Source organism: Microcaecilia unicolor, chromosome 9, assembly GCF_901765095.1.
Source record: "Microcaecilia unicolor chromosome 9, aMicUni1.1, whole genome shotgun sequence".
Lineage (NCBI taxonomy): Eukaryota > Metazoa > Chordata > Amphibia > Gymnophiona > Siphonopidae > Microcaecilia > Microcaecilia unicolor.
In genome coordinates this window covers 204,685,641-204,973,998 of record NC_044039.1, presented here as the reverse complement: position 1 = coordinate 204,973,998, position 288,358 = coordinate 204,685,641, and the positions used below count along the sequence as shown (strand labels likewise).

At 45.1% G+C, this 288,358-nt stretch overlaps 3 protein-coding genes across 4 annotated transcripts; 2 read left to right on the top strand and 1 right to left on the bottom strand.

Annotated features, from left to right (window-relative positions):
- Positions 1–49,926: 49,926 nt before the first annotated feature.
- FAM181A (family with sequence similarity 181 member A) lies at positions 49,927–50,808 on the top strand. Its single transcript, XM_030215400.1, has one exon. The coding sequence runs from the start codon at positions 49,927–49,929 to the stop codon at positions 50,806–50,808; it is 882 nt and encodes a 293-aa protein (XP_030071260.1).
- A 7,921-nt stretch (positions 50,809–58,729) lies between these two features.
- On the bottom strand, positions 58,730–140,831 carry ASB2 (ankyrin repeat and SOCS box containing 2). Of its 2 annotated transcripts, XM_030215320.1 has the most exons (11): positions 140,583–140,830; positions 137,916–138,010; positions 116,442–116,731; positions 113,012–113,110; positions 95,244–95,410; positions 88,156–88,311; positions 80,958–81,203; positions 73,194–73,368; positions 68,560–69,127; positions 66,433–66,586; positions 58,730–60,038 (listed from the first exon to the last, which is right to left on the bottom strand). In XM_030215320.1, exons 3-11 carry the CDS (start codon positions 116,714–116,716, stop codon positions 59,908–59,910), a joined length of 1,971 nt encoding a protein of 656 aa, XP_030071180.1. In that variant the 5' UTR covers positions 116,717–116,731; positions 137,916–138,010; positions 140,583–140,830; the 3' UTR covers positions 58,730–59,907. The 2 variants fall into 2 exon arrangements, with proteins under 2 accessions (XP_030071180.1, XP_030071181.1); XM_030215321.1 differs by lacking the exon at positions 113,012–113,110 and having other exon boundaries at positions 140,583–140,831.
- Positions 140,832–165,052: 24,221 nt separating this feature from the next.
- Positions 165,053–275,192, top strand: CCDC197 (coiled-coil domain containing 197). The gene is made up of 9 exons (XM_030215008.1): positions 165,053–165,720; positions 176,091–176,136; positions 179,675–179,851; positions 195,980–196,137; positions 217,190–217,272; positions 236,913–237,085; positions 246,759–246,869; positions 268,856–268,972; positions 273,970–275,192. The coding sequence occupies exons 1-9, from the start codon at positions 165,614–165,616 to the stop codon at positions 274,012–274,014; spliced, it is 1,017 nt and encodes a 338-aa protein (XP_030070868.1). The 5' UTR covers positions 165,053–165,613; the 3' UTR covers positions 274,015–275,192.
- Positions 275,193–288,358: the final 13,166 nt, after the last annotated feature.

Genomic DNA, 288,358 nt, shown 5'->3' with positions numbered 1-288,358 from the left:
ACCATTAAAGACTCACCTATTCCGAAAGGCATACCCGACTGACCCAACGTAAATGCCTCAACCCTGCAACACTTCACTATCAAAGATCGTATTGGACATTATCAAACCCTCCTACCTTTAACCCCATGTTAAATCTTATCTTATCCTCCCTATACCACCATGACATCTTTTGTCCCCTACCAAACTTGGCAAATGCCTTTATGGAATTATGTAAGCCACATTGAGCCTGCAAATAGGTAGGAAAATGTGGGATACAAATGTAACAAATAAATAAACAAAATATCAGTAGAGAAACAAGGCATTCTTGTAGGTGATACCTTTCTATTAGACTTAAATGGATCTCTGATCAGCCTTTGATAGTTATTTCCACTTCATCGGGCATTGTTTCTGAGGATAACCCTCAAAAGCTTGTCAAAGATAAATTAAATTCATCTAATAAAGGGATATCATCTACAACTTGGCTGTTGACCCTTATTTCTGCATCTATTAGGGTAACACTACTCTGCTCTGTATGGGGTGGTTTAGTAACAATTGGGTTGGGGAAGTGCTATGACCTCACTTTAGCTCCTAAACAATGCCCACTCTGTTGGAAAATACCGCTTAATTAGAAATTCTCTCCACTTCTAGAGGCACTGTTTAGCTGTTACACTCCAAAAAAAAACAAACCCAAACATGAGCTAGCAGCAGTTTCCACCAATCATGGTGATTTATTGAACTGATTTATTTATATAGCAAGATGAAGACATTTCACAATTACAATAGGACAACTCCTGACTCTCAGTGGATAATGACACTGCTGGAGATCGAAGGCATTCAGCTGCGTCTCATGCTTCATCAAGCCACGGGAGGGTGATTATCCCATGATAATGACATCCCTCGCTATGATTTAAGCATTATTACCTAAAAACAAAATGTTAAAAGTCATGTGACAAAAGAAGAATTTAAATGTGAGCCTGAACAAGAGCTACAAAACATTTTTTTTCTTAACCTAAGGGATTCCCAAAAGGAAATGGGAGGAAGAGAACCTTAGTAATAAACATAAAATAAATACGGAAATACAGGGCAGGAAGTTGGGGGATTTTTTTTGAAAGGACAATCTGTGAGACAAATCAGTTATGACAAAGTTGTTATTGTGTCTCTAAAGTAGAAATGCCAGAGGAAGCAGCCAGTATTCAGCAAAAAAAAAAAAAAAACCCACTCCCCTTTATTGTGCAGCTCCTAGCTTTAGTTGGGACATTTTGGTCATAAGTAAGGAAGTATATAAGTATTGCCATACTGGGACAGACCAAAGGTCCATCAAGCCCAGCATTTAACCCTACTCTCTGTTTTCTATCTTTTAACCTGTTTTTAATCCACAATAGAACACTACCTCCAATCCCATGACTCTCCAATTTCTTCTGGAGTCTTTCATGAGGTACTTTGTCAAACGCCTTCTGAAAATCCAGATACACAATATCAACTGGCTCACCTTTATCCACATGTTTGTTCACCCCTTCAAAGAAATGTAGTAGATTGGTGAGGCAAGATTTCCCTTCACTAAATCCATGTTGACTTTGTCTCATTAGTCCATGCTTTTGAATATGCTCTGTAATTTTGATCTTTATAATAGTCTCTACCATTTTGCCCAGCACCGATGTCAGACTCACCGGTCTATAATTTCCCGGATCTCCTCTGGAACCTTTTTTAAAAATCGGCATTACATTGGCCACCCTCCAATCTTCCGGTACCACACTCGATTTTAAGGATAAATTACATATTACTAACAAGAGCTCCGCAAGTTCATTCTTCAGTTCTATCAGTACTCTCGGATGAATGCCATCCGGTCCAGGAGATTTACTACTCTTCAGTTTGTAGAACTGCCCCATTACATCCTCCAGGTTTATAGAGAATTCATTCAGTTTCTCCGACTCATCAGCTTCAAATACCATTTCTGGCACCGGTATCTCACCCAAATCTTCCTCGGTGAAGATCGAAGCAAAGAACTCATTTACATGCACCAGGATAGCTATAATAGTATTTTATTTATATAGAGGGCCTTCTCTAAATCTGATCCTGTTGATCAAGGATGTTGCTTAATAAGAACAAGGGTGAACAACCTATGCTTTCACTCTGCTGCATTCTTACCCCTCCTTTGTAAACTGCCACTTTTCCTATTGTAAAAAGAACTGAATGAAAGGCAAAACAAGAGGACTTTGGTTTAAAATCCCTCTGGATTTAGATGTAGCCATGTCATGATTCCATTCAACCACACAACTTCCTAGGTATGACATCAAATCATCTCCATATTATATCGCATCTGGGAATCTTATATCCACTGGTCTGCAGGACCTGGTCCTTCCTTGTTGACACATTAATCTCGGTTCCTGAAGATAATAGCAGGCGTATGGGAGGGGGGGTGGGGAGGAAGGGAAAAGGGAGGTGGGACGGAGAGCATTGATTGTAATGTTATTTTGTTGTGAATGATTAGCATTGGAGATGTTTTCCAGCTGATTGTTTTATTGTATATTGCTAAATTTCAAAAATAAAGGTTTAAAAAATTTTTTTTTAAAATCATCTCCATATTATACCACTCACATGTCCATTTTTTCTTTAGTATTTTCTAGGGCCTAAATCAAGGAGAAAGAACCAAAATAACCAAGCAGTCATGATGCAAGATTTTTCTGCCACTATACATCTCTTGTAGGGTGGGCGCCATTCACATCATCATATTTCTGTATACCTTCATTAAAGGAGCACAGTTACTAACATGGGCTACCATTAAGACATGTTATTTTACTCAACCCCAGTTATTATCAGGGGCGCCAGACCTCAATGTTTGGGGGGTCCGGAGTCCAAAGTGCAGGGACACAATTTGGCCCGCCTCCTTGCCGCAACCCTACATACCTTGGCTGGCAGGGGTCCCCCAACACCTGCCAGCTGAAGCCTTTCTCCAGCGCTGTTCTCTGTGCACTGCTTGCCCTGCTTCCTCTCATGTGTTGCGCATGCTCAGTTTCACGAAAACCGAGTAAGATTGCCACTAGAGGTCATGGCAACCATTCTGAGAGCAGAGCCTGCATGGGCAGGAGTGACTGGGAATCACACTGGCCCTGACTACACCCCTAGACTGCCGGGGATTGTAAAATAAGCCTAAGGGGAGCATCTACAGGTGGGGGGGGGGGGGGGGGGGGTGAGGCAGCTCCTGTTCGGAGGGAAGGGAGAGGGAGGGATACTAATATTTGGCTTCCACCAAGAACATGTGGCCATTTTCAGTCTAAACCGAAATACCTCAGTGAGTAGTGAAGTGAAATGCCAATAGAAAATCAAAACACTGTTTAAGTGTTCAGTATTCCAACAGACCAGATGAATAGCACTACTGTCAAAACTTGTACACACCAAACATTTTTAGTTGTTTTGCACTTTTTATATATATATTATTGCTAATTGAAGACACGTGTGCATCTGTCAGGTGTGTATGTGTCTTCAATTGAATAAACTACCGAATATTATAAAAGTAACACGTGACTTGACAGCCTTCAAGAAATTATTGAAAATGCATTTGTTCGAAGAGACTTACAATAAGAATCCTTCTTAATGACTTGATTATTACTCTATATCTAACCAACCACGTACTGATCCCTCCGAATTGATTACATTAGTTATATTATCATCATTGGGCCTTATATTTTACTGCTTTTTATTATGCGTTATGTAAATCGTTCTACAGACCTATCTTCCTTATTTTTTACACAGTAGTATGTTAAATTTGAAAACCTATTACTCTGTTCATAATTATACCTTTTGCAATATAATGTAAGCCACATTGAGCCTGCAAATGGGTGGGAAAATGCGGGGTACAAATGTAGCAAATAAATAAATTAATTAATTAATTAAAAATAATATATATAAAAAATGCTAAATAATTGAAACATTTTTGGTGTGTACAAGTCTTGACAGTAGTGTTTATTCATCTGCTCTATTAGAATACTGAACACAAACGGTACCAAAACCATGGCCGTAGCCTTTCGGCCAAAACCAAACCCAGGAAGAAAACGGATTTGGGGCACGTTTCGGCACCGTAACTGAAACTGAAAACGAAATTCGGTCAGCCTCTAGGAGGGAGTGAGGGAATACTAGGGCAAGTGGTGTTTTTCTGGTGTTTATCCAATGTACACCCTATTTTAATTTTTTTTTTAAATTCTGGTATTTTCTCTGTGTTTATCGGTTAAGACCTAAAATCAGAAGCCCTAACTATACACCAGCCTGGTGGCTCAGTGGCAAATTCTACGTACAACTCTTGATTCACTGGCCCAACTTGTGCTTCCCAGATCAGTGGACACTGTGGATAATGCAGGGACTGCCTTCACAGTTCCAGGGAGAGGAGTGAGTGTCGGCCATTGCTGAATGGCGACACCCAGTGGCTGGAAGTTGCAAACACATTCACCAAACATAAATATAAGTTATATAAGGCGCTATATAGTTCATGACTCCTGGATAAAAACTGGAGTAGGTAGTTGTAAAGGAGAGACAAATATAAAGGCAAAGTTCGTGGCAGTTGTGAATGAAGGATCATGGTAGCACACCCCACCAATGACTATTTTGATTGTTGAAAGCCCAAAAGACTTGGGAAAACTAGAAGGCTTGGGAGGGGGAAGGATGACAATGATCTTTTCTGTGCCTAATGTTACAGTATACTTGTTTCCAGTGGCGTAGGAAGGGGGGGCGGGGGGGCGGTCTGCCCCGGGTGCACGCTGCTGGGGGATGTCGGCAGGGGGCAGGTTACTTCCTGTTCCGGGACAGAGAGAGCAGTGAACCAGCGCGGAGCCGACACACCCCAGCAACGTGCAGTCGGGGCGGATCGGCCCTCCCGCCCGTCCCTCGCCGCAGGTATGCACTCTGGGGGGTGGAGGTATATGCTCCGGGGGGGGGTGCTCCAGGAGGAGGAGGGTGCGCCGTGCTGCACCCGGGGGGGTGCGCAGCGGCGACCCCGCCCCGGGTGTCAGCTCCCCTCGCTACGGCTCTGCTTGTTTCATGCAATTTTTCATGTTGCTTACCAAAACATATTGACAGCACTTCTATAAAGGGTGTCTAATAGGAGCCTATTCTATAAAATGAAAGTAGGTGCCTACCTTCCTTTACAGAACATTAGTGTAACTGCTAGATTAAGACATACGCATTTAGGTGAGAGCACTTACGCCAACTGTAGAGCAGAGGTAAATTCCTGTACCTAGATTCCAGAAATACAGCATAATATTGCACACACAAATTAATTGAGTAACAAGCCTATTAGCATCAATAATTGGGAGCTAACAATTATTAGCATTAATTGGCAACAATTTAGATTTACAAGTGCATCTTGCTAAACGCTGTTGTATAAAGATTCGTTTGCAAATCCTTTATCCCCTGATTCTATAAAGGTCGCCAAAAGTTGTGGTCCCGATTTGCACACGCAATTTAATAGAATATCGAGCCAATTAGTGTCAATAATTGTTTTTTTTAACAATCAATTATTGGCGCTAATTACATTTAATTGGGACTTATGCGCATAAAGTTAGACATGGGATCCGCCCCTAAAATTTACGTACGACCCAAATAAGGGGGCGCAGAAATGTCATTTCATTTCATCTATTTGGTTTTATAGCCCGCATTATTCCAAAGCATGTTTGGTTCAATGCAGCTTACATGGAACAGGAGTAAATAGATTACTCAGAACCTAGTGAAATAGTAATAACGTGTGAGCAAAATGACTATAACATTTGGTTGAACAGAAAATAACATAACATCTGGTACGCTTGTGAATATGAAACATATCATGTTGTAAGCATGAAACGATTGTTCAAGCATTAAACAGATAGGATAAAAAGGAGGGTCTGTGAGACGTTAAGTAGACTTGAGACGGCAAGGCTGGGAAAATGGGACGTCATCGGCGTTTCAGGGTGGAATGGGGTGTGGTTTCGAGTTACGTGTCTAATTATAGAATAACGGTGTGCCAAATATAAATTTAGGCACACGCGTTTTCACCACATTTTCATTGGTGCAAATGGCGATACCTACATTTATGCTCGACCTCTCTGCTTAAGCGCTGTTCTCTAAACCAAGCTGGGCTTTAGGCACATAGAATAATGCTTAAGCAGTATTTTTTCGGTGCCGATGTTTAGGTGACATATATGGAATCTAGTCCTTAACATACAGCTGCAAAAGGGCATGGCCATGGGAGGGGCATGGGAGGGGCAAGAGTGTTGACTATTATAGAATTCAGGGGATCCACACCTAACTTATGCACAGGGGTTACACCAGGTTGGGCGTGGATCCCAGCACCACCTACTATTCTATAAGCAGTGCCCAGCTTGAAATGTCATTCATAGAAGAGCGCGTGGGCATAGCTATGGGGGGGCACAGGGGCCTGGGCCCCCGCAAATTTCATCCGGGTCCCAGGTTTGGCTGGCAGGGGTCCACAACCCCCACCAGCTGAAGCCTTCTTCAGCACCGGAACTTGGCACAGCCACATTCGCTGCCTGCCCCCTGCTCTTCTTCTTGCTCCTCCTGTGCACGCTGACGCTGAAAAATGACTCTGCGTGCACCCAAAACACGCATCTACACTACCACAGGCCATTTTTCAGCGTAGCTTTCTAAAAGGACCCCTAAATTAGGAAGAACTTTTTCACTTGTAGCCCATTTCAGCTTATGACATTTCTACAGCCTCAGGAAGTGCCTGAGGGCATTTAGCATAGACCAGTAGTTAGTGTGTCAGTGGGGGCAAATACATGATGTATGGGTCATTATGAATCATTGATCTTGTTTTCTTCTAATTTGGTTCTGCTAGTCTTTACTCAGCCCTCCTTGGAGTTATAATGAGGTTGTAATTATGCAGAGTATGGTATGGTCCATTGGCGCTGGAGAACTCTTTCTCCTGTTTCGTCAGTGAGATGTGTTTATTTTCCTTTCATGAATTTTTCTTTGTAAGAGAAAGTATATTTGGTTTCTCCAGGCTTAACCCCAGCTCCTGAAATGTCTCATTTCTCCAGGGGATGCTTAAGGGTTTATAGGAGCCACAGAGGCGTAGAGGGTGCCAGGGGAGCAACCACTCCCCCCCAAATGGACTTCCAACGGCGCCGGCGTCTATTTTTCAGACAGTCCGTCGCACCTACGATGTCCATTCTCCGCTCTCCCTGGCATCACAACTTGACTACACTTCTGAGGAGGCCAAAAACCAAGAAGTGGGAACTGGATCGGGCTCTTCAAAAACAGACTCCCAATGTGAAATTAAAGCTGTGTATTAAGGATGACTCGACACTAAAGCACTGCAGCGGCATTTGACATGCTAGGTCATACCTTCTCTTTCATTAATGGTCTTTTTAAAGACCAGCTTATGTTTATTTCACAAGACATATAGCCAAGGATTGTCAAGTATATGCATTAAGACTCCTGAGGCAGGCACGTGTGTGCCGAAACATGGTACCGTGTCGAGTCAAGCTTAACAAATATCTTTAATTTCACAATGGAAGTCCTGAGTCTGTTTTGAAGAGCCCGATCCAGTTCCCACTCCTTGATTTTTGTCTTTATCTATTCCATGGGACTTTTGTGTTCTTTCCACTTTTTGTGGTCTTTTGTATGCTTCTGAGGAACCAAGCTCTGTGGGTGCTTGAGCACCCCCAATATGGAGCAAACTCCTTGACTGTGTCTAGGGTGGCTAATTTTCAATGGGTTTAGCACCCTCAATCATTTTGAAAAGTTGGCTCCTATGACATTTTTTAAGGGTTATATTTACCAGCTCAATGGAGAACAATTTTCAACCCAGTAGACGTCGCCAGGTAACTCCTTAGCTATGTTAAAGGCAATTCTATAAACTAGGCATTAACACCCATGTGCCCATTGAGTGTGTAAATGTTCTCAACCCAGTCTTTGGTACACACCTAGCCAGTCAGGTTTTCGGGATATCTGCAATGAATATGCATGAGATAAATTTGCATGCACTACCTCCATTCTATGCAAATCTGTCTCATGCATATTCATGGTGGGTATCGTGAAAACCTGACTGGCTAGATGTGTCCCGAGGACTGGGTGGGAGAACCCCTGGTTTAAAGTATTATCATATATGTGCAAGAGTGTACACTTCTGCGGGTATATGCCAGTATGCTGCCTAAGTGCTGGCCTGCAAATGCCAGCGTCACGAACATAGCTCTTATTCGCAAGGGGAGTGTACAAAGAGTTGGAGCATAAGCGGGGCTCCCACTTACCCACGCATCCCCGCCCCATTTAGGAACTCACGCTAAGGGGTCCTTTTACAAAGGCGCACCAAACAGTGTCCTGCAGCAGTGTGGGCGTGTGTATTGGATGCGCACTGGACCATTTCTCCACCGCGTCTGGAATAAAGGCTTTTTTATGGGAGGGCTGGGAAATTATTATTATTATTATTATTATTATTTGTTGTATTTGTATCCCACATTTTTCCACCTATTTGCAGACTCAATGTGGCTTACAATATTTCATCATGTCAAGCGTCATTCAAGAGTAGATAGATAATTAGTTACAAAAAGAACAGGTATAACATAATGGATATAATCAATTCAATAAATCAGAAAATAAACAGATTGTCAAGTAAGTATTGATATGTTAGAGCTCCTAGTGTGTTGATTAGAGTGGTAAGTCTTATTAAAAAGGAAGGTCTTTAGTGATTGCCGAAAGTTGATAAGGTCATGAATATTTTTCAGATCAGTTGGCAATGCATTCCACAGCTGCGTGCCGATATAGGAAAAACAGGACGCATGTGCTAGTTTGTATTGTAGACCTTTACAGACATGCGGCAAAATTAGAGCCAGCACACGTCTATGTACAGCCGGAGCACTTAATGCCACCCGTTGACTTCGTGGTAAGGGCTCAAGCATTACCTGTGTGGTAACCATTCTAGCATGCGCCAATTCTGATTACCGCCAGGAACGCCCCATAGGTTTTCGGCATGCACCAAAGTCAGGATTACTGCCAGGTGCGCATGCTAGCCGGGTGGTAATGCCGATTTGACGCACACTGCACGTGTGCAGACCATTATGCGCCTTTGTAAAAGGGACCTACGGCACCTAAATGTTAGGGCCACCAATACCAGATCATGCTGGTATTCTATAATGCAACCAAGGCACCTAGGTTCAGTTATAGAACAAGCTCTATGCTCCTGCCCTCGGGATGGCCACATAAAATTGCTCCCCCTAGTGGAGGAGCACCCTAAAGTTAAAGCAACAGGCTGAGAACCAGAGAAGCCAGGGTTCAGATCCAACCACTGCTCCTTGTGACCTTGGGCAAGTCACTTTACCCTCCACTGCTTCAGGTACAAGCTTAGAACGAGATTTGCTAAGGTGTGCTACTGTATTAACATGCATTATTAGTACATCGTTCCCGTTGCATGAGATGCATTATTGCTTTTTAGTAAATCTAACCCTTTGGGGACAAGGAACTAGCTTCAGTAGCTGAATGCAACTCGCCCTGAGCTAACGCTGAAAAAGGCATGAGCTAAAAATACGATAAAATTAATTAAATAAATCAATCTGAAAACTGACCTCTGCATATGGGAATATGCTCAGACGTCTGCAAAAAAAATCAAAATAAATACAATGTTTTAAACACTATTTGCCTCAAAGGAAGAATAAACTGCAAAAGGCAAGATGACAGCAATTTCTCTGAGAGCTTCAAGGGAGGCATATGAAAGCATTTCCAGTGCATTTACTGTCTGTCAGCATTACCGTGAGTCAAAAGACATGAGTAAGTTTAAGAAGACAGCCTGATTGCTATGGATGCAAAACAAACTCAGAGGCACAAGAAACAGATTCGAAAAAAACAGGACGAGAAAGAGTTTTCCCGATAGATTTGTCAAGAGCTGTATAATATTGTGATGATTGATATTTGAGCATTTAGCTGACTGTAGATTACCTCTTGATGAGGATGGGTGTTTGTAGCCCGCTACTCGCCCTAAATTTAGGTTCACAGCAGGTTCAGGGAGCTTAAAAAACGTTTCATGACATCTGACTTCTGTGAGACTTCACTAAGGGATTTGTTTACTAAGTTGCGTTAAGTGCTAATGCTTGCTTAATGCAGCAGAAATAGCCTAACACATGATGTACTCAAGTGTTCTGTATTGGGGGGGCACTTTTAGAAAGCAGCGGTAAGCCCAATGTGAGCTTACCACTCGCTAAAAGTACCACTGGGCAACCATAGCAGCTCGACGGTAGTTCCCGCCCCCAGTGCATTCCATTTCAGGTGCTACAAAATATTTTTGTAGTGCAGGAATCCCTACTGCCAGCTCAACCAGTGGTAAGTGCTTCCACCCACAATTGGGAAAGGAGAAAAGGAAATGGGACTTGATATACCGCCTTTTTGAGGTTTTTGCAACTACATTCAAAGCGGTTTACATATATTCAGGTACTTATTTTGTACCAGGGGCAATGGAGGGTTAAGTGACTTGCCCAGAGTCACAAGAAGCAGCAGTGGGAATAGAACTCAGTTCCCCAGGATCAAAGTCCACTGCACTAACCACTAGGCTACTCCTCCACTCAGTCCACCAATAAGAGCTAACCTCATCAGTGATGTCACAATGGCTTGATTGCCCGATACTTGGCTCACTTCTGATATTGTGATGTCATAAGGGAAAGGGAAATGGGACTTGATATACCGCCTTTTTGAGGTTTTTGCAACTACATTCAAAGCGGTTTACATATATTCAGGTACTTATTTTGTACCAGGGGTAATGGAGGGTTAAGTGACTTGCCCAGAGTCACAAGGTGCTTTTGCGCTGCATGTGTCAAATATAAAGAGGATTTCTCATACCAAACTTTATGCAGCATCAAAAGCAGCTTTGATTGTGTACGAGAAGCAACTGGAAACCACTTCAAGCTTTTTAAATATACTGTGAAAACTTCGACAAACCAAACAGCAAACGCACTGCTGATTTACTACTGGTGGCAGGTAGGCTCAAATACGCTATATTACAGTAATCAATGCTACTCATTACAATAGTTTCAACAACTCGAACGAGATCCATTTTTGGTAAAAGCCTCCGTAATTTACTAAGCAAAATGGAGTTTAAAATAACAGCTGCTTGAGAGTGAAAAATTGATATAACAAATGATTCTACACGAGCAAGAAGTGGTTATGATCTTGAAAATGATAATAGACCAGAAACTTTGAATAATAAAATGAATATTATTATAGATGATTAATATCGAGATTATTGTTTTTCCCAGAGTTCCGGGTATGACTCCTAAAGTTTTCCTCAGAAATATTTCCTCAATTATTACTTTAAAAGGAGTGAAGCCTGTGAAAACTGGGATTACTTTAATCAGTGGGATTTGAATTAGAGACTTAAGTATTATGTATTGTTAAATAACTTCTGGTTTTTAAAAGAGAAAGAATGTAATCAGATCTATTATTTCTAACTAATATTGGACAATAAGTATGTTTTCAATGAAATGATTTGACTATACACCGTATTGGCCTTGAAGAAGCCAACCAGGTGATCAATGTGGAATAATGAATTAGACAAGTAATATCTGGGGATAATCAGGTTAATACCACGTTTTGTTTTTCTGTTTACTGTTTAATTGATCTCCTTGTCTTGTTTCAGTCTCCCTATTTAGTGGTCTAAGGAAGAGAATAGAATTACCTGACTGAAATAATTCCTACATATTACTTTCTCTGTATTTCCGGTAAGTTGTTTTATCACTTGTAAAAATGTAAATGGTTATAAATAAAAAATAAATAAAATAAGAGCTACGGACCAGTTGTTGAATTTGAGATTTGAACATAAACTGCGAGTCAAATAACCACCCTAAACATTGCACCTGCTCAGAACAATAACACAGATTCATGGAAAATGGAAGTTGAATTTCCACAGACATACAACAATTCTGTTTTATTTACAATCCGCTTCGAATGACTCTTTAACAGCCATCCAAACAAAACGTCAAATAGAGGGGCCCTTTTACTAAGCCATGTAGGCGCCTACGAACGCCCAATGCGCGCCAATTAAGAGCTACCGCCCGGCTACTGCATAGCCTGGGTGGTCATTTCCTTTTTTATGCACGTCGGAAAATTTTTGATGGGTGGCGCTAACCGGGTGGTCATCAGCATTGTATGCGTGCTGACATTTACCACCCAGTTTACCGCATAAGACCTTACCGCCAACGGGTGGCAGTAAGATCTCAGGTCCAAAATGGCTGTGTGCCAATTTTCATTTTGCCGCACATCCATTTTCGGCCAAAGAAAGGGTCTTTTTTGCAGGTGTGCTGAAAAATGGACCTGCACACACCCAATACACACGTCTACACCAGCACAGGCCACTTTTCGGCGCACCTTAGTAAAAGGACCCCATAGTCTGCAATTTGCATATTATTTCCGATCTGACGAAGAAGGGCAACCTTCGGAAGCTACTCAAGAAATGTATTAAGTTATGTCCAATAATAAAAGGTATCATCTTATTTTCTTTTCCATGTTTTATTTTGTTTGATTTCTATTGATAACCTTAAGAGTGGACTAACACGGCTACCACACTCCTCTTCTCATACTACATCTGAAACAGACTCTGTTGTTGGGAAATAAAAACTTACTGCAGCTTAGGAAAAGGATCCTGAAACGGTTTGTTTCCCTAATAGAAAATAAAAGTTCTGCAGGTTGGTAATTCCCGATAGTATGCAAATAATGCAACTTGCAATCAACCACTCAGCAGCAATATTTTGCTTACATAAGTATTGCCATACTGGGAAAGACCAAAGGTCCATCGAGCCCAGCATCCTGTTTCCAACAGTGGCCAATCCAGGTCACAAATACCCGGCAAGATCCCAAAAAAGTACAAAACATTTTATACTGCTTATCCCAGAAATAGTGGATTTTCCCCAAGTCCATTTAAAGGGAGCCTTTTTAAAGGGGCCAATACATAAAGGATAGCAGTGTGGACTTCCCCACCCTCCCTTCCCCAGGAAACAACCTCCACCCCAAACAGACCCCCAGCATCCAAAGCCTGCTAGAAATCCTATTTTGAACCTGAAGCCACACAAGGTAAAAAGCAATTGAGAATCGCTCCTGCCCTTTTCCACCAGACGTCAGGCATACTAATGAGGTGCTTTGCATACATTTGCATGCTTTGCACTTATTATTAAGTAGCCCGTCTTGCCTTCCAGTAACATGCATTGTGGTAAAATAATGCACAATTTTACTATTTAACGCCCATTAAGAGGCAAATATTGTGTGTTGAATCCCTTTTCACGGGTTAATAATTACCTCCCTAAGGGGCCCGTTTTACAAAGGCGCAGGAGGGCTAATGAGCAGGTTGCGCATGCCAAATCGTCACATGCGCCTGGTGGTAATTCCGAGTTTGGCGCACGCTGAATCTCACAGTAGAAAATCATTTTCTATTTTCTACATGGGGGAGGGGGCGTTCCCAGCGGTAATCGGAAGTTGGCACCTGCTGCACAGTTATCATGTGGGTAGCGAGTGGCGTTAAGGATTCAGGCCATAAATAGGCGCACGCAAGTTTTAATTTTGCCACACGTCTGTTTCCCGGCCCATTGGGAAAAAAAACCCTTTTTTCTAGACGCAGTAAAGAAATGGCCCAGCGTGCATCCAAAACACGAGCCCACATTATCGCAGGCCATGTTTTACCGTGCCATTGTAAAAGGACTTCTGAATGTGGATTGATGAGAGGGGTCAGATTGTTCTATTTTTGTAAGTTATTGCAGAAGGACACAGCTGTACTTTCTTAATGCCATCACAGCATTAGTAAGGATTTTTTTTTAAATCATGCACTGTGATCCGCCTTGAACGAGCTTTGGTTTAAACTAAATTATCTATGGCAGAAATTGGATCAAAAGTTATTAGCAGAGATGGACAGACATAATAATCTTATAAGATCATTTCTACATAGGAAAAGAGACTGAGAACAAAATAAATTCTGGAAAATACCTGAGAGACATTTCTGAACTGTAACAGTAGCAAATCTTTAGAACTTTCTCAACCTTATTATTGTACTGTCTAATGGCAGACAGTGAAAGAGATCTGAATACAGTTCGTCCGTCCATCCCGTTCTCCCCCCCACCCCGGGTATTCAAAAACATTTAACCAGCCAGGATTAATGTCCCACAGCCAGCTATCTGAAAATTTTTACCGGGACATGGTCGGCTAAAAATTTGTGACTAGCAGCTAGCCGGTTATATATCGTGCAATATAACCAGCTATCTATTTCAGGATGAGTTTGGTGGCCATATTTGGCCATGTCAATACCTGGAATATCTTTGACTGATTCAAACATAACTGGCCAGTGCTGAATATTGACTTGACCGGTTAAATTTGAACTGGCCAAAAATAAACCATACATTCAATGCCGGTCACCAGAAATGGCCTGGTTAACTCCTGTGGTCTGAATATTGGACCCAGTAACTTTCTCTTGCCAAACCTCGCTGGGTACCTTCATGTAGTGACCTGATTGTACAACATCTAGATCAGGGGTGGGCAAGCTTGGTCCTCAAGGGCCACAATCCAGTCAGGATTTCAGGGTTTATTGTGGTGATCAGACCATGGTCCCAGGGCTTTGAGCCCTCTGTCCTCCATTGGGAACGGTATATGAGAGCTTCAAGAGGGAATATGGGCTCAGAAGGGAAGAAAGAAAACATGGGCTGGAAACCTGGGAGTGGAGGGAATTGGAGTCTCTTAGCAACAGGAAAAGCACTTCAGAAATGGCACGCACTGGAGGCGGGACTACCACCAGCAGCTGCGTTGGGCCGGCTGCAGTCCCGAACGAGCGAGCGGCAAGCCTGCGTTGGGCTTACCGCCGCTTTGTAAAAGGGCAGCTTAGATTGTCCAAAAACACACTCAGAACCTTACTGTAGCATAAATATTACACTGGGCAGAACCTAATACACCAATATACCACCCATACGGAAAACGCAGACTGTCAACAATATGAAACAAGGGATCATATCATCACAATTCTCATGTAGAGCCACAAAACACCCAAATTCATGTTTAATGTGGGATAAAATGCCATAAATAAGTAAATAAATATAAACTTTTAATGTTGAGCACCTGATTCTCAAAGTGGACATATTCCAAACACTATAATGAAAATAAAATGATCTTTTCTACCTTTGTTGTCTGGTGACTTTTTCTGATCATGCTGGCCCAGTATCCGTTCTGCTGCTATCTGTCCTCAGTGCAGGTCAGGAAGTCATCCTCCTTAAATATCTCCCTGGCAACCCAGGACACCTCCAGCCAACCCCCCCCCCCCCTGCTTTCCCAGCAGTAAGGTAAACAAACCATAAACCAATTTCTACAACTGCTAGAGGGCTTTGACTGCAGCTCCTGCTGTGAGGATGGAGGTAAATCAACAATTTAATCCCCTCAGAGCAACTGGACTCCACAGCTGATCCATTCTGCTGCAGCAGGGGGGAGGCTTAGCCTCTCCAAGCCTCTTATATCGGGCACCTATGTATGTTATATTCCTTTAGGTTCCACTTTTCTAAATCTTGAATCATAATTGTGGACTTGAGTATGTTAAAAAAATGTATAAGATCGTCAATAATGTGATTTTTATTTTCCTCGTCATTCTTCTTTATAGAAGTGATATTGTATTTAACTACTTTTCTGTACAAGCGTTGCTTGATATTTAAATTGAAATCAATAAATAAATAATTTTGAGAGAAAAAAACAAGAAAAAAAAAAGAATGGAAGAAATATCAAGTTTGATCTATTCTTACTGTACACCGCCTTGAGTGAATTCCTTCAAAAAGGCGGCAAATAAATCCTAATAAATAAATCAAGAATGTATTTTATAACTTGTTTGTTTTGCTCCAAAGGCTTCAGGGGTCCATTTACTAAGGTGCACCAAAAAATGGCCCGCAGTAGTGTAGACGCATGTTTTGGGTGCGCGCAGAATCATTTTTAGTACACCTGTAAAAAATGCCTTTTAAAATTTTTTGCCGAAAATGGACATGCAGCAACATGAAAATTGTCGCGTGTCCATTTTGAGTCTGAGACCTTACCAACAGCCATTGACCTAGTGGTAAAGTCTCACGCGGCAACTGGGCAGTAATGACCTACACGTATCCAATGCCACTTGACGGGCGTAGCTGACGTGCGCCAGAAACTAAAAAATATTTTTCAGACGTACGTAGTGGACATGCGCCAAAATTAAATTACCACAAGGGGCACGCGGTTGCTGAGCGGTAACTCAGAATTGGTGTGCATTGAGCGCGCATAGGCGCTTACGCAGCTTAGTAAAAGAGCCTCTCAGAGTGCTCTACCTAGCACAGTATAATAGAGCTCAGTTCAGTTGACCAGCTACAACTGCCATTGTAGATTGCCCTGTCTTCATGCTTTCAGTAAACTGGCCATAGGCCACTGGTGTCTTTGGTTTTTTCTTGCATTGTCAGAATTTGAATGAAATGCAAAGTTCTAAAATGAAGTGCCTTCCTTTTCCATCACCACTGGTCGCCGTATCTCAAAAAAGATGTAGCGGAATTAGAAAAGGTTCAAAGAAGAGCGACCAAAATGATAAAGGGGATGGAACTCCTCTCGTATGAGGAAAGGCTAAAGAGGTTAGGACTCTTCAGTTTGGAAAAGAGAAAGCTGAGGGGTGATATGATTATCCTGAGTGGTGTAGAACGAGTAGAAGTAAATCCAGTTTATACTCGGTCCAAAAGTACAAAGACTTGGGGACACTCGAGGAAGTTACATGGAAATACTTTTAAAACAAATAGGAGGAAATATTTTTTCACTCAACGAATAGTTAAAGCTCTGGAAATCTTTGCCGGAGGATGTGTTAACAGCAGTTAGTGTATCTGGGTTTAAAAAAGCTTTGGACAAATTCCTGGAGGAAAAGTGTATATTCTGCTATTGAGACAGACATGAGAACCAACTGCTTGCCCTGGGATTTGTAGTGTGGAATGTTGTTACTCGGAGATTCTGCATGGAATCTTGTCATTCTTTAGGGTTCCAGAATCTTGCTATTCTTTGGGGTTCTACATGGAATGTTGCTACTCTTTGAGATTCTGCATGGAATCTTGTCACTCTTTAGGATTCCAGAATCTTGCTATTCTTTGGGGTTCTACATGGAATGTTGCCACAATTTGGGTTTCTGCCAGGTACTTGTGACCTGGCTTTGTCACTGTTTGGAAACCAGGATACTGGGCTAGATGGACCATTGGTCTGACGCAGTGTATGGCTACTTTTATGTTCTTATGTTCTTTTAAGCTTCTGTGCCCAGAAAACTGCTGAATCCAGTGGTACATCTAGTGACCTTGCATTCTCAGCAGTATCATTGATGATGGAAACAAGAGGTTAATGAAAGGATGAGTTTCTTTCTAAGAAATGAAGTGTAACAACAGGCAAGGTCTGTTCACTTAATAGAGAAACATAATATGGTTAAATATATATATATATATATCAACAAGATCAGCTCTCATTAGCAACAGCAATTCATTCTTTTGTTTCCCTATTGACACGTACCAGCTTGCTCTATTCATGATAAATGGATTCTGTGCGAGCCCATCTTCCCCGAAGCTAATTTCCACGAGCCGTAAAAATGAATGCCAGAGAGTTTTCATTTTTTTCTTTTCCTCTGGGAGCCGCAAGCTTGGGGATTTCTAAACAACATTAAAGTGCCCTTTTACAAAGGTGCAGAAGAGCCTACACGCGTGCAGCGTGCGTCAACTCGGCATTACCGCCTGGCTAGCGCGTGTGCCCAGCGATAATTCCGAGGTTGGCGTGTGCCCGAAAACACACGGTAGAAAATAATTTTCTACCATGGGACGTTCCCGGCGGTAATCGGCAGTTGGCGCACGCTGGACAGTTACCGTGCGGGTAACCCGTGAGCCCTTACCGCTAAGTCAATGGGTGGCGTTAAGCAGGGACGTAGCCAGACCTCACGGTGGGAGGGGGCCAAAGCCCCAGGTTGGGGGCACATTTTGAGTGTCACCCCGCCGCCCCGCCGCCCCTCCACCGCCATGCCTCGCCTCCTCGCCCCCCCCCCTACCGCCTCACATCGCCTCCTCACTTCCTTGCTGCTTCTCCTCACAAATACCTTTGCTGGCGGGGGGTCCCCAACCCCCGCCAGCTGAAGCCTTCTTCAGTGCTGGTCTCTGGCGCAGCCGCATCGCATTCGCTGCCTGCCCCCTGCTCTTCTTTCTTCTTGCTCCTCCTGTGCACGCTGAAGAGCAGGGGGCAGGCAGCGAACATGGCTATGCTGAAGACCGGCGCTGAAGAAGGCTTCGGCTGGCGGGGGTTGGGGACCCCCCGCCAGCCAAACCAGGGGCCCGGATGAAATTTGCAGGGGCTCAGGCCCCCTTGGCCCCCCATAGCTATGCCCCTAGCGTTAAGGGCTCAGGCTGTAAATAGACACGCGCCGGCTTTCATTTGATGCATGTCCATTTCCCGGCCCCCCCAAAAAGCCCTTTTTTCCAGATGCGCTGGAGAAATGGTCCAGCACTCGTCCGATGCACATGCCTACACTACCACAACCCACTTTTTGGCCCGCCTTTGTAAAAGACCCCTTTAGTTCCTAATGGAGGCAAACAAGGACACATAGGGTAACACTTCCATTTTCAATTCCAGATCTAGGCCTCTGTCTACTCAAGTGCAGCTTCTGACTTCCAGGTATCTTCCAGTCCCTGCAGAGGACACCCTGTACCAAGCCCTGCCTGAGTACCCACACCTAGGGCTCAGGCCCCACATCTAGCCTTGTAAATAATCTAATAGTTTCTCATTTTCAAACTCATTCAAGATATTCACATTTTCTAAATGTGTGGTAAATTTAGAGAATTTCCATTCCTTTTTTGAAGCATTATTGTGGGGAAATCTTGCCTGACCAATTTACTTCAATTCTTTGAAGGAGTAAACAAACATGTGGACAAAGGGGAGCCGGTTGATATTGTGTATCTGGATTTTCAAAAGACGTTTGACAAGGTACCTCATGAAAGGCTACAGAGGAAATTGGAGGGTCATGGGATAGGAGGAAATGTCCTATTGTGGATTAAAAACTGGTTGAAGGATAGGAAACAGAGAGTGGGGTTAAATGGGCAGTATTCACAATGGAGAAGGGTAGTTAGTGGGGTTCCTCAGGGGTCTGTGCTAGGACCGCTGCTTTTTAATATATTTATAAATGATTTAGAGATGGGAGTAACTAGTGAGGTAATTAAATTTGCTGATGACACAAAGTTATTCAAAGTCGTTAACTCGCGACAGGATTGTGAAAAATTACAAGAGGACCTTACGAGACTGGGAGACTGGGCGGCTAAATGGCAGATGACGTTTAATGTGAGCAAGTGCAAGGTGATGCATGTGGGAAAAAAGAACCCAAATTATAGCTACGTCATGCAAGGTTCCACGTTAGGAGTTACGGACCAAGAAAGGGATCTGGGTGTCGTCGTCGATAACACACTGAAACCTTCTGCTCAGTGTGCTGCTGCGGCTAGGAAAGTGAATAGAATGTTGGGTATTATTAGGAAAGGTATGGAAAACAGGTGTGAGGATGTTATAATGCCGTTGTATCGCTCCATGGTGCGACTGCACCTTGAGTATTGTGTTCAATTCTGGTCGCCGCATCTCAAGAAAGATATAGTAGAATTGGAAAAGGTGCAGCGAAGGGCGACTAAAATGATAGCGGGGATGGGACGACTTCCCTATGAAGAAAGACTAAGGAGGCTAGGGCTATTCAGCTTGGAGAAGAGACGGCTGAGGGGAGACATGATAGAGGTATATAAAATAATGAGTGGAGTGGAACAGGTGGATGTGAAGCGTCTGTTCACGCTTTCCAAAAATACTAGGACTAGGGGGCATGCGATTAAACTACAGTGTAGTAAATTTAAAACAAATCGGAGAAAAGTTTCTTCACCCAACGTGTAATTAAACTCTGGAATTCATTGCGGAAAATGTGGTGAAGGCGGTTAGCTTAGCAGAGTTTAAAAAGGGGTTGGACGGTTTCCTAAAGGACAAGTCCATAAACCGCTACTAAACGGACTTCGAAAAATCCAAAATCCCAGGAATAACATGTATAGAATGTTTGTACGTTTGGGAAGCTTGCCAGGTGCCCTTGGCCTGGATTGGCCGCTGTCGTGGACAAGATGCTGGGCTCGATGGACCCTTGGTCTTTTCCCAGTATGGCATTACTTATGTACTTATGTACTTATAGATCAAAATGGAGTTACCACCTGACTACCACGTGACTCTTGCGGTAATTTCATTTTTGGTGCACATCCGATACGCGCTTCTGAAAAATATTTTTTATTTTTGGGCGCGCGTAACGGACACGCGCCAAGTGGCGTTTGACACATGTAGATTATTACCACCCGGATTCTTTAGTGCTAGGTCAATGGCTGGTGGTAAGGTCTGAGGCCCAATTCTGATTTTGCCGCACATCCATTTTCAGCAACAACAAAAAAAGGCCTTTTTTACAGGCACGCTAAAAAATGGATCGGCACAAGCCCAAACCCCGTGCCTACACTACCACAAGCCATTTTTTTTAGCTCACTTTTGTAAAAGGATCCCTAAATGACTTGCCCAAGATCACAAGGAGCAGCAATGGGAACCTCTGGATGTCAAGACCAGTGCTTTAACCACTAGGCCGCTCCTCCACTCTACTATATATAGAATTAGGGGGATGATGCGCTTATAACTAGCAGATATCCGTAAGGACAGCTGGTGAGAAACACAGAAAGAACGTGAAGAGTTTGGAGACCTGTTTAATAGAAATTCTCCATGGTAGCCAATTAGCAGATAAAAATTAGGTCAAAAATAATTGTGCTAAAAACAGAAAATGCAACAGCACAAGCAAGGCACACCACTGGGCAGGAGAATGAATGTCAGAGCAAGCAGTACAAAAATGCTTGTACAGTGATACCTTGGCGAAATCCGAAACCGACGAAAACCGAGGCAATCATCAGAGGAAGGCTCAGACCCTTCAAAATCTCTCTCATGCGCACATCCTGGGCAAAAACAACGCCACACTGAGCAGAAGAACGTGTGCGTCGCCCTTTGTTTTCGCAAAATTAGCAGCAAGGTCACGTGGGCCCGCCGACGAAATCCGAGGCAACCGACAAAATCCGAGACAAATTTTTCGCTAAAAAATCAATGAAAACCGAAACCGGCGATAACCGAAGTCAACGAAAACCAAGGTATTACTGTACTGATTTACTCATTTACTGATTTATATGGCATCTAGATTTGCGTGCCGAAATCCAGATGCATTCTAAAACTACTTGCATAACTTAATTGGCTCAACAAGCCATTCAGCGTTTTTAACAGCCCTTAACAAGCAATAATGAGCACTAATTGACAATAATTGCAAGTTACGCGCACAATTCGGTAAGCACATTCTATAATGAACTGCGCCTTAATGGTGAAGGCTCAGTTCAAAATAAATGCTCGCAGTTCAAAAGGGACGTGTTTATGGGTGTGTTTATGGGCATTTCATGGGCGTTCCAAAATTTACATGTGTAGTTACAGAACGCGGCCAAATCCGCCTAAATCTGCACCCTAGGATTTACGCCAGGTTTTTATTGGTGTAAATGGGCACCCACAGATTTAGGCAGGAGGATATCGACTGAACATATTCTATATACCGCCTATAAATCTTATATATACACTTAGGCAAAACTGAGTTCCGTGCCGATTTTTTAGGCGCATATATAGAATCTAGCCTTGATTGTGTAAATGCTGACGTGCTATTCATGGACCATATAAATTTGACCATGTTGCACCATTACTTATAAAAAAAGAGTGGGAAATGGACCAATGACTCCAGGAAAACGGGAAATAAAATTCCAAAGAACCACTTTATTCAATGACTCGACACAAGAAAAACTGTGTTTCGGCCAGAAGGCCTGCCTCAGGAGTCTTGGTGATCCTTGTATTCTCAAATAAAAAACTTGAGGTCGGATAGTCCTCTTTCTGCGTGCAGATCCGGGCAGGCTGTTGCTGGAACCGGAAAGAGCTGTGGCGGAACCGGAAAGTTCCGCCACAGCTCTTTCCGGTTCCAGCAACAGCCTGCCCGGATCTGCACGCAGAAAGAGGACTATCCGACCTCAAGTTTTTTATTTGAGAATACAAGGATCACCAAGACTCCTGAGGCAGGCCTTCTGGCCGAAACACAGTTTTTCTTGTGTCGAGTCATTGAATAAAGTGGTTCTTTGGAATTTTATTTCCCGTTTTCCTGGAGTCATTGGTCCATTTCCCACTCTTTTTTTGTGCTGTTATTTTTACGTGGGAGTTTGTGTTCATCCACTTAGGTGGATTACTCTCTCTCGCACCATTACTTATAACAGAACAGTGGTTCCGCTTAAATTCAGTTTAAAATGAATGCACTAGTATACAAAGAAGGGCATTTTCGATATGACATCTAAGTTGAATTTTGGACGTTTTGCTCAAAAGTGACTAGACCCCCGGCAGCATTGATTCAAGGCCTATAGAAACTCAGATGCCCTTTTACTAAGCCGCAAAGGTGCCTACATGCACCCAATGTGCATCAATTTTGAGTTACCACGTGGCCCTTGAGGTAATTTAATTTTTGACGTGCGTCCACTAGGCGCACCAGAAAATATTTTTATTTTCTGGCACGCAGGCATTAATTGGACAGTAATCATCATTCTACGCGCGTAGACCATTAACACCCGGTTAATGCATGAGACCTTACCACTAGGTCAATGGCTGGCAGTAAGGTCTCAGATCCAAAATGGACACATGGTGATTTTCAATTTGCTGCACACGTTCATTTTCGGAATTTTTTACAGGTGCGCTGAAAAATGATTCTGTGCACGCCCAAAACACACGTCTACACTACCGCAGGCCATTTTTCAGTGCGCCTTTGTAAAAAGGCCCCTCAGGGAAGGGGTGTCTGGTGTGGGCTGGAAAGAAGTTCTGTCGGCCATTGGAAAATTGAATGTCAGAATGTATGGAAAAGTTAGGTGAGAAAGTTAAATTGCTTCAATCCCAAGTGACGGAGTCCAAGGAGGGACTGAGTCACTCAGCTGTTGTTTTGGGGAACCTAGAAAAGCAGGTTGGAGAGTTACAAACTGTTCAAAGAGTACTTGTTAAGGATAAATTCCTGACTCATGGTAAGCTGGAGTCCATTGAGAATTAGTTGAGGGGTTTCAATTTGTGGATTTTCCCAAATCTCCTCTATTGTCACCATTACAGATGGTTAAAAAGTATTTAAGAGAAGTGTTACAATTACAGCAGACACAATCAGGCTTATTTTCGAAAGAGAAGGGCACCCATCTTTCGACACAAATCGGGAGGTGGGCATCCTTCTCTCAGGGTCGCCCAAATCAGCATAATCGAAAACTGATTTTGGGTGCCCTCAACTGCTTTCCATCGCGGGACGACCAAAGTTCCTGGGGGCGTGTTGGAAGCATAGCGAAGGCGGGACTGGAGCGTGCTTAACACATGGGCGTCCTCGGCCAATAATGGAAAAAAGAAGGGTGTCCCTGACAACCACTTGGCCGACTTTACTTGGTCCATTTTTTCTTGCGACCAAGCCTCAAAAAGGTGACCGAACTGACCAGATGACCACCAGAGGGAATCGGGGATGACCTCCCCTTACTCCCCCAGTGGTCACTAACCCCCTCCCATCCTAAATAAAAACGTAAAAAATATTTTTTGCCAGCCTCTATGCCAGCGTCAAATGTCATACCCATCACATGTAGTAGCACTGAGAGCTACTTTTTCCTACAATTTCCTTGTAAATGTTGTATTAAGTTTGAGGGTAATAATTATGTCTTCTTTGACCCTAATCAATTGAAAAAAATTATTGATGGCAAGAAGTCATCTAATTTGGTGGTCGCTATTACTCTTTCACAAGTACAGCTAATGGATATTCTACCGCCTGAAATATGTGATTAATACGTTTCCCTATTTAATTTTGTTTCCTTTTCTCAGGGCTCTTTGTGGTCTCCAACAAAGAGCTCTTTTTCTTCTTCTCCCCTATTTCCTTCATATTTTAATGTTATAACAGTTTTCCTGCATATTTACCTTCTCTTTTTTTGAGATTTGATTGTGTTGCAATGTCATTTTCATATTCAAGTTTATCTTGAAATGTTGTATAATGCGAAGTCCTCTGGGATGGTAAAGAGGCCTGGAGTAGGGGTGTAGCAGGACCCGTCAACAGTGCTGAGATCCCAGTGAAGTTGAATTAGCCGCACTGGGTTGGTGGCCAAGGTTGACTCACTCCAGATGGAAAGGGGCCAGAAGACAGGGGGGGAGGAAAGCTCCATCTAAAGGGAGGCTATGTACTTCCTCAGGTGGGCATAGTCTCAGATAAATCTATGGCCTAATTTTGATCCCAATGGCTCTGTCTCGTGTTACATTGTTATGTTTTTTTTTGGGGGGGGGAGGAATAGATGGAAGGGAGAATGGGGCTGAACTCCTAAGTGCCTACGTAAATACTCACAGCACCTAGACCTTGTATTGCTATAATCGTTTACTCTATCAGCAGCTGTAATTTAGTGACTGTAAAGGACGCGTGATATTGAAACGAGTACTATATATAGCATGAGAGAATACAGTGCACAAAAGTCTGCTTCTCATAGCCAGCCAAAGAGCTGTCACTCTGGAATCTACACAATACAAATGGCCCTTAATCAATGGGAGAAAGCTTTTATAGAAACCTCTCTTGATTTTCCAAATACAGGAGATGTAAAACATCAACAAAGAGACGAGAGACAGGTAGCAGAGGATTTTGAGTCACCAAAATCTCTCCTTTGTCTCACTAGAAAATTTCAGAAGATTTATTCTATAACAAAACCACTGCTTTATTCATTTCAAACATTATTTAAAACAATAACAAAAAAAAAAGAATTGTCAGCTTTTCATGCGCTGGTGGTTTATCAGCTGTCAAACTATCTTTCAAGCAAATGCCGATATGCCAAATAAAAATGTCTGTTTTTCTGTTCTTCCATGACAAGTGTTTGTTAGAGTGATAATGGACAAGTACAGCTTTTCTCCAAATGCAAAGAAAGAGGACAAAGGTGAGTGATATTTATGAGTCTGAATGTACTGTATGTTGCCGTGTTATTTAGGATAAGTTGGAGAAAGGGTGGTTGGATGAAAGTCCTGGGAAGTTTAATGGAAAGGTCTAGTGGTCAAGGAGTAGCCTACTGGTTAAGAGCAATAGAGACAGATACCTCAGGATGTGGGGTAAGTACCCTACTCTCCCATCAGCTCTTGGTATGACTTGGGAAAATCACTTGATTGCTTGGTTGCCCCAAGCACCAGTTAAAAATCAAGTTATTTGATTTAATCTAGCTTGGCAATAGGGCAGAATTAATCCTATGATGGACCCTAAGAAAGCAAGCACACTGTGCCCCCCCAAAGGGTTAATACTTTTTAAAACTCCCACAAATAGGACCCCATGCCATCTTGGCTGCAGAGGAAAAATCAGAAGAGAAGACTGGAGTGGAGGAGTGGCTAGGGTGGTAGACTTTGGTCCTGGGGAACTGAGGAACTGAGTTTGATTCCCTGCACAGGAAGCTCCTTGTGACTCTGGGCAAGTCACTTAACCCTCCATTGCCCCATGTAAGCTGCATTGAGCCTGCCATGAGTGGGAAAGCGCAGGGTACAAATGTAACAAAAATAAAATAGATACTATTGGAGATTCTACATGGAATGTTGCTATTCCACTAGCAACATTCCATGTAGAAGGCTGCGCAGGCTTCCGTTTCTGTGAGTCTGACATCCTGCACATACGTGCAGGACGTCAGACTCACAGAAGCAGAAGCCTGTGCGGCCACATTGTTGGTGATCTGCAAGGGCCGACTTCTACATGGAATGTTGCTAGTGGAATAGCAACATTCCATGTAGAATCTCAAATAGTAGCAACAGTGGAGGAGGAGTGGCCTAGTGGTTAGGGTGGTGGACTTTGGTCCTGAGGAACTGAGTTCAATTCCCAGTTCAGGCACAGGCAGCTCCTTGTGACTCTGGGCAAGTCACTTAACCCTCCATTGCCCACTGCTTAGAGCCTGCCATGAGTGGGAAAGCGTGGGGTACAGATGTAACAACAAAAAAAAAAAAGACAATGCCCTGGGACAGGGAGAATAGATAGATCTATGAAGGCAGATATAGTTCTGGTCCCCTCCCCCCCTTCTCCGTCCCATCTTCCCCACACATGCTTTTCTTGTGCCAGCCACTGACTTCCAGGGCAAAATTCTGCCTTGAAGGCCTACTAAATTCCCCATCTAAGAGGGCTCCTCCTTAACATTTGAGTGCTAGACATGTGCCTAGTTTGCCTAGACCTTAATCCTGCCATAATTGTCTGGTCAACAAATTAAATCAAAAAGAAGCAACTAGTGAATATTAATCTCCACTGTCCAGCATGTTTTTCTGTGTGCAGGATGAACCTCTTAAATGAAGTCTTACTGTGGACAAATCTCATCTAGTCAATGAGTCTTGGGGTATGAAATGAGCCCTATTAATCCCTTAGCTTTTAGGGATGGGCTGTTGTTTGTAATAATATGGAATATCCCGTGTCATTAACAATTAAAAAGGAGCAGAAATTTTTCTTTTCTGTTCTCCGATAATAACGCACACTCTTCTGGGAAAGAGAATGCCCAATTTAAGAAGCACGCATACTATTGGCCTCAAATACAAAACCTACTATGCATCCAACTTCTCCGTTATAGGCAGCCAACTTTGGAACGCAATACCTCGACACATCCGAACAACCAATGAACACCTACCCTTCCGAAAGCTGCTGAAAACTTATCTCTTCAAACAAGCCTACCCTAACAACCCAACTTAACTCATGAACCTTATCCACACCACTAGCTCTACCCATACTCCAATCCTCTCCCCCACGTCTCTTCCTATTGTCCTACCCTATATAACTGGGTTATCTCTGTGATACTTTGTACCATACCTTGTAAGCCGCACTGAACCTGCTATAGAGTGGAAAAGAGCGGGGTATAAATGCTATAAAATAAATAAATAAATTAGACACAAGTGCATTAGTCTGAATACATCAATTAGTGCACTTGCACACACTGAAGGGAGACAGTGTGCACTTTTTGCAAAATAGTGTGCCCTCCTTCCCAAAAGATCAAAATTTACAAGTCCACAAAATTCATAGAGATAGATAGAGATATTTATTTATCAATTCACTTTTCAAAACCAATGCCAAAATAATTTTTCACTCAAGGTAGGTACCCAATGTTAACATCACAAAAACTTTTTCTGTCAGCATTTACAGCTGTTCCCAGTCAAACTTAGATTGTAAACCCTGTAGGGACAGGAATGTGCCTGCTGTACCTCAAAATAACTTACCTTGGACCACAACTGCAAAAAAGGCATGAGCAAGCCAAACTGGGCTTACAATCCATTTAGATAACATCTGTCTGATTTGATCACTGAAGAGGGTGCACATGCAGTATATCCATGCATTTCGGCATCCCATTGCTGAACTTTTCCCCTTGCAGGACAGAGGGCTGGGTTTCAGGGGTCAGAACTGTACAGGGGGCAGGGGGTTCACTTGCTCCTTTTGCAGGGTTCTACTTGCTAGTGCTTCGGAAATAGCACTCTGTGTTGGGGAGGCTCTTGCAGACACACACAAAGCACTTATACTAGCTACCCTCACCAGATGGCGCCACTGTGCCATTGGATGGAGTAGGAGTGTGTCAGTGGCAGAGTCGGCCAAGGGCAGGGACCTCTCTTTTCCACTTGAATTTTTTTGAATATCTGTTCCAATATTTCTTTTCCTTCTCGTGGTTAGTGCGGTGACCTGAGAACCAGGGAAACCAGGTTCAATTTCCGCTGCAGCTCCCAGGTAGATAAAACGTTTTTTTGACGTTCTGCGTAGATTACGATCTATCCAGTCAATGCTAGACTGTGATTCCCTTTGCACCCTATTCTATGCTTATGTGCATCTTACAGTTGATGCACGGTGCCTCCACCTGGGCAAAAGAAGTGGTTAGTGGGTTCGGAGACCCTCTTCTCCTCCAGGAAACTCAGTCTCTGCTCCAAATCACCTGTGGAATGTAAGCTGGCAGTTAGAATGTCCCCTGAGAGCCCTTGGTTCCCATGGCACTTTCTAGAATTAAATCACTCCACAGTCCGGTGGTTTATATGAAAACAACTGGAACTTGCATTAACTTCTGCAACCAGCAGCTTAGACAGTTCAAACCAGTGAAATAGATAACAGTCCAATATAAATTTGACTTGATTTCGGCAAGAATGCAGATCAAGAATTATATACACTTTATACAACACCTCTCCTTCCAATTGAGAATCCACCCCACATGGCTATGTGGATCCTGCGTATGAGATAGAATTCTCCCCAGTTCCTTTCTCCAGCTCCTGACATGACCCCCTTGATCTATACTCCAGAGCTCCTGACAGTCTCTGTCCATCTAGACTATGACTTGCCTCCTTCTTCCAAATTCACAGGTTGTCAGCTCTTAATTAGGGACTCCCCTTACTCCACACTAGACTCCTGGCAGGGGAATTCTGGGCAACCGAAAGACCATAATCCTTTTATCACCTCCAAATCCTCCTAACATATCACTCATCCCCCTTGTTCATCATCTTGCTGCATTTAATTTCCTAACCCATCCCCTTGGGCTGGGCTTACTTCCCACCCAGAGACCTCCAGATACTCCCTCCAGTGACCTTCTACCAGGGCTCTATCCTCTCAGTAACCCCATACAGCAAGGAGGGGAGGAGGTTACAGTAGTATTATTGAACTAACTAAAATAAAATAACAAAAAAACAAACAATCAACATAAAAATCGTTTAAGCCTTCAGTCTCATCACTCAGTCTCATTACCATCATGGACACTGACCTGTGGGGTACCACAAGGATCAATACTGTCACCTATTCTATTCAATATCTACCTATGTCTATCTCAATAGCAGACTATGGACTTTTCCTGCAGGAACTTCTCCAAACCTTTTGGAAACCAGATACGCTGACCACTCCACATACATACTCAAGTGGCGTGTAAATGTGGCTGCCCTATTACATAAGTACATAAGAATTGCCATACTGGGAAAGACCAAAGGTCCATCGAGCCTAGCATCCTGTTTCCACCAGTGGCCAACCAGGTCACAAATATCCCAAAAATGTACAAAACATTTTATACTGCTTATCCCAGAAACAGTGGATTTTCCCCAAGTCCATTTAATAACGAACTATGGACTTTTCCTTTAGGAAGCCGTCCAAACCTTTTTTTGAACTCCGCTAAGCTAACCTCCTTTACCACATTCTCTGGCAACGAATTCCAGAGTTTAATTGCACATTGAGTGAAGAAAAATTTTCTCCGATTCGTTTTAAATTTACTACATTGTAGCTTCATCGCACGCCCCCTAGTCCTAGTATTTTTGGAAAGCGTAAACAGACGCTTCACATCTACCCATTCAACTCCACTCATTATTTTATAGACCTCTATCATATCTCCCCTCAGCCGCCTTTTCTCCGAGCTGAAGAGCCCTAGCCGCTTTAGCCTTTCCTCATAGGAAAGTCGGCCCATCCCCTTTATCATTTTCGTCACCCTTCTCTGCACCTTTTCTATTAACAAACTGTTCTTCACATAGATGCCATTAAATGTATAAATCCTTTCAAATATCAGAGTAGATGCTTTGTATTATGTTATCAGTTGGTTTAAAATGCCAGTTCTTAAGACCACTAATGGCACTTTCTGTTTGACGTTATATAAGCCTGGCTGCTCCCACTGCCTCTTGAATTAGAGTTGACTTGTATTCTGGTTTTCGATGTAGTATTTATTCACTGGCATTGTCTGGATACCAAAATCCACAGGGCCCGGGGCTTCTCCTGAAAGCACAAATTATCATCTGACATTAGCTCAGCCATCCAGTCAAGCAGCCAAGCTCCAAATTAAAAGCAGAGTGCTCTGGAATTGCTCAAGCAGCACAACCTGCAGCCAAAACACACACACACACACACACACAAAACAGAACAATATATCACAGTGGACTAATAAGAAATAAAGAAATAAATGACATTTTTACAGAGCCATCCTGAGTCCTCTTTTTTTTTTATTTGCAAGTGATGTTATAGAACAGTGTAGCTATGTACCTTTTACAGGGGCAGTGGTACACCTCTTTGGCAGCTATCATTACTGCTTTGGCTGCATCCCAAAAAAGACCAGGTTGGTCCATATATGTTGCCCATTTCTGGTTAGATATTGTTCCCTCTTGTCATTAAGTTATTTTAGGAATTCCTGATTATGGGACAAGTAGGCCGGGAATCTTCAATGTCTAACCAGCCAGTAGGTGATCGGGGGAGTCAAATCCGTCCATACAATGGAGTGATTTGACACTCCTCCGGGACCCATGCCTGCCCATTCCACATATTGAAAAAGCGTTCTAGGGAGAAAAATATAGTCTAACCTTGACAGCGTCCCGTGAGCCCTTGAAACATGGGAATAATCACATTCCCCGGGGTGTAGCAGGTGCTAGGTGTCTACTAAGTCTGTTATGAAGGTCTGTAAAACCCCTTCTCCGGGATGCCTGCTCCTTTCTCCTCGGGTGCCAGGTGTTCTGTCCTGAAAACTATCAAGCACCAAGTTTCTGTCTCCTAACACTATCAGGTTCTGATGAGAGTGTGGCAGTAACTTGCTCAGCAAAGTAGGATAAAAACTTGCTTCATATGATGTGGGACCACAAAGCATCTGCCATCTTTGCACCCAGAATTGGATGAGCAAGTACCTGCCAGTGTCATCTTTGAGGACCAGCTCTGCATTATAGTTTAAGTTTTTTAGTTCAACAAAATGGCTACTTCTCCCCCCACCCCCCCCCCCCCCCCCCCCCCCCCCCCGCAGCCAATCTCCTGTGGAGACATAGAACACTTCGCCCACCCAGCTTTGCTTTAGATTTTCATGTTCACTATCGGTCAACCTGGTTTCTTGAATGCAAGCAATATCCACTTTGTGGCAGTTGAGTGCTGTTAGAATTTTTGTTTTCTGTATTGGGGAGGTTATACCTACCTTCCACATTCACCATTCCATGTCGCTATTCTACAGGCCCCTGGTGCCATTATTTCTCTTGAGCCGCCTCAAGATCTTTGCTAACAATAAATGTGACTCGGGGTGCCCAGCCTCACCCCGAACCATCTCACCGACCTCTAGGGTCAAAGAAAACTTACAATATACAAAAATCACACAGTTGATCCCTTCATCAGACTTCCATGCCCTGGTGAAATAGTTCCCTTTAACCATGATTCCTTCCCCTCTCCCCTTTCCCCCCTTCGCTTATATGCCTTTCCAATAATCCCCTCCTCTTCTTGGAAGAAGAGAAAATGAAGTCATAAATTCACCATAGGGAGCCCCCCCCCCCCCCCCCCCCCCCCCCCAGTGATAGCCTGGTCAGCCTTTAGATGGCTTATGTAATGGTTGTTATGACCAGAACCATGCCTCTTGTAGAGGAGAACCCTCCAAATAACCTGATCAACCAGGACTCTCAAGAAAGTTGAGTCCTTCAGACTCATAGTCAATGAGCCACTAGGGTTCTTGCTGTTGCAAAGGAAGGAGTTCTGTTCTTTTGTGTCTTATTAGAATTCACAGAGTGGGTCACCTGCATTTTTGTCCATTCTGGGTCTTCCTCACAGTATGATGATTTGACCTTGATTTGTAACTACTAACAGTTCTTGCCTTTGTTGGCAATCTTCCAGAAGACATAGATGTTAAAAGAGTGGTAAGCAAAACAGCAGCGGCCTGAAGAGGTTTATGTTAATGTGTCTCCTGCAGTATCCAACCAGTCTCCTGCCACTTGTGATGAAGTATGGTATGTCCATGTCCCGCCTGAACATATCCTTAGAGTGGATACTGTAGCTGGAATTTTATTTTACGTTCCACCAACGATGTGCAAACCGGGGAGAACTCTCGGTGCCTGGCTGCAAAAGAAGCAAAATGGTCTGGAAATATTCTTATCACTGAACCATCATATCGCACCCCATCTCGGCGAGACTTGTATAACTGAAGTACTGCCGCTTTGTGCGGGCATCTGTGAAACTTAACCATGATCACTCTAGGCCTCTGGTCATCTCCACGCTGCAGTCCCACTCGATGAGCTCACTCCAGTTTGATGGGGGCTCCCCCGCTCACCTCCAGAATCTAGCCCTAAGTGTCCTACTGGGGGTCACTGCACAAGACTACTTTCTAGGCACACGTGTTCCCTTGATATAACTGATGGAACGTATATTTATGTGCCTTTCCTATCTGTTAAGAAATTATTCTTCAGGTGTCCTCACTAACCTGAAATGAATGCAGCATTCCACGAAAGAGGCAGAACATTTCAAGTCAAACTCTGGGGCAGAACGTTTATAAAAGCAGAGAGGGATTTGGGATTTAGTTCATACCTTTTTCAATTGTAGGCAGCACAAGGCAAGTTACATTTAGGTACAGAGAGGAAACACATAAAAATCTTAACAAGCAACTTCAGTGTGTGTATGGATCACAGTTTCCATGTATTGGCCTAGCTAATCCGCTTTCTGTTTCTGTCATCCTACTGCAGAAGATAAGCCAACGGCTACTCTTTCATCCTGTACTTGCTATAGTTCTTCTGTTCTTTCGAAAAGTTTTTTCTGTATGCTGCTGCATTATTCTTCCTTTCCTGATTAACTGTAACCCTGTCTCTTTCCTTCTAATAACATATTCAGTTCTGTTTTCATTTTTCCTTCACTACAGGCATAATCTATTTTCAAACTGTGCGTTGCCTGTTGTTAGAAGCCCCTTTAGTTAATATTGTCCAAATTTAATATCATTCTTTTAATTTCTGAAAGCTGTAGAAAATTTGAACAGGTTAAACATTATAACTTTTAGCACATGCTAAAAGAAAAAGCATACTAGAACGCACCACATGACTAGTACGAGTGAGCAACACGTTCCACCGTTCATGAAAAGGTTTCCGAAAGAGTTCTTCTAGTGCCATCTTGTGGAAGAACCATGTTAAACTCAACAGCTTAACTCACAAAATTTTGCATCTGAATAACTATTAGACATCTCACCTAGTTATATATAAATCGGCTTAGTCCTCCCACCACTACTAACAATTTATAGCTTACAGCTAAAGTTACCAACTCGATCCATTTCTTTATGACAGGATGGTCCAATCCTCCTTTTACCAACAAGAGAGTGGAAGACACCACACACAAGTTCCAAGACAGCCAATGACACAGTCTGTTCTTCAGATTCGATATGCAGAGTGTGCTGACAAGGTGTACCTGACACGGGCCATGTTTCGGCACGCAGTCCTTCGTCTGGGGTCCTCATAGAGAAATGACAAAATATAAGCAGCATGTTGTCACATATCAAAAATAAAATAAAAGATGAACCATAACAAACAATTAAGTGACACTGCAGGCACAGGCAGCTCCTTGTGACTCCGGGCAAGTCACTTAACCCTCCATTGCCCCAGGTACAAATAAGTACCTAAGCCGCATTGAGCCTGCCATGAGTGGGAAAGCGCGGGGTACAAATAAAAAAACTGAAAATTGGGGGGTGTTCGTGTACAGGGCATCAATATCCAATGTAACCAAATACAAATCTGTAGGCTCTCCATCAAAGTTATTCAAAAGGGAAATCATATGGGATGAGTCTCGTACAAATGAATCAATTAGGGGAACAAGTGGTCTTAAATAGAAATCTACAAAATTTGCCACTGTTTCTAACATGGATCCATTCCCAGAAACCAGGGCTTTTTTTGAGGGGGACTTGGGGGTACTGAGTACTGGCACCTTTTCCACTGTCTGCTAAAATTGACTCATGGACCCCAAGCTTTAATGAAAGAGCTCAGGCTCTACACACCAATTCTGCCTTGTCACAGATTCTTTGACTGATTTCAGGGGGCCTGGCTATTGTGGGGAGAGTCCCTCAGTGATCACCCCACCCTTGAAGGGTGGCATAGCATTTGAGTACCGGCACCTTTTTTGCTAGAAAAAATGCACTGCCCGAAACTATTGGCTTACCAGGGGGGGGGGGGGTCAGTTATGGATGTATGGATCTTAAGTAGCAAGTAAATGGTGGGAATCAATGGAAGCTCAACAATAAGATAACTCTTTTCTATAGATGTCAAACAACCCATTTGATTTGCTCAATTTACAACTTGTATGATTTCTGACCTCAAATCATCAGTGGGGTTTCCATTTAAAGGTGCATAAAACTCTCTGTCACACTTCAAAAACAAAATACAAGATACAACGAATCATAAGAAACATTTAAGTTAAACTGAAAATCGTTAATTGAGAAAAACGGACAAAGTGTGTAAAAACCTGTGTCATATGTGAGAGGGTAAAGAAATGTGTGGGGAAAAGTCATGATATATAAATGGAATGAATAAAAAAGTGCAAAGCCGTGTGTAATTTGTGGAAGAATTAAGAAATCATAAATGAAGTGAACATCCTATCCTATATAATAAAAAGCATCTCCAACATTCTGAAGCTGACTCTGTGGCACTGTGGCAGTGTAGGGTTCCTAAGTCTGTAGTTCAGCGTTTCATTGGCTCTCACTGTCAACGAAGAACCAATCAGACAGAACGGAACTTCGAGGAGGGAAGTGGAGTGGATTGAATCTCTAACAAACAATCATATACAGGGAGGTACGAACATCAGTGGAGGCAAGTGCACAGAACGGAAGGGAAGACAAACATTTAATCACTTTGTCACTCACACACACACACACACGCAGACATCACACACGCACACACACTCAATCAATCACTCTGTGTATCTCTCTCTTACACCGTCTGTAAAACACACTGTCACTCTCAGTCTCTCACATGGGCAACTGTATGTTGCATTCTCACGAGTAAGGAGCTCTTCTGATGTGATTGTTAAACTGATTGAAGGGCCTGAACAAGGAAAACTTTTACCACATTGTAACACAGTGTACACAAAAAATATTGTATATAAAGAAATCTTACACATGTAAACAACAATTATATTCAGAATACAACTGTGGAAACATTAATGGCAGGAATTCATTACATTGCTAGCGCAGTGACTATGACATATAGTAACAGTAGATGACGGCAGAAAAAGACCTGCACGGTCCATCCAGTCTGCCCAACAAGATAAATTCATATGTGCTACTTTTTATTTGTACCTGTCCTCTTCAGGGCACAGACCGTATAAGTCTGGCCAGCACTATCCCCGCCTCCCAACCACCAGCCCCTCCTCCCACCACCAGCTCTGGCACAGACCTACAGCGCTGCGTAACCCTAGTAGCACTTTAGAAATGTTAAGTAGTAGTAGTAGTATTATAAGTCTGCCCAGCACTATCCCCACCTCCCAACTACCAGTCCCACCTCCCACCACCAGCTCTGGCACAGACCGTATAAGTCTACCCAGCACTATCCCCGCCTCCCAACCAGCCCCGCCTCCCACCACCGGCTCTGGCACAGACCGTATAAGTCTGCCCAGCACTATCCCCGCCTCCCAACCACTAGCCCCACCTCCCACCACCAGCTCTGCCACCTAAACTTAGCTAAGCTCCCAAGGATACATTCCTGCTGAACAGGATTCCTTTATGTTTATCCCACGCATGTTTGAATTCTGTTACTGTTTTCATCTCCACCACCTCCCGTGGGAGGGCATTCCAAGCATCCACCACTTTCTCCGTGAAAAAGTACTTCCTGACATTTTTCCTGAGTCTGCCCCCCTTCAATCTCATTTCATGTCCTCTCGTTCTACCGCCTTCGCATCTCCGGAAAAGATTCGCTTGCGGATTAATACCTTTCAAATATTTGAACGTCTGTATCATATCACCCGTGTTTCTCCTTTCCTCCAGGGTATACATGTTCAGGTCCGCAAGTCTCTCCTCATACGTCTTGTAACGCAAATCCCATACCATTCTCGTAGCTTTCCTTTGCACCGCTTCAATTCTTTTTACATCCTTCGCAAGATACTGCTTCCAAAACTGAACACAATACTCCAGGTGGGGCCTCACCAATGACTTGTACAGTTACAGGGGCATCAACACCTCCTTTCTTCTGCTGGTCACACCTCTCTCTATACAGCCTAGTAACCTTCTCGCTATGGCCACAGCCATGTCACACTGTTTAGAATAAGAATAAGTTTAGTATAAGAAGTGAGAGAATTGTATACAGAATGAGTTACTCTACCAGTCAAATCAGCAATGCTTCTGTTCAATCGCACACCAAGTTGCCCAGTTCCAGGCTGGAGATTTTGGTCCACTCCTGGTTTTCAACTTCCATTCCAAAGCAGTGTGGGATTTGCTGTGTATGATCCCACCCATTGAAATCAGTGCTGCAAATTCCATAATGCATCAGGATGGGGTAGTTAGAAATCCAGGACTGGCCAAAAATCTCCAAACTGAGACTGGGTAACTGGGCATCTCTGCAATCATACTGTTTGTAATCTCTACTGTCGGTGCTGTGTGGTCACCATAAAAATACGCAAAATATGAGCATCAGATGCACCGAACTACATAATCAATCTTAAAACAATTATAGATATATTGAAATAAATATGTATAATAAAGCAAAAGACTTTCAGTGGCGGAGGGCAGCTCCATTACACCAAGTGAAATAAAATACAAAGGCATTCAAAGGTTGGAGATACAAGCCCAAATGGAAAACATAACGAGCCTTGAATAAACCTGGGGTAAACCGAGCCATAAACCACAGCCTGTGAATATAAATTTCAAGGTTAAAGGTGTCAGGGTCTAACCACATAAATAAATGCCCGACGTAAAAAAAAAGATGAAATAAATGGACTGCAGAGGCCAATCAAACAGAACTACACATTGCATGCCTTACACTCATGAACGGGTCTGTCCCAAAACAGCAATTAGAATAAAAACTAAAACCGCCAAACTTGGTGCTCAATGTGTTCCATTGTAATATGCTGCCGTGCTTCTGATTTATAATGACGCTAGTAAAAAAAAGCCCGTTTCAGAAAGCAATGAAACGGGCGCTAGCAAGTTTTTCCGCGATCACCGGCATCCGAGTCCTGCTCCCCGCTCCCACATGCTGCAGTGCGCGCGTGAGCTTCTCGCCTACCTGACAATGTCCCATGGTATCAGCTGCAGGAGAGGAGGACGCAGACCGTTGGCCCTCGCTGGCGCTCCGTTCAGATTCCTGGGCAGGGGGAGGAGTAGGGAAACACTACTCCTCCCCCTCCACATTGGACACTCGCGGCTCCTCCCCTCTCCCTGACATTTCCGTACTCCTCCATCTCCACATTGGACGCTCGCGGCTCCTCCCCTCTCCCTGATGTTTCCCTACTCCACCTCCACATTGGACACTCGTAGCTCCTCCCCTCTCCCTGACGTCACAATCTACTCCATGAAGGACACCACCACCGGAAGCCACCAGGCAGCCTCAGAACGTTGGAGGTGAGCTTTATTATATAGGATGTGGTCGGCAACAGAGAGGCGATAATCTTTGTCAGGTGGCCAGAGCCCCCTGAACATTGTATGCAGCTTAATGCCAGCGCTAGTCTGGTGCTAATTGGCTCTAGTGCCAGTGTTAGGTTCTGAGCATTGGCTCACTGGTGCATATCCTGGTAAGAACTGCTGCGGCAATGACTGGACTTAAGTAAATTGGGAGGGAATTATACAACAGAGTGAAAAATAGCCAGGTAGTTGTAATTGTGGGCTCGTAGTGCTAGGTGCCAGCCCTGGTTCAGACAGAGCTGGAAGCCTGAAAGAACAAGATGAAACTGTTAGATCCCCCCCAAAAAATCCCTCATAGCAAACAAAATTTAACATAGTTTGTACTCTGGAGAGTTCAAACGTTCACACACCTTTTTTGTCGGAATAACGCATTAGACATCACGTCTATTTCATTAAGGCTAGCTAAGAATCCTCCTGAGGAAGGCCTTTTTAGGCCGAAACACGACTCGTGTTGAGTCTCGGATGTCATAATAAAGCCAATTTGAACATCGTCTGCTGCTCTTTCGTCACCCTCGGCGTATTTGACTTGTGTGCGTAACTGCAAGGGTTATTATTCTTCTGTTTCTTTGCTGGTTTTTAAAGCTCAGCATGTTTCGCAAAAAGCTGTTACAAGCACAACCCCCGTTTAATCAATGTTCCTCATCTTGCGACCAGCACTAGCAAACAAGCATGAAAAACCAAAAAAAAAAGGAAAAAGAAAAACTGAGGAGTGGCCTAGTGGTTAGGGTGGTGGACTTTGGTCCTGGAGAATTGAGGAACTGAATTCAATTCCCACTTCAGGCACAGGCAGCCCCTTGTGACTCTGGGTAAGTCACTTAACCCTCCATTGCCCATGTAAGCCACATTGAGCCTGCCATGAGTGGGAAAGCGCGGGGTACAAATGTAACAAAAAATTAAAAAAATAGCAGTGATGTAACAAGAGAATAAATCCGATGAATGGATGACTAGGCACAGCATCCCTTTTAACCAATGGGAGACACCATGTTTAAATTTAACTTGCTAGTAAGAAATTCAGCGAGTTGGTAATTAGGTAAATCCAGATATCAACTGTAAGTAATGCCTTCCATATCCTAGTTTGGTTAACTTATATTTGGCACTGCTTTCATTGACAGGACGTGAGGATTGGAGATCAGGCATAAACATACAGTCAGTTCTCTCCCGAAGAAGCTAATTATGAAACGGAGATCCTCTGTTGGGATAACCGCTGAAAGAACCCTTCAAACTGAGATAAGTACTTGTATATATTCTCTCCTACATATCAAGTGGCGTCCTTTCAGTTGAAAATTTCACATGAAAAGCAAATGCTACCATAGTTTGAATAGACAATCTGAATAGAAGAAAACTACAGCAGGAGATTTTTTTTTAGACCAGTGAAGAAGTTCCATCGGCAGTTCTGTGAAAACACCATTCACATGAAAGAGCCGAACACCTGAGGTCTTTTCCTCCTTAATGACCTAAATTAGTTATACTTGCTACTTAATTCATGTATATAAAACAAATAGGAGGAAACATTTTTTTCACTCAACAAATAGTTAAGCTCTGGAACTCTTTGCTGGAGGATGTGGTAACAGCAGTTAATGTATCTGGGTTCAAAAAAGGTTTGGAGAAATTCCTGGAGGAAAAGTCCATAGTCTGCTATTGAGACAGACATGGGAAGTAACTGCTTGCCCTGGGATTTGTAGTATGGAATGTTGCTACTCTGAGATTCTGCATGGAATCTTGTCACTCCTTAGGATTCCAGAATCTTGCTATTCTTTGGGGTCCTACGTGGAATATTGCTACTCTTTAGGATTCCAGAATCTTGCTATTCTTTGGGGTTCCACATGGAATGTTGCCACGATTTGGGTTTCTGCCAGGTACTTGTGACCTGGCTTGGCCACTGTTTGGAAAACAGGATACTGGGCTAGATGGACCATTGGTCTGACCCAGTATGGCTACTCTTATGTTCTTATGTTCTAACAGTATTACAAGGCAGTAGACGTGGATCAAAAACATAGGACGGTCACCTGCTCAAAGAAGCTTTGTGCCAATGAGAGCTATGGCTAGTAGCAGTCATGGGGACAGCGATAGTATCAGTAGCAGTTTCCTGGTGAAGATCAAGTGTGATTTTTTTCTTTCAGAAGGGGAAATTTGCCGGTTCCTGAAATGCAGAGTTGGTTCAGAAGCAGGAAAAGCAAAAACAGCTGCCTGTGTCGACTTCCACCGCAAGTATGGTGCAGGAGGCAGTGGCGTAGGAAGGGGGGTGTGGGGCAGTCCGCCCCGGGGGCACGCCGCTGTGGGGGTGTCAGCTCCGCTGGTTCCCTGCCCTCTGCCCCAGAACAGGTTACTTCCTGTTCCGAGGCAGAGAGAGCAGGGAACCAGTGGAGCCGACGCAGCTCCCAGCGATGTGCACTCGGGGGCGGATCGGCCCTCTCGCCCGCCCCTCGCTTCCTAATTCAATGTAAGAATGCGCTCTGGAGGGGGGAGGGTGCGCGCCGAGGGGGGTGCCGTGCTGCACCCAGGGGGGGCGCAGCGGCGACCCGCCCCGGGTGTCAACCGCCATCGCTACGGCACTGGCAGGAGGCAGAAGGAGGCAGACGGTGGAGGATTGCAGCAACTTAGAATGGCAAAAGGACAGTTACCAAATCCAGCACAGTGCTGCCTCTTCTCTCCTGACCTGTTGCTAGAGCAGGTCTTCAAGAAACCTGCTGATTCAAATGAATCATTTTATTCCGGATCTGAAGATTTTGAGCAAGGGGCCAATTTACTTCTGGTAACTGAGAACCTGGTTACTAATGTGACATCCTGTAAATAGGTGGATAGCACAGCCACAGAGGTAATAACTGACACTGTCAATGCCAAGGTCACCCTCCAACAACACAGGTAGTTGACAGCATGAAAGATGCCCTCTTGGCCTTTTACATCCTCAAGCTCCCTCAGCCTTCTTCTCCTCAGCAGTACACAAGGATCCAGAGGGGTGATCCAGCAAGATGGCTCGTGTAGAGGCACTTTAGAGCTACAGAGGATCAGTGAGGAGGAGGAAGAATAAGTTAGAGAAAGAGGATGAGGAGATAACCTGGGAGAAATTGGAGAAGGACGAGGGGGAAGAAAGAGAGAGAAGGAAGAAAAATGTAATGAGAAAAACGAAAGAGAGAATATGAAGGAATGAGACACACTAAAGGGCGAGGAGTGGCCTAGTGGTTAGGGTGGTGGACTTTGGTCCTGAGGAACTGAGTTCGATTCCCACTTCAGGCACAGGCAGCTCCTTGTGACTCTGGGCAAGTCACTTAACCCTCCATTGCCCCATGTAAGCCGCATTGGGCCTGCCATGAGTGGGAAAGCGTGGGGTACAAATGTAACAAAAATAAAATAGATACTATTGGAGATTCTACATGGAATGTTGCTACTATTGGAGATTCTACATGGAATGTTGCAGGACGTCAGACTCACAGAAGCAGAAGCCTGCTCGGCCACATTGGTGATCTGCAAGGGCCAACTTCTACATGGAATGTTGCTAGTGGAATAGCAACATTCCATGTAGAATCTCAAATAGTAGTAACAGTGGAGGAGTGGCCTAGTGGTTAGGATGGTGGACTTTGGTCCTGAGGAGCTGAGTTCGATTCCCACTTCAGGCACAGGCAGCTCCTTGTGACTCTGGGCAAGTCACTTAACCCTCCATTGCCCCATGTAAGCCGCATTGAGTCAGCCATGAGTGGGAAAGCGCAGGGTACAAATGTAACAAAAATAAATAAAAAATAAAGAAGAGGATGCTGAAAATGGAAAGACACTAAAGAGAGACAGAGAGAAAAAAAATTGGGTGGGGCTTTTTTTCACCTGGTACGCACCAGTACATTGTACTGGCACCTTTTTTCCTGCCAGCTATAGGCACCCCAACCGTGATCTTCCCTGCCTGCCAGACCCAGTGACTCGTCTCTCCCTCCCCGCTGTCACAATCCATTCTTCCCGTTGACACCTCTGCCAGGCCAGCACTGGTAAACCAGCAAAGATGCACGGGACCATGGCTCTGTTAACACTGCTGCTGCTTCCTCTGCTAGGCCTGGAAGTTTACATCACAGGAAGCAGTAGCGTCACACAGAGAGCCACAGTCTGCACATCTTCACTGGTTGTTTATCAGTTCAGGTCCAGCAGAGGTTGCAATGAGAGGGAAGGAGGAAAGTGTGGTGCGTGGCAGCAGCGGGGAAGGGGAGAGATGGAGAGGCAATACAGGATGGGTGGTAAGGGAGAGAGAAACGGGACAAAACTGGATGGGAGGGAAGAGAGAGAATAGGGCAATGCTAGAGCGAGAACGAGAGAGACGGAACAATACTGAATGGGAGGGAGAGAGAGACATCAGAGAAGGGAAATACTACATAGGAGGCGGAGATAGGGGCAATGCTTAATGATGGGAGAGTGGGAGAGATAGAGAGGAGGTTTGACTATTGAGAGGGTTAGCAGAATAGGGATAGGAGGGAATGGAGAGATGCTGGACCATTGGTGGGATGGGGAAAGGGAAGATGCTTTACTATTGGAGGAGGATGGAGAGAGGGGAGATGCATGTCTTTTGGGGGGATGGGAGGTAGGGATAGAGAAAAATGGGGAGATGTTGGACTATTAGGGGGAAGGGGAGGGGATGCTAGACTGTTGGAAAGGAGATGCTAGACTGCAGGGGTGGGAGGGAAAGAGAAATAGAGAAGTGATGCTGGACATGGTGGAACCATATGGAAGAGGCCTTTGTGAGCCTGGCAAGGAGTAGATACGTAGTAAAGAAAAGTGGTGGAAAGAAATGAAATGGAAAGATTGAAAGCAAAGTAAGGGAAGAGAGAGGAGCAATGGCAAATAGACAGCAGACCCTGGCAAAAATTAGGAGAGAACATGAAATCAGAAAAGAGAGACTGTGACTGATGTGCTTGGAAAAATAAATGCCAAGGCAACAAAGATAGAAAGCATTTTATTTCTAATTTATTAATCGGAATATGCCAGCTTTGGGAAATCTGCATCTCTGATGTTGTATTTTGCACAATACAAGAGAAAATGCATTTCTGTTTCTCCAGCGTTGCTCTGCATGAAGTGACTTCTTTAGGGCTTCAGTAGAATGTCTGTCTGTATATATTTAATTTTAAATGATGCTGCCTTGTTCTGTGTTTGATGAGGGCCTGTCTGCGTTTTGCTTGTGTGGCTGAGTTATGACTTTCTACTAGTGTTATTTGCCTCAGTACGCCCCGCGGTAGGCGCGTTGAACCTGCTCTAAGCACGCATTAATGCTTACTGTAGCTTACTAAAAGGTCCCCTATAACCGTCTCTGTATAACTAGCTGTTGTCAGCTGCAGTGTAATTATTCCTGATTGTAAAGGGAGAAGGCTGAGCACTGCCCTTGCATCCCATGATCTGTCAGCCCAGGTCGGCTTTTTCAGCTGGTCTTCAAGATGCAGGATGACAGGCCTCTTTCTTCTGATCTCCTTGTAGGCTACCCCTGCCCGGAAACAGCCGTGTTAACTGCATTCTCTGACCTAGACAGACAGAAGACACGTACACACCTCTGTTTGTGGTTCTAAAAGCTGGTCTTTAGGAACACTGAACACCATCCCATGAGGGAAACTGACAAGTGAAAAGGAAACAGCTGACTGAATGCAACCTGTCAAGCACAGATCAATCAAAGCCCTCAAAGCCTTTGGCTGAATGGAATTCCACATTAAGCACAGCAAATCTGCAGGAGACACAACCCATTGATGAAGTATTTTGTGGTTTTTTTTGCACCTGTGTTAAATCTTTTTTTTTTCTTTTTCTGTTGTTTTTATTGCCCACATTCCTTCCAGTACAAACACAAAACACCACAGACAATTACACACACTGGAGCTTGTTGTTATAAAACAGAGGTATTTTAATGCAACGATCAGGGAGCAAATTCAGGAGTATGTTAAACTTTGCACTTAAAGCTGACAAAGGATGAAAACGAACATAGGATGATGGGCAGCTGCGAGCTAATTGCTTCTGCATGAACCTCCCATTGGCAGAATATTAATAAATATTTGTAGTGACTGTATTAAGGGGCAATTTTACCAAGGCGCAGTAGGCCTATCACGGGCCTACCACACGCTAAAAAAGCAGTACCACGGGTCGTGCTGATGCAACCCGTGGTAGTTCCACGTACAGCAAGCTAATCCTACACTGTAAAATATTTTTTCTTTTCCAGTATGGGAAGTATGCACATGGGTGGAAAGTAACACAGTAACATAGTAGATGACGGCAGAGAAAGACCTGCACGGTCCATCCAGTCTGCCCAACAAGATAAACTCATACGTGCTACATTTTGTGTATACCTGACCTTGATTTGTATCTGCCATTTTCAGGTCACAGACGGTAGAAGTCTGCCCAGCACTAGCCCCGCCTCCCAACCACTAGCCCCGCCTCCCACCACCGGTTCTGACACAGACCGTATAAGTCTGCCCAGCACTATCCCCGCCTCCCGCCACCGGCTCTGCCACCCAATCTCGGCTAAGCTCCTTAGGATCCATTCCTTCTGAACAGAATTCCTTTATGTTTGTCCCACGCATGTTTGAATTACGTTACCGTTTTCATTTCCACCACCTCCCGCGGGAGGGCATTCCAAGTATCCACCACTCTCTCTGTGAAAAAATACTTCCTGACATTTTTCTTGAGTCTGCCCCCCCTTCAATCTCACTTCATGTCCTCTAGTTCTACCGCCTTCCCATCTTCAGAAAAGGTTCGTTTGCGGATTAATACCTTTCAAATATTTGAACGTCTGTATCATATCACCCCTGTTTCTCCTTTCCTCCAGGGTATACATGTTCAGGTGTGTCTGCGCTGATCAGGTAGTGTAGGCACATTTCTGCATGCTGAGCAGACAGCCAAGCAGCGGCAGCAATCCAATCAGTGGCATACCAAGGGCAGGGCAGTGGGGGCGGTCTGGCCCAGGTGCACGCTGCAAGGGGATGTAAGGAGCAGCCACACAGCTGTCAGCTCCGCCGGTTCCCTGCTCCCTCTGACGTTACTTCCTGTTCTGGGGCAGGCAACCGGCAGAGCCAACAGCCACGCGACTGCTCCCTGCACCCCTAGGAGGTGTGATGTGCCGGGGGGGGGGGGGTGCACAGCAGCGATCTGCCCCGGGTGGCAGCCGACATAGGAACGCTAATGCATCCAAAAAAGGACAAACACAACAAGAGTTTATCCAAATGTCATCTTTAACAGAAACAGGACCCAACCTGGCCAAGTTTCGGGAAAACCTTCGTCAGGAGTCACGTCAGTTTCCACAATACATTCACGGATTCGAAGCATGTACCGCAATACCTGTGTTTAAAAGAAAAATCACGCGCAGTGTCAAAAGTAAAAGAATGCAGGCCAACAGCATCTGCATAGAAAAAGCTCTGGTCCAGTTCCAGAAGTCAGTAGCCACCAATTAGTACGGGAGTAGAGCGGGGAGCCCTTACTACCTCCAAAATAGGTGGCGGTAAGAGCTCCTGCGATAACGGCCACATGCTAATGGCAAAATTAGCGCGTAGCCATTACAAAAAATATGTATTTATTTATTTGATACTTGTATCCCACATTATCCGAATACAATTATTCAGTTCTATGTGGCTTGCGTAAGTAATAAACAGTACAAGTCAATGTATAATACATGTTATGAAAACTGTAAGTGTTAAAGGATCATTCTTGAAAAAGTAGCGGCAAGGAGAAAGATCTTGGCTATAACCAGTTTCAACATCTAGGTGCCCTTTTACTAAGGCACTCTGAAAAATGTCCGCGCTGGTGTAGGCTCATGTATTGGACACGCGCAGGTCCATTTTTCAGCGCACCTGCAATTTTTTTTCATTTGGCCGAAAATGGACGTGCAGCAAAATAAAAATCAGCGCGCATCCATTTTGGGCCTCAGACCTTACCACCACCCGTTGACTTAGCGGTAAGGTCTCACGCGTTGACCGGGCGGTAATCGTCAGCGTGCCTACACTGGTGATTACCGCCTGGTTAGCGCCATTCGGTAGAAAATAGAAATTATTTTCTGCCACGCATTTTGGACGCATGTCAAAATTAGAATTACCACCCAGGGCACGCGGTAGCTGGGCGGTAGTTCTAATTTGATATGCGTTGTATGCACGTAAGCACCTATGCACCTTAGTAAAAGGGCCCCCTAGTAAAGGAATTTATTGAAAAGAAAAGCCTTCAAGAATTTGCAAAAGGTCAGATAGTTATTGAGTTGACTTATTTTGCTTGGGATAGAATTCCACCATAGAGGAGGAGGTTCTACAAATGGCGCCTAAAAAGTTGGCGCTGAAATCTGTGCTGACTAAGTGTATTCTATAATCAGTGCCTAATTATAGAATATGCTTAGTTGATATTTCAGCACCAATATCTGCACGCATCCATTTACGCCAAGGACAATCTGGTGCAAATCTCAGCGTCTAGATTTAGGTGCACTGGGCCATATTCTATAACTAGGTGCCTAAATTTTGGAATGCCCATGAAATGCCCAGTTCCCCACCCATAACCACACCCCTTTTTGCCTCCGCGTGTTAGAAGTTTGGCGCACATCGTTACAGAATATGCTTAGCGAGTTGTGCGCCTAAATTCAAATCAGTGCCAATTAGTGCTCATTATTGATTGTTAAGTGTTGTTACCGGTGCGCATTAGCTTGTTAAGCCAATTATGTTACGCACGGTGTTATAGAATCTGAGCCGATTTTGGCGTCTAAATCTATGTGCACTATATAGAATCCGGGGGTTACTGCCTAAATGAGAGAAATCTCGAGTTACTTAAATGATGGAAAGGCAGCCATTTTACCGCCATGCTAAAAGTGGCTGTAGCGTGCAGAAAACACACACGCTGACAACAACGCCGACTGCTTTCTAGCATGGCTTAGTAAAAGGATCCCTTAATAAAGGGGAGTATTTATATTATAATATTATATATCTATGGGGTTCTTTTCCTGAGCTGCACTAAGAAATTGGAGGAAACGGGTGACATGATACAGACGTGCAAAAATTTGAAAGGTATTAAACTGCAAACAAACCTTTTCCGGAGATGGGAAGGCGGCAGAACTAGAGGACATGAATTGAGGTTGAAGGGGGGGCAGACTCAGGAGTAATGCCAGGAAGTATTTTTTTCATGGAGAGGGTGGTAGATACATGGAAAGCCCTCCCGCAGAAGGTGGTGGAGATGAAAACGGTAATGGAATTCAAACACGCATGGGATAAACACAAAGGAATCCTGTTTAGAAGGAATGAATCCACGGAATCTTAGCGGAGATTGGGTGGCAATGCCGGTAATTGGGAAGCAAAACTAGTGCTGGGCAGACTTCTACGGTCTACGACCTGATCAGTGTAACTTTAAGGGGCTTTGACATTAGCTTCAGAACTTTTAGTACAAGAAGAATGCTGGGCAGACTTCTACGGTCTCTGCCCTGAGAATGGCAGGGACAAATCCTTTATCATTTATTCATTTTACTATACCGTTTCAAATTGCGGTTACAAAACAAAAATGGTTTACATATTAATATAAAAATCATAATAAAAACAAACATAAAGGAACTCCATCAAATTGATAGGAAAGCAAACTAAGACAAGCATTCTTAAAAGATAACAAACACCAAATTCTTACTAAACAATTCTTCATAACAAGTACATGGGTAACGTAGTTATTCTACATAATCAATCTGTTGTCTGTAAGAGAACGAAGTGTTCGTCTAGGCGAATAAGGCAGAATGAGATTTGATAGATACGATGGATACATATACATATAAAGTATCGCATACTATGTAGAATGAGTTTACCTTGTTGGGCAGACTGGCTGGACCGTTCAAGTCTTTATCTGTCGTCATTTACTATGTTACTATGAAATGATCTTAGTGCACCCACATGCAGACCTTTCACGTGCACTCATCCCATTTCTAGCACGGCTAACAAAAAGGGCTTGATATTCCTTAGAATCACCCAAATCATATCCAAGCCAGAATATATATAATTTAAATAATTTAACCATATTTTACCTCCAAGCAAAATAGCCTCCGCACACATGGACCTCAGCTAATGAAAACTGAAACTAAAAGCCACAGTGCTTTTACAATGGCTGACTTTGCGCCATTTTTGGACTGACAGCTGATGTCATATCTTCGCAGATAGGCTAATTCCTAAGGAGCTTATCATGTCAAATTTACAGACTGAAATTGCTGCTCAATTTTTATATCAAAAGCATTTATTTGGATCACTCAATTTACCATATAAACTACTATGCAAGGTCATAAATGCATTACTTGCAATCACATTACACACACACACACACACAAAAATGAAAGAGTAGCTCTCCGCCCCACCCCCCAGGCTACTTTATAAGCCCTTGTGGTCTGGTAGGGCAGGAATGATCCCCAGTCGCTTTTGCCCATTGTCAGCTCTACTCTCAAAATAGCTGCCATGACCTATTGTCGCAGTCTCGCGAGATTGCCACTAGAAGTCATGGCAGCCATTTTGAGAGCAGAGCCAACACGGACAGGAATGATTGGTGATCACTCATGCCCTAAGTACACCCCTAGAGTGCCAGGGATTGTAAGATAGGCCCAAGGGGAGTATCTACTGGAAGACAGGAGGGGGGAAAGCAACTCCTGTTTGGAGGGGAGGGAGGGAGACAAACAGGACAAAGCACAAATTTTTGGCTTCCACCAAAAACACACAGTCAGTTTTGGACTAAACTGGAAACCATGGCCATAGCCATTTGGCCGAAACTGAAACTGGGCAGAAAAAAATAATCTGGGACCAGTTTCGGCACCATAACCGAAACCGAAATTTGGTGGACCTCAAACTGTACTGCACTAAATTTTTCCCGTGCCTTTTCCAACCTACCTGACGTGGTGAACGGAACAGTACATGGCCAGCACGGCCAGCAGCAATCGAACGAATATTCTTAAAACCCTAAACTAGCAGTACATCATTCCCTCAGCCCTAGGAAGGGCAGCCTTGTTTTCATATACTCAACAGTATTATTTCTCCTCCACTCGGGCATCTCAGGGGAGCCATTTACATTGTGGCATTCTGAGCGATTATTTTAACTGTGCTCTTAAATTACTCTTAGGAAAAGCTCTAAGAGAAGCCGGGGGAGTCCCATAACTCTCCATCAATGAAGGAAGCAGCTCAATTAGCATTTCACACGCTTTTCATTCCCCATCCTTACCTTCCCTGTAGTGGGCATGCTTTTCCCTTTAAAAAAAAAAAAAAAAAAAAACTGCCCCTGTTTCTACTCCTTACCAGCGTTGGCAGGGTGAGAGTAGTCGAGTGTTCAAACTTGTGCTATTGTCCTTGGGCCAGAGGGAGCCATGGAGACTCACTAATATGACACAGGAAAATGTTTGCTGATGGCAGTTCTATGGGCTTTGTCTAACTCTTTCTCCATCATGACGACTCGATTTAAGTCTCTGTTGGACTACAAATGAAAGAGTACTAGCCAGGTCCAGGCCTTTGTCCGCCAGGTTTGAATGGGTAATTCAGCTTTTGTGTAGCTCAATTGAGAGGGCATACATAAAGACAAGATTCTTAAGCGTTCAAGCTCCCTTTCCATGGATATCTGCACATCTCTTTAGAGACTTTTTTTTTCCTTGCCTACCTTTTCTGACATCATCCCCCTCCTTAAAAAAAAAAAAAAAAAAAGCCCCCTGATCAAGAACAGCTTACAAAACTAGGCTCGCCTCATCTCCAGAGCTAGCATTGTCCAGTGGCACTGAAGCATGGCCTACTCCCAGTCTTCAGGCAGCTTTTCCATACTTTGAAGGGGGGGGGGGAAGGCGTCTACGATTCTTTACTCACCACAAACATATCATGTTTTATTGTAAAAAGGGGGGGGAGGGGAAAAGAGCGAGGGAGACAGAGAGAGAGAGAGAGAGAGACAGCGAGCGTGGCAGAAATAGCAAAGAAATTATGGTATCTATTAGTTGTCTTTTTGTGGGGATCCCCATGGTGAGAATTTGTGATGGCAAAGAATGTGGGAAACAGGGAGCCTAATGCCTGATTGGGATGCTTTGTATTTGCAAAGTGGCTTCTGATTGGTCTAAAAAGCCCCCCCCCCCCTAACTAGAAGTAGTTTCTATTCATTCAGGTTACCCAAGTGCTAAACTCTTTCTAAACACTTGCAGCTCCACTTGCAAGGTTGGTAGTGTATAACCCAGCTAACAAGATTAGGCCCGGGCTGGGGTTTTTTAAAGCGTCCTACAGTGGCAATCAGCCCCTTCGGGCAGTCTTCAGTGTGTCGTAGAGCTGAACTGTAGACGTTTATCTGTAACACAGAAACTTTTCTAGCAGGTACGAGAATAACAAGCGGCTGCCTACAGCTTTGCATTCCTGCATGGGTGGTCGAGTTAAACCTTGCTCCTTGTAACATCTACATATTTAATAGCCTGGAGGAGAGAAAAAAAACTGTTCAGGGTGTTTTTAGGGGAGATACAGTTTGGGGAGAAACTTCGTGAAACTCCTGAAACCTCGTGCTGGAAATATACCGGTCCATTGCTTTTCGCAGGTCTACCGAGACCTTCACGTCTGGATCTATCATTTGCTCGTTTTCATGGGAATCTCCACGCGGAGCCTTCTGTGAAATGGCATCGGACAACGAGGTGAAAACCCTGTTGAATTTCGTCAACCTGGCATCCAGTGACATAAAAGCAGCTCTGGACAAATCCGCTCCCTGCAGGCGATCTGTCGACCACAGGAAATATTTGCAGAAGCAGCTGAAACGTTTTTCCCAGAAATATTCCCGGATACCACGGTGCCACCCCGGCAAAATGCTGGACTCCGGTTTGAAAAGGGGGTTGGAAGATAAGACTCGCAGTGGCAACCCGGAAAGTGCAGAAGGTAATCACTGCAAAGGATCACATGAAAAGCTGCTGGGAGTATCAGAGGCCGAGGAAAGCCTCCTGGCAGTTCAGGCTTTGCAGGAGGAAAGCCAAGAAGAGACTGAGAGGCCGGATCAGGTACCAATGAGAAAGAGGCAGCTCCCCGCGTCCTTCTGGGAAGAGCCGAGACCTGTTCCAAACCTACAGCCGGGGAGTTTTCATTCGGGACTGAAAGGTCTCCCCAAGGGCAGGCACCATCCTCCAATTGCTCCCTATGAGTGTAAGAAAAATAAAAAGAACCCAGAAGTGGTGTGTCAGGAGAACCCCATCCCTGTGTCACCCCACGGCATTGGGGAAAAAGAAAAGGGGCCCGTTCCGGCCCTCACCGGCAGAATGAACGGCTGTGGCTGCTGTCCATTTCAGTACCATGGACAAGCGCTCTATCCTAGCCAGGGGCCTTTGCTTCCCTCGACGTTCCCAGCCTTGTCTCTGTGGAGGAAAAACACGGTTTCCCCCGTGGAGATCCAGCACTTTTGCAAAGAGACTGTGAACGGACAGCAGGTTTACAGACCTGTGGTGCTCAAGCCCATTCCAACAAAGCCTGCTGTCCCGTCTCCTCTTTTTAATATGTTTGGATATATTTAGATTTCGAGGAACCGGACTACAGTGACATACACATTGGTTCTTTTAAAAGCGCTTAATTGCCGATCTTATTGTACTAAAATGGGAATGGTTGCCTGGTTTATATTTATATCAGAAGCACAGTCTGATATTAAAAACTCAGTTGTAAATATACTATGAACCCTGTTTTCAAAGTTGTGTGTGTGGGGGGGGGGGGGGTTGCCATAGACAAAAAAAAAAAAAAGATAGAAGCCCAGTTTGTTGAGTTTAAGTTATTTTTTGATTCATTTTAAATGACAATCTCGGAACCAGGCAAAGTGTTTACTCGGAAAATAGAAAAGGCCTCTCCAGATTGGATTATCTGTCCTAAAGTGTTCTACTTCCCCATTCCAACTATTCCAAACAATACGGTTTGCACCATGAGAAGTAGGAAGCGTCTGGTACTACGCCTAAAAGAATTCTTTGAATGAAAGCTTCTTGTTTTCATAACTGTTTTTTTTTTTTAGGACACTTTTGGACCAGGCAGGGCTTACATTTAAGGAAGTTTTAAGGAGGTAAGAGAACACAGGGAAGCATATTTCTATAACTACGGTTTATATATATAAACCGTGGTTGTAGAAATATATATATTTTGGGATTGGGAGTTGTTTCAGTAATTAAAAAAAAAAAAAAAGAAATAAGAAGGTTTGACATTTTATACAAAGCGAAGATAAAAGAATTATATTTTAAAATAAATACACACAAAGTAACTTTTTTTTTTAATCCAAAATGAATAGATTTCTTTGGTTGCTTGCTTTAGATCTGGCATAGTTTTTGCTTCCAGTATTTCTGCCTGGTGTCCAATACCTGCTATTTATTGTTTTCACACGTGGCTAAGGGATAGTAATTTTATAAAGCTTTTCCTGACATAGAAATCATGTTGTACATGCAGAAAGTGGTTCTTATACAAAACTGTATATGTTTACACGCCTAAATGTAGGCGCTATAAAATAAAAGTACATCTCAGAGAACACGCCTAAATCGATGGCCAATAAAATGCAAAATCATGTATTTATCTTTCTTGTCTTTAGCACTGTCTCCCTTGATTATATTCTTTAGGGAAATTAAGGTTGGTTAAGAAAGACTCCCCTCACATGTATGTACGAGTTTTCTAAGGGCCTGCGTACTAGACACAGCTAGGAGTAAAATATTAGTGAATGAGACATTAATCCTAGTTATTTGTGTAATTAGTTTTATCAAATAAATTTCAGTTGTCTAAATGAACCAATCAGCAGGACAGCAGTCTTGAACGAGCAGTAAAGAGGCCTCGAGAACACCAGCTCCAGCCCTAAGATAGAAATTTCAGATATCTGGTATACTTACATAGGACATGTTAAGTAACTTGTGTTGAGATTCTACCTAACCTCTGGTAAAGAAATGTGTGTCCTGTAACCAAGTTTCATTGAGGAAAGCTTACTCTGCCCAGGGAGCTGAAGGGGGTGGGGCTGTTTCTCTAAGCCACCTGCCTCATTACAATATTTCAGTGGATTAGTGGTAGTTGGTGCATTGGGCAGTATTGTTCTTTACTACAGAGATACAGAATGATGAAATACCCAAGGACTGCTCTTATCCCTGAATTTTGCTGTCCATCCTTAAGGTTTCCCCTCCCTCTTTAGCCAGGTTGCCTGTGGTGGTAATATACGCCCGTACTGATCTTCATTGATGTTAACTTGTTTCAATATTTGCATTTACCTGATTCGGTGCAAAATGGTTTCATACCATCTCCATTTTGATAGTGCAGGAAAAAATACATTTCATAGATAATAAATCATCGTAATAATCTGCATTTCTCTAGTGCGTCGTTTCATCCGACGTGGATTCGGTAGGCCCACGTCGGATGAAAGGTACAGTTGGTGATGGAATGGCATCATTTCCTGAGCCAATTCTAAGTTTGTCAGTCACGTTCCAGCACTTCTCTCCATTCACACTTCTCTGCTCCGGGACAAAGCCAAGTTTCCTCCCAACACTTCCCTAATTAAGTAAGACCTACAGCTGTTTATTTGTCATTCTATTGAAGTCTGTTGGCTTTAGACTCTTTCCAAACAAAGCTATAAAGTCTGAGGTGTAAAGAGTAGCTGAGTCTGCTATACTCCCCTCCTTAAAAAAAAAAAGAAAATCGGTTTTGCATAGGTAACCATTAGGACATGACATTTATTAAATCGTAGTGTACATGAGAGCTATGGCACCACAATTACAGTTACAAATAATGGATGGGAATAAGAAAACCAATGTAAAAAAGCTTCTGTACAAAAAAAAATAACTATACAAACAGTGCATTTATCAAGAAAACAAGTGAACTACACATCTTGGTTTTTAAAAAAAAAGCAATCTATCATTTCTCTATATCTCATTTAAACTGTTCATAATCATTACAAAATGGCACTTACTATATACATTGTAACTAATGTCTTGCCTACCAATACTTTTACTTCAAATTTTGCAATTGCTTTTACACATTAGCTGTAGAGTAAAGCCTGCATTTTTACCGGACAACTGTCTCAGCAAAAAGAATTGTTTAGAAGTTCAGTGTGTCAAAAGGGGCGGGGCCTTGTTCCAGTGTAAAGGACTACATTTTAAGCAAGCAGGATAACTGTCGCATTCCAGTAGTGGCTGACAAGATAATGTGCGGTTCTCCAGATCTGCTTATATTTCAGGGAATATGCACAAAGTGACTAGCATTCGGTGGCTCCACTTAGCTGAGAGAAGTGGGACTTCAGGCTGGCAGCTGAAATCCAATTCATCTCTCCCATCTGCAAACCATACACCCTTAACGAGTTGCACATTTCTGTCCCCAAAGGATCCTCTATAAATGCATCTTATCAACAGACATGTTACATTATGACATAAAACCAAACCCACAAAGTACCCTGCCGGTGATTAAGATGCATTCCAAAGTGACACTGAGGTAAACCAGGCCGACTGAGCCATGTTACAAATCAAATACTTACTCACCAGACATCTGCACAATGTTTTTATCACCATGCATAGACGTTTTAGTTCTAAAGTTTAGATATCACTCTTCTGATTGGGGACAAGGGAGGCTCATTTTTAAAGCTGTTTACATGCATAAATCACTGAGGGTAAAGGTATGTGTATATAACATCAATGTGGGCATCCTTTTACTTGCGGTGATGAGGGGCATTCCTGGGAATACAGTATTTTCAGTGGGAAAGTATTTGTGTGCTTTCCCCTCCAAAATGTGTCTTAAGTTAAGCATGTTCCCCCGGATTCTATACAGCATGACCGAAACTGTGTGCGTAAATCCAGTTGTATTCTAGATTTGCATGCGCAATCTAATTATTCAAGCCAATCAGCGCTGATAATTGCCACTTAACAAGCAATCATTGACACTAATTGGCATTAATTAGAATTTACATGCACATATGTATGGCTGTACATATGGCTGACATAAGTGCTCATGGCTAATTTATAGGTGTGTATTTTTGCTGTTATGCTAGTACTCTTTAAGGGAAGGTGGGCACCTATATTCCTTCATAGAATAAGCACCTACCAGGCACTCTTTGGGCAGCTTATTATAGGTGCCCAGTTATGAATTGCCTTCATATTGACTTCCAGAGTTAGGCAGACTGTTATAAATTTAGCATGCTTATAGACAGCCTTGCAATGGAGGGACACGGCTTTCATCAGAAGAACAATTACAACTGGCAGAATACAAAAGTGGAAGACAAAAGGGGGAATGCACAGCAAGGAGGTTTCTACTGTTAGCTCTATCCTATCACTCAAACTAAGAGCCATAGTTAGGTATTATCAGGAAAGGAATGGAAAACAAAACTGAGGACGTTATAATGCCTTTGTATTGCTCCATGGTGTGGCCACATCTCAAATATTGTGTGCAGTTCTGGTCACTGTATCTCAAAAAAGATATAGTGGAATTAGAAACGGTATGGAGAAGGGCGATGAAAATGATAAAGGGGATGGGACAACTTCCCTATCAGGAAAGGCTAAAGTGGCTAGGGCGCTTCAGCTTGGAGAAAAGACAGCTGAGGGGAGATATGATAGAGGTCTATAAAATAATGAGTGGAGTGGAATGGGTAGACGTGAATCACTTATTTACTCTTTCCAAAAATACTAGGACTAGGGGACATGCAATGAAACTACAAAGTAGTAAATTTAAAATGAATAAAAAAAATGTCTTCACTCAATGTGTAATTAAACTTTGGAATTCGTTTCCAGAGAATGTGGTAAAAGCAGTTAGCTTAGCGGGGTTTAAAAAACGTTTGGCTAGCTTCCTAAAAGAAAAGCCCATAAGCTATTATTAAAATGGACTTAGGGGAAATCCACTGCTTATTGCTAGGATAAGCAGCATAAAATGTATTGTACTGTTTTGGGATCTTGCCAGGTACTTGTGACCTGGATTGGCCACTGTTGGAAACAGGATGCTGGGCCTGATGGACCTCTTCGGTCTGTCCCAGTATGGCAATACTTATGTACTTATGTGCTTAACATAGGCTACCATTAAGACATGTTATTTTACCACTAATGCATGTTGTTTTAGTACAGGTCCCATTTATGCAATGAGACCTAGTTACCAATAGCTAGGGTTAACAGTAAAATACACATCTTAACGGCAGCCCACACTGACAACTACACTCCTAAGATTATGTGGTTCTGTCTATATGTGTAGCTGTTACTTAAGTATATAAATTCTAAATTATGAGGTAAGTTTTCAATAATATATCTCAGGATTAATTGGAAATGTCTAATCTAGATAGTTCAAATGATTCCTATACTCAGCAGCATTATACTGTACCTATAGCTAGTGCACCTAAATATGTTCGTATAAATTATACAGATAGGACCAGATTCTATAAATGGTGCCTAACAAATCAGCACAGGCAAAAATGGGCAGGGCTATGGGCGGGGAAATGGGTGTTCTGAAATTTGCTTGCCTCCTTATAGGACATGGCCCAGTTTGCCTGAATCTACACGCCAGTGTAAATGGAAGCACATAGATTTAGGCGATGAAATATCAGCTAAGCGTATTCTATACTTGGCACCTAAATCGGCACAAAGGAATCCTGTTTAGAAGGAATGGTTCCACGGAATCTTAGCGGAGATTGGGTGGCGATGCCGGTAATTGGAAACAAAAAACGGGAGCTGGGCAGACTTCTACGGTCTGTTTGTGACTGAATAGAAAGGGATGGGCTGGAGTGTAAATTTTAAGGGGCTTCGACGTTAGCTTCAGAACTTAGTACAAGAACAGTGCTGGGCAGACTTCTACGGTCTGTGCCCTGAGAAAGGCAAGGACAAATCAAATTCAGGTATACATATAAAGTATCACATACCATGTAAAATGGGTTTATCTTGTTGGGCAGACTGGATGGACCGTACAGGTCTTTATCTGCCGTCATTTACTATGTTATTATGTTACTATCCAGCTCATTTTCGAACGTGATCGCCGGCCATCTTCCGGCACAAATCGGGAGATGGCCAGTGATCTCCTGAACCCGGCGAAATCAGTATAATCGAAAGCCAATTTTGGCCGGGTTCAACTGCTTTCCGTCGTGGAGCCGGCGAAACATCAAGGGGGCATGTCGGTAGGGTAGTGAAGGCAGGACAGGGGCGGGACGGGGGCGTGCTCGCCTGATAATGGAAAAAAAAAGCCAGGCTTGACGAGCATTTCACTGGCTTTACTTGGTCCCTTTTTTTTCACGACCAAGCTTCAAAAAGGAGCCCCAACTGACCAAATGACCACTGGAGGGAATCGGGGATCACCCTTTTTTGCCAGCCTCAAATGTCATACCCAGCTCCATGACAGCAGTATGCAAGTCCCTGGAGCAGTTTTTAGTGGGTGCACTGCACTTCAGACAGGTAGACCCAGGTCCATCCCCCCCTACCTGTTACACTTGTGGTGGTAAACGGGAACCCTCCAAAACCCCCACAAAACCCACTGTACCCACATGTAGGTGCCCCCCTTCACCCCTTAGGGCTATGGTAATGGTGTAGAGTTGTGGGAAGTGGGTTTTGGGGGGCTTGGGGGGGGGCTAAACAACCAAGGGAAGGGAGCTATGTACCTGGGAGCTATTTTTTTTAATGTTTAGAAGTGCCTCCTAGGATGCCTGGTTGGTGTCCTGGCATGTGAGGGGGGCCAGTGCACTACAAATGCCTTGGATTTGGCCGGGTTTGAGATCGCCGGCATTATTTTCCATTATGGCTGAAAACCGATGCCGGCCATCTCAAACCCGGCAAACTCTGACATTTGGCCGGGCCCAACTGTATTAGCGAAGAAAATGATGGCCGGCTATCTTTTTCGAAAATACAGTTGGCTCCGCCCACTTACGGCGCTGGTGCCGGACATGGCCGCCCATAGAGATGGCCGGCGCCATTCAATTATGCCCTTCTATGTAAATCTAGGCACTGATTATAGAATACACTGATTTCAGGGCCAATTTTTTTAGGTGCCATATATAGAATCTCCCCCTTTTGGGCTTCTATGTACAAGGTAACATGTATAATACCCCGAATTTCTGGAAAATACATATAAGTTATGGCTTGGACAGCTCAAGTTGTATCTAGTTTTCCTATGTCTGAATGAAGCATAATAATCTATATATTAAAGATTAAATATCTGTGCCTATATATATAATCTAGGTTAATTTGCAGCCATGTTTGTGCCTTTGTCCTGCCCCTTATATTCTACATATAGTGCTATCCCCCAAATTCTGTAAATGTTAAATTGCACGGGCAAATTTGGGCATGCAATTTAATTGAATAACAAGCCAATTAGCGCTCATAATTGGAATTTATGTGTGGGTCCAAAAAGGAGGTGCAGCCATGAGAGAGTCACGGACAGATCAGGCGTGATCCTTTAATTTTTGGCTCATTGTTATAGCATAAGGGGGATGGATCCACGCCTAATTTAGGCAAGGGGATTTACACCAGGGTTTCGTCAACGTAAATGGCCACAGAGAAAAGTAATTGTGGTTCCCAACGCTAATAAACAGTGCCTAACGTTTGAGAGCCATTAATAGAAAAACGCCGAGTTTTTAGGTACCGTTATAACAGGGGCATAGCCAGACCTCATGGTGGGAGGGGGCCAGAGCCCGTGGATAGGGGCACATTTTGAGTGCCGCCCCGCTGCCCCCCCAACACCATGCCTCGCCTCACCTCACCTCAACTTGCCTCCTCGCCCTCCTACACTGCCTCGCCTCACCGCTTCCTCTCACAAACAAATAAGCCTTCTTCAGCGCCGGTCTCCAGCACAGCCGTATTCGCTGCCTGCCCCCTGCTCTTCTTTCTTCTTGCTCGTCCTGTGCACGCTGACGCTGAGCAAGAAGGAAGAAGAGCAGGGGGGCAAGTAGCGAACGCGGCTGCACCGGAGACCACTCAGCGTCAGCGTGCACAGGAGGAGCAAGAAGAAAGAAGAGCAGGGGGCAGGCAGCGAACGCGGCTGCGCCGGAGACCACTCAGCGTCAGCGTGCACAGGAGGAGCAAGAAGAAAGAAGAGCAGGGGGCAGGCAGCGAACGCGGCTGCGCCGGAGACCACTCAGCGTCAGCGTGCACAGGAGGAGCAAGAAGAAAGAAGAGCAGGGGGCAGGCAGCGAACGCGGCTGCGCCGGAGACCACTCAGCGTCAGCGTGCACAGGAGGAGCAAGAAGAAAGAAGAGCAGGGGGCAGGCAGCGAACGCGGCTGCGCCGGAGACCACTCAGCGTCAGCGTGCACAGGAGGAGCAAGAAGAAAGAAGAGCAGGGGGCAGGCAGCGAACGCGGCTGCGCCGGAGACCACTCAGCGTCAGCGTGCACAGGAGGAGCAAGAAGAAAGAAGAGCAGGGGGCAGGTAGCGAACACGGCTGCGCCGGAGACCGGCGCTGAAGAAGGCTTCGGCTGGCAGGGGTTGGGGACCCCCGTCAGCCAAACCAGGGGCCCAGATGAAATTTGTGGGGGACCAGGCCCCTGTGGCCCCCCCGTAGCTACGCCCCTGGTTTATAGAATTTAGTCCTCTATGTATAGTGGATTTAGACACATATAGCACTGTACATATACAGCCCCTTGATATATTTTTTGAAAAAGCTGTTATACATTTAGCCTGCATATATTATGAGAGCAATTCTATAATTGGGTGCCAGACTTAGGGGTCCTTTTACAAAGGCACGCAAGGGCCTATGCGCAAAATCGGCATTACCACCCGGCTAGTGCGTGTGCCTGGCGGTAATTCTGAGTTTGGTACGCGCTGAAAACCCACGGGAGAAAATAATTGTCTATTTTCTAGCGCAGGGCATTTCACTCAGTAATCGGCAGTTTGCGTGCACTGGACAATTACCGCAGGGTAACGCGTGAGCCCTATCGCTAAGTCAATGGGTGGCATTAAGGACTCAGGTCGTAAATAGACATGTGCTGGCTTTCATTTTACCCTTAATAAGAGAATTTTATAACTCAGAGAAAGGGGTGGTAGAGGATACTCAAGGGACTGATGAGGAACTGAAGAAAGAATAAGTCACATATCGGTCCTTGTAATACTGAAGAAAATGAAAACCCTCAGTACATTATAAAAAAATGTTTAAAGCAAAATATTAGATGATCTAGAGGCAGTAAAGCAAAGCTTCAATCTAAAAGAAATATCATAATGGATTAAAGTGTAATCAAGTTTTCACTCTTGCTGATCGGCTAGTCACTAACTTCAGAGTCATTTTACCTTCCTAATCAAGTCTACAGGATCGAGAGGACCCAAATTATTCAGAAATTAATCTGGTTAATGATTGTCTGTTGATGGAAATACATTGTTCTATTTTTCTTCCGCATAAACTGATGCATTGGATCTCTCGGACTGTTCCCCATCCCTCCCAATACTTCTTAAAAGCACTCTCTGTTCCTGTATCTGTCTTTCCCACCTGTGTTTTCTCTCTTTCTGTCCTTTACAAACTATCTCTCCAATTCCCTTGCTCCATCCCTACTCCCCCTCTTGAATTTCTGCGTGTTCTCCATTTTGACAGGTAAGTTGTGGCATTTCTCTTATGCCCTTCCATTCGATTTATACACTCATTTCTAGGATGGATATATTACTGTCTGTTAAATACATCAAGGCCCTTCCTCGGCCTCACTTCAAGAAGCTGTCGGTGAGCAGCATCAGCATTCGTACTTCAGATACTGTATCAGTCTCTGAGGAAGTGGCAAGTCATCCAGCAGTGCAAAACGGTTCCTCCCAAGAATACTTCGGATTTTCAGGCGACAGAGGTGAACAAGAGGTCTTGGAGGGTCTAGAAAAATAAAGCAAATGTTTTTTTTTTTAATTTTTACTTATTGGGATTTATTAACCACCTTTATGAAGAGATTCACCCAAGGCATTGTACAGCAGGTACAGTTTAACCAGTGGCGATCCTAGGTCCCTCCCAGGTGCAGCGGCATCCGTCCGTCCCCCAGGATGCAGCAAGACACACACACACCCCCGGCGCAATGACACCCCCCTCCCCCATCCATCAGCCCTCCCCCCCCCCCCCGGGTGCATTCTTGGCTGCTGGAGGGTGCAGAGAGCAGCTGCGCGCCTGTCGGCTCCACTGGCTCCCTGCTCCCTCTGCCCCAGAACAGGAAATAACCTGTTCCGGGGCAGAGGGAGCAGGGAACCAGTGGAGCCGACGGGCATGTGACCCTCCAGCAGCGTGCAACCGGGGCGAACCGCCCCCACCGCCCCACCCTTGCTACGCCACTGAGTTTAACATACAACTTACAATTTTGTGACCAACATTACTACTACTACTACTATTTAGCATTTCTATAGCGCTACAAGGCATATGCAGCGCTGCACAAACATAGAAGAAAGACAGTCCCTGCTCAAAGAGCTTATAGTCTAATAGACAACAAATAAAGTAAGCAAATCAAATCAATTAATGTGAACGGGAAGGAAGAGAGGAGGGTAGGTGGAGGCGAGTGGTTACAAGTGGTTACGAGTCAAAAGCAATGTTAAAGAGGTGGGCTTTCAGTCTAGATTTAAAGGTGGCCAAGGATGGGGCAAGACGAAGGGGCTCAGGAAGTTTATTCCAGGCGTAGGGTGCAGCGAGACAGAAGGCGCGAAGTCTGGAGTTGGCAGTAGTGGAGAAGGGAACAGATAAGAAGGATTTATCCATGGAGCGGAGTGCACGGGAAGGGGTGTAGGGAAGGACGAGTGTGGAGAGATACTGGGGAGCAGCAGAGTGAATACATTTATAGGTTAGTAGAAGAAGTTTGAACAGGATGCGAAAACGGATAGGGAGCCAGTGAAGGGTCTTGAGGAGAGGGGTAGTATGAGTAAAGCGACCCTGGCAGAAGATGAGACGGGCAGCAGAGTTTTGAACCGACTGGAGAGGGGAGAGGTGACTAAGTGGGAGGCCAGCAAGAAGCAGATTGCAGTAGTCTAAACGAGAGGTGACAAGGGTGTGGATGAGGGTTTTGGTAGAGTGCTTGGACAGAAAGGGGTGGATTTTACGGATGTTGTAAAGAAAGAAACGACAGGTCTTGGCGGTCTGCTGGATATGAGCAGAGAAGGAGAGAGAAGAGTCAAAGATGACCCCAAGGTTTCGAGCTGAGGAGACAGGGAGAATGAGAGAGCCATCAACAGAAATAGAAAACGGGGGGAGCGGGGAGGTGGGTTTGGGGGGGAAAATGAGAAGCTCGGTTTTGGTCATATTTAATTTCAGGTGGCGTTGAGACATCCAGGCAGCAATGTCAGACAAGCACGCTGAAACTTTGGTTTGGATGCAAGGTGAGATATCAGGGGTAGAAAGGTAGATTTGGGAGTCATCAGCATAGAGATGGTAGGAAAAGCCATGGGATGAGATTAATGAACCAAGGGAAGAAGTGTAGATAGAAAAGAGGAGGGGACCAAGAACAGAACCCTGAGGTACGCCGACAGGCAGAGGGATAGAAGTAGAAGAGGATCCACCAGAGTGAACACTAAAGGTGCAGAGGGAGAGGTAGGAAGAGAACCAGGAAAGGACAGAGCCCTGGAATCCAAGTGAGGACAGGGTATCGAGAAGTATGCTGTGATCGACAGTGTCAAAGCAGCGGAAAGATCAAGAAGAATGAGGATGGAATATTGACCTCTGGATTTAGCCAGTAATAGGTCATTGGAGACTTTAGTAAGCGCAGTTTCGGTTGAGTGGAGAGGGCGAAAACCAGATTGTAATGGGTCAAGAATAGCATGTGAGGAGAGAAAATCAAGGCAGCGGCGGTGAACAGCACGCTCAAGTAATTTGGAGAGAAAAGGAAGGAGGGAGATGGGTCGGTAATTAGAGGGACAAGTAGGGTCAAGTGAAGGCTTCTTAAGGAGAGGTGTGACCACAGCATGTTTAAAGGCAGCAGGGACAGTCGCAGTGGAAAGTGAGAGGTTGAGAATGTGACAGATAAAAGGAATAAGAGTAGGAGAGATGGCATTAAGAAGGTGGGTGGGAATGGGATCAGAGGAACAGGTGGTACATTTTGAGGAAGAAAGGAGAAGTGTAGTTTCCTCAATAGTAACTTCAGGAAAGGAGGAAAGGGAATGAGGGGAAGGAGAGAGAGGGGAACGGACTAGTGGAGGGAGAGCTGGTGAGGTAGAGAAAGCAAGGTTTATCTTTTGAACCTTGTTGTGAAAGAATTCAGCAAGGGTCTGAGGAGATAATGAAGGGGGAGTTGGGGGAGGGGGCACCTTGAGGAGAGAGTTCAATGTGGTGAAGAGAAGTCGAGGATTAGAGCCAAGAGAATTGGTCAGTTGGATATAATAATCCTGTTTGGCACGTAAAAGAGCAGATTGGAAGGAGGTCAGCATGAACTTAAAGTGTAAGAAATCAGCAAGGGCCCGAGATTTCCGCCAGAGGCGTTCGGCGGAGCGGGTACAGGAACGTAGGTAGCGGATATTAGAAGTCAGCCAAGGTTGGGGTTTTGTACGCCTTACAGGGCGGGTCATCAAAGGTGCGAGAGTGTCTAAGGCAGAGGATAGAGTATTGTTGTAAGAAGAAACAGCCTCGTTGACAGACGTGGATGGTGCCACAGTAGAGAGGAGGTTTGAAACATGGGAGGATAGAGATGAAGGGTCAATATCGTGAAGATTCCTAGATAAATTAGATAGGATAGGACGGGACTGGGAAGGAGGAGATTTAAGTGTGAAAGTTATAAGATGGTGATCAGAGGAGGGATGATCAGAGGCAAGGAAACTAGAAGGTGAACAGTTGGAGGAGAAGATGAGATCAAGACAGTGACCATTTTGATGAGTGGGGGAGGTGGAGCATAGTTGGAGATTAAAGGACGACGTTAAAGCGAGTAACTTGGGAATATAAGAGTTGGAAGGATCATTAGCAGGAATATTAAAGTCACCAAGGATGAGCGAGGGGGAGGAAGGATCATGGAAGAAGGCAAGCCAGGCGTCAAAGTCACTGAGAAAGGATGAAAGGGACTTAACAGGGGGACGATAAATGACCACTATTCGAAGAGGCAGAGGAGAGAAAAGGCGGATAGAGTGGACTTCAAAGGAGGAAAAACAGTGAGATTGAGGTGGAAGAAGGGGTTGAAATCTGGAGGAGGGAGAGAGAAGTAGTCCAACACCGCCCCCACAGCCAGCAGGGCGAGGAGTATGTGAAAATAGATAACCGCCATGGCACAGGGCTGCGACTGAAGCAGAGTCATCAGGGCAGAGCCAGGTTTCTGTTATGGCGAGCATAACAATAGTAAATTGGAGCTGGTGCAAAGACCTTTGTAGTCAGACCATTGTATAGTGCATTGCAGTAATCCAGTCTTGATGTTATCATAGCATGCACAACTGGGATAAGATTTACCTTCTCGATATAAGGAGAGAGGCAGCATAGTTGTCGCAAATAATAAAAGCAGCTCTTGAAAGTTGCTTGGATTTGAGGAATCAGAATAAGTGTTGAATTTAACTGTATTCCAAGGTTCCTGACTTGTGATTTGAGGGGCAGTTTGTACTTCCCAAAAGGGATTTTGATGTCAGGTATGTATCCACTCGGTTTTACTTGGGTTCAGGCAAAATTTGTTGTGTTTAGCCCATTCTTGAATTGATGTTAGACAAGTAATCAGTACCTGTGTATTTTATAAAATCTAGATCTACATCACAATTCCACCTCTGCTCTGCCCAAACTAACCACTGGAAACACGGATCATATAAAAATAGATGCACACTATTTTGTATGTGTACTTTTATCCATGAATGCCATTGCACAATTGTGTGAAAACCCTTTTTTCAAAGCTTTACAAAACTATTCCCATGATGTTAAAACAAACATGTTTAAAAATAACTATTCCCAGATTTCAAGGGACCTCCGAAGGACCTATCAGAAGAGCTGTCCTTAGTGGAACCATTATCTATCTATGCTCGGCATAAGGAAATCCGCATCTGAACCCTAACCCAGAAAGAACACGGGCTTGGCTAAACAGAGGCTCCACAGGAACAAAAACAGCTTGCCATCAAAGGATCCTTTTACTAAGGTGCGCTGAAAAATGGCCTGTGATAGTGTAGACACGTGTTTTGGGTGCAAGCAGAATTATTTTTCAGCGCACCTACAAAAAATGCCTTTTTTGCCAAAATCGGACGTGCGGCAAAATCAAAATTGCCGCATCCATTTTGGGTTTGAGACCTTACCGCCAGCCATTGACCTAGCGGTAAAGAATCCAGGCGGTAATGATGTCCATTATGTGTGCCCGAAAATAAAAAATATTTTTCAGACTCGGGTAATCGGACGCACGCCAAAAATGAAATTACCGCAAGAGCTATGCAGTAGCCGGGTGGTAACTCCATTTCGGCGCACGTTGGGCACGCGTAGATGCTTACGCGGCTTAGTAAAAGGGCCCCCGAGTCTTTAAGATCAGATTTATTCCCCAAATAAAACCCAACATGGCCACATTTTGCCCTCAGGCTTCATCAGGGGTATTGCCTTAAAGAAACAAAGTAGATTTCAACAGGGCATGAAATCAACAAACCAACTCCCCTGTTTACTAAGCCGCACTAGTGGCTGCTGCGTGGCAATGCCGACACAGCCCGTTCAAAGTGAATGGGCTGTGTCAGCATTAGTGCACGGTTGCCGCAAGCATGGCTTAGTCGTGGCTTAGTAAACAGGGGGGCAAGTGTTGATGCTTTGGTACAAAATAAATAAAATTGAACAGCAGTGGACTGGCCAACAGTGTTGCAACATCTTCAATCTCCAGTAGCATCTTGTCTAACTCAAGGTGATGCAACAGCCGTGATGTAGCCTGAGGATGAAACTTAACCACATCGGATTATATTTTGGGAATAAATTTGATCTTAATGACTTGATGTTGGTGTGGCAAGCTGTTTTTTTGTCCCTCCAGGAACAAATGTTTGCACATGATGAGGAATACAGACCTATAAACAGTATTTTAATCACCAGGGAACATTTCAGCAATTTTCAGGATGCCTACTGGGGGGGACATGATGCTTAAAAAAATTCTTGAATTATAAATAATTATTCTAAGTTTCTGCATCGTTTTTCATCTGCATTTCAGGCTCATTTTCGAAAGAGAAGGACGCCCATCTTTTGACACAAATTGGAAGATGGGCATCCTTCTCACAGGGTCGTCCAAATCGGTATAATCGAAAGCTGATTTTGGTCATCCCCAACTGCTTTCCGTCGCAGGGACGACCAAAGTTCAAGGGGGCATATCGGAGGCATAACAAAGGCGGGACTTGGGCGTGCCTAACACATGGACGTCCTCGACCCATAATGGAAAAAAAGGGCGTCCCTGACGAGGACTTGGACGACTTTACCTGGTCCTGTTTTTCTTACGATCCCCACAAAAGGGTGCCCAAACTGACCAGATGACCACCGGAGAGAATCAGGGATCACCTCCCCTTACTCCCCCAGTGGTCACTAACCCCCTCCCACCCTCAAAAAACATCTTTCAAAATATTTTTTGCCAGACTCAGATGTCATACTCAGGTCCGTGACAGCAGTATGCAGGTCCCTGGAGCAGTTGCAGTGGGTGCAGTGCACTTCAGGCAGGCGAACCCAGGCCCATCCCCCTCCCTCCAAAGCCCACCACAAACCCACTATACCCACATCTAGCTGCCCCCCTTCACCCGTAAGGGCTATGGTAGTGGTGTACAGTTGTGGGTAGTGGGTTTTGGGGGGGGGGGTTGGGGGGCTCAGCACACAAGGTAAGGGAGCTATTTACCTGGGAGCAATTTATGAAGTCCACTGCAGTGCCCTCTAGGGTGCCCAGGTGGTGTCCTCGCATGTCAGGGGGACCAGTGCACTACAAATGCTGGCTCCTCCCATGACCAAAAGGCTTGCATTTGGTCGTTTCTGAGATGGGTGTTCTTGGTTTCCATTATCGCCAAAAATCAGAAACGACCAAGTCTAGGTACGACCATCTCTAGGGACGACCAAAATTTCAAGATTTGGGCGTCCCCGACTGTATTATTGAAACGAAAGATGGACGTCCATCTTTTTTGATAATACGGGTTTCCCCGCCCCTCCATTGGGACATTTTGCGAGGACGTCCTCAACAAAACTTGGGCGTCCCTTTCGATTATGCCCCTCCATATGACAGCTAAATAAATGACTGAGTATTGGGTGGCCATATAATGAAAAGACATTTATGTGAACGAAAGAAAACAGAAAAAAAAACACATTGATTTTTTTTCCTGAGTTTTCTGAATATAAAGAGTACCTGCTTTCCTCTTAATGCCAGCCCAGTCCTCATAACTGTCTAGATGCTCCTGTAACCTGGCACAGAGCTGCACGTTACCCACATAATCCAGCAGTACATCGATGATCGGTCCCGCCCAGCGACTAAACTCAGGAGTAGAAACCATTTCACAAAACTGAAAGAAAAGCAAATAGTTGGGTTAGCTGGGCAAGACTTCTACGGTCTGTGCCCTGAAAATGGCAGATACAAATCAAGCTAAGGTATACACAAGAAGTAGCACATATGAGTTTATCTTGTTGGGCAGACTAGATGGACCGTGCAGGTCTTTTTCTGCTGTCATCATCATCTACTATAAGAAGGAAAGAGAAGAGACAGACGAAGGCAGGGGCACAGAGAACACGATCATGAAAGACTGAAGCGAATGGGTATAAAATCGAGACTAGGAGAGAACAGGTATAAAGCTGTTCCTAAGTGAAACATCACACCTAAAAAGGCAAAATACATAGCATAATGAGGAGTCCATTTACTAAGGTGCACTAACAGATTTGGTGCATGCTAATGATTACCCTATGCTAAATGATAAGATGCCCATTATATTTGTAAGAACGTACTATCATTTAGCGCGTGCTAAGTCTGTTAGCGCACCTTAGTAAAAGGATCCCTAAATATTTAAGGGGCCCTTTCACTAAGCTGTGTTCACCGCTAACATGCACCTACCTAATGCAGCTTAAAATAGCATACCACAGGTTGCGCTCAGACATCCTGCGGTAAGTGCCAATTTAGCGCAGGTTAATCCATGCACTAAGGGGTTCTTTTACTAAGCTGCGGTAAAAGGGGGCCTGCGCTAGTATCAGCATGTGCTTTTGATGCACGACGAGACCCCCTGTTACCGCAGTGGGTAAAAAAGAAATGGTTCCTGCGGCAAGTGAATCACTTACCATGCGGCCATTTTGGGAAGGAGCACTTACCACCACCCATTGAGGTAACAGGTCCCAGGGCTCGGGTGAATAAAAACATTTACTTTCACCTTTATATACCTTATCTGGCTGAGTTACTTCCAGGGCCACCCTATAACCCTCACCGAGGGTCTCACATGGCATTTATCCCAAAAGAACAGTGGCTCTTTTATCCCAAAGAATTAAAATTTAAGGGATGGGCAGAAGTTCTGCAGAACTTTCTCATTCAGGGTTTTCTTTGCAAAATATTTTCTATTGTGGAATATTTTCTCCTTACAGAAGTTGTACAAAATGACAAAAAAAGCAATGAAGAATTTGGGGAATGGGGAGAGGAAAACTAATCTCTTTGATCCTCCCCCAAATTCCACAAATTTTCAAGTATTTCTGGAGTAAATCAATCTGCTTATCAATAACCATCATTTGTAACATGAACTATTGGCCAAAGGTCAATTACTCTCCTTGTTGGCAACCTATGGCCCGGTGCTCCAGTGAAACTAGGAATTCATTATGGAATACTAGCCGTTATTGCAGCCCTCCTCTCTCCCCTGGCCTCACCCCGTCCACCGATCCTCCCCCCCATATCCAGCAACCCTCCTCTTTCCCTTGGCCTCCCCCCATGTCCAGCAACCCTCCTCTCTGCCCTGCTCTCACCCCATGTCCAGCAACCATACCCTCTCCCCCCTGCCCTCCCCCCATGTCCAGCTACCCTCCTCGCCGCCGCTCCCTCCCCCCTCCGTGCTGGGCCCCCTGCACTGACCTGACAGCACTTCTCACCTCCGTGTGAAAGCGCTTCAGGAAGCAGCAGATCGCTCTGCTGCTGCCTGCAGTGCTTCCACACGAAGGTGAGAGGCGTTGTCAGGCCATTGCAGAGGGCCCGATACGGAGGGGGGCGGGAGCGGCGGCGGGGATGGGGGCGGAGGGTGGAGGTTGGTTTGCGCGATGTTCGTTTCCAGGCAGCAGCGACGGCGGCCGACAGTCCGACGCAGTTTCCCTCTCTGTTCCGCCCTCTGACGTCAAGACGTCTTGACGCGAGGGCGGGGCAGAGAGGGAAGTCTCTACAGCGCATTTGCAGGTGAGTCGGTCACTTGCCCTTTATATGTTTGATACCACCCTTCAGAGTCAACTAGAGCAATCCGGCTCTTACACGGCAAAGTTGAGAAGCTATCTTGGGAGGTTCTTATTATTGTCTTGCCTGTATAATCTTGGGTTGTTTGTTGGCTGTATTCTCGGATTCAAACTCTCTTCTTCTGCTATCCTCTACTGGAGGGTGAGGTCCATTACCATACTCGCAGATAAAACAGGAATCCGCATCAGAGCCAAGATCCATCAAATACTTTAACATACTAAGGTACTTCATTGAAAACATGATTGTGGCAGGGAACGCTGTGGGATGAGTAGCAATGTATGCGTCAATATTTGCTCCATGATCAAGAAGCATATTCATTGTCCTGAGGCAGCCATGGCGGATGGAGATTAAAAGAGGGTTGATAATGTCCACATTAGGATTGGCTCCAGCATCCAGGAGCATTTCTGTGGCATCTATATTGTTATTAATAACGGAGAAGTAGAGAGCAGTGCTACGCCTATCCTCATACAGTCTGGCACGTTCAAAAGACAGAGTGGCATTGACGTCATAGCCAGCATCGATCAGTTCTTCCAAACTGCCATTGTTATTACGCTCGGCAGCAATGTGGAGAGGGCTGATTCCACTGCGCTTGATCCGAACCCGACTTGTCACAGGGATCAGCATGGACACAATCCTACAGAGGACAATTCATTAAACAGGGAATTACATTGGGATCAACACAAACTAGATATAGAATTCATAGTTTCCTTTAATCTGGGCATAGAACAGCATATAATGGTTATACACAAAATATCATATGCGGTAGTTTTCCCTTCAACAGCTTATCAGATGGCTTGGATTAGAACCAGTGATTCCCATACATGAAAGACAATTCTATAAGCTGGAGCCTAATTTATAGAATACTAGTAGAAAAGGCCCGTTTCAGGCAGGAAGGAAACGGGCGCAAGCAAGGTTTCCCCCCCCCCCCAGTTCCAGACCCCCCCATCGCTCCCCCCCCCCCCGCCCCGCTCCGCTCTGATTTCCAGAGCCCACCTCCCTGCCTTCCTCCCTCTGAATTGGAACCCCCCCCTCTGAGTTCCTGATCCCCCTGTCGCGACCCTCTCGAGCCCGCCTTCCCGCCGCCAAACCTCCGCAGCCGCCGTCGCGTACCTGGCCGCCTGTGTCCGTAACTTTCTGGGTCTCCGAAGCCTCAGCTGACGTCATGACGCATTACGCCATCGGCGTAATGCGTCGTGACGTCAGCTGAGGCTTCGGAGACCCAGAAAGTTACGGACACAGGCAGCCAGGTTTTAGAACGTTGGAGGTGAGAATTATTACATAGGATTAGTGCTTGCATGCATGATTGATGCCGCTTATAAGTGCTAGGTAGTATAAACAGTCCGGCCGATATTTAAACCATCCAAGACCATCTAAATTTCAGGAAATCTCTCAAGACCACCCTATTCAGAAAAGCCTACCCCAAAGACTCAGCCAGTGTCACCACTTCTTGATGCACATCAATCTACTGTTAATCTTGGACACACTTACCCTTCCCACCTCTCTCCCTGTTTTCCCTAATCCCTTTTGTTTCTCCCCTTTCCTTCCCGTTTGTTCTTATGTAGGATTTATCTTATTAGTTTAATTCACCGGATCGGCGTCAGCCTTTGCGGTGAGACATAAGCCACACTGAGCCTGATGCTTTTGGGGTATAAATGTAATAATAAATAAATAAATAAATTATTGGCACTAGTTAGATTCAATTAACATGTATGCATGTAAATGCTGGTGTGAGTAAGAAAAGGGGGCATGGAAACGGGAGAGCCATGGGCGGAATGTGGACGGGACTTTTACTTGCATGTGTAATTATGAAGGAGTGGCCTAGTGGTTAGGGTGGTGGACTTTGGTCCTGAGAAACTGAGTTTGATTCCCACTTCAGACACAGGCAGCTCCTTGTGACTCTGGGCAAGTCACTTAACCCTCCATTGCCCCATGTAAGCCGCATTGAGCCTGCCATGAGTGGGAAAGTGCAGGGTACAAATGTAACAAAAATAAAATAGATACTATTGGAGATTCTACATGGAATGTTGCTACTATTGGACATTCTACATGGAATGTTGCTACTACTGGAGATTCTACATGGAATGTTGCTATTCCACTAGCAACATTCCATGTAGAAGCCTGCGCGGCCACATTGTTGACCTGCAAGGGCCGACTTCTACATGGAATGTTGCTAGTGGAATAGCAACATTCCATGTAGAATCTCAAATAGTAGCAACAGTGGAGGAGTGGCCTAGTGGTTAGGGTGGCGGACTTTGGTCCTGGGGAACTGAGGAACTGAATTCGATTTCCACTTCAGGCACAGGCAGCTCCTTGTGACTCTGGGCAAGTCACTTAACCCTCCATTGCCCCATGTAAGCCGCATTGAGCCTGCCATGAGTGGGAAAGTGCAGGGTACAAATGTAACAAAAATAAAATAGATACTATTGGAGATTCTACATGGAATGTTGCTACTATTGGACATTCTACATGGAATGTTGCTATTCCACTAGCAACATTCCATGTAGAAGGCTGTGCAGGCTTCTGTTTCTGTGAATCTGACGTCCGTACGTGCAGGACGTCAGACTCACAGAAGCAGAAGCCTGCGCGGCCACATTGGTGATCTGCAAGGGCCGACTTCTACATGGAATGTTGCTAGTGGAATAGCAACATTCCATATAGAATCTCAAATAGTAGCAACAGTGGAGGAGTGGCCTAGTGGTTAGGGTGGTGGACTTTGGTCCTGGGGAACTGAGGAACTGAGTTTGATTCCCACTTCAGGCACAGGCAGCTCCTTGTGACTCTGGGCAAGTCACTTAACCCTCCATTGCCCCATGTAAGCCGCATTGAGCCTGCCATGAGTGGGAAAGTGCAGGGTACAAATGTAACAAAAATAAAATAGATACTATTGGAGATTCTACATGGAATGTTGCTACTATTGGACATTCTACATGGAATGTTGCTACTACTGGAGATTCTACATGGAATGTTGCTATTCCACTAGCAACATTCCATGTAGAAGGCTGTGCAGGCTTCTGTTTCTGTGAATCTGACGTCCTGCACGTACGTGCAGGACGTCAGACTCACAGAAGCAGAAGCCTGCGCGGCTACATTGGTGATCTGCAAGGGCCGACTTCTACATGGAATGTTGCTAGTGGAATAGCAACATTCCATGTAGAATCTCAAATAGTAGCAACAGTGGAGGAGTGGCCTAGTGGTTAGGGTGGTGGACTTTGGTCCTGGGGAACTGAGGAACTGAGTTTGATTCCCACTTCAGGCACAGGCAGCTCCTTGTGACTCTGGGCAAGTCACTTAACCCTCCATTGCCCCATGTAAGCCGCATTGAGCCTGCCATGAGTGGGAAAGCGCAGGGTACAAATGTAACAAAAATAAAATAGATACTATTGGAGATTCTACATGGAATGTTGCTACTATTGGAGATTCTACATGGAACGTTGCTACTACTGGAGATTCTACATGGAATGTTGCTATTCCACTAGCAACATTCCATGTAGAAGCCTGCGCGGCCACATTGTTGACCTGCAAGGGCCGACTTCTACATGGAATGTTGCTAGTGGAATAGCAACATTCCATGTAGAATCTCAAATAGTAGCAACAGTGGAGGAGTGGCCTAGTGGTTAGGGTGGCGGACTTTGGTCCTGGGGAACTGAGGAACTGAATTCGATTTCCACTTCAGGCACAGGCAGCTCCTTGTGACTCTGGGCAAGTCACTTAACCCTCCATTGCCCCATGTAAGCCGCATTGAGCCTGCCATGAGTGGGAAAGCGCAGGGTACAAATGTAACAAAAATAAAATAGATACTATTGGAGATTCTACATGGAATGTTGCTACTATTGGAGATTCTACATGGAACGTTGCTACTACTGGAGATTCTACATGGAATGTTGCTATTCCACTAGCAACATTCCATGTAGAAGGCTTCTGTTTCTGTGAGTATGACGTCCTGCACGTCAGACTCACAGAAGCAGAAGCCTGCGCGGCCACATTGGTGATCTGCAAGGGCCGACTTCTACATGGAATGTTGCTAGTGGAATAGCTTGTACACACAAGTGGAATAGCAACATTCCATGTAGAATCTCAAATAGTAGCAACAGTGGAGGAGTGGCCTAGTGGTTAGGGTGGCGGACTTTGGTCCTGGGGAACTGAGGAACTGAATTCAATTCCCACTTCAGGCACAGGCAGCTCCTTGTGACTCTGGGCAAGTCACTTAACCCTCCATTGCCCCATGTAAGCCGCATTGAGCCTGCCATGAGTGGGAAAGCACGGGGTACAAATGTAACAAAAATAAATAAATAAAAATAAGGGGGCTCAGCAATAGATGCAGACATTTGCACAGCATTTACGTTGGTGAAAACGGCCATGCCTAATTATAGGTACAATCTCTGGGCTAAAGCAATATTCTATAAACCATTCCTTACTTTAGGCACGGTTTATAGAATACCACCATGCACTTTTTTTCGGTGCTAATTTTTTAGCTGCCATTCCCATTATAGTATTTAACATAGCCTTGTAAGTTTTGCTCATAATGAGAACAAAGAAGGAAGGAGAGAAGAATAAGTGAAAGAGAAAAAGAAAGCGGGAAAAAGAGACAGAAAATCCATATGGCAGAAATGATATCTAATTTGTATTTTTTGTTACTCTTCCATCTGTTGGGTGGGTTCACTACACGTGAAGTCATGAAACCTGCCATCAATGACACGTACTCCTCGTTGTCCTTCTTCCTTGCTGCTATGTGAAGTGGAAGAAACCCGTCCTTGTTGGCTTTGTTAGCATCTGCGCCTTGGGACAAGAGGAATGCCACAATGCTGGTATGTCCATTCTTACTGGCTTCGTAGAGAGCAGAGGCGCTGTCGTTGGCTTGGGTGTTAATCTCAGCGCCTACAAAACCAAACCAAGCTTAGTATACAGGAGGACTGTTATTTTCGGAGTATGGCTAAACTCACTGTAAGCGTGTCTCATTATTCCTAGGCTAAAGAAGCAATCTGGGAGCAATCTATAAGTGGGCACCTGGTCAGAACTTAGGCACCTGGATTCCATTATAGAATACTTAGCATAACCTAGAACCGGCACTTCTACAATTTAGTGCTCACACTTACGCAGACAGCACAGATAGTAAAGGTGATCCAGGGAATGAAGAGCAGGCGAGAGCTGGACTGATACAACGAGAAGGAGACGCCACTATACCTTGTTGATGATGTGACTTTTTACTGAACCTTTCAAGATTTGTTTGAAGGACCCCTGATGAAGGCAAAGCCGAAACTTGGCCAAGTTGGTGAATTCTCCTCTGTTCGTCGTTCCCTGGATCACCTTTGCTGTCTGTGCTGCTTGTGTGTTGCTGCAGACGTTTTTGCTCCTGATTCTTTGCCGCATTCACACTTACACCAGCCCCCCCCCCCCCCGCTGCCACCGATCCCCCCCCCCCGCCATTGCCAGACCCCCCCTGCCTGCCACCGACTCTCTCTACTACTACTACTATTTAGCATTTCTATAGCGCTACAAGGCGTACGCAGCGCTGCACAAACATAGAAGAAAGACAGTCCCTGCTCAAAGAGCTTACAATCTAATAGACAAAATATAAATAAAGTAAGCAAATCAAATCAATTAATGTGAACGGGAAGGAAGAGAGGAGGGTAGGTGGAGGCGAGTGGTTACAAGTGGTTACGAGTCAAAAGCAATGTTAAAGAGGTGGGCTTTCAGTCTAGATTTAAAGGTGGCCAAGGATGGGGCAAGACGTAGGAGCTCAGGAAGTTTATTCCAGGCGTAGGGTGCAGCGAGACAGAAGGCGCGAAGTCTGGAGTTGGCAGTAGTGGAGAAGGGAACAGATAAGAAGGATTTATCCATGGAGCGGAGTGCACGGGAAGGGGTGTAGGGAAGGACGAGTGTGGAGAGATACTGGGGAGCAGCAGAGTGAATACATTTATAGGTTAGTAGAAGAAGTTTGAACAGGATGCGAAAACGGATAGGGAGCCAGTGAAGGGCCTTGAGGAGAGGGGTAGTATGAGTAAAGCGACCCTGGCGGAAGATGAGACGGGCAGCAGAGTTTTGAACCGACTGGAGAGGGGAGATGTGACTAAGTAGGAGGCCAGCAAGAAGCAGATTGCAGTAGTCTAAATGAGAGGTGACAAGGGTGTGGATGAGGGTTTTGGTAGAGTGCTCGGAAAGAAAGGGGCGGATTTTACGGCTGTTGTAAAGAAAGAAACGACAGGTTTTGGCGGTCTGCTGGATATGAGCAGAGAAGGAGAGAGAAGAGTCAAAGATGACCCCAAGGTTTCGAGCTGAGGAGACAGGGAGAATGAGAGAGCCATCAACAGAAATAGAAAACGGGGGGAGCGGGGAGGTGGGTTTGGGGGGGAAAATGAGAAGCTCGGTTTTGGTCATATTTAATTTCAGGTGGCATTGAGACATCCAGACAGCAATGTCAGACAAGCATGCTGAAACTTTGGTTTGGATGCAAGGTGAGATATCAGGGGTAGAAAGGTAGATTTGGGAGTCATCAGCATAGAGATGGTAGGAAAAGCCATGGGATGAGATTAATGAACCAAGGGAAGAAGTGTAGACAGAAAAGAGGAGGGGACCAAGAACAGAACCCTGAGGTACGCCGACAGGCAGAGGGATAGAAGTAGAAGAGGATCCACCAGAGTGAACACTAAAGGTGCGGAGGGAGAGGTAGGAAGAGAACCAGGAAAGGACAGAGCCCTGGAATCCAAGTGAGGACAGGGTATCTCTACCCCCCTCCCGCCGCCAACCCTCCCCCACTGCCGTCGCTTACCTTTGCTGGTGGGGGACCCCAACCCCCGCCAGCCGAGGTCCTCTCTTCCGTTGCAGCAGGCTGCAAGTTGCAAAGCTTCCTGTTCTTCTGAGTCTGACGTCCTGCACGTACAATGCGCAGCACATCAGACTCAGTTTCAAATTCTGAGTCTGATGTCCTGCACGTCGTATGTGTAGGACGTCAGACTCAGAAGAACAGGAAGCTTTGCAGCTTGCAGGCAGCCTGCTGCAACGGAAGAGAGGACCTCGGCTGGCGGGGGTTGGGGTCCCCCGCCAGCAAAGGTCGGCGATGGGTTGGCGGCGGTAGGGGGGTCCAGGCCAAAATCTGCGGGGGCCCAGGCCCCTGTGGCCCCACGCAGATACGCCCCTGTTACAAACTAATGATTTAATTCCTGACAGCACAGCATGGAACTAAACAATGCTTAATCCAATTTCGGAGGCTAAAATGTATTTTTCAAAGAATTTCAGTGCTCAGGTTTCTAGTGCTATGCTTCAAATGTTGTATATGGCTACTTCGATGGTGTTTAAATAAAAGCACAGGTAGGGCATCACAAGCTTTTACAATGAATTATAATCCACATTTAGCATTTTCATGTTAATAGAAAGGTTACACAACTAGGTCTTGGCTGGACATGCAAGTGTTTTCTGGAAGAGCGAATGGAGAAGCACTGCTGTAATTGTATTATTTAAGAGAAAGAGAACCTGAATGGCAAATATGTGCCTGCATTAAAAGCCAAATGTCTGGCTGCCAACGACACAGCTGCTATTAGAAATAAACAAATGCAAACAGGTTTTTAAAACATTAGATGCACTGGTTTTTATGTCTTTTTATACAGCTGACAAATGAATGCCAACGTTCAGCAGACTTCTGCTCTCCTTTAATGCCCTTGCAATCAGGCTGCTGCCCAGCTGGTGGAAACATTCCATTTTCTGATACCAATTAACCTGAGATGTGGAGAAAGAGAGGGCCATGTAATCCACTGTCAGTGCCAGTCTTCCATCAGGCAGGGTAAAGCAGCTCCCCAGGAAAACAAAACCACATGTGCACATACGTGTAGGACATCAGACTCACAGAAACAGAAGCCGATCTGCAAGGACAGGCCTCTACATGGAATGTTGCCAGTGCAGTGCAGTGCAGTGGACTTTGATCCTGGGGAACTGAGTTCAATTCCCACTACAGCTCCTTGTGACTCTAGGTAAGTCACTTAACCCTCCATTGCCCCTGGTACAAAATAAGTACCTGAATATATGTAAACCGCTTTGAATGTAGTTGCAAAAACCTCAGAAAGGCGGTATATCAAGTCCCATTTCCCTTTCCCTTATGACATCACAATATCAGAAGTGAGCCAAGTATCGGGCAATCAAGCCATTGTGACATCACTGATGAGGTTGGCTCTTATTGGTGGAATGATTGGAGGAGTAGCCTAGTGGTTAGTGCAGTGGACTTTGATCCTGGGGAACTGAGTTCTATTCCCACTGCTGCTTCTTGTGACTCTGGGCAAGTCACTTAACCCCCCTCCATTGCCCCTGGTACAAAATAAGTACCTGAATATATGTAAACCGCTTTGAATGTAGTTGCAAAAACCTCAGAAAGGCGGTATATCAAGTCCCATTTCCCTTTCCCTTATGACATCACAATATCAGAAGTGAGCCAAGTATCGGGCAATCAAGCCATTGTGACATCACTGATGAGGTTGGCTCTTATTGGTGGAATGATTGGAGGAGTAGCCTAGTGGTTAGTGCAGTGGACTTTGATCCTGGGGAACTGAGTTCAATTCCCACTGCAGCTCCTTGTGACTCTGGGCAAGTCACTTAACCTTCCATTGCCCCTGGTACAAAATAAGTACCTGAATATATGTAAACCGCTTTGAATGTAGTTGCAAAAACCTCAGAAAGGTGGTATATCAAGTCCCATTTCCCTTTCCCTTATGACATCACAATATCAGAAGTGAGCCAAGTATCGGGCAATCAAGCCATTGTGACATCACTGATGAGGTTGGCTCTTATTGGTGGAATGAGTGGAGGAGTAGCCTAGTGGTTAGTGCAGTGGACTTTGATCCTGGGGAACTGAGTTCAATTCTCACTGCAGCTCCTTGTGACTCTGAGCAAGTCACTTAACCCTCCATTGCCCCTGGTACAAAATAAGTACCTGAATATATGTAAACCACTTTGAATGTAGTTGCAAAAACCTCAGAAAGGCAGTATATCAAGTCCCATTTCCCTTTTTCTCATCAATGGCAGTATCACTATGACTTGACAGTTTTTGCCTATAAAAATCTGTGTTTGATGTCTGTGACCTGGAGAATAACTGAACACAGGGGGCCACTCTTCCACTCTGTATTATTACCTTCTTCCATTGCTAGCAATTCTGATTATACACTGTAGTCAATAAAATAATCTATTACTGACATCTTTGTTAAATTGTGGGCCCCTATTATCAAACTGCAGCAAAAGGGGGTTGGCTCTGGCGTCGGCACGTGTTTTACACGCGTGTCAAGGCCCCCTTTTAACACAGCTGGTAAAAGGGAAGTCTTGCCTTCCTACAGGAAATGGCTGGGCGGCTAGCAAAGCACCTGCCGCGTGGCCATTTAACCCGGCAGTAACCGGACAGCATGCGGCAATGCCCGATTACCGCTGGGTACACTCCAGCACTACAAAAATATACACATTTTTGTAGCGCCAGAAATGATGGCGCGCTAGGGATGAGAAGTACCACCGGGCTGCTGTGATAGCCTGGCGGTATTTCTTGTATAGCCAGCGGTAGCCCAACTAAACGTATTCTATAATTGGCACCTAGATTTACAAAAATGTGGTGTAAATCCTAGTGCGTAGATTTACATGTACTGGGCTATATTCTATAACACATATACTGGCATTCACGACTCCCACTGCTTTGTAAAAAGGGATGGTATGTACTCACACAGTGTAATGACACATTATATATCACTCGTGACTAATGGGGGGAAAGCCTCAAGGTGCCTGGATCAAAACGATCTCACAAGCAACAGTTGATCCTGTTGACCAATCACTTGGTCTTAAGAGGATCCGCTCCTCATAATGGGCAAAAAACCACCCCAAAGTCTCAAATGAAAAACAAAGGAGGAAAAGTACAGGGAAACTCCCTCATTAGTCCTCAATAGTCCCGGTATAGGTTGCTGCTACGTGTGTACCAACTCTTCACATGTAGAAATCAAAAAGAAGATGAATGGTGAACTACTTAGCTCTTTGACGGTCTTTTATATACTCAGTTGCCACAGCTTCCTCGTTTCCAACCGACCAGTGGCGTAGCCAGACTGCCAATTTTGGGTGGGCCTGAACCCAAAGTGGGTGGGCACAAAATTTTCTCTCTACTCCCCTCCCCCAGGAAATATTTAGTCACACTTTTCAGTGAGCTTTCAGAGGCCAAAACCTCCTGTCTCAGGTCAGTATAATGCTGTTACGGTATCCTCTCCTGACCTAAGGAAGGAAGTATTGGTCTCTGAAACTTTATTAACACAGGTACCATATTACTTTATTCTAAATTAAAAATAAAATTATTTTCTTTACCTTTGTTGTATGGCCATTTACTTTTTCTCATTGTGTTGCTCCCAGTCTCTAGATTCTGCTTTCCTTCGTCTTTCTCTTGCCAGGGTTTCCTGTCCATTCATCACCTATGGCTTTTCATCTTTTCCTCACCCTTGTTCGCCACATGCCCCTTCCTCTTATTCTCCAGTCTTTCCCTACTCTGTCCTCTCCCTCTTTCCATCCAGCAGCTCCCCTCTTTCTCTCCCCATCCTTCCAGTGTCTCCCCTCTTTCTTTTGCATCCAGCGTCTCCTTTTTCTCCCTACCCTTCCATCCAGTGTCTTCCCTCTTTCTCTCCTTATCCTTCCACTCATCTACCCTCTCTCCTGATCCTTCCATCTAGTGTCTCTATCTCCCCTCTCCTTCTATCCAGTGTCTATCTCTCTACCCTTTTCTGTTCAGTCTCCTCCCACTCTCCACATCCTTCTAGTTTCTCCCCTTTCTCTCTGCATCCTTTCATCCATCTCCCCTCTTTCTCTCCCTATCCTCCCATGTCCAGCAGCTCTCTTCCCTATAATCCCTTCTTCCTCTTCCTTCCTTGTCCAGCAGCTCTCCAGCCCCTTCCTCCTCTCCCTCCCATGTCCAGCAGCTCTCTCCCTTCCATCCAATCCCCTCCTCCTCTCCATCCCATGTCCAGCAGCTCTCTCCCTTCCCTCTAGTCCCTTCTTCCTCTTCCTCCCTTGTCCAGCAGCTCTCCAGTCCCTTCCTCCTCTCCCTCCCATGTCCAGTAGCTCTCTCTCTTCCCGCCAGTCCCTCCCATGTCCCAGCAGCTCTCCCTTCCCGTCAGTCCCTTCTTCCTCTCCCTCCCATGTCCCAGACGCTCTCTCCCTTTCCTCCAGTCCCTTCTTCCTCTCCCTCCCATGTCCCAGACGCTCTCTCCCTTTCCTCCAGTCCCTTCTTCCTCTCCCTCCCATGTCCCAGCAGCTGCTCCCTTCCGTCCAGTCCCTTCTTCCTCTCCCTCCCATGTCCCAGCAGCTTCTCCCTTCCCTCCAGTCCCTCTCCCTCCCATGTCCCAGTAGCTCTCTCTTCCTTCCCTCAAGTCCCTTCCTCCTCTCCCTCCTATGTCCCAGCAGCTCAGCCACTTTCCCCCCAGGCCCGCGAATCCACATCCTTCCCGCGCTGTCGCAGCCCTTTTGTCCCGCGGAGGCAGCGTTTCCTTCCTACCCTGTTTTCTCCCCAGGCTCCGCTGCATCATCCCTGCAAGAGGAATCGTTTTCCTTTTCGGCCGTCGCGCTGCACTGCCATATACACAGGCAGCTTCGCTCCTCCCCCGCCACGTTCATCCGGCCCTAACAGGAAGTGCATCAGAGAGGGCCAGAATGGATGCGGCGGGGGAGGAGCGAAGCTGCCTGTGTGTATGGCAGCGCAGCGCGACGGCGGAAAAGGAAAACGATTCCACTTGCAGGCCGGGACGATGCAGGGGAGCCTGGGGAGAAGACAGGGCAGGAAGGAAACGCTGAACGCTGCCTCCGCGGGACAAAAGGGCAGCGACAGCGTGCAAAGGATGGGCGGGCCTGGAGGGAAAATGGGTGGGCCTGGGCCCGTCCAGGCCCACCCGTGGCTACGCCCCTGCAACCAACTATGGCCAGCACTTTGCTGTGCTTACAAACTTTAGCTGCTTCAGGGTCCGTGTGGGAAGCGGATTAACAATGGCCAAGCCAGGTCACAAGTACCTGGCAGAAACCTAAATCTTGGCAACATTTCATGTAGAACCCCAAAGAATAGCAAGATTCTGGAATCCTAAAGAGTGACAAGATTCCATGCAGAATCTCAGAGAGTAGCAACATTCCATGTAGAACCCCAAAGAATAGCAAGACTCCGGAATCCTAAAGAGTGACAAGATTCCATGCAGAATCTCAGAGTAGCAACATTCCATACTACAAATCCCAGGGCAAGCAGTTGCTTCCCATGTCTGTCTCAATAGCAGACTATGAACTTTTCCTCCAGGAATTTGTCCAAACCTTCTCTAGACCCAGATACACTAACTGTTGTTACCACATCCTCTGGCAAAGAGTTACATGTGCAGCCCCACCTATATCCTGCCCATGCTCCACCCATGTAAATGCCCACCTTCCACTTGGTCACTGTTGGTGGTACATGTATACGTGAAAGGTGGTATTTTCATTTTTGCACTCACCACACTTGGCAAGGTATCGCAGGGAATCCAGCTGCCCACTCTGGGCCGCCACGAATAAGGGTGTGATGCCATATGCATTCTTTGCTTCGATCTTTGCCCCTCCTGTCACCAAAATATCAATGGCTTCAAGGTCATTGCGAGCCACTGCCTCATGCAAGGCCGTCCAGCCCCGGTTACAGCGGTGGTTCACATCAGAATTGTATTGGACCAGCAACTTCACAGCTTCCAAATGTTTACGTTCACAGGCTGTTTAAAAAAAAAAGGGAAAGACATATATATTGCAGCAGTAATATACTTCTTGAGAGAGCAATGATTCTCAAGGGGCCTGATGATCAGCGCTATATAACCAGACAGAATGGCTCCTGGCCAGTTAAATAGAATTAAACGGCTAAGCACTAATATTCAGAGTGAGATAGCTAGTTATGTTCACTGAATATTAGCGCTTTTCAAACGTTCAGTGCTAAACCAACTAAATTGAGCAGTTAAGATCAGGGGCGTAGCTACATGGGGCCACGGGGGCCTGGGCCCCCATAGATTTGGCCCTGGACCCCCCTGCCGACGACCCTCTCGACCCCCCCCTCCCGCCATCAACCCGCTGTCGCCGTCTGCTACCTTTGCTGGCGGGGGACCCTAACCCCCGCTAGCTGAGGTCCTCTTCTCCCTTCGTTCTGTTTCTGAGTCTGACGTCATGCAGGATGTCAGACTCAGAAACAGAACGAAGGAAGAAGAGGACCTTGGCTGGTGGGGGTTGGGGTCCCCCGCCAGCAAAGGTAGGCAACGGCGGGGGAGGGTTGGCGGCGGGAGGGGGGTCGAAAGGGTCATCAGCAGGGGGGTCAAAGTTGGTGGTGGTGGTGGTGGTGGTGGTGGCGGCGGCGACGGGGGGGATCGGCAATGGTGGGGGGGTGTCAGCAATGGCGGGGGGGTCGGCGGTGCCGGGGGGGGCTAAAATGTGCCCCCTCACCTCGGGCTCTGGACCCCCCCTCCTGCCGAAGTCTGGCTACGCCCCTGGTTAAGATAGTTGGCTTAAATAGCAGGCCTATCTTTGACTGCTGTTAACTTAACCAACTAGCGCTCAATACTCACTCGGTTAAGTTGCCACGGCCAAAACTGAAATCAGATATTCAATGCTGGGTTGCCGGATACTGCCCAGCATTGACTATTCAGGGTCAGCTAACTGCACTGCCTGCCACCTGCTAAATATCAGGAGGTTTGTCTTCAGCACTCGGGAAGGCGAAGGAATTGCTTTGGTGCCTTGTAGTCAGAGTAATGGAATGAGGGTCAAGGAAGCCTTAGGCAAGTTATTTTGGGCTTCTTTTACAAGACTGTGCTAGCAATTCCCGTGCAGCAAATGAGAGCACGCCCATAGGAATTGAATGGGCTTCCTCTTATTTGCCGCTCTGAGAATTGATAGCGCAGCTTTGTAAAAGACCCCCTTAATCCCCTTCTACCTCGAGTGCTCCCTTAGGGGTTCTTTTACTAAGGTGCACTGAAAAATGGCCTGCGCTGTTGTAGTCATGTGTATTGGACACGCGCAGGTCCATTTTTCAGCATGCCTACAAAAAAGGCCCTTTTTTTAGCCGAAAATGGACGTGCGGCAAAATAAAAATTGGCGCACATCCATTTTGGGCCTGAGACCTTACCGCCACCCTTTGACTTAGCAGTAAGGTCTCACACATTAACCGGGAAGTAATTGTCAGCACACATACTCTGCCAATTACCGCCTAGTTAGCACCATGTGGTAGAAAATAACAAACATTTTCTGCCGAGCGTATTGGATGCATGTAAAAAATGGAATTACCGCCCGGGGCTCGTGGTAGCCTGGTAGTAGTTCCAAATTCATGCACGTAGGATGCGCGTAGGTGCCTACGCGCCTTAGTAAAAGGGCCCCTTAGACTGTAAGGTCCTTGGGTCAAGAGCTTTTACAAAGAATTCTAGAAGTTGGCACCTAAATTTATGCATCAATAGTGTGCCTATTTTATGGAATACTAGCCCTTATCCCCAGGATTCTATACAGTGTGACCGATATTGCACATGCAAATCCGGTCGTATTCTGGTCGTATTATTGACACTAATTGGCATTAATTAGAATTTACACTTACAACTTGCTAAGCATATCCTGTAAAATGATGTGCGTAAATTTTAATGAGTGCTGCCAAAAAGGAGGTGTGATCCAGGGGTGTAGCCAGACCTCGGCGGAAGGGGGGGCCAGAGCCCGAGGTGGGGGGGCACTGTTTAGCCGCCTCCCCTCCCCCCGCCACTTTGGACCTCCCGCCGCTGCAACCGCAAACCCAACCCCCCCCCCGCCGTCACTTTGGACCGCCGCCGCAACTGCAAACCCCACCACCACCGCTGCTGCCTGCCCGCCGCCACATCAGGTATCTTGTTTGCTAGCGGGGGTCCCCAATCCCCGCCAGCCGAAGAGTCTTCTTCAGTGCCGGTCAACTCTGGCGCCTTCATTGTGGGATCATCTGTTTCTGACGCCTTACGTCCTGCACAGGGCTACATGCACGGTGCAGGACGTAAGGCGTCAGAAACAGATGATCCCACAACAAAGGCGCCACAGTCAACCAGCGCTGAAGAAGACTCTTCGGTTGGCGGGGATTGAGGACCCCCGCCAGCAAACAAGGTACCTGATGCAGCGGCGGGGCGGAGGGTGGGCGTGGCGGTCAAATGTAGAGGGGGCCAGAGTATATCTGTGGGGGCCCATGCCCCCGTGGCCCCACGTAGCTATGTCCCTGGTGTGATCATGGGTGTGGAATGATTGGGTCATGGGCATTCTGAAAATCTACACGCACACTTATAGACTACACCTGCTCCGCACCTAACTTGGCACAGGTATGGCTGCAAGGCATATTCTATAAACCCGCCGAAGCAGAGATTTTACAGGCGCCATATACAGAATCTAGTCCTACATTCATAACTGTTGGCAATAATTGGCAGCCACACACATTAATTCATAGGTGCTATTCTATAAGTAACGCGCTTAACTTGCTTAACACACAACTGTCAGGGGTATACACAGGGGAGGATGTAATGGGCATGTAATGGGCGTGTCACCAAGCGACACATGCAACTTCTACAGTACTATCAGTTGCACACATTGTGTGGTACTCTTAAGCATGTCCACTTATGCCAGCCTAACTTTTGGCGCAGCCGTACAGCTTTGCATTCATATTCTACAATGGCTTGTGCAACCTTAGCCGTTATAGAATTGGCACTAGGTGCACTCCATTGTGGCACCTAAGAGAGGCGCCAATTTATAGAACTGCCCCCATAGTGTACCTGAAAATTTATCAGCATTGTACAGTATTGTGTACATCCAGTAGCACTATAAACATGGACCGCCCAATATTTTTAAAAAATGGCCGCTAAAACAGCACTTAGGTGGCTATCTGGTGATATTCAGTCCTGGATAGCCGGCTGTCCGGCACTGAATATCACCGGTTAGCGGCTTAAAGATAGCCGGATATATCACGCGATATATTTGGCTAGGTGCTGATTTTTAAAGGCAGACCGGTCAAATTTGGTGGCCAGATAGGTAGAATAACTTTGGCCAGTCTGACTTTAACTGGCCAGTGTTGAATATCAGCTTTGCCGGTTAAAGTTGGACCGGCCAAAGTTAAACCAGATGTTGAATGCCGGTCACTGGGAACAGCCTGGCACTGAATATCCGGGTTTAGCGCGGACCGCGGGAGACAGCCCGGCTATTTCCTGAGGTCTGAATATCATGGAAGTCAGCAGGTCTCAGACACACAACAACCCAGGCAATACCCCAGTTGCCCCATATTAGTTTTGACCCAGCTGATTGGTTCACTTTAAAAGATGTCCTGCCTCTGGACATATGATTGAACCGGCCCCTACCTGGCTTTTACACACGTTGAAAAGCACTCAAAAGAAGAAATCTTTAAGAGCTGCTGTTCTGTCCCCATTGCATGGGGCAGCTTGTGTTATCTGCGTGTGACAGATTATATATTTGTATATTTATTAAGCTATGTATATGAATCTGATCCCTGCATTTCTGTGGTCCTCTGTGATTAGCCCTTATGAACACCTGTGTTTTGCTCTCAATGCCTTTTGGAGTTTTGTAGTTACTGCTTGCCTCACGACACGCTAGGAAGAGCAGAATTCCCCCTCCCTCCGATTGCTCTCTTGAGGAGAAAGAGAGATGGAAGCTATGCCTAGGTTTTAGGTCCAGCGTGTTGAGAGACCTGAGTCTCTCCATGCTGAGACAATAAACTACTGCTTGTTTTTTCCTATCAGGGAGGCAATTCATAATGAATTTTTACCTGTGCGGCTGCTGTGCAGTTACCACACTGTGCTGCGGTACTGTTAGTGCTGTGTTTCGGTATTTCATAAGTACATAAGTAATGCCACACTGGGAAAAGACCAAGGGTCCATCGAGCCCAGCATCCTGTCCACGACAGCGGCCAATCCAGGCCAAGGGCACCTGGCGAGCTTCCCAAACGTGCAAACATTCTATACATGTTATTCCCGGAATTGTGGATTTTTCCCAAGTCCATTTAGTAGTGGTTTATGGACTTGTCCTTTAGGAAACTGTCTAACCCTTGTTTAAACTCTGCCAAGCTAACCGCCTTCACCACGTTCTCCGGCAACGAATTCCAGAGTTTAATTACGCGTTGGGTGAAGAAACATTTTCTCCGATTTGTTTTAAATTTACTACACTGTAGTTTCATCGCATGCCCCCTAGTCCTAGTATTTTTGGAAAGCGTGAACAGACGCTTCACATCCACCTGTTCCACTCCACTCATTATTTTATATACCTCTATCATGTCTCCCCTCAGCCGTCTCTTCTCCAAGCTGAAAAGCCCTAGCCTCCTTAGTCTTCCTTAATAGGGAAGTCGTCCCATCCCCGCTATCATTTTAGTCGCCCTTCAAGCACCAGTCACTGACAGCTCACCCTTCTGGAGAGGGACTGATTCACAGACTCAAACTCAGTCTGTACGTACAGAATCCTAATCCATCTCAGTGCAATTGTAAATGATTAAGTTGTTTATCTTGTCATCAATTTTATTAAAGAATGGAATTGAGGAGAGAATCAATTCTTAGTAACAAGCAGCCCCAGATTTAAGCCTCTGGATGTAGAGGGTCAAAGTTAATGCCCTGTAAAGGCCAGAAGAGCTACAGTTAATACAAGTGTGGCTTTTGGTATAGCATAGCATTTAACTAGGCCTTGTAGCTAGAAGGAGCATTTTCAGCTACAAAACTGTCTGATTTGAACTGCTTCCTGAGGTGCATATTGCTCAAACATAGCACTAAATCCATTTTTTTTAATTCTTTTTTTTTTGTTACATTTGTACCCCACGCTTTCCCACTCATGGCAGGCTCAATGCGGCTTACATGGGGCAACAATGGAGGGTTAAGTGACTTGCCCAGAGTCACAAGGAGCTTCCTGTGCCTGAAGTGGGAATTGAACTCAGTTCCTCAGCTCCCCAGGACCAAAGTCCACCACCCTAACCACTAGGCCACTCCTCCACTGTTGCTACTATTTGAGATTCTACATGGAATGTTGCTATTCCACTAGCAACATTCCATGTAGAAGTCGGCCCTTGCAGGTCAACAATGTGGCCGCGCAGGCTTCTGCTTCTGTGAGTCTGACGTCCTGCACATACGTGCAGGACGTCAGACTCACAGAAACAGAAGCCTGCGCAGCCTTCTGCATGGAATGTTGCTAGTGGAATAGCAACATTCCATGTAGAATCTCCAATAGTATCTATTTTATTTTTGTTACATTCGTACCCTGCGCTTTCCCACTCATGGCAGGCTCAATGCGGCTTACATGGGGCAATGGAGGGTTAAGTGACTTGCCCAGAGTCACAAGGAGCTGCCTGTGCCTGAAGTGGGGATCGAACTCAGTTCCTCAGTTCCCCAGGACCAAAGTCCACCGCCCTAACCACTAGGCCACTCATTTAACCCTCCTGCTTTGGCCATTGTCATAGTGTCCCTCATGTGGTCACGTGGCAGGAAGTTCATTTCTCCACAGGTCCTCTGACTCCACCAGTAGATCAAGAAGGGAGCTTCCTTCTTAATACTTGAATCTTGGCCAAAAAGCTGTGAACTGTATTTTGCAGCACCAGAATGAATGAAGTATTCTGGTGCTTAACACATACAGCAAGAAATATGCCCTCCAGCCAGGACTGTTCTTTTTAACCCCATCTTAAAATACTCACTGAGAGGCATATTTTCAAAGCACTTTGGGAGGCTAAGTTCCATAGGTTTCTATGGAACTTTGGGAGGCTAAGTGCTTTGAAAATAAGCTAGTCAGTCACCCCAACTTATTCCTGTTGCAGTTGGAATGAAAACGATTCTGTAATGCAAGGCCTAGCTTTGGGTGTCATGTACCCAGCTGCCCTTCACTCTTTTGCTTCACCTATAATGAAGCCAGGGTGGGGTGATGCATGGCTCTGATAGGCTAAGCAGCATATGAAACGCTGAAGGGGAAGGCATAAAGTTACTTTTTAAAAACGTTATCCTCTTGATTAACTTTTTCACAACCAAATATAAACAATACATTTCATGTGAACCATGAACATAATTTATCAGTCCCTCATTCTTCACTCCCCCTACCCTCTCTTCCTCATCCACCTTATATCTCCCTCCCCCTCTCAAATGCCCCCTTCTTCCCTCCCTGCCAATATTTTGCCAACCTTGCCCGTATTTCCCCTTCTTTAATATATTGATGATTTCTAGATTCTGTTAATCTTTCCAACCTTGCCACCGCCTCTAAAATGCTCTCTGCAACTTTGGAGTGTTAGGGCTTCTCATAAAGTTCCGACATAGAAAGCCTTGAATTATAGAAATAAGCAATGTTTACATTTGCCAGGAATATAGCACTGCACAATACCAGAGAGTATTCCAGCTTAGCCCGCTTCAGTACTATTTTCACTTCCAGAGTGTCTGCAGTTTTATAACTGCGTCTCTCATAGCGCTGCTCAGTTCGACAAGGGAGGTATCAGGCCAGTCTAGGATTTCTGACAACCCAATCCTGATCCATTATGGAACCTTCCGTGCTGGTTTCAATGGGTAGGATTGAGATCTATAAATACCAAACTGTTTTGGGGGAATTAAGTTCAAAAATAGGACTGACCAAATAAATCACCCTCCTAGAACTGGGTAACTAGGCACCTCTACCTCAAGTCTAACCGCCCCTTACAAACATTTGACAAAGAGTTTACGTTACCCTTATAGAGGGGAGTTTCTCTGGACTTATTTGCGATGTCAGGTTCAGCGCCACATTGCAGCAAATAATTTATGCACTCAATATGCCCCCTTATGGTTGCCAGGTATAGCGCGGTTTCCTCTTGAAGTGTTCTCCGATCAATTGTTGCAGGGAAAGCTGTTCAAAGTATCAACAAAAAACTTTATTTTCAAAATGGCCAGAAAGATATGAATAGACATGCCGACAAAAGCCACAATATCTGTCTAGTCTGCCCCATTAGTAGTGGCTTTCCTAGGGGCGCTGACACCCGGGGCGGATCGCCGATGCGCCCCACCCCCCGGAACAGCGCGACCTCCCCCTGGAGAAATAACCCCCCGGGTGCAGCGCGACCCCCCGGCGAAAGAACCCCCCCCGGGTGCACGTCGCTGGGGGGGGGGGTGCCGCGCGCCTGTCGGCTCTTCGTTTCCATGCTCCCTCTACCCCGGAACAGGAAGTAACCTGTTCCAGGGCAGAGGGAGCATGAAAACGAAGAGCCGACAGGCGCGCGGCACCCCCCCAGCGGCGTGCACCTGGGGTGGACCGCCCCCACTGCCCCCCCTTGGTACGCCACTGCCCATTAGAAACTTTAAGGAAACACAAAGGCAGATGATCTGCAAACTCCAAGACAGAAAATAAACGAAGCAGATCGTTGAAAGACAAAATGTATTTTATTATATATATATATAAAATATATATTTGTAAAAACAGCCCGACACAGGCCGTGTTTCGCCCAACAGGGCTGCTTCAGGGGCTACACAATAATCCTTTACTGTTGAAGTATAATGGATATATATTGATGAAAGCGACTGAAACAAATGTGCAAAAGATCACCTTGATTATATCTTGAAAAAACAGCTTAATCAGAAATGCCAAAAAAGAATATTGACATGAAGTCAATCGGACAGCCTCATATCTCTGAAAACGCTTTCAGAGATATGAGGCTGGTCCGATCTGCTTCGTTTATTTTCCATTAGAAACTTTGCAAATTCTATCAAATCTCAGGAGTTGAAAAAAAAAATCCTTCTACAAACCTCGGAGTACCAAAAATAAAACCAGTCTGATAAGTACAGTATTTCTATCAATTACTGGGGATAGAGGTGAATTATGGCTATAAAGCACATTATTTATCCCTCAACACAAGTCAAATGGCAATAACATGCATTATATTACCATAATGCATGTTAATATTAGTTACCATGGCAGTTTGACCCGTAGAGGTAGTACCACAAGACTACCACTAGAGGTTGCTAGTGCCATTTTGCACCCAGCGCCAGGAAGGGCAGAAGCGACTTGGGATCGCTCCTGCCCCATACCCCCTAGATCCCAAGGATTTATACAGGTAGACCCAAGGGGGCCTACAGGAGAGTAGGGGGGTGGAGGTTAGAAAGAGGGGTTCTTTAGGAGGGGGTTGTGATGGGAGGTCCTTTGGGGGGGGTTGTGATGGGAGAGCTCTTCTAGATAGATAAGATGCAGGGGAGCTCTTTGGGAAAGGGAATGTGATGGGGGAGATCTTCAGGAGGGGAATGTGATGTGGGAGGGAGGATGTGATATGGGAGGGTCTTTGGGGTGGGATGTGTTTACAGAAGGGCTTCAGGAGGAGAGATTACATATTATTGCCTGTCCCCTTTAAGATACGACCCAGGAGCCTGATGCTCCCAGGCACCATGAACATAAGAGTAGCCATACTGGGTCAGTCCAGTCCATCTAGCCCAGTATCCTGCCTCCAACAGTGGCCAATCCAGGTCACAACTACCTGACAGAAACCCAAAGCGTAGCAACATTCCATGCGGGGCTGATCGCAAGCTGCATTACACTGTGGGGTAATTCAGAAAAAGGTCACCAAAATTAAGTGCTAGGATGCTACACACTAAGCGTAAATCCTATATTGCCAATTATGCATGTAATTTCTGTTATAGAATACTAGTGTAAGTAGGTGTTTATGAAAGATTACAGAATGAAAGGGTATCTGTAATAGAACTAGTGTAACGTTATCTGAGTAACACTGGTCGACAAGCTGGTAGTAGGTACAGATGAATCGTGCTGCTGGTTCAGCATGGGGAGTTTTGGGGGATTCTGTGGGGTAGGAGGGAGGGTTAGGAAATGGGGAATGTAATCTAGAGGTCCAGAACCACTAGTATTGCACAGATTGGCGGGGGGGGGGGGGGGGGGGGGATAATTTTCTGGGATTATTTTAAGTCACCCTAGAAATGATTAAATAAACAAACCTGAGTGCATCTCTCTCAAATTTTGAAGGGACACAACCTTATTCTGTCTTTGTTTTCCACAATATTTTGTTGATATTCACTGTACAGTTCATGGGTAATTATTGCTTAGCTTATATTTATGGGGTAGTTATTTAGGTGGTAAGAATTTTAATTTACCTCTGTAAAATGAGTTATATTGTGACTATTATGCGATCAGAACTGGAAAATAAAAACTTCCCACCCAGTGGGACAGTCGAAATCCACTCAATTACAATTTTTGATGTTGTTAACACCAGTTCAGAATATTTTTTACTGTAAAGCTGTAAAACAGTGGGCCTCACACCTGTCCTGGGGGACCACCAGCCGGTCAGGTTTTCAGGATATCCTTAATGATGTCAGTTTGTTTTGTATGTATGATTACTTATTTTGTATGGTTTAAAATTGGAACCCACTTAGGTTTTAGGTGGGCTATAAGTGAAAGAAATAAATACTAAATAATGAATATGCACGAGATAGATTAGCATGCCTGTCACCTCTATTATATGCAAATTTCTCTTATGTATATTCATGAGGGATATCCTAGAAACCCATCTGGCTGCTGGTCCTCCAGGACAGGTTTCAGAACCACTGCTGTAAAATGAGTCATATTGTACTTTATTGGGTGAGACATACGATCGGAATAGGAAAATAGAATGTCCCACCCTGTGGGAGAGACAGTGGAAAAGGTTAAAGAAAGTGCATAAACAGTATTTTATAATCACAGGGGGGTCGATGTTCAGTTGGCGGCAATTAGCGTTTTGCTGACAGCGCTGGCGTTATGCCTAGAAAATCAATGCCAGGCCATGTCCGGGCTTCATCATTGAATTTCTGGGTTTGCAGAGCCAGCTAAAGCATAGTCAGTTAAGTGCAATACAGTGGCATAGCTACAGGGGGCCTCGGGGTCCTGGACCCCCCAAATTGATTCCGGAGCCCCTGGTTTGGCTGGTGGGAGTCCCCAACCAGCTGAAGCCTTTCTCCAGCAATGTATAATCTCTGTGCGTTGCCTGCCCTGCTTCCTCTCACATCACGTGCATGCTCGGTTTTAGTGAAACTGATAAAACCAAGCATGCATGCGATGTGAGGAGAAGCAGGGCAGGCAATGCACAGAGAACAAAGCTGGAGAAAGACTTCAGCTGGCAAGGGATGGGGACTCCCACCAGCCAAGGTATGTGGGGTTGTGGCAGGGCAGGGGTTGCAGCAGGGAAGCAGGCCAAACTGTGCCCCCAACTTTGGGCTCAGGACCCCCAAACATTGAGGTCTGGCTATGCCCCTAGTTAGGGTTACCATATGTCTGGATTTACCCGGACATGTCCTCGAAACGAAAGATGGACGCCCATCTTGTTTTGATAATACGGGTTGCCCCGCCCCTTGACGGGGCCCTCCTGCGAGGACGCCCTCATGAAAACTTGGGCGCCCCGTTCGATTATGCCCCTCCATGTGTTGTATTTATATATTTGTGAACAGCTCTGATACGCTTATTGGGAAGTGTGATATACATGAGTCAATTAAACTATAAACCATAACCATAAACCTTGTGTGATCAAATTAAAGGGAAGGGTAGAAAAGAAATATCTTCTCCATTATGAACAAAACGTTAGTCAGAGTCATGCATATACACGGATTTTGCAGCCTTTTTCAACTTTTCACAACACAGGGAAGGAAAACTGAAGTGTGGTTTTCTATGTTGAATCAGTCCTAACCAGGCAGTGGCAACATGCAGATCTGCATAGATTGTGTGAGAGAACCAGCGAGAGGTGTGAAACCTATGAAAGGAACTGATAAAAATGTACTTTCCAGTAGACAAAAAAGCAAGCAAAGGCAGCTTCAGAATGGTGTATTCTTTCTCTCACAGTGATTTAAATTCCAGGCTCAGTATCATCAAAGTGATCCTATATAATAATTCTCACCTCCAACGTTCTAATGTGCCTGGTACCGTTGCTCTCTCGGAGGTGGTCTGCTAGGCAGTTTAGAATGCACTGACGTCAGTGATGTCACTGACAGCTGATTCCAATCAGCTCTCAGTACCCCCCCCCCCCCTCAGCGCAACACCCAAGCCCCTCCGCCCCGGCGCAGCACCCAAGCCCCTACCCCCCCTCGACGCATCACCCAAGACCCTCTCCCCGGCGCATCACCAAAGCCCCTACCTCCCCCCCCTCAGGCACATCAACTCCCTCGCCACCCGCAGCCGCCAATACTAACGCTGTCCGGCAGCTGCTGCTTCTCCTGTGGAGCAGCAGCGGCAGGTACAAAAAGAAAAAGGCCCAAAAAAGATTTTTAACCTGAAACGGGGCTCCGTAGACAGCCGTCTGGCATTGGCTGTCGTCACTGCAGCCGCTCCTCCTCTCCCCTCCACGTCACTGCCCCTGCAGGAAGACCCCGGAGGAGCACAGCGACGTCAGAGGGGAGAGGAGGAGCGGCTGCAGAGATGACAGCCAATGCCAGATGGCTGTCTACGAAGCCGTGTTTCAGGTTTAAAATCTTTTTTTGGCTTTTTCTTTTTGTACCGGCTGCTGCTGCTCAACAGGAGACGCAGCAGCGGCTGGACAGCATTAGTATTGGCGGCTGCTGGTGGCGAGGGGGTTGATGTGCCCGAGGGAGGGGTAGGGGCTTGTGTGATGCGCTGGGGGGGGTAGGGGTTTGGGTGATGCGCCGAGGGGGGAGGGGAGGGTCGCTGGATATGGGTGGCTGCAGGGGGAGAGGAGGGTCGCTGGAAATGGATGGCTGCAGGGGGGGCAGGGAAGAGGGAGATGGGTCGCTGGACATGGGTGGCTACAGGGGGGGTAAGGGGAGAGGAGGGTCGTTGGACATGGGTGGCTGCAGGGGGGCAGGGGAGAGGAGGGTCGCTGGACATGGGTAGCTGCAGGGGGAGAGGAGGGTTGCTGGACATGGATGGCTGCAGGGGGGGCAGGGGGAGAGGAGAGTCGCTGGACATGGGTGGCTGCAGGGGGAGCAGGGGAGAGAGGAGGGCCGCTGCACATGCGTGGTTGCAGGGACAGAGGAGGGTTGGTGGGGAGGGGGTCCTGAGACCAGATGGGTAGCTGCAGGGGGGGCAGGGGAGACAGGAAGGACGCTGCAGGGGGGGGGATCACCTTGCTAGCGCCCGTTTCATTGCCTACCGAAACAGGCCTTTTATACTAGTATTAAATAATATCAAATGTGACAGCGATGCCAAAATAACATTATACTAGAGCCCCTGATTCGAGGTTTATCAAAAACAGGGACCCATGTCGGGACTTCGCATGGGATTTGAACCACCATCTAATAAGTATTATTTATGTGGTGTATTCTGTGGATGCAGTAAGGGGTCCTTTTACAGAGCCGTGGTAAAAAGTGGCCTGCGGTAGTGTTGGCACCTGGGACTGCCACGCACCAAGGCCACTTTTTACCACAGCCATAAAAAGCCTTTTTTTCCATTGATTTCCTTAATGGCGGTGCGCTGATTTCACAATTAGCAGGCGGCCATTACTGCCTGAGCCCTTACCACCACCTAATTACTTGGCGGCAAGAGTTCACATGCTAATCTGGCGGTAATCAGGCAGCGTGCGGCGATGCATGTGCTCTGCCCAATTACCACCGGGCACACCTACTCCCTGCCCACTGCACTAGAAAATAATTTCTGGCCATGCCCCACAGCAGTGCTGTTTTTGCCGCGGGCTACCCACCTGCTAGCCCTACCGCCCTTTAGTAAAAGGGCCCCGAAGTGAAATCTGCTCTAACAAGAATTATGATGGCAAGTTCAAAAAAAGAATTCTCAAAAATAGAACTCCCCTCCCTCCCCTCCTTTTGAACCAGTGTAGCGCTATAGAAATGTTAAATAGACTACTATTTAACATTTCTATAGCGCTACACTGGTAGTAGTATCTGGTGGTGATAAGAAAATTCCAGACAGTTTCATTTATGATGTTCCTTCATTAATTTTGTATCCCTTTCCTGTAGGAGCGGAAGCATAGACTAGTGGTTAGTGCAGTGGACCTTTATCCTGGGGAGCTGGGTTTGATTCTCACTGCAGCTCCTTGTGACTCTGGGCAAGTCACTTAACCCTCCATTGCCCCAGGTACAAAATAAGTACCTGTATATACTAATAAACTGCTTTGAATGTAGTTGCAAAAACCACAGAAAGGCAGTATATTAAGTCCCTTTCCCTTTTTGAGATTCAACATGGAATGTTGCTAGTGGAGGAGTAGCCTAGTGGTTAGTACAGTGGACTTTGATACCAGGAAACTAGGTTCAATTTCCACTGCAGTTCCTTGTGACTCTGGGTAAGTCACTTAACCCTCCATTGCCCCAAGTAGAAATAAGTATCTGTATATACTAGTAAACTGCTTTGAATGTAGTTGCCAAAACCACAGAAAGGCAGTATATCAAGTCCCATTAACAAGATTCCACACACAATCTCAAAAAGTAGCAACATTCCATGTAGAACCCCAAAGAACAGCAAGATTCTGGAATCCCAAAGAGATTCTACATGGAATGTTGCTACTATTTGAGATTCTACATGGAATGTTGCTGGTGGAGGAGTAGCCTAGTGGTTAGTACAGCAGGCTTTGATCCTGGGGAATTGGGCTCAATTCCCCCTACAGCTCCTTGTGACTCTGGGTAAGTCACTTAACCCTCCATTGCCCCAGGTACAAATAAGTACCCGTATATAATATTTAAACTGCTTTGAATATAGTTGCAGTATATCGTCTAATTCCCTTTCCCTATTATTACTGTGGTTGAATTTCATTTTCTTCCTCTACTTTAAGCTTTTTCAAATATTTGCTATGGTTTTCTTTCTCTCTGTGTTCTTTGTGCTGTTCAGATGGTTTTTACCAGTTTTATTCTTACCTTTTAGCAAAAGCTTTAAGCATTCCAGCTGCCCATAGTACGATGCATCATGCAAAGGCAGCCACCCATCTTTATTAGGCTCTGCAAGGTTTCTCTCTGATTTGATGATGTTAGTCAGTGTGTCGGTGTCTCCATTCATAATCGCTACCACTATCGGGTCTTGTTCCCTGTGAAATGTAGAGAAATGTTAATGGCATTGTGTAAAACTGCTTGCTGTAGCTGTCACTTATTAAGTGTTTATAAAGCAGAAAAAGAGAAAAGAGGATCTGAAAATGATGTAACCAGAAAACCACCGGTGCCTGAAAACGTAAAGCTTGCACCTTTAAGTAAGCATAACAAAGTTGTTTGGAAAAAACTAAGTTCCCCCGGATGACAGCAAGAAAATACCACCAACCTACTAAGTTCCCGCAGATGACAACAGGAAAATACCACCAACCCACTAAGTTCCCGCAGATGACAACAGGAAAATACCACCAGCCCACCCATGCTGCACAGCTCTTCCTCTCCCCAGCTGCAAGTCATAGAGTGTGACTGCTTATAACACCTCTCTCATGTTAGACAGTGGTTGTAATCTTGCTTCTTTGGACGCCACCATCTTGACTCAAGAGCGTTCAAGAGCTCCTGCTTAGATCATACCCAAAATTCCTCCCTTCCCATGTCCACCACAAGGCTTTGTAGTTAAAGAACCAAACATCTGGCTTCCGACATTCCTTTGAACTTTGCTAGATGCTACATTAACAACCCAGCCAGTCTCTGAGGAGTTTAAGGCTTATTATACAATAAATGCATCATCTTAAGACCAAGTGATTGCAAATTTAAATTTATAACCAACACTAATCATCATCCATTATATTCTATTACAATTGTGTATACAGTAGTCGGGGCCCCACATCTATAGTTTGTCATGGTTGATTTCACACAGGTTAAAGTCCGGTTGATGACTACTATTCTGTGCAACCTGCCAGACAGACCAAGCTGATCCCCTAATTTGTAGATTACTAGTAGTTTCATGTAGCCTGCTAGACAGACTGGGTGTGGTCAACCTGACAGAAAGACAGAAAGACCAATCCTCTAACCAATCCTCTAACAGAGTGGAGTAGCCTAATGGTCAAAGCAGCAGACTGAGAACCAGGAGAACCACTACATCTCCTTGTGACCTTGGGCAAGTCACAACCCCACACTGCCTTGCTTAGATACAAACGTAGATTGTGAGCCCTCCAGAGACTGAAAAATACCTACTGTCCCTGAATGTACACCAACTCAATATGTTTTGGGCTTGCAGGCAGTATATAAGAAATTAAATAAATAAATAAATGTGTAGCCTGCTAGATTAACCCAACTACCATATTTTTTCTTTTCATCTTTGCTCTTGAGTTGTAGTATGCCAGTGTGGTAGATATCAATGTAAGAAGACAATGTGGGGTATAATCGAACGGGGCGCCCAAGTTTTCCTGAGGGCATCCTCGCAGGACATCCTCGCGAAGGGGGAGGGAAACCCGTATTATTGAAACAAGATGGGCGTCCATCTTTCGTTTCAATATACGATCGAGGACACCCAAATCTCAACATTTAGGTCGACCTTAGAGATGGTCATCCTTAGAGATGGTCATTCCCGGTTTTCAGCAATAATGGAAACCGAGGACGCCCATCTCAGAAACGACCAAATCCAAGCCATTTGGTCGTGGGAGGAGCCAGCATTCGTAGTGCACTGGTCCCCCTGACATGCCAGGACACCAACCAGACACCCTAGGGGGCACTGCAGTGGACTTCAGAAATTGCTCCCAGTTGCATAGCTCCCTTACCTTGGGTGCTGAGCCCCCCCAAAACCCACTCCCCACAACTGTACAACACTACCATAGCCCTAAGGGGTGAAGGGGGGCACCTACATGTGGGTACAGTGGGTTTCTGGTGGGTTTTGAAGAGCTCACATTTACCACCACAAGTGTAACAGGTAGGGGGGAGATGGGCCTGGGTCCGCCTGCCTGAAGTGCACTGCACCCACTAAAACTGCTCCAGGGACCTACACACTGCTGTCAGGGAGCTGGGTATTCCAAGAAAACAGACGATCCGCAAACTCCAACATCGAAGCAAACAAAAGCGGATCAATCAAGGCATGGTATACAACTTTATTCTAAAAAAAAACGCCCGACACAGGCTGTGTTTCACCCACTAGGGCTGCGTCAGGGGCTTGATAGCGAAAGCAGGTTCACAACAGAGCAAAAAAACCAGCATAATGCGTTCCTCCAAAAACTAACTCAATCCATGCACCCGGTGGATGGGCATCATGTGACCGCATCAATTAGAAACTGTTTCACTTCAGAAGGTTGCCATAAATGTTAATTACATCATAAGAACATAAAAACATAAGAATAGCCATATTGTGTCAGACCAATGGTCCATCTAGCCCAGTATCCTGGCAGAAACCCAACATTCAATGCTACCAATCCCAGGGCAAGCAGTAGCTTCCCCATGTCTGTCTCAATAGCAGACTATGGACTTTTCCTCCAGGAACTTGTCCAAACCCTTTTTTTAAACCCAGATACACTAACCGCTTTTACTATATCCTCCAACAAAGAGTTCCAGAGCTTAACTATCCATTGAATGAAAAAATATTTCCTCCTATTTGTTTTAAAAGTATTTCCATGGCATGAACGTAGGGCGGTGGGACTCTCCCAAAAGAAAAAAAACACGTTTTTTGGGAATTTGGAGTCCTTACATTCAAACCTTGTCTTCCCGTGCGCGAAGTCTAATATTAAATGGGTTATAAAATTGTTTTTTTTTGTTTTTTTTCTTTCCTTCTCTTTCTTTCTTTCATTTGGGTCAGGGGTTCTGTTAAGGAAAGGAGGGATCATAGGAGCCTTCTAGGATATATTGTGAATCCATGCACAAACTCAGTAGGAAGGGGAGGTGGTAAGAGACACCCATCTCTTCTTCAATTAAGGACATTTCTCATATGAAACCTTAGCTATAGTGAAATAGTGACAGGGGCTATAGCTTCCATGATCTATAGGACACTGGATCGCATGGCGGTATCGGAAAATCGGATCATGCAATGCAGGCCTTGGTAAATCCTTATGGAGCAAGGATGATGTGGAGGACTCTGAATCTAAAGGCGCCTAGTTTGGAGAAGTGTAAATAGTTCATATAAGGTTGTTTTTGTTTGATTTGATACGAAGGAAATTAAGGGGGATCAAAGGGGAAGGGAGAAGGGGAAAGGGGGAGAAGGGTGGGGATAAAAGGGAACGTAAAGTAATTTTATTGGTCGCAGCAGAGAAAATGTGGATGATATTGTTCTGTTCTTAATATTGCAACCAACAGATGGGAACATAAAAGGGGAGGGTGGTGTGGGGATTAACTGGGGGAAAAAAGCTGATGACGGACTGTAGCAATCTGGATAACCATAGTGCATTTTCAAATATGAGTTTCTGAAAGTTCAGAAGTGAATGTGTATCTTATGTAGTGTCATCAATAAAAAATGTTGAACCATAAAAGTATTTCCATGTAACTTCCTTGAGTGTCCCCTAGTCTTTGTATTTTTGGAACGAGTTAAAAAATCAATTCACTTCTACCCGTTATACAACACTCAGGATTTTGTAGACCTCAATCATTTCTCCTCTCATCTGTCTCTTTTCCAAGATGAAGAGCCCTAACCTCTTTAGCCTTTCCTTATACGAGAGGCGTTCCATCCCCTGTATCATTTTGATCATTCTTCTTTAAACCTTTTTCGAAATTTCGCTATATCTTTTTTGAGATACAGAGACCAGAACTGAACACAATACTCAAGGTGAGGTTGCACCATGAAGCGATACAGAGGCATTATAGTATTTTGGGTTTTATTTACCATCCCTTTTCTAATAAGTCCCGTTTGATTTTTTGGCTGCTGCCGCACCGTGGGCAGATGGTGTGGGTATTATTGTGTTATTATTTGAAGGTATTGTCAAAGAATTATTTACAGCTGGAAGATTATAGAAATTAGATTTGAGTTAGATCTGTAAATGAAGTCATTACTGGGTAGCTGAATTTAAACCCTGCAATATAAATACCAAAACCCATTGAAGTTGATTCATTGTAGAATAAATGCATATATTTTGATTGTACCATTTAGATCCCCCCCCCCCCTCAATTTAAGTGAGTACTCTTTATAGAATTGCCCTAGAAGAGAGGACATACAGGGGAGAATTCCCCAGAGTCCCTACTGCAAGTCACACAGTACACAGGATGAGAATATGAAACCTTAATTGATATGGTAAGGCAACTAGGTTAGGTGTTCTCAATCCAGTCCTCAGGCCACACCTAGCTAGTTAGGTTTTCAAGATATCATCAATGAATATGCATGAGATAGATTAGCATGTGGCGTAGCCACAGGTGGGCCTGGGTGGGCCAGGGCCCACCCACTTAGGGCTCAGGCCCACCCAACAGTAGCACACGTTTAGTGGTAGCTGGTGGGGATCCCAAGCTCCGCCAGCTGAAGACATCCCCCTGATAGTAATTAAAACGCTGCTCTCCACGATACTGGCACCTGTGCATGCTCAGTTTTCAGCGCATGCCTACTGCAGACTGCCAAGGTGGAAAGAAGCGTTTTCCTGCCAGCTCAGATATTTTTCTGGTGGAGGTTGGGAAGAACACTTGGTGCCCACCCATTTCTTGCCTAGGCCCACCCAAAATCTGTTGTCTGGCTACGCCCCTGGCATGCACTGCCTCCATTAACTGGGTTGAGAACCCCTGAACTAAGTGAACAGCCTTGAATGTTTTAGAACCAGGCTTCCCCAAACAATCCTGGGACCCCCCCCCCCCCCCCCCCCCCCCCCCCCCCCAGTTAATCAGGTTTTCTGGATCTCCACAATGAACACGCATGACATAAAGTTGTATATGCTGGGTCTCCAGTGCATGCAGATTCATCTCATGCATATTCATTATGAAAGCACTGAAAAAATGACTGTGTGGTCAGGGCAGGTTTGGGAAGCTGCACCTTAGAATTTGAGCGGTGTCAGTCATTTCACCCTCTCTGTTTCACACTGTACCTCAGTTGCGGCATTAAATCACTGCTGTGTCTTGTTCATTATTTGCGCTTTGTTAATTATCAGAGCTACTGTCAGACATAAGCAGACAAAGCAGTTATATAGGGCCCCTGAGCAGCTCAGTGGGGCCCTCTGACTCACTTGCTATTATTATCCATACTTCTCTTCCGTCCAACCCCCCCCCCCCCTCAAACAAACACACACACATTGCCACTGTTAATTACAGCTGGAAGTCCTAATCTGAGAAAGCAGAATGCTTGATTATACACTTAGGAAGATGCTCCCTCAGCACAGCTTTGTTCAGTGGGGTAACCCTGTGTGGTCTGATAGAGCCCTGGGAATCAGCGTAATTAGTCTAAAAGCCTCTTCAGCCGGTGCATCATTAGTTCCCCCCAAGCTCTTCAGCAAAAGATTCTTCAACCGAGCCAACGGTCTCTCTTTACTGCATATCTATTTGCTCTGGAAAATCTAGACGTGAAAATGCTTCTGATTAGTTCATGGCCACCTTGTGGAAATGTTGTTTTTTTTCTATATTATTCTAATTCACTGTCAGAGGTAAATAAGATGCACCAATGGTGTAGGTAGGAATGAATGGGCCCTGGGTGAAAAACTTAAGATGGACCTCTATAATGCCATCTCTCCAAGGGTAGTGGGGGATGTGAGGGGGGGAAGCAGGAGATGGAGGAGGAATCTCTTTGTAGATCCAGGAAATAAATTCTGCAAAAAGCACATGCATTCCAGACCTATATGAAAACCTGTCATTCGGATAGAAATAGAAACTGAAATGCAAGATATCAGAGACTCACATTTCCAAAACTGACATATTACAATTAATAAAGTCAGAAACAAAAATGTTCTACCTTTGTTATCTGAGCATTGCTTTGGTCTCAGTGTCTCATTTCTGCTTTTCTCTGTCCTTTCTTAACTCTATTCCTTGGATCTCTTGTCCTTTTGACATTTCTTCTTTCTCTCTGTCCATCTTTCCTGTGCATCCCTATCTATTCTGCCCAGCATTTCCCATCTATGTTTCTGTCTCTGTCCTGCCACCATGTTCTCAGTATCCTTACCTTCCCTCCTTATTCTGCATCTCTCCTCTTTGTCCCTACCTTACTCTGTTCAGCATCCCCGCCTGTGTCTCTTTCCCTCCCATTGTGTTAAGCATCATCTCTCTGCATCCCTGTTCCTACCCTCTCTTCTCTGTGCCTTGTCCCTTCCTATGTCCAACTTCTCCTCTCTCTGTTTCCTTCCTCCTGCACCCCCCTGAATCTCTGTGGTCCAGCATCTCTCTCTCCCTCCCTCCATCAGTCTAGTGTCACTCACCTTTTCTCTCTCTCTCTGTCTCTCTCTGTCTCTCTCTTCCTTCCATTCCTCCCCCTCCCTCTCTCTTCCCTCACCCATTTGCTCCAGGTTTTCTCTCTTCCCTCTCTGCTTCCCACCCCAGGAATATACACCAATATTAAGAATGTATGGATAGCCATACTGGGCCAGACCAATGGTCCATCTAGCCCAGTAACCTGCTTCCAACAGTGGCAATCCAGGTCACAGGTACCTGTAGAAACCCAATTAGTAGCAAGATTCATGCTACTGATCCCAGGGCAAGCAGTGGTTTTCCCCATGTCTATCTCAATAACAGATTATGGACTTTTCCTCCAGGAACTTGTCCAAACCTTTTTAAAACCCATATATGCTAATCATTGTTACCACATCCTCCGGCAATAAGTTCCAGAGTTCAACTATTCTTCAAATGAAAATATATTTCTTCCTATTTGTTTTAAAAGTATTTCCATGTAACTTCATTGAGGCCCTCTTTTACTAAGGCGCACTCACATTTTTATCGCGCGCTAAAATTGGGCACACGCTAAACGGTAGAGACGCCAATGCATTCCTATGGGTGACTCTAACGTTTAGCGTGTGCCCAATTTTAGTGCATGCTAAAAATGTGAGCGTGCCTTAGTAAAAGACCCAGGGTTATGAGGGGGAAAATATCCATGAGCGTTACAGGTTTTATGCTATAAAGACAAATGAATATGTTTATAACACTTTGTTCTGAAAGTGATTATTTTTGCAACCCGTTTTGAATCCCTGTGTTGTAAGCGGGACATAAAAATTAAATTAAATGTTTACTAAGGCGCGCTATGGGCGCATCAGCGTTTTTAACATGCATAAATGGTTTACGCATGTTAAACGCTAATGCTCCCATAGAAATGTATAGGCACGTTAGGGTTTAATGCGCCTTAAATTTAAAGGTGTGTTAGAAACGCTAACGCACCTTAGTAAACTTACCCCTAAATGTGAACTTTCTGTAACTTATTTTCTGTACTAACAAAAGGCTTGATGTAGAGTCCGTCCCCTTGTTTTGTTCAGTTAATATCTCAGCTTTTCTAAGCTGCAAAATTCTGAAGCCACGTAAACAGCTGATTAGCTGCAGGTATGTGAAAGGCAACAATTTTCTCATACTGCAAACATGGCTGGGCTATTTGAAACTGTCTTACAGATGTTTATCCCTGTACATAATTTGTTTGCACCCATCCAACTTTCACAGAACAGAGATTTTCTAGGTCAGGTCACTTGTGGTTGATCAGGTGCTGAATCTGAGCAGCCAGTTCAGCCTGTAAGCGTTACAACAATTGCTGTCTTGAGCCTCAGTTCTGTGAAATGTTTTCCAGAGGGTGCATGGCTGGGTACATCCCTGAGAGGAAACAGTTAGCTACGGCAGAGGGCTGATTGGAGAAGTCAGATATTTATACATTAATAGAGTCCCTTGTGAATCATCACATGGCATCACATTACATATCCCCAGGACAGGGGAAATATTGGTAGCAAAGAATAGATAAAAAAAAATAGAAATCCATGTCCTCTGTTTTAGATCTCAGGGCTACTGTGATGATGATTTTTCTGACACTTCATTAGACGAAAATTTGAAAGAGTGATGGGATAAAGACAGGTTCAAAGAAGAGCGACCAAAGTTCCCTTCTCCACTACTGCCAACTCCAGACTTCGCGCCTTCTGTCTCGCTGCACCCTACGCCTGGAATAAACTTCCTGAGCCCCTACGTCTTGCCCCATCCTTGGCCACCTTTAAATCTAGACTGAAAGCCCACCTCTTTAACATTGCTTTTGACTCGTAACCACTCGCCTCCACCTGCCCTCCTCTCTTCCTTCCCGTTCACATTAATTGATTTGATTTGCTTACTTTATTTATTTTTTGTCTATTAGATTGTAAGCTCTTTGAGCAGGGACTGTCTTTCTTCTCTGTTTGTACAGCGCTGCGTATGCCTTGTAGCGCTATAGAAATGCTAAATAGTAGTAGTAGTAGCAAAGTGATGGCGGGGATGGAACTCCTCTCATATGAGGAAAGGCTAAAGAGGGTAGGGCTCTTCAGTTTGGAAAACAGATGGCTGAGGGGAGATATGATTGAGGTCTACAAAATCCCGAGTGGTGTAGAACCAGTAGAAGTAAATCTATTTTTTACTCATTCCAAAAGTACAAAGACTAGGGGACGCTTGAGGAAGTTACATGGAAGTAAATCTATTTTTTACTCATTCCAAAAGTACAAAGACTAGGGGACGCTTGAGGAAGTTACATGGAAATACTTTTAAAACAAATAGGAGGAAATATTTTTTCTCTCAACAAATTCTTAAGCTCAGGAACTCTTTGCAGGAGGATGTGGTAGCAGCGGTTAGCGTAGCTGGGTTTAAAAAAAAGGTTTGCACAAGTTCCTGGAGGAAAAGTCCATAGTCTGCTATTGAGACAGACATGGGGAAGCAGCTGCTTGCCCTGGGATTTGTAGTATGGAGCGTTACCACGATTTGGGTTTCTGCCAGGTACCTGGCTGGGCCACTGTTTGGAAAACAGGATACTGGGCTAGATGGACCATTGGTCTGACCCAGTATGGCTACTCTTATGATCATATGTTCTAAGACAGGAAGGTAGCCAACAGAACCTGCGTTAGGGGTTGCAACAGCCCCAGGCCTGTCTGAAGCTTAAGGAGATACAGCATGCTGATAGATTTGGGGGTCTCCTCTCGACTTTATGCACTTCACTCTGTCAAGTTTCCACAGAGCTGTGAGGGGTACAAGTCACTACCTCATTTAGGGGTCCTTTTATTAAGCTACGTTAAGCGCTAACCATAGACGGTCGGTAGCCCAACTGTTTGGGGAGGCTAGAGGGGGCAGAGCTTACCTACATATGCTCCGTGGCAGCGACGTCAATGAAGAAAAAGACTACAGGCTCGCCGCCAGCTTCTCCCTTCTCTCTGCACACAGTGTCCCGCTCTCACGGAAACAGGAAATGCATCACCGCAGAAGGCGGGACACTGTGTGCAGAGAGAAGGGAGAAGCTGGCGGCGAGCCTGTAGTCTTTTTCTTCATTGACGTCGCTGCCACGGAAATAAAAGATCAAAATGCGCGGGCGGGAGGGTGGGCTGCATCACAAGCGGAAGTCCACGATTGGGCTGGGGAGGCTTAGCCTCCCCAAGCCTCTTATACGGGGCGCCTATGGCGCTAACTCATGCTTAATGCAACAAAAACCGCCTATCAAGGGATACGCAAAAGCATTCGGCATTACTTTTAGCACATGTGAGAACTAACTGCGCACTAATTATTTTTTGAGGGGGCAGAGAGGGGGTATTCCTGTCCTAAAAAGTTAGCGTGTCTACATTACCGCGTGCTGTCTAGCACACGGTTAATGTGAGAGCCTTTATTGCCTCCTAAATAAGTGGTAATTTTTTTTAATGGTAACATTAGCACATTCAGATTAAGGTAAATCTGAGTAAGGTTGTCTCTGTGTCACTCGCTAACAGAAAGATATGCGAATTGTCTAGTGATCCTGAAGTGGAATTCGAAACGCTGGCTATCGTTGATCACGGACTAAGAGACAGACGAGAGAGCACAGAGATTTACTTCCAACGAAGCTAATTAGGTGTGTTTAAAGTTTTCAAACAGCTTGTTGAAATTGGTTTGATGAGGTTTTTCTGGCCCATGATGAGAAAGCCCAACCCCGAGTGACCTTTAGTGTTCGTGGAGTGTCATGGGGTTTCTCGATGTCATGGGGTTTCTCGAGGCCTTTTCCTCATCACAATTGGTTGGTAGTTCTGTTGCTATTACAACAGTCATATTTAATAAGAGTACCTCTATAAGTATTTACCTTAATCTGAATGTTTTAAGGTTCTCACCCCATTTAACTTTTGATATTATTAACATTAGCACATTGCCATTAATGAAAATAATAGGAAAACAGGCTTTTTTACAGTCGCTGTAAAAATGGCCTTAGCACACAGGAAAGACCCTTCTAAAGGTGTACCAAGGCCAATTCTTACTACAGCTTTGTAAAAGGACCCCTTAGCTCCTTCAGTGCTCTGGAATGTTCCCCATCAGGCCCCAGAGCCTTGCCTACTTAAGAACATAAGTATTGCCATACTGGGACAGACGGAAGGTCCATCAAGCCCAGCATCCTAGTTCCAGCAGTGGCCAATCCAGGTTATTTGTGCCTGGCGAGTTCCCAAACCAGTACAATATATTTTACGCTGCTTATCCTAGGAATAAGCAGTGGATTTTCCCCAAGTCCATTTTAAGAATGGCTCATGGACTTCTCTTTTAGGAAGCTATCCAAACCTTTTTTGAACCCTCGCTAAGCTAACTGCTTTTACCACATTCTCTGGCAAAGAATTCTAGAGTTTAATTACACGCCTACTCCATGGCGAGGACTAATGTGTTCACCCCACAGCCAGTTATGTCCTTGCCTTGTTCCTTTGGTCCATCACCCCCAGCTTTGATACCAAGCAGAAGTGTGTGTTCAAGATATCTGCTTTGTACACTAAACCGACCATCTTCCTTTTTGAATCTTGCGGTTCCCCTTTCAGGCTTCCTCTTTCACGTACACATCTGAATGAACTTTTGCCCCTGCCTTTGCTGACCGAGCAGTCACAGTGTATGTTTCTGTTTGAACCTGTGCCTTCCTGCCTTACTTTGCCTCTCCTTCTCTGCTTGTTTATGTTTCAGAATCTCTGAATTTTCTGCTTGTAGCTTTTTCTTCTGTGTCCTTGGTGAACCACAGTGGCATGCCGTTGAACAGGGAGCCTGTAAATGAGCTTTTCTATATATTTCCACAGCTGTTTTACTAATTGTTACCAAGAATGGCCCCAGATGTGCATTTCCTGAAGCAGGGGCATAGCCAGACAACAGATTTTGGGTGGGCACCAAGTGTTCTCCCCTCACCACTGCCACCAAAAAAATATCTCAGCTGGCGGGAAATCGCTTCTTTCCACCTTAGCACTCTGCAGCAGGCATGTGCTGAAAACGCGCAGGTGTCGGTATTGTGGAGAGTAGCGTTTTTGTTACCATCAGGGGAAAGACTTCAGCTGGTGGAGCTTGGAATCCCCACCAGCTACTGCTAAACGTGTGTTACTGTTGGGTGGGCCCTGGCCCACCCAGACCCACCTGTGGCTACGCCACTGTCCTGAAGCCTTTTATTTGCCTTATCTGTGAGTAAGCTCCTTGAAGCAGGGACTGTATTGTACATGCTGTGTTCAATTAGCAGGAGGAGCGAAACAGTAAAGAGTGGAGTGGTACAGAAGCCTAATGGTTAAAGTGGTAGGCTAAGAGCTAGGGGAGCCCACTTCAAATCCCAAGGCAACTCCTTGTGATCTCAGGCAAGTCACTTAACCCTCCATTGCCTCAGGTACAAACTTAATCCCCCTCCCCAGCATTATTTTTATTACATTTGTACCCTGGACTTTCCCACTCATGGCAGGCTCAATGTGGCTTACATGGGGCAATGGAGGGTTAAGTGACTTGCCCAGAGTCACAAGGAGCTGCCTGTGCCTGAAGTGGGAATTGAACTCAGTTTCTCAGCTCCCCAGGACCAAAGTCCACCACCCTAACCACTAGGCCACTCCTCTTCCCCAAGTCATTGGTTACACCTTGAAACAGCTACTTTGGCCACAGTGCGTGTGATTAAGAATTAGAAGTGGAGCACGCACATTTTTAAAGCTAAGTTGTTGGGGGTTTTTTTTGTTTGTTTTTTCTAAAATTCAGTCATGTATTAGTTGTGGGATCCATGAAAGTTGAACACTACCAAAGTTTTAACAATCAGTTCTTGATGGGGATTTTAAGCCTGTGAAGTGAACTGACCCTTACAAGACCTACCACTTAAATTTCTTTGGAATACAAGTGGAGAGAGAGGGTTCTGAGCTTAAAATTGCACTCCAGTAAAAGGTTTTGATATTCAGTGAAAGTACAGCAAGCTTTATTCTAGATGTAACCAGCATGCCAGGGAGGTCTTTATCATTCATTCCAAAACAAACGGCCATTTTATTAAAGTGTGGTAAAGTTCTGCACTTGCCGTGCTTTAAGGGCAACAGTTAATACACAGTCAGTGCATAGGTTGAGGCATAAAAAAAAATTGTGGGGGGGGAGGGGCATGCCCCGCATATCCCTCGCTACTCCTGCACAGAGAAGTTCTTTACTGCAGTTAGGGCCCCTTTTACTAAGCGGTGATAAAAGGGGACCTGCGCTAGCATCAGAGTGTGGTCTTTTTTCAGGGGGGGGAGCACTTACCGGCACCCATTGAAGTGTTGATAAGGACTCTTGCGGTAACCAGGCAGCGTGCAACACTGCCTGATTACCGCCAGGTAAACACCGGTGCTGCAAAAATAATATTTTTGTATCGCCAGAAATGGCGTGTGCTAAGAGTAGGAACTACCGCCGGGCTGCTGCAGTAGTCCGGCAGTAGTCCCGCAATAGTGGTTAGCCCACGTTGGGCTTACCGCCGCTTAGTGCATCCATGCCTCCTGCAGAAGTGAAGATGCAGGGAAAGTACCATCCGGTCATTGCAGTGCGCAGTCCCTCAGCCCGCCCAGTTCCCATCCCCTAACACGGCATGCAGGCGCGCAGTTAACATGCAAACTAGCGCATCATGTCACGCCAGTGCAGTAACAGTTACAGAGCTAACGGCACCTGCTAATTTGCATGTTTACAACTTAGGGTAGGTCAGTAATCAGCAGCGGCATAGCCAGACAACAGATTTTGGGTAAGCCTAGGCAAGAATTGGGTGGGCACCAAGTGTTCTCCCCCCCCCCCCCCCCCCCCCCCTCCAAAAAAAGAATTATCTCAGCTGGTGGGAAAACGCTTCTTTCCACCTTGGCAGCAGGCATGCACTGAAAACTGAGCATGCGCAGGTGTCGTGGAGAGTAGCGTTTTCGTTACCATCAGGGGGAAATCTTCAGCTGGCGGAGCTTGGGATTCCCACCAGTTACCACTAAACATGTGTTACTGTTGGGTGGGCCTGAGCCATAAATGGGTGGGCCCTGGCCCACCCAAGCCCACCTGTGGCTACGCCACTGGTAATCAGGCTCCTAAATGCAGTGCTGTTTATTTATTTAAGAGATTTATACCCTTTCAGACCTAAGCCTACCTTTCTAAACAGTTAAAAGGACAAATACCATTACCCAGTAGGGAAGGTCCAGACATTCTTAAATTGCTGCAGTTTGCCGTCAACAGCAAGTACCACTACGGCTACACAGCTCAGTGCAGAACTGTTCTTCGTTTCCTTACGTCCTGCTTTCATTATTATATTATCACCGTGTGACCCAGTTCCAGAAGAAGGTGTCACCAGGGCCAGTCTTAGCAATTGCGGGGCCCTGTGCAGACCAGTTCAGTGGGGGCCCCTGCCCGGCCCCCCTGCCCCTATAAGCCATAATTTATCAGAGTTTAAAATGAGGTTTAGTGCTCTCGGAGCCCCACCTCACCCCATCCCTTGATGTGCATCCAGAATGCCTCAGTAGAGAGCGGCAGCGAATTTCATATCCCATCAGAGTCTCCTCGCTGCTGCATCCCGCCCTTGCGGAAGCAGGAAGTGACATTAAAAGGAGTTAGGATGCAGCAATGAGGAGACTCTGGGTTTGGCCGCTGACAAGATATGAAAATTGCTGTCGGTGCCTGATTCTCTTTACTGAAATGTGGCAACACATTAAGGTATGGCGCACGGAGGTGTTCCGAGACAGGAGGACAGACATGCCAGAGACGCGGGGCCCCTGCCCAAGACCGGCCCTGGGTGTCACCCAAACCTTCTTTGTTGGCCTTTGTTTCTATCAAAGTGAACTGACATAGCCAACCCACGACTTTATTCCATACAGGGGGAGATCCAGTAAAGGGCGGCCCAAAGTTACACACCGGGATGATGCATGCTAAGCTTGATACTATAACATCAGTTCTGTGTGGAACTGTGTTTGTGGAATACTAGTTCAAGTCCGAATTTTCACATCTAACTGTAGGCGCAAGCACTTAATGCCAGTCGAAGGCTGGGGTAAATGCTGGAATCTAACTACTGTGAGTTAGGCACGGAAATTCAACTATAACACCGCGTCTAAATGCTGGGCACACCCCTAACCTGTCCATGCCTCTCCCTTAGCCCCGCCCCCTTTGGAGTTATGCGCTATGAAAATTAAGTGTGCTGGTTATAGAATAGGCGCATAGGGCAAATCCGTACTTAACTACTAATCACTACCAATGAGCGCTTGTTAAGGCCAATTAGTGAACGTTATATTTATTTTTTATTACATTTGTATGCGGCTTACATAATAATATTGATTACAGAGTATTGATAGAGAAAATATAAGTTAATTATAGCAGAATAATAAAAGAGATGGGTAGGTAGAGAAGGGGAAGGGTGAAGGGAGTAGGAGAGGTATGAGCAAGGGGTAGATGAGCATTGGAGGAGGGGTAGAGGAGGCGGGAGGGGGATGGGACACGGGAAAAACATAGGGAAATTTGAAGGGAGATGTAGTCTAAGTCATTGTCTTCTGGATATGTGTTGGGTAGATGGGATCATAGGATTAGATTGGGTCATTTGGGTAGGCTTGCTTGAACAGATAGGTTTTTAGTGATTTCCGAAAGGTTAGATAGTCGCTGATTGATCAGATGGATCTGGGGAGGGCATTCCAGAGTTGGCTGCCTAAGAAGGAGAAGTTGGATCCATAGTAGGTTTTGTACTTGAGTCCAATTAAGCCAGTTAGTTTATGAGCATACGTGCAGGACGTCAGACTCACAGAATCAGAAGCCTGCACAGCCACATTGCTGATCTGCAAGGGCAGGCTTCTACATGGAATGTTGCTAGTGGAGGAGTAGCCTAGTGGTTAGTGCAGTGGAACATGGGATGTTGTTACTATTTGAAATTCTACACAGTGGAGGAGTGGCCTAGTGGTTAAAGCACTGGTCTTGCAATCTAGAGGTGGCTGGTCCAAATCCCACTGCTGCTCCTTGTGTTCTTGGGCAAATCGCTTAACCCTCCATTGCCTCAGGTACAAACTTAGATTGTGAGCCCTCCAGGGAACACAGAGCCTGAATGTAACTCACCTTGAGCTACTACTGAAAAAGGTGTAAACTTACTAAGGTGCACTGAAAAATGGCCTGCAATAATGTGGGCACACGCAGAATCATTTTTCAGCGCACCTGTAAAAAAATGCCTTTTTTAAAACATTTTTGCCAAAAATGGACATGCGGCAAAATCAAAATTCCCGCACATCCATTTTGGGTCTGAGGCCTTACCGCCAGCCATTGACCTAGCAGTAAAGTCTCAGGCAGTAACCGGGTGGCAATGATCTACGTGTACCAAATGCCACCTGGCACGTGTCCGATACGCCCGGCCGAAAATAAACATTATTTTTTGGACGCGCACCAAAAATGAAATTACCGCAAGAGCCACGTGGTAGCCGTGCAGTAACTGCATTTTGGCGCATGTTGAGCGCGTGTAGATGCTTATGCGGCTTAGTAAAAGGGCCCCTTAAGATTGTGAGCCCTCCAGGGACAGGGAAAAGCCCAGTGTATCTGAACGTAACTCACCTTGAGCTACTACTGAAAAAGGTGCAAGCAAAATCCAAAAAAGAAAAAAGAATCCAAACTAGCATTAGACCTAAGTTATGCACCTAAATATAGACTTGACCATGTTCACTAGCTCAAAGGCTGGTGTAAACGTTTGTGCCTAACTGCTGTATTGACTCTTTCCAAAAATACTAGGACTAGGGGACATGCAATGAAGCTACAAAGAAGTAAATTTAAAACGAATTGGAGAAAAGTTTTCTTCACTCAAAGTGTAATTAAGCTCTGGAATTCATTGCCAGAGAATGTGGTAAAGGTGGTTAGCTTAGCGGGGTTTAAAAAAGGTTTGAACGACTTCCGAAAGGAAAAATGCATAGACCATTATTAAAATGGACTTGGGGAAAATCCACTGCCTATTTCTAGGATGAGCAGCATAAAATGTACTGTTTTGGGATCTTGCCAAGTATTTGTGACCTGGATTGGCCACTGTTGGAAACAGGATGCTGGGCTTGATGGACCTTTGGTCTTTCCCAGTATGGCAATACTTATGTATTTATATATATACTTATTCTTTGAGTTTGTGTGGTTGTCTGGATCTATTGTTCTGTGTTGACAGCAGCTGACCTATGCTGTTCCCCCCCACCCCCAAACTGCTACCCTAGGCGACTGCCTAGTAGGCTGACCCTGAATCACACTCAGTTATTGGTTTAAAATAACCAAATGATCTCAGCTACAGTAGGAGTGGCTAAGCAAGTCCTGTTTTAACAGGTGCAGCTGGTGTTCGTCCTTGTGTGTGTGTGTGTGTGTGTGTGACTAGCCAGCTTAGTTTCTTCTTCTCTTAAAGGTTTTTTTTTTCTTTTAATTTGTGCACTCAACAAACAATGCACTCTCAGCTGTAGCCAGAAAACATGATAAACGTCTAAAGCATGCAAAGAATTTTCTAGGCTTAAAACTGCTTTTTTTTATTTTGACGTTAGTTTGCAAGATAATGAAGGACCCCAGTACTGGCAGGAGATCTTTTAATAGCCCTGTAGAGGACACACAGCTGTCCCTGAACAGAAGGGGCTTCCTTTGTCAACTGTTCTCTGCCATAACGGGAGGCAAAACCTTTCACAGAAAGGGATCCTAAGAGGAGTTTTCTGCACCAAAGGATTCAAGCTAATGCAACCGCTGCAGCTCGTGGGCCCCCAGAAATTCATGAAAGCTCTCCAGAACCGGTTCAATAACATACCGGAAGGTTGTACCTCAGTAAGAATAAATCCCAAGGGTTGCATTTTTAGTCTCATATGATATAACCTTCTGTGCTAAAGGGTTATTTCTTGTACAGGACAGGTGTGCTGCAGAAAATCTGTTGGTTTCGCACTGGTTGCCGGTAGAATCAGCCGGTGGCAGCACAGAAGACCCCTCACCCAGCATTATTGGGGGGGGGGGCGTTGGGCTGAACCGATAGATGGTGGGGGGGGGAGTCTTTGTAGCTGCAGATCCTGCTTTTGGGGTGGGGTGGGGGACCGGGGAGGGGATCCCTTTGTGGCTGCACATCCTGCTTTTGGGGTGGGGTGGGGGACCGGGGAGGGGATCCCTTTGTGGCTGCAGATCCTGCTTTTGGGGTGGGGTGGGGGACCGGGGAGGGGATCCCTTTGTGGTTGCAGATCCTGCTTTCGGGGTGGGGTGGGGGACCGGGAGGGGATCCCTTTGTGGTTGCAGATCCTGCTTTCGGGGTGGGGTGGGGGACCGGGAGGGGATCCCTTTGTGGCTGCAGATCCTGCTTTTGGGGTGGGGTGGGGGACCGGGGAGGGGATCCCTTTGTGGCTACAGAAGATCCTGCTTTCGGGGTGGGGTGGGGGGGGATCGAACATAGCAGCTTCCTGGCTATTCATTGCTCCGCGATCACAAGCTAAAGCCTACGGACAAAGGTTAAGGCAGGAAGAGTCACTTACACAGCGTGTGGGTTGATGAAGAGGCTGCCGTCGTATCTCCTCCTGACCCCTCTGCTGGAGCCGGCGCTGGGAGGCTGCGATCCGCTGGACGGGACGGACCTGGAGGGGGGGGAACAGCAATGAAACAAAGCCAGATAGCGCGAGTACGAGAAGCAGGTCATGGCTGGCTCGGTCGGCTCTGGCAGGCAGCTGCTGGTATTTTTGGTGCCGGGAGGAAGGATCTGGATGACCATATAAGAGAAGGAGGAAGGCTGGGGAGAGGGCTGCTGCCCTTCCACCTCCCCCCCTGGGGCGAGGACCTGAGCTCCCAGGATGCCGCTGGAGGACATCTCTAGGCTCAGAAACCTCACAAATCCTGAGGGTAATGACTGTAAGAGCCAAGGTGTACTTGCTCAGGGAGTGGTCCTGGAGAGTCCTTGGCCTGACTGGAGAGCAGGGGCGACTAAGAGTGGTCTGGGCCCCTGGGCACTGGGGGTGGGCTGGGCCCCCCGCCCGGCCACTGCCCAACACTCACGCTGCTGCCCTCCTACTGCCACATCCGACACCCCCGCTGCGCTGGTCCTACCTGAAGGGTCTTAGTGGTCTGGTGGTCTTTGTGGGGGGGGGGGAGGAGGGAAGCATGTTCTTTCCTGCCCGCTGCACTGCCGCTATTCCCCCACCTGCCGGCGCCGCTGTGTTTTCAAAATGGCGGCAGGACTTCCCACAGTAATCTCAAGGGTCTCGACTGTCTTGCGAGACTTCCGCAGGGCGTCTCAGCTGCCATTTTTAAAATACGGCGGTGACGTGCAGGGGGAATAGCAGCAGCACATGTCCCCCCCCCCCCCCCCCCCCCCCGAGGCCACTAGATCACCAGCGGAGTGCCTTTAAAGGTAGGACTGGGGAGGGTTGTAGTGTGAGGTGGGCATCTGGGCAGACCCTCTGGGCCCTCGGGCACTGCCCAGTTGCCCAAATGGTCAGTCCACCCCTGCTGGAGAGGACCGGGGAGTTTTTATTGATCACAGGGTGCACAGGACCTCTATTACACATCTTTGCCAGGCCAAGGCTTTCTTACCTGGAGATTGCCTGGTCTCTCCATTAACCTGTGGTGCTTTTCGAGAATGTTTAATTACTGTTTCAGTTTTGAAATCGGGCCCTAAGGAAAGTTTTCAGCTTAGTCTACTGAGCCTGAGATTGGTTTGAGTTTTGTGGTGATGTGGAGGAGTGGCCTAGTGGTTAGGGTGGTGGACTTTGGTCCTGAGGAACTGAGTTCGATTCCCAGCACAGGCAGCTCCTTGTGACTCTGGGCAAGTCACTTAATCCTCTATTGCCCCATGTAAGCCGCATTGAGCCTGCCATGAGTGGGAAAGTGCGGGGTACAAATGTAACAAAAATAAAATAGATACTATTGGAGATTCTACATGGAATGTTGCTATTCCACTAGCAACATTCCATGTAGAAGGCTGCGCAGGCTTCTGTTTCTGTGAGTCTGACGTCCTGCACATACGTGCAGTGCAAGACGTCAGACTCACAGAAACAGAAGCCTGCGCGGCCACATTGGTGATCTGCAAGGGCCGGCTTCTAGTGGAATAGCAACATTCCATGTAGAATCTCAAATAGTAGCAACAGTGGAGGAGTGGCCTAGTGGTTAGGGTGGTGGACTTTGGTCCTGAGGAACTGAGTTCAATTCCCTGCACAGGCAGCTCCTTGTGACTCTGGGCAAGTCACTTAATCCTCCATTGCCTGCTGCATTGAGCCTAGCCTGCCATGAGTGGGAAAGCGCGGGGTACAAATGTAACAAAAAAAAAATGTAGCCAACCTAAAAGGCTCTGATTAAGGGCTCCTGGTGTCAAAACTGATCAAACCCTTACTGGTCAGAAATCCAAGGTAGTTTGTAACAGTGTTAAGAACAATTCTGGCAGTTCCTTCAGGCCCATAAAAAAATAAATGCTATGTGAAGGTCAGAGATCACCGATTTCTATATTTCTTAAATCCAGAGAAATACTGCAACAGGTCAACGGGGAACAGATTTAACAGCCTGTGCTTGGATGTGCCATAGAAAGAAATGGTGAATCTGCTCATATCAGAGAAAGCGGTGCTTAGGATCGGTGAGAGACTTTGAAATGAGCAGGTTTCTGCAGGCCTTAGAATTTACATTTATCAAGGCAGGAAAGGGGAGAATTTACCATGAGCTGTTATGTAAGGCTAGAGATGAACAATTCAGTTTGAATTGAATCTGAGCTCCACCGAACCAGAAGGGAAAGGCTTTAGGTCAGTGGTTCCCAAACGTCTCCTGTAGGCTTCCCAGCCAGTCAGGTTTTCAGGATATCCACAATGAATATTCATGAGGGAGATTTGCATGCCCTGCCTCCAGAAAACTGAAACCCCGACTGGCTGGCTGTGCCCCTAGGACTGGGTTGAAAACCTCTGGGTCAGGACAGGATTAATGCATAGGCACATGCCTAGGGCTCAAAGTCAGGAATGCTCCTGTAGATCTGCCAAATCTCCCACCAGAGAATGGGAAACTTCTGACAGATGTGGGATACTTGGGGTCAGGGTAGGGTCCCTAAGCAGTGCTTGTAATTAAGGGAGGCCGGTGTCTGGTGGAACCTTTAAACAGGTAGTCAGTCATAAAGCAGCTTTCCTTTATATCCAAGGTCTGCCAAGTATGCACCTGGCAAAGAGAAAAGCTTTGAAACAGAGCATCATTTTTAAGAACAAAATAATTATTTCCTACGAACAGTGTTTGAAATGTAGATCCATATGAGGCTCTGTTTTGGGTAATATCGATTTTAGCATTTTCCCAGTCTGGTTCATGTTTCTCAATCCTTAGGAATGCACTAGTTAACTCTCTTCATCAGCCCAAAAACAGCTCAGTGTATGGAAAGAATACGTTAAGGGGGGGGGGGGATGTAACTCAAATTGTTTGCTCTGCAAAATCTGCAAAGGATTTTCGCAAAATTTGTCATAAAGTCTAAACATCAATTAGCTCCTGAAACATTTAGTAGAAAATGCTGAGCAAGTCTGGGATTTTTTGTTTTGTTTAAAATACACTTAATGGTGGCCCCAACCTGCAGCGGCAGTGCTTACAGCCCCCCCCCCCCCCCCCCCCACCACCAACACACACACACACACTCTCTCTCTCTCTCTCTCTCTCTCTCTCTCTCTCTCTCTCTCTCTCTCTCTCTCCCAGGGAGTTCCAATCATTGCTGAACAGTGACACCTACTGGACAAATTCAAGATTTGTTCAGTAGGCTAAGGAAGTATTTGTTGTGATGACCTAAGTGGAAGGGGTTAAAAATTGAGGAAAAACCCAGATCTTTGTGAGTTGGTGGGAGGGGGGAGGGTAATATTAACTTAAATTGAACTCAAAGCCCCAAATACAGAAAAACAAAACTCTGGACCAACTCTTCCCACGTTTAATGATTACATACCCATGACTCAGTCTGCTCACCTGTTCTTGGGGTTAGGCTGGGACTGGAAGTTCTGGGCCCAGGTAGAAGAATGAGGTGCTCTGTTGGGCCGGCTGGCTGTGGCAGCCTCCTCACTTGCTGTTGCCACCAGCTTCTGGTGTCCCTGTGCTGCTGTTTGACCTGAAGATGGATCCATCAGACTCTGTTCTATAGCCATCTGGATCAGTTCCTCCTCACTCATGCTGCTGTACAGACTGTACTCTTCAGAACCCAACGTACTGGTCTGTTGCCTCGAGGTTGAAATTTTTGTAGCCATTCTAATCTCCAGTCACTACAGGACAAGACAAAATTAAGCAATGGAAAACATCTTTTCGGAAACTGAAGCAAAATCAACCCACAAACTTTTTTTTTTCTTTTGCTAAGCATCCTCTTTAAAGCAAAAGTTTGTCTGTTTACCCAATATTATCTGGCATTCTTAAGAGAAGTATTACCCTGAGCTAAAGTGGTTCTTCTTTGCTTTCCCACACTACCTCCTAGTTGAAAGCTTACATCTCAAGAAGGATATAGTAGAATTGGAAAAGGTGCAGCGAAGGGCGACTGAAATGATAGCGGGGATGGGACGACTTCCCTATGAAGAAAGACTAAGGAGGCTAGGGCTTTTCAGCTTGGAGAAGAGACGGCTGAGGGGAGACATGATAGAGGTATATAAAATAATGAGGGGAGTGGAACAGGTGGACGTGAAGCGTCTGTTCACGCTTTCCAAAAATACTAGGACTAGGGGGCATGTGATGAAACTACAGTGTAGTAAATTTAAAACAAATAGGAGAAAACCTTCTTCACCCAACGCGTCATTAAACTCTGGAATTTGTTGCCGGAGAACGTGGTGAAGGCGGTTAGCTTGGTAGAGTTTAAAAAGGGGTTAGACGGTTTCCTAAAGGACAAGTCCATAAACCACTACTAAATGGACTTGGGAAAAATCCACAATTCCGGGAATAACATGTATAGAATGTTTGTACGTTTGGGAAGCTTGCCAGGTGCCCTTGGCCTGGATTGGCCGCTGTCATGGACAGGATGCTGGGCTCGATGGACCTTTGGTCTTTTCCCAGTGTGGCATTACTTATGTACTTATTAGTTTTCGGGTGTAACAGTGCAGAATGCATTTCCCTCCACTTTAGGGATGTGCATTCATTAGTGAATTTGGTGTGTTAGTATCCCTTTAAAATTTTAGTGTGAATGTAAGAATAGCCATACAAAGGTTCACCTGTCCCAGTATCCTGCTCCAACAGTGGCCAATCAGGTCACAAGTACCTAGCAGATTCCCAAAAAGCAGCAACATTTCATACTGTTTACCCCCAGGGATAAGCAGTGGATTTTCCTAGGACTACTTTAGTCATGGTTTATGCTGCATGCGAATCGATCTGGTGAATATTCATTGTGGATATACTGAAAACCTGACTGGCTGGGGAGCTTCAAGGACCAGGTTTGGGAACCACTGGTTTATGGACCTTCACCTCCAGGAATTTTTCCAAACAACTATTTATTTTAAAAGTATGACTACACAACTTCATGGCATGTGCCCTAGTCACTCACTGTATATTTTGAGAGACTAAACAACAGATTCACGTTTACCCCTTCCAATCCATTCAGGATTTTATAGACCTCTGTTGTACCTCCCCTCAATCACCTCTTCTCCCAATCTGAAGAGCCCTAACCTCTTTAGAACATAAGAGTAGCCATACTGGGTCAGACCAATGGTCCATCTAGCCCAGTATCCTGTTTTCCAAACAATGGCCAAGCCAGGTCACAAGTACCTGGCAGAAACCCAATTAGCAGCAACATTCCAGAATCCCAAAGAGTAACAAGATTCCGGAATCCCAAATAGTAGCAGCATTCCATGCTACTAATCCTGGGGCAAGCAGTTGCTTCTCCAAGTCTGTCTCAATAACCTTTCCTCCTTTACGAGTTCTTCCATCCCTTTAATCACTTTGGTCACCCTTCCTTGTGCCTTTTCTAATTCTACTATATCAATTTAATGTGCATTAACCTATGAATTAATGTATTATGAATTCATATGTTAAAGGTTTTTTTAATACATATTTAAAAAACTGGAGAAAAAAAAACACCCCACATTTGGATTATAGGCCGGTCCTGGATTTCTGACAGTCCCACCCTGGTGTATTATGGGACCTGTAGCACTGATTTCAATGGGTAGAATTAGGGACTACAAATCCCACACTGCATTGCGATGGAACGTCAAAACCACGACTGCCCAAAAAGTCTCCCTGCTGGAGCTGGGCACCTTGGCAGCTCCACTTCTATTTCCTGCTTGTTGAGGCAGAGTGGTGAGTACTAAACTCCTGGGCTAATCCACAGTGCTTCAGATCTGCTTGCGGACTCTCATTATTTTTGGCTCAGTGGCAGAGTTTATTTATAGCGCAAATTCTTGGAGGTGAGAAGTACACTGGATCATGGTAGCAAGTGGAAATTTCCTAGGCTGTTCTTTTATTCTCCTTTATGTTTTGTCAGTGCGTTGGATCTTTTTATATCTGTATTAGGAAGCTTATTTTGTTAAGAAACTGTTTATTGTATGAGTCTTTTTCCCTTTCCAGATTTAGATGGAGATTACTGTATGTTAATTGTTATTTTCTGCTTTTTTTTTATAGTTATTACATTTGTACCCGCGCTTTCCCACTCATAGCAGGCTCAATGTGGCTTACATAGTATATACAGGTACTTATTTGTACCTGGGGCAATGGAGGGTTAAATGACTTGCCCAGAGTCACAAGGAGCTGCCTTGGGCCTGCAGTGGGAATTGAACCCAGTTCCCCAGGACCAAAGTCCACCACTCTAACCACTAGGCCATTCCTCCACGATGTTAAGACATATCTTTTTGTCTGGTGTTATGTCTCTAAAACTATAAACAGAAAGAGAACTCCTGATTACTCGGGCCATGGTTACGTTTCTTCAGTGAAATGGAGAACATCTTTCTTCTGCTGAAGCACAACAGTGACCAAATGATGGCAGAGAACTGCGTTCTCTTACAGCTGGAGTTAATTCGCCTTTAACCAAAAGGTAACCAAACAAAAAAAAATATCCCAAGGGAAAATAGCAGCACACAAAAAAGTGGGAAGCGAAGGAAGGCTGGACAAACAATGGGATCAGCAAATGAAATTTATTGCTGCGATATATAAAAAGTAGATATACAAGTGCATAAAGCTGAAAATCACGTTTCAGCACGGATGTGCCTGCCTCAGAAGTCTCGTAATATCATAGTAACATAACATAGTAACATAGTAGATGACGGCAGAAAAAGACCTGCACGGTCCATCCAGTCTGCCCAACAAGATAAACTCATATGTGCTACTTTTTGTGTATACCTTACCTTGATTTGTATCTGTCATGCAAAAAAGGGGGGGAGGGAATAATGCAGCAATGTTGAAAATTGTTGAATGGTCTTTAAAAATACAGTGCGTTCATGAAAGATGCACAATACAAAACGCTATTGCAATGTAGTGCAAAAGTAGGCTGGAAGGTTCCTGCCTGTTCCTCCTCCCAGGACCTCTGTCTGTTCCTGGAGCACTTTGGCGATACATTACAGTAGCGTTTTGTATTGTGCATCATTCATGCATGCATGGTATTATTAAAGACCATTCAACGATTTTAAACATTGCTGCATTATTCCCCCCCCCCCTCCCTTTTCTTTGCATGATATTACCAGACTCCTGAGGCAGGCACATCCGTGCCGAAACGCAGTGCCGTATTGAGTCTTGAGCATTGATTTTGAGCTTTATACACTATTATATGTACTTTTTATACATCGCAGCAATAAATTTCATTTGTTGATCCTGTTCTTTGTCCAACCTTCCTTCGCTTCCCACTTTCTTGTGTGCTGTTAACTTGCCTTTAAAATAATAAGTTAAGGAGCCCTTTTACTGAGTGTGCACCATTTCCGGGAGTTGCATGGTGATAACCCAGCAGTAATCGGGCATCGCCGCACCTCAATGGGTGGCAGTTAGGGTTCCCAGGCACACGGCCATGCGGTAAGAGTTCTCTTACCGCATGGCCATATGTGCCTGGTGTCTTTTTACTCACTGCAGTAAAAAGTGCCCTGGTGTTTGGGAAAAACAGCCCCTCCCGCCGCTAGCGCAGGGCCCTACGTCCTGAAGTTTGGTAAAAGGACCCCTCATTTTGTTAACAAAAAGAGTTTTTGCAATTGCCATCCAAGCTAGGAATGATGGCATGGTACTATTCAGATTGCATCTTTCCCTGTAGGACAGCATAGCAAGATAAGCCTTTTACGTGACTCCATAAATCAGGGTTTGTGTATAACAGATTTTGAAAACGAGAAGCTGATTATCCAAGATAAGTGGGATTTGATTTATTGGAAATTAATGTTAAGAGAAGAAAAAGTAGAAGTGTTTTTATATAAAAAATATTTTGGGAAAAAAAGGTCATAAAAAGAAAACAAAGACAAAATTGGACTAATGAGGATATTGGGTATGATGTCAAGAGTTTTGAAGTCCTGACAAAAAACAATGTTACCCACCTTCTGATGGTCCTTACAGAAAACTTTGACATTGATTGCAAATAATGAGATTCTCTTACATATAGTGGGTTGTTTCCATAAATCAGCAGCAGAACTAATCACTATGGACCCAATATTTAAAAAAAACAAAAAGAAACCTGGGCCTATTTTCAAACCACTTAGACTTACAAAGTTCCGTGGAGGGGAATAATCGAACAGCACCGGTGAAATAGATGGCCGGTGATCTATTTTGGCGGTGGTGCTACAGCTGACCGGAACCGTATTATCGAAAAAGATGGCCGGCCATCTTTTTTTCAATAATACGGTTTAGCCCGGCCAAATGCCAGAGTTCGCCGGGGTTGAGATCGCCGGTTTTGTTTTTCAGCGATAATGGAAAAAACTGCCTGCCATCTCAAACCCGGCGACATCCAAGGCATTTGGTCGTGGAAGGAGCCAGCATTTGTAGTGCACTGGCCCCCCTCACATACCAGGACACCAACTGGGCACCCTAGGGGTCAGTGCGGTGGACTTCAGAAAAAGCTCCCACATGCATAACTCCCTTACTTTGGGTGCTGAGCCCCCAACCCCCCCCCCCCAAAACCCACTACCCACGACCCGCCCGACCCCCCCCTCCCGCCACCAACCCGCCGTTGCCGTCACCTGCCTTTGCTGGCGGGGGACCCCAACCCCCATCAGCCAAGGTCCTCTTCTGCTCGCAAAAGGCTTCCTTCTGTTTCTGACGTCCTATAAGTACAACGTGCAGGGTGTCAGACTCACAGAACGAAGCCTTGCAGATCAGCGTGCAGGATGTCAGAAACTTTTGTGAGCAGAAGAGAACCTCGGCTGGCGGGGGTTGGGGTCCCCCACTAGCAAAGGTAGGCGACGGCAGGTTGGCGGCGGGAGGAGGGTCAAGAGGGTCGGTGGCAGGGGGGGCAAAGTCGGCAATGGTGGGGGTGGGGGGGTGTCAGCAATGGCGGGGGGGTTGGCGGCACCGGTGGGGGGCTAAAATGTGCCCCCTCACTTCGGGCCCCCCTTCCGCTGAAGAAGTCTGGCTATGCCCCTGCTATGTAAGCCACATTGAGCCTGCAAATAGGTGGGAAAATGTGGGATACAAATGTAACAAATAAATAAATAAATAAAATAATAACTTTGTTTAGGCATCCAGGCTGGAAAATGGATGTTTAGGTCCATGCGCTGACAGGACCCCTAGTGAGTAATATTCAGCAATGGCAGTCAGCATTTCTTTACACACAGACCGCTGCTGGATGAATTGGACCTGGAGTTCAGCGCCAGCTGCTATCTGGGTAGCGGCAGTGAATATCCAGATCTCGGGCAGCCTGCCAGTGTTACTCGGGTAACACCACTGTTCAGTGGCAGTACCCGGAGACCTATCAGGGTACTGCCACCTCATATCAGTGGTGCTTGGGTAACTCCCGGTTCCACCCCAACTCTACCCATGGGCCACGCCAGCACTATCCAGACAGTGCCCAGATATTTTGCAGCACTACTGAAGTATGCACCACTCAATATCAATGTGATTTAACTGGGCAGGAGCCTCTCGACTAGTTAAATTGCTTTGAATATAGACCCCCCCCTAATATTTTAGAAAACAGCAAAAACAGAGCTTTTCTCTAAAACATGAATAGCCCCACCAAAGAAGCATAGATACGCTTTACGTTCAAAGGTCACTGTTTCCACATACTTAGAAATCTGCACATCCTTGGGGAACTGATTTCTGCAAAAGTCTAACTTTTTGCAAAACCAGTGAAGTTTTGAACCCCAGAGGGGTCAGCACAATTCTTCTTTAAAGCTCAGGGATAAAGGAGAAGTTAGCTGACAGTTACGCATGTCTCTATGTAGATGTAAATGTCGATGAGGAAATTTTCCCAAGTATGGCTATTATAAAATACAGAACACATAGACTGAACAAACCATGCTCAGAGCCTGCCTGTTAGAAATCTCTACATAAGAACGTAAGAGTAGCCATACTGGGTCGTCAGACCGATGGTCCATCTAGCCCAGTATCCTGCTTCCAACAGTAGCTAATCCAGGTCACAAGTACCTGGCAGAAACCCAAAGGAAGTAACCTGTTCCGGGGCAGAGGGAAACCAACAACGCTGACCGGCGCGTGGCACCCTCCCAGCGGCGTGCACCAGGGGCGGACCGCCCCCACCCCCTTGGTACGCCACTGCCAAAGAGTAGCAACAGTCCATGCTACCAATCCCAGGGCAGGCAGTGGCTTCTCAATGTCCATCTCAATAACAGACTTTTCCATCAGGAACTTGTCCAAAACATTTTAAAACCCAGATACACTAACCGCGGTTACTACAACCTCCGGCAGCGAGTTCCAGAGCTTAACTATTCTTTGAGTGAAAAAAATATTTCCTCCTATTTGTTTTAAATGTATTTCCCTGTCATTTCATGGAGTGTCCCTGGATTTTGTAGTTTTTGAAAGAGTGAAAAATCAGTTCACACACCACTCAGGATTTTGAAGACCTCGATCATATCCCCCCCCCCCCCCCCCCCCCCCTCAGCCATCTCTTTTCAAAGCTGAAGAGCCCTAACCTCTTTAGCCTTTCCTCATACGAGAGAGGTGTGGTAGCCGTGTTAGTCCACTCTTAAAGGTTATCAATAGAAATCAAACAAAGGGCAACCTTCGAAAGCTAATCAAGAAATGTATTAAGTTATGTCCAATAAAAAAGGTATCATCTTATTTTCTTTTCCATGTTTTATTTTGTTTGATTTCTATAGATTCTACATGGAATGTTGCTATTCCACTAGCAACATTCCATGTAGAAGTCGGCCCTTGTAGATCACCAATGTGGCCGCGCAGGCTTCTGCTTCTGTGAGTCTGACGTCCTGCACGTACGTGCAGGACGTCAGACTCACAGAAACAGAAGCCTGCGCATCCTTCTACATGGAATGTTGCTAGTGGAATAGCAACATTCCATGTAGAATGTCCAATAGTAGCAACATTCCATGTAGAATCTCCAATGGTATCTATTTTACTGTCATAGTAATGCTTGAATGTTTTCACTTATATACACTGTCAGCTAGCACATTTGCTTATTTCCGATCTGACGAAGAAGGGCAACCTTCGAAAGCTAATCAAGAAATGTATTAAGTTATGTCCAATAAAAAAGGTATCATCTTATTTTCTTTTCCATGTTTTATTTTGTTTGATTTCTATAGATTCTACATGGAATGTTGCTATTCCACTAGCAACATTCCATGTAGAAGTCGGCCCTTGTAGATCACCAATGTGGCCGCGCAGGCTTCTGCTTCTGTGAGTCTGACGTCCTGCACGTACGTGCAGGACGTCAGACTCACAGAAACAGAAGCCTGCGCATCCTTCTACATGGAATGTTGCTAGTGGAATAGCAACATTCCATGTAGAATGTCCAATAGTAGCAACATTCCATGTAGAATCTCCAATGGTATCTATTTTACTGTCATAGTAATGCTTGAATGTTTTCACTTATATACACTGTCAGCTAGCACATTTGCTTATTTCCGATCTGAGGAAGAAGGGCAACCTTCGAAAGCTAATCAAGAAATGTATTAAGTTATGTCCAATAAAAAAGGTATCATCTTATTTTCTTTTCCATGTTTTATTTTGTATGATTTCTATAGATTCTACATGGAATGTTGCTATTCCACTAGCAACATTCCATGTAGAAGTCAGCCCTTGCGGATCACCAATGTGGCTGCGCAGGCTTCTGCTTCTGTGAGTCTGACGTCCTGCACGTACGTGCAGGACGTCAGACTCACAGAAACAGAAGCCTGCGCAGCCTTCTACATGGAATGTTGCTAGTGGAATAGCAACATTCCATGTAGAATGTCCAATAGTAGCAACATTCCATGTAGAATCTCCAATGGTATCTATTTTACTGTCATAGTAATGCTTGAATGTTTTCACTTATATACACTGTCAGCTAGCACATTTGCTTATTTCCGATCTGACGAAGAAGGGCAACCTTCGAAAGCTAATCAAGAAATGTATTAAGTTATGTCCAATAAAAAAGGTATCATCTTATTTTCTTTTCCATGTTTATTTTGTTTGATTTCTATAGATTCTACATTGAATGTTGCTATTCCACTAGCAACATTCCATGTAGAAGTCGGCCCTTGTAGATCACCAATGTGGCCGCGCAGGCTTCTGCTTCTGTGAGTCTGACGTCCTGCACGTACGTGCAGGACGTCAGACTCACAGAAACAGAAGCCTGCGCATCCTTCTACATGGAATGTTGCTAGTGGAATAGCAACATTCCATGTAGAATCTCCAATAGTAGCAACATTCCATGTAGAATCTCCAATGGTATCTATTTTACTGTCATAGTAATGCTTGAATGTTTTCACTTATATACACTGTCAGCTAGCACATTTGCTTATTTCCGATCTGAGGAAGAAGGGCAACCTTCGAAAGCTAATCAAGAAATGTATTAAGTTATGTCCAATAAAAAAGGTATCATCTTATTTTCTTTTCCATGTTTTATTTTGTATGATTTCTATAGATTCTACATGGAATGTTGCTATTCCACTAGCAACATTCCATGTAGAAGTCAGCCCTTGCGGATCACCAATGTGGCTGCGCAGGCTTCTGCTTCTGTGAGTCTGACGTCCTGCACGTACGTGCAGGACGTCAGACTCACAGAAACAGAAGCCTGCGCAGCCTTCTACATGGAATGTTGCTAGTGGAATAGCAACATTCCATGTAGAATGTCCAATAGTAGCAACATTCCATGTAGAATCTCCAATGGTATCTATTTTACTGTCATAGTAATGCTTGAATGTTTTCACTTATATACACTGTCAGCTAGCACATTTGCTTATTTCCGATCTGACGAAGAAGGGCAACCTTCGAAAGCTAATCAAGAAATGTATTAAGTTATGTCCAATAAAAAAGGTATCATCTTATTTTCTTTTCCATGTTTTATTTTGTTTGATTTCTATAGATTCTACATGGAATGTTGCTATTCCACTAGCAACATTCCATGTAGAAGTCGGCCCTTGTAGATCACCAATGTGGCCGCGCAGGCTTCTGCTTCTGTGAGTCTGACGTCCTGCACGTACGTGCAGGACGTCAGACTCACAGAAACAGAAGCCTGCGCATCCTTCTACATGGAATGTTGCTAGTGGAATAGCAACATTCCATGTAGAATGTCCAATAGTAGCAACATTCCATGTAGAATCTCCAATGGTATCTATTTTACTGTCATAGTAATGCTTGAATGTTTTCACTTATATACACTGTCAGCTAGCACATTTGCTTATTTCCGATCTGAGGAAGAAGGGCAACCTTCGAAAGCTAATCAAGAAATGTATTAAGTTATGTCCAATAAAAAAGGTATCATCTTATTTTCTTTTCCATGTTTTATTTTGTATGATTTCTATAGATTCTACATGGAATGTTGCTATTCCACTAGCAACATTCCATGTAGAAGTCAGCCCTTGCGGATCACCAATGTGGCTGCGCAGGCTTCTGCTTCTGTGAGTCTGACGTCCTGCACGTACGTGCAGGACGTCAGACTCACAGAAACAGAAGCCTGCGCAGCCTTCTACATGGAATGTTGCTAGTGGAATAGCAACATTCCATGTAGAATGTCCAATAGTAGCAACATTCCATGTAGAATCTCCAATGGTATCTATTTTACTGTCATAGTAATGCTTGAATGTTTTCACTTATATACACTGTCAGCTAGCACATTTGCTTATTTCCGATCTGACGAAGAAGGGCAACCTTCGAAAGCTAATCAAGAAATGTATTAAGTTATGTCCAATAAAAAAGGTATCATCTTATTTTCTTTTCCATGTTTTATTTTGTTTGATTTCTATTGATAACTCATATGAGAGGAGTTCCATCCCCTTTATCATTTTGGTTGCTCTTCTTTGAACCTTTTCTAATTCCACTACATCTTTTTTGAGACACGGTGACCACAATTGACCGCAATACTCAAGGTAAGGTCACGCCAATGGACAATACAGAGGCATTATAGTATTCTTGCTGATATTTTGCATCCCTTTCCTAATAATTCCTAGCATCCTATTTGCTGATTTGGCTGCTACCTCATACTTCACATATATTGCAGCGTCTACATATAAGCAAAGCCTCCTCTAAAATATTTTATGTATGCTGATCGACATGTTTAAATCTGCTTTTATCTTAGAGGCATAACTCTCTCAAATCATCTCCATAGTCTAGTAAACCAGTGGCCAGCGATCCATGATCTCATCTCAGGCCAAAAATGTGCTGAAGGCAGTAATGCATGCTGATTCCTGCTCGAAAGGACCTTTCCTTACCTGCTGACCCCTTTTATGTCTTCCCTCTCCATCCCGCCCCCCCCCCTTTCCCTATTTTCCTTAACCCTTTCCTTCCCGCTGGCCTACAGCCCAGTTGTGTCCGGCCTCCCTAATTGGTTTGGCCTCCTCCTTTTCGTATAGGCAGGAAAAGGGTTGTCCCAAGCTTTGATACTGGTACTTCACTAGTGTGGCTGCAAGATCATCTGTCCAAGGAGAACTCCGTTACAGGTAAACAACTTTTATTTTCCGCACATTGCCTTTGAACTTCCTTCCTTTCAACTTGATATCATGACCCTGTATCCTGGAGCTTCAATTTCAAAGGAAAATGCTCTTTCTTGTACCTTTCTGAGGCCTCCTGGATAGCTGACTATTTCTGCTCAGTCAACCTTGAGCTCCTTGCAGGATGAGCAAAGTATCCAAACCATTGCGTTCAGATGGTCTCTTCTTAACCTCAAATGCTAAGCATTAGCTCCATTTAATTGCGTGAATTTCTACAAACTCTGGGATGTGAATAATTAGATCACGATTTTTTTTTTTTTGGAGGGGAGGGAAAAAAAAGAGAAGGAAGCCACTGCAATTCCTGTTTTCTTACCACGCTAGCTTTGATCTCCGTAGCCTCTGTCTGATTTTGCTTAGGCTTCTTCTCAAACCTCCCATTTATCTTCCTTGAGGAAAAGATGGCAGACTGCTCCCTCTGAGGGTTAATAGGGGATTAATGAATGTACAAAACGGGCACTTCCTTACACAAGAGTGAGCTTGATGTATTAGCCATTTTCCCCACTGGCACCGAATGACAAAAAACTCCTCGGTAAACAGGGCCCGCTGTGTTCTAGATGATTTCTTCTGAAGTAGGCACTTAAACGATGGAAACAGTACCTCTCATCTCTTTCCAATTTTTTTTTCACATCTATTAGACACCTGCTGGCAGCAGAGGGTTGCAGTCACACAAAAGGCTGTCTCGTACAATACCCTGCCTCTTGGTCCTGGGGCACTGACTTTAGCAGCGGCTTTCCTTTCTGGCTTCACCCCAGCATATTTGCTGGTTATGCTTTAATTTCAGATCTCAGCCTGGCAAGCATTCTTGAGAACAAATTCGGCCTTGTAAGGGCACATGTGAGGATAGGAGCCTCACTAGGCTTTCCACTGTCTACTCCCCGATCTAATTTGATCCTTTTACATTCATGGGTACGAGATAAGAGAAAGTACTTCTGAACAATTAAGCTTTCCTTCCTCTCGAGCAGAAATATTAGTTAATATTTGGATTACTTAGGCAAAGCCTTACACTGCCTAGAATGGTAATACATATTTTAATAAATTAATATTTTAACCACAGTATCTTGATGCTGCTTTTCAACAAGTTCTTGGCAGATGCAACACTGGACTTAAAATCCTTATTCCAAGTGCCTTACACACCAGCTCCTGAAAACCGTCATTTCCCAAAAATGTTCCACTCATTGATACAATACAGCAAATATGAAATGTATATTTCAGTTGAACCTTAGGGCCTCTGTTACCAAACCACGCAAGCAATCCTGGTGCGGCAGTGCTGACAGAGTGAATGGACTTCGTCAGCATTGTGGACAGTTCGAGGCTAGTGATGGGGATAATTATTTATTGTATCTGCAGGGGAAAACGGAGAAGAAGGATCCTCTCTCCTGAGATGCCTCTTTTCAGATCTCACTCTTTGTTGCTTGCATAGAAACGTTATGGCAATATATGCAATGTAATTTCTCCAGAAAATGGATAAATTAGAGCAAGGGAAGGGAAATGGGACTTGATATACCACCTTTCTGAGGTTTTTTGTAGCTACATTCAAAGCGGTTTACATATATTCAGGTACTTATTTTGTACCAGGGGCAATGGAGGGTTAAGTGACTTGCCCAGAGTCACAAGAAGCAGCAGTGGGAATAGAACTCAGTTCTCCAGGATCAAAGTCCACTGCACTAACCACTAGGCTACTCCTCCACTCATTCCACCAATAAGAGCCAACCTCATCAGTGATGTCACAATGGCTTGATTGCCCGATACTTGGCTCACTTCTGATATTGTGATGTCATAAGGGAAAGGGAAATGGGACTTGATATACCGCCTTTCTGAGGTTTTTGCAACTACATTCAAAGCGGTTTACATTTATTCAGGTACTTACTTTGTACCAGGGGCAATGGAGGGTTAAGTGACTTGCCCAGAGTCACAAGGAGCTGCAGTGGGAATTGAGCTCAATTCCCCAGGATCAAAGTCCACTGCAGGGACAAGGTAAAGGGGTCATGGGTTTGACATAGGCTGCACATACTGTAGCCCATAGGAATAAAATGGACCCTGCTACAGATAACTGGAGCTAAGCTTTAGTAAAAGACCCCCTATATGTTCCACCTTTGCTTATACCCTACACTGTCAATTAAAATATTCTATTATGTATTGTGTTGACATTGTAAGTAATATACTATGCCATACTTTGTATTGTTATTGGAATATTTTTACTGCTGTACTTGTTAATTGCTCATGTTTGATTTATTCCTACTGTACACCGCCTTGCGTGAATTCCTTCAAGAAGGTTGTAAATAAATCCTAATAAATAAAATACCAGCTTTCTGTGGTACAACCAAAGTGGCAAATTTTTTGATTAATGGTAATGCTGATAAGTTTGATCAGAGTTCGTCTCCTCAAATTTATAGTGACCGGCTGTGTGAAAAGATATATTCAGATGAAGTCCATTCTTGTAGTGTCTTAAGGGGAGAAGAGGTTAAATCGAGTGTGTCTGAATTATGGTCTGAACTCCAGACAGTGAACATTAATGAAATTTCTGTGACTGTGCGAACAAATAGGAGGAAATATTTTTCACTCAAAGAATAGTCAAGCTCTGGAACTCACTGCCAGAGGATGTGGTAACACGGGTTAACATCTGGATTTTAAAAAGGTTTGGACAAGTTCTTGGAGGAAAAGTCCATAGTCTGTTGTTCAGATGGACATGGGGGAAACTACTGCTTGCCCCGGGATTGGTCACATGGAATGTTGCTACTATTTGGGATTCCGGAATCTTGTTTCTCTTTGGGATTCTGGAATGTTGCTACTATTTGGGTTTCTGCCAGGTACTTGTGACCTGGATTGGTCATTGTTGGAAGCAGCATTCTGGGCTAGATGGACCATTGGTCTGAGCCAGTATGGCTATTCTTATGTTCTTATCTCTCCCCTCCTTTTCAGATCCATGTTCTTCTATTTTATTTGGATCCTTGGTGGATATGATTGCTCCATCATTAGAAAAGATTGTGAATAAATCAGTGAATGATGGGAAGTTAACAGATTGTATGAAGATAACAACTGTAAAACCATTGCTGAAGAAAGGTTCTGGAGGTCCGTCTGTGCCGGGTAGTTATAGACCCATCTCAGTGTTACCTTACTTGACTAAGATTATAGAGTAAGAAACAACTGAAAGATTTTGTTGAAAGAAAGAATGTGTTAAATGATTTTCAATATGGTTTTAGACAGAATCATGATACCGAATTGTTGCTATTATCAATGATAGATAAAATAAGTCTTGTTATGGATCAAAATATTTGGTTTTGCCTGGTAACATTGGACATTGCCTCTGCATTTGACATGGTTAACCGTGTCATTTTGTTAAAAGAACTGTATGATTTGGGTATTCGAGGAAAGGTACTGCAATGACTTATCTACAAGATCTTTTGTAGTTAAAATTTGTGATTCTATTTTTGATAAATACCCCATAAACCATGGTGTTCCTCAGGGGTCAGCTTTATCAGCTTTGCTCTTCAATTTGTATATGTCCTCTTTGAGTGTAGTATTTCAGAATTTGAGAGTATCTTTCAGAATTTAGGCTGATGATACTCAGGTATTTTTCCCCACTATGGGGAATGTTCAAGATTTGACTGAGTCATTGACTGCATATTTGGATAAGATTACTGATTGGAAGCATCAGTATAAATTGTCAATAAATCTTTTGAAGATCGAAATTATGTATGTTGGTAGGCAATTGAATCCTTCCTTGCCCTCTGCTCTGTCTTATCAAGGAGTGGATTTCAAGGTGAAAACCTTTCTTCGTAATTGGGCAGAATGGATGGACCGTGCAGGTCTTTTTCTGCCGTTATCTACTATGTTACTATCAGGCTTATTTTCGAAAGGGATCGCTGGCGATCTTCCAACATAAGTCGGGAGATGGCCGGCGATCTCCTGATCCTGACCAAATCAGTATTATCGAAAGCCGAGTTTGGCCGGCTTCAACTGCTGTTTCGTCACAGCGCCAGCCAACCTTCAAGGGGGCATGTTGGGAGGGTAGCGAAGGCAGGATGGGGGGCGGGACGGGGGCGTGGGTATGAGATGGCCGGCTTTGCCTTATAATGGAAAAAAAGAGGCCGGCTCGAACAAGCATTTCGCCGGCCGGACTTGGTCAATTTATTTTTAGGACCAAGTTTGGAAAAAGTGCCCCAACTGACCAGATGACCACCGGAGGGAAGTGGGGATCACCTCCCCTTACTCCCCCAGTGGTCACCAACCCCCTCCCACCCAAAAAAAAAAAAAAAAAAACTTTTTTTGCCAGCCTGTATGCCAGCCTGAACTGTCATACCCAGCTCCTTGACAGCAGTATACAGGTCTCTGGAGCAGTTTCTAGTGGGTGCAGTGCACTTTAGGCAGGTGGACCCAGGCCCATCCCCCCCTACCTGTTACACTTGTAGTAGTTAATGTAGAGCCCTCCAAAACCCACTGTACCCACATCTAGGTGCCCCCCTTAACCCCTTAGGGCTATGGTAATGGTGTAGAGTTGTGGCGAGTGGGGTTTGGGGGGGATTTGGGGGGCTAAGCACACAAGGTAAGGGTGCTATGCACCTGGAAGCTATTTTGGGTTTTTTTTTTAATTTTTGTAAGTGCCCCCTAGGGTGCCCAGTTGGTGTCCTGGCATGTGAGGGGGGCCAGTGCACTACAAATGCTGGCTCCTCCCACGCCCAAATGCCTTGCATTTCGCCAGGTTGGAGATGGCCGGGCCTGGTTTCCATTATGGCTGAAAACCGAAGCCGACCATCTCATGTAAACCTGGCGATCAGCCGGCGATCCTGTTGTAAACCCGGCGAGCGATTTGGCCGGCGCCAAGCGTATTTCAAAAATACGCTTGGCTCCGCCAGCTTAGGGCGCCGGCCCCGAAGATGGCCGGCCATCGATTTGGCCGGCGCCGTTCGATTATGCCCCTCTTTGTTGATTTGGGATTAATTTGGGCGTAATGTTACACTCCAGTCTATCTATGCAGAACCAAGTTGATCATGTGATTTCAACTTCTTTTTTTTTTAAATTTCATGTTCTCAGCAAGTTGAAGGGTATAATATCTAATTAAGACTTTCATACAATCACGCAGAGTCTGGTTATAACAAGATTGGATTATTGTAATTCATTTTATCTGGGAATGTCAGTTACCAGAGTCCAGGCTCTGCAGATTGTACAAAATACAGCAGCACGTTTGTTTACTGGTACGCAAAGATCAGATCATATAATACCTATTCTGAAGAAGCTTCATTGGTTTATTCTATAGTTCCAAAATATTTCTTGAATGCCTTACCTATATACCAACAAAAGCAAACATTACTCTCTGAATCTGCCAAACAATTGTGTTTTCCTATTAGTCGTTTGGCTGAAACACGTAATCAAGCTTTTTTTGCTGCAGGGGCGAGCTCATGGAATCGTTTGCCAGGACATCTAAGACTTTTTTCCAATAGATAACAATTTAAGAAGTATTTGAAAACGTATTTGTTTGTGAAATTTTTTGGTGCTGATTGATCTCAGATTTATAATAGGCTGTTCTCTTGGGGATTGTAGTATGATGTAAGATATTTGCAGAAACATATTTATTTATTTATTGCATTTGTACCCCACATTATCCCACCTTTTTGCAGGCTCAATGTGGCTTATAGAGTGTTGTTATGATATAGTCATTACATGATCTTAAATATAGTCGATAATAGGCTGAAGTTAGGTGATTTAGATGCACGGTACTAGGTAGGGTATTGTGAAAGGTGTTTTTTGGTGCACCTGAGTAATTTGAGGAATTATTTATTAAGGCTGATTTTTGTAGGCTTTGTTGAAGAGATGTGTCTTCAAAGATTTGCGAAAGCTGGTAAGATTGTCCATAGTTTTGTGTTTTGTTTTTATTAGTACATAAGTAATGCCACACTGGGAAAAGACCAAGGGTCCATCGAGCCCAGCATCCTGTCCACGACAGCGGCCAATCCAGGCCAAGGGCACCTGGCGAGCTTCCCAAACGTACAAACATTCTATACATGTTATTCCCGGAATTGTGGATTTTTCCCAAGTCCATTTAGTAGCGGTTTATGGACTTGTCCTTTAGGAAACCGTGTAACCCCTTTTTAAACTATGCCAAGCTAACCGCCTTCACCACATTCTCCGGCAACGAATTCCAGAGTTTAATTACGCGTTGGGTGAAGAAAGATTTTCTCTGAATTGTTTTAAATTTACTACACTGTAGTTTCATCGCATGCCCCCTAGTCCTAGTATTTTTGGAAAGCGTGAACAGACGCTTCACATACACCTTAGCGGTAAGGTCTCACGCGTTAACTGGACGGTAATCGTCAGCTTGCATACACTGCCGATTACTGCCTGGTGAGCGCCACATGGTAGAAAATTTCTACCACGTGTTTTGGACGCGTGTCAAAAACGGAATTACCGCCCGGGGCATGCGGTATCCCCAACTTGACAAGCGTTGGAAGCATGTAGGCACCTACGCGCCTTAGTAAAAGGGTCCCTTAATGCAATGGATTTTTGGAATCGTCACTGGAATTAGTTGCACAAAGACTGACTTTAAAGACTAGGAATACATGGCCATCTCTAGCATTTAGCACACACGAAATTTATTATTAGTTTTTTATTTGTTACATTTGTATCCCACATTTTCCCACCTCTTGCAGGCTCAATGTGGCTTACATATCACCGTTAACGTCATTAGCCGATTCCGGTCTGAACAAATACATGGTATGAATGAATACAAAGTGATGTAGTGGTAGAATGAGGTACATGTAAGGTAGGTACAGTTGAGGGAACTTAGAGAGGAAAAGGGGGAAGAAGAGTCAGGTAATGTTCGTTACGGTCTTTGGTTACATTGTGTCGCAAGTGAACAGTCATTTTTATGTTGGGTTGGTGGGGTATGTTCTTCTGAACAGGTCTGTCTTTAGTGCTTTCCGAAAATTTAGGTGGTCGAGCGTAGTTTTTACTGCTATTGGCAGTGCGTTCCATAGTTGTGCGCTTAGGTAGGAAAAGCTGGATGCATAGGTGGATTTGTATTTGAGTCCTTTGCTGCTTGGGTAGTGGAGGTTTAGGTATGATCGTGCAGATTTTGTAGTGTTTCTGGTTGGCAGGTCGATGAGGTCTGTCATGTATCCCGGTGCCTCGCCGTAAATAATTTTATGAACAGTCATGCAGATTTTGAAAGTGATACATTCTTTGATTGGTAGCCAGTGCAATTTTTCTCCGAGTGGTTTGGCGCTGTCAAAGCGTGTTTTTTCCAAATTTATAAGCCTGGCTGCTGGGTTTTGGGCGGTCTGAAGTTTCTTTATGATTTGATCCTTGCATCCCGCATAGATTCCATTACAGTACTCTGTGTGGCTTAGTACCATGGACTGTACCAGGTTACGAAATATTTCCCTCGGGAAGAATGGTTTTTTGCGTTTGAGTTTCCACATTGAGAAAGACATTTTCTTTATGGTGGATTTCGCTTGGGTCTCTAGCGATAGGTTACGGTCGATTGTTACTCCGAGAATTTTCAGGCTGTCTGAGACAGGGAGGGTGTATCCTGGGGTGTTAATGTTTGTGGGTTTGTAAGTATTGTATTGGGATGAGATGATGAGACAGTGTGTTTTTTCTGTATTGAGTTTTAGTTGGAATGCATTTGCCCATGAGTTCATGATGTTTAGGCATTGCTTGATTTCTAACATACCTTTGTAAAAGGCCCTCTCACATAACTTGCAATATTCCCTAAGGAATCTGGAACCACCACGGCCCAACGTCGGCAGTAGTTCCAACCCCGGCACGCACCATTTGCCACAATATGGAAAAATAGCTCTATATTATCCAGCGTGGAACTAAATCGGCAGTAATTGGACAGCGCCATCCGCTACCCGGTTACCGCCGGGTTGGTGTGGGAGCCCTTAACGCCACCTCGATGGGTGGCATTAAGTGCTCCCACTCCCCCGCATGGCCATGCAGTAAGTGAAACCTTACCACATGGCCATGGTATCTTTTTGGCCTTTTTACCCACTGCGGTAAAAAGGTCCACAGCGCACGGCAAAATGGGCCCTTTTTATCGCAGCTTGGTAAAAGGACCCCCAAGTTAGGCATGTAAGTGGGAGCCCTGCCTTTGCCTCGCCCCTGTGCTTTGTAAGTTAAGCGGGTATTTGCAAAATAGTACTTGTCCTGCTAGCATTAACCCAGGTATGTACAGTAAAACCTCGAATTTCGTCGATAATCCGTTCGAAAATAATCGGCGAAATCCGAAACCAACGAAAACCGAGGCAACAAGAAATTTTTTTTAAATGACTAATGTAAAGAATAAATGAACATTTAAGATGGCATTTACCTTTCTGAAGACTCTTCTTGGCGTACGGAAGACGGAGAGAGAGGTGCTGATCATTATTGTTTGGAAGGGGAGAACGCCCCAGAAGAATGCCGCGGGAGAACGCAAAATTAGCAGCGTGGGCACGCCGACGAAACCGGAGACAACAGACGAAAACCGAGACCAATTTTTCGCAAACAAATTCGACTAAAACCGAAAACGGCGAAATCCGAAGTCAACGAAAACCGAGGTTTCACTGTATGCACATATGGTTGCATTTCTGATACTAATACTAGTCGTAGTACTAGAATTAAATTTACCTTCTCCACGTTTACTTCATTGATTGTATTGCGTTTGATCATTTTACTATTGTTGTACTGTTAACAAAATTATACGATTTACGTGAAGCTAAACCTGCTGTACACTGCCTTGGGTGAATCTCTTCATAAAGGCAATTAATAAATCCCAATAACATATCAAGACCTTGCTCCCACAGTACTTAAAGTATAGTTTTAGAGAATACGATTAATTATTGTTGGATCCGTCAGAATCGCATAGTTCAACCCTCAAGCAATCATTTAGCCATTTAACAATAATGTGATGGGTCTCCTGCTCTGAATTTTTATATATAAAAAAAATAATAAAAATACTTTGAGGAGAAGAAGAAGAAAATAAAAAGATAAGTACTTTTCATATTTTTGATAGCACTTTGAAAATTATGCTGATACTGATGGATCAATTCCGATTACATATTCACCCTATTGTTAAATGGCTAATTGATTGCCTGAGTGTTATTATTATTATTTGTTACATTTGTAGCCCACATTTTCCCACCTATTTGCAGGCTCAATGTGGCTTACATAGTACCGTAGAGGCGTTCGCCAGTCCGGTAAAGAAACAAATACAGGTGGTATTATGGTTGAGTAAGGAACATATGTAACAGTTACAATGGGAATCAAGGAGAGGAAAGATTATTTAGTGTCCAGTACAAGCTTTGGTTATGTTGTGTTGCAGAGTGCAGGCATTTATGTTGGGTCGGTGGGGTATGCCTTTTTGAACAGGTTGGTTTTTAGTAATTTCCTGAAGTTTAGGTGGTCGTAGTTGTTTTCACAACTTTTGGCAGTGTGTTCCATAATTGCGTGCTTGTATAGGAGAAGCTGGACGCCAAAGTTGTTTTGTATTTAATTTTTTGTGATTCTGACAGATCCTACAATAATTAATTCTACTCTCTAAAACTATGCTTTAAATACTGTGGGAGCCAGGTGTTGAAATGTTATAGACTATTACCGCCTCCTTGTTGAAGAGATATTTCTGTGCTTTGGATTGTATTTACAGAATAGCACGTAGCCAGATTTTTTGCAATTACAAGTATATGTGCACACTTATGAATAAATATGCCTGTATTCTGCATGTGTACACATATTAGTGTATGTGCCGGTAGTAAATTCTAATAATAAATTATTCTGCATGTGCATATATATGAGTGTATATGCCAATATTCTGCTTTTGTACACTTATGAGTATATATGCCGGTATTCTGCATTAGAGGCTGACCAAATTTTGGTTTCAGATTCGGCACCGAAAACAACCCGAGATCTGGCTTCGGGTTTTGGCAGCATTTTTGACTGAAACCAAAACTCTCCCCCTCCTGTAATCACTCTCCTCCCCCACTCCACCCCACTCCCAAAGAAGACAAGGCCCCCACCACCCCCACCACTGAACATCAGTAAGCCCTCCTCGGGCCTACCTTAACAAGACCTGGTAGTCTAGTCTCCTGTTTAGGGGCAGGAAAGAATCCCACTCTTTCCTGCCCGGCGCCACTGCTGGTTTAAAATGGCTGCAGAGACTTCCTATGGCAGCGAGACTGCCAGGGGAGGTCCTGGCAGCCATTTTGAGATTGGCACCGGCATATACAAGAACGATTCTTTATAGAATTACTCCATTGTTCTAGGCTATCTCACTACTTGTACACTGAGATCACCTTAATGTCTTCCCCTAGCTACAAACTTAGATTGTAAGCCCTCTGGGGACAGGAAAATACTTATTGTTCCTGAATCTAACTTGTCTTGAACTACTACTGAAAAAGGCACGAGCTAAATCCAATCCCAGTTCCAATTTAGAATTTACCTGGTGCTTCCTGAGGTCTTTGTAGAGAATATGATGCCAAATGGGTCGCATGCAGCTTACAGCATTACACTTGAGCAACACCAGTTGATGCAATCCTATGAAGTCAAAATATCAAGTTATAGCTCCCAAACAAGCAGTACGCAGGGCTCTGCAAGTAAACAAAGCCATGTTATCCTCAGCTGTCAGGACAGATCAAACTGTTTGTACAGCAGAAGAGCTCACAGGGCAGTTTCTCAGGACTCTGCAAAGGTTTTCGCCTTTACGTTTATGAGATATAGCCTCTTCAACCTCACAAAAGCAGCAGTGGGGCCCTTTCAAAGTGTACGTCTATACTGCTGACTTTGGGCTTTTGCATTTTTGCAACATCTAAATTTAACAATTATTGGGGGCAATTTAGGCGCCCTGATGCCACATGCCTTACATTCGTGTACCCGCTGTTACACCAGCCATACATCTAGTGCAGTTCTAGGTGCTTAAATGCAGCAAGGGCACAATATTCTGAAAGCTGGGTACATATGGGGCAGCACCGTTCATGCATCTCCCATGCTCTGCCCATGTGAACACTCCCTATGCCACATACACACACCCTCAGAGAACAGCGCTAAGTCATTTTGGTAGCTCTTAAGTGTGCAAGTATACCTTACACACAAAAGTGACAGTATTCTATACATTAGCGAGCGCAAGTGTCACCTAATTGCAGGAGCCCAGTTATAGAATTGCCCTTATTTATTTATGACATTTATATCCCACATCATCTAGGACTAAGGGGCCAAGCAATGACGGTACAAAGTGCTGAATTTAAAACGAATCAGAGAAAATATTTGTTCACTCAATGTGTAATTAAACTCTGGAATTTGTTGCCAGAGAATGTGGTAAATGCAGTTAGCTTAGCAGGGTTTAAAAAAAAGGTTTGGCTTACATCCTAAAAGAAAAGTCCATAGGTCATTATTAAGATGGACTTGGGGAAAATTCACTGCTTATTTCTAGGGTACGCAGCATAACATGTATTGCATTTTTGGGGATCTTGCCAGGTACTTGTAATCTGGATTGGCCACTGTTGGAAACAGACTACTGGGCTTGATGGACCTTCGGTCTGTCCCATTGTGGCAACACTTATGCTCTTATTATCCCGAAAACCAGCTCGAGTTCAATGTGGCTTACAGTTTAGATTAAAAATACGGAGTTTGAATTTCAGCAATAGTAAAGTAGCACGATGAAGTGGCTGAGAGTAACAGATTAGCAAATAAACTACAAATGGTGAACATATTGATAGATTCGCAATACAGAAAAGAGACAAGATTATCAACTGGTTATTGTTAAATTAACTACTGTAATGAATTCTGGAATGAATTGGTGTAGTGTCTAGACTGTCCCAGGAGGGAACAAAGACAGGGTGGGGAGTGGAGGAGTGGCCTAGTGGTTAGGGTGGTGGACTTTGGTCCTGGGGAACTGAGGAACTGAGTTTGATTCCCACTTCAGGCACAGGCAGCTCCTTGTGACTCTGGGCAAGTCACTTAACCCTCCATTGCCCCATGTAAGCCGCATTGAGCCTGCCATGAGTGGGAAAGCGCAAGGTACAAATGTAACAAAAAATCAAATAGATACTATTGGAGATTCTACATGGAATGTTGCTACTATTGGAGATTCTACATGGAATGTTGCTATTCCACTAGCAACATTCCATGTAGAAGGCTGCGCAGGCTTCTGTTTCTGTGAGTCTGATGTCCTGCACGTACGTGCAGGACGTCAGACTCACAGAAGCAGAAGCCTGCGCGGCCACATTGGTGGAATAGCAACATTCCATGTAGAATCTCAAATAGTAGCAACAGTGGAGGAGTGGCCTAGTGGTTAGGGTGGTGGACTTTGGTCCTGGGGAACTGAGTTCAATTCCCACTTCAGGCACAGGCAGCTCCTTGTGACTCTGGGCAAGTCACTTAACCCTCCATTGCCCCATGTAAGCCGCATTGAGCCTGCCATGAGTGGGAAAGCGCGGGGTACAAATGTAACAAAAATAAAAACTAAGACAGGCTCTATCAAAACAATGGGGGAGAATTATACGTCTCCCCCATTGATTTGATAGAGCCTATCTTCCCCACCCTTTCTTTGTTCCCTCCTATTTGTCTCGTGGGGATTAAGTGCACCTCCACACTTTGTGTGGTATTTCTCTGTCTAGACTGTCCCACCATGTGCACGCTGGGGGTCACCTTGATGTCCCCCTTCAGACCAGACACCCAATTTAAAAAAAGGTTTCTCCTTAATTCGTCCTTTGGGAGCGGAGTAGGGTGGGGTGGGGGAAGAAGGGGGATGCGTTTATAAAGCAGGCACCTTGAATTTCCCAAATCATGTCCCCAGCATGCACAGATATACTGTGTCTTTTTTCAACACAATATGTGCAGCTGTGACGGCAAATTTAAACACACACACAGAAATGCAAGGGCACGCAGTCTGTGTGCAGTTACCGAAATCAACTCCATTCTTTTGCTTAGCTTCCAGCAATTCCAGCCTTGACAATCATGCAGTTGGCTTTAGACACACATTTAAGGACTACATTCTGCTCGATAACACATCAGCGTACGTTGATGCTGAAAAAAAAACCCAGCTTCAACATTTAGCTTCCCCTGATATTACTTTTGCTAACACAAATTCAACACAGAAAATAGCCACTACCTGGGTTGCTTGAATCGTACTGTTCATCTCCCCGTTTTTTTTCCTGGTAAGAGGTTGTCCTCATCTACCGTGCTGGAGCTCTGTGCCACTGTCTTTGAAGCCTGGTGTTTATTTCTGGACCACCTCATGATCAGCAGGAACAAGCCAAAACTTTCACTTGCTCCATATCTGATTTCCCATGTGAAGATCGCAGGAGCAAAGCTGTTATCCGTGCTCCTTTGTGGGATTTCATTGTGTACAACTTCAGAAAGAAAAAGAATCCTGCAGTTAAAAACATAAAGTTGATTTTTTTTAAAATATATTACATCATTATTCATTGCCCTTGACAACTAGGCCATATATGGATACGTTGCTGTAACTGAAGGTTAAAAAAAAAAAAAGTTTATTACAATAAACATTTCCAAATGAAGAAAGCTGGCCTGAAGGGTTTACAGTGCTCTCATTAAACTGGATTCTTTCTTTCTTTAATTTTTTTTTTTTTTTTTAATGTGCCTGCTCTTCTATAAATGATCACTTTCAGGGAAGATTCTGCATTTTCACAGTAAGGTATTTACAACCAGTATGCAGTTGGAGGAAAATGCTGGTTTGCAGTGTTGATCTGGGGAGTAACAGACTGGACACCCAGGAGGGAGTGGAAAACATGAAAAAGGATCTGAGGAAGCTAGAAGAATGGTCTACAGTTTGGCAATTAAAATTCAATGCGAAGAAAGGCAAAGTGATGCACTTAGGGAGTAGAAGTCCACGGGAGGCGTATGTGTTAGGCGGGGAGAGTCTGCTAGGTACGGACGGGGAGAGGGATCTTGGGGTGATAGTATCTGAGGATCTGAAGGCGACAAAACAGTGTGACAAGGCGGTGGCCGTAGCTAGAAGGTTGCTAGGCTGTATAGGGAGAGGCGTGACCAGCAGAAGAAAAGAGGTGTTGATGCCCCTGTACAAGTCATTGGTGAGGCCCCACCTGGAGTATTGTGTTCAGTTTTGGAGGCCGTATCTTGCTAAGGATGTAAAAAGAATTGAAGCAGTGCAAAGAAAAGCTACAAGAATGGTATAGGATTTGCGTTACAAGACGTATGAGGAGAGACTTGCTGACCTGAACATGTATACCCCTGGAGGAAAGGAGAAACAGGGGTGATATGATACAGACGTTCAAATATTTGAAAGGTATTAATCCGCAAATGAACCTTTTCCGTAGATGGGAAGGCGGTAGAACTAGAGGACATGAAATGAGATTGAAGGGGGGGGCAGACTCAAGAAAATGTCAGGAAATATTTTTTCACGGAGAGAAATGCCCTCCCACGGCAGGTGGTGGAGATGAAAACGGTAACAGAATTCAAAAATGCGAGGGATAAACATAAAGGAATCCTGTTCAGAAGGAATGGATCCTCAGAAGCTTAGCGGAGATAAGGTGGCAGAGCCGGTGGTGGGAGGCGGGGCTAGTGGTTGGGAGGCGGGGGGCAGACTTCTACGGTCTGAGCCCTGAAAATGGCAGATACAAATCAAGGTCAGGTATACACATAAAGTAGCACATATGAGTGTATCTTGTTGGGCAGACTGGATGGACCATGCAGGTTTTTTTCTGCCGTCATCTACTATGTTACTAGGGGCATAATCGAACGGCGCCGGCAAAATAGATCGCCAGCAATCTATTTTGGCGGCGAAGCAACATCTGGCCGTAACCGTATTATCAAAAAAGATGGCCGGCCATATTTTCTTTCGATAATACGGTTTGGCCCGGCCAAATGCCAGAGTTCGCCGGGTTTGAGATGGCCGGTTTTGTTTTTCAGTGATAATGGAAAAAAAATGCCAGCCATCTCAAACCCAGCGAAATCCAAGGCATTTGGTCATGGGAGGAGTCAGCATTTGTAGTGCACTGATCCCCCTGACATGCCAGGACACCAACCGGACACCCTAGGGGGGCACTTCTAAAAATTAAAAAAATATATATACAAATATCTCCCAGGTGCATAGCACCCTTACCTTGGGTTCTGAGCCCCCCCCCCAAATCCCCCCCAAACCCACTCCCCACAACTCTACACCATTACCATAGCCCTTATGGGTGAAGGGGGGCACCTACATGTGGGTACAGTGGGTTTTGGGGGGTTTGGAGGGCTTAACACTTAGCACCACAAGTGTAACAGGTAGGGGGGGGGGGGGGATGGACCTGGGTCTGCCTGCCTGAAGTGCACTGCACCTATTAAAAACTGCTCCAGGGACTTGCATACTGCTGTCAGGGACCTGGGTATGACATTTGAGGCTGGCATAGAGGCTGGCAAAAAAAGTGCTTTATTTTTATTTTTTAGTGTGGGAGAGGGTTGGTGACCACTGGGGGAGTATGGGGAGGTCATCCTCCATTCCCTCCGGTGGTCATCTGGTGAGTTGGGGCACCTTTTTGAGGCTTGGCCGTGAAAATAAAAGGACCAAGTAAACCCAGCGAAATACTGATTAACACCGCTTTTTTTTCTCATTATCCGCGAAAGCCGGCCATCTGGTAGCCACGCCCATGCCTGCCCATGTCCTGCCTTCGGTACGCCGCCGACACGCCCCTTGAACTTTCACCGGCTCAGCAAAGGGAAAGTGGCAATGGTGTCAAAAAAGCAGCTTTCGATTATACCGATTTTGCCGCTTTTGAGAGATCGCCAGCCATCTCCCGATTTATGTCAGAAGATGCCCGGTGATCACTTTCGAAAATAAGCCTGTATGTTACTATGTGTTAGGTGGCAGGATTTTTATTTACTTAGAAGGACTAATTATGTCTTCTGTAACATGTTGTGTAATGCTTGTGTTGTAGTTTACTTTGTATAGTTAAGTGTTTATTTTTTATAGATGTTTTTATTGTAAAGTCATCTCAAACGAGTTTCTTTCTAGGCAGATTATAAATGTTAATAAATAAATAAATAACTTTAAGATTACTTTAAAAAAGCTAACAGCTCCCCTTTGCAGCTTGCCCTATTTTCCTGTATTTTCCTCTTTTTATTCTTTCTATTTTTTTTCTAATTATTTATATTCTGCCAAATTCTATAAATGGTGCCTTAAGTTATGCGCGCTAATTTGCATGCATTGCCAAGTTGCGTGTACAGCTTAATTGATTAACAAGTCAATCAGTGCCGATAATTGGCATTTAACAACCAATTAGTGGCACTGATTGGCTTTAATTAGAATTTACAGGCACAACTTTCTAGGCATATTCTATAATGCAGTGCACGTAAATTCTAATGAGCCAAAAAGTGGGTGTGGAATTGGTGGGTTGTAGGCATTTCAAAAAACTGTGCTAATATGGAATACACTCGATCTCTAGGTATTTAGGCCTGGTTTTAGGTGGCCTCAATGAGTGTGCCTAAATATTAGTCGTAGGAATGGCACATGAGCATATTCTATAAACTACGCCTAACTTTAGGCGTACTTTACAGAATCATGCTATCAGTGTGGTTTTTCAGTGCCGATTTTTAAGGCGCCATTTATAGAATTTGGCCCATTATGCTCTCAATTCAGAAACTGGGATAATCGAAATCTTAGTTGCTGACAGAAGTGAACGTGGGAGTAATGCCCTGTAAGTGTGAAAGTGATAACCACGGAAAACTCCTACTTCTAAATATCACACTTTATTGACTATCCTTGTAGACCGCCACCTGAGTTCTCTATTTCTTCTCCTCCTTAACAACATCCCAACCTCTATCCGTTCCCCAGCTTGGGGATCAGATTCAAACAACTCTGCTAGAATAGTTTCTGTTTCCCATAGGCAGGTAATTTTCACAAGGGTTCCCAAATGGATCTTATTTAGGGCCTCTTTTATCAAGCCACGCTAGCAATTTCCATGTGAACGGGCTTTGTCGGCATTGCTGCACCGGGAACCACTAGCGTGGCTTGATAAAAGAGGCTCTTAATATGTGTTATTTTTCAAAAATATATACTCTACCTTAGTAATAGGAATCAATCAAAGCAGAATACAGCAACAACACACATAACACATAACAACACACATAACAACGCACTACCTGGAGACCTGAAAACAATCAACGAAACAACTATCTTTTACAAATCCCTCAAGACATATTTCTTCAACAAAGCCTACAATGAAAACCCAGAACCTCACTAATCCACTTCTGAAAACCCACCGTCTACTATACCTAATAAATTCCTTCCTTCTTCTCTCTACTTTCTTCCCTTAATTAATCTCTGCACAACAATAATTGTACCTGACATCCAGGATTAACTGTGTTAACAAAACTATGTAAGCCACTTTGAGCCTGCAAATAGGTGGGATAATGTGGGATAAAAATGCAATAAATAAATAAATAACAATAACTTACCAGATTTGATTACTTGTTTCCACAGCTTAAATCATTGTGGGGGTAAGCTCTAGTGTGCCTTTACAAATACAGTAGTTTCATATAAGGGCCCCCAGACATACATAAATTCTCTTGTAGAAATGTACACCTAAGCTAAAGGTGTAAATGCATGTTACGTGTATAATACATATTTTATAAAATAGCAAAACCACTCTAAAGGCAAGTTTGTAGCTTCACCTCAAGCCCTGTATGAAGAACACTCAAATCTATAGTAATGTCAGGCTTGACTTTGATTGTTTAATTTTAATTGTTTGGTTTTTTTTTTTGGACCTCAGTGGAGAACCTTGATGGAATCACTTGTCTTAAATCGTCAAGCTGTGTCCTCCCCAATCGTCACTGGTCTGTTTTTTTGAAAGTCTTATAATGCCTAAATCTTCAGAAAAATTTTGAAATTTATAAAACCTGTGCATTTTATAAAATACTAGTAAAAAAAAGGCCCGTTTCTGGAGCCAATGAAACGGGCGCTAGCAAGGCTTTCCTGTGGCTCCCCCCCCCCCCCCCACCAGTCGTCGATGTGGGTGAATTGCTCCGCCTCCGCCCTCAACGTCATAACGTTTGGCGCGAGGGCGGTGAATTGCTCCGCCTCTGCCGTCAACATCATAACGTTTGACGCGAGGGCGGGGCCCAGAGACTGTGATTTTCGAGGAGGCTTCAGAGCTTCGAACATACGAACCTTGGCTTCAGTGACTTCAGCAGCCAATAGAACCTTGAGGGTGAGTTTTATATATATAGATGCGTAAAATGTGCGTGTACATTACCCCAGCTCTGCCAAAACTATGCCCATGGGAACACCTATGCACGGATCACACAAAAGTACGTGCAATGATATGGTGTATCTGCTTTTAAGTTCTGTATGTGTACCAGTGCACAGTTTTATAACTATGATGTTTTGCTGTGAGAATGTAAGTGGCTCGGCTTCTAAGAAACCCTTGCTGGGTGAATCTCTGACCTCCTACCAGCATATATAAAAAAAACAAAAACAAGAGGCACTGATCCGCCTACTCAGATACGAACAAAGTAAAAGCAGATCACATACAAAATACCAAAACAAGTAAATAAAGTGAAGTGGTTTATTGAACAGTTACCCGACGTGGCCACGTTTCGCCCTCAGGCTGCATCAGGGGTAAAAGAACTAAGAGGGGTAAAAACACAGGATACCCCTAATAGTAAAAATCAAACCACCTTTTCCACTTCTTCACACAAACAGATTTGCTTGTCTCAATTAACTGGCAGCATTGGTACATGCTATCTGATTGGTCCTAATTGGTACTAATGCTGCCAGCTCATTGACCAGGAAAGGGATCTAGGTGTCGTCGTTGATGATACGTTGAAACCTTCTGCTCAGTGTGTGCTGCTACGGCTAAGAAAGCAAATAGAATGTTAGATATTATTAGGAAAGGAATGGAAAACAAAAATGAGGATGTTATAATGCTTTTATATCATCCCAGGTGCGACCGCACCTTGAATACTGTGTGCAATTCTGGTCACCGCATCTCATAAAAGATATAGCGGACTTAGAAAAGGTACAGAGAAGGGCGACAAAAATGATAAAGGGGATGGGATGACTTCCCTATGAGGAAAGGCTGAAGCGGCTAGGGCTCTTCGGTTTGGAGAAAAGACAGCTGAGGGGAGATATGATAGAGGTATATAAAATCACGAGTGGAATGGAATGGGTAGACGTGAATTGCTTGTTTACTCTAGGACTAGGGGGCATGCTATTAATGGCTTACTGTTGCTGCTTTGTGTTTGTGGCACATTTGGATTACAGCATTTTGAACCTCTTATTTTTTGCTATTTGTATCACAGTTCTCGCTGCTATCTTGGATGTGTCACGTGATAAGAAATGTTGTCAATTGCCCCCATGACACTGCCCTCTATAGTCCTGGAAGAACATGCGTAGTTTGTTCTATGCCTGTCCTTAAACCTTTTCTTTATTTTTAACGCCGTTCACTCTCTCCTCCCCCCACTTGTTTTTTCAGCCCTCTGTTTTTTGTTTTTTAACACGTGGCTAAATGTTCATTCCACAGACACAAGGGCATCACCTTCCTTTTTTCAGAAAAAATCAGCAGAAAAGAAGCTTCTGTAAGAAAATGTTTACAAGAAACCAGAGGGGCATCTGACTTGTCAGGCTTTTAATGATATCTCTCAATACATGCTGACTGTTAAACTCCTTTTTCTGAACAGTGCTGCAAAAAGGCTCGACCCCAGACCCCCCCCCCCTCCTCCTCCTCCTCCTCCTCCTCCTCCTGAGCTCTAATGTGAGACAGATTTTTCTTTCTCTCTAAGGAAAGAACCTGAAAGCAAAAGAATTTGAGTTTTTGAATGGTTTAGCTTTAAACAATTCCCTCCATCTACTGAGTAATACTTGCAAGATTTAACTGCAACTTTGCAAAGGAGAACTCAACTATAATCAAATCTTGTATGTCATCGTCATAAAATTTATACTGCACTCCAAGACATCCAAGTAGTGAGCAGAGCGGTATAAGAGAAAGATTAAAAAGGACTGCAGAGAGGTATGATCCTTGAGAGACTCCCACTTTACAAAATACTACATCAGTATCACCAAATTCTGGAAGGAGTAGTTTTTAATAGTTCTTTGGATCTTTTTAGTCCCCCTTTCCTATTTGATGCTGCAGTTTTCTTGTAGTACAAGCAAAAACGCCCGTTTCAGAACAAATGAAACGAGCCCTAGGAAGACTGTCGTCTATGCGTTTTCTCGTCTCTCTCCCCTGCCCTCCCCTCTATGTCGAACGATTTTCTCCTGCCCTCCCCTTCCTGTCCAGCGATTCTCCCCTCACCTCACCTCCCCTCCATGTCCAGCGATTATCCCCTCCCCTCCTCTGCCCTCCCAACCCATCTCATCCATGTCCAGCGATCCTCCCCTCCCCTCCACTCCATACCTGAGGTTGCAGCGGCGGCAGGCTCAGCTCGCGTCGCCTCCAGCCTTCCCTTGCCTTCCCTCTCAATGTCCCGCCCTCCTCTAACATCATTTCATCTTTCCGCGAGGGCGGGACACTGAGAGGGAAGGGAACGCTGGAGGCGAGCTGACGTAAGCTCATTAGCATACAGTTATGAACCCAGCCAGCCAGCCATCCGGGGACGCAGATTGACCAATTATTATAGAGAGAGATAGTTATTTTAATGTTGTGCTACTGTTCCTCCCCTTTCCAGGCTCCAGGTCCAAGTATGATTGTTACTGTATGGGTTGGGTCAAAGACCGCAATTGCCTACCCCTACTGCACAGAATTTGTGTGTTAGATCCACTTTTGTCCTTTAGTTCTTCTTTTACCAGTCAACAGCCAACGCTGCAGAGAGACAAGGGACTTGTGTTACTATTCTGGAAGATTTCCTGTCCTCTGGCGGTAGGGAAGACCTTCTTCTGCAGCAACGAGACTCTGACTGCTGACTCAGGCTAGAACCGATAGAGTGCTAACCTTAAGGGAACCCCCTGCTACTGCAGCCCTAGCTTCATTCCAATACCATGCTAAGGTCACTTCTTTAGAGGCAAGTGTAATGGGAAGAGTGGCTAGATAACACCAAAAGCTAATCCATCTGAATCCACCACACTTGAGAATGAAATGACAAAACTGAACATATTTAGGGCACATATTCCGACTCATGGCACCAAAGGGGTACACAAAGACTAAAGATGTTGCATCATGAAGCTAAGGAAGGAAAAGACATCGTGTTTTGGAACATGACACCTATTTGAATTACCTAATCATCTTTATTGCTTGCCACAGAAGCAACAAGTGGACAGTATCAAATTACATAAAGTGTAACCAAATGAATGGCACTTGTGTAGTCACTATTTATCAGTGCCCAGCTACGCCAGATACTATGGGTTAAATGTTTCTGTTCTGTTTTACATGCAAGCAGTGCTGTTGATGTTTCCCTTGTGGTTCTGATATCTCAATAGTTTGCACCAGATCACTTGTCAGAAGCTAAATTAAGCACAAGAGTCTGGACAAGAGTATCACATGATATTAATACATGCCAGTTACACAATGTATCACAGGGACTTGATAAAAATAACTGTGAATATGCAAGCACCTACATCTTTGATTACATTTATTTTCCACAGTAGGACACACTGTAAGAGGTTGGATAGCCCAAAGAGTGGGCATTGCTGGATAAAGCAATGTTTTTACTTTGGCTTCATAAAGGGAATATAGCTCTCTTAACAACCTAAGGAATGTCATTATTGAGACAGAAAAATGGTCTGTCAAGCCCCGTACCTTGTCTCCACCAGTGGCTAGCATGAGTTGCTTGAAAGAATCCAACAGGTCACATTTCCTATTGCTCACTTCAAAAAGTATGAAGCGGAGATGTTCAGTTTTATCTGGCTAATGTTTTTTTAATAGATCTGAAACTTTTCCAGGTCTTGTTTAAATTCAGCTACATTCAGGGCCAGCTTCATACTAGAGAGAGCAGCTTGGTCACCCAGGGCATCATATGACAAGGGGCGTCCGTCGGGAACTGTGAGCAAGTGAGTGAGCCAGGATTGCTGCACAGGATCCAACCAATCCAGCCTGTTCTAAGTGTGTGCAAATTAGGAGAGCTGCCTGGCCTCCTGCCAACCCAACTGGCTCCAAGTACATGCAAACTAGAAATACTAATTAGCGGTGTAGCCCTGCCACCAAAACAATTACTACTACTACTACTTATCATTTCTATAGCGCTACTAGACGTACGCAGCGTTGTACACATGAACATGAAGAGACGGTCCCTGCTCGACAGAGCTTACAATCTAATTAGGACAGAAAAACAGGACAAACAAGAGATATTAAAGTGAGGATGATAAAATAAGGGTTCTGAACAAGTGACTAAGGGTTAGGAGTTAAAAGCAGCATCAAAAAGGTGGGCTTTTAGCCTAGACTTGAAGATGGCCAGAGATGGAGCTTGAAGTACCGGCTCAGGAAGTCTATTCCAGGCATTTGGTGCTAGGGGCGTATCTGGACTTCAGCGGGAGGGGGGCCAGAGCCAGAGTGAGGGGGCACATTTTAGCTCCCCCCCCCCCGGCACTGCCGATCCCCCCGCCATTGCTGGATCCCCCCGCCGCCAACGACCCTCTCCACCCCCTCCCGCCGCCAACCCTCCCCCGCTGCCATCGCCTACCTTTGCTGGCAGGGGACCCCAACCCCCGCCAGCCGAGTTCCTCTCTTCTGTTGCAGCAAAGCTTCCTTCAGTTTCAAATTCTGAGTCTGACGTCCTGCAAATCTACGGGGGCCCAGGCCCCCGTGGCCCCACGCAGATACGCCCCTGTATGGTGCAGCAAGATAAAAGGAACGGAGTCTAGAGTTAGCAGTGGAGGAGAAGGGTGCAGATAAGAGAGATTTACCCAGTGATTAATCTGCCCCTTTTTACAGAGGGAAGAGCATCAACACCCTCTGTCATTTTGGGGGGACACCGCAGACACGACCTCCTCAGACACTCCTGGGTGGACTGACATTGATATCATTACCCTGGGCAGCATCTGCACAAAAGTATACCCTGGAAATGCTACAAATGTCAGCCGCATTGTCCAGCAATTACTTTCACAGTTCATCTGTTTGTTCACCTACTTGAAGTATATTTTATAAAATATGATTTAATTCTTCTACTTTTTAATTTCATGGACTGTCCTCTAGTCCTAGTACTGTTTGATACATTTCAAAAGCTGTTCCCCATTGGCTTGTTTTACATCATTCATGATTATACAAACCTCTATCATATCCCTCCTCATTCTTCTCCAAGCTGAAAAGCTGTTCCATCCCCTTTATCATTTTTGTTGTCCTTTGTCACGCTTTCCTAGTCCCTGCATATCATAGATGTAGTTACCAGAAGTGCACATAATTCTCAAGGTGCAATCACATTTTAGATTGCTACAGAGTCATTACGTTTTTTTTGTTTTCTGTTTCTTTCAGAATAATTCCCAGCATGCTTTGTACTACATCATTCATGATGGCCACACACTGAGCTGAGGATTTCAATGTGGGTTTCACAAGGTCTTCAAGATTATTTTCCTGAGTGATAACTCCTAATATGGAACCCAATACTGTGTACCCATAGAGAGGATTTTATTCCCTATGTGCATCACTTTGCATTTGTCTGCATTACATTTCATCTGCCATTTTTGATGCTTAATCTCCAAGTCTCAGATGTCCTCCTGAAATTCCTCATAGTCCACTTGTGAATAATTTTGAGTCATCTGCTAAACTGATCACTCGTTGTTCCTTTTTCCAGATCATTAACATAGCGGACTATGATCCTGGGGAACTGGGTTCGATTCCCACTGCAGTTCCTTGTGACTCTGGGCAAGTCTCTTAACCATCCATTGCCCCAGATACCAAACTTAGATTGTGAGCCCTCTAGGGACAGAGAAAGTACCTGCATATAATGTGTACGGAGCTGCGTACATCTAGTAGAGCTGTAGAAATGATTAGCAGTACTCCACTATTAGTTTGCTTAGTACCAAGATCCGACTTATTGGTGAATAGTTTAATGGATCACCCTGGAACCCTTATTTTAAAATTAGCATTACATTGGCCACCCACCAATCTTCAGGTACAGTAGCTGATTTTAATGGCAGGTTCTAGATTGCTAGAGACAGGTTTTTTAGAACTCTGGTGTGGATACCATCACATGCTGGTTACTTGTTAATCATAAGAACTTAGCCATTGCCATACTGGGACAGACCGAAGGTCCATCAAGTCCAGTATCCTGTTTCAACAGTGGTCAATCCAGGTCACAAGTACCTGGCAAGATCCCAGAACAGTAAGACAGATTGTATGCTGCTTATCTAAGCAGTGGATTTTCCCAAGTCCATCTTAATAATGGCTTATGGACTTTTCTTCTAGGAAATTATCCAAACCTTTTTTAAACCCAGCTAAGCTAACTGCTTTTACCATTTTCTCTGGCAACAAATTTCAGAGTTTAATTACATGTTGAGTGAAGAAATATTATCTCTGGTTTGTTTTAAATTTACTACTTTGTAGCTTCATTGCATGCCCCCTAGTCCTAGTATTTTTGGAAAGAGTAAACAAGTGATTTATACCTACCTGTTCCACTCCACTCAGTACTTTATACACCATCTCCCCTCAGCCGTCTCTTCTCCAAGCTAAAGAGCCCTAACCACCATAGGAGCCAACTTTTCAAAATGATTGGGGGTGCTGAATACAACCCAATATTATCCTTCTGCCTGCCACCACCAAAAAAGAAATAGTCTTAGGATGCATTCAACGATAACATGAGGCTCCATTTCCCAAACTTTAGCTTGCACACCATTCCTGAGATATTACTATACCATCAAAGCACTGTCCCCTGTATGTTTTAAAATCCAAAGTACACCTTGTTAAGACATCTTTATACTATCTACAAACTTGAGCACAAACACACTCAGAATCTTACCATACCATAATAGCACTAACTCCCAGGACACGAAGAGCTACAACCTCATGTGTAAATACTACACTGGACCCTAAAACACCAATACACTTAGAAGGGCATAATCAAACGGGGCGTCCAAGTTTTCATGAGGGCGTCCGCGCAGGACGGCCCCGCGAAGGGGCGGGGAAACCCATATTATCAAAACAAGATGGGTGTCCATCTTTCATTTCGATAATACGGTCGGGGACGCCCAAATCTCAACATTTAGGTCAACCTTAGAGATGGTTGACCTAAATGTTGAGATGGTTGACCTTAGAGATGGTCGTCCCCGGTTTTCCGCCATAATGGAAACGAGGATGCCCATCTCAAAAATGACAAATCCAAGCCCTTTGGTCGTGGGAGGAGCCAGAATTTGTAGTGCACTGATCCCCTTGACATGCCAGGACACCAACCGGACACCCTAGGGAACACTGCAGTGGACTTCACAAATTGCTTCCAGGTGCAAAGCTCCCTTACCTTCGGTGCTGAGCCCCCCAACCCCCCCCCCCAAAACCCACTCCCCACAACTGTACACAACTACCATAGCCCTAAGGGGTGAAGGGGGGCACCTACATGCGGGTATAGTGGGTTTCGGGTAGGTTTTGGAGGGCTCATATTTACCACCACAAGTGTAACAGGTAGGGGGGAATGGGCCTGGGTCCGCCTGGCTGAAGTGCACTGCACCCACTAAAAGTGCTCCATGGACCTGCATACTGCTGTCATGGAGCTGGGTATGACATTTCAGGCTAGCCTAGAGGCTGGCAAAAAAAAAAAATTTAAGTTGTTTTTGTTAGGGTGGGAGGGGGTTGGTGACCACTGGGGGAGTAAGGGGAGGTCATCCCCGATTCCCTCAGGTGGTCATCTGGTCAGTTCAGGCACCGTTTCATGGCTTGGTCACAAGAAAAAATGGACCAAGTAAAGTCGGCCAAGTGCTTGTCATGGACATCCTTCTTTTTTCCATTATCAACCGAGGATGCCCATCTCCTAGTCATGCCCCAGTCCCGCCTTCGCTACGGTGCTGACACGCCCCTGTGAACTTCGGTCATCCCCGCAATGGGAAGCAGTTGAGGATGCCCAAAATCGGCGTTTGATTATGCCAATTTGGGTGACCCTGAGAGAAGGACACCCATCTCCCGATTTATGTCAGAAGATGGGCGCCCTTCTCTTTCGAAAATAAGCCTGTTAGTGAAAAAAGACAAAACAAACAAGATCTCTACGCAGATACTACATGCTAGCAGAATACCGCATCGTGGTCACACATGAAAAACACATGACACAACAAATATATCACAAGGAACCAGAGATCAATATGAGTCTAAAAAAAACTGAACTGGAAACTTCAAAAAGTCAGACTTGGCATACAGCAATACTAGAGAAACTGAAACTAAAATGTAAAATATCAGAAATGTGCATTTCCAGAAGCTCCATATTCCAATTAATAAATTCAGAATAAAATACTTTGTTCTACCTCTGTTGTCTGAGCATTTTATTTTTCTGTTCCCTTTGGTCCCAGTGTCTCTTTTCTGCATTTGTTTGTTTTCTTGTATTTGCTGTGCTCTGTCCATTTTACATTTCTTCTCGATTCATGTCCACTATCCTCCTTCTACATCCTTATCCGTCCTATCTAACATCTCCCCTCTGTGTCCCTGCCCTTTACCTTCCTCCATTTTCAGCATCTGCTCTCTCAGTGTCCTGATCCAGCCCTTATATTCAACATTTCCCCTCTGTGTGTGTCTTGCCCAATCCTGCATTTCCCCCTCTGTGTCCCTATCCCTATCCGTCTCTCTCTCCCTGTGATCAGCATTATTCCTCTGTGTCCCTGTCTCCCTTGTATCCAGCATTACCCTTCTGTGTCCCTATCCCTTCTCCCTCCATGGCCAGCATCTCTTCTCTGTCTCCCTGTCCCTCCCCTCTCTCTTTCCTTCTGCCCTTTGGGGCCAGTATCTCTCCCTGTAGCTTCCCACCCACACCCCACAACCTCGGTCCATTATCTCTTCCTGTCTCTTCCCATCCACACTCCCCTCACAGTTCAGTATGGCTCCCTCCGGGTCTCCAATGTCTTTCCCCCTCTCTTCCATCCAGGATCTTCTTTCCCCATGTTTTCTTCCCCCAGTCAGTTTGTGTCTCTCCCCCCCCCCCCCCCCCCAAGCTGGTCCAGTATCTATCCCTCGCCCTCTCTTTCCAGCACCTCTTCCTGTCTCTCCCCCCCCCCCCCCCCCCCTCCTTCCCTTTTCCTGGTTCAGCAGAGCAGCGGTTCACTTCCTCCTGCCATATGATCTGTACAGGGGAGGAGAGAAATCCGATGCCAGCACAGAGCAGAATTCTGCACAATAATTGCAGAATTTTGCACATTCTGCAGAGGAGTGGAATTCTGCTGAAATTCTGTTCTGCACAGTAGAATTCTCCCAGGAGTAATATATTCAGCACTGCTGTTCATATAGATAGCAATGCTGAATAAAAATAAAGTTAGTGCAGTCAACATGCTGATATGTTCCATTTAATAATTATAAGTCATCCAGCTAGCAGCTGAATATCACCACTACCCAGATAATTATTTAGTCCATCCTCGCTCCGCCCCATATCTGGACCCTTCTTAGATAGATTGTATCAGACCATTTAGTCAAATTTTTGGCCTGATATTATCAAAGAAGGGTCCAAGCAATGACAGCTAAACATTTTGTGAAGACTCTTGGTGCAGAACAGTCCATAAGGGAATATTTTGCATTGGAAATGATGATGAAGGAAAGTGAATCTTAAATACCGCCAGCGATTTGAGTGAAAAGCGATGTGAGTGTAGGCATCCTTGAGATGAAAGGTGGCAAGTCAATCATTTTCATTTGAAAGTGGAAGAATAGTGGCTCCAGAATTCATTTTGAGCTTTTCTTTTTGGATGAATCAGTTCAGATTGCACAGCTCCAACATGGGCCAAAGACCTCCTGATTTTTTGGAGATCAAGAAGAATCTTGAGTAAAACCCTTGATTTTTGGACAGGAAAGTGGAGAACACACCCAGTTTTCTCTACACAATCTGTGAGGACAGCCTATTCTAGAGACTCCAATTTAAACAAAATTTTTTTAGCCCGGCAGTTTTGCCATCCGGGAATCCAGTTTCACAGCAAGTGGTTCCATTGGGACATAAGAAGAGTTTGATTTGTATATTTTGTGCCATGACTATTAAATGCACTGAATTTGCAAATCCAAGGGATGGGAAAATTCACCAGTTACATTGTGCCACTACTTGCAACACAGAATATGTCATATGTGCTCTAAAATGTTCCTGTAATAAATTATTTATAGAGAAAACTAATTTCCAATTTTCCACTAGGTTAAGTGAACATAAATCTTGTATCACCAAAAATAAATTTGGAGTGCCTCTAGTGGCACATTGTAAGCAGTTCCACCATGGGTTTGACTCTCTAAATGTTGGATCATTGCTCAGGTTAAGCAAAACATTTGTGGGGGAGGCAGAAATAGATTATTATTCCAGCAAGAACAACGCTAGATTTATCGTCTCCACACCCTTGAACCGGGTGGTTTCAACACTGTACTCCAATGGGCCGTGTTTTTATAAATCACTGTCCATGACTTGACCACCTGACATTGTCAAAGTGATGTCACCATCGTTTGATTGGTTCTCTGTCAGACAGCGTTCTGTTCAAATAATGGGTGCCATTTTGTCTCTTTTTGATATTGAAAACAGAACTAGTGAACAGCACAAGTATGTTTTTGACACACGTGTAGTAAGGTTTTTTTTCCAGTAGGATATTTTGCTAATTGAGGTTTTTCCACAGGTAATTTTATGACTGGGTCTCCAGAAGAAGCCTTTTAAGAAACGGGTCCCCATTGGGACCTTAGCTGATTCAAGTGGGGAACGGACACATCATGTAGTGAGTATAAAGATCCTCACTGCTTGAAGATCAGATCCTCCCTAACACTGGATTATAAGCCAAGATGTTCATATTGCTGTGATGTTTTCACGCAGTGAAAAGTAACACTGCGGTGCACCTAAAGTTGTGTTTTTCAGTTTTTTTTCGACACACCATGTTAATTTGGTGGATGTTATTGAAGAGATTTGAGATTTATCAATAATGTCAAAGATTTTTTGACATTATTAAAGCTGTCAAGAGGAGGTTTTTCAGACCTGTGATTACTTTTTGACTAATTACAATTTTAAGTGGCTACACTTGAAATCTATGCCATAGAATTACCTGTATTGGTCTTTATGACTTCTTTTACATCCCCCCATATTCAATATTTCTCCCATTTTTAGTATCACTCCCTCTCTTTTCCACTTCATATCCGGAATGTGTCATCCCTCCCTTTGTCCTTTATCCTCTCTTCTCCCTGTTCAGCATCACTTCCTTGCTCCTCCCACCCACCCATCATCTCTTTCTCTGATCTTTTCCCCTTGGTCCACCATTGCCCTCACTTACTTTTTCCTCACCATCGCCTCAGCCACCATCATCAGTCCTCTGGGTCTGCTGCAGATGTGGGCTCTGTGGGGCCTGGGAGCCCATGCCAATGCTCAGCATCTCCCGGTCCCTCCCTTTCTGCCACAGGCTTCTTGTGTTGAAGAGGGTGAATCCAACAGATAAGTGTGTGCACATGCTCAAAGGTCCCATTCTGCCTTTTCTTTAATTTCTGCCATTTTGCCTAAACCTCCATGCCTCCTCTTCCACCACCAAAATGGGAGTATCCACTTCTTTGGCAGGAGTGAGTGAGAAGATCAGCCAAGGAAGGTATGTAGAAGGTTTTCCATGTACCATGGCAAACTATTCCTTCCTGAGATCCACTTCCAGACAGATTTCTTCCCAACAGGGATAATCTCATACATATACGTCCTCTAGTAGTCCAGGCCTGAGTGGGGTTTCTTTCTCCTTGTCTCTTCAGCTTGAGGGTTAACCCGCTATTGTACTCTTTAATTAAATAGCAAGAGGAGGTGTGGGCAGAACCTCTGTCTTTCACATTCACTTTACGCCGGACTGTACCCTTGGCCTGGTGGAGCAGTGAACAAGCTTCAGCTGGATTTCCTGAGGCAGTCCCTTGACCTCAGCGGGGGAGGAGGCGTTCCCTAGGCGATCCAGAGCAAGTAGCCTTTACAACATATAAAGTATCACACACCATGTAAAATTAGTTTATCTTGTTGGGTAGACTGGATGGACCTTACAGGTCTTTACTGTCGTCATTTACTATGTTACAGAAACTCAAAAGACAAGGGAAGCTTCACATAAGGCTATGTCTTAGACATGAACTGCAACAAGTCCACAAAACTCCACCACACAATCTTTAGGAGTACCTGACTTTTATAAGGTCATTGCAGCCATCCCATGAGATTCTGTAACCAAATGATATACACCTCCTCTGTACTTTAACTTGGTATGGTCTTGATTGCAGGAGCATACTGGACTCAGGAAGGTCCTGCAAAGACATTTGACCACTTCCTCCCCTATCTTCCTTGTGAGTCTCTGATCCCTCTCCTCCTCCATGGACTTCTAATTACTTCTCATCTCTCTCTCTCTCCTTATTTGCTCCCCACGGAGCTCTGACTCCTTCCATCCCTTTCATACTTCATGGTTCCAAAAGTATCAACAGTTGGCAGCGACTGCAAGAACCGAGCAAGCTTGTATTCATAGGTAACTTGGTGCCCTGCCCCACTTGAGCATTTCTTTACGGCCTGTTGAGTGTTCACTGATTCAGTCCCCTTCACATACTGCCTGTTATTGATACCATCGGAGCTCTGAGGGGTGAATGGACTGGGGGGATATATAACAAGTCTAAAGGGAAGGAAGGGTTCAGAAATCTCAGTGTTCTTGCATGGACCAGACCTCATCTCCCAACAGATGTATCAGAGGCACTCTCCATGGACAGAGAACATCAAATTTTGTAGGACAGATAGAGTCGTAGTACTGCATGCAAATATGTCTATGATGGCAGAGCCGGTAGTGGGAGGCGGGGCTGGAGGTTGGGAGGCGGGGATAGTGCGGGGCAGACTTATACGGTCTGTGCCAGAGCCAGTGGTGGGAGGCGGGACTGGAGGTTGGGAGGCAGGGATAGCGCTGGGCAGACTTATATGGTCTGTGCCAGAGCCGGTGGTGGGAGGCGGGGATAGTGCTGGGCAGACTTATACGGTCTATGCCAGAGCCGGTGGTTGGGAGGCGGGGCTAGTGCTGGGCAGACTTATATACACAAAAGTAGCACACATGAGTTGTCTTGTTGGGCAGACTGGATGGACCGTGCAGGTCTTTTTCTGCCGTCATCTACTATGTTACTATGTTACTATGTTACTATGGCGAGCTTCCCTGATACGTGTAGAGGGATGCAATAGGCAATTATGTTATTAAAGAAATGTGAATGTACAAGGTGATTAATCACATGTGCATTGATATCTTACTAACAGAAATAGACATGGTTCTCATTCTAAACATTCTGCATTAAAGAAAAGTCATTGGAGAGACATAAGAAGGCCATGAAAAATGAGCTGCAGTAACCAGAAGTGAAGACATAAGAATGTTTGTAGCCTATTAATGCTCTTGGTGCCTCTGTGTCAATTTTTCTGTTATAAGCTTCTGTATAAATAGTGGAGATCTGGCAAGGCGTAAATCAATGGAGAATAAAGTCTTTTTGGAAGCTAATCATAGTGTTTTAATCTTCCAAGAAAAAGTCCAGAATGGAGAGTAGCAAACTCTTTCAATCACAATCTGATCTGAAAGGAAAGAGAAGGGATCCATCATAGCAAAATGCACAATAAGCCATCTTTGAAGCAAGAGACATACAGGCCCTGTCCACCATATAGAAACAGGCTATGAAAATATTGTGGAGGGGGCATGTCTGGGGAGGCGGAGAGTCGCAGCAATGTAGATGCACTAACTGATTAGCGCCATCTACATTGCTGTGCACTGATAAGCATGGAATTAGCAGATGAGCCCTTACCACCTACAAAACAGGCGCTGATAAGGGCTGAAGTGCTAATTCTTAGTAACGGCAGCGCACTAATGGTAACATTTTATTTTATTTAAGACATTTATACCCCCCATTTTCCAAGTTATACTCAATTTCAATGTGGCTAACACATTGAGATTAAGTAGGCAATAATAAGTATACAACCATCATCTTACGATACAGTCAATATGTTTTTTTATTTATTAGGATTTATTTACCGCCTTTTTGAAGGAATTCACTCAAGGCGGTGTACAGTAAGAATAGAACAAACATGAGCAATAGGCAATTACAGCAGTAAAAATATTCAAATAACAATACAAAGTATGGCATGGTATACTACTTACAATGTCAACACAATATGTACTAGAACATTATAATTGGTAGTGAAGGGTAAGGCAAAGTTGTAACATATAGATGAGTAAGAAAGTAGGAAGAATTAGAAAGTAAGATGATTGATTTGAAGAAAGTTGCATGTGAGGTCAGAGAGATGGTTAAATATTATCTCAGCTAGGGTAGGAGTGGATAAACATGTCCCGCTGCAGTATGTGCAGCCCGAGTCAATCCTTGTGTGTGTGAGTAAGACTAACAAGTTAGTTACTTCTTCCATTAAAGGCTTGGTTGAAGAGCCAGGCTTTCACCTGCTTCCTGAAGTAGAGGTAGTCTTGTGTTAAGCGGAGTCTTTCAGGCAATGCATTCCAGAGTGTGGGGGCTACTCCGGAGAAGGCTCGCTTGCGGGTATCACATCGTGTAATGTCTTTTGGAGAGGGTGTAGTTAGTGAAAGTCCTTGGGAGGACCTTTGAAGTACAGACAAATAAGAGAAGATGCAGCATGCACTATTCAGAAAAGTAAGGACATAGTTCATAAGTGATATGCAAGATAACATGCGAGGTAATTAATCCTGGAATTCATACACCATTGATAAGAAACTATGAAAAGAAATGTATTTCTCCAAACTAAACCCAAAGGTAGAGGTTAAAAAAAAAAACCCTACGTGTAGTCCAAACAGCAAATCAAGAAATAGGGGTGAACAAAGAAATCTTCACAGCCAGGAGTCAATAAAAACACCTTTTTTTCAGCACCGCACTAATGTTCTGTTTTGTTTGGCGGCCGTATTGGCATCCGACTGATCACAACTACACTTGAGCGGCTTACCAATCAACAATTATACCATTCTGCACCCATTTATTTGTGATTTTCAACAGTAAGTGTTAGACCTCTGATGCAGACGGTCTTCCCATTGAAACACAGCCCCGTGTTGGATCATACACTAGCTGAATAAAAGGTGTTTTTATTGACTCCTGGCTGTGAAGATTTCTTGGTTTCAACATCTTACGAAACTGCGAGTAATGTCTAGTAAATTTCTGGAGAGAATTCCCAACATTTAGAGCCCTGATAAGTGAAGTTTGCTGAAAGAACTGATTTGTAATAACATTTTTACAATTCTGGAAGCAGTAAAAATGGCCGTAGAATGGGGGAACGAGAGGCAGAGAAGGAAAGGGAAGAGCATGTAAGGTCACGGTTCCTCCAGGCTGCCAGTAGGAGAGAGAAAGAGAGAGAGCGATGGGAGATGCTGTGTGTGTGTGGGGGGGGGGGGGGGGGGAGGAGAGACTGGATAGAATGGGGAAGGGGGTGGAAAGAAACAGGATGGGCAGGGGAGAGAGGAGAATTGCTGGACAACAGGGATTGATGGAGGGGACAGGGGAGAGAGGAAATTTGCTGGAGATGGATGGAGGAGAAGGCAGGGGAGAATGGAGAGTTGCTGGACATGGATGGATGGATAGAGAGGAAAGCAGGGGAGAGAATAGAAATCACTGGACATGGAGCGGAGGGCAGGGGAAGGAGGAGAATTGCTGGACATGGATGGATGGATGGAGGGGAAAGGGGAGAGAGGAAATTTGCTTGATATGGATGGATGAAGGAGAGGGCAGGGGAGAATGGAGAGTTGCTGGACATGGATGGATGGAGGGCAGGGTAGGGGAGAGAGGAGAATTGCTGAACATGGATGGATGAATGGAGGGGGCAGAGGACAGAGGACATTTGCTGGATATGGGTGGATGGAGGAAAGGGCAGGGGAGAATGGAGAGTTGCTGGATGGATGGATGGAGGGGAGAGAAGTCAGGAAGGAGATGCACATGGATGGAGGGGAGGGAAGAGAGGAGAAATGCTGGGCGTGGATGGAGTGGAGGGCAGGGAAGAGAGGAGAAATGTTGGACAAGGATGGAGGGAAGGAAAGACAAAGGAAGGAGATGCACATGGATGGAGGAGAGTGAGGAGAAATGCTGGATATGGATGGAGGGGAAACTGCTGAGTTTAAGGGCTGGTTTGGAACACATTGAGGGCAGATACTGAAACTTGAGGAAGGATAGGGACAGGGCTACAGATGGTAGACAAGACACATAAGGACACAGGAGGATGGTGGGCATGTTGAGAGAAAAAATATCAAATGGAAAGGAGACACTGCATAAAACAGAAGACACTGGGACCAAAGCAAATAGAAAAACTAAGTGATCAGACAACAAAGGTAGAAAAAAGTATTTTATTCAGAATTTATTAATTGGAATATATCAACTTTTTGAAATGTGCATCTGTGATATTTTGCATGTAAGTTTCAATTTTTCTGGTATTGCTGCATGCTGAGTCTGACTTCTTGAGTTAACTTTCCAGTTCAGTATTTTGCCTTCTTATTTTTTGATTTCTAGTTCCTTGTATCATGTTTGTTGTGTCATGTGTTTTTCATCTGTGATCAAGGTGCAGTATTCTGCTAGCATGTAGTATTTGCAGCCCTTTTTGTTTTGCTTTTTTTCATGAGGTAGTGTGTTGGTGTTTTAGAGCCTTGTGTAATTACAGTGCTGCCTTTTCACGCATAAGGTTGTAGCTTGCCCTGTCCTTGGAATTAGTGCTGTTATGGTTTAGTAAGAATATGAGTGTGTTTTTGCACAAGTTTGTGTATAGCGTTTTGCAGTGGAGAGATTGTGTGTTGGCCTTACTGAGGTGGCACCAAAACATCAGAAAGGGTGTAGAGCGTAAATCATGACACACTACCTCTTGAAGGATCTACATATAGAGCCTATGCATTTCTAAGGTCAACACTGGCATGGTATGGGAAAGGGGGTGGGGAAATACTACAGGAGAGGAAGAGGGAGTGCTGGGTAAGGAGGAAAGAAGGAAGGGAGAAAGAGCTGGCTTGATATCATAGGCGCCCCGTATAAGAGGCTTGGGGAGGCTAAGCCTCCCCAGCCCAACCGTGACCTTCCCCGCCTGCCTCCTCCTCAAATTCGGCCCCGGGGCAGCTAGGAACAAAATTGTATCTTCCACCGGCGCTCACCAGCCCCCCTCGAGCCTGCTCACTTCTTTTCTTACTAGCTGCCTGCTCGCTATCTCCCTAAGGCAGCTCCTTTCCCGGCGGTTCCAGCTCTGCCGGAACCTCCCTCTGTGACACACTTCCTGCACTGTCCATTCTGGCGGCAGAGCCTGGGGCTGTGACTGGGAGCCTGAGTGTTGCAGCACGTGGCTGTTTTCAGTCAGTCACCGACCGAACCAGGGAGGGAGGTTACGGATCGAGCAAGCGGGTAAGTGTTGGGGGGCGGGGGAGTGAGAGGAGTATTTGGGTCTCTTAATGCTTTGCTGAACAAGAGAGGGTGGTTGTAAACGAGAGTCCTAGGAGGAGATTTAGCAATGCATTAAGGTATGGTACTGCCTGGTCACCCGGTTATGAAAATATATAGATGCTTCATTCAGCAATGCTTAAGACTTTGTTTATGAAATAGGAAATGAACAGAACTTGGATGGTGACTGGTGAGGGAGGAAAGACAGAGGGGTGATGATGCAGTGGATGGGAGGAGAGATAGATTGAGCAACATGTTGGATAGTGGAGGGGGGCAAGACAGTGGGGCAATGTTGGATTGGGACAGAGAGAGAGAGAGAGTTTTATAAGTCAAAATAAAAATAAATATTTTGTTTCATGCAGATCTCTTTTGTTTAAACATAACTAAATGGGCTATAAGCCCCTAATGCAGTTCATTGGTTTTCTTATATTTTGTCCTTGTGATGACTTATACTGTGCCAAAATTGAAAACTCTTATCTCTATCTGGTCGTTAATAAAAGGAGCTCATTGTGAACACTATCCACCCTAAAAGGTTGTTTTGTGGCTGTACATGAGGAATTGTGATATTATGATCCTCGGAGTTAGTGCTGTTATGGTACAGTAAGGTTCTGAGTGTGTTTTTGCACAAGTTTGTGCATAGTGTTTGCAGTTGAGGGATTGTGTGTTGGCCTTACTGAGGCGACATCAACACTAATTTAATTTTAGTTTGTTTGTCATAACATCAGACATGGTTTTAAAAGATTTTGAAGGATCTGATTTTGAATTCTTCCATAGATGTGTATGTGGGTTAGTGTTGGTAAGTGCTTGAATTGGATGGAAATAGCAGTTTAATAATTGATAACATTTTTTAATAGTATACATTGGTTAATATATGCTTTAAGCAACCACTTTATTCTTTGACATATGATACATATCTAATATCTAAATTTAATAAAAGGTATTGTGACTATTTTACTTATTTTATTTTCTGTGTTGCCAATTATGGATATAAGCTCCACCCCTGGCCCCACCCCTAATCCCACCCCCTTTAGCCTCCCCAAATAGTTGGGCCACCGACCGCCTATGCTTGATATCTCATACATATTCATTATGGTTATTCCACAAAAAAAGCCAGTTCTTTTTCCCTTCCTTCCTTCCTCCATATTAGCATATTCATTTGCATATGCAAATGAATATGCTAATATGTTCCACCCCATCCTTTGCCCCCCCCAAATGAAACAAACTACGCCCATGGTATTTATTGTATTTTATTGTATTGTCTGTGTAATAGTACTGTGTACAGGGGCTTCCCCTCCCCCCTATACTTTGCTTTATCCTGCGCTTGACTCCTTGTGAGCTTTCCCTATTGGCTGTTAACTTTGAGCTAGGGCCAGCCCTCCTCTGCCCCTGCATGAGAGCCCAGTTTTCCTTGCATGCCTTGGTGATCAGCAGCTGTTCTAGGGGGCTTGTCCCTCCTTAATCCATGTAATTCCATCAAGATTTTTCACCATCTCCCCAAGTCATTCCCTATTTTTTCCACTGAGTTTCTCTCCCTTATTCTCCTTTAAGTGTTATAGCTCTTCCTCTCAGCTGGGCTGAGGTTATGGCCATCTCCTTGCCTCTGGGGTGACTAGGTACTGACTCTATGTGCAGAAGACAACAATTCTCTTCTAAGCAACTGAACTGTAAATGGGAGTTTCATTGTTATGGTTTAAACTAGCTGTTGAAGCTGCTCTATACTGTGCTTAGAACAGTACATAAAGGAAACACAAAGAGTGTAATCCAAAGAAAAAGGGAAGGATGCGCCCCTTTCTTTGTGTTATTGTGATTTTCTGTGATCTTAAGTATTGCTATTTGCAACCAGGAGGAAAGGAAATCGATGGGCTGTTAGGGGGTGTCCTATGCAAGTATTAGCCTCCATGTGCCGCTGGCCTCTTAATCTCTGCCACTCTCCTTGAATCGCATTGCTCTATTTGGCTTTGCTTTATTTGCTCTTTAGGGCTATATTCAGCGTGCTGCAACTCTTTATAAAGAGCAGCAGGACAGGCTGACGACATTCCAGCTTTGGAAATGCAGAACCATAGCATTGTTTTAGTTTTTGAAGTCAGTGCTCAGGTTCCCACCACAAGAAGAATCTTCAGTAGACCCCATCACCCATAGTGCTCTTTTGTGAATTTTGAGCCTGGCTGAACAAGGAGACCGGCTGAGCAGATCTGGACACAGCAGAGGGAGGCTGGCACGCTCCCCTTTTACAACCGTTCTCCACCGGGCTCAAAGCCCCGCGCTGCCGCCTATTTTTTCCCTTCATTGCATTTCGGGCGCAGCTCCTATAGTCTCAAGGATCCGGGGTCCCCCTTAACGTTCTCAGGCACGGGTAGGGGAAGGGGGTGGGGAAGGGTAGTAGGAGTCAGAGAACGTCGCCGTAGCAACGAGAAAGGGATTGGCCAGACTTCTAGAACCAAAGTAAACGTTCCTATGGTAACAGAACGCTGACCAGGAGTCACTGCCTGAGGCGCGTGCAGGGGCCGTTGCACTGGTTCCCAAGGGATCGTCGCGTGACTACTGGCGTCTTGGCCGCTGCTACTGTGCAGTTGCTTTTCCGGTTTTCCCGTCTCGGTTCTTTCTCCCCACCCCCTCCCCGGGTCTCCCAACCGCCGCACGAAAACGGTTTTACCGGCCTACCTTCTCTCTGCATAGGCTCGAGGGCTCTCTGAGCCCCTTCCCGAACTGTGCGGCAAAAGTTAGCTGCGGCTTCACCATGAGCGGCAGGGGCTCAACGGAGCTGAGAGAGGCTGAGGACCGCTACAGTCTGCGCATTGCAAACCCCAGGAAAAACGTTTTTGTGACACAGTTAGATGAGGGAAGGTAAAATACTTCACTTTACCTTTTTGGCGGGGGGAAGAAACTTAACCACTAGGCGAAACTAGGCCGTCGCCTAGGGTGACCGTTTCGGGGTGCAAGCAAATATAGTCAGTCAAAGTGAAACAATACGCTCCGACACCCAACGAACTGAACTATCAGCGCCAACCTGTAGAGGGGTGGTCAGTTTTCAAATTATTATTATTATTATTACATTTGTACCCCGCGCTTTCCCCACATAATGCAGGCTCAATGCGGCTTACATAGTAATTTGAAATACAAAGTTAATAGAATTTTAATCAAACAGTAGTAAAACAAAGTAAAGTCGGGCTTAGTAGTGTATGATAAGTTGAGCTAGATAATATATGACTAGGATAAAAGAGGGTAGACAGGATAGGATAGTGTAATTTGGGAGAAAGGGTAAGGAGGGATAAAATTAAGGAGAGATGGAAAGAGAAGGATGGGAGGTTGGTATTTAAGTCAGAACAGAATTGGGGGTGGAAGTTGGCGAGATTAGGTTGGGGCATTTGGGTAGGCTTGCTTAAAGAGATGAGCTTTCAGCATTTTTCTAAAGGGCAAGAAGTCATTTATTAATCGGATTGGTCTGGGTAGAGCGTTCCAAAGCTGGCTGCCCAAAAAGGAGAAACTGGATGCGTAGTAGGTCTTGTATTTAATTCCTCTACAATTGGGAAGGTGTAGCCTCGTAACTGAGAAAAAGGTGTTTGCGAGTTATCCTCGTTATGTACCTAAATAAGAAACAAAGCATGATGTCTTATAGGATCATTCCAGGCGGGGGATATTTGTGTGACCACGATTGCAGGCTTTAATTATCAAAAGCTCAGGGGGAGGAGTGTAGAGGTCTTTAACGCTAATTGAGGTGGGTGGAAGGCAGAAAATGGTACCCATACATGATCCTGGGGGGTTATTCTTTAATGTATGCTACTCTATGCACAAATAATGCAAAATAGATCATGCTTTAGATTGCTTTTAAGCCCCTTTTCATGCTGATATCTTTAAAAAGAATGTTTTTATTTATTTATTTATTTGTAGCATTTGTATCCCACGTTTCCCCACCAATTTGCAGGCTCAATGTGGCTTACATTTGCCGTAATGGCGGTTGCCATTACCGGGTAACAGAATTACAAATGGTATTGCATTAAGATGCATACATACATGGTAACATACATGGAACATGGCATATATGGAACAGATCATGGTATATGTATATACCATGTGCATACATACATGGTAAAGAAAAATTATGATATTGCATGAAAGTTTCTGAGAATAAATTGGATTGTAACATACATGTTGTTATGAGTAGATTCTAAACATGTGAAAGTTCAATACTACTACTTAACATTTCTAGAGCGCTACTAGGGTTACGCAGCGCTGTACAAATTAGACATGCTTTATGGATTTCTGGCTTCCCTCTGCTATCCTCCCAACTCCTAGAACTGCGACTCCTGAGGGTCTGAGCCCAAGGCTGGCTCAAGAGGTTGTGGTACCCTCAGCCAGCTTTTGCATTCCCAAGTGTGGCCAGATTGCGATATTAACTGTGCAGATGTCAGGCTCATACTGTGCGAATAGCCCCCAAACCAGAAGGTACCTCAGTTTTCTGATCATTTTATTTTTCCAGTTGGGTTACCACCTCCTCTTCTTCAGTATCTCTTATGTCCTTTTCAAGAATCTCATTTCCATTTTTTGTTTCTTCTTGCTCCCTGTGTCTTCCCCTTCTACCCCTACATCTCTAATGTTGATCTTTGTGTATTGTTTTTCTTTTTGTCACTTCTGTCACCTTCCTTTTCATTTACCTATAGGTGCATAGATTTAATTCCTCCTTCCCCTTCCAGGTGCCCGTACAGAAAGCTTTACTGCAGGTTTAACATGGTTTAACTGTGCACAGAGTTTACTGGCCAAGCATTGCAGGAAGGGTTTTAGCATGGGTGTTAACTTGCACAGAAACTCTTACCACAGACCAAATTAAAATGCATGTTAATTCGGTAAGTAAGGATTCTACTTTGCTCCAGATTCAGGGCAGCATAGAAGGGTTGATAGGAGTGGTTGTCTAGCACGCCTTCTGTCCCTCCAACCTGACCATTCCGCCCCAGACTGCTTTATTTAGTTATTTGTTACATTTGTATCCCACATTTTCCCACCTATTTGCAGGCTCAATGTGGCTTACATAGTACCATAAAGGCATTCACAAGTCTTGTAGAGAAACAAATACATGGTGATGTTGTGGTCGACTAAGATTCAAACACAATGGGGGCTGAGTAGAGGGGAGGTTATATAATGTCCATTACGAGCTTTGGTTTTGATGTGTCGCAGGGTGTAGGCATTTAAGTTGGGTTGGTAGGGTATGTCTTTTTGAACAGTTTGGGTTTTAGTGATTTCCTGAAGTTTAGATGGTCGTAAGTTGTTTTCACAGCTTTTGGCAGTGCATTCCATAGTTGTGTGCTTATATAGGAGATGCTGGATACATAAGTTGCCTTGTATTTGAGTCCTTTGCAGTTTGGGTAGTGGAGATTTAGATATGTTCGTGATGATCCAGTTGCGTTTCTGGTTGGTAGATCTATGAGGTCTGTCATGTATCCTGGTGCTTTGCCGTAGATAATTTTGTGGACCAGGGTGCAGATTTTGAAGGTAATCCGCTCCTTGATTGGGAGCCAATGCAGTTTTTCTCGGAGGAGTTTGGCACTTTCGAATTGTATTTTACCATATATCAGCCTGGCTGCTGTGTTTTGAGCAGTCTGGAGTTTCTTTGTGAGTTGTTCTTTACATCCTGCATAGATTCCGTTGCAGTAGTCTGCATGGCTTAGTACCATTGATTGTATTAGGTTACGGAATATTTCTCTCGGGAGGAAAGGTTTTACACTTTTAAGTTTCAACATTTTCTTTGTTGTGAAGTTCACTTGGCTCTCAAGTGTGAGATTGCAGTCGATTGTAACGCCGAGTATTTTCAGGTTATCTGAGATGGGGAGGGTGTGGTCTGGGGTGTTTATGGTTGTGGGTTTGTACGTATTGTGTTGGGATGAGAGGATGAGGCAATGTGTTTTTTCAGTGTTCAATTTCAGTTGAAATGAGTTTGCCCTTGAGTCCATGGTGCTCAAACCGAGCTTGATTTCGTTGATGATTTCTGTTAGGTCATGTCTGAAGGGGATGTATATAGTGACATGGTCTGCATAGATGAATGGATTGAGACCTTGATTGGATAAGGACTTGGCCAGTGGGATCATCATTATGTTGAAGAATGTTGGTGAAAATGGTGATCCTTGAGGTACTCCGCAGTCTGCTTTCCATGGTGGTGATATGTTTGAATTTGATTTTACTTGGTATGTTCTGGTGGTTAGAAAGCCCTTGATCCAACTGAGTACATTTCCACTGATCCTGAAGTAGTCTAGGAGGTTTACAAGCTCATTTTCAAAGCACTTAGCCTCCCAAAGTGCCATAGAAACCTATGGAACTTAGCCTCCCAAAGTGCTTTGAAAATATGCCTCTTAGTAGTATATTGTGGTTTACCATGTCGAATGCACTCGACATGTCGAATTGGAGGAGAAGTATGCTTTTACCTGTAGCTATTTCCTGCTTGAATTTGGCCAGGAGAGTGACTAGTACAGTTTCTGTAAGGATCCCATCTGGTGCCCCACCCCAATGATCTGGCCTGACCTGACTCAACCCAGACCCCCTCTTCCCCCAGTATAAAAAAATTAGTTTCCCTGGTAGTTTAGTGGCCTCCTCCCTCCCAAACCAGACCCCTTCCCTGATTAAAGAAAGAAAATCCTTAGTGTCCTACAGCATCTCCCAATCCTTCTCTGAGCCCCCATCAGACCTGTACCTCAAAAGAGGCAGGAGCAACGCCTACTGCCTCCAGCGGCGCCATCTTCAAAATGATGGTGCCCTGCTCTGCACCTGGGATGCACCGGGCAGGGTCAATCTGCCATAAAAGAGAAACACATTCCCCACGACTGCCCCTTACCTACAAACTAGCTCCTCTACAACTGCCACACCAACCTGCAAATTGCCCATCACCAAAAACTACACCCTGCTACTCTCCACTACTCTTCAAACTGCTCTTTCCATAAAATCTTCCCTCTGCAACTGCCCCACAGCCAAAGACTATGCCATACAACTGTCACACAACCCTACACAACACAGTGGCAGTCAAAGTATTTTTCAAAGCTGTACAATACAAAAGAAAGATGTATTGTCCAATAGTTGGAACCCTGAATCTGGAGCACCCCAGGGTTTAGCTTTATCCCCTTCTTTGTTCACTGTTCTGGTTCATCCACTAGACAGAATCCTGGAACAACTTGAAATACCTCACTTTATATACACTGATGATCTAACTTTATTTTTGCCAATCTCTTAAGACTGGCCTACTACTTTGATTAGTATTACAAATTGTGTTCAGTTGATTGAACAGTGGATTTTGGTTTATTATCTTAAGTAGAGGAGTGTGGTAGCTGTGTTAGTCCACTCTTAAGGTTATCAATAGAAATCAAACAAAATAAAACATGGAAAAGAAAATAAGATGATACCTTTTTTATTGGACATAACTTAATACATTTCTTGATTGGCTTTCGAAGGTTGCCCTTCTTCCTCAGATCGGAAATAAGCAAATGTGCTAGCTGACAGTGTATATAAGTGAAAACATTCAAGCATTACTATGACAGTAAAATAGATACCATTGGAGATTCTACATGGAATGTTGCTACTATTGGAGATTCTACATGGAATGTTGCTATTCCACTAGCAACATTCCATGTAGAAGGCTGCGCAGGCTTCTGTTTCTGTGAGTCTGACGTCCTGCACGTACGTGCAGGACGTCAGACTCACAGAAGCAGAAGCCTGCGCGGCCACATTGGTGATCTACAAGGGCCGACTTCTACATGGAATGTTGCTAGTGGAATAGCAACATTCCATGTAGAAGTCGGCCCTTGTAGATCACCAATGTGGCCGTGCAGGCTTCTGCTTCTGTGCAGGACGTCAGACACGTACGTGCAGGACGTCAGACTCACAGAAACAGAAGCCTGCGCAGCCTTCTACATGGAATGTTGCTAGTGGAATAGCAACATTCCATGTAGAATCTATAGAAATCAAACCAAATAAAACATGGAAAAGAAAATAAGATGATACCTTTTTTATTGGACATAACTTAATACATTTCTTGGTTAGCTTTCGAAGGTTGCCCTTCTTCCTCAGATCGGAAATAAGCAAATGTGCTAGCTGACAGTGTATATAAGTGAAAACATTCAAGCATTACTATGACAGTCTGACAGGGTGGGAGGATGGGGGTGGGTCGGAGGTATGCATGGTTTATTATCTTAAATCGTGAAAAGACCAATTTTTGTGGATGGGTCCATGTAACTCCGAGTTTTCCTCAAAGTTTTAGATTTGTTTCAGATTCCTTTGTGTTTGAACCTTGTTCTAAGATTTTAGGTGTTCAAGTGGATAGTTTGTTGACTTTTTATTGCCAAATCAAAACCCTTATTCGGAAATCTTTTTATTTGATGAAAAAATTAAGGACTATTCATCAATTTTTTGATTCTTTGCATTTTAGATTGCTAGTTCAGTTTCTAATTTTATGTAGAATAGAATATTGCAACATTATTTATGTTAGATGTTCAAGCACTTTGCTAAAAAAAAAAAAAGGTACAACTGATTCAGAACACAGTGGCTAGATTAATATTTTCTGCTGGTTAATTTGATTCAATAACCCCACTGTTGATCGAGCTACACTGGCTCCTGGTTGAGGCCAGAGTTCAGTTCAAATGATGTATTACTAATTTTAAGATTTTGAATGGTTTGGCCCCTTATTATTTATCTAATTGGCCCATTCTTCTCCATAATAGTTCTATAGGTAAAACTAAATCAGATGTGTTTTATTTTTCCAACTGTAAAAGGGTTTAAATCTCAAAAGATGTTTATTATCGAGTTGCAATGGCATGGAATTTGCTGCCAATATTGATTCATGTTATTACCGATTATCTGTTGTTCGAGATTGCCTAAAAACTTGGCTGTTTAAGAAGTATTTGTCTTAGTTATGTAGGATATTGATTATCTAAATTGTAATTCTTGGATCTATTGTGTCCTATATCTTGTAATCTGCATAGAACTTTATACGTAGTTGCAGAATAGAAGCAAAGTGTAGCATAACATATGCGGGTTCAGTGGTTTTTGGGGCGCTAACACTTTCCACCAAAGGTGTACCAGTTAGAGTAGGACATGGGCCTGGGTCCTCTTCTCTATTGTCCACTGACCATTAGGTTACTCCAGGGACCTGCTTGCTGCTGTAAGACAAAAGGTCATTATATCCTCAGCTGTCATAGAGTCTGGTATGTTCTGTCACTTTTACCTCTTAGAGGAGTGAGAGGAGGTCAGTGACCACTAGGGAATTAAGGGGGGGTTAAGGGGGGTAATGCCTTTATCCTTCCAGTGGTTAGTCTGAGCACCTTTTTGGCACTTAGTCATTAATGAAACAAGTCTATCCAAAAAGTCCTATTTTTTCCCTTGACATTTTGACAATGTTCCATTATTGCAGGAAAATATCCAAATTGTAAGCCTGTTGTAGACTCACCCAAACACACCCCTTTAGATTTAGACACACTGCATAGAAAAGGTCTTAAAATGAGTTTCGAACATAGCGATTTAGATGTTTTTGCTATGTGCCTTTTTGGAGCGTTTTTCTGTTTTGAAAATGAACACCTAAATATACCAGTGTTAAATCATGAAGTGGAACCTGTGCAGAGTGCTAGATTCAACTCCGGCCACCTTGTTGGGCAGACTGGATGGACCGTGCAGGGCTTTATCTGCTGGTATTTAGTATGTTATTTGTTTTACTATGTTCAGAACTGTACAGTAAATACCGACTGGTCCTAGTGATTTCTTGCTCTTGTCAGTTTGCTCTGTTTCACATTGATTTGCCTCAGCATTTTTGAATCATCAGTGTAGAACAATATTTCCAGCTTGGGTATTTTCCCAACATCCTATTCAGTGAAGACCAAGCAAATATTTCATTTAGTTTTTTATGTTCTTGTCCTCTCTGATTTCCCATTTTACTTCTTGTAATTTCTTATAATAATCATGAAAAAATGGTACCTGACCCTACAAGAGAAAATTGGAGCAATTATTTTTTCTTTCTTTTGACATGGCAGTTTCGTCCTGCTGTTGGAGCCAGGGCCAGGATATGGCTGCATGAGCTTTTCATTACCAACTGTCCAGGGATTTTATTCCTTTTATATAAATACCCTCTGATCCACTATGGACTAGATTCTCTATATCACACCTAAAAAATTGGCACTGAAATAAAATATGCCAAGGTATATTCTATAAAGTATACCTAAATTTAGGCATATTTTATAGAAAACGCCAAACGCCCAATGGCACAGCTAAATTTAGACGTAGGCAGTTACGCCAAATAAAACTTGGTTGTAAATGCTGACTGGGTGTATTCTATAACAGTGCACATAGTTTTTAGAAACGCACATGACCTGCCCATTCCATGCCCATGACCATGCCCCCTTTTCAACTATGTGACTTAGAATTTATGTGCGTCATGTTATAGAATACGCTTAGACAGTTGTGCGTGTAAATTCTAATTAATGCCCGTAAGTGTCAATAATTGGTTAATTGGCAATTATCGGCACTGATTGGCTTGTTAACTAATTGTTGCACGGGCAAATCCAGAATACGACTGGATTAGTTCACGCAACTTAAGTCGTGCTATATAGAATTTGAGGGTATATGCCTAGTCTGGTCTTTGCAGTGCTAGTCCTGACCTGGGAGTAATACAACAAGGCTCCTGCTGGAATTCTGCATTCATGGGCTCTGAATCTGGCCACCAGATTTCACCCTTAAGCATTAACCATGCAAGAGTGATCCTGTGTTTGATGAGTTATTTATCCTCTATGCTTCTACTGCCCTCAGCTATTGGATTATTCCGTGCAGTGATTTAAAGGTTGACATCTTTTATGCTTATGGTTTTGTGGAAGTAGGCAACGTCCCTGCCTCCCACCCCTTGCTATTGTTAGTGTCGGTTTTATGAAATAGTTCATTATTGATATCAAGAACAATTTGCTATTTGAAAATTGATAACCCAGTGTGCAGGTTGAAGTATGCGTATTTTTCATGGAGGCAGGATTAGGGTATGTACTGAAACAGTTCATGAACTTTTTGTATTTTGAAAAGCATGCAAGTATGGACATTGCTTTAGTTGATAAAGGAGAAGCAAATGTGCGTAGACTTTTTCCCTTCAGCGGTTTATCATGAAAATACTTCCATACAGTGATTTGAAAGTTGGCACTAAATCTGGGAGTAAAAGGTTTATGTGGACTTTGCAGTTTTATGGGCAGTATGAAAGTGCCCCTGATAGGTTATTATCGTCATGCCTCCCTCCCGGGGACCAGTGTTGCCTCAGCTTGTCCTGGACTCAACTTCAACACGCCTGGCTTGGTGAAGTTGTTTTTAATAACTTCAAGATATGTCCATTTCAAAACACAAATAGTTTACAGTTGTTTTAATTCCGCTAGTTCCTTTAAAGCAGGTCCCCAAAATACAGCTTCTCACTTATGGCTCCATATAGACTTCCTGGATCTGGAGCCAGGAGTCACTGACTCCCACTAGGCGCTGCCTAGGGCAGCCCTAGCAAGCAACAAAACCCACCTCACTTCAGTTTCCTGTGTCTAATTTGTTTTTCTTGTATCTGTTATACAGTCAGTATAAGGTCCTCGGTCCACAGGGGCAGAGGCGACCTTGGTAGTTGCCTTTCAGTCTAGTAATTGAAGTAAGCCCCCCACTGGTCCAAAATTCATTGAGTCCCACAGAATACAGTTCTTCTGGAGATAAAGTTTTTTTAATACCACAGTTCACGGTTTCCAGCTCAAACCTTTTTTCCTTCACCCAGGGGCGTAGCCAGACCTCGGTGAGAGGAGGGGCCAGAGCCCGAGGTGGGGGGCACTGTTTAGCCGCCTCCCGCCGCTGCCCACCCGCCCCGCCACCGCATCAGGTACCTTGTTTGCTGGCGGGGGTCCCCAATCCCCGCCAGCCAAAGAGTCTTCTTCAGCGCCGGTCAACTCCGGTGCCTTCGTTGTGTGATCATCTGTTTCTGACGCCTTACGTCCTGCACCGTGCATGTAGCCCCATGCAGGACGTAAGGCGACAGAAACAGATGATCACACAACGAAGGCGCCGGAGTCAACTGGCGCTGAAGAAGACTTTTTGGCTGGCAGGGATTGGGGACCCCTGCCAGCAAACAAAAGGTACCTGATGATGTGGCGGCGGTGCGGGCAGCGGAGGGGAGTCAAATGTAGAGGGGGCCAGGGCGTAATCTGTGGGGGCCCATGCCACCGTGGCCCCACGTAGCTACGTCCCTGCCTTCACCTCTTATACATACAGAAGTTGAAGGGACCCCCTCCCATACTACCAGCCGCAAACACCTGGATTCCACCCACCTGGGTCAGGTTTGAGCAGTTCAGAGTACTAGCTTCAGGCACCAGTTCTGTCGTGAGCTTCAGCCTGAGCTCTTTTCACACTCCCAGAGTTTCTCTTATCAATCACTCTTCCACTTCTCACCCAAGCTAGAAAATAGGGCTGTTATAAACCCTTTTAACCTCTTCCCTTGTACCTTGGACAGTGCAGAGATATCCATAGGTTCAGGCTCAGCTGCTTCTCCTCCTCGGGACAACTCCTGAACTCCTGCTACTGGCTGCCAGTCCATCAGCTCCTCTCCTTGTATCCCCCCCAGCTGTCCCAAATCATCCTGATTAGCCTCCCTGAACCAGTCCTCTCCCTCCTCACCAGGAGCCTGGGACCTGTAGTTCCTGCTCTCCTTACTAATAGGATCTGGGGTTTATCCAGAGGCTCTTGGGAACTGTAGTCTTCCTCAATCTCAGATGAAATAAGCTGCTTGTATCCCTGAGGAGGGGCGGGCCATCTTCCAGGGGGAAACTGGGATTTATAGTTCTTTAAGTTTTCAGGGTAAAATTTTCCATTCCTGCTCCTTTCTCTAGCAACTTCCCCGCCTATTTCCCAGGGATCCTCACATTATATATGTTGTGAACTGTGATATTATTTAGACAATCTATCAATTCTTGAACTCATAATGTGTGTGTATGTGTGGATACATGTATATGTTTGTGTATCCTCAAAACCGATATGGTGTGTCATATTATGAGTTTCTATGTAGATATATAAATATATACACACAAACTCATATCACAGTTCACAACATATTGGAGGTACTTTTCATACTGCCCATTTATATAATGTGAGTAGAAGATCTGTTTGTCTCAACACTGACCCAGGAGAAATTCTACTTACTTTAGGAGCAAGCCAGACATCACTAAGAAGGGTTAACTCTGTCCTTGCTTTTACAGGGATGAAGAGGAAGGTGATGTCAACTATATCCCTATAATAACAGAGGTAAGATATGTTCTGTACCTTTGTCTGGTTGTTCATTCAAAGTTCTAGATTCCAGCACAAGGGCTTATTGTCCAGTGGTGGGAATATAAACCACATTCCACAGAACATTTATAGATAGGCTGTACCTTTGATTGTTCAGTCAAAGTTCTAGATTCCAGTACAAGGGCTTATGTCTAGTGAAGGCAATATAAACCACATTCCACAGAACACTTACACATATGCAAGCAGAACAGGGTGGGCCACAAGGGCTATGGCCTGACCATTTTTTGCCACACGGAGCATCAGAAATTAGGCAGCTTGGTGGAATGGAGGTTTTCAGGATATCTACCATGAATTTGCATGAGATAACATTTGCATGCACAGCTTCCACTGCATACAAATTTATCTCATGCATATTCATTATGGATATCATGAAAATCTGACTGGCAAGGTGTCTCCCGAGGACTGGGTTAAGAGCCCCTGGTCTATATAGTGAAGGAATTGAAGGTTTCAAAGGATGGAACATGGAGTATATTTTTACATTATTTTTAGTAAACTAAATGTGCCCATTTTTATTTTAACAACCAATAATTTCCTGCACAATTAATATGAGTAATATATTCTCACATCATTGTTAAGTTAAAGTTGCAATTATTCAAGTTACTACTACTTATCATTTCTATAATGCTACAAGACATAGGCAGCGCTGTACACTTGAACATGAAGAGCCAGTCCCTGCTTGACAGAGCTTACAATCTAATTAGGACAGACAAACAGGACAAATAAGAGCTAAGGGAATTACTAAGGTAGGAATGATAAAATATGGGTACTGAACAAGCGAGTAAGGGTTCGGAGTTAAAAGCAGCATCAACAAGGTGGGCTTTTAGCCTAGATTTGAAGACAGCTAGAGATGGAGCTTGATGTACCGGCTCATGGAATTCCAGGCATGTGGTGCAGCAAGATAAAAGAAACGGAGTCTGGAGTTAGCGGTGGAGGAGAAAAGTGCAGATCAGAGAGATTTACCCAGTGAACGGAGTTCCCGGGGAGGAGTGTAGGGAGAGATAAGAGTGGAGAGGTACTGAGGAGCTGCAAAGTGAATGCACTTGTAAGCCAATAAGAGGAGTTTGAACTGTATGCGGAAACGGATAGGGAGCCAGTGAAGTGACTTGAGAGGGCTAATATGAGCATAGCGACACTGGCGGAATATAAGCCGTGCAGCAGAATTTTGAACAGATTGAAGAGGAGAGAGATGGCTAAGTGGGAGACCTGTGAGAAGCAAGTTGCAATAGTCTAAGCAAGAGGTGATAAGAGTGTGGATAAGGGTTCTGGTAGTGTGCTCAGAAAGGAAAGGGCAAAGTTTGGTGATACTATGGAGAAAGAAACGACAGGTTTTAGCAGTCTGCTGAATATGTGCAGAGAAGGAGAGAGAGGAGTCGAAGATTACCTTAAGGTTATGAGCTGATGAGACGGGGAGGATGAGAGTGTTATCCACAGAAACCGAGAATGGGGGAAAAGGAGAGGTTGGTTTAGGGGGAAAGATAAGAAGCTCAGTCTTGGTCATGTTTAGTTTCAGATGGCGGTGAGACATCCAGGCAGCAATGTATGACAGGCAGGCTGATACTTTGGCCTGGATTTCAGCTGAGATTTCTGGTGTGGAGAGGGAGATCTGGGACTCATCAGCGTAAGGGTGATACTGAAAACCATGGGATGAGATCAGAGTACTAAGGGAAGAAGTATAGATGGAGAAAAGAAGAGATCCCAGGACAGATCCCTGAGGTACACCAAATGACAGTGGGATAGAAGTGGAGGAGGATCCACCAGAGTATATACTAAAAGTACGATGGGAGAGGTAAGAAGAAAACCAGGAAAGAACAGAGCCCTGAAATCCAAGTGAGAACAGCGTATCTAAAATATTAACTAAATAGCATTAATTTTGTTCACAAGACCAATCAGAAGTAGCTTCTGTCTTTAACAACTCTTCTTAAGGGAATATAGGGATGAATTCTATACATGGTGCTCAAAAAATAAATTCAGGTCTGTAAGCCGCACTTAAAGTTAGGCGTGGTTTATAGAATAGCACTTACTCCCTGGAATCATGCCTAACTTTAGTTACAGCCATTTGCACCAACTGAAACATGGTGCAAATGTACATGCCTAAATTAGGCACATTTCCTTTCCTCCCCTTATTCTATAACAATGTGCGTAGATGCTAGGAACGGTTCTAGGTCAGTTCCCACCCTCCTATTCCCACCTAGGACAATTCCCACTGAACCAGTTCCCACCACACCAGGGAGGCCAATCCCCCACCCACAACCCAAAAAATACAAAACACACAAGGCAAGTAATCTCCCTCCCTTTTCTCTTCCAGATCGTTTGTGGGGCCAGTACCCCTCACCCCCCCTCCCCACAACATTATCTTTTACATATCCCTTTCCCCTTCCAGACATGCAGTTCATGTGGGGAGGGGGGCACCCCCAAACTAGGTTTCAACCTAATTCATGTTTAATCCGGGATCTAAATGTCATAAATAAGTACATACATAAATAAATACAAATTGCAGTTCATGTGTGGGGTTTCAACGTAGTTCATCCCCTCAAAATGACACACTGATAACAAATTACTACTCTACCTATGAAAAGTTATTCTATTATTATATGTTCTCTATGTACATCCATATGCTGCTCTAACCTCCTTGTTCCAGACGCCGTTAAAATAAAAGCACCGCCAGGACTTATGGGACCCAGTACAAGAAAGAAGCTATGATCGATTAAAATAAAAAAAGGCTAAGGAGGGTGGGAAATGACTGGGGGGGGGGGGGAATTGGTGGGTAGGAACTGTCCGGTGGGAACTATCCGGATGGGAACTCACCTGATACCCTAACACCCCTGTTCCGCCCATGACCCTCCCATTCTGTGCCTCCTTGTTTACTCGCACCTAAAATTCCAATTCTGATTAGTGCCAATAATTGTTTAAAAACCCAATTGTTGGTGCTAATTAGCTCAATTAAATTGGGCGCACACCCAAATTTGCTTGCACAATTTTTGGTGATTTGTATAGAGTTAGGAGGATAGTGTTCCCTTATTTCTTCATAGGTCTATACTTTCTAGTGCAACTTAGTTAATATCAACAAACTCTTCATAGTGCAAAACATGAGCTGAATCATTCGAAGCTGCTCTTAAGGAGACAATTGTCCTGAAGCAGAGAGGGGAAACATAGCTATGTCGGCAACAGGTTCTCCTGAACACAAAAGATGTTTGTTTTTGCACTAGTTTCTTGACATTAATTTGCACTAGAACTTAGGGGCCTATGAAGAAATAAGTGGACATTATACTCCCTTAAGAAGAGTTGTTAAAGACAGAAGCTACTTCTGATTGGTCTTGTGAACAAAATTAATGCTATTTTTAGTTAATATTTTGGAAATTTAGTAGAACTTGAATATTTGTGACGTACTGTGATATGAGAATATAGTTGCGCTGGGAATTATTGGTTGTTGATTTTATAATCCCCTGTAAGATTAAAACTTTTTGGACTTTATCAATATCTGCATTTTTATTTCAAGCCAGCAAGCAAGATTGTGGAGACATCAGCTAACACACTTCAAAAAACCTTGGTTCTGAAGAAGGAGATCGAGTTTGACCATGTCAGTGCCTTGCTTGTTGCCAAACAACTTGAGTTTAAAAAGCGTATGGAATCATTGGAGCAGAAAAGGGCTGAATTCATAAAGCGCCAGGAGAATGTAAGAAGCACCACGTCCACTCCTTGACAGAACACTCCTTCTCAAAGCCAGGTTTTCCTCTGGTTCTCTATGTAAACGAACAATGAAATTGCAAACAGGGCAACCAGGATTGTATACCAGCCTTGCACATACAGTTTGAGTAGTCACTGTAGAGATCTGAAAAACAGATATTTGTACTTTTTGAGAGCCAGATCTCAGAATTAAAAAAAACAAATACTTATCCAAAGCATGTATTTTTTCTGATGTTTGTTTTTATCTCTGATACTGAATTAGCAAATATCGTCTTGAGAGTAGTTATATAACATGTTGACTAGGTAGAGGGTGGGCTAGGTAGGCACCTGTTTTCAAAAGGCACATGGATACCTATGTGTCTCTATAAAATAGCTTTACAAAATCTGCTGAAATCATGGCTATAATGCAGTTGTGTACATTTACATAAGTTCAAGAGCTGTTTGGAACCTATTGGGGGGTGGGGGGAGACCTTTGAAAAGTTTGTCACTCTTCAGGTGCTTTCTAAACCAGTTCTGGTTGTGCTTTTCATGTTGGAATTCATTATTTGGTTGTATTCTGTGTGACAAACATATTTTGAAATTAATGAAAGTGGGTGCCTAGGAATGAAGGAGTATCCTAATGATTAATGCAGAGGCCTGAGATCCAGGGGAATTAGGTTTTTTGATTCCCACTGAATTTCCTTGTGACTCCGGGCAATTCGCTTAACCCTTTATTGCCGCAGGTGCAAAATAAGTACCTGTATATAATATGTAAATTGCTTTAATTGTAACCACAGAAAGGCGGTATATCGAATCCCTTCCCCTTTCCCTTTATAGAATACTAAATAATCCATGACCATCTAAACTTCAGAAAATCACTAAAAACCAATCTCTTCAAAAAGGCTTACCCCACCGATCCAGTGTAAATCCCCACACCCAGCAACACAGCACAACCAATGATCGTACTGGACAATATACAATCTTCATTCCCTTCGACCTTCACGGTGCCTGACACACACCTACCTCATTCGACCACAATACAACCTTGTATTTGTTATGAACCAACTGGCGAACGCCTCTATGGTATTATGTAAGCCATATTGAGCCTGCAAATAGGTGGAAAAATGTGGGGTACAAATGTAACAAAAAAAAAAAATATATATATATGTGTGTGTGTGTGTGTTTAAGCATGAAAACTTACAGCATCCATAGAGCTGGTATAAATTCTCACGCCTAGATTATAATGTTCTATAAGTTACACAGGAAAGCGTGTGCTTCCGTCCCCCCCCCCTCCAAATACTCCACCCAGAATTCACGCATGTGAAAGCTCACTTGCAGGGTGTGTGCTATTGAAGGTACGTATGTACTTACAGAATAGTACATAAAGATTAATTTATGTTCATATACATGCATAAATGAAATTTATGCACGTACTTGCTACCAGTACATAACTATTGCCATACTGGGACAGACCAAAGGTCCATCAAGCTCAGCATCCTGTTTCCAACAGTGGCCAATCCAGGTCACAAGTACCTGGCAAGATCCCAAAACAATACAATACATTTTATGCTGCTTGTCTTAGAAATAAGCAGTGAATTTTCCCCAAATCAATTTTAATAATGGCTTATAGCCTTTTCTTTTAGGAAACTATTCAAACCTTTTTTAAACCCTACTAAGCTAACTGCTTTTACTAATATACTGGCAACGAATTCCAGAGTTTAATTACACATTGAGTGAAGAAATATTTTCTCCGATTTGTTTTAAATTTACTACTTTGTAGCTTCATTGCGTGCCCCCTAGTCCTAGTATTTTTAGAAAGAGTAAACAAGCGATTCTCATCTACCCGTTCCATTCCACTCATTATTTTATAAACCTCTATCATATCTCCCCTTAGCCATCTCTTCTCCAAGCTGAAGAGCCCTAGCCGCTTTAGCCTTTCCTCATAAGAAAGTCGTCCCATCACCTTTATCATTTTCATCACCCTTCTCTGTACCTTTTCTAATTCCACTATATCTTTTCTGAGATGTGGTGACCAGAATTACACACAATATTCGAGGTGGAGTTGCACCATGGAGCCATACAAAGGTATTTTAATGTCCTCCTTTTTGTTTTCCATCCCTTTCCTAATAATACCTAACATTCTATTTGCTTTCTTAGCCACCACACACTGAGCAGAGGGTTTCAACATATCATCAACTATGACACCTAGATCCCTTTCCTAGTCGGTAACTCCTAATGTGGAACCTTGCGTTACATAGCTATAGTTCGGGTTCCTCTTTCCCACATGCATCACTTTGCACTCGTTCACATTAAACGTAATCTGACATTTGGATGCCCAGTCTCCTAGTCTCGTAAGGTTCTCTTGTAATTTTCACAATCTTCTTGCGATTTAACAACTTTGAATAACTTTGTGTTGTCAGCAAATTTAATTCCTTAGCATCCCTCCGGACCGGACCAGGATTGGACTGATGGGTTGTGCACGCCTACCAGCAGGTGGAGACTGAGAAAATTCTAAGACTAGAGAGCCAATGAGAGCCCTGGCCATGTGACCTTAGCCTCAGTATTTTCTCAGTCTCCCAGCAGGTAGGAAGCGAGCCCATTAGTCTCTCTCTCTTTATCTTTCTTTTTTAGAGGTTAATAATAAGAACAACATTGCTACCTCTTCTGTGCCTAGGAATTCTCTGTTAGACGCTGGTCAGGAAGGGACTTCTTTTCCTTTCTTTTTTTTACAGCCTCTGGGGGTGTCAAACTCGGATGCCTTCGGGTCCCTCCCCCCTTCCTCCCCATCTCCCATACGTAGCTGGGAAGGACTACCCTTTGTTTAGAAAGGTGTATGTCTTTGGGAGAGGCAGCCACTATAGAAAATTAAATCTGATAAGCTACATCCCCCGGCTTCTAAAGAGCAGGCAGCTCTGATTGCTGTTTTGGGTGTCTATATTATCTAGCTGGTTAAAAAAAAAAAAAAAAGAGGCAGCAGTAATTTGGAGGAGTTTAGGTGTTAAAAAAAAAAAAAATTAAAGACAACTTGTCCCCACTGACTGAATGAGCAGACAGCTCCGTTTGATTGCATGGGAATGCTGTGAGTCAGCTGTGTAAAAAAAAAAAAAAAAGAGAGTAAGCGGCAGCATTTTGTTTTCAGCCCTCTTTTAGAGTTCAGCTGTATTTTATTTAGCACTGCCGTTTCTGTTCTTCCCTTAGCGGTTTGTTTGGCGGAGCAGTTCTTAAAATAAAAAAAAATAAAAAAAAGATTTTGGCGCGAATCGGGTACGCGCGTGCACGCGCATTACCGTCAGGTCCGAGAAGCTGAGAAGTTGCGCTGTATGCCAGCGTCGGGGGATCTCCTGTTCCGGCTCCTGTAAATATTGTGCGCCGCTGGGGGGTGCGTCGGGACCTTCTCTTTCGCCGTTTTCGGGCCGTTTGGGGCTGATCTTTCTCAGGAGTCGCCTATGTTCTGATCTTTCTCAGGAGTCGCCTATGTTCTTTAGGGGGGTCATTTCTTTGCTTTTTATGTTTTTAATGTTGAGTAGCTGGTTGCTGTAGCCTAATAGTCAGCACTACAGTCTCTGAAGCTGCTACTACTACTGTTTATCATTTCTAAAGCGCTACTAGAAAAACGCAGCGCTGTACTCTTGAACATGAAGAGACAGTCCCTGCTCCTCAGATCTTACAATCTCATTAGGACAGACAGAACAAACAAGAGATAAGGAGATTTTAAAGTGAGCAGGTTTAAAATAAGGGTTCTGAACAGAGTGAATAAGGGTTAGGAGTTAAAAGCAGCATCAAAAGGTGGGCTACAGAACTGGGTGCAGGTCCCAGTTTTAGCAATTTATTTCTCTATCTTGGACTCCTGTATGTCTGTGTCCCACTATATATACATCACTTGGCCAGCCTGTTTGATGTTTGTTTCTTTATAATCTCGGGTGGCGTTTGTCTGTGGGCTAGCAGCCAACTTTTCAAAATTATTGGGGGTGCTAAGTCCAATGGAAATGACCCCTCCCTGGACATATACATGAGTTTTTCTCAATATTTGGGGTGCTCAAGCACCCACAAAGTCGGCTCCAATGTCTGTGGGAAGGTAGTTCACAGTTGTGTTTTTTTTTTTGTTATAGCATTTTTCGAAAGGTTGTTTTCCATACCAGGATATTTCCTATATGTTAGCTATACGTTTGTTCTTCCACAGGCATGGGGGCAGTAAGGATGTTATCATAGGTACATGCCACTCTCACCTGTTTAACTTTGTGTCATGAAATCATAGTTGCAGGCTACTCTTACATGACAGTCATCTTCTTATTTCCTCTGTCCAGGAGTTCTTGTGGTTTTATTTTTAGATGGTTATGCTTTTCATTTCGCCTCTTTTCTCTATCGCTCTCATGGCAAGGCATGTGAAGTAGGGGTCTCCCTACATAGACTCTTGGATCTTAGACCATTTTCTCTCTTGGTTCTTCTGAGTGCAATTTTAATTTCTAGTTCCTAAGAATGGATCTCCCTTCCTCCTATTTGGAATCTCACTGCCGTCAAGCACACTCTCAATGCCTCAAATCTTTATCACAAGAACCTAGTTCCTAAGAAGGAATTTTCCTTCCTCCTATTTCAATTCTAAATGCTGTCAAGAGCGCTCTCAAAGTCTCAAGTCTTTTTCATGAAAGCCTTTGATCCATAGTGAAGCTTCATGCAGCACATTTTTTGATACAAACTTTTCTGCATATTTCTCTTAGGAGAGTTTCTGAGAAGGATAGAGCCCGGTGTGAAGGAAGCTAAGCAGGGTCCACCCAGGCTGGGTCCTGGAATGGTGACCAGCTCACAATGCGCAATAATGTCCTGTCTCAACACTGTTTTCCAATCTCTAAAAGTTCATCATAGTTATGCTACCCCTCAGAAAAGGGGAGATTCTTCTTCACTCATGGCGAGTCAGCTAGCTATTTAAAAAAAAAAAAAATAATAATAATAATAAAATAAATAAATAAATAAAATAAAAACCTCTTGTCAACAAGTCAGCAAGTCGCAGACCGAGAAGTGCAATTTTTATGGTTCTCAAGATGCCTAGTACTGGTGGCCAAGAGTCGTCTAAATATTTCGCAGTCTCCACAATATTTTGGGGTTACGTGCGACATAGTTGCAAGGTTTTTCCCTGGGCAATTGCCTTTTGCAGTCTCATGAGCTGCACTCCCGTGCTCTTTATCTTTTTGAGTGTTCTGAAGCATTTGCAGCTTCCCTTTTGTTTTGTTTTTTTCCCCCGAGACTGCTGCTCTTCTTTTCTGCATTAGTTGAGTAGGACATTCCTCCAGGCATTTGGTTGTTACTTCCAGGACTACCATGTGGTCTCTTTACTTTGCAATTTAATTTTTTCCTTCTTGGCTCTTGGCATTCGGTTTGCTTTCAGGATTACCATGTGGTCTCTTTACATTGCAACTAGGGGACTGTCAGTTGCTCTCGGAGCAAGGAGGTATCCCTGAGAGCTAGCGTTTTATTCTGAGCACTCTGTCTTTGGTCAGCATTGTTGCCATGTTATGTTAGTCTGGAATGCTCTTTCTGTACTCTCCTAGGACTGTTATCATCTTAGGTTACTTCAAAGACTCAATCCTGCTCTCTGGCAGGACTGTTTCTAGTTTATGTTCTTTCAGAATGGTCTTCGGTCTCCTGGTAGGTCTGTTGCCTTCTTAGGCTACATATTGAGGCCCCTGGTAGGTCTCTGGTCTTCTTGTGTATTGAAGGTATATCCTTTCCTCGGACAGTTCTACTATCTGGTCATTCCATATCATCAAGCTGATCAATCCATAGACTGGTGGGTTGTGTCCATCTACCAGCAGGTGGAGATAGAGAGCAAACTTTTGCCTCCCTATATGTGGTCATGTGCTGCCGGAAACTCCTCAGTATGTTCTCTATCTCAGCAGGTGGTGGTCACAAACAGCAGCAGCTCTGGCTAGGCCTCCAAGCCTAATCCTTAGGTTTTGTTGAGGCCTGGGGTTGAGGGCTCTTTTGAGCAAGTGCAAACCTGGTGGTGCCAGGTCCCTCCTTTTCTCCCCCCTCCCGCTGGCTCCGTTTAAAAAAAAAAAAAAAATTTAAACGTCTTTAAAGGCGTTTAATTCGACGTTTCTTTAAACGTTCATTGCAGCTACTCACTGGGACACCCGTTCGTTACTGCTCGGAGCGGCAAGCAGGTAATTTTACCTTTTTATAGCGGGCAGGGGGTTCCCCGATTCTTCTCCTCGTGGCATATGGCGTCGGAGGGCGAGGGCGCAAAGGGTCGCTCCCCGGATCGCTGGAGCGCTTCTAGAGGGGATGCGGGGGTTTTACAACCTGATTCGCCCTTGATGGGTGACAGTTTAGTGACCGATGAATGTCCCGGTCGTTCCTCCGGCGTGGCGGTTTTTTCCCGCCATAAACGCCCATCCCCCGCTCCTCGCCTCCGCCATCTTGGCCGGCCACGCGGCTCGGACGGCTTCTTCGTGGGCCGCCCTTGAGGTTGGAGACATTAATGCCATGAACGCCCTTAATTTGGGCGACGGCACAAGCGGCTAAAGTTAAGCGCCGTTCTTCCCGCGCGGCTCCTTCACAGAGTTTCGCGCCGGACGCCATTTTGGATGCGCAGCATGTCTCTCCCCCGCTATTGCGAGCGCCGGTTGAGAGTGCGTCTAGGGCTGTTGCCCAGGCTGCGGAAGTGCACAGTCTGGGGGGTTTCTCCCCCGAGTTTGTTTTGCTGCTGCATCAGGCTTTCCTCATGCAAAATGCTGCCCCTGCTCCCTCTTCTGATAAAGAGGTTGAGGTTCCCAGAGGTAAACGCCCTCGGGTTGATTTCCAGGCCTTGGAGGACTTTGTCTCCTCCGATGTAGATGAGGGCAGCGTGTCTGAGGTCTCCCAACGGTCCTTTGCGGATTCCTTGGAGGAGATAGATCCCCGCTCGGATGGAGCGGATGACCCCTCTGCAGCGCGGCTTTTTAGCCCAGAGGATTTGCCCAACCTGTTTTTACAGGCCATGGACACTTTGAAGATTTCCTCTCCGGAGGACGTCTCTCCCTCAGCCCCTGTTGGCTCTGCCATTATGCTGGGGACGAAGCGCCCGCCTAGATCCTTCCACGTGCATGATGCCATGCACACCTTAATTGCGGCTCAATGGGATGTCCCGGAAACGAGCCTTAAAGTGGCTAGGGCTATGTCCCGCCTCTATCCTTTGGCTGTGAGTGAACGTGAGGCCTATCTGTGGCCTACCGTGGATTCTTTAATCACTGCGGTGACTAAGAAAACGGCGTTGCCGGTGGAAGGTGGCACGGCCCTAAAGGACGCCCAAGACAGAAGATTGGAGGCGGCCTTAAGGTCGTCCTTTGAGGCAGCTGCTTTAAGTTTGCAGGCCTCAGTTTGCGGCTCCTATGTGGCCAGGGCGTGCCTGACTATGGTGCAGCGGGCTTCCCCCTCGGATCTTTCCTTGAGGGCTGATTGGCCGGCTCTGGAATCGGGCTTAGCCTATTTGGCAGACTTGCTGTATGATGTCTTGAGGGCCTCAGCTAAAGGCATGGCTCAGACAGTCTCTGCGCGGCGGTGGCTTTGGCTGAAACTTTGGTCTGCTGACCACGCCTCTAAATCCCGCCTGGCTAGATTGCCTTTTAAAGGCAAGCTGCTCTTTGGGGTCGAGCTGGACAAAATCGTGACCGATCTCGGCACGTCTAAGGGCAAGAAATTACCAGAGGTCAGGGCTCGGGCTAGTACTCGTCCCGGTACCTCCAGAGGACGGTTGCTGGAAGCCCGTCGGTATCGCCCGGGCAAGTCGGGTTCCTCTGCCCCCTCTTCCTTCAAGAGGAATTTCTCCCCCAAGCAGCATTCCTTTCGCAGAGACCGCCGTCCCGGAGGTGCTCCCTCCGGTCCTCCCCCAGGGTCTCGTACCCAATGACGGGGCCTTGGTCCACGCCCCAGTGCAGATTGGAGGACGGCTGTCCTCGTTTCTGGGCGAGTGGACCACTATAACTTCAGACGCGTGGGTGCTGGAAGTCATCAGAGACGGCTACAAGCTAGAGTTCTGCCAACCCTTAAGAGACGGGTTTGTACTCTCTCCCTGCAAGTCTCCGGTCAAGCTGTGGCAGTGCAGCAGACCTTGGACAACCTGATCCGCCTGGGTGCGGTCGTTCCGGTGCCAAAAAATCAGATTGGCAAGGGACGTTACTCCATTTACTTTGTGGTTCCAAAGAAAGGAGGTTCTGTCCGGCCTATCCTCGACCTCAAAGGGGTCAATCGGGCCTGGAAAGTGTGGCACTTTCGCATGGAGACTCTCCGCTCTGTTATAGCGGCAGTGAAGGCAGGAGAGTTCTTGGCTTCCTTGGACATCAAGGAAGCGTACCTGCATATTCCCATCTGGCCTCCTCTCCAACGCTTTCTGCGTTTTACAGTCCTGAGACGACACTTCCAGTTCAGAGCCCTCCCTTTCGGGTTGGCTACTGCTCCGCGGACCTTTTCCAAAGTAATGGGGGTCATAGCGGCCTTCCTGCTAAAGGAAGGAGTACAAGTCCATCCTTATCTGGACGACTGGTTGATCCGAGCCCCCTCTTATGCAGAGTGCGGCAAAGCTATGGACCGGGTAGTTGCTCTTGTGAGCTCCCTGGGATGGATCATCAACTGGAAGAAGAGCCAGCTGCGCCCGACTCAGTCCCTGGAGTATCTGGGAGTTCGATTCGACACCCAAGTGGGCAGAGTGTTCCTGCCAGACAATCGGATTGTCAAGCTTCAGGCTCAGGTGGACTAGTTCCTAGTAGCCTCTCCTATTCGGGCTTGGGACTACGTGCAGCTGTTGGGCTCTATGACGGCCACGATGGAAGTAGTGCCCTGGGCCAGGGCTCATATGAGACCACTACAGCTATCTCTGCTGCTGCGCTGGACTCCGATGTCGGAGGATTATGCTGTGCGCCTTCCCGTGGACCCAGCAGTGCGCAAGGCGCTGAGCTGGTGGACGCAGACAGACAAGTTGTCTGCAGGATTGCCTCTGGTGACCCCGGAGTGGATTGTCGTCACGACAGACGCCTCTTTGATGGGCTGGGGAGCCCACTGCTTGGGAAGGACAGCGCAGGGGCTCTAGTCTCCTGCAGAGGCAAGTGGTCTATCAACCTCCTGGAACTCAGAGCCATTCGGTTGGTGTTATTGGAGTTCATCCCGGTACTGGTGGTGTAGCCTGTACGGGTCCTGTCGGACAATGCCACGGCTGTGGCCTATATCAACCGCCAGGGAGGTACCAAGAGCGCCCCTCTAGCCAAGGAGGCTATGAGTCTTTGCCAGTGGGCGGAAGCGAACCTGGAGCAGCTTTCAGCGGCCCACATTGCCGGAGTCATGAATGTCAAGGCGGACTTTCTCAGTCGCCATACCTTGGAGCCCGGAGAGTGGCAACTATCTGCTCAGGCGTTCTTGGACATCACGAAGCGCTGGGGCCAGCCGAGCCTAGATCTGATGGCGTCATCGGCCAATTGCCAAGGGCCGCGCTTTTTTCAGCAGAGGACGGGACCCTCGATCCCTGGGAGTAGATACTCTTCTCCAACAGTGGCCGACACAAGAGCTCCTCTATGTGTTCCCGCCCTGGCCCATGTTGGGCAGGGTGCTAGACCGGGTGGCAAAGCATCCCGGCAGGGTAATCCTGGTGGGTCCGGATTGGCCCAGACGTCCCTGGTATGCGGACTTGATCAGGCTCTCAGTCGACGATCCTCTGCGGCTGTCAGTGGAGCAGGGCCTGTTACATCAGGGTCCCGTGGTGATGGAGGATCCCTCTCCCTTTGGTCTTACGGCCTGGATATTGAGCGGCAGCGTCTGAGGAAGAAGGGCTTCTCAGACAAGGTCATCGCCACTATGCTGAGAGCGAGGAAGCGCTCTACTTCTACTGCTTACGCCAGGGTTTGGCGTATCTTTGCAGCATGGTGTGAAGCAGGCTCACTTTCTCCCTTCACTGCTCCAATTTCTTCAGTGTTGGCGTTCCTGCAAGAAGGTCTGGAGAAAGGCCTGTCGCTCAGTTCCCTTAAAGTCCAGGTAGCGGATCTGGCTTGCTTCAGGGGCCGCCTGAAGGGTGCTTCCCTGGCTTCGCAGCCAGATGTGGTGCGCTTTCTCAAGGGAGTTAATCACCTGCGCCCTCCTCTGCACTCAGTGGTGCCTGCGTGGAATCTCAACCTGGTGCTAAGAGCATTGCAGAAGCCGCCTTTTGAACCCTTGTCGAGGGCATCTCTGAAAGACCTGACGTTGAAAGCAGTCTTTTTGGTGGCTATCACTTCAGCCAGAAGAGTTTCCGAGCTCCAGGCGCTCTCATGTCGAGAGCCTTTTCTGCAGTTCACTGAGGCAGGAGTGACTATTCGCACAGTGCCTTCCTTCCTGCCCAAGATTGTTTCTCGCTTCCATGTGAATCAGCAGCTCTGTCTCCCTTCCTTTCGTAGGGAGGACTACCCAGAGGAGTACTCTGCTCTTAAATATCTGGATGTGAGACGAGTCATCTTCAGATACTTGGAAGTGACCAATGATTTCCGGAAATCGGATCATCTGTTTGTCCTGTTTGCAGGTCCTCGTAAGGGTCTGCAGGCTGCTAAGCCTACAGTGGCAAAATGGGTCAAGGAAGCCATTGCAGCGGCTTATGTGGCCGCGGGGAAGGTGCCGCCTATCCAGCTGAAGGCTCACTCCACGAGAGCTCAGGCGGCCTCGATGGCAGAGGCCGGATCCGTCTCCTTGGAAGAGATATGCAAGGCGGCAACTTGGGCTTCGGCTCATATATTCTCCAAGCATTACCGTTTGACTGTGGCTGCACGGGCGGAGGCCCGGTTTGGAGCTTCAGTGTTGAGGTCAGGGATTTCAATGTCCCGCCCTGGGTGAGTACTGCTTCGGTACATCCCACCAGTCTATGGATTGATCAGCTTGATGATATGGAAGGTAAAATTATGTATAATCATACCTGATAATTTTCTTTCCATTAATCATAGCTGATCAATCCATAGCCCCTCCCAGATATCTGTTCTGTTTTTATTCTGGTTGCATTTCAGGTTCAAGTTTAGTCTTCAGTTATTTCAGAAAGACTTCGTGTTCAAGTTCTTTCACTTGGATTCTTCAAGAGTTGAGACGAGTTTGTGTTACAGTGAGCTGCTGCATTCCTCTCCCCTCCGTTTTACGGGGCTGGATTGAGACATAAATTCTGCCGGCACTCCCTCCCGCTTCGTGCGGCTGTAGGGCAGCTTTGTACCCCTCCCGCTTCGGCGGTGTTAGGGTCAGTCAGCTCCTCCCGCGGTTGCGGTTGCAGGATAAGCCAGATCCCCCCGCATCGGCGGGTGTGGTGTCCCTCCCCCGCTCCGCGGGGATGAGCTGGACGGATTCCCCTCCCCCACTTGTGTGGGGATGAGCTGGGTTAATTCCCCTCCCCCGTTTCGGCGGTGGTGAGCTGGGCAGAGTGTCCCTTCGTGGGTGTAATTCTCTAAGTGCTGAGTCCTGCGGATGGAGCTTTGATATCGACATACTGAGGAGTTTCCGGCAGCACATGACCACATATAGGGAGGCAAAAGTTTGCTCTCTATCTCCACCTGCTGGTAGATGGACACAACCCACCAGTCTATGGATTGATCAGCTATGATTAATGGAAAGAAAATTATCAGGTATGATTATACATAATTTTACCTTCTGTTTCTTTACAGGGCTTGCATGTGCCCCCCTTTTCTTGATTGACATGTAAGTCATTTTATTTTTGCATGTTTTCACTTTTCTCTGTAAGCTGCCTAAGGGGTAATCTAGCGAACAGTGCAGTGAGATGTCATCGGGGAGGGCCAGCTTCGGTTCTCACTCTGACTCTAGTCGTCCTGCCTCCTAGGTGGGTTCACATCCGCACTGACGTTTGGTTTATTTCATGGCTGATGTCTGTTTTATTCAAGGGGAGTCATTTGTATGGATCTACCATCTGACCAGCCCTGTAGCATGCCATCCCCTTCTGGCATGGTGGCCTTCTCTTCAGGTCGGGCATTTCGCTTAGATATTTGGAAATCAGGGGCGTAACCCTTATGTTTTTTTTTCCTTGCAGATATACCAGGCTGCCTTTTAGGTTGTCATCTTGACTTTTTATGGAGCCGGGGGGTTTTCTGTTTTCTCTAGAGGACCTTCTCTCTTCCCCTGTCCGGCCTCTTTGTTTCTCTCTTGCTCAGGCTGGTGCATGCTCTCAGTCTGGGACAGGCATTCAGCCTTGCTAAGCAGGATGGCATCTTTTGTAGTTGCAGTATTCTCTTCTCAGCTTTTAGCCTCTATGCCTTAGTGACATTGTCAGAGGGACAGGGTGTTGTTATTCTTCGCACGATAATTCAACATCATCTTGTTTCCTTTAAGGTTTCTTTCTCCTTTCAGACACTGTTGTTAGTAGCCATGGCTTCAGCTAGCAGGGTCAGAACTGCAAGTTTCTCTCATACAGGTTTTCTTTTTTTCCAAACAGCTAGTACGTCTAGGTAAGAGGTACTTCTTCACCTGGGTATTTCTTTTTCACTCTACCGTAGTTTTCCATTTTTCATCTTTTCCAACCACTTTTTTCTTACTGGTCTGGACTCTTCTACTGGCGTTCAAGATCACAGGAAATTATATGCTTTATATATGCTTTACATATTAAAACAGATCTTATATATTTAGAGAGCTGTTACATGCTATTTGGTCCTTCCTTTTAGTACTTCTAGTCAAGGTAAGGTTGCCGTTGTTTCGGCCTCACTATATCTCGACGGATTAAGGAATTCATACCTCTATTTGTCTACTCACTGGGGGACCATTTCCTGAGAGTGTTATAACATATGCTCCATCTTGAGAAGCGGGGTTCTTTCCTTCGCACAGCGATTTTTGGTGCACTAGGTGCACATTTTGTACGGTGCCATTTTGAGCTTAGCTTCATTCTCTTTTGATTGATATACACTCTACGTGTTCATTGTCGCCAGGAGGTGATCTATGCAACTCGGAGATGCTTAGGGGTTTGAAAGGGTCCCTCCCTTAAGGTTACTGCTTTGGTACTTCCCATCAGTCCAATCCTGGTCCGGTCCGGAGGGACGCTAAGGAAGGAGAAATTAGTTCTTACCTGCTAATTTGCTTTCCTTTAGTCCCTCCGGACCGGAACAGGCCCCTCCCATATTTTGTCACTTTTTCAACGGGGTATTAAAAAAAAAAAAAAGACGCTTGTACATATATAGGTCTTTAAGTGGACCATGCCACGTCTCTGGTCGGAGTTGCTGGTGGGTTCAGTTGCTGGAATATATATGTATGTATATATTTATATATCTATATATGTATAGAACTGTGAGCTCCTTAGCACTTCTGTGCTGAGAGTTGCTGGTGAGTTCTAATTCAAGTGAGCCATACCACTTCTCTGGTAGGAGTTGCTGGTGAGCTTTCCTACAAAAGGGACATACCACTTCTCTGGTGAGAGTTGCTGGGGTACCCGATTGCTGGTATATATATATATGTGAACCTTTAAGTAAGCCATGCTAGTATATTTATGTGAAACTTTAAGTAAGCCATACCACTTCTCTGGTGAGAGTTGCTGGTGAGCTATAAGACAAGTGAGCCATACCACTTCTTTGGTGAAAGTTGCTGGTGAGCTATAAGACAAGTGAGCCATACCACTTCTCTGGTGAAAGTTGCTGGTGAGCTATAATACAAGGGAGCCATACCACTTCTCTGGTGAAAGTTGCTGGTGAGCTATAAGACAAGTGAGCCATACCACTTCTCTGGTGAGAGTTGCTGGTGAGCTATAATACAAGGGAGCCATACCACTTCTCTGGTGAGAGTTGCTGTTGAGCTATAATACAAATCGGGCCATACCACTTCTCTGGTAAGAGTTGTTGGTGAGCTCTGATACCTGGCCTTGCCGGGTGCTTTGTGGCTGCTAGGATTCCATGTGGCACAGAAGTCTCGTATTTCTTTCTTTCCTGCTTTGTTAGTCAAATACTGAGGCTAAGGTCACATGGCCAGGGCTCTCATTGGCTCTCTAGTCTTAGAATTTTCTCAGTCTCCACCTGCTGGTAGGCGTTCACAACCCATCAGTCCAATCCTGGTCCGGTCCGGAGGGACTAAAGGAAAGCAAATTAGCAGGTAAGAACTAATTTCTCCTTACCTCACTAGTTACTCCCATCTGTAGATCATTTATAAATATGTTAAAAAGCAACGGTCCCGGCACAGACCCCTGGGGAACCCCACTATCTATCCTTCTCCATTGAGAATACTGACCATTAAACCCTACTCTCTGTTTTCTATCTTTCAACCAGTTTTTAATACACAGTAGAACACTACCTCCTATCCCATAACTCTCCAATTTCCTCTGGAGTCTTTCATGCGGTATTTTGTCAAATGCCTTTTAAAAAAACAAATACACAATATTGACCGGCTCACCTTTATCCACTTTATCCACATGCTTGTTCATACCTTCAAAAAAATGTAATAGATTGATGAGGCAAGGTTTCCCTTCACAAAATCCATGTTGGCTTTGTCTCATTAATCCATGCTTTTGAATATGCTCTGTAATTTTGTTCTTTATAATAGTCTCTACCACTTTGCCCAGCACCAACATCAGGCTCACCAGTAACGTTACATTGGCAACCCTCCAATCTTCCAGTACCATGCTTGTTTTTAAAGATAAATTGCAGTCTTTAGGTGGCTCCTTATCCAGAAACTCTGTTGCTACCACTTGGAAAGCTGAGTACTTGGGAGATCAAATTTGGCTTGAATTTCCCCGAAGGATGGTAGGTCGCTCTTTGCAAAATGTCTCCCAAAACACATAGGACCAGGTTCTATATTTGCGCCGGGAAAAAAATGCGCATAGAGCTATTCTATAAACCTCACCTTAAGTTAGGTGCGGTTTATAGAATACGTGTGTAGCCTGGCCCAGATTGGGCATTTTCTGTAACAATGCACAAAATATCTAGGAATGCCCACAACCTGCCCATGCTCCCTTTTGAGGTTTGCGCATTAGAATTTTCGCACACCACTTTACAAATGAGCTTAAAGTAAATTCTAATTAGTGGCAATTGGTGCAGATAGTTGCTTTTTAGTGGCCAATTATTGGCACTGATTGGCTTTTTAAACAAGTTCCGCGTGCACTATTCACCCTCCTTCATTGAGAAAAATGGCCATTTACTCCTACCCTCTGTTTTTTTGTCCAATAACCAATTTCTGATCCACAACAGAACATTACCTCCTATCCCATGACTTTTTCATTTTTTCAAGAGTGTATCATGAGGAACTTTATCAAAAGCTTTCTGAAAATCTAGATACACTACATCAACCGGCTCACTTTTATCAACATGTTTATTCATACCTTCAAAGAAATGAAGCAAATTGGTAAGGCAAGACTTTCCTTGGCTGAATCCATGCTGATTCTGTCCCATTAAACCATGTTTGTCTATGTGTTCCGTAATTTTATTCTTTATAATTGTTTCCACTATTTTGTCTGGCACTGAAGTCAGGCTTACCGGTTTGTAATTTCCTGGATCACCCCTAGAACCCTTTTTAAAAATCAGAGTTACATTGGCCACCCTCCAATTGTAAGGTACTATGGACAGTTTTAACGACAGGTTACAGATCACCAACAGTAGTTCAGCAATTTCAGGTTTGAGTTTTTTTAGTACCCTAGGGTGCATACTATCCAATTCAGATGCTTTACTACTCTTTAATTTGTCAATTTGGCTCAGTATATCTTCTAGGTTCAGCGAGATTTCTTTCAGTTCCTCCGCATCATCATCCTTGAAAAGACCGAAGCAAGAAGACTGAACGTCTCTCTGCTATGGCCTTGTACTCCCTGAGTGCCCCGCTCCTTGGTGATCTAAGGATCCCACAAATTCCCTCACAGGCTTTCTGCTTCAGACCCACAGAATGGTAAAGCCTGAAGAAGCCTCAATGCCTAGACAGTAAAACTCTCAGTCTTTCTACACAATGGAGTTTAGAACTTGTTTTGAGTACCAGTTGATTGTGCATTACCTTTTTTGTTTTTGGTATTTTGAAAGCCTTTTTTTCAGAGTTCATAAACCATCCAGAAATCCTGAAATGCATTAAAAGTGTAGAAGACAGGTGTAGTTCACACTTTCCTGCCATGGTATTATTAAATTTTGTTTGAGGTGCAATTTAAAATCTGTGGTGAGCACCGTTCAACCTGATATGCTCATTAACCTGATTTTTCCCCCCACAGTATAAAGAAAATGCTTTAAAGTTTGACAAGTTCCTTAAGGACAATAATGCAAAGGAAAAACGAGCCTTACAGAAATACCAGGATGAAGTCAAAGTCAACAACACGAAACAAGAGGAGATAAATGAACTCACCCAGGAGCTGGAGGAGCTCAGGCTCAGGTATGCATCTGATGTCATGATTTCTAATTTGCCGTTTTACCCCAAAATGTGTACAGCAGGGGCGTAGCCAGATGGCCAATTTTGGGTGGGCCTGAGCCCAAGGTGGGTGGGCATGGAATTTGCTCCCTCCCCCCCCCGGTCCCCCTTTGGGTTTGCTCCTCTCTACCTCCCTACCCACAAACCCCAAATATTAAATACTTAAATATTAAATGCTGAAGATTTCTTCCTCCTCCTCCAGCACCCAGCACTCTTCCAAACAGCAGCTGGTAGCACTTGCCTCAAACTGTTCAGTGCTTTTGCATGTGCGAAAACTGAGCATGTGCAGAAGGGCTGGTCTCAGCGTCAGCTTAAGGCAAATGCTTCTGGCTGACATTTGGAAGAGTGCTGGTGCCCAAGGAGAGAAAATCTTCAGCTGGCAAGGTTTGGGGATCCCCACCAGCCACAGCAAGATTGTCATAATTTTGGGTGGGCCTGAGTCCAAAGTGGGTGGGCCCCGGCCCACCTGTGGCTACGCCACTGGTGTACAGGCTGAGAAACAACATTAAACCCCAACTCATTAAACTTAGCGTCAAGCCCCAAAACATTTTGGTGCCCCCTGGTGCGTTATTAGGAAGGTTTGCTGGCCCACCCGATTTTTGTTTTCGCCAGTGGGGTTTCTTTTGGATAAATATAAGGTGTTCAGGCTACCTTATCGGGGACATCATATGTTGATGCGTAAGTCTGGCGTGTTGGGGAAGAAAGTTATATTCAGTGTTTGGACTACCTCAGAAGCACCTTCCTTTTGGGCCTGGCATAATCAATTCCGTGCACTGATGTTGGAACAAAGTCACAGTAGACTTCATGTGTAGCATAAAAAGTTATTTATGTTTATTTGGGAGGTATACATCCAGTCACTGCCACACAGAGAATGTAGCCTCATTTTGAATTCTTTTCCATGATTCTGGTTTGAGAGGAGAGTTGTCCTGGCCACTATTCCCTTTTTTTTTTGTCCTCTTTATATATTTGATTTTGGTTTTTGGTTCTGTTTGTTGAAGATGCCAAGCTCTTTTGGGACGACAGAGGGTGGGTGGGTTTGAGATGCAAATGTTTCTCTATACGTCAAGGTTCACCTGAAGTGTTTAGCTGTTGATGTTCTTTCAGGTTTCTTACTATTCTCTGTGGTTTTGTGTTCTGTAACCAAGAGTTGGGATGTTGGTCAGTGACAGGGGAGTATGAGAACACATGTCTCACATTTTATATTTTGTGGTTAGTGTTTATATTGTTGGCTACTTTTCTATTCTGTATATGATGCATTATTATGACTGTCTGTTCCTGGCCTAGTACTGCGGAGGTCTTGGAGGAGTTTTGTTAACTTTTGAACTTTAGGGAGATGGATGATGTTTTAGTTCTTTGAAATAAGCTTGACGTGTTGCCCTGTATTTTGGCTGTGTACTTTGTTTATTGTATATTTGACTTCCAAGTTAATAAATACTTTTGACTTCCAAGTTAAAATTTAAACTAAAAATTAACATTAAAAGTATACATGTAACCCAGGCCTCACTGACCAGCTCAGTTCTTCCACTGACCTGGGTCACCACAAACAGAAACTTTCTAATTTTCCACACAATCTTTCCATACAGTTCAGTTTCTCACTCAAGCTTGGGTGCAGGCCAGGGCCAAATAAAGATCCAGAAGGCCGTAGGATGTTAAGCTGGCCTCTAACTTGAATATAGCAGTCCAGGAGCAAGCTGTTCACTGTCTCCCTCAAGACAGTGAACAGCTTGCTCCTGGAATACTCGCCACACCAAGGAATTATCTTTTATGCAAACAAACTTTACTTAACCTGCCCCATCACCCATCCCTTTGGGCTGTATAATCCAAGGCTGTGCTGGTAGCGTTGATAGTCACCAGAAAACTCCTCCGGGATCAGACCTCCCTGTCTGTCCTCTCCTCCAGAGTTGCACCTCAGCGGGTTTACTCCCTCTAGCCTTGAATAGGCTCCCCTCTGTTGCTGCTCATGAGTTGGGCTCCCTTTACCCACCCAGAGCACTCCTTTCAAACAGTTACTACTCCTTTCAAACAGTTGGCTTACAATAACTCTCCCTTAACAGCATTAGGTTATAGTAAATGACAGCAGATAAAGACCTGAATGGTCCATCCAGTCTGCCCAACATTTTACATGGTATGTGATACTGTGATACTTTATATGTAAACCCGAGTTTGATTTGTCCTTGTCATTCTCAGGGCATAGACCTGTTCTTGTACTAAAAGTTCTGAAGCTAACATCGAAGCCCCTTAAAAGTTACACTCCAATCCATCCATATCTATTCAGTTATCTGGCCTCTCCAGGATACCCCCTCTCCTCCAAGGGTCCTGACGGGGGTGAAGGCAACCAAAGACCATGTGCTCTGACAAACAAGAACTTTTATTATCTTCAAACTCCACATCTACTGTCAATCACTAACTAGAAACATTTCCCTCTACAACTTATCCCAGAAATCCACCCCCTGGGCTGGATCTCAATCCACCCACAACTCGGAGCCCACCCCTCAGAGACTCTGAAGAGCTCTATCACAATGACCTTAGTAATCCCCATTATAACGGGGGATTACGTACAAAAGAGGTTCCACTTCAGAATAAGAAACTGGATAATTCTGGAATTCGGAGGCGGCATGGAGAGATTGGATCAAGTTTCAAGTTTATTCTGGGCTTTTTATCTTGCCCATCAAGCAATATATCTAAGCAGCTTACGATCTAAAATTTTAGGGGAGGGGGAAGGGGGAGACAAGACATGAATGGAAGGATAGAAGGGATAGGTGGGAGGTGGGAGAGGGTAGGTCTCGGGAAGACAGGCCATGGCTGTTTTCTCCAGGGCTGGGTTTTATGAATGGGGTATCAGATGTCAATGGGTGGGTTGAGAGGGAGTATGAGGGAGTCTGGAGGGGAATTGGACCTCTTGGGGGGGGGAAGAGACAGGGTTTTGGACCTTCCAAGGGAGACTGGGGCACGGGGACTTGAGTTTTGGGGGGGCGCTTAACTATATGGGTAATGACACTGAATCTTGCCAGCATCTGTATAACTACAGGTCCTCAAAATAGAATAAAAGTGGGAGAGCGACCAAGGATACCAAAGTCTGAGAAGATGTATAATAGTAGAAATGTTTATTGAAGTATAAAGACTCGACACAACGTTGTGTTTCGGCCTTTAGGCCTGCATCAGGAGTCTTATTTTTCAGCATTGCGCTATGAGCGTTCAGTGCAGCGTGACAAACGAGCACTCTTTATTCAAGAACGGACTTTTTAAAGACCATCCCTGCTTCAAGAAGGTTTTACATCATTTCTGTCTAAGAAGGTTTTTTGAAAAATAAGACTCCTGATGCAGGCCTAAAGGCCAAAACACAATGTTGTGTTGAGTCTATATACTTCAATTAACATTTCTACTATTATACATCTTCTCAGACTTTGGTATCCTTGGTCGCTCTCCCACTTTTATTCTATTTTGTTGTTTTCCGTGGGGTGTTTTGAGTTCTCCGTCTTCTGGCGGATTCTTTTCCTGTACAAACCCCCTCTAACTACTGGTCCTCCCCAACTCTGCCCCGGTGTAGCTTGGTTCCAAAATATCCAGTTAGTACCGATTATTCAGCAGCATTGCCCAGTTAAGAACCACTGACTATCGGTGGATAACCAGCCCCAAGCTTCTTAAAATGGTTTTGAATATTGACCCCCTAGTATTTTCAGTTACTCTGCAGTTCAGTTTCCCAATCCTGTTCTCATAGTCAGTTAGATGAAGGGGTTACATTAACTTTTGCAGAATCTGACCTCCAGGTCTTTGTATGTCTTGAATTAATCCCATATCTTCAAGTAACTTATCCTTCTATCTTATCTCTTGGATTTTCTTTTCTGTTTGGCTTACTGCCACTCATATGTTTTAGAGCTACAGGAGAATATATATATTTTGCTTTGGAAAATTACCAGATTATTCTTCAGTTTTCCAGTTAGCAGCTGGACTCCGCAGCTCTTCCTTATGCGCTATCCCCCTACTTCTATAAAAGTCGCCAAAAGTTTTGCATGCAAATTTGGGCACATGCCCAATTTCAACACGCAATTAATTTAATGAGCTAATTATTAAGAACAAATGGCTAGAAAGGTTAAGGAGGGGTGTCAAAAATTTCTTCAGGTATATTAGTGAAAGGAGAAAGCCTAAAAAGGGAATTGTGAGACTGAAAGATGCTGCGAACGGACGGGTAAGGAGCTCCTCAGTCCAAAAGAAATAGACCTACCTGGACCATCCAACGCTGTCCACAACCGGACCGTAGCTGGACTGGGGCTGATCCTGAGCCGATTGGGAGCAACGGAGCAGCCTCGCTGAGCCCGAGACCGGCCGAGGCGACCTGTTTGCTGCACACCACGAGGCCGCGACGCACCCCCGACCGGACAAATCCACCTGGGCCTGGCTGGACTGCCCAGGTCAGTCTGGGCCACCCGAGCTGGGCTGAAGCCGGAGCGGGGTTAGTCCAGGGCCCTCGGACGGCTCCTCAAGCCAGAGCGGCTGCGCAGCGCTCTGGGGTGGGCGAGCGAGAGCTCCCGAGGCTGACCGGAGTTGTCTGGCTGCCGGACTGTCTACCTGCCGCGTCCCGGACCGAAACTGGTCGAGCTGTGTCGAGATTGACCAGCCTCGCCGACCGACGGCCTTCACGAGAAGCCACCGAAGTGGTTGGTGATTCCTCGAACTGGAGCCGCTCGGACTGCTCGAGGCCTTAGGACACCGGGGAGAGTGGAGAGACACCGACAGCTGAGGCAGCGGACCGAGAAGAGAGAAACAGCCCAGGTTGCCTGGCACTCGGAACTGAGCTACAGACCCGGACGAATCGGGAGCGACGGGAGACCTACCGAGCAATCCTGAACCGTAGACCCACCAATAACAAACTGAGGCCAGGCTGGAGACGATCACGCTGCAGGGAGGCCTCACTGCTTACAAAGGACTAGATAGGCTCAATTCCACCCCTAGCCTATTAAACCTCCCCCGCAGCAGTTCAGAATTTGTAAGCTGCTTTGAGTGAACGGATGACGGCTGTGCAGAATAAGGAAATGCTACCCAATTTACAGCTGTGCAGCAGCTTTAATGATTTTCATGCATCTGTAATTTAAATACCTGCTAAATGCTAAGTATCAACTGCTTGCTTTACAATTCATAGCCTTGCAGCAAAAACCAGAATGCTTTAAAGATTATCATGCATCTGCAATTTAAATACCTGCTAAATGTTTGCTAGGTTCTACATAGAATTGTACTGTAGCAAGATCTGCAATGCTTTTAACCGCTAACTAGCCAGCGCATATACAGTAATACCACATCAAAAATTGTACTATAGCAAGATCTGTACTGTACTATACCGTAGTAGTACTACTACTACTACTTAGCATTTCTATAGCGCTGCCAGGGTTACGCAGCGCTGTACAAGTTTAACATGGGGAAGGACCGTCCCTGCTCAAAAGAGCTTACAATCTAAAGGTTACAAACTATGTAGTCAGTGTAGGTATCATGAGTGGGGAAGGTGGTTATGCACCAAAAGCAAGGGAGAAAAGATGGGCTTTGAGTAAGGACTTGAAGATGGGCAGGGAGGGCGCATGACGTATGGGCTTGGGAAGGCTGTTCCAGGCATATGGTGATGCGAGGCAGAAGGGGCGGAGTCTGGAGTTAGCGGTGGTGGAGAAGGGTACAGATAGGAGTGATTTGTCCTGAGAGCGGAGGTTACGGGTGGGAACATACGGGGAGAGGAGTGTAGAGAGGTACTGGGGGGCTGCAGATTGAGTGCATTTGAAGGTTAAAAGGAGAAGCTTGAACTGTATACGGTAGCGGATCGGGAGCCAGTGAAGTGACTTGAGGAGAGGGGTGATATGAGAGTATCGGTTCACGCGATAGATAAGATGTGCGGCAGAATTTTGGACACCGTAGCAAGATCTGTAATGCTTTTAACCGCTAACTAGCCAGCGCACATAATACCACATCAAAAATTGTAATTCAAATGCCCTTTAATTGTCTGCTAGAGTGCCCATAGCATTTTCCTGTCACTGAAGCAAGATCTGTAATGCATCTTACTGGTCTTTCTTAATCGTCTCCTAATTGTCTGCTAGGTCGCCACAGCATATTTTCCTTGAAGCAAGATCTGTCATGCAATTTAACTGCTCACTAGGCACCTCATAACATAACACTACATCTGAAACTGTAATCTAAATATCGACTCACTGAATTCTGAACTGTAACCCACTAACACTCCCTAAACAACGAACACTGATATGAGCCCCAGCAAATTACTATTCCTAATCACCTACTATCTCCCCCTAATCCACCACGCACCCACAAATCCTATCATAGATAACACCACCCACACAATTCACAAATCACCCATACAACCCATATACAACATGCCTATCATCCACGACACCATCAACAGGAAAGAATGAAAGGACTTAACAAACGTATACATCCGGAAAACAGACAACTGATAAAAATTAGCACTACCTCAAATCCAACCGATCACTACCAGCAAATACAAATAGGATACATCAACGCCAGATCGGCAGTCAATAAAACCACAACACTAACCAACTGGATCACAGATGACCATCTTGACCTCTTCCTTATCAGCGAAACCTGGATCCATGGCCCCAAAGACCCAATAATCTTAGCGCTCTGTCCTCCAGGATACAAAATTACCCACTGGACAAGAGAAGGAAAAAGAGGAGGAGGTATAGCAATAATCTATAAATCTCAATTCACAGTCACAACAACAGCAGAATCTATTCGCCCCCAACTCGAAATAGCCTCAGTCAGAATTAACCACCCCAACCTACACGAACACCTAAACCTAATCCTATTCTACAGACCCCCAGGCAATTGGCAAGACTCACAAATGCACTTCCAAGATTTCATATCGAATACTTGCTTGTCCACCCAGAACCTTATCATAGCAGGTGACATCAACCTTCACCTTGAAGATACTAACTCATGCAATGTACGCGAATGCAAAGACTTTCTCCAATTATGGGAGATACACTGGCCAAACACACAACCCACCCATAAAAAAAGGCATACACTAGTCATCATCACCCACAAATTCTCATCGGATCCAAATCTCACAATAACAGACACAAAATGGACAGCCAGACCATGGTCTGACCACTACAGTGTTAACCTCTCCCTCCACTGGAGAACAAAAAAGACACAACAAAAACAAAAACAACAAACCTACACTAATATTCTGGTAACAACTTTACACCGAGGAATGGACAACACCTACAGACTCACCCCAATTTCTTCAAGAATGGGATAACAGATGCAGAACAATACTAGACAATATAGCACCACTTCAAACCAGAACCTCACACAGAAAAAACTCAATACCATGGTTTAACGAAGAATTGAAAGAACTAAAAACTCAGGTCAGAAGACTAGAAAGAGCATGGAATAAGAAAAAAGACGAAAACACACTCAAAGACTGGAAACAACTACAAAGAAAATACAAATACGCTATCAGACAAACTAAAAGAACATATTACAAAACCAAAATAGGACCAAACTACAAAGACACACACAAACTCTTCTCACTCGTTAACAATCTCCTAAATACCACTACAGCCACCTCCAACAACACAAATCCCATCAGCAATCCATCTCACAAACTACTTCAAGGAAAAAATCATAAAGCTCAGACTTATGATACCTACAAATACAATGGACTACACATACTTGAATGTCTAGACCCGAAACCTGGGGAATGCCCAGCAGACCGATCATGGACCAACTTTGACAAGCTCTCATCAAAGGAAATCTCACATTGGCTCGGAAAATACGCCAAATCACAATGCAAACTAGACATTTGCCCTAACAGCCTAATAAGATCCGCACCCAAACAATTCAAAACTGACATCACAAACCAGGTAAATCACAGGCTTCAAAACGGGCTCTTTCCCACGGATAAAGGAAACATCCTACTAACCCTGCTACCGAAAGATGCTAAGAAGAACACAATGGACTTAACCAACTACCGCCCAGTAGCATCTATCCCACTCATAACCAAACTCATGGAAGGCATAGTGACGAAACAACTCACTGAATACCTAAATAAACACTCAATCCTGCACGAATCTCAATCAGGATTTCGGACAAGCCACAGCACAGAAACTGTTCTAGTAGCCACAATGAACTCATTCAAACAAGCAATCGCAACTGGTAACAACATACTCGTCCTACAATTCGACATGTCCAGTTCCTTTGACATGGTTAATTATGAAATACTACTACATATACTAGAATACTTCGGAGTAGGAGGCACAGTAATCAAGTGGTTTAAAGGATTCCTAACCACAAGATCATACCAAGTAACAACGAACGTGGACAGATCACCCCCATGGACACCCGAATGTGGAGTACCCCAAGGATCCCCCCATCACCAACCTTATTCAACCTAATGATGATACCGTTAGCCAAACTGCTAGCCAATCAAAACCTCAATCCTTACTTATATGCAGACGTTGTCACAATCTACATCCCGTTCAAACATGATCTAAATGAAATCACCAACGAGATCAACCAAAGCCTCCAAATCATGTACACCTGGGCAGATGCATTCCAACTAAAACTTAACGCAGAAAAAACACAATGTCTTGTACTCACCTCCCAACATAACACAAAAAACTTCTCTACCATAATCACACCATTCTGCTCTCTTCCAGTCTCACAAAACCTGAAAATTCTTGGAGTTACTATTGATCGAAACCTCACTCTCGATACCCACGTGAAGAACATGACGAAAAAGATGTTCCACACCATGTGGAAACTCAAAAGAGTAAAACCATTCTTCCCGAGATACGTCTTCCGCACCCTAGTACAGTCAATGGTAATAAGCCACCTGGATTACTGCAATGCACTAAATGCGGGCTGCAAAGAACAGACTATCAAAAAACTCCAAACGGGAGGAAGTGACGTCACCAGATAGAATGGACGTCTGAGAGCGGAGCTCCCGCTACCCCGCAAGAAATCTGCTAATAAACTCGAGCGAACAGCGGCAAACGAAGCCCAGCGGGTCTGAATACCCCCTCCTTCAGTCAGCAATCGAGTTAAGATGACTCAGAAAGCGGCGGGGTTGGACCTAGCGCGATTTGCCTACCTGAACGGAGACGGTGCGCCAAGCTCCAAGATGGCGGCGGCCCGCGAAGAGCAAGAAAAACAAGAGGAGAGGAGTCAACGCCGAGGCGAAGGATCGCCTGAGCGCCCCGCTCTGGAAGCGGCAGATGGAGAGATCGCTCCAGCGCTGAAAAACTGGCTACAGGAAATCAGCTCAAACCTGAAAGCGCTACGTACAGAAGTAGCCACGCTTGGAGCTGACCTTAGAGGTGAAATTCGGGAGCTTGGGACGCGCTTGGAGGAAACAGAAAACCAGGTGGAAGGCCACAGTGAAGCTCTGGGGCAGATGGAACAACATATGACAGGATTGCATAAAGAGCAACAGCAACTATGGGCCAAGGTTGAAGACCTAGAAAATAGAGGCCGACGGAACAACCTGCGCTTTCGTGGGCTACCGGAGACGCCCACATATCAAGATAGCACAACGGTGGTTCAAAAAATGGTGGTCGAATTGATGGCAGCAAACAATACGGCTATTGAGGCAGAAGCAGTTCAGATTGAAAGGGCCCATAGAGTGCTGGGCCCGAGCCGCAACAACATATCAAAGGATATAATAGCCTGCTTTACGAGTTTTAAGCTCAAAGAACAAATCTTAACAGCAGCACGCCAAGCCTCAGAATTTAAATGGGACTCATATAGAATTGAAATCTACCAAGATGTGGCAGCAGCGACGTTGAAAAGAAGAAGTGAATTGAAGCCTTTTACAAAAAGACTGCGTGACCTCAACATACAGTACAGATGGCGATATCCCTTTGCCTTGGCATTTTATAAAGACGGCAAGTTGCACCAAATAAGATCACTTGAAGAGGCCAGAACAATTTGCCCAGAACTAGAAGTGGAAACGGACTTGGTTGCTCTTAACGGGGATAAGAGAAGTACCACGCAGTCTGCACCAACAAAATGGAAAAGAGCGGGAAAAGGTCCACGGAGACTTCAGCGACAACAATCTGCTGCTAAAGTTACATGAAGCCACGGGACGAGAAGATCCAGAATTAATAGAAGGTGAAAAGCTGCTAGACACCAAAGTAGCGATTCGGGACCAAGACGAAGGACATGTTTAAGTAATGTTAGTTTGCTTATGTTACGTTAACTGATATTCAAGGGGTATGCGGTAAATGTTTGGTGAGTCACTTTCTCTTTGCTTGGGTGCCTGTCAATATTGAGAGACACCCAAATTACAAAGATGGGGGGAAGGGTGGGAATTGGGAGGGGGAGGGGAGTAGGGAGGGGAACAAAGATGACACAGTACATGAGGCATATCAGGCTTATCAGGGTAGAGATACACTGCAGAGGCGAAGAATGACATCTCGAGATAATTATGGCTGATATAATAGGGCTATCATTAAACGTAAAGGGGCTAAACATACCCAGAAAGCGACAATTATTATTTAGGGAACTTTGCCGCCTACAAGTGGATGTGGCTTTGATCCAGGAAACCCACCTTAAACCCAGATACGAGAGACTCTGTTCGCATAGACAATACCCTCATATATATTTCGCCTCTTCCCATGCAAACACAAAAAGTAAGGGAGTTCTGATAGCACTAAGCAATTCCAAGCCCTGGGTGGTACGGAAGGTAATACGGGACAAAGATGGGCGATATTTGATTGTGAATCTGCAACTAGCGGGAAAAGCTTACACGATATTAAACATTTATGGTCCCAATGCCAATCAGGAGCAATTTTTCCTAGAACTAGACCGACAAATCACACAACACATTGAGGGATCCCTATTAGTAGGAGGAGACTTTAACATTACTCTACATCCACATTTAGACAACTCCGCAGTAGGAGTCACTTATGGCCAACAGGGTAGACGCCAGCTTAAAGAACTACTCACAAGGTGGCAATTAATAGACTTGTGGCGCAGGGATAACCCCTCCACACGTAGCTATACATTTTACTCTTCAGTGCATCATAGCTTTTCCCGGATAGACATGTGGCTGGGAGACGTAATGATATCGAGTATGGGGGCCACATCCCAAATACTACCACGTACATGGTCAGATCACTCCCCAGTGCTGCTACGACTCGCAAACATGGGGATGCCAAGAAAAGAGCGCATATGGAATTTAGATGACACACTATTAGTGAGCCCAGATAACCTAATCTCCATTGAACAATATATTAAAGAATATCTCACTTATAATGACAATGGGGAGGTATCCCCGGCCACACTCTGGGAGGGACTTAAGGCAGTGCTGCGGGGCCAATTGATTGCGCTGCGCTCACACTGTTGGAAAAAGAGAATTGCAGAGGAACAGAAATTGCGGGAGGAGTTGTTGCGAGTGGAGGGGGAGTTGCAACAAGGGGATGCGCAGCCCAGTCCAACATTGCTGAGACGGGCACAGGAGATAAGACACCAGATTCTGGACTTGGAATTGGCAGACTTGACTGTACAATTGCAAAGAGTAGGTCAAACACATTTTGAATTTGGCAATAAGCCCAGTCGGTTATTAGCGTATAAATTAAAACAAAGAGCTGCTAGGAATGGAGTAGGAAGCTTAAAAGATGAACAAGGTGAGCTCCATACAGATCAGGAGTCAATAAAGTCCATATTTAGATCCTTTTATCAACAACTATATACTCCAGAAACGGCCCCAAATCTAGAAAATATAGAGGAGTTTCTGGCGGGAATTGAGCTCCCTCAATTATCTGAGGAGGCCCAGCAAATATTATCGAAGCCCATCACGTTAGAGGAGGTCAAGTCCACCATTAAAAATCTGGCTCCCCACAAGGCGCCGGGCCCCGATGGATATACAAACCGATTTTACAAAATCTTTGGAGAGTTGCTGGCCCCCATTTTGGTGAGAGTCTTCAACTCCATAGATATGGCCACGGGGTTGCCGCCAACTTGGGATCTTGCTACTATAACTGTGATCCCCAAAGCAGGCAAGGACCCGCAGAAATGTGGGTCATACAGGCCCATCTCCCTACTGGGGGTGGACTACAAAATATTTACTAAAATTCTGGCAACTAGATTACAAAGATATCTCCCGAATTTAGTCCATGAAGATCAGGCAGGGTTTGTGGAAGGTCGGCAAACTTTTGACAATGTCAGGAGAGCCATTTTTATGGTCCAGAATGCACAAATTCATAATACCACCTTGTGCATCTTATCTCTGGATGCCGAAAAAGCGTTTGACAGGGTGAGCTGGGCTTTTTTATTTGAGGTGTTAAGACAAATAGGCATTGGAGGGCGATTTGGGTCCTGGTTACACACAATATACAAATCCCCAAAAGCGGCTGTGCGGGTTAATGGCCATCTCTCTCAAGCATTCCAGCTGAACAGGGGCACCAGACAGGGCTGTGCGCTATCCCCGCTTTTATTTGCCCTAGTAATGGAACCGCTGGCTATTCAAATTAGAACCCAGAGAGAGATCAGGGGCCCAAGATGGGGAGGAATAGAGACTAAAGTTCTTATGTTCGCGGACGATATATTGCTCACGTTGGTGGAGCCCCTGGTCTCCTTCCCAAAAATAAATGAAGTTATACAAAAATATGGGGAAGTGTCAGGGTTTAAAATTAACTTTGACAAGTCTGAAGCATTAGACGTGGGGATACCTGATATACAGATGACACAGCTCCAACAGCAATTTCAATACAGGTGGGCGACCAAATACATTCGATACTTAGGGGTCAATATTCCACGTAAAATAGAAGACATTTTCAAATACAACTTCCCAGACAAAGTGCGAGAACTCTTTTTGGAAATGGAGCGATGGGAGGGCTTGACTTTGTCATGGATGGGAAGAATCAGTGCATTAAAAATGATAGTTCTCCCCAAACTTTTATATCTTTTTATGGCATTACCAATCAATCTCCCAAAGGGCTTTCTGAGGAATTTGCAGAGAAAGGCATTTGCGTTCATTTGGAAGAAAAAACCCCCGAGAGTGCGGAGAGAGGTGCTATATCAATCGCGTAAGCGGGGCGGGATGGGGGTCCCATCTTTTAAGACCTATTATCAGGCGGCGCATTTAAAAATAATAGCTGCGTGGCAGCAGAACCCGGTAAAGATAGGCATTAAAATGGAGCAAAGATGGGTAGATCCCATTCCCTTGAGAGCGGTGCCATGGCTACCGACACAACAATTAGATGAAGTAATTAAGAGAAGCCCTCCCGTGCTGCGGTGGCCTCTTATGACCTGGAGACAAATAAGGAAGCAGCATTTCCCAGAAAGGACATACTTTACGCACATGTTTCTCAGATTTGCTCCGCAGTTTGGGCCGGGTCAATTAGACGGGGCGTACCTAGAATGGGAAGAGCGAGGCTTGTGTGAACTGGGACAAATGTGGGAACAAGGGGTAAGGACCTCATACACAGAATTATGCCGAGAACATGGACTTTCCCCCCTGCAAGCTTTTCAATTTTACCAGGTTCGTGACTTTATAAAGAGGAGAGTGGTAGAAGAGCTTAGTCTGACAGAGACAATACTGGAGAAAAGTCTGACGAAAGGGGGTAGTAAAGGGGGGATAACTAAACTTTATGGGGCCCTCTTATCTAGGGAGAACCCAATAGAACACTACACTACAAAATGGGAGACAGTAATGGGTTCCACCTATGACCCCTCTCAATGGGCACAAGCCTTTCGGTCACTACTAAGGGTATCAGTCTCTAGTACCCTGATAGAAAACGGGCACAAGATGCTGTATTGGTGGTACTACACTCCCCACCGATTAGCCACAATGTATAAAAAGGGCATGGGCAACTGTTGGAGGCAATGTGAGATAAAAGGGGATATGTTTCACATGTGGTGGGCCTGTAGCCATGCCCAGAAGTTTTGGATGGAGGTGATAGGCTTCCTATGTAAAGTGACGAGCCAGACGTATCCCATGAAGGCAGAGAGCTGTCTGCTTCACTTTAAACCCACAGGGATTAAAAAAATCACACACAGCTTTGCCACCCAGTTATTTGTGGCAGGCAGACTCATCATTGCTTCAGCCTGGAAGAAGCCTATGATTCCGGGAATACACGTAGTCCGGGAAAAATTGGATAGAATACAATTGATGTCAAAACTTACAGCTATGAGAAATGGTCGGATTATACATTACCATAAAATCTGGGACCCGTATATTAAATGGAAAGCAACCTCTGCACCATAAAACTTGGGGCGCACATACTTATATAGGAGGTGGGAAGGCTTAAGAGGAGGGGAATATAGGTAACCTACATAGAGGTGTATAACTGTTTAGCTGAAATTATTAGATAATGTTTGAAACTCTTATGCTACTATGTGAAGACATGTATCTACAGAATCAATATATGGATATGTACTGTGTTTTAAAATGTTAAAATTATAAATAAATGCTTAAAAAAAAAAAAAACTCCAAACAGCCCAGAATACAGCCGCCAGACTCATATTTGGAAAAACTAAATATGAAAGTGCAAAACCCCTAAGAGAGAAACTGCACTGGCTCCCACTTAAAGAACGCATTGCGTTCAAGATATGTACGATTGTACACAAAATTATCCACGCAGACACCCGATCTACATGCTGAACCTAGTGGACCTGCCTCCCAGAAACGCCACAAGAACATCCCGCAAATTTCTCAATTTGAATTTTCCCAGCTGTAAAGGACTAAAATACAAACTGATGCATGCCACCACCTTTCTCCTACACGAGCACGCAAATATGGAATGCTCTACCCACAGACCTGAAATCAATTGTCGAAATAAATAGCTTTCGCAAATTTCTGAAGACACACTTCTTCAACAAGGCCTACAACGAGAACCAACAGCTTCACTAATTCACTCTCCCAACCCAACCAGTTATGAAAATCCACTTCTACTATCACCCGCCCAATCACTTCATCTTTCTTCCCTACTTAATCTCTTCACACTACTAACTGTATCTGATATTCTGGAATGACAATGTCATTACAAAACTATGTAAGCCACATTGAGCCTGCAAATGGGTGGGATAATGTGGGATACAAATACAATAAATAAAATGATGAAGAAAAAGCAAATTTGCTAAATAGATACTTTTGTTCTGTTTTCACAGAAGAAAATCCTGGTGAAGGACCACGATTGACTGGAAAAAGTACATATGAGAATGTAGTGGATATAGCACCATTCACGGAAGAGAGTGTGTATGAACAACTTGAAAATCTAAAGGTGGAAAAAGCCGTGGGACCGGACGGGATCCACCCCAGGATATTGAGGGAGCTCAGAGAGGTTCTGGCAGGTCCTCAAGATTTGTTTAATAAATCCTTGGAGATGGGAGAGGTTCCGTGGGATTGGAGAACAGGGGATGTGGTCCTTCTTCACAAAAATGGTGATACAGAAGAAGCTAGAAACTACAGGCCGGTAAGCCTCACTTCGGTTATTGGAAAAGTAATGGAAGCGATGCTGAAGGAAAGGATAGTAAATTTCCTGAAAGCCAATAAGTTGCAAGATCCAAGACAACATGGTTTTACCAAAGGTAAATCATGCCAAATGAATCTCATTGAATTCTTTGACTGGGTGACCGGAGAATTGAATCATAGACGTGCTATAGACGTAATCTACTTAGATTTCAGCAAAGCTTTTGACACGGTTCGCCACAGGAGGCTCTTGAATAAACTTGACAGGCTGAAGATAGGACCCGACGTGGTGAACTGGATTAGGAACTGGTTGATGGACAGGCGCCAGAGGATGGTGGTTAATGGAATTCACTTCAATGAGGGAAAGGTGAGTAGTGGAGTGCCTCAGGGATTGGTGCTGGGGCTGATTCTGTTCAATATATTTGTGAGTGACATTGCCGAAGGGTTAGAAGGTAAAGTTTGCCTTTTTGCGGATGATACTAAGATTTGTAACAGAGTGGACACCCAAGAGGAAGTGGAAAACATGAAAAAGGATCTGCAGAAGCTAGAAGAATGGTCTAAGGTTTGGCAATTAAAATTCAATGCGAAGAAATACAAAGTGATGTACTTAAGGAGTAGAAATCTACGGGAGACGTATGTGTTAGGTGGTGAGAGTCTGATATGTACGGATGGGGAGAGGGATCTTGGGGTGATAGTATCTGAGGAACTGAAGGTGACGAAATAGTGTGACAAGGCGGTGGCCGTAGCTAGAAAGTTGCTAGGCTGTATAGAGAGAGGTGTGACCAGCAGAAGAAAAGAGGTTTTAATGCCCCTGTATAAGTCGTTGGTGAGGCCCCACCTGGAGTATTGTGTTCAGTTTTGGAGGCCGTATCTTGCTAAGGATGTAAAAAGAATTGAAGCAGTGCAAAGAAAAGCTACAAGAATGGTATGGGATTTGCGTTACAAGACGTATGAGGAGAGACTTGCTGACCTGAACATGTATATCCTGGAGGAAAGGAAAAACAGGGGTGATATGATACAGAAGTTCAAATATTTGAAAGGTATTAATCTGCAAACAAACCTTTCCGGAGATGGGAAGGCGGTAGAACTAGAAGACATGAAATGAGATTGAAGGGGGGCAGACTCAAGAAAAATGTCAGGAAGTATGTTTTCACGGAGAGAGTGGTGGATACTTGGAATGCCCTCCCGCGGGAGGTGGTGGAGATGAAAACGGTAATGGAATTCAAAAATGCGTGGGATAAACATAAAGGAATCCTGTTCAGAAGGAATGGATCCTCAGAAGCTTAGTTACTCAAGGAACGCGTTACTTTTAAAGTTTGTACACTAGTCCATAAGATCATCTACGGCGAAGCCCCAGCGTACATGTCTGATCTAATAGACCTACCACCCAGAAACGCTAAAAGATCATCCCGAACACACCTAAACCTCCACTTCCCCACTTGCAAAGGCATGAAATACAAGACGTTGCACGCGTCAACCTTTTCCCACAAGAGCACGCAGGCATGGAATACACTACCGCGTAACCTGAGAAGGATTGACGATCAAGCTTCCTTCCGTAAACTACTAAAGACTCACCTGTTTGAACAAACTTACGGAAAGAGCCAACTCACATAGAGTCCACACTCACTATTCATCAATGCATTTTACATCCACTTTGATCCCTCATCCCGCACCCCAATCTATCACGCACCTATCCACGGAACTATGGACACCATATGTCTTTGTCTAACACTACCCTTTAGCTTCCCATTGCCCCCTTCCAATTACTTCTATGTTGATATCCCATTGTCATATTCCAAATCTGATATTTGAATGTCTCTTATACCTTTGCACAATGTAATCCATAACCAAATTGTAACAAATGTATTTCTATTATTCATATCCTATTGTAAGCCACACTGAGCCCGCAAAAAGGTGGGAAAATGTGGGATACAAATGCAATAAATAAATAAATAAATAAATAAATAAATAGTGGAGATTGGGTGGCAGAGCCGGTGGTGGGAGGCGGGGCTAGTGCTGGGCAGACTTCTATGGTGTGAGCCCTGAAAATGGCAGATACAAATCAAGGTCAGGTATACACATAAAGTAGCAAATATGAGTTTATCTTGTTGGGCAGACTGGATGGACCGTGCAGGTCTTTTTCTGCCGTCATCTACTATGTTACTATGTAATTAGCGCTTTTTAAACAAGCAGTTATTGGCACTCGTTAGATTTAATTGGCATTTGTGCCGGTAAATTTAGGCTGTTGATCCCCGCCTAAAATTTAGATATGATCTGAATGAAGGGGAAGCAGAAATAGGAGGGTCATGGGTGTAATGGAGGCGTTCTGAAAATTAACGCGTGTTATACACACCTAATGTAGGCACATACACTTGCACCTTATTTCAGTTGGAGCAAATGGCCGTGCCTAAAGTTAGGTGTAATTCTCAGGAGTTTGCACTATTCTATAACCCACACCTAACTTTAAGCGTGGCTTGCAGAATAGCACTTTTTTTCGACGCCTTATATAGAATCTAGCCCTATGTGTCTCTCAATACTTTCTAAACTTCCAGGGATCCTCATAGGGTAATGGATCTTGGATATTTGAAAATCTGCGGTCTCATTCTTCTTTCCATTCTTCTCTGAGACCTCCAGGTCTTAATGGTGATTAGGAACAGCCAACTAGAAAAACGTATAGGATGAATCCAAACAGCACCACTCACAAGGACTGCTTAACTACATCCCAAAGGTTCTGAACTGGTCTGATGAAGATGCCAAGAAAGGATACATTAGATCTTACCTGCTAATTTTCTTTCCTTTTATCCCACCTGACCAGTCCAGATTTCGTTCCTGGGATGTCAGATGTAACACCATACAGATCCTGGACTAATTAACTCAGATGGGTTGATAAACCAATAGCCACTGGTTAAGAGAGAACTAACCTTCTGCATACACCAAAAAGGCTGCTTCTAAAGAGACAAACATGCTAGGGAATATGTGGAGGAGTCCAAATCACTTCCCTCTTGGCCTCCTTTTACCTGTGTGTGATTTTCCTGAGGTTAATGTTTCTACTATACTGTATTGATTTATCTACAAGGTCATCATGTGATCATAAAAACATAAGAATAGCCATACTGGGTCAGACTGATGGTCTATCTAGGCCAATTTCCTGCTCCCAACAGTGGCCAATCCATGTCACAAGTACCTGGCAGAATCTTAAATAGTGGATAGGGAAAAAGGGACCAAGGCTGACCCTAGAAGTCATGTGGGAGGATTACTTCTTTTTCCCTTGTCTTTATTTTTAGAATCCTAAATGGTAGCAAGATTACATGTTATTGATCCCAGGGACAAGCAGTGTCTTTCCCCATGTCTATCTCAATAACAGACTATGGGTGTTTCCTCCAAGAACTTGTCCAAACCTTTTTTTAAACCCAGATACACTAACCACTGTTACCACATCCTCTGGCAAAGAGTTCTAGAGCTTAACTATTCATTGCTTTGTCATTCAAAATACTGATAAGTTCATGATACATGGCGTCCTTATAGGGTGAAGTACCAGAACATTTTTCTTCTCTTTGTCCGTCCACTGGTTGACAGACACACCCCAAAGGTTCTGGACTGGGCTGGTAAAGAAAATTAGCAGGCAAGACCTAGTTTTTCCATTCTGGCTTTGTGCTATTCTGTAAAAAGTTGCCAGAATACAGTGGCACATAGTTTGAAGGTAGAGGTATACATGAGCAGAGTCTGGACACAGTGTGAGTGGATCACACAGTTATGCACATAAATTATAGACTACTATAATTTAAGCACCTGTTTTAGTAATCTAGTTGTGAACTTTTACACCCACTCCTGTAGCTGATGTAAGTGGTTACGCCTAACTTCTACACATTTATTTGCGCTGCTATGCTAGTTTTCTATAAAAGAAAGTAGGCACCTGCTTGCCTGTGTAGAATAGGTGCCTTTATAGCATTGCTTTCATGATTATACTTTATACCCATAGGCAATGATACTGGGTGTCACAAAATGCCTATCCACCCACCTGGGGTTACCCCGCAGCCACTTAGAGGGTCTAACCCCAGCACAGTTCAGGTCCGCCTGCACCTGCTGCCTGTGCTCTACACTAGCACCCTCCTCCCACTGACTGGGTCACAACCGCCTCTGGGCGAGTCTCCCGCTCTCAAATTATCCCCAGTGATTTCTAGGTTACTGGAGCCAAACTCCCAGTGGTCCCACAGTTCCCAGAAAGCACTCACAGACCCAACACACAAACTACCAGGATTCTTTATCAGTCCAGACAAAGAGGCAATAAACTGAAGATTGTTTATTGTCTTGAAAATTGAACAAAGAACAAAAAATGTGCAATCAGCAAACAATAACAGGTAACTGAAATATGGATCAATTATAACACTAGCTAAACATTTGTTTACTTTCTAGAAAGTACCTGGAAAGGTCAGGAAATATGCTGTTCACAGATTATCAAATATAACTGATCACCGGGCCTTAGCAAAGAGATCCTGCTCTCTTTTCTTACTGGCTAAGACTGGAGCAAAAGCCAGTACAATCCAAATGAAAACGAGCTCCAGGACCATTCAGAGCCCAGACAACAAGTTTTAAAAGCATACTGCAGACTGCCTTTCCAAAAAGTTTAAACAACGAAAAACTGCCTTCTTTCTACATCAGCTTTGAAATATAAACATGCACCACCTGCTGGCCAAATAGGAGAAATACACTTCAGGTTATAGTTAAGGGCTCTTTTACTAAGCCGCGTAAGTGTCTACGTGCGCCCAACACGCGCCAAAATAGAGTTACCACTCAACTACCGTGTGGCTCTTGTGGTAATTTCATTTTTGGCGCGTCAAGTGGCATTTGACACGCATAGGTCATTACCACCCGGATTCTGGCGGTAAGGTCTCAGACCCAAAATGGATGCATGGCAATTTTGATTTTGCTGCACGTCCATTTTCGGTTAAAAAAAAAAGGCCTTTTTTTTTTACAGGTGCACTAAAAAATGGATCGGCACGCACCCAAAACCCACGCCTACACTACCATAAGTCATTTTTCAGTGCGCCTTTGTAAAAGGACCCCTAAGGCAGGAAAATATCCAGTACATTTTACAGGCTTAAAACACACTGTTCTGGCACACTGGGTGCCTATACATCTGGCCTTATGCGTATTTGGCCTGGACATGGCAAAACTAGGCTAGGGCTACTGTTAAACATTTAGGGGCCAGTTGAGGCAGTGCATGCATATTTTTCTTATGAATATTCATTGTGGATATCCTGAAAATCTGACTGGCAGGGGTGTCTCCAGGACCAGGTTTGGGAACCACCGTTCTCACTGTACAAGCCTTTGTATGTTAGTTTCTGAAGCATAGGCATGCATGCTTTTCAAAAAACCTTTTTCCACATTTCAGATTATTAAAACTGAAGAGTATTGGCATTATTTGTAATACTGTTTCTCTTCTTATCCTTTTTTGTTTGTGCATGTAGTCTGAGTCTCCCAGAGATTAAAATATGCAGTCCTTTCAAACTGTTGATGATGCTTAGAAATAAAATCAAGTAAGCATGAACTGACCTTCATACAGCTTTTTATTGCGTCTATCTACAGACAACAGAAGCTGCGAAAAATGACTGCAAATTACAAAATCTATGAAGACTACTTATCGAAAGTTGTTGCTCAGTGTCCTAAAAGTACGTATCTTGATAGATTTTCAGCTGAGTTCTAATGCTGTACCATCTCTGCTGACAGATTCCTTTTGGACATAAGGTTATGTATATGTAATGCATCGTGGTTCTGGATCCTCGATTATCAAGGAGCTGAGTGTCTTTTGGGTCTCTGATGGTGGAAATTATCAAGGAGCACAGGGCAGGGAGGGGGTTCAGATAGGATTGACTATCCCCCTAATTTCCAACTAGCTTGCACATTTGCACATGCAACTTACAGAATAAGGTCAGTTGCAGCATATTGTAATGATTGAATTAGCTGCTAATTAGCATTAACCAATTATTGACTATAATTGGTGTTAATTGGCATTTATTGGCAGTTACACAACTGCCCTTCATCGTTATTTTATAAGTTGCACACTCAGGTTCTAGATCATGCAGCTCCAAGGGAAGCATGGACCTGGGAGAGGGTATGGGTGGGGCAGGGGCATGTCAGGCACTTAAGGGTGTGGGTTATAGAATACTGGCATTTATGCACCCAACTGCCTGCATTTAGACGTGGGTACTGCCTTAATCCTAGCCTCTTCCTAATCTAAATCTCTACATACACATTCGCTTGGTCTCCCACGTATTGGCGGAAAAGCCTCAACAGACTCCTTAACATGTAGCTCTCTGGCTCTTAGTTATCTGGAGCTTCTTGCTGTCTTCATTGGCATAAAAACCTCCAATAAGCACAGTCTCTACTTTTAATTACTTTCCATGCGTTAAATATAATGCATAACTTATCTTGTTGTTGCTCAGTCTTTGCTTCCCACAGCCGTTACATCTATGCAGATGGGATCTAATTGATTTTGTCCCAAAACTCAGTCAGCCTTGACTTATCTTTGCTTCAACTATGCCTGAACAAGGTCAATGATTGAATTTCCACTCATCGTCTAGTTTTAAACCCTCAGAAAATGGTGGCCATCTGAGTTACTGGTCATCAGTCTTTTCCAGCTGTTGCTCCCTCCCTGCATTGGGCCCCTATCCAATTGGTTGACACCATTAAATATTTAGGGATTCACATTGATACTGCTCTCACCTTCGGCTCACAAATTTCAGCAGTTATTAAATCCAGTTTTTACTCTGTCCATTTAATGCGGTCCAGTCAGGCCTGTCTTGATGACTACAGTTGTGCGTCTCAGCTTTATGCACTAGTTGTTTCTAAATTAGATTATTGTAATATCGTGTACGCTGGCCTTCTATCTGTTGCTCTTAGGAAACTTCAAACAGTTCAGTGTACTGTGATTCGTGGTCTTACCCATGCTCATCGCTATGGTCATGTAACCCCCTTAACTCTTCTACTTGTTATTCCTTTGTACCTTCGGTAAACATAAACATATTTCATTGCTCGAGGATATGGACAGTTTTCAGCCTTGTTTTCCTTGGGATGTAAGCAGAAATTTCTGTACATGGATTCTGAGGCTTTAATCTTTGATCTACCTTTAGCTTTTGTCACTCTAACAAAGACAAATCTTGCGCTGTATAGATTCAGTGTGTATATGATATAGGTAACCTGTATTTTTTTAACAGAGCAGCACTAAACAAAATGTAAATAACATAGGTGACATTCCCAACACACAGTCATATAGTGCCTGATACCTTTTTTGATGTTTATATTTAATTCTTGAGCAAATAAATACTCGTGATTTATAGTTTTTTTCTAAAACTTTGTGCTAATTAACCACCCTCAGTTTAGAGAACTCAAGTAACTCTCCTGCAGTGTTACTGATCCACATCAGAGTCCCGTCCAGGAATATAATACAATACAATAAAGATTTACATTCCGCTACATACCATTACTGGATCCGTGTGGATTGCAATATTAAAAGAGACTAGGCACCCTAGAAAGTAACATCAAATTTAAACAAGCAGGCAAAACTACAAAATTGATACCTCATGCATATAACTATAAATATAATCCAAACAAATGGGTTTTTAATCGTTTACAGAAACGTAAATGATTACGAGTTAATCTTGACTCTAAAGGCAACAAATTCCAGTATTGTGCTTAAATATAAACAAAACCCCATAGCATGGATGGATTTATATCTAATTCTTTTGGGCATAGAAAATCACAATAAGCTTTGACCTTGCAGCCTAAGAAATCAGCCTGACTTCTCAAGCATAAGAATATCTATAAGATAATCAGGAGCAAACCCATAAAATACTTTATGTACTAAAGTGCATAGTTTGAACCTGCAACAAGTTTCCAGTGGGAGTCAATGGAGGTTTTTCAATAAAGTTAAAACATGGTCTGATTTTCATTAACTGAAAATCAGTTTTGCTGCCACGTTTTGCAAAATATGTGCAGTAGTAAAGCTGAGACAGTACCAGTTCACCAACCACGAAAGCAAGCATAGCACAAACAGCTGAACAATGGGAGAAAATATTTGTTGTCCAGTGCTTTTTATTCCAAGAAAAAGCATTAGACTGTAGCAATATATCCTGTAATGTATTAATTTATTTTTCACATTTATAATCTGCAATCTAACTTCACTGGATTTGTACTCCCCATTTTCAATCTCCTTTGTTCCCTCCTCTACTTTCTCTCTGGCCCCTTCATGTTAGTCAATAGATTGTTGCTGCCTGTATGGCCTTGAGTGTTTGATTATCTTTTCTTGTTGATTATTGTAGTTCCTTTTCTTCTTCTGAATGTTTATCATCTGAATTTTTTTTAGATTGTAAACCACCTTGATCTGCGAGTTAGCAAAGGCGGTATAGCAAATGTTAATAAACATAAACTTGAAACCAAAGCAGATTACAATAAAACATACAAATCATGATTGAACAGAACATACATAAAACAAATAAATCAGCCTGTGCATAACTTAAAATAGCATAATTGGTTATTACTCTATTTACCATTAACTTTCTCTTTGCTTCATGTTCAATTTCTCATTCATAATAGATTTTCTAAATGTTAAACATCCATAGCTATCCCAGTATGTTTATGATATTGTATTGTAAAATTGGATTCTTACAACAAATTACTTTCTTATGCATTCTTAAGCCACATTGAACTCAAACTTGTTTGGGATAATGTGGGATGTACATGTCACAAATAAAATAAATAAATGAGCCTTCAAAAGCTTCCTACACTACAGAACATTAGCACAAAGCCTCAAAGTACCAGGAAGTTTGTTTCACATTATTGACCCTGCAATAGAAAAAATGATAGTTCAGTGCTGATGACACAACTAATTGTTTCACAGCAGCAGATCCATCATATATGCTGCTGCTTCCAACAGTGGTTAATAGCTAAGAATGCTAAAGAGCAGTTCCATATCATCATGCTGATCAATCCATAGACTGGTGGGTTGTGTCCATCTACCAGCAGGTGGAGATAGAGAGCAAACTTTTGCCTCCCTATATGTGGTCATGTGCTGCCGGAAACTCCCCAGTATGTTCTCTATCTCAGCAGGTGGTGGTCACACACAGCAGCAGCTCTGGCTAGGCCTCCAAGCCTAATTTTTAGGTTTTGTTGAGTGCCTGGGGTTGAGGGCTCTTCTTGAGCAAGTGCAAACCTGGTGGCGCCAGGTCCCTCCTTTTCTCCCCCCTCCCGCTGGTTCCGTTAAAAAAAAAAAAAAAAAAAAATTTTGAACGTCCTTAAAGGCGTTTATTTTGACGTTTATTTAAACGTTTATTGCAGCTACTCACTGGGACACCAGGTCATTACAGCTCGGAGCGGAAAGCAGGTAATTTTTACCTTTTTATAGCGGGCAGGGGGTTCCCCGATTGATCTCCACGTGGCATATGGCGTCGGAGGGCGAGGGCGCAAAGAGTCGCTCCCCGGATCGCTTGGGCGCTTCTAGAGGGGATGCGGGGTCTTAAAGTCTGATTCGCCCTTGTTGGGTGACAGTTTCGTGACCGATGAGTGTCCCGGTCCTTCCTCCGGTGTGTCGGTTTTTCCCGCCATAAACGCCCATCCCCCGCTGCTCGCCTCCGCCATCTTGGCCGGCCACGCGGCTCGGACGGCTTCTTCTTGGGCCGCCCTTGAGGTAGGAGACATTAATGCTATGAACGCCCTTAATTTGGGTGACGGCACAAAAGCGGCTAAAGTTAAGCGCCGTTCTTCCCGCGCGGCTCCTTCGCGGAGTGTCGCACCGGACGCCATCTTGGATGCGCAGCATGTCTCTCCCCCGCTCTTGCGAGCGCCGGTTGAGGGTGCGTCTAGGGCTGTAGCCCAGGCTGCGGAAGTGCACAGTCTGAGGGGTTTCTCCCCCGAGTTTGTTTTGCTGCTGCATCAGGCCTTCCTTATGCAAAACGCTGCCCCTGCTCCCTCGTCTGGTAAAGAGGTTGAGGCCCCCGGAGGTAAACGCCCTTGGGTTGATTCCCAGGCCTTGGAGGACATTGAGGCTTATTTTCAAAGCACTTAGCCTCCCAAAGTTCCATAGAAACCTATGGAACTTAGCCTCCCAAAGTGCTTTGAAAATATGCCTCTTTGTCTCCTCCGATGTAGATGAGGGCAGCGTATCTGAGTTCTCCCAACGGTCCTTTGCAGATTCCTTGGAGGAGACGGATCCCCGCTCGGATGGAGCGGATGACCCCTCTGCAGCGCGGCTTTTTAGCTCAGAGGATTTGCCCAACCTGTTGGTGCAGGCCATGGGCATTTTGAAGATTTCCTCTCCGGAGGACGTCTCTCCCTCAGCCCCTGTTGGCTCTGCCATTATGCTGGGGACGAAGCGCCCGCCTAGAACCTTCCACGTGCATGATGCCATGCACACCTTAATTTAGGCTCAATGGGATGTCCCGGAAGCGAGCCTTAAAGTGGCTAGGGCTATGTCCCGCCTCTATCCTTTGCCTGAAAGTGAACGTGAGGCCTATCTGTGGCCTACCGTGGATTCTTTAATCACTGCGGTGACTAAGAAAACGGCGTTGCCGGTGGAAGGTGGCACGGCCCTAAAGGACGCCCAAGACAGAAGATTGGAGGCGGCCTTAAGGTCGTCCTTTGAGGCGGCTGCTTTAAGTTTGCAGGCCTCAGTTTGCGGCTCCTATGTGGCCAGGGCGTGCCTGACTATGGTGCAGCGGGCTTCCCCCTCGGATCCTTCCTTGAGGGCTGATTGGCCGGCCCTGGAATCGGGCTTAGCCTATTTGGCAGACTTGCTGTATGATGTCTTGAGGGCCTCAGCTAAAGGCATGGCTCAGACAATCTCTGCGCGGCGGTGGCTTTGGCTGAAGCATTGGTCTGCTGACCACGCCTCTAAATCCCGCCTGGCTAGATTGCCTTTTAAAGGCAAGCTGCTCTTTGGGGTCGAGCTGGACAAAATCGTGACCGATCTCGGCACGTCTAAGGGCAAGAAGTTACCAGAGGTCAGGGCTCGGGCTAGTACTCGCCCCGGTACCTCCAGAGGACGGTTTCAGGTAGTCCGTCGGTACCGCCCGGGCAGGTCGGGCTCCTCTGCCCCCTCTTCCTTCAAGAGGAACTTCTCCCCCAAGCAGCATTCCTTTCGCAGAGACCGCCGTCCCGGAGGTGCTCCCTCCGGTCCTCCCCCAGGGTCTTGTACCCAATGACGGGGCCTTGGTCCACGCCCCAGTGCAGATTGGAGGACGGCTGTCCTCGTTTCTGGGCGAGTGGACCACAATAACTTCAGACGCTTGGGTGCTGGAAGTCATCAGAGACGGCTACAAGCTAGAGTTCTGCCGACCCTTAAGAGACGGGTTTGTACTCTCTCCCTGCAAGTCTCCGGTCAAAGCTGTGGCAGTGCAGCAGACCTTGGACAATCTGATCCGCCTGGGTGCGGTCGTTCCGGTGCCAGAAAGTCAGCTTGGCAAGGGGCGTTACTCCATTTACTTTGTGGTACCAAAGAAAGGAGGTTCTGTCCGGCCTATCCTCGACCTCAAAGGGGTCAATCGGGCCTTGAAAGTTCGGCACTTTCGCATGGAGACTCTCCGCTCTGTTATAGCGGCAGTGAAGGCAGGGGAGTACCTGGCATCCTTGGACATCAAGGAAGCGTACTTGCATATTCCCATCTGGCCTCCTCATCAACGCTTTCTGCGTTTTGCAGTCCTGGGCCGACACTTCCAGTTCAGAGCCCTCCTGTTCGGGTTGGCTACTGCTCCGCAGACCTTCTCCAAAGTAATGGTGGTCATCGCGGCCTTCCTGAGGAAGGAAGGAGTACAAGTCCATCCTTATCTGGACGACTGGTTGATCCGAGCCCCCTCTTATGCAGAGTGCGGCAAAGCTGTGAACCGGGTGGTTGCTCTTTTGAGCTCCCTGGGGTGGATCATCAACTGGGAGAAAAGCCAGCTGCGCCCAACTCAGTCCCTGGAGTATCTGGGAGTTCGATTCGACACCCAAGTGGGCAGAGTGTTCCTGCCAGACAATCGGATTGTCAAGCTTCAGGCTCAGGTGGACCAGTTCCTAGTAGCCTCTCCTCTTCGGGCTTGGGACTATGTGCAGCTGTTGGGCTCTATGACGGCCACGATGGAAGTAGTGCCCTGGGCCAGGGCTCATATGAGACCACTACAACACTCTCTGCTGCAGCGCTGGACTCCGATGTCGGAGGATTATTGTGTGCGCCTTCCCTTGGACCCAGCAGCGCGCAAGGCGCTGAGCTGGTGGACGCAGACAGACAAGTTGTCTGCAGGTATGCCTCTGGTGACCCCGGAGTGGATTGTTGTCACGACGGACGCCTCTTTGTCGGGCTGGGGAGCCCACTGCTTGGGAAGGACAGCGCAGGGGCTCTGGTCTCCTGCAGAGGCAAAGTGGTCTATCAACCTCCTGGAACTCAGAGCCATTCGGTTGGCGCTTTTGGAGTTCATCCCGGTACTGGCGTTGAAGCCAGTACGGGTCCTGTCGGACAATGCCACGGCTGTGGCCTATGTCAACCGCCAGGGAGGTACCAAGAGCGCCCCTCTAGCCAAGGAGGCTATGAATCTATGCCAGTGGGCGGAAGCGAACCTGGAACAGCTGTCAGCGGCCCACATTGCCGGAGTCATGAATGTCAAGGCGGACTTTCTCAGTCGCCATACCTTGGAGCCCGGAGAGTGGCAGCTATCTGCTCAGGCGTTCTTGGACATCACGAAGCGCTGGGGCCAGCCGAGCCTAGATCTGATGGCGTCATCGGCCAATTGCCAAGTGCCGCGCTTTTTCAGCAGAGGACGGGACCCTCGATCCCTGGGAGTAGATGCTCTTCTCCAACAGTGGCCGACACAAGAGCTTCTCTATGTGTTCCCGCCCTGGCCCATGTTGGGCAGGGTGCTAGACCGGGTGGCAAAGCATCCAGGCCGGATAATCCTGGTGGGTCCGGATTGGCCCAGACGTCCCTGGTATGCGGACTTGATCAGGCTCTCAGTCGACGATCCTCTGCGGCTGCCAGTGGAGCAGGGCCTGTTACATCAGGGTCCCGTGGTGATGGAGGATCCCTCCCCCTTTGGTCTTACGGCCTGGCTATTGAGCGGCAGCGTCTGAGAAAGAAGGGCTTCTCAGACAAGGTCATCGCCACTATGCTGAGAGCGAGGAAGCGCTCTACTTCTACTGCTTACGCCAGGGTTTGGCGTATCTTTGCAGCGTGGTGTGAAGCAGGCTCACTTTCTCCCTTCACTGCTCCAATTTCTTCAGTGTTGGCGTTCCTGCAAGAAGGTCTGGAGAAAGGCCTGTCGCTCAGTTCCCTTAAAGTCCAGGTAGCGGCTCTGGATTGCTTCAGGGGCCGCCTGAAGGGTGCTTCCCTGGCTTCGCAGCCAGATGTGGTGCGCTTTCTCAAGGGAGTTAATCACCTGCGCCCTCCTCTGCACTCAGTGGTGCCTGCGTGGAATCTCAACCTGGTGCTAAGAGCATTGCAGAAGCCGCCTTTTGAACCCTTGTCGAGGGCATCTCTGAAAGACCTGATGTTGAAAGCAGTCTTTTTGGTGGCTATCACTTCAGCCAGAAGAGTTTCCGAGCTCCAGGCACTCTCATGTCGAGAGCCTTTTCTGCAGTTCACTGAGGCAGGAGTGACTATTCGCACAGTGCCTTCCTTCCTGCCCAAGATTGTTTCTCGCTTCCATGTGAATCAGCAGCTCTGTCTCCCTTCCTTTTGGAGGGAGGACTACCCGGAGGAATACTCTGCTCTCAAATGTCTGGAAGTGAGACGTGTCATCATCAGATACTTGGAAGTGACCAATGATTTCCGGAAATCGGATCATCTGTTTGTCCTGTTTGCAGGTCCTCGTAAGGGTCTGCAGGCTGCTAAGCCTACAGTGGCAAGATGGGTCAAGGAAGCCATTGCAGCGGCTTATGTGGCCGCGGGGAAGGTGCCGCCTATCCAGCTGAAGGCTCACTCCACTAGAGCTCAGGCGGCCTCGATGGCAGAGGCCGGGTCCGTCTCCTTGGAAGAGATTTGCAAGGCGGCAACTTGGGCTTCGGCCCATACCTTTTCCAGGCATTACCGCTTGGCTGTGGCTGCTCGGGCGGAGGCCCGGTTTGGAGCTTCAGTGTTGCGGTCAGGGATTTCTATGTCCCGCCCTGGGTGAGTACTGCTTCGGTACATCCCACCAGTCTATGGATTGATCAGCATGATGATATGGAAGGTAAAATTATGTATCATACCTGATAATTTTCTTTCCATTAATCATAGCTGATCAATCCATAGCCCCTCCCAGATATCTGTACTGTTTATATTCTGGTTGAATTTTAGGTTCAAGTTTAGTCTTCAGTTACTTCAGGAGGACTTCGTGTTCAAGTTTTTTCACTTGGATTCTTCAAGAGTTGAGACGAGTTTGTGTTACAGTGAGCTGCTGCATTCCTCTCCCCTCCGTTTTACGGGGCTGGATTGAGACATAAATTCTGCCGGCACTCCCTCCCGCTTCGTGCGGCTGTAGGGCAGCTTTGTACCCCTCCCGCTTCGGCGGTGTTAGGGTCAGTCAGCTCCTCCCGCGGTTGCGGTTGCAGGATAAGCCAGATCCCCCCGCATCGGCGGGGTGGTGTCCCTCCCCCGCTCCGCGGGGATGAGCTGGACGGATTCCCCTCCCCCACTTGTGTGGGGATGAGCTGGGTTAATTCCCCTCCCCCGTTTCGGCGGTGGTGAGCTGGGCAGAGTGTCCCTTTGTGGGTGTAATTCTCTAAGTGCTGAGTCCTGCGGATGGAGCTTTGATATCGACATACTGAGGAGTTTCCGGCAGCACATGACCACATATAGGGAGGCAAAAGTTTGCTCTCTATCTCCACCTGCTGGTAGATGGACACAACCCACCAGTCTATGGATTGATCAGCTATGATTAATGGAAAGAAAATTATCAGGTATGATACATAATTTTACCTTATAAAACTGGACACCTGCATTTATACACACTTTCACGTATAAATATAAAGAATACTGGCACTTATGTGCATAAGTGGCCGCCCCTAAAAGTGCTAGCAGGGCGCCTAAGCTGTGTTTTGTAAGGGCACACAGAAGTGACGTAGGGCCGGATTCAGTAAATGACACTTAGCACTATTCTATAAAGGGCATTCCAGGATGAGCACTCTTTATTATTTAATTTATTTAATTTTATTTGTATACCACCTTTACCCAAAGCAGGTAATAAAAAAAAACATACATACAATTAATAAAAATACTAAAACTTAGCAAATAATAATAGTCAACAACAATTAGTACATCAACCTTTGGTTGCCGAATTCCACACCCAACTTTGGCCAACAGGACGTATACCCAACTGATAATCCTGGTGCACAACTTAGGCATGCAACCGTGGTTTTGTATAATCCTGCTGTCAGTTTTCCAGAATGTGCCTGACCCTCCCATGCCCCTCCTGACCCATGCCCATCCCCCTCCTGTGCAAACACCCCCTTTTGCAGTTGTGCACAGATGCACTGTCGTTTCAACCCTGTTTTGGCACCTTGCATTTGTTGGAACAAGTTTTCATGCCAAAATTTGGGCATGGAATTAGCGCCTAACTTTAGGTGCTGTCTATAGAATTTTCCGCATAGTGCATAAATTCAAGGGGCAGAACTCTAACTTTCATGCACAACTTGCAATATACTGTAAGTTAACTAAGCCCCTGCCGTATTTACATGCCTGGTTATGCCTGGTCTTTTGCTGGTGTAACTGTGAGCGTATAAATGTAAGGTGTACCAATACTGTGTTATGCTAGTATTCTATAATGGAATCTGGGAACTCAGATGCCTTGATAGACTAGCTTCTCATCCGCGTGGCATTGGGGCACCTAAATGGAGGTGGCCACTTAATAGAATTGCCCCTCCTCCTGCGTCATCTTATTATTACTCTGGTGTTAATGGTGGTAGCAACCATTATTTCCTTAGAGTCCCTCCGGACCGGACCAGGATTGGACTGATGGGTTGTGCTCGCCTTCCAGCAGGTGGAGACTGAGAAAACAAAAACTGTGACTCTAGAGAGCCAATAAGAGCCCTGGTCATGTGACCTTAGCCTCAGTATTTTCTCAGTCTCCAGCAGGCAGGAGGTGAGCCCATTAGTCTCTCTCTATCTCTTTCTCTTTTAAAGGTTAATAATGACAACAATTATGCTACTTCTTCTGTGCCTAGGAATTCTCTGTTAGACGCTGGTCAGATAGGGATTTCTTTTCCTTCCTTTCTTTTACAGCCTCATTATTTGTATTTAATCCAGTTTTCTTTATGATGTTGCACAGTAGGCCAGCAGCAAATAGGGAAGCTTTCTTAAAACTGGCTCTTAAATCTGTAATGGAAAGTCAAAATCTGAAAAGAAAAAAAAAATCTGCTTTAATTCTCTGCATAGAAAGAGGACAAGTAAAACTCCGAAGCATCTAAGCATTTTGTCTACTGATAATACCATTCAGCGAGGCTGGAACACTTTCATAAATAGAGGAGAGATGTATAAGGAGAAATCTGCACAGGCCATTTATATTAGCTGATTTGGCTTTTCTGCCTTGTTTCTTCTCCGAGACTTGCATCAGCTAGTGGCTGGAATCGGGCTCAGCAGTTTTTCTTCCTTTTGTGCTTCTGTATGTATGAGCCTCACCCAGACCGACATCTTCATTTACTGCAAGGCGCATGGTAGGAGTCCATTCCATAAAGGGAAGTAGGCACATAGTTTCCTAGCATAATTGGGTATAGATATGCCTATGTGGTTAGGAGCAAGCACTTGCACCATCCATCCAGAGCTGGTGTAAGCTCTCGCACCTGGATGCATGTGTAACTGACAGTATTCTATAAGTTATGCTTATGTGTGAGTCCTCCCGGGCTCCGCCCAGGTGTACGCCCACCTGTCAAAGATGTACAGTGTAAGTGCATATTTCTCCGAGGACAAGATGTATCCTTACACGTGGGCGACATCATCCTGATGGAGCCCGGTGCGGATGCTGCCCAGCAGAAATCCCACCATGCATGTTCAAGTGCAGGACCCCTCAGTCTTGTTTTTTTCACAAAGCAAGGCGGTTGCGTCTTGCTGATCTCAGTGCCATTTTCTCGCATATTTGTGCCTTCCCATGTGGGTATTTTGTTCACCTGGTGTTATTTTCTTTCCTCACAGTTAGACCCTCGTACTTTTCTTAGCATTTTCGACTCTTTTAAGCTTTCTTTTTCGTGGCTCCCAAGGCCCTCTTAGGCCAGAGCATCGAGCTCAATTTGATGTAAGCCTGTTTTTGGCTTCACCATTGAGCCTTTTGATTTAGCCATAGTTCTTTTTACTATACCCCAGAAGACCTCCAGTGGCTTCAAAGGATGCACCCAGTGCAACTGGGTGATATCCAGCACTGATCCACACAATTGATGTGTGGGGTGCTTGGAACCTGACAATGACCCATCTGTGTTTAAAAATGCAGAAAAGAACACAGCGCGTCAGGCCCACTAGAGGGAACTTTTTGGAACATTGCGGTTCGGTCCAACGGCATCAGAAGCACCAACCCCTGTTGGCTGACAGGGAGTGCACAGACACTGAGGACCTTGAAGTCAGGAGGTAGTAGCAAGCCCCGGGACCAATCTGCTTCGGACCAGACACCAAGGATATGTGTGGATTCGACGTCGTCCTTGTTGGCACCACAAGACCCCGATGTCAGGCCTTGGGCAAAGGCAAGAAGCACAGGCATCTGTCCTCTTTGATGCACGGTGCAGGGAGCTCTAAGACATCGGCATCACCAGCACCCAAGAAGAATCAGCGCCAAGAGGACTGCTCCCCCTCTATTATTCTGGTGTTGTCACCTCAGCCCCCTTGCAGCTAGGACCCAGCTTCCGATACGGCACCGACAACTCAGCAGGCTGTCTCCACACCAACTCGGGCCCCAAGCTTACTAATGCCTGTCCTCAATGACTGGTTCTGGGCCATGCTGAGAGAGGAGTTATCAAGTTTGCTATAGCTACAAAGTGCTCAGGCATCCAGGGCGCTTGCGCAAGATGCAGCCCTTAGCCACTCCGACCCCAAGGCCCATTCTTCACCTGTGGAGCGGTCCCCAAATCCCTTGCCTCAAGAGGCATTGGTATTGTGCCTCCCCATGCACAGCAACGTTCGACATTGGAAGAAGAAGCTCCCTCGAGGTTGAGAAGTATGCATGCGCCTCAGCACCTAGCCCCGAAGCCTGGACGTCCTTCCAGTCAGCTGAGACAGGCACAGGAGTCCCACAGGACTATTTTGCTGTGTCTGACACGGACCAGTCAAAGGAGTCTGAAGAAGAGGTAGGCTACCTCTCAGAGGAGGTGTTGTACAGCATACCTTCAGACCCCTCTCTACCTGAGCCCCTCTCCTTTGCCTGTTTTGTCAAGGAAATGGCGGATGCCATTCCCTTTTAAGTTGGAATTTAAGTACAAACCTAGGGCTGAGTTTCCAAGGCCTGGAGTTTGATGCTCTGCCCAGAGGTGCTGTGACAGTTCTGCTGCACAAAGTTTTCTGGGATGGACAGATGAAGAATTGGGAGACCCCTCTCTCTGTGCAAGTCATACCAAAGAAGGTGGATTCCATGTATCGAATCCAGAAGGCTCCCGGATTTGAGAAGGTCCGGTTGCCACCCCACTCCCCTGTGGTCAAATCTGCTCTCAAAAGGGCTAGGAGTTCCAACTCTCATGCTTCAGCGCCCCCAAGCAGGGAGGCCTGAACTTCAGAAAATTTTTAAAATTTATCTAGTTAGTTATTTTTTTACTTAGTTTATTGATTTTCACAAAGTAATACAGAACAGTGAAATCACATAGTATTATCATAGAACAAATTTTCCATGAAAGCAAATATAAGAAAATACTAGTCCACATCATTGGGAGCACATGGTGCCTTCCAAAGAAAACTAAACATATCAGGAAAATAATACTAAATGAGTATATAAATCAAATGCTGCACTACTTGTCCCTTATTAAACTAATCCCTTACCTATGGTCACAAAGCTGATGATAATTTACTTAACAGATAACTTTCCAAATAACTTGAATCAAAGAAAACATAATTCACACCTTGAAATGTGGTCAAACACTTGCATGGGAATTGAAAAAAAAAAAGAAAGCTCCCAGTGCAAGCAGATGTGGCTTGAGTACCAAAAACCTTTTACGCTTAACTTGGGTAATCCTTGCCATATCCGGATTCTTTGGGGAGGAAGGTTTATCAGGCACAAAGTTTTCAGGGATTTCACAGATAAAGAATTGGGAAATTCCTCTCTCTGTTCAAGTCATTCCAAAGAAGGTGGATTCCATGTATCGAATCTAGAAGGCTATCCAGGACTCAGCTCAACATGAGCTTGGTTCGTAGTGTGCTAGATTTTACAGACACTTTCCCACAGGAGCAGGCTGCTGAGCTTCGCCAGCTAACAAAAAGCAGAAGGAGTGTCGGAAACACTTTTGGTGTGGGGATGCACAGACTCTCTCATGGCTGCGTGTCTCTGACCTTGTACCTGTGATTCAGGAGAGGCTAGTGGATGTACCTTGCTGGGGAGATAACGTTTTCAGGGACAAGATGGAAGAAGTCACTGGCCTCATCAAAAAACATACTGACACTATCCAGTCTCTCTCCTGGCGGCCTCCTTATGCATCCTCCACTACTCGGAGGTTCCCAAAGGAGTTCCTACTACCCTCAAAGGCTTGGGTTTACTTCTTCTACTCAGTATCAGCCCCAGACCCAACACCCTCGGGCCCACCAGCAGTGTCCACGAAAGTCACAACCTGTACCCCAGTCAAAAGTGGAGGAGAGCTTTGACTGGCTCCAGGAGAGTATAGCCACCATCAAGGTTTCTGTCCTGGATGACATGCCGGTAAGGAAGAGACTGAATTTTTTTCCAAGAAAGATATCCCCTTGTTTTTTTTTTTTATTGTTTATTTTAAGATTTTTCATGAAATACATAGTCAAAGCATGATAACATATTTGCGTATCTTCACAGTATTTAACACTCCAAGCTCAATATCTTTATCAGGCAAAAACATAAACCATAAGATATCGCTTTGTAACTTCCAACAGGTGGTTCTCCAAATAGTCCGCACAGGTGCACTTCAATTGGCAACTAAGACCTCCAAATTGTCCTCCACGGGCATCATTTCTCAGTGCACGGCACAAGCAGGTGCTTGCAGAGGAATTCTCCAGGCCATTGCGGTCAAGCTCTTCCCATCAGAGCAGGAAGGGCAGGGATTCTATTCCAGATACTTTCTCATGACCAAGAAGACAAGGAGATTTTGCCGCATCCTAGATACTTTCTCATGACCGAGAAGACAGGGAGATTTTGCCCCATCATAGACCTAAGGGTCCTGAACAAATATCTGGTCAAAGAGAAGTTCAGGATGGTTTCCTTGGGCATCCTTCTCCCCATGATTTATCTCCCCATGGCTATCAGGGGCATTTTCGAAAGAGAAGGGTGTCCATCTTTTGACACAAATCGGGAGATGGGCGTCCTTTTCTCAGGGCCGTCCAAATCGGCATAATCAAAAGCAGATTTTGGGCATCCTCAACTGCTTTCCATCGCGGGAACGACCAAAGTTCCTGGGGGCGTGTCGGCAGCGTACCGAAGGTGGGATGGGGGCGTGCTTAAGTGATTGGTGTCCTCGGCCGATAATAGAAAAAAGAAGGGCATCCCTGACGAGCATTTGGCCGACTTTACTTTGGTCCCTTTTTTTCACGACCAAGTCTTGAAAAGTTGCCCGAAATGACCAGATGACCACCAGAGGGAATGGGGGATGACCTCCCCTTACTCCCCCCAGTGGTCACCAACCCCCTCCCACCCAAAAAAAAAATTGTAAACATTTTTTTCCAGCCTCAAATGTCATACCCAGCTCCATCACAGCAGTATGCAGGTCTCTGGAGCAGTTTTTAGTGGGTGCAGTGCACTTCAGGCAGGCGGACCCAGGCCCCCCCCCTACCTGTTATACTTGTGGTGGTAAATGTGAGCCCTCCAAAACCCACCATAAACCCACTGTACCCACATGTAGGTGCCCCCCTTCATCCCTAAGGGCTATGGTAGTGTTGTACAGTTGTGGGGAGTGGGTTTTGGGGGGCTCAGCACCCAAGGTAAGGGAGCTGTGCACCTGGGAGCAATTTGTGAAGTCCACTTCAGTGCCCCCTAGGGTGCCCGGTTGGTGTCCTGGCATGTCAGGGGGGCTAGTGCACTACGAATGCTGGCTCCTCCCATGACCAAATGCCTTGGATTTGGTCGTTTCTGAGATGGGCGTCCTCGGTTTCCATTATCGCCAAAAACCGAGTTCGACCATCTCAACATTTAGGTCGACGATCTCTTAGGTCGACCTAAATGTTGAGATTTGGGCATCCCCGACTGTATTATCAAAACGAAAGATGGACGCCCATCTTGTTTCGATAATACGGGATGCTCCACCCCTTCGCGGGGACATCCTCAGAGATGGGCGCCCTTAGAGATGGTCGTCCCCGTTCAATTATCCCCCTCCACACTCTTTGGATGTGAAGGATGCATTTACTAGCATCCATATACTTCCCAGTCACTGTAAGTACCTCAGGTTCCTAGTAGGGAAACACCACCACCAGTACTGCGTTCTGCCATTTGGCCTCACATCCGTGCCCAGAGTCTTTACAAAATGTCTTGCAGTAGTCACAGCATTGCTACACAGACTGGATGTGTTTCTAGACAATTGGCTGGTCAAGAGCACATCACGGGAGGGTGCTCAAGCATCAATGCATAAAACTATCCAGGTGTTGGAGCTGCTAGGGTTTGTAATCAGCTACCCAAAGTCCCATCTCCAACCTATTCAGCAATTGGAATAAATTGGAGTCCTGCTAGATACAGTGCATGCATGAGCATTTCTCCCTCAACATCGAGCAAGCGTTCTCATGGAGATCGCTGACCAGGTTCAAAGCAGCCAGCAGGTTACAGCTCGGCAGATGTTGAGATTGCTAGGCCATGTGACCGACACCATACATGTTACACCCTTGGCACATCTCCATTTCAGGAGAGCCCAATGGACCCTAGCTTCTCAGTGGCATCAGGCCACAGGAAGCCTAACGGATGTTCACTTCACAACTCAAGCACTCTCTCTGCTGGTGGCTAATTTGATCCAATTTGACCCTGGGACTACCATTCCAAATTCCATATCCCCAGAAGATACTGACCATAGATGCATCCAGCCTGGAATTGGGAGCTCATGTAGATGGGTTTCACACTCGGGGGACTTGGTCCTCCCAGGAAGTGACTTTTCATATCAGTCTCCTGGAATTGCGGGCAATATGGAACACTCTTAAGGCTTTCAGAAATTGACTGATGAGCCAATTATCCTAATTCAAATATACATTCAGGTTGCAATATATTATGTCAACAAGCAAGGGGGTACAGGATCCTACTTATGTCAGGAAGTGGTCGGGATGTGTCAATGGGTCCTCATACCTTGCAGGGAAAGACAACTGTCTGGTGGGACAGGCTGAGCAGGATCATGCAACCAAACGGGTGATCTCTCAATATAAGCGTAACCCACAAGATCTTCCGAGTGTGGGGCACCCCCTCTGTAGACCTTTTTGCCACTCTTCTCAACAGCAAAGTCCCTCAGTAGTGCTCCACACTCAGATCATATGACAGACTAGCATGAGATGCCTTCCTCCTGCATTGGGGGAGGGTCTCCTGTATGCCTATCGTCTTATCCCTCTAATAGGGAAAGGGAAATGAGACTTGATATACCATCTTTCTGAGGTTTTTGCAACTACATTCAAAGTGGTTTATATATATTCAGGTACTTATTTTGTACCAGGGGCAATGGAGTGTTAAGTGACTTGCCTAGAGTCGCAAGGAGCTGCAGTGGGAATCAAACTTAGTTCCCCAGGATCAAAGTCCACTACACTAACCATTAGGCTACTCCTCCACTCCTCCTTTGTTGAAACTCAAGCAAGATCAAGGAACCATGATCTTGATCGCACCCTACTGGCTGAGGCTGATCTGGTTCTCTCTACTTCTGGAGTTGTCCTCCGAAGAACCTTGGATATTGGACTGTTTTCCCAACTCTCATCATGCAGAACAAGGGGTCTCTTCTGCAGATCCTATCCCTCATGGCCTGGATGTTGAGAACGTAGAATTTCATTCCTTGAATCTGCCTGAGGGTGTCTCTACAGTCTTGCTGGCTTCCAGGAAACATTCCACTAATAGGTGTTACACATTCAAGTGAAGGAGGTTTGCCATCTGGTTTGAGGGCAAGGCCATGGTTCCACTTATTTGTCCCACATAAAAACTGCTTGAGTAGCTCCTACACCTCTCTGTCTGGTTTGAAGACCAACTTTGTAAAGGTTTATCTTTGCTTATTACCACCATGTAGAGGGTGAGTCCATCTCTTTACAACCTCTAACTGTTTGGTTCATAAGAGATTTGATGTTCACAAAGCCCCCTTTCAAACCTATGTGTCATGGGATCTCAACCTCATCCATATCTAGCTAATGAGAGCGCCTTTTGAGCTTCTTGACTCCTGTCATCAGAAGTACCTGACCTGGGAGGTCTTATTTTTGGTGGCGGTCACTTCAGCTTCCAGAGTCAGTGAGCTCCAAGTCCTAGTAGCCTATCCACCTTACATACGATTCCATCATATCAGGGAGTTCTCCACACACATCCTAAGTTCCTTTCTAAGGTGGTTTCAGAAGTCCACCTTAAACAGTCAATCGTTCTGCCAACATTGTTCCCCAAACTGCATGCTCATCTTGCATGCACTGCACACCTTGGACTGCAAGCAAGGCTTAGCCTGTCTGGAGTGGGCTAAAGCCCATAGACAGTTCACCCAGCATTCACTGTCTTTTGATCCCAGCAAGATGAGGACTGCCATTGGTAAACACACACTGTCCAATTGGCTAGCAGATTGTATCTCTTCTCTTACACCCAGGCTGGGCTGACTCTTAAGTGCCATGTCACAGCTCACAATGTCAGAGCTATGGCTGTGTTGATAGCTCATTTGAGGAGATGCGCAAGGAGATGCGCAAGGCTGCAACATGGTCTTCAGTCCACACCAGTGGCTTAGGGAATGACTTCTCCCCCAAATTAACTTCTGACAGCAACAACACCTATTTTTCATGCAGTCTGTCGCATTTACACAGTGCGTGCACGTGCCTCTCTGCTCTCTCTCTCCCCCCCCCCCCCCCCCCCCCCCCCCCCCCCCCCCCCCCCCCCCCCCCCCCCACCCTTGTCACAACTTGGCTATTCTTCTGATCCACACATTCACATCTCATTACTGCCTCAAGCAAAATACCCAACATGACAGTTGGTTTGGCCAGACAGCCCTGCAAAATTTGTTTGATGTCTTGAATCCAACTCTTCCCTCCTAGGCCCCTTTTTATTCTGTTCCAAGCTGCACCTCCACACCCAGTATGTATATAGTTAAGGCTAATTGGATTCAAATTAGTCTTGCCATTGCTAGACTATTTTCCTTGTGTTGCTGTTTTTGGTGAGCCTGGTAGCTAGGGATTCTTAAGCGTAAGGATACATCCTTCCTGCTTGTCCTCATAGAAAGCAAAGTTACTTACCTGTAGCAGGTATTCTCCGAGGACAAACAGGACAGGTATCCTTACACCCCTCCCATTTCCTCTTTGAGTTGAATTCTTTTTAAGCTATTTTGTTACTGAGGGTCCCGCACTCGCACGTCAGGCAGGAAGGCACTCATGCATGCGTGGTGGGACTATTGCCAAAAGCCACTTTATAGTGTGCTGGGCAGCGTCTGCATCAGGCTCCATTGGGATGGTGTCACCCAGGTGTAAGGATATCTATCCTTCTGTCCTCAGAGAACACCTACTACAGGTAAGTAACTTCGCTTTACAGAATAGCACTTAGGTGACATTTTAACTGTTGCATACGTGTGTGCATATGTAGGCACACACCGTATATAAAATTTAGGAGCATAACCATTAGTGACTAGTTTATAGAGCTGCTTTCATAGGATCCACATCCTGAACTGACCAGCAGGATCAACAAATTCAAGGTTTACACATGTGTCAGTAACTTAGAGTATCCTTAATGTCTTTCTCTGGTTCAGTCATTAAGGGCTTTACAGGGCATAGCTCTTCTTGTAACTTGAATTCAGATAGATCTTATTATGTGACAGCTTTTCTGTGAACTGATGTTCCAATCAGTATTAAATCACATCAATATTTTCATTTTCTTAATACTGTTGTATTTGGTCAGTGAATATAATTTTTACTATTAAGATGCACATTACAAACATCCATGACCTTCAATACAAAAGAAATATATCTGATGACTTTTAGTGAAGAGTTCTCTGTTAAGAGCAGTAACATCCCTTTTCTTCCCTGTTCCAATCACAGATTACCTTGATACTGATATGGACACACAAGTAAAAGCAGTCCTCTGGAGACATGAAGCTTTGTCAGCTACAAATCAGAACTTGCTAAGCCACCTGGTCTCACAGTCTGAGGATTATGAGGAGGCCCAGCACAAGCTGGAGGAACTGCACCAAGAACACAATACCACAATGCTTGTAATACCACTTGTGAAGTGGCATTTTAGACAGGGCAACCCAACTCAGAATATGGACGTCCAAGTCAGTATGTCACAAATGGACGCTCATCTCGCATGCATTTTAGAACAGGATACAGCCTGTTCTAAAATACATGTGGCATGGACATCCATGTGTTGGAAATGTCCAGCACGATGAGCATCCATTTTACAACCTGAAACATCAAACTTATGAACGGGGCAAAACAAGGGACATCCATATTATAAAATGAACACACAGGCATCCTTGTGGAGGAGAAGGTTAATGGTTAAAGCAGCCAGCTGAGAGCTAGAGCAAATATCAAGAGGATGCCCGTTTAAGTCCCACTGCAGCTTTTTGTAATTTTTTTTTTTTTTTGTAATTGTGAGCACACTAGGGACAGAAAAATACCTACTGCAATGTCCTTTACTCCATTCAGTGGAGAACTGCTCAATCAGAGCATCATTCTGTAATGTACACATGCCAAGCACCAAGTCTAAATATGCATGCTTATCTTTTTGAACATAGATGTCCTTTCCCCTTCTGTAATTGGAGCTGGGCATCCCAAAACATACCGAGACTACTCCTCACCATATGGGCGTACTGCAGTGTTGGACATCCATATTCTGGCTTTTTAAAATCTGTATTTGCACATCCATGCAAAATGGATGTTTAAATGCCGATTTTTAGACATCCAAAACATGAATAGAGCTTCTAAAATAAGTACCACAATGTTAACCATGAATGGAGTTACTTTAAAAGCTGTTTGCATGCATAAAATAGAGGTTTATGCATAAAAATGGCCTCCTTTTAAAACTGCTTGGAATATACAGTGCCTTATGAAAGTCTTCACACCCTGATACATTTTCCAAATTCTGCTATTTTAAAAAATAAAATTCAAAATGCATTACAGTAGGAGTCGTACTTAATTTACACATCATGTTCTACATTTTCAATATGACTGAACAATTGTAGATAGAAATATTCATAAAGGAGAGGTTCTGATGGCAGAAAGTTTCTGTACAAAATGCACTATAAAGTGGCAGATCTCATCCACTGGGAACTTTGTAAACACTATAACATTACTGTACTGGAAAAGCACTGGAATCATGAGCCTAAGAGAAATATGGAGAATGAAGAGGTTATGATCAACAAGGACATCCCCATTACAACCGATAAAAAGCTGGATGCAAGGAAATCAGACGTACTGGTAAAGGAGAAAGACACCAGAACAGCATTGATTTATAGAAGTGTCTGTTCCAAGCAATTATTTTGTAAATTGGGTGGAGAAGAACCTTAAATACTAAGAAATGGAGAGGAAGAAATGTGGCAGAAAGATAGAGAAATATTTCTCATTCCATTACATCCCAGAGATCAATCCAGAGACTTGCGGGTTATGCCCATCTACCAGCAGGTGGATATAGAACAAAGGGCTCTGCCATACAGATCCTATGTGGTAGTCTCCTTCAGTATTCTATCTCAGCAGGTGGATGGACATAACCTTTGCAGCTGTCTGTATGGTGCTTGCTCCTGGCCTGTTACATAAGCTCAGTTGACCTGAGGGTGTTGTCTGCCTGTGTGGCTGGAGTACACCTCGTGGGGTCAGGTCCCTCTGTTTCCCCATAGCTGCCTGTTGTTCTTCCTTATGTCGAGTCTGGCTTTTACTTCTTAAAAAAAAAATTAGAAGAAACTTCTGCCTCTTTAAGAACCATTAAAGAAAAAGTGCTTGGGGGAACTGGCGTAACTGCTTTGGACAGCCATTGCTTGGCACATTGTTATTCTTCACCTCTGCCAACAACAATCTTGTGAGCCTCATGCAAGCAAGTCTCTGCCTGTGTTTGGTAGGACAGTCCCGGCACACATAGTGAAACACTGCTCCTGATGCAGGAGCCCGGATGCAGCATTGGGCCTTTCCAGCGCCTATAATAGTGCTTTCTTCAACCATGAGCCCCCGCTGAGCTCAGAAGGACTGCAGGGTGATGTTTTGGTGGGCTCTGCGGTCATTTATACAGACCAAGCGTTGGCGGCAGCCATTTTTGAAGCACCAGCATGTGGCACTTTTGGGAATTTTGCACAGGGCTCCTCTCAGACAGTAGTTTCTTGCCCGCTAAATAACTTGTAGGGGCTGGATGAATGGGCAGGCCTCCTTGGACAATCCATTTTCACCAGAGTTTGTCCTTTTATTGCATCAGGCATTTCTAATGAAATGGCCTCTCTCCTTCCAGCCTCCTTATGCCCCATTTGGGGATTTGGCTGCTCAGCAGCCTAAATGGGCATGTTTAGACTCTCATAGGGACCTCGAGGAGGTATCTTTGCCTTCTGGCTGTGACTCCGATGCCCCAACCTAGGGAGAGGAGTCTCTCTACTTGCTCCGGACTGGGTGCTGGCGACAACAGATGCCAGTCTGTCTGGATGTGGAATGCACTGTCTGAGCCAGATGGTCCAAGTTCTGTGGTCCCAAATGGAGGCATCCTGGTTGATAAACCTGCATGGATTTGACAGTCAACAGGAAGGCCTTGATGTTGTTCTCTGCCCTCTTGGAGGGCAAAGTGGTTCGGGTCCTGCCAACAATGCGACAGCAGTAGCATGTGTCATCCGTCAAGAGGGCACAAAGAGTGCTCCTCTAGCCCAGGAGATGCATCTCCTCTGTCAGTGGGTGGAGTCCCATATTTACTGTCACGTGTAATGGGCATGGAGAATGTGCAGGTAGATTTTCTCAGCTGGACTCTCTTGGATCCGGGGTAGAGAGAACTCTCAGAAAAAGCATTCTGGTAACCTCAGCTGAGTGGAGGACTCCAGTCCTGGACTTGATTGCTACGGGATGCAACACCAAAGTCCCCAGGTTATTCAGCAAATGAAGAGAATTTGGCTCCAAAGCTATAGATGCCCTGCTGCAACCTCGGTCAATGAACTCACTCCTCTGTGTCTTTCCTCTGTGGCCAATGATCGGCAAAGTCCTCAATAGCATCTCTCGTCATCAGAGGCTGGTGATTCTGGTGGTACCAGATTGGCCCCAAAGCCTGTGGTATGTGGACATAATCCAGCTGCAGATCGAGAAGAAAAGTTCTAGGTGTCATTGTAGACAATACGCTGAAATCTGCCCAGTGTGTGGCAGCGGCCAAAAAGCAAACAGGATGCTAGAAATTATTAAGGGCTGGTAAATACGACCAAGAATACTATATTGCCTCTGTATCGTTGCATGGTGCGACTTCACCTCAAGTATTGCATTCAATTCTAGTCACCATATCTCAAAAAAATATATAGTGGAATTAGAAAAGGTTCAAAGTAGAGCGACCAAACTTATAAAAGGGATGGAACTGGTGGGAGGCGGGACTGGTGGTTGGGAGGCGGGGATAGTGCTGGGCAGACTTATACGGTCTGTGCCAGAGCCAGTGGTGGGAGGCGGGACTGGTGGTTGGGAGGCGGGGATAGTGCTGGGCAGACTTATATGGTCTGTGCCAGAGCCGGTGGTGGGAGGCGGGGCTGGTGGTTGGGAGGCGGGGATAGTGCTGGGCAGACTTATACGGTCTGTGCCCTGAAGAGGACAGGTACAAATCAAAGTTGGGTATACACAAAAAGTAGCACATATGAATTTATCTTGTTGGGCAGACTGGATGGACCGTGCAGGTCTTTTTCTGCCGTCATCTACTATGTTACTATGCTCTCATATGAGGAAAGGCTAAAGAGGTTAGGGCTCTCTAGCTTTGAAAAGAGATCGCTAAGGTGAGATGTGATTGAGGTCTACAAAATCCTGAGTGGTGTAGAATGGGTAAAAGTGAATTGATGATGATGATGATGATTATTTATTTTATTTTTTTTTGCCGTTTCAAAAAGTACAACTACTAGGGGACGCTCAATGACGTTACATGGAAATACTTTTAAAACAAATAGAAGGAAATATTATTTCACTCAATGAATAGTTCTGGAACTCGTTGCTGGAGGATGTGCTGTGGTTATCGTAGCTGGGTTTAAAAAAGGTTTGGATAAGTTCCTGGAGAAAAAGTCCATAATCTGCTATTGAGATAGACATGGAGGGGCACAATCGAAAGGGACGTCCAAGTTTTGTTGAGGACGTCCTCGCAAAATGTCCTGATGGAGGGGCGGGGATACCCGTATTATCGAAACAAGATGGACGTCCATCTTTTGTTTTGATAATATGGTCAGGGATGTCCAAATCTTGAAATTTAGGTCGTCCCTAGAGATGGTTGTCCCTAGACTTGTCGTTTCTGATTTTTGGCAATAATGGAAACCAAGGATGTCCATCTCAGAAACGACCAAATGCAAGCCCTTTGGTCATGGTTGAAGCCAGCATTTGTAGTGCACTGGTCCCCCTGACATGCCAGGACACCAACCGGGCACTGCAGTGGACTTCATAAATTTCTCCCAGGTACATAGCTCCCCCACCTTGTTTGCTGAGCCCCCCAAAACCCACTACCCACAACTGTACACCACTAGTGATATGATACAGACGTTCAAATATTTGAAAGGTATTAATCCGCAAACAAACCTTTTCCAGAGATGGAAAGGCAGTAGAACTAGAGGACATGAAATGAGATTGAAGGGGGGCAGACTCAAGAAAAATGTCAGGAAGTATTTTTTCACGGAGAGAGTAGTGGATACTTCGAATTCCCTCCCACGGGAGGTGGTGGAGATGAAAACGGTAGAATTCAAAAATGCGTGGGATAAACAAAGGAATCCTGTTCAGAAAGAATGGATCCTCAGAAGCTTAGCAGAGATTGGGTGGCAGCGCCGGTGGTGAGAGGCAGGGCTAGTGCTGGGCAGACTTCTACAGTCTATGCCCTGAAAATGGCAGACACAAATCAAGGTCAGGTATACACATAAAGTAGCACATATGAGTTTATCTTGTTGGGCAGACTGGATGGACTGTACAGGTCTTTCTCTGCCGTCATCCACTGTGTTACTATGTTACTACCATAGACCTTACGGGTGAAAGGGGGCACCTAGATGTGGGTACAGTGGGTTTGTGGTGGGTTTGAAGGGCTTCCTCTTTCCTCCACAAACGTAACAGGTAGGGGGGGAATGGACATGGGTCCACCTGTCTGAAGTGCACTGCACCCACTAAAACTGCTCCAGGGACCTGCATACTGCTGTCATGGACTTGAGTATGACATCTGAGGCTGGCAAAAAATATTTTGAAAGATATGTTTTGAGGATGGGAGGGGGTTAGTGACCACTGGGAGAGTAAGGGGAGGTCATCCCCGATTCTCTCCAGTGGTCATCTGGTCATTTCGGGCACCTTTTTGTGCCTTGGTCGTAAGAAAAACACGACCAGGTAAAGTCGTCCAAGTGCTCATCAGAGACGCCCTTTTTTTCCATTACGGGTCGAGGGCGTCATGTGTTAGGCACGCCCAAGTCCCGCCTTTGCTAAGCCTCCAATATGCCCCCTTGAGCTTTGGCCGTCCCTGCGACGGAAAGCAGTTGGGGACTTCCAAAATCGGCTTTCGATTATACCGATTTGGACGACCCTGTGAGAAGGACGCCCATCTTCCGATTTGTGACCTGGATTGGCCACTGTTGGAAACAGAATACTGAGATAGACCCAGTATAGCTATTCTTATGTTCTTATAGAAGATAAATATAGTTCTTACCTGATAATTTTCTTTCTTTTAGTTCCAAGAGGTCAATCCAGAGGCCCTCCCTATACATGCTGTCTGTATGTCTGGTGATATGTGTGCGTGCAGGGTACTGGATTTTGCTTGTTTGCAGATGCTGATGTTATAGGGGGAAAAAAAAGAACAGTAAGACTTTTGAGAGATCTTCTGAACCCATGTAATTTCAGAATGATGGTTCAGACCTTGATTTTTCCCTGCTTTGACTATTGTAACTGTCTGTTGCTTGGACTTTCAAGAAACTCTCTGAAAGCACTACAATCTACACAAAATGTTATGGCTAGAGTTCTAGCAGGTTCACTCATATAATACTCGCATCACTCTTTTGAAAACTATGCTATGTGACATATTTTTTAGTTTTACTCATTCTTTTTCTTGTATTCTATTTTATGCTGATGTGTATCCGTGATTTTTACGTGAAAGATGTGTCTGTTTGGATTGTATATTGTATTGTTTTTATGTCTTGTCATTTTTTTTATCCATTATGAATGTTCTTTTGTAACCCGCCCAGAACGTTTGATGGAGATTTGTTTCTCATGCTTGTTTCGTTCTTCCAGTTCCATACTTTGTTGGTTTACAGTGGTTCTTGTTTGAGGCAGGAGATTCTTTTGCTCTGTCTGTTTGCCTTGCTATTTTGCTATTGTGAATACTGTAGGAGAAAGCTACTGCACAGGATCCTTATGGCAGAGCACTTTGTTCTCTCTATCTCCACCTGCTGGTAGATGGGCATAACCTGCAAGTCTCTGGATTGATCTCTTGGAATTAAAGGAAATAAAATTATCAGGTAAGAACTAATTTTTCCTTGGGAGCCACAACTTGTTTAAAAAGAGGCTGACATCCACTGGTTGAATATTGACTAGAATAACTTTATCTCAAAGTTCTTTTAGTAGCTTCATGTTTTGGCATTTTTATATCTTTGCTTCAAAGTATCTTCAAACACCAGAAACAACTTGATTCTTCATACAGGAGCATTTGAATCCTTTCAGTTAGTGTGAGTAGACAGTCTCTATTTGCCTTATCATGGGCCTTATTAAGACACTTTATGAAAAATGGAGCTAATTTGGTTTTGCTATGACAAAAGGTGAGAAAACTTATGCAATTGTGACTTTTGTTTCATATTTGGTATATTTTTTTGATTATTTCTATAATTGTTCTTGCTTGTTGAAAGTGTAGAGTATGTTGTGTAGATTAGCTAAACAAACTCCTTTTGTATTGTGTTTTGAATTGTTTATTTTAGACAGCACAGTGTGAACTATATACAACCTTGTCCCTTCCTCTTGAGTTCAGTCTCTCTCCCTTCCTCTTGTGTTCAGTCTCTCCCTCTCCTGAGATCCTTGTCAGTTTTGCTATTTGTTTTTATTTTTCTTTCAGTTTTGGAGTTGTTGTTTTATTGTAAATTGCTGTGATGTTCTGCAAATGGCAGTATATCAAATCAAATTAAATACAAATGCAAGGGTGTGAAAACCTTTACAAGGCACTGTGTACAGGTAATGAATGTGCATAATGCCGTTTTGCACACAGTTTTACTTATAATGAGCAGAGGCATTCTTGGGGTACTAAATTTTGCAGTTGTAAAAATGTGTGAGTACTTTTCTGTGGGGCAATTGTTAAAAGCAAAAATATATGCCTGCTTTCTAGTGGTGTGCTGAAGCACCGACTCACGAAAGCCATTTGTTAAGTTTTCAAGAATTTTGGGAGCCAGTTATTAAAGAAGGCCCCCTGAGGCTACTTTAACCGGCTTCCAAAAATTGGTTTCCGGCCCCCTTCTGAACTCTCTTTTTCTTTGTTGGCGAGGCTGCCAAATAAATAGACTGCCACCGCTCCCCACTGCTGCTTTCTAGCTCTGAGCAGCACGATGGGACTTCTCGCGCACGCTTAGATCATGTTCCTGGCATGCTGCTCAGAGCCAGAAACAAGTAGCAGGGAACGGCGGCAGTCCATTTACTTGGCTGGTGGAGCTTGGCATCCTTGCCAGCAAAGGTATGATTAACATACCCCCCTGGGGGGGGTGGAGAGGAGAGGAATGTGTTGCCTCCCCCAGTCCACCCCTGGCCCTCCCCCTTCAAATTGCAGAGCTGGCTACGCTGGGAGAGCCCATTGCTAAACATTTACCAACACACCACTGGTGCTTTCTCTTAGAAAAACTGGTGTAACTTATGTGTGTACTGGCTTCACAAATTAGCAAAGGTGTTTTCCTATGATAGTAAAAAATCAGTCATCCAAAGGTGCCAAGATGAACTTGCTCCATCAGAGCACTCTTGAAGAACAGGGATCGGTAGCATGGAATCTTGTTACTGTTTTAAATTGGTTACATGGAATGTTGCTACTCTTTGGGATTGGTAGCTTGGAATGTTGCTACTCTTTGGGATTCTAGAATCTTGCTACTGTTTGGGTTTCTGCCAGGTACTTGTGAGCTGGATTGGCCATTGTTGGAAATGGGATACTGGGCTAGATAGACCACTGGTCTGACCCAGTATGGCTATTCTTATGTTCTTATGTAGCCAGCTGATATGCAAAAGTTCTTATCCAGTTAGCAGATGCTTCTAACTGGATAAATGCCAGCAAGGGGGATATTCCACAGCACTAACTGGATAGTTCTAATGAATATTCCCTCTAACTGCCTTGGTACTATCTGGGCAGTGCCAAGGTGATCTATGGACGGAACTTGGCTGGAGTCAGCAGTTGTCAGCAATATTCAGACTGCTGACCAGATAAAGTTAGGACTGCAAAAAAAATTATCCTAACTGTATCCAGTTAGCAGTTTGAATATTGCCACTAACTATATAGCACTGCTGATCCTCGCTGATTTTTGTATATTCATTGCTGGTGCATGCTGGGTTAGGTATGCAGGTACTGGCACTAAATATCACTGGTACCAACATAACTCCCTTCTGTGCTCCCAGACTGCCCTGGTACTCTCTGGTTAAGTGCCGCTGAATCTCAGCTTGCTTGAATCACACTGTATATGGACCTTTATACTTTTTGCTTTGTTTGAAAATGTCATAATCCTCCTTGCTTAGCCATCAAGCCATAAAAGTGGAATGTAAATCCTCAGACTTAATATACTTGGTGCCCACGCCGTACAAATAAGTAAACTGGCCCTTGAGCAAAGATACTATTCTATTCTGTCTGAGTCTTGTATACTGACTGTTCTTCCACAAAAAAAAAAAAGGATTCACAGCGTTCACAAAGCAAGAAATCTGTACAACAAGAGAGAATAACAAAAAAAAAATCAGTACAGCTTACTAATATAAACTCATAACCTGAAAATCATATAAATAAGTCTTTAGCATCTTCCTAAAGGCTGAAGGCAGAAATTTCAAATTGGCAGTCGATGCATTCAAATAACGTGCTCCCTGAAAAGGGAAGGAATTCTCAAGAATTGATTTAAACCTAACATTTTTCATTATAGAAAAACCAAATGTAACAGTACAGTGAAAACATAGATTTCTCCTAGAAGACAGAATAGCCAACAAATCCACCAATCCTTCTGCATTTGATTCAAAAAGTGATTTAAAAACTAAACATAACATCTTAAATCTAATGCGTTGACATATTGGTAGTCAATATAATTCTTTAAGAATAGGTGTCACACTATGAAACCTACCCGCTCCAAATATTAATCTAGCAGCTGTATTCTGCAGAAGCTGCAATCAATTTTTCAATATGCAGGTAATCTGAGAATACAATGAATTGCAATAATCCAGTTGAGGAAGAAGAACTGCCTGAGCCAAGATCCTAAAGTCCTCTTTCCACAGAGATGATTGTATCGCATGCAATTGTCTAAACTTTAGAAAAAAAAACTTTTACTTAAAGCTCCAATCTGCCTTTCGAAAGAGAGTTTTGAATCAAAAATGACTCCTAGAAAAGTCCTTAATTTTCAGTGTTTCACCTGAGAGCAAGGTAACGGAACTAACTGGAACCTTTTCAAAATCACCAAGCCATAATATCTTAGTTTTTTGTTTGTTTAGTCTTAGAAAATGTCCAGTTGCCCAAAATTCTGTAGAACAAATATACAGTTAATCCCTTACATTCACTTTCTCTAGATGCTGAACAGTGAAATTTCACAGCTTCAAACGAAATATGACAAACTACAGGAGACAAACAACCAGTTGGAGTTGGAGGTTAACATCCTCAAAAGTCACTTCCGACTTCAGGTATGGTGCAGCCTCCAAATCTGATTTTGGTCTTACTCAAGCCGATATTCAAAGCGAATTAACCGGCTGGGAGCGGCCGCCAACCGGTTAACTTACTTCTTTGTGGCTATCCAGTCATTTTCAGTGGCACATAATCGGTTAGTGCCACTGAAAATGACTGGTTAGCACTGAACGTCATGTCGGCTATGTCGGGGGCAGAGTCCGCTACATCCCAATATTCAGACATAATCAGACAGATTTTGCTGGTAAATAAAACTGCATAAAGACCAGTCCTGTCTGTATCCACTAACCCGCAATTCCCAAACTGCGTGGCAGGACCCTAGTTTACCAAAGCAAACTCTCAGGGGTGCCATGGCGCATCACTCCCTACTTTCTCCTCCCGCAGGTCCAGCATCTGTCGCTTCCTGCTTCCCCCGCCGCCACTTCAGTGCTTGCAGCTTACATTTTTGGGCTGTCTGCGATTCACACAGGCACTGGGGGGACTTCTCTCTACCACATCTGGCCCTCGCAACAGGAAGTTGCATCAGAGAGGGCCGGACGCAGCAGACCGGGAAGGCCCCAGAGTGTCTGTGTGAATCACAGACAGCCCAAAAATGTAATCTGCAAGCATTGCAGTGGTGGCGGCGGCGGGGGAAGGAGAAGGAAGCAGCAGTGATCCTGATACCATTTCTTACTAAAGAATTATAAATAGAATGGAGTTCTTTTGCCTGATTAGGAACTTAAGAATTTTAGCAGAAAAGTAGACTTGCTTCACTTTTTTAGGATGATAATTAAATTGATGGTGCCTTTCACGACATACTTCGTGATCAGATAGAGCTTTAGTTTAGATGGAGCTTTAGTTTTCTTCTAGCGACATTTGGCTTGTTGGACTTGATGCTTAAGAAGGAACCCACGAGGGAACGGTCGATGCTGAATCTAGTGCTCACGAATGGAGGTAGTGTTTCCAATATCCGGGTGGGTGCCTACCTATGTAAAAGTGATTATCAAACCATATGGTTTGATATAAGGGTGAAGGCGGAGTGCGGACGCACAAAACTCAAAGTACTGGATTTCAGATGTTCTGATTTTGATAAAATGTTGGAATACCTGAAGAAGGAGCTGTTGGTGTGGGAAGGAGAAGTGGAAAATCAGTGGTCCAAGCTAAAGGCTGCTATAAATATGGCGACTGATCTTTTTGTGAGGAAAGTAAACAAAAACAAGAGAAGCAGGAAGCCTATATGGTTCGCCAAACAAGTAGATGAAAAAATAAGAGCAAAAGAGGCCTTGTTCAAGAAATACAAAAGAATGCAACGAGAGGATCATGGAAAATATTATCGGATTAAACTCAAAGAAGCGAAGAGGGAAATACGGCAAACAAAAGCGCGAGCAGAAGAAAAAATGGCTAAAGATGTAAAGAGAGGTGACGACCTTTTTCAGATATATTGGAGAAAGGAGAAGAGAGAGGAATTGAATGGTGAGACTGAAAGATAATGAAAATGGGTATGTGGAGAGTGATGAAGATAAAGCAAACGTGCTAAACAATTATTTCTCTTCGGTGTTCACGGAGGAAAATCCCAGAGAATGACCACGGTCGGCTGCCGAAGGAACATCTGGGAATGGAGTGGATACTGCGCCACTTACGGAAGAAAGAGTTTATAAAGAGCTGGAGAATCTGAAGGTGGACAAAGCTATGGGGCCGGATGGGATACATCCCAGGATACTGAGGGAGTTCAGGGAGGTCCTGGCAGGACCTTTTAAATATTTATTTAATAGATCTTTAGAGACTGGAGAGGTTCCGCGAGATTGGAGACAAGCGGATGTGGTCCCTCTTCACAAAAGTGGAGGCAGGGAAGAAGTGGGAAACTACATAGTGGTAGGAAAAATAATGGAGTCGCTGCTGAAAGAAAGGAGAGTTAACTTTCTAGAAGCCAACGGATTAGAGGACCCGAGGCAACATGGCTTTACCAAAGGAAAATCCTGCCAAACGAATCTTATTGACTACATAAGTACATAAGTAATGCCACACTGGGAAAAGACCAAGGGTCCATCGAGCCCAGCATCCTGTCCACGACAGCGGCCAATCCAGGCCAAGGGCACCTGGCGAGCTTCCCAAACGTACAAACATACTATACATGTTATTCCCAGAATTGTGGATTTTTCCCAAGTCCATTTAGTAGTGGTTTATGGACTTGTTCTTTAGGAAACCGTTTAAGCCCTTTTTAAACTCTGCTAAGCTATTTGCCTTCGCCACGTTCTCTGACAACGAATTCCAGAGTTTAATTATGCGTTGGGTGAAGAAACATTTTCTCTGATTTGTTTTAAATTTACTACACTGTAGTTTCATCGCATGCCCCCTAGTCCTAGTATTGTTGGAAAGCGTGAACAGATGCTTCACATCCACCTGTTCCACTCCACTCATTATTGTATCTACCTCTATTATGTCCTCCCCTCAGCCGTCTCTTCTCCAAGCTGAGAAGCCCTAGCCTCCTTAGTCTTTCTTCATAGGGAAGTTGTTCCATCCCCGCTATCATTTTAGTCGACCTTCGCTGCACCATTTCCAATTCTACTATATCTTTCTTGAGATGCGGCGACCAGAATTGAACACAATACTCAAGGTGCAGTCGCACCATGGAGCGATACAACGGCATTATAACATCCTCACACCTGTTTTCCATACCTTTCCTAATAATACCCAACATTCTATTTGCTTTCCTAGCCGCAGCAGCACACTGAGCAGAAGGTTTCAGTGTATTATCGACGACGACACCCAGATCCCTTTCTTGGTCTGTAACTCCTAACGTGGAACCTTGCATGACGTAGCTATAATTCGGGTTCTTTTTTCCCACATGCATCACCTTGCACTTGCTTACATTAAATGTCATCTGCCATTTAGCCGCCCAGTTTTCCAGTCTCATAAGGTCCTTCTGTAATTTTTCACAATCCTGTCGCGATTTAACGATTTTGAATAACTTTGTGTCATCAGCAAATTAATTACCTCGCTAGTTACTCCCATCTCTAAATCATTTATAAATATATTAAAAAGCAGCGGTCCTAGCACAGACCCCTGAGAAACCCCACTAACTACCCTTCTCCATTGTGAATACTGCCCATTTAACCCCACTCTCTGTTTCCTATCCTTCAACCAGTTTTTAATCCACAATAGGACATTTCCTCCTATCCCATGACCCTCCAATTTCCTCTGTAGCCTTTCATGAGGTACCTTGTCAAACGCCTTTTGAAAATCCAGATACACGATATCAACCGGCTCCCCTTTGGCCACATGTTTGTTTACTCCTTCAAAGAATTGAAGTAAATTGGTCAGGCAAGATTTCCCCACACCTGTATATAATATGTAAGCCGCATTGAACCTTCTATGAGTGGGAAAGCGCGGGGTACAAATGTAAGAAAAGAAAAAAATAGCCATGCTGACTTGGTCTCAGTAATCCATGTCGTTGGATGTGCTCTGTAATTTTGTTTTTTATAATAACCTCTACCATTTTCCCCAGCACCGACATCAGACTCACCGGTCTATAATTTCCCGGATCTCCCCTGGAACCTTTTTTAAAAATTGGCGTTACATTGGCCACCCTCCAATCTTCCGGTACCGTGCTCGATTTTAAGGATAAATTGCATATTACTAACAGTAGCTCCCCGCAAGCCCATTTTTCAGTTCTATCAGTACTCTATTAAAACATCTAAATAGTGAATGGCTAATCAACAAGGGCCTGATGGAATAAGTCTCGAGCAGAGGCAGCAAGAGAGGGTGGACAATAGAAGACAGAGGGGTAAAGAGGGGAATGAGCACTAATTTTGACAACCGTTGCTTCAGGATAAACAAGAGATTGAAGGAGTTCTATGACTTTAATGTAGAAGAGAAGATCACCGCTAAACTACCTCTCCATTTTGAAGTGTGAGGCAGAGAAAAAACATCAAAGCTTGGAGGAAGGCATTGATAAAGCAATGATTCTTCCCCTGATTTTAGCTACGTCTCAGTTAGGTCTTATTTTTCACCGAATGATAGTTTAACACCACCAATGACAGATTCTTTGATTCAGAGGACAGAGGGGAAGTGAAGGAGGGCAAAGAAGACAAACATTGAGAAAAAAACAAACAGGGTGAGGTACAATCGGACGATGGCCCCATATCACACGAATGAACTGTAAAGCAACAATGCCATTATCAGATGGGGAAAGCCAAGGTTTCTGTCAGAAGAAAAAAATAGAATAAAAACAAGCAAGTCATATCCACATATCAACTGGGGTGAACTTTTCGGGCGCCACAGCAACACGGTTCACTGCTAGGGCACAGAAATATCAAAAAGACCGGAAACAATCCTTATGTAGCGGGTCACGTGACCCGTGTAATCAGGGACGCTGCAGTGGAGTTCCCCAGATGCACCCTTTAGATTGGCATACTCTGTGATTAGAACAGAATAGAGACACCTTAACACCTCCTACGGTAGATGCTGTAGTTTCCGCAGTCGCTAAGAAGACTACCATTCCTGTGAATGGGGTATGGCACTGAAGGATCCTCAAGACTATAAAATGAAGTCCTTACTAAAATAGTGTGTGTGTATATATATATATATATATATATATATATATATATATATATATATATACAGTAGTGGAAATAAGTATTTGATCCCTTGCTGATTTTGTAAGTTTGCCCACTGACAAAGACATGAGCAGCCCATAATTGAAGGGTAGGTTATTGGTAACAGTGAGAGATAGCACATCACAAATTAAATCCGGAAAATCACATTGTGGAAAGTATATGAATTTATTTGCATTCTGCAGAGGGAAATAAGTATTTAATCCCTCTGGCAAACAAGACCTAATACTTGGTGGCAAAACCCTTGTTGGCAAGCACAGCGGTCAGACGTCTTCTGTAGTTGATGATGAGGTTTGCACACATGTCAGGAGGAATTTTGGTCCACTCCTCTTTGCAGATCATCTCTAAATCATTAAGAGTTCTGGGCTGTCGCTTGGCAACTCGCAGCTTCAGCTCCCTCCATAAGTTTTCAATGGGATTAAGGTCTGGTGACTGGCTAGGCCACTCCATGACCCTAATGTGCTTCTTCCTGAGCCACTCCTTTGTTGCCTTGGCTGTATGTTTTGGGTCATTGTCGTGCTGGAAGACCCAGCCACGACCCATTTTTAAGGCCCTGGCGGAGGGAAGGAGGTTGTCACTCAGAATTGTACGGTACATGGCCCCATCCATTCTCCCATTGATGCGGTGAAGTAGTCCTGTGCCCTTAGCAGAGAAACACCCCCAAAACATAACATTTCCACTTCCATGCTTGACAGTGGGGACGGTGTTCTTTGGGTCATAGGCAGCATTTCTCTTCCTCCAAACACGGCGAGTTGAGTTCATGCCAAAGAGCTCAATTTTTGTCTCATCTGACCACAGCACCTTCTCCCAATCACTCTCGGCATCATCCAGGTGTTCACTGGCAAACTTCAGACGGGCCGTCACATGTGCCTTCCGGAGCAGGGGGACCTTGCGGGCACTGCAGGATTGCAATCCGTTATGTCGTAATGTGTTACCAATGGTTTTCGTGGTGACAGTGGTCCCAGCTGCCTTGAGATCATTGACAAGTTCCCCCCTTGTAGTTGTAGGCTGATTTCTAACCTTCCTCATGATCAAGGATACCCCACGAGGTGAGATTTTGCGTGGAGCCCCAGATCTTTGTCGATTGACAGTCATTTTGTACTTCTTCCATTTTCTTACTATGGCACCAACAGTTGTCTCCTTCTCGCCCAGCGTCTTACTGATGGTTTTGTAGCCCATTCCAGCCTTGTGCAGGTGTATGATCTTGTCCCTGACATCCTTAGACAGCTCCTTGCTCTTGGCCATTTTGTAGAGGTTAGAGTCTGACTGATTCACTGAGTCTGTGGACAGGTGTCTTTCATACAGGTGACCATTGCCGACAGCTGTCTGTCATGCAGGTAACGAGTTGATTTGGAGCATCTACCTGGTCTGTAGGGGCCAGATCTCTTACTGGTTGGTGGGGGATCAAATACTTATTTCCCTCTGCAGAATGCAAATAAATTCATATACTTTCCACAATGTGATTTTCCGGATTTAATTTGTGATGTGCTATCTCTCACTGTTACCAATAACCTACCCTTCAATTATGGGCTGCTCATGTCTTTGTCAGTGGGCAAACTTACAAAATCAGCAAGGGATCAAATACTTATTTCCCCCACTGTATATATAGTTCTTTATTTATTATTATATATCCATAAACATACAAACACCTGTTGAAGCACAGTTAGCTCTTCAGCGCCTCCACTCTCCAAAGGCATACTACTACTAACTAGCATTTCTAAGCGCTACTAGGGTTACGCAGCGCTGTACAATTTAAACATAGAAAGACGGTCCCTGCTCAAAGAGCTTACAAAGGCTTACCCATTAGGATCAATAAAACAACCAGAACAAACTCCAATACAAAAAAAAAAAAACCAAATACAGAAAGAAAAACACCCCTCCTCTGTCCCTTCCCCATGTAGCTACTGACATAATAACACTGCAGATCTGACATGTTAGCCCAACACACTGGGCCCATCGTTCAGCCAAAAATACAACCCTGCATTACTTCATATTCCCATTCCCAGTTTTGATGTGTCAGCCTTGGCGGTTCAGGCAGCGGCCTGCGGCTAGCGCTTGTTTCATTGATCAGAGAAGATTTTAGATAGATAGTCTGAAGACTGGTTGCTGGTGGACCAGGAAACTACTAAAATTAAGATGGGATCCTCCTTTTTGGTGGGCACACTCTGATTTGCTTTGGGCTTCAGCCAAGTCCATGGCAGTTGTTGTGGTGGCTTCGAGTTCCTTTTGGCTGCTTGGCTGGTCGGTGGATGTAATGTCGAAATCAAAACTGAGCAGGTTCCTCTTTAATTGAACTCTGTTTTGGTGAGGAGCTTGATAAATTAGTGAAGAATCTTAGAGAGACACAAGTTCCTGATTGCCGCAGGATAGGCCAAAGCCGACTGGTAGAGGTAGGTTCAGGGAGGTGCGGCATTATCGCCCTGGTAGAGTCAGTGGTAGTCAATGTGGTAGGTTTTTCCAGAGATCTTAGCCCTTTCATGGAGGCCATCATAGAGGCAGAGACCCCAGTTTTGATTCTGCGGGACAGGGGTTCCACTAAGGTGTCGGGGCTCAACCTCTGGTGGCTGCGAGAGCTCGGTTACAAAGCTTTCGTTGGTGGTGGGCCCAGGTTACCTTGGACCAGAGGGTTCTCGAAATCATTCATGAGGGGTATGCCTTGGAATTTGTCTGGCCACTGCTGGAGGCCATTCTGGAGTCCCATTGCAGGTCCAGATGGAAAGGTCCAGGGAGACTTTGCAAAGGTGGATTCTCCCTCAAGTGGTGTGTATAGTTCCATTTGAGGAGCGGGGGGCTCTGGTCGAAGCTCCATTTATTTTGTGGTGACCAAAGAGGAAGGAACATTTTGTCCTATTCTAGATTTGAAAATGGTGAATCAGGCCTTGAAGGTTACCAGTTTTCACATGGAGAAGCCTCGCTCTGTTATTGTGGCAGTCAGAAGAAGGAGTTCCTTACCTCTCTAGATCTAACAGTGGCCTGTCTTCACATTCCGATCCATAAGGGACACCAGAGGATTTGCAGTTCCAGGACAGTATTATCAATTTTGTATGCTCCTTTTTGGCCTGGCAATGGCTTCCCATACTTTTTTTCACGATGATGGTTGTGGCAATAGCCCTGCAGAAAGAGGTATCCTGGTGCACCCTTATCTGGATGATTGGTTAATTCGGGCAATGTCCTTTCAGAGAGTATCCAAGTCATTGCACAAGTGGTGCAATTTTGGTCAAGAGTCATTTGACATGTTCATAGAACTTGGTATACCTGGGTGTTCGGTTCGACAAACTTCTGGGGGTTTTCTTCCAATGGAATAGATTCAAAAGTTGCAGAGTCAGGTGCGATCCCTCCTCAGTGCGAGGTGCCCATGGGTCCAGGATTATCTTCAGGTCTTGGGGTTGATGGCTGCGATACTAGAGGTGGTCCAGTGGTCCAGAAGTCATATGAGACCATGTCAACAAGCCCTTTTGTCCCATTGGTCTCCCCAAACTCAAGACTTGGAAGTTAGGTTGCCTTTTTGAAGCAAGGTACAATCCAGTTTGAAATGGCTTCACACTCCCAACTTGAACAAGGGAATGAGTTTGGAGTCTCCAAAATGGGATGGTGATCACCATAGACACGTCTCATAGGTTGGGGCGCCCATTGGTTGGGTCTGTTGGCTCAGGAACATTGGTCCTTGGAGGAGCCTCGGTGGTTGATCAACTGGTTAGAGACCAGGGCGATACATCTAGCATTGCAGTCATCTCAATTTCTTCTCCAGGGCAGCACCTTCTAGCAGGAGTACATAACCCATCAGTTCAACATACTGAGTCATCAACTTTTGACCCACAGGTACCATTCCAAATGGGTAAAAGCGCACTTTACCCTTTCACCTGCCCATCCTGACAAAACGGGTAATAATAATGAAGGAATTTCCATCTCACAGATAGGCTGCAGAGAATACCTTCTCCTGCTTCCACCCACCCTACCCCTCTACCCACCCACCCCTAGAGTGACATGTCTTATATAACCTCCCTATCAACCCACTCATTACTTTACCTCACCCATTTCTATTCTTCTATCACCTTCTCCCACTACTCCAACCAGAGTTACACCTAATCACACTGACCACCCTTCAACATCTTCTGTCCTTCTGTGACTGTTCTCTTGTGCTTGACTGCTTAAATATTTTAAATTTAAATGCTTTACTTTTTGTCTATTAGATTGTAAGCTCTTTGAGCAGGGACTGTCTTTCTTCTGTGTTTGTACAGCGCTGCGTACACTTTGTAGCGCTCTAGAAATGTTAAATAGTAGTAGTAGTAGTAGAAATAGAAATTCTTAGTGCTGGGTCAAAAACCAGCCCACTCGCACATCATAATTCTCTGCTTTCTTGTGTCCCCTTGTAAGTTTTCCAGTCTTTTTCATTACAGGACCAATATCATGGTAGTGCATACTGTTTTGGTCACTGAGTGGTTCGTTATATGAAGCTCAATGCCATGAAGTATAACCCTGGCACATTAATCACCTGCAGTCTCTATTAATTTTATGAAGTCTCTTTTATTGAATAAATCACAGATAATTTACTTACAGTTGATGTTCAGAAAGGCTGTTTCCAAATGCAGAGACTTCTTAATCTGTAGGTTGCAGGAGGTGGGAATCTGAGGAGAGATGGTTGTATTGCAGGGGGAGAAAAGGTGGTTAAGCAGATAGAAATAGTCCAAAGCTGGGTGACTGGAATGTGCAATATCTCATTTGGAGAGAGATATTATCAGGGTAAAAAATCCAGGTTCGTTACAGGGAGTTTCAGCAGGACAGAGCTGTCTGGAGCGAGATGGGGTCAGCTCCATGCCCCTGGCTGGATGGTGTTAGAATACCTCATGGCTGAAAGGACAAAGAGGTGATGGGCTTTCCACAGGCTCGTGGAGGGGGAGCAGATAGAGGCCAATGGGAACAGAGCCTGCCATCGGGTGGCAAGGGGTGGTCCTAGAGATAGGAAGGAAAGGTCATACCTGGCTGACCTCTTAGGACAGAGATAGTAAGGCTGAACAGGAAATTGTAGCAGGGAGACAGAGGAGCCAAGTTTGGCAGAGAGAGAAAGGAGGTCTAGGCAGCCCACAACCAGTGGTAACAACTCTTGCACAACCAAGCAAGTGTGGTTGCACTGCCTGTGAACTACATTAACCACAGTGCCTTGCTCATATATCTTTACAATGAGAGATTGCAGCAGCGAAAGTTCTTAGAAATGAGAATAACAGTAAAGACATTACACACATTTTAGGATCACGTTATGAACTAGTGCAAGGCTGTCAGGGGACAGAACACATACTCTTTTGGGAAAATGCCTCCTCTAAAAGAGGAAGCACCCTTTTTGAATAGTGCACACTCTCTTTGAAAACAAGGTGCATTCATTCAGAGCTTTTTCCTGTCACTTCAGGTACAAAGACACAAAACCATATGGGAAATATCGTTTCAAATGAATGCATTTCTCTAAGTGTTATCCACTAAGGGACTAGGGCTTCACTTGTAGTGCTACAAGATATACAGTGGGGGAAATAAGTATTTGATCCCTTGCTGATTTTGTAAGTTTGCCCACTGACAAAGACATGAGCAGCCCATAATTGAAGGGTAGGTTATTGGTAACAGTGAGAGATAGCACATCACAAATTAAATCCGGAAAATCACATTGTGGAAAGTATATGAATTTATTTGCATTCTGCAGAGGGAAATAAGTATTTGATCCCCCACCAACCAGTAAGAGATCTGGCCCCTACAGACCAGGTAGATGCTCCAAATCAACTCGTTACCTGCATGACAGACAGCTGTCGGCAATGGTCACCTGTATGAAAGACACCTGTCCACAGACTCAGTGAATCAGTCAGACTCTAACCTCTACAAAATGGCCAAGAGCAAGGAGCTGTCTAAGGATGTCAGGGACAAGATCATACACCTGCACAAGGCTGGAATGGGCTACAAAACCATCAGTAAGACGCTGGGCGAGAAGGAGACAACTGTTGGTGCCATAGTAAGAAAATGGAAGAAGTACAAAATGACTGTCAATCGACAAAGATCTGGGGCTCCACGCAAAATCTCACCTCGTGGGGTATCCTTGATCATGAGGAAGGTTAGAAATCAGCCTACAACTACAAGGGGGGAACTTGTCAATGATCTCAAGGCAGCTGGGACCACTGTCACCACGAAAACCATTGGTAACACATTACGACATAACGGATTGCAATCCTGCAGTGCCCGCAAGGTCCCCCTGCTCCGGAAGGCACATGTGACGGCCCGTCTGAAGTTTGCCAGTGAACACCTGGATGATGCCGAGAGTGATTGGGAGAAGGTGCTGTGGTCAGATGAGACAAAAATTGAGCTCTTTGGCATGAACTCAACTCGCCGTGTTTGGAGGAAGAGAAATGCTGCCTATGACCCAAAGAACACCGTCCCCACTGTCAAGCATGGAGGTGGAAATGTTATGTTTTGGGGGTGTTTCTCTGCTAAGGGCACAGGACTACTTCACCGCATCAATGGGAGAATGGATGGGGCCATGTACCGTACAGTTCTGAGTGACAACCTCCTTCCCTCCGCCAGGGCCTTAAAAATGGGTCGTGGCTGGGTCTTCCAGCACGACAATGACCCAAAACATACAGCCAAGGCAACAAAGGAGTGGCTCAGGAAGAAGCACATTAGGGTCATGGAGTGGCCTAGCCAGTCACCAGACCTTAATCCCATTGAAAACTTATGGAGGGAGCTGAAGCTGCGAGTTGCCAAGCGACAGCCCAGAACTCTTAATGATTTAGAGATGATCTGCAAAGAGGAGTGGACCAAAATTCCTCCTGACATGTGTGCAAACCTCATCATCAACTACAGAAGACGTCTGACCGCTGTGCTTGCCAACAAGGGTTTTGCCACCAAGTATTAGGTCTTGTTTGCCAGAGGGATTAAATACTTATTTCCCTCTGCAGAATGCAAATAAATTCATATACTTTCCACAATGTGATTTTCCGGATTTAATTTGTGATGTGCTATCTCTCACTGTTACCAATAACCTACCCTTCAATTATGGGCTGCTCATGTCTTTGTCAGTGGGCAAACTTACAAAATCAGCAAGGGATCAAATACTTATTTCCCCCACTGTATGCAGCACTGTTCAGATACACATAAGATATGGTCAGTGTTTCTTAGAGCTTACTACCAAGTTAGGACAGATAGACAAGACAGTACAAATAAGTGTTTTGGACTAAATCAGAAAAAAAATTTAAAGGCTCAAGGTGGTTTAGTAGGAAGAGATTGAGTGAGGACATGTAGACCCATTTGTCTTAGAGAAAACAGAGGAAAATATCCTTGCGTGCTGCAGGGTAAAAACCAGGAGTGACTCAGTTTGTTGACCTAGGTGTAAATTTGTGCACTCCCTCATACTCTAAACCAGGGGTTCTCAACCCAGTCCTTGGGACACATCTAGCCAGTTAGGTTTTCAGGATATCCAGAATAAATTTGCATGCACTACCTCCATTCTATGCAAATCTATCTCATACATGTTGATTGTGGCTGAAAACCTGACTGGCTAGGGGTGTACTGAGGACTGGGTTGAGAACCCTTGCTCTAGACCAGGGGTTCTCAACCCAATCCTCGGGATACTCTAAGCCAATCTGGTTTTCAGGATATCCACAATGAATCCATTGCCTCCATTCTATATAAATCTTTCTCATTCATATTCATTTGTGGATATCCTGAAAACCTGACTGGCTAGGTATGTCCCGAGGAACCCCCAGCTCTAGGCCAAGGTATCTTTCCATTTTGAAACTAAATAATTGGACTGCAGCGTTTTGGGCAATCATGCAAATGTTTAATGTATACAGTGTAGAATTCCACTTACGTCTATCATGTGGGCCTTTTTACTAAAATGCACCAAGCCCTAATGTAGGCTTAGTCCGCTCGATATTCAAACTAAAATGGCTGCTAAAATGGCACTTAAGCAGCTATCCAACAATATTCAGTGCCGGATAGCCGGCTATTTGGCACTGAATATCACCGCTTAGCGGCTTAAAGATAACCAGTTATATCGGGCGATTTAACCGGCTGTCCGCCAATTTTTAAAGTGAGAGCAGCCATATTTGGCCACCACAATAGGTGGAATAACTTTGGCCGGTCTCACTTTAAGCAGTCAAGCGCTGAATATCAGCATGGCCGGTTAAAATTGGACCGGCCAAAGTTAAACCAGATATTCCATGCTGGTCACCAGAAACAGACCAGCATTGAATATCCGGGTTTAGCGCCAACCGCGGGAGACAGCCCTGCTATCTCCCGTGGTCTGAATATCGGGGCCAATGTGCCTAAAACCGCTTGGTACAAAATGTACTGCAGTAATATACCTGTGCACAGTAATTGAGCAGTTAAAAAAATTCTATTTATTTTTAGGAGGGGGTGCGGCATAGGCGGGGAATAGGCAGAAAGTGGACATGGAAGCATTAACCAGCTAGCGCATGGAGTGGAGGAGTAGCCTAACTGTTAGTGCAGCAGCCTGAGAACCAGGGGAACCAGGTTCCATTCTCACTGCAGTTCCTTGTGACTCTGGGCAAGTCGCTTAACCCTCCATTGCCCCAGGTGCAAAATGAGTACCTTTATATATGTAAACCGCTTTGATTGTAACCACAGAAAGGCGGTATATCAAATCCTTTTCCCTTTACTGCACGCTAACTGGTTAACCTGTATGTAATCGTGGAATGCAAATGTAAAGTAATGCAAGAGCCCTTAGCATTTCCTAAATAGGAGGTGGTAAGTGTTCCTGCATTCATTTTTTTTTATGGTCACAGTCTAACAGTGCATGGCCAGAAATGCAACGTTTTCTGATGGCCATGCTAGAAATGGGCTTACTACACAGGAAAGTCTCGCCTTAGGATGTACAAGCCCATTTAATAGCTTAGTAAAAGGGCCCCATAATGAGACAGGGAGCTATTCTGACTGATAATCTTCCTCCATTATTGCACTTTTGCATGGCGTGTTTCATGGTTGAGATATATACAGTGGTTCAAAGCTCTGGTAGCTACAATGGTGTTGGGGATTGCTGGAGTGCCTTCAATTTGCAATGTTTTTTAAAGGACCAGATAAAATTAATGAGCTTCTAGTAAATGAGTTTGAGCCCACAAAAATTCCAGGTTAATACATTAATAATAAAAATAAAACGAAAATGGAAAATAAGGTGATACATTTTTATTGGACTAACAATACATTTTTGACTTTGAGGGCAAAATCTAGTCAAAAATGTATTTATTTATTTATTTTATTGCATTTGTATCCCACATTCTCCGAGGACAAGCAGGCTGCTTGTTCTCACTGATGGGTGACGTCCACGGCAGCCCCTCTAATCGGAAACTTCTCTAGCAAAGTCCTTTGCTAGTCCTCGCGCGCACCGCGCATGCGCGGCCGTCTTCCCGCCCGAAACCGGCTCGAGCCGGCCAGTCTTCTTTTCTCCACACTCGGTACGGTCGTGTTTTGCCGTGTCGAGCCCCGGAAAGTCGACCTCGCGCGTCCAAATTTATTTAGACGTGTTCTTTTTCTTCGGAAAAGTCTTTGAAAGTGTCGGGAAGTGCTCCGGAAACCCCCTCCCGGGTTTCGGGCCAACCCCTTCCCGTACTTCCAGCTTTTTGCCCCGAAAAGTTTTCTTTCGTCGTCGGGGTAGGCCTCTTTTTGGCCTCGGTCGAGATTTTCTCCCTAAAAAATTTTTGGTGCTCTTTTTCCGTCATTTCGGATTTTGATTTCGCCGGCGTGATTTTTCCGCCCATGACATCGAAGCCTTCCAGCGGCTTCAAGAAGTGCACCCAGTGCGCCCGGGTAATCTCGCTCACTGATAGACACTCGTCGTGTCTTCAGTGTCTGGGGGCTGAGCACCGCCCTCAGAACTGTAGTCTGTGTTCCCTGCTTCAAAGGCGGACTCAGGTAGCGAGATTAGCCCAGTGGAACGTGTTGTTCTCGGGCTCTTCGTCGGCACCGGGATCTTCGAGTGCATCGACGTCGTCAGCGTCCAGACCATCTTCCTCGGCCGCCACTGCATCGAGGCATCGGGCCTCTGCATCGGCGCCAAGGTATCGGGCGACTGCATCGATGTCGGTGGTACCGGGACCTCGTCTGCTGATGTCGTCGGACGGTGGTGCATCGTCAGGAGTGCAGGTGAGGGCTGTCCATTCCCCTGCTGGTGGCGGTGAGCCTTCGGGTGGGTCTCCTCCTACCCTGAGGGCTCCTGCGGTACAGCCCCCCCGAGACCGACCTCCTTCGGTCTCGGCCCCGAGGAAGCGACGGCTGGATTCTACGTCCTCCTCGTCGGTGCCGGGGAGCTCCGGTGACATGCTTCGGAAGAAGTCGAAGAAGCATCGACACCGGTCGCCTCCCCGCGTTGGCACCGAGAGCTCTGGGTCGCCGAGGGAGTCGGCACCCAGCAGGCATCGGCACCGAGAGGACCGCTCACCCTCTGTTCAGGAGGTGTCGATGCGCTCCACTCTGGACAGCCCGGAACAGCCTCCTCGCCCGGAACAGGTTCTGACGTCGACGCCTGCATCGACCTCTTTGCCTTTCTCTGCAGCCGCTCTGAACGAGAGCCTCCGGGCCGTTCTCCCAGAGATTCTGGGAGAGCTGTTGCGCCCTACCCCTCCGGTACCGGCGGTGCTTGCGCCTCCGGTACCGTCGAGCGTGGCGCCGGCTGGCCCATCGCCCGGGGTGAGGTCCCCGACGTCGGTACGGCGTGCGGTGCCAACTGCGGCCACCTCCCAGGAGGGCTCCCCGACTACGTCGGCGGAGGGAGCTTCGCCGATGCGGGCGAGGGAGTCTACCTCTCGACGCCCCCATCGTGGACGTGGCTCCACGGAGTCGAGCCGGGCGAGGTTGCAGACACAGGTTCGTGAACTTGTGTCTGACACCGATGGTGAGGCCTCGTGGGAGGAGGAGGAAGACCCCAGATATTTCTCGGACGAGGAGTCTGAGGGTCTTCCTTCTGATCCTACTCCCTCTCCTGAAAGGCAGCTTTCTCCTCCTGAGAGTCTGTCTTTCGCTTCCTTTGTCCGGGAGATGTCTACGGCCATCCCCTTCCCGGTGGTTGTGGAGGACGAGCCCAGGGCTGAAATGTTTGAGCTCCTGGACTATCCTTCTCCACCTAAGGGAAGCGTCCACTGTTCCCTTGCACCATGTCCTAAAAAAGACATTGCTTGCGAACTGGACCAAGCCACTAAGTAATCCCACATTCCCAAGAAGATCGAGTCCCAGTACCGGATCCATGGGGACCCAGAGCTGATGCGCACCCAGTTGCCTCATGACTCTGGAGTTGTGGATTTGGCCCTAAAGAAGGCTAAGAGTTCTAGGGAGCATGCTTCGGCGCCCCCGGGCAAAGACCCTAGAACCTTAGACTCCTTTGGGAGGAAGGCCTACCATTCTTCTATGCTCGTGGCCAAAATTCAGTCGTACCAGCTCTACACGAGCATACATATGCGGAACAATGTGCGGCAGTTGGCGGGCTTGGTTGATGCTCTTCCCCCTGAGCAGGCCAAGCCTTTTCAGGAGGTGGTCAGGCAGCTGAAGGCGTGCAGAAAATTCCTGGCCAGAGGGGTGTATGACACATTTGATGTTGCGTCCAGGGCCGCTGCTCAAGGTGTGGTGATGCGCAGGCTCTCATGGCTGCGTGCCGCCGACCTGGAGAATAGACTCCAGCAGCGGATTGCGGACTCGCCTTGCCGTGCGGATAACATTTTTGGAGAGAAGGTCGAACAGGTGGTAGAGCATCTCCACCAGCGGGACACCGCATTCGACAAGTTCTCCCGCCGGCAGCCTTCAGCATCTACCTCTACAGGTAGAAGATTTTTTGGGGGAAGGAAGACTGTTCCCTATGCTTCTGGTAAGCGTAGGTACAATCCTCCTTCTCGACAGCCTGCGGCCCAGGCTAAGCCCCAGCGCGCTCGCTCTCGTCAGCAGCGTGCGCCTCAGCAAGGCCCGCGGCTCCCCAGCAAAAGCAAGGGGCGAGCTTTTGACTGGCTCCAGCAGAGCATAGCCGACATCCAAGTGTCAGTGCCGGGCGACCTGCCAGTCGGGGGGAGGTTGAAAGCTTTTCACCAAAGGTGGCCTCTCATAACCTCCGACCAGTGGTTCTTCAAATAGTCCGGCAAGGATACACCCTCAATTTGGCCTCAAAACCTCCAAATTGTCCACCGGGAGCTCAGTCTTACAGCTTCCAGCACAAGCAGGTACTTGCAAGAGGAACTCTCCGCCCTTCTCAGCGCCAATGCGGTCGAGCCCGTGCCATCCGGGCAAGAAGGGCTGGGATTCTATTCCAGGTACTTCCTTGTGGAAAAGAAAACAGGGGGGATGCGTCCCATCCTAGACCTAAGGGCCCTGAACAAATATCTCGTAAAAGAAAAGTTCAGGATGCTTTCCCTGGGCACCCTTCTCCCCATGATTCAGCAAAACGATTGGCTATGCTCTCTGGACTTGAAGGATGCCTACACACACATCCCGATACTGCCAGCTCACAGACAGTATCTGCGATTTCAGTTGGGCACACACCACTTCCAGTACTGTGTGCTACCCTTTGGGCTCGCCTCTGCGCCCAGGGTGTTCACAAAGTGCCTAGCTGTGGTAGCAGCGGCACTTCGCAGGCTGGGGGTGCACGTGTTCCCATATCTCGACGATTGGCTGGTGAAGAACACATCCGAGGCAGGAGCCCTGCAGTCCATGCAGATGACTATTCGCCTCCTGGAGCTACTGGGGTTTGTGATAAATTATCCAAAGTCCCATCTTCTCCCAGTGCAGAAACTCGAATTCATAGGAGCTCTGCTGGATTCTCGGATGGCTCGCGCCTACGTCCCAGAGACGAGAGCCAACAACTTGTTGTCCCTCGTCTCGCGGGTGCGAGCGTCTCAGCAGATCACAGCTCGGCAGATGTTGAGATTGCTGGGCCACATGGCCTCCACAGTTCATGTGACTCCCATGGCCCGCCTTCACATGAGATCTGCTCAATGGACCCTAGCCTCCCAGTGGTATCAGGCTGCTGGGGGTCTAGAAGACGTGATCCACCTGTCCACGAGTTTTCTCGAATCCCTGTATTGGTGGACAATCTGGTCCAATTTGACTCTGGGACGTCCTTTCCAAATCCCTCAGCCACAAAAGTGCTGACAACGGATGCGTCTCTCCTGGGGTGGGGAGCTCATGTGGATGGGCTTCACACCCAAGGAAGTTGGTCCCTCCAGGAACGCGATCTGCAGATCAATCTTCTGGAGTTGCGAGCGATCTGGAACGCTCTGAAGGCTTTCAGAGATCGGCTTTATCCAAATTCAGACAGACAACCAGGTTGCCATGTATTACGTCAACAAGCAGGGGGGCACCGGATCTCGCCCCCTGTGTCAGGAAGCCGTCAGCATGTGGCTCTGGGCTCGCCGTCACGGCATGGTGCTCCAAGCCACATACCTGGCAGGCGTAAACAACAGTCTGGCCGACAGACTGAGCAGGATTATGCAACCTCACGAGTGGTCGCTCAATTCCCGAGTGGTGCGCCAGATCTTCCAAGTGTGGGGCACCCCCTTGCTGGATCTCTTCGCATCTCGAGCGAACCACAAAGTCCCTCAGTTCTGTTCCAGGCTTCAGGCCCACGGCAGACTGGCATCGGATGCCTTCCTCCTGGACTGGGGGGAGGGCCTGCTGTATGCTTATCCTCCCATTCCTCTGGTGGGGAAGACTTTGTTGAAACTCAAGCAAGACTGAGGCACCATGATTCTGATTGCTCCTTTTTGGCCGCGTCAGATCTGGTTCCCTCTTCTTCTGGAGTTATCCTCAGAAGAACCGTGGAGATTGGAGTGTTTTCCGACCCTCATCACGCAGGACGAAGGGGCTCTTCTGCATCCCAGCCTCCGGTCCCTGGCTCTCACGGCCTGGATGTTGAGAGCGTAGACTTTGCCTCTTTGGGTCTGTCAGAGGGTGTCTCCCGCGTCTTGCTTGCTTCCAGGAAAGATTCCACTAAGAGGAGTTACTTCTTTCTATGGAGGAGGTTTGCCGTCTGGTGTGACAGCAAGGCCCTAGCTCCTCGCTCTTGTCCTACACAGACCCTGCTTGAATACCTTCTGCACTTGTCTGAGTCTGGTCTCAAGACCAACTCTGTAAGAGTTCACCTTAGCGCAATCAGTGCATACCATTACCATGTGGAAGGTAAGCCGATCTCGGGACAGCCTTTAGTTGTTCGCTTCATGAGAGGTTTGCTTTTGTCAAAGCCCCCTGTCAAGCCTCCTACAGTGTCATGGGATCTCAATGTCGTTCTCACCCAGCTGATGAAACCTCCTTTTGAGCCACTGAACTCCTGCCATCTGAAGTACTTGACCTGGAAGGTCATTTTCTTGGTGGCAGTTACTTCAGCTCGTAGAGTCAGTGAGCTTCAGGCCCTGGTAGCCCAGGCCCCTTACACCAAATTCATCATAACAGAGTAGTCCTCCGCACTCACCCTAAGTTCTTGCCAAAGGTCGTGTCGGAGTTCCATCTGAACCAGTCAATTGTCTTGCCAACATTCTTTCCCCGTCCTCATTCCTGCCCTGCTGAATGTCAGCTGCACACATTGGACTGCAAGAGAGCATTGGCCTTCTATGTGGAGCGGGCACAGCCCCACAGACAGTCCGCCCAATTGTTTGTTTCTTTTGATCCCAATAGGAGGGGAGTGGCTGTAGGGAAACGCACCATATCCAATTGGCTAGCAGATTGCATTTCCTTCACTTACGCCCAGGCGGGGCTGGCTCTTGAGGGTCATGTCACGGCTCATAATGTTAGAGCCATGGCTGCGTCGGTAGCCCACTTGAAGTCAGCCTCTATTGAAGAAATTTGCAAAGCTGCGACGTGGTCATCTGTCCACACATTCACATCTCATTACTGCCTGCAGCAGGATACCCGACGCGACAGTCGGTTCGGGCAGTCAGTTCTTCAGAACCTGTTTGGGCTTTAGGATCCAACTCCACCCCCCGAGGGCCCTGTTTGTTCTGTTCCAGGCTGCACTCTCAGTTAGTTGGTAAATTTTTTTAGGTCAATCTCAGTTATGTCCTCGCCGTTGCGAGGCCCAATTGACCATGGTTGTTGTTTTGAGTGAGCCTGGGGGCTAGGGATACCCCATCAGTGAGAACAAGCAGCCTGCTTGTCCTCGGAGAAAGCGAATGCTACATACCTGTAGAAGGTATTCTCCGAGGACAGCAGGCTGATTGTTCTCACAAACCCGCCCGCCTCCCCTTTGGAGTTGTAGTCTTCCCTTGAAGTGTATTGTCTTGCTACATACTGGACTGGCCGGCTCGAGCCGGTTTCGGGCGGGAAGACGGCCGCGCATGCGCGGTGCGCGCGGGCGCGCGAGGACTAGCAAAGGACTTTGCTAGAGAAGTTTCCGATTGGAGGGGCTGCCGTGGACGTCACCCATCAGTGAGAACAATCAGCCTGCTGTCCTCGGAGAATACCTTCTACAGGTATGTAGCATTCGCTTTATCCCCAGTGTATTGATAGACCCATAAAAAGCTATCACCTACCAAGATAAGGAATCTTTCATGTGCTTTTACTTCAAGAACAAAGATATACATTTCTTGGGAGGGGAAAAAGGACTTATCTTCTGATGTAGCTAAGTCCACTCAGTGCAGACGTAGACAATTCTTATACCTTTGTCAACTTGTATAGGTATTGCAGCTAAGTTTCAATTACAATATCCCTGCAAATGTTTTGTTCAGTTTGACAATCATACTTATGTATTTTATGATATTTTTCAATTGCAGTTTTTCCTAGAAGATAAAAGATCTACTACTGATAGGGAAGAGTTTCATCCTTGATCTGGGTTGTATTAATTTACTGACATTCAACTTGCTAATTTTTTTTCATATATTTTATTTCCTTTAGTCCCTCTGTCCTTGGGGGTTATTGGATCTTGCCCCTCCTGATCTTGTAGACTAATTTTGTTATTGTTGTTTTTGTTTATCTGTTATATTTTGTATTGACTATATACTTGTGTTGGATGTATATTGAAAAAGCATGCATGCAAAAATAAATAAAGTGTCACTTTATTTTCCATCTTTGTTTTATTTTTATTTATTACCCTTTAAGTGGACTAATACAGCTACATCCCAGATTAATATGGTAGCCATTCTTCTGTCAAGCCAGTTGGCTGCCAGTTTGATAATTTCAGTTTAGGACACTGTTTTTAAACAGAAAGCCTGTTTAAGCTTGGTCTACTTTCAGTGCCTTACGTTTCATTCCCAGCTTAGGTCTTTCACTCCCAGTCTGGATAAGACGGGAGTTGCGATGAGGGCAGCCCTCTCAGGCCCTGCTGGGGAGGGGAAGAGGAAGTCAGTCATCACAAGTGGTGACATGTGAACGAAATTCTGTAAAGTACACTTAATCAGTTACCTATTGATTACATGCAAAAATCATTGGACTATTGGCATATATGCACTATAGCTGATCCTGAATACTGCAATAAGACAAAATTATAAAGCAAAATTACATGATCATGTTTACATCTCTCTTGTGAGGACAACATTGGCTACCAGTTTATCTTGTTGGGCAGACTGGATGGACCGTGCAGGTCTTTATCTGTCATCATTTACTATGTTACTATGTATTTGTGACCTGGATTGGCCACTATCTACTATGTTACTATTGGAAACAGGAATTAGGGCTTGATGAACCTTTGGTCTGTCCCAATATGGCAGTACTTATGGCTTATCAGGTTTTTTTATATATATGGGGATTCCTCCCTCTCTCTGTACTGTTCTTGTCCCATATCAGCATCCTCGTTCTCTCTGTTCTTAGGCCAACTTTTTAGCCATTCCAACTTTTACCAAACTGTGGCTGGATGTTTCTGGTAAAAACACTATAGAATAGGCTTCTACCAGACCACCATTTATAGAATTGCACCTTAGCCCATAATTGCAAAGTGCAGAAAGAGCCCCATTTTTTTCAGGGAAATACTTGGCTTATACTTCGATAGGCAAGTGGAGGAGTGGCCTAATGGTTAGAGCACTAGTCTTGACATCCAGAATTGCCTGGTTCAAATCACACTGCTGCTTCTTGTGATATTGAGCAAGTCACTTACCCTCCATTGCCTAAGGTACAGAGAAATACCCAGTGTACCTGAATGTAACTCACCTTGAGCTACTAGTGAAAAAGGTGTGAGCAAAATCCAAATAAATAAAAATATTTGAGTATATACATTATTTGCAAATGAAGACTTACGATACCAAATCTGAACCCTGGCTCTAATTTGAACTAGAAGCCCTTAGGTGCAAGAGACAAAAATTTTAAAAAAAGCTTGTTTTATCATCATTATTTTCATCTGTGTGTTCACAAGCTTGTAAACTACTCCATCGTCCCAGGTCCATTTACTGTATAATTATGTGCGACCCATGATGAACACTCACAGTTTATGCTTTGGATTTTTACAGAAGGAAGAACTATCCAGCTTGCTGCTGTGCATTGCTAACCTTGCTGAACAATGCCATATGCCACATTATGGCCCTCTGCAAAACCTACCGTTATTGTCAAAACTTGACATGATCAAGGTAAACAATATTACTTCTGTATTGTTCCCCTTTAGAAGCAGAGCACTTTCCCTGAGCTGATTTAGGTGGAGTGATCAGATAAAATCAAGACTGTTGTTGCCAGGATAACCGGCATGATCCATCACAGGTTTTGACAAAGACCAAAAGGCTAGGAGTGGGGTAGGCAAGAGGTGGCTGGGTGCTGATATGATAATATACCCAGTTCTGAGGGAGACTTTGAGGTGTATTTTCAAAGCACTTAGCCTCCCAAAGTTCCATAGAAACCTATGGAACTTAGCCTCCCAAAGTGCTTTGAAAATAAGCCTGTTTATGTCCTAACTTGATTTTGAATTTATATTCCCAGAGATGCAAGTTGTTTCATTAGGAGTGTGTCACACTCATACGAAAGCTTTCTCACTCTCACACTCTTGGAGTCCTAACTCTCACTCATCAGAGCTTCAGTACCAGTGCACTGACCTTGATCACTACTTTCCTGAGAGGGAAGCCTTAGAGAAGTAAAACCAAGTGATCCGGTCAGTAGGAAGAAATCTGAGCACACCTTCCTGCCTACTGCTTCCCCTTGCCCTGTCTCTTTTCCCTTTACTGCATTTACATGCGCTCTGAAACAGATATGCATACTTTTAACAACTGAGTGGCAGACAATTTTCAGCTTTAAAAAATTATCCAAATTGCTCCCCACTTTGTATTCTTTCAGAGGCTCTAAAGAACATCCAATATCATTTAATGCTGCCTTGATTCATTTGCAAAGCAATACTACACTTAAATCATTCAAGATTTCTACCCTGGATGTACCATCTGAAAAATCTCACTCTTTGGCCTTCAGTCTCACTCCTTGGCATAAATCTCACTGTTTGGGATGGTTCACTCTTGGCACTTTGTACAGGGCCAGTCTTAGCAAGTGTGGGGCCCTGTGCAGACCAATTTGATGGGGCCCCATCCTAGCTCTGCCCCCATCCTATCCCTGCCCCACCCTAGCTCCACCCACCACCCTAGCTCCAGGGCCGGCCACCTCTCCCTCCGAGCTCCCGGACCATCCCCCCTCCCTCCCTCCCTCCCTCCCACCCAGCTCCATGGCCCTTCCCTCCTTCCCAGCTCCAGGGCCTCCCTCCTTCCCAGCTCCAAGGCCGGCCAGCCTCCCTCCCTCCCAGCTCCAAGGCTCCCCTCCTTCGGAGGCCTCCCTCCGAGCTCCAGTCCCTCTCCCTCTGAATTTTAAAAGTTACCTCGTCAGGTTACAGGCAGCGGCAGGAGTGAAAAGCGTGCGAGCTGCGCGGAGCTTCAGGAGCCTTCCTTTCTCTCTCTCAGCTCTGGGCCCACCCTCATTTCCTGTTTTCACGAGGGCGGGACAAGAGCTGAGAGAGGAAAGGCTCCTGAAGCGCCGAGCAGCTTGCACACTTTTCACTCTTGCCGCTGTCTGTAACCTGACGAGGTAACTTTTAAAATTCAGAGGGATGGGGACTGGAACTCGGGCGGTCGTGGGCGGGGCAGAGGCGCGCCTCACGGGGCCCCCTTGAGCGTGAGGCCCTATGCGGTCGCCTCGCCCTAAGACCGGCCCTGACTTTGTATTCCAAAGCTGTGTGATATTTGCAGTCCCTGATTGTTCCTGTTGAAATCAGTACTGTAGATCTCATAATGAACCAGGAAGGGTCTGTTAGAAATCCAACGCTGGCCCAAAATCTCCTTTCTAGAACTGGGTAACTTGGCAACTCTGTGACTGTTAAATGTTTTTCTATACTCAAGCAAGCAAGGATATTAAAGTGCAGTAGTCAGAAATGAAGTATCCTCTCCCTCTGTGTGAATTCTGCCTAATGCCCCTTCAAACCAGGAACACAACAGGAACCAGGTCTGTAAGACTGCATTCAGTGCTATCCTTATTCATCTGTTCAGTATCCGTATTTTAGTCATTTCTTTAAGGCAGGGGTTCTCAATCCAGTCCTCAGGACACACCTAGCCAGTCATATTTTCAGGATACCCTCAATGAATATGCATGAGATAAATTTGCATACAATGGAGGTAATGCGTGCAAATCTGCCTGGTAATACGTGAAAACCTGACTGGCAAGGTGTGTCCTCAGGACTGGGTTGAGAACCTGTATCTTCCGGGATTAGGGCAGTGGTCTTCACTCATTTTTAAAATGGAGCCACTTTGGATCCAAATGAGTTGAAGGAGAGCATATCTTCCCATGCTAGGCCTCAACGCTGCTGATCAGTGTGCATCAATGACATCCGCCCCACCAGCCTGCCTTCAATCTTTTCATTGTGTGTATCCTCAAGGAGGTGGACATTTCCAAATATATTCTCTTTGTCTATTGAGAAATGCTTTGTCCTTCAAGCATGTAGCTCTTTCTCCCATCCACTCAGTGGCGTAGCCAGACAGCCAATTTTGGATGGGCCTGAACACAAAGTGGGTGGGCACAATATTTTCTCTGCCCTGCCCTACCGCAAAATATAAATACATTAGCTAATAAGGATCCTCAAGCTCTGTCAACTGAAGACTTTCTCTGGCCAGAACTCCCTTTTACCAAACTTGGCAGGCAGCAGCAACATCCATAAGCCACCTATGCCAGCACCCTATGCGTGCTTAGCTGTTGGTGACTCAAGCATGCTGTCACCGACTGCAGAGCTTGGTAGAAGGAAGTTCTGGCCGTCTTTGGAGGAAGCTGAGGAGGCTTGGGATCCCTACCAGCTATACAGCAAGGGTCAGAACTGGTGTTAGACATGCTAGGGCCCCCTCCCTGATCCCCTCTCCTCCCTGCCTTTCCTCTGATTTTCCAACCTGCCATTACTGTCACACCAACAGACCCTCATCAAATACATAACAAGAGATCACGTATCAGAAATAAAAGTATTTAGACAAAAATTGAACTCGGAACCCCAAAAAGTTAAACTTAGCATGTACTTCAACACTGGAGAAATAAAAACAGAAATGCATTTCCTTTCTCCTGAACACGATACAAACACATTTGCTATGTAGATTTCCCAAAGCCAACATATTCCATTTAAAACATTCAAAATACATTGCTTTTTTCTACCTTTGTGGTCTGGACATTGTATTTTTCCATCATGTTGGTTGCAGTTTCTTTTCTGCTTTCCTGTCTGTCGTCTTCTAATTCTCTTTCAAGCGGCTGCTGTCCATTTGTCTTCTTTTACCTTCACTACACATGCTTCTGACATATTGACTTCTTATTTTTAGCTCTTTCCTCTCTTTCTTCTTTCTGCCTTGCTGTCAACTCAAATTTCACCCTCTCACTGTTCTCCTCCTTTTTAGTTTACAGCTACCTATCAGATTTTCATCTTTTTCTCTCACCCACTAGCTTTTCCATTTCCCCATCTCACTCCTTCCTCAGCCCTCCATTCCCTTTCATTACCATATTTCTATCCTTTGTAATCACTATATTTTTATTTATTTATTTATTTCCTTGCCACCCTCTTCCTCTCCCTCCTGGCCTCTCCCACATGGTTCCACCATCTTCCTTCCCTCCACCCTTCTAGCCCAGCATCTGCTCCCTCCTGCCCACTCCCCCATGTTGCAACATTTCTCCCTCTCTCTTCCCTCACTCCCACTGTCTGGCATCTCTCCATCACCCTTCTGCTCCTGAATCCAACATCTCCTCCTTTCTCCCCTCTCCACCTCCTGTGTTTCTCTCTCCCTCTCATTTACCCCCAGGTCCAATATATCTCCCTCTCTCCCACTTTCTACCATTTCTCCCTCTCTTGTGCCATGGGTCCAACACTTCTCTTCCCCCCTCCCACCATGCAGCATTTTCTCTCTTCCTCCCTTCCACTGCCATGTCCAACATTTCTGCTTCTCCCCCTCCCTTGTGCCCCATCCAACATCTCTCGTTTCCCCCTACAACATCTCTTCCTGCCCTCCACCATCATGTCCAATTTTTCACCATCTGTCTTCCCCTCCTCACCACCCCCTGCCCAACATTTACCATCTCTCCCTCCTCACTACCCCTATGTCCAACATTTCTCCCTCTTTTGTCCCCCTCCCCTCCCCATGCAAGATTTTTTTCCTTTCTTACCCCTCTCTACCCTATGTCCCACGATTCTCTTGCCCCTCTCCACCCCCATGCAGCATCTATCTTTTTGAAAGGAGACCTCCCCCCCAACTCTCCCTCTCTTCAATGGGGCACCACCCTTAACAGCCACTGTATTGGAGGAAGCAGGCTGAGCTCCGATCCTGCATCTGCCTCCCTCTCTCTCACGGCAGCGCTTCCCAGGCGCTGCCTACCTACCACCGCCACGATCCTGCATCTACCTCCCTTTGTCTCAGCAGCAGCGGACCAGTGGTAGCGATTCATGCTGCCTCCTGCTTCGTTCTAACCCAGAAGCGTCTCCTCTGCCGCGCGCCCACGTCCTGCCCCAGCAGAAACAGGAAGTTATAATAATGGGGGCGGTACGCGGCAGAGGAGATGCTTCCGGGTTAGAACGAAGCAGTAGGCAGCATGAATCGCTACCGCTGGCCCGCTGCTGCTGAGACAGAGGGAAGTAGATACAGGATTGTGGCGGCGGTAGGTAGGCATACAGGATCGGAGCTCAGCCTGCTCCCTCCACTGCCGTTCTAATGAGGTGCTCCACTGCTGGGTGGGCCTGAGCCCAAATTGGGTGGGCCTAGGCTCACCCAGGCCCACCCTCTGCCCCTGCATCCACTTCCCCCTTTCTGTCATGACCTTAGGTAGAGAGGCAGAGAGTAGCAGAAGAACAACCTGAACGATGATGGGGGCCACCCCAGAGAGCTCCAGGGGCTGCCATCGGCCCCTGGCCTTGCATCGAGGAATACTGAATTGGGGAGTTACATTTTATTATTTGTCCTGCTTGTCTGTCTTGAATAGATTGTAAGCTCTGTTACACAGGGATTGCCTCTTGGGTGTTTGTGTACACTACTGTGTATATTTAATAGCGCTATGGAATTGATTAGTAATAGTGGCGGCAGTCTCTACCGCACCACTCATTCTGTTATTATCTGTCTATAATATGTCTCTTTTCCATTGCTAGGAATTTATTTTGGAAAAAATCACTATTACACAATTAAGTTCCTAAGTTGTCAAAAAAAGATAGGCAATCTCACATCAAGAAAATTGGACCCAAAAAGGAAAAGTTGAAGAACAAAGCTGCATCAGTTGGTAGCACTGGTACCATTCAGAATCAGCAAAACAACCGAATACAAAGAAACCCAAAAATGTAGCCGAGAGTAACAGTGGTACTGTTTACACTGGAAGATTGGCATTCTAATTTTAAATTTTTGCCTAATTTGTATTGCATCTTCCACTTCTTTCATGGTTAAGTATGGGAGATATCCATTCTTTCTTATTACAATAGCCAGCGCTACATTAAACACAACAGTTGAGTGCAAACCCAACAATAGTCCATCATACATCGCTTCACGTACTGACGTGGGCTTGATCCCAGTGCCCCTCAGTAACTTTTTGGCAAAATCAGCTATGGCTCCAAAGACTCTCCACCAAAGTGGGCTCCCTGACTTAGCCATAGCCGCATTTCTGAAAACAATTGCTTCTATTGCAGAAACATTGGTAAGATGTCCAGTGCTGGCCGTATCCCTATGAAAACAATACTCTGAGTCTGCTCAAAGTGTCAGCAAGTGGAAAAGCTGGGAACTAATACTAGAGCGGTAACCCTTTCCCCTCAGCTGGATCCATGTAAACAAGCCCAGGATGTTTCCTGTGAGAAAGCATGCTTTTGCACTTGCAGTACAGTTGTCAAGTGAATGCCACCATGGAAACTGCAGGGTAAACGGGGCAAGCTATGTGCCTGGGAGACTGTGAAAGAATAGCAATTGCTACAAAAAAGGAAGAAGAGTACACCCAAGCAACTGCTAGAAAGTACTAAACAAATGCACTCAGAAGAGAACACAGTTCTTGCCCCTCAGCTCAAGTGAAATGAATGCTGGGCCAGGCTTTCAAATGTGACAGCTGCTGGAGACTTCCTGGTTGCCTGATTTTTATGCTTATTAATGCATGTTCTACTTTAATGCTTATGTTTCCTTCTTTGCTGTGCTGTCTGCAACCTGGGAAGCTCTTTCTGCAGGTAGAATCCTCATCTCCCCATAAAGCCTGTGTAAGATTCACATAGAAATAAAGGGGTTAATTCTTTAAAGGGGTGCTAAACTTCACACACTGATTACACCAGGGGCGTGGCCAGACACCCAATTTTGGGTGGGCCTGGGCCCAAGATGGGTGGACAGAAGAACCTCACCCTGTCCCACAGGTGATTTGGTCTCTCCTTCTCTCGCCTGCATGCCATATGGTCTCTCAAACATCCCCCCTCTCCCGTATATCTTTTAAATGGCAGATTTTCACCAGCAGCGAGCAGCAACTAATACACACTGCTCATGTTGGCCCCCACACCTTTCCCTCTGATGCAACTTCCTGTTTCTGCCTAGGCAGGAATACATCAGAGGGGGGAAGGCTGTGGGGCCGGTGCGAGCAGTATGTATGTCACTGCTCACTGCAGGCGAAGATCTGCTACTTACAAGGTATGCAGGAGGGGCAGTTATTGGGAGTTTTCGGCTGGTGGGGCTTGGGGATCCCTGCCAGCCACATCATAGGTATGCTGCTACTAGCCCACCCTTGGCTATGCCACTGGATTACACATGTAAATGCTTAGAATATGACATTTTGTGCATAAATGCCAAAAATGCGCACAAGTATATTTTACAGGTAGACGTACAAGTAGGTGGTGCTGAGCAAGACTCCTATGTACGTAACCTATAGAATGCTATAAGTTATTCCCTTTACTCCATAATATGGCACACTAATTTACACGTTTAGGAGGGAATTCTATAAATGCTCTCAAAATGCTGAGGCCGTATTCTATAAACCACTCATGCAACTTTTGGAACGCCCATGTCCACACCCTCTTTTTTTACACGCCAGTAGAGTTAGGCACCGTGCCTTATGGAATAGTGCACAGCCAAATGAGCACACAGATTTTAATGAGTACCAGTTAACTTCAGTAATTGGCTGTTAGCAACCATTATTGATAGTTAAGGGCTCATTACTTAAATTGTACGTGCAATATAGAATCCAGGGACTTGTGCACATAGATTATATAATGGTAGCAGATGAGTGTGTAAAGGATGCCATTAATTAGGCCTTAATTGGTGGTAAATCAATAATTGGCATTAATTGCTGTTGGCACTAATTTGCACTTATACGCATAACTGCACTTAGTCCCTATTTTGAAATGTTAGCACACAATTTGTATCGCACACAATTGTAAGGGGGGCTTGCATGTGGGAGGGGCATGCTTAGCATCCACAATGGCTGCATTTACACAAGAGCATCTATGCTAATGACATGGCATATGTAAATGTTTGCACCTAAATGTTTGGCCATAACTACCGACATACACTCGTATTCTAGTATGCCAATTACATGCATAATAGCCGTTATAGAATTTGCACTTTGCTCAAACTATGTTGCTTAAATTAAGCGCCAAACTTTCTTAAATTCACCCCTGTGCACTCTCCCCTCTAAGCTGAGCAGGAGTCCTCCAACTACATTGCTGCCGGTGGGGGGCAGTGCTTCAATATTGTGTTCTCAATTGTTAGGAACAGGCAGGTTGGAAATGTGATAATAAAACAGCACCCCCCACTGGCAGGACTGTAGGTGGAGGACTCCCACTCAGCTTAGAAGGCACAGTGCCTCTGTATATGCATCTCTGACATTAGGCATGAGCACTTACACTAGCTTTATGGCTGCCATAAGTCCTTGCACCTAACTGCATGGGCACGTATATACTACAAAGTAATTGCTACATAGACACCCTGTTCTACAAATTACCCCCAAAATGCCCATAAAAATATTTTTAAAAGAGCCCCAGAAAAATAAATAATCTTTTAGAGCCTCAGGTAGTTTGTTGAGGAGTGGCATAGTGGTTAAAGCAACAGACAGAGAAACGAGGGTTCAAATCTGCTTGCGGCCTTGGGCAAGTCACTTTATTCTCTATTGCCTCAGATAAAAACTTACGGCTAGATTTACTAAAGCACACTTCTGAACTAACATTCATTAATACACATTTTATGCAGTGGGACCTGTTTACTGATAATTCCCTTAGGCTATAATAGTGATAATCCAGTGGTAGAGGAATGCCTGCTGTACCTGAATGCAACTCACTTTGAGCTACCAATGAAAAAAGTATGAGCTAAATCCAAATTCAGGGATACCCAGTCCCTTTTGGACCTGGCACATGGCACATTCCATTTCACTGCATTTAAGATGGAATACATTAGAATGTTTGACTATTTTTTTTTGTCCAGGTTTATTGTACCTTGGTGTTTCTGTACCAGTGCCTACAGGGCCGTGCCTAGGGTCTCTGGCGCCCCCCTGCAGACTATCAGTTGGCGGCGGCGGCCCCCCCCCCCCCCCACCGTGAAAATGATCGCTCACCACTTGCCACACTGACAGGAATTGTCAGCAATATTCTTAGAAACAAATTGCTATACATTGCAAAATAAGATAGCAGATGTAAATTCTCAAAGTGGACATATTCCAAACACTAAAATGAAAATAAAATGATTTTTTTCTTCCTTTGTTGTCTGGTGACTTTCTTTTTCTGATCATGCTGGCCCAGTATCTGATTCTGCTGCTATCTGTCCTCTTAACTCCGTTTCCAGGGCTTCCTTTCCATTTATTTCTTTCCTTTCCTCCTTTCTTCTTCATTTCTGGTCCTCAGCTTCTGCCTATTTTCTTAATCTATGTGTAGTTTTTCTCCTCTCTTCCTTTTCCCTCATTTCATCTCCTTCATCTCTCTTCCCTCCCCTCTATGTCCAGCAATTTCTCCTCTCTCCCTGAGCCCTGCCCTCCCATCCATGCTCCTCTGTCCCCTGCCCCCTCCATTCATCCCTTTCCAGCAATTCCCCTCTCTCCCTGAGCCCTGCCCTCCCAATCCATGCCCATCCATGCTCCTTTGTCCCCTGCCCCCTCCATTCATCCTTTCCAGCAATTCCCCTCTCTCCCTGAGCCCTGCCCCTCTCATCCATGCTCCTCTGTCACCCTCCATTAATCCCTATCCAGCAATTCCCCTCTCTCCCTTCCATGACCCCCCCTCGCATCCATGCTCCTCTCTCTCCTCTCGCTCCCATGTCCCAGTTGGCCTGGCCTGGCCTGGCCCGCCCTCTTCTCCCCTCCCCCTTCGCATCCATGCTCTCGTCTCTCCCCTGCCCTCCCGCTCCCATTGTTCAACTGCCCGCCCTCTTCTCTCCCCCCAACATCCCTTTTCTTTTTTTTTTCTTTTTAAATTTACCTTCGCTGTGTTCCGCCTTCTTCTGACGTCAAGGAAATGACGTCAGAAGAAGGCGGAACACAGCGAAGGGAAGGCTAGAGACGGGAGCGCTGCCTCCTTCACTGACGCTGCGCTGCCGGAACCGCCACGGAGGTAAATTTTAAAAGGAAAAAAAAAGAAAAGGGATGTTGGGGGGGGGGGGGGGGAGAAGAGGGCGGGAAGTTGAACAATGGGAGCGGGAGGGCGAGCGAGGTGAGCATGGTGCAGCAGCGCCCCCCAGAGGGAAGCGCCCCCCTGCCATGCTTACCTCGCTTACCGTGTTGGCACGGCCCTGAGTGCCTATTGTAAACCAGTCTGTGACTGATTTTGTTTGAGTTCCAGTGCTTTGGGTTTTTCTCTGCATAATTTATGAGGAATGCTAGCCCAGTAATGGGATTTTCCAGAGTATGATGGACTATGACTCTAGAGGAATATTAATAAAATAAACATGGATTGTCTTAAACAAGATGTTGCAATGTAATATCACAAACAATCCAGCCAACCAGCTGCTGGACAACTATAAAAATAAGTTGGAAAGTTAACAGAGTGGGACACAATAGCATGTTTCTCTTTCTTTTGTTGGTGACATCTGTCTGTAGGGCTTGGAGGGGAGATGCATGAGTGGAGTGCGGTTTAGTAGGATGGGATGAGATGAGATGGAGTTGGGATGTATGTGGTGACTGTGTGTGTTTGTAGGGTGAACAAGTGGCATAGCCAGACCTGTTATTTTGGGTGGACCCACAGATAAGTTGGGTGGGCATTCCAAAATTATGCCCCCCCCCCCCCCACACACACACACTTTGTCCTACATCTCTCCCTCTCCTCTGCCCCAAGATTTGGCATTTGCCCCCTCCCCCACCGGTATACCTTAGCTCCTTCACAGGCAGGAACGAACATCTGCTGCCTGTGCCAGCCTCACAGGCTTCCCTCTGCCGGTCCCACCAGAGAGGAAACAGGAAGTGACTTCAGTAGGACGTGGCAGAGGGAAGCCTGCGTGGCCAGCACAGGCTGCAAATGTACATCACTGCACCACCTGCAAAGGTGATGAGGTGCACCGGGAAGAGGGAGCTTCAGAGAGAGGGAGGAGTTGCTGGGCCACAGGGGGGGGGGGGGGGGCGGGGGGCAAATGCTGGATCTGGATGTGGAATAGAGAAAGAGAGGGGAGCAAGGCAGCCACTGCTGAACTGTTTTGGGGGGGGGGGCAGAGAGGGTGGCCTGAGCCAAGAATGGATGGGCCTAGGCCCACCCGTAGCTATGCCACAGGGGTGAACATGTGTAGAGAAAAAGGTGTCTATAGGAAGGGATCTGCATGTGTGTCTGTAGAGAGGGTGTGTTGGGGAAGGAGAAGGTGTGCTAGTTGCCCTGGTCTCATCCCTTTTTTCCCCCTATCACTTCCATCTCAATTCCCCCTTCTCCCTTCCATTTTCTCACCCTCCTCCATTCCCTTCCAAGTTGTTTCATGCAGATCTCTTTTGTTTTAACATGACTAAATGGGCTTTTAAGCCCCTAATGCAGTCCATTGGTTTTCTTCTATTTTGTTCTTGTGATGACTTACACTATGCCAAAACTAAAAACTCTTATCTCGATCTGGTCGATAATAAAAGGAGCTCATTGTGAACACTATCCACCCTAAAAGGTTGTTTTGTGGCTGTACATGAGGAATTGTGATATTGAATAAATAAGTGTATGTTTGTGTCCCTAGTCGTGCATCCAAAGTTTATATAATCCTTTCAAAAAAGCCAGTTAATTGTTTAACTTATTAGTGGAACATAAACACAGAAGCATGGTATGGTTGCATTTAATATGTTAATACTATAGCCCAGCTAAGGAACAGGTTATTTTGAATTAGTCTTCACTGGACCAAACTTGCTTTCCTTGTACCATCACCATCCAGCTGGATAGGCAGTGCCTTAAAAAGTGGAGGATAAAGTTGTTGTTTTTTTTTTTTTTTTACATATCACACATTATCCCAAGCAAAGTTAGGTTCAATATGGCTTACTTTTGAAAATACAGAGAGAGAGTAATAGAATTCAGTTATATCATAGAAGCAAATAGATGGATATGTTTGAAACATTTAACACAGTTAAGATTAGCATATATACCCAACTGGGCTTTTAAAAGTCTGTCCTTTAGTAGTGATATATGTTTAGAAATCATAGCCATAAGTATAGATAGTTATTCAAATATTATCACATGCATACATTAGAAAAGGCATCCATCCACATTGCAAAAGGAAACAACTTTTACAGAGTACATCCAAAACTTAGGGCCCTGTTTACTAAGCTGTGCTAAAGGCGCACTAGAGGAACGTTAGCAGTTTTTAGCGTGCACTAACCATTAGCGCACGCTAACCATGTAGGCGCCCATACTATTCCTATGGGCGCCTACATGGTTAGCATGTGCTAATTTTATGTACACACTAAGAACAATAGCGCACCTCAGTAAAAATGGCCCTTAATTTTTATCTTCTCATTTCCATTCCAGACAGCAGATGTACAGATCAGCAAGCCCCAAAGCAGCCAAAACAAGTAAAGTCAGAAACAACACAGTTTATAACTAATTGTTCCACCACTCCACCACTCCTAGAAGGAGAGCATCACCCTGGTGAAGTAGGAAGTACTCCTGTAGCCAGGACCTGCCCACCAGGGGATGTATTATCCTTTCGCACCGAGGATATATCTCCAAATGTTGCCCGGGAGGGAAAGGTTAGGACAGCTGTTGTACTTGGTGATTCGATCATTAGGCATATAGATAGCTGGGTGGCTGGTGGACGTGAGGATCGCCTGGTGACTTGCCTGCCTGGTGCGAAGGTGGCGGACCTCACGTGTCACCTAGATAGGATTCTAGATAGTGCTGGGGAGGAGTCCGCTGTCTTGGTACATGTGGGTACCAATGACATAGGAAAATGTGGGAGAGAGGTTCTGGAAGCAAAATTTAGGCTCTTAGGTAGAAAGCTGAAATCCAGATCCTCCAGGGTAGCATTTTCTGAAATGCTACCTGTGCCACGCGCAGGGCCCAAGAGACAGGCAGAGCTCCAGAGTCTCAATGCGTGGATGAGACGATGGTGCAGGGAGGAGGGCTTTAGATTTGTTAGGAACTGGGCAACATTCTGGGGAAGGGGGAGCCTATTCCGAAAGGATGGGCTCCATCTTAACCAGAGTGGGACCAGGCTGCTGGCATCGGCGTTTAAGAAGGAGATAGAGCAGCTTTTAAACTAGAAATGGGGGGAAGGCCGACAGTCGCTCAAAAGAGCATGGTTCGGGATAAGGTATCTTTCAAAGATATCACCATAACAGGGAAGATAGAGTATCCTGATAGTGAGGTTGCAAAAGAGATTGTAGTAGATCGGGTATCTTTAAATAACAATAAAAATCAGACAAAAGATTGCCAATTAATACTGTCAAGTACTAAGCATGATGTACTTAGGAACAACAAACATAGTTTGAAATGTCTATATGCGAATGCCAGGAGCCTAAGAAATAAGATGGGGGAGTTAGAATATATTGCACTAAATGAAAAATTAGATATAATAGGCATCTCTGAGACCTGGTGGAAGGAGGATAACCAGTGGGACACTGTCATACCGGGGTACAAATTATATCGTAGTGATAGGGTGAATCGGATTGGTGGAGGGGTAGCATTGTATATTAACGAGAGCCTTGAATCAAATAGATTGAAAATTCTGCAGGAAGCAAAACACTCCTTGGAATCACTGTGGATTGAAATTCCATGTGCAAAGGGGAAAAGGATAGTGATAGGAGTGTACTACCGTCCGCCTGGCCAGGACGAACAGACGGATGCGGAAATGTTAAAGGAAATCAGGGACGCAAACAAACTGGGCAACACAATAATAATGGGGGATTTCAATTACCCGCATATAGACTGGGGTAATGTAACATCTGTACACGCAAGGGACATAAGATTTCTTGATGAAATCAAGGACAGCTTCATGGAACAGCTAGTTCAGGAGCCGACAAGAGAAGGAAAAATACTAGACTTAGTCCTTAGTGGTGCTCATGATCTAGTGCAGGGGGTAACGATACGAGGGGCCGCTTGATAACAGTGATCATAATATGATCGGTTTTGATATTGGCATTGAAGGAAGTGAAACTAGGAAATCAAGTACGCTAGCGTTTAACTATAGAAAGGGTGATTACGACAAAATGAGAAAAATGGTGAAAAAAAGACTGAAAGGAGCAGCTCGCAGAGTAAAAAACTTGCATCAGGCGTGGATGCTGTTTAAAAACACCATCCTGGAGGTTCAGGACAAATATATTCCACGTATTAGAAAAAAGGGAAAAAAGACTAAACGTCAGCCGGCGTGGCTAAACAGTAAGATAAAGGAAATCATTAGAGCCAAAAACCAATCCTTCAGAAAGTGGAGAAGAGAACCAACTGAAAGTAACAGGATAGATCATAAGGAATGCCAAGCCAAATGCAAAGCGGAGATAAGGAGGGCAAAAAAGGACTTTGAGAAGAAATTAGCGTTGGAAGCAAAAAATACATAGTAAAAACTTTTTTAGATACATTAAAAGCAGGAAACCGGCCAAAGAGTCGGTTGGGCCGCTGGACGAAAATGGTGTTAAAGGGGCGATCAAGGAGGACAAAGCCGTAGCGGAGAAATTAAATGAATTCTTTGCTTCGGTCTTCACCGAGGAGGATTTGGGGGGGACACCGGTGCCGGAAAGAATATTTGAAGCGGGGGAGTCGGAGAAACTAAACAAATTCTCTGTAACCTTGGAGGATGTAATGGGTCAGTTCAGCAAGCTGAAGAGTAGTAAATCACCGGGACCTGATGGTATTCATCCCAGAGTATTAATAGAACTAAAAAATGAACTTGCGGAGCTACTGTTAGAAATATGCAATCTGTCCCTAAAATCGAGTGTAATACCGGAAGACTGGAGGGTAGCCAATGTTACTCCGATTTTTAAGAAAGGTTCCAGAGGAGATCCGGGAAATTATAGACCGGTGAGTCTGACGTCGGTGCCGGGCAAGATGGTGGAGGCTATTATTAAGAATAAAATTGCAGAGCATATACAAAAACATGGACTGATGAGACAAAGTCAGCACGGATTTAGTGAAGGGAAGTCTTGCCTCACCAATCTAATGCATTTTTTTGAGGGGGTAAGCAAACATGTGGACAATGGGGAGCCGGTTGATATTGTATATCTGGATTTTCAGAAGGCGTTTGACAAAGTGCCGCACGAAAGACTCCTGAAGAAATTGCAGAGTCATGGAATCGGAGGTAGGGTATTATTATGGATTAAGAACTGGTTGAAAGATAGGAAGCAGAGAGTAGGATTGCGTGGCCAGTATTCTCAGTGGAGGAGGGTAGTTAGTGGGGTCCCGCAGGGGTCTGTGCTGGGTCCGTTGCTTTTTAATGTATTTATAAATGACCTAGAGATGGGAATAACTAGTGAGGTAATTAAATTCGCCGATGACACAAAATTATTCAGGGTCGTCAAGTCGCAGGAGGAATGTGAACGATTACAGGAGGACCTTGCGAGACTGGGAGAATGGGCGTGCAAGTGGCAGATGAAGTTCAATGTTGACAAGTGCAAAGTGATGCATGTGGGTAAGAGGAACCCGAATTATAGCTACGTCTTGCAAGGTTCCGCGTTAGGAGTTACGGATCAAGAAAGGGATCTGGGTGTCGTCGTCGATGATACGCTGAAACCTTCTGCTCAGTGTGCTGCTGCAGCTAGGAAAGCGAATAGAATGTTGGGTGTTATTAAGAAGGGTATGGAGTCCAGGTGTGCGGATGTTATAATGCCGTTGTATCGCTCCATGGTGCGACCGCACCTGGAGTATTGTGTTCAGTACTGGTCTCCGTATCTCAAAAAAGATATAGTAGAATTGGAAAAGGTACAGCGAAGGGCGACGAAAATGATAGTGGGGATGGGACGACTTTCCTATGAAGAGAGGCTGAGAAGGCTAGGGCTTTTCAGCTTGGAGAAGAGACGGCTGAGGGGAGATATGATAGAAGTGTATAAAATAATGAGTGGAATGGATCGGGTGGATGTGAAGCGACTGTTCACGCTATCCAAAATACTAGGACTAGAGGGCATGAGTTGAAGCTACAGTGTGGTAAATTTAAAACGAATCGGAGAAAATTTTTCTTCACCCAACGTGTAATTAGACTCTGGAATTCATTGCCGGAGAACGTGGTACGGGCGGTTAGCTTGACGGAGTTTAAAAAGGGGTTAGATAGATTCCTAAAGGACAAGTCCATAGACCGCTATTAAATGGACTGGAAAAATTCCTCATTTTTAGGTATAACTTGTCTGGAATGTTTTTACGTTTGGGGAGCGTGCCAGGTGCCCTTGACCTGGATTGGCCACTGTCGGTGACAGGATGCTGGGCTAGATGGACCTTTGGTCTTTCCCAGTATGGCACTACTTATGTACTTATGTACACTCTTAGGATTCACCTTTGGGTTTAAAAAGACCATGTGCATGTAAGGACTAGATAAAGGAATTAAAACAAAGTTTAAAGCAAATGCCCTTAATATGTAATACCTGGTAGCAATAATGAAACCGTGATGGAATATTCATGTAGCAAGCAGCCTGAGTCAACAGATTTATTTTCCATTGAACATAATTAACTTTGTATGAACTTGGTGGCTAATACTGTGCTATGTAGTTGCAAAACCACAGAAAGGTGGTATATCAAGTCCCATTCTCTTTCCCTGAACTGGACAATGTTGGCACATTTAGACTGACTCTGGACTTCTGCATGAAGGTATCTTTGTCCATATTATTCAATATCTGTCTTTTAAATAGTAGTAATAAAAAAATTCAAGTGCATTTTTATAATATACCACTGCATTCCACAAAACAAAAGGAGCAAGTTCCCACAAACCATCTTTCTCTTTTGATCAAGGCACAGAAAAAAAAGATTTTAAATGCTCCCAGGTTTCATAAGTACATAAGTAATGCCATGGGAAAAGACCAAAAGTCCATTGAGCCCAGCATCCTGTCCCTGACAGCAGCCAATCCAGGTCAAGGGCACCTGGCAAGCTACCCAAATGTTTAATGTGTGATATAAGTGCCATAAATAAGTAAATAAATAGAAACTCTTGAACGTTGAGCACCTGATTCTCATAACATGATGTCTGTTTTAGTGGCCCTTTACTAGGAGAAAAAAAGAATCTCTGTATGAATATAACATATGCTAGGGTGTCCCTATAACAAGCCCCTCCAAATGACACACCGATTATGATTTATAACAAATTACTACTCTACCTATGAAAAGTTATTTTGTTGTTATACTTCCTCTATAAGCTGCACAAACTGGCATGTTTGAAAATATAAGTGAGATTAAATAAAAATGCTACCAACAATAAAGAACGACAACGTGGATGCAGCAGCTCATAGGTTTGTTTGCTTTGTTTTGAGTGTACTGGGATGACGACTGCACGGGGAAGGAGAAACAGACTAACCTAAGTGGCCTCAACTTTTTGACATCATGCCTTCTGTTCTCAATCAAACCTCCAGAACCTCCTTGCCTCCAGCTCATGGGCCAGACCCAGTGTTGCCAGGTGGGCGGTTTTACCGCCCAATTGGGCGGTTTTCCGTGACCCGCCACAGGAAATTTTTGCCCGCGGCGGGTTGCGTTTTTTTGGGCTTTTTTTATTTTTATTTTGGGTGGTTTTCCGGCGGTTTTTTCGGCCGCGGGGGGCGGGGTTAGTGACGTTTTGGGCGGGGCCAATGGCGGGGGAGGCGGGGCCGATGACGCAGGGGTGGGGGTGTCAGGGGCGGGGTTTGAGTTTGGGCGGGTTTTGGGCTGTTTTTACGCTGGATTGGGTGGGAAAAAAATTTTCCACCTGGCAACACTGGCCAGACCTCGAAGCCAAGGAGATTGAACAAAAGGTGGGGTGTCCTTATCTAGTCCATTCTAAGGGCTGAAGCTACTAGGCTGAGCTTCCAAGCAGTAGGCGAAGCTTGACGCTGTTTTAGTTCACCCAAAACAATATCAAACGCTATTGAAAACAATAGCCAAAGATTATTAGAAATAAAGGACTGCCTATGTGTGGTCCATCTGTCAAAAAATGTCTAAAGCTGTTCCAGTTAGGAAAGGCAGTGCCTTAGGTGGAGGACAAAAGTTTTTTGCTTTTTTGACAGCTTTTTAATTTATTTGAAAGCTTTCCATATCTAGATATAAATATAACATTAAAAAAATCACTAAAACAGCTTCAAAAATTATTGTAGCTGGTAGAAACAGCGCTTATAAACTCAGTATTTTGTGCTCATTTTTCTACACTGTTCTATACAATACAGATGGCCGAATTTCAGTGAGGATATCCTATTTCATGATGGGTTCATCTTCACTGTTGTAAATTGCCTTGGGAAACCTGGCGGAAGAGACTGAAATTAAATGGAAGTAAACATGGAATCACACCTTCACCTCATCTCTTTTGTAAAATTTTTCATTTTAGATACACAAATTATTCTGTTTGAGCATGTTTCAGGGACAAGTGATTTAATAAGTCAAAATAATACAAATAAATATTTTCTTTCATACATATCTCTCATTTGTTGAAATATAACTGAATGGGATAGAAGCCCCTAATGAAGTCCATTAGTTTTCTTATATGTTCTTGTGATGGCTTCTACTATGCCAAAAAAGTAAATATAAATATAGTGAGAGAATAGAATTCAGTAACATCCAAAACTTACTTTTTATGTTTTAATCAGCTCTCTATATAAAAGGCAACCCCAATGTTCTGAAGCCTCCACGGAAGTTGAGGTGCCCGAGATATCCGGTGTGCCCTGGAGTGTCTGCACCGCCCTCGCGTCAAAACGTCATGATGTCGAGGGCGGAGCTATAACACTCGGAGGGTCAAAACGCGAGGCGAACGCCAACCCCCAACAAGGCAAGTAGCTCGGAGGGAGGGGGCCCCTTGCTAGCGCCCGTTTCATTGCGCTCAGAAACGGGCATTTTTTCCTAGTCTTTATTAAAAGCAAAACATGTTGGTTGATAAGCTTCATACAGAACAAGAAAAGCCAGTGAACCATCCAACATGGCACAATATAAACTTTTACAGAGAATATACCCCAAGAACCCCTCCCTCCCTCCCTATAAGCCCACCCAACTGTTTCCACCTACCAAAATAACACAACAGATGTGCAGATCAGTAGGACTACTACTACTACTATTTAACATTTCTATAGCGCTACAAGGCATACGCAGCGCTGCACAAACATAGGACCCAAAGCAGTACAAACATTTAGCCTGTAGAAGTAATTTAATTTTCTTACGTGCAGAAGAAAGTTCTGTTTGTGCACGTTCAAGTTTCTGTTTTAGAACTTTCTTCCGTGGTGTATCTGAATTATTGAACAGACCTGTCTCTGTAATGGCAGATTCAGGAAGTGGCAAATGAATTTCTTTAATAGGGTTTGGTTTGAGTGGTGTATTAAATTATTGTGATTTTGGAGATTTTCAGGTCTTTTTGACTGTTTGAAGATGGAAAAGCATCAAGTATGCTTGGCACAGAACCTTCATGCAAATGAACATGTAATGAGCTGCTTCTGTCGAAGTCCTCTTCCCTGAAGTGCTTTGAGCACAAAACTGCAGTACGTGAAGAGACAAAATCTTTATGTCGAATAGCAGAAATCCAACGCTGTCGAAGAAAGGGCTTTGATGGATACCTATGCAAAAAACATGTGACAATTACCAAATTGTGTACTGCGGCTACTATTGTATGAATGGGTTGGCCAAGTGAATCCAAAACCTGGTCCTGGAGGCACCCCAGGCAGTCAGGTTTTCAGGATATCCACAATGAATATTCATGAGAGAGATTTGCATGAAGTGGAGGCAGTGCATGCAAATCTGTTGTGAACCACTGGGTTAGCTTAATTACCATCAGAGGCAGACACGGGCGTATAATTAACATTATAATTGTGTTCGCATTTGGTTAATAACTGAGGGCCCCTTTTACTAAGCCGCGTAAGGCTCTACGCATGCCCAACGCACACCAAAATGAACTTACCACCAGACTGCAGTGTGCCTCTTGCTGTAATTTCATTTTTGGTGCGCATCCGCTATGCGCATCTGGGAAATATTTTTTATTTTCGGACGCGTGTATTGGATGCGCGCCAAG

Coding starts and splice junctions, on each gene's coding strand:
- FAM181A (XM_030215400.1), top strand. CDS start 49,927: ATGGCATCGGACAACGAGGTGAAAACCCTGTTGAATTTCGTCAACCTG.
- ASB2 (XM_030215320.1), bottom strand. CDS start 116,716: ATGGCTACAAAAATTTCAACCTCGAGGCAACAGACCAGTACGTTGGGT. Junction 88,312..95,243: donor CTTAAAGCTTTTGCTAAAAG/GTAAGAATAAAA, acceptor TACTTTGAACAG/CTTTCCCTGCAACAATTGAT. Junction 73,369..80,957: donor GCGATACCTTGCCAAGTGTG/GTGAGTGCAAAA, acceptor TTGGTTTTGTAG/GCGCTGAGATTAACACCCAA.
- CCDC197 (XM_030215008.1), top strand. CDS start 165,614: ATGAGCGGCAGGGGCTCAACGGAGCTGAGAGAGGCTGAGGACCGCTAC. Junction 217,273..236,912: donor TGTTGCTCAGTGTCCTAAAA/GTACGTATCTTG, acceptor TTCCAATCACAG/ATTACCTTGATACTGATATG. Junction 246,870..268,855: donor AAAGTCACTTCCGACTTCAG/GTATGGTGCAGC, acceptor GGATTTTTACAG/AAGGAAGAACTATCCAGCTT.